The sequence below is a fragment of the Malaclemys terrapin genome, chromosome 6, assembly GCF_027887155.1.
Source record: "Malaclemys terrapin pileata isolate rMalTer1 chromosome 6, rMalTer1.hap1, whole genome shotgun sequence".
Classification (NCBI taxonomy): Eukaryota; Metazoa; Chordata; order Testudines; family Emydidae; genus Malaclemys; species Malaclemys terrapin.
Genome location: NC_071510.1, coordinates 51,772,391 through 52,056,960, shown reverse-complemented (window position 1 = coordinate 52,056,960; position 284,570 = coordinate 51,772,391). Strand labels below are relative to the sequence as shown.

Below are 284,570 nucleotides of genomic sequence, written 5' to 3'. Positions count from 1 at the left end.
TTAGCAAAGGCATGGCTTAGCTGTCCTAAGTTGGTACCCACCGTTTCAGGCAGGATTGTACATGACGTGCCTAAGCAGGGCTGCTGCTACCTATGCTGCCATGGCTACATTGTTATTTATACTTGAGCTAGCATTAACATGTGTACACAAGCTGGGGAATGACTCCCTTAGCTCATATTGTAGACGTAGCCTAACATCACAAGAATTTCTTCCCACAAGTGAGCTTTCTCTAAGGTTTCACCACATCATTCAGGATACATGCTTCCATTATATATCGGAGGTGTCCAGCCACTGGGAAACAAGCTTGCAACTTCCCTATCCCTTATCTGCTCCCTCTTAATTCAATGCATGTGCTTTACCTTCTGTTGTGCAGTCAGATATAGGAGAATCTGTTTCTGCACATCTTGTAGCTAGATCAACATCTACTTCTAATGCAACCCTTTCAAAGAAAACCATTGGCCCAAAGAGGGTGAATCCCACTGTAGTGTGTTTTACAAGGGCAATCCATTTTATAAGAAGCGTTTTAGTACACTGTATGGTTTAGCACACCTTCATGACTGACACTATTTGCTGCTGGCAACAAGAATAGTAACCTGAAGTTGACTGCACATAGAGGCCTTCACACAAATACGAAGGGATGGGTTAAGTATTTGTATTACAGGAGCACTCTAGGGATCCCTATTGCTGAAGACCCCATTGTGCTAGGTACTGGACAAACAGTAAAAGACTCTGAAGAGATGACAATCTGAGTAGGCCTGGCTGTGAGGAAGGGAGTATTATCCTCACTTTCAAGATGGGAGCTGAGGCACAGACCCCAGGCTCTCATAGAAAAATCCTGTGACAGAGCTGGGAATAGAGCCCAGCTCTCTTGAGACAATGCCTATGTCTAAATCATATGAGCATCCTACCTCCCAAATCTCTCTGGCAGAGGACCAGAATAAAAGGCCCTTCTACTGTGCAACAAGCTAGACCTCAATGCTATGCCATTCTGGGAACGCAGTCCTGACTTAAATGTGCAAATGAATAAGCACACAGTATTCTTCTTAAGTTAATTTTATCCTGCCACTAGGCTTTCAGTTTTCAGTGAGCCATAATTTTGTATTAACACACAACTGAATTGTTAAACTTGTCAGGGGCAATGCATTTGACAGTAGGTGGGGAACATGTGAGGCATTTGACACCTAGGGCAGCATAGGAAATGGTTTGGGAGTGCAGAATAAACACATTAACATGTAAACATAATACTGACCAATGTTGAAATATTAGGTATCCAAGTCAATACCCCATTCACTTCTCACACTTTTTATTTTGGGCTATCTGCACACTCAAAGGTTACTATTGATTTATGTTCTGTTCACCTTTGGAAGGTTTTTCCTTGTAATTAGAAGGGCTAGGAACATTTTTAAAAATATATATAATTAAAGCTCAGATGCTGAAGCATCATTTGGTAGTAAGTGAGGGAATTCCACCACAAATTCCAAGTCCAGGAATACACCTGGACTTAATTATGGGTTATTTCTCCCTCTTTTTAATGTGCATTAAAAGTCGGCCCATTTTGCTAACTTCTACATGCTATTTAAAAAAGTAAAATTTCTCTTCTCAACTGAAAACCTGACATTACTATTTTTGAGATCATCAGACCATCCTTTTTCCAGTGGTGATAGTGTGTAATAAGAAAATAGTTCACCTGTGGTTTGTTGATGTAAAGTAGAATTGTTACAGCTAGCATTAATTGAGGTATGTAGTAACATTCAGTACCAAAGACAGGCTACAAAGCCACTTACTGTTCAAGTAAATTCTTCCCCGAGGTATAGGGGCTCTAACTGTCACCGGGATAGATGTTCCTGTGCCAGTTTAGGCAGATCTGGCCTGCTGCATCTTAGCTTGTATTTATTTAATTATTTATTTATTAAAAAGCATTATGGGCTAGATTCACAGAGAACTTAGGTGCCTAACTCCTCCTTTAGGCTTCTAAGTCCAACTTTTAGATGCAACTGACATTCACATAACCACTGCTCAGCTACCATCTAATCGTATAGGTGCTTACATTCCAGGCAGTGGGAATACACAAAGCCACCTGAGTCCTGACACTAGCCAACTACTTTGCACCTAAATTCATGTTAGCTAGGGTTACCATTCGTCCGGATTTACCCGGACATGTCCTCCTTTTTGTGCTAAAAATAGCGTCCGGGGGGAATTTGTAAAGCACTCACAATGTCCGGGATTTCCCCCTCCCCCGGAGCGGCTGGGAGGGCTGCAGGAAAGTCCCGGGCTGGACTCCGGAGCAGCTGGAGAGGAGCTCCGCCCTGCATTCTGAGCAAGTGTCTCAGCACAAAGTGCAGCCCTCCCCTTTTGCAACTGGGAGCGGTTTCTGCCATGCAGGGTAGCAAAACGGGAGCGAGAGCACTTTGTGCTGATACAAGGGCAGCTCTCCCCTGCAACCCGGTCCGGGCCAGGGACTGGGTTTTGTTGTGCAGGGCCAGGGACCGGGTTTTGTTGTGCTGGGGAGCTTAGCCACGTGTCCGGCTCGCACAGAGCCCAACACCCTGTTCTGAGCAGCAGGGTAAGGGGGGCAGGAGAAGGGGCAGGGAGGTTCTGGAGGGGGCAGTCAAGAAACGGGGGGGGGCTTTTGGGGGGGAGTGGAGAAAGTTTTGGGCAGTCAGGGTACAGGTAGGGGGTAGGGTCCTGGTGGGCAGTTGGGGGGGGGGGTCTTAGGAGGGGGCAGTTAGGGGACAAGGAACAGGGAGTCTTAGGTAGGGGGTGGGGTTCTGGAGGGCAGTTAGGAGCAGGGGTCCCAGGAGGGGGCAGTCAGGGGACAAGGAGCGGGGGGGTAGGGGGCTGGGAGTTCTGGGGGGGAGCTGTCAGGGGGCAGGGGTGGGGAGAGGGATCGGAGCAGTCAGGGGACAGGGAGCAGAGGGGTTTAGATGGGTTGGGAGTTCTGGGGGGGGCTGTCAGGGGGCAGGAGTGCGGAGAGGGATCGGAGCAGTCAGGGGACAGGGAGCAGAGGGGTTTAGATGGGTTGGGAGTTCTGGGGGGGGCTGTCAGGGGGTGGGGAGTGGTTGGATGGGGCGTGGGAGTCCCAGGGGTCTGTCTGGGGGTGGGGGTGTGGATAAAGGTTGGGGCAGTCAGGGGACAAGAGGCAGGGAGGCTTAGATAGTCCTGGGGGGCAGTTAGGGGCAGGGGTCCCAGGAGGGGGTAGTCAGGGGACAAGGAACGGGGGGAGGGTTGGGAGGTCAGGGGGGGCGGGAAGTGGGAGGGGCAAGGGCGGGGCTAGGGCGGGGCTCCTCCCGTCCTCTTTTTTGCTCGCTGAAATATGGTAACCCTAATGTTAGCCCCTATGGGGTTTACAAACTAGGCATTCCCCTATCTATCTTGCCTTTGAGGCTCAATCCATAGGCATGCTCTGAGTATGCGTGACATGTACAAAAGATGGTGGTGGTGGTGGAGCTCCCAATAGTCCAGCGCTTTAGAGTGCTCATCCAGGATGTAATAAGGGGTTCCTCTCCCACGTGCACAGTAGTCAGAGATTTTTGCCTTAGTGGTATCCATAAGGTTAGCAGTGGCACCCTCTGGAGTGCGCGCTCATGCATCGGTATATTAGGCACCGCCAGCTCTATGCCCTCTCAGTCCCTTCTTACCACCTGTGACAGTCGGAGCACCTTCCCCTTGCCTTGGAAGTGGATAGCAGTTTTCTCTCATCATTGTCAGCTTTATATAAAGTTTGTTTACAGTAGTCAGTCAGTAAGGGTATGTCCAGACTACCCGCCGAATCGGCGGGTAGCAATCAATCTATCGGGGATCGATATATCGCGTCTCGTCTAGAGGCGATATATTGATCCCCGAACGCTCTCCCGTCAACTCTGGAACTCCACCAGGTGGAGCGGCAGTAGCGGAGTCGACGGGGGAGCTGCGGCCGTCGATCCCGTGCCGTGAGGACCCAAGGTAAGTCGAAATAAGATATGTCGACTTCAGCTACGTTATTCCCATAGCTGAAGTTGCGTATCTTACATCGAGCCTCCCACCTAGTGTAGACCACCCCTAAGTAGGGGTTAAGTAGTGTTAGTCAGTGAACTAGAGTCCCAGCAAGGACTTAGCCCCAAGGCGGGGCATGCCCTGGTCCCTGGGTTTTAAGACTTGTTCTGCCTGCAATAGGCCTATGCCTGTTAGCGACCCCCCATAGCAGCTGTCTAAAGTGATTGGGGGAGTTGCATGTGAAGGACAAGTGTTGCATTTGCAAGAACTTTCGTCCTAGAACTCAGAAGGAGAGTGATATTTGTTTAAGGGCACTTCACCCAGTGTTGGAATCTTTCCACTCTGATTCCATGCCCAGCACAGTGCCTCAGTGCACAGTTCACTGCGCTGCTCCTCTACACCGGTGGACCAGAAACAGCTGAAGAAGCAAGTACTCCCCGGCACAAGCAAGAAAGATCAAAGGAGCGTTGGGCAAGGAACCAAGTTTGGGCCGCTCGCCCTCTCCGGAGCCACAATACCTCTCCGGCCAGCCCCCCCAGATCCTCCTAGGGATCCTTCTCCGCCTCCCAGGAGTGGTGGGGACTCAGACATTTGGCGGGGCTGTCGACATCTGAGGCTCTCCCAGCATCCAGGGATCAGAGAGCTCTTCTGGCACTGCCGGTACTGCTCCCAGTGTTGGATCCGGCTAAGGCTACCCATGAGGGTAAGCCAGCCATGAGACTGCCCCAGAGGGCAGTTGAACACCATAAGTTGCCAGAGAAGAGGTAGCATTCCCTGGCTCCGCAGCCTAGGTCGCCCATTAGACGACCCAGGCTGCTGGCACTGTGCTTGCGGTCACCATCGGCACGGCTCATCTATAGGGAGACGCCAGGCTCCATACGTCCGGCACCGATCGTCCTCCCGCCAGCTGATCCCTCGGCCTAGATCTCCATTGGTGCATCATTCCCCTTGACTACAGCACCAGTCACTGGCATGGCAACGATCTCCCTTTCCCAGCACCGGTCTCTGGAAAAACGGTCCTCCTGTTCAAGGCATCACTCTCCCCTGGCTACGGTCAGCTGCCAGACAAAAGCTTTGACGGCCCCACCCTGGTCACCGGAAGGGGACTCGTCTGGATTGGAATGGGAATTCAGCTTCTTGCCACAACAGCAGTGGCCCTTGTGGGCACCTGAGACCACCTCAGCTTTCACAATGCTGACCTGGCAGCAAGGCCAGTGGCCACATTGGAATGTGTGGGGCATATCGGTTATGCTGATGCCCTTCCTGCACCACTTCTCCGTTGCTGCCTCGAAGAAGCAACTGATGTCACTGGGCTCAGTGTGCGGAGCAGAATCGGATCCTGGGGCGGAGGTGTGGATGCCCACTCCAAAAGAACTTCCCCCCACCGAGGCCTTTCCCTGGTGGTCTAATCCTCATCTTCATCATCAGATGAGGCAGAAGCATGGCCTTCTCATGCCAGACCACCTGATGACTTTAAGGAACACCAAGCCCTCCTCCGAAGAGTGGCTGTGAACTTGGGCCTGGAGGTGAAAGAAATGGCAGAACAGTTGGACACTTTATTCAACGTGCTCATGGTGGCAGCCCCCTTGCAAGTCGTGTTGCCTATGCATGATGGGGTTCTAAAAATACATAAGGCCCTCTGGCAAATCCCATCCTCTAACCTATCCACCTCCAAGCGGGCAGAAAAGAAGTATTTTGTCCCTGCTAAAGTGTTCGAATACCTATATACCCATCTGCCCCAGGATCACTCGTAGTATCTGCGGCCAATGAGAGAGACCGATAAAGGCAAGCAAGTTCTACCCCAAAAATAAAGATGCCAAGAGGCTGGATCTTTTTGGGAGGAAAGTTTATTTAATGGCCAGTCTTCAGTTTAGGGTAGTGAACCACCAAGCTTTATTGGGGATGTATAACTTTAATCTGTGGGACTCCCTCAGGAAGTTCAAAGATTCTCTGCCCAGGACTTGGCCCAAAAGTTCACTACCATCGTAGAGGAGGGTACAGCAGTGGCCAGGAGCTTCCTCCAGATGCCCTGGGATGCAGCCAATTTGATGGCCAGAGTCATCGCCTCGGCTGTGGTAATGAGGCGCAGCTCCTGGCTTCAAACCACGGGTCTGTCCCAGGAGATGCAGTCCTCCATCCAAGACCTCCCATTTGATGGGAGAAAACTCTTCTCTGAGCAGACGGATGTGAGGCTGCATGGACTCAAGGACACTCGAGCCACTCTCCGCTCGCTGGGCTTGCATACGCCGCAAACAGCAAGGAAGCAGTTGAGGCTGCCCCCTCCTACTAGGCCTTGGCCTCCTTGGCAGGGTTTCTCTAGAAGAAGAGACAGAGACACGGGTTTTAGTCATCGCTGCCCCTCCACCTCCTGTTCACAGCTCAGCCTGGCCCAACGAAACACCATGGGGATGAGAAGTGCTCGTTTTGAGGGTGTGCTCAAGAGTGACGCCCCAGTGAATTTCCCAGATCCACCCTACTCTTTCCTCAACCGCCTACATCCCTTCCAGTCGGCCTGGTTGCGAGTAACCTTGGACTGTTAGGTGCTCGGCATTATATTTCTGGGATACACCCTGCAATTCTTGGCTGCCCTTCCCTCCCACCCCACCTTCCCTGTCCCTCCTCAGGGGCCCTTCTCAGGAGCAACTCCTCGCTCAGGAAGTGGAAAGCCTCCTACAGCTGGGAGTGGTGGAGGAGGTCCCTTGGGAAACGAGGCGGAAGGGATTTTGCTCCCACTATTTCCTAATCCCGAAAGCAAAAGGGGGTCTAAAACCCATCCTGGACCACCTGTGATGCCTCAACAAATATCTCAAGAAGTTGAAGTTTCGCATGGTCTCCCTAGCCTCCATCATTCCCTCCCTGGATCTGGGAGACTAGTTCGCCGCTCTCAACTTGAAGGATGCATATTTTCATATCTCCCATCTTCCAAGGGCACAGACAGTTCCTCGGCTGGCGCCACTTCCAATTCACAGCGTTCCACTTTGGACTTTCATCGGTCCTGTGAGTGTTTACAAAATGCATGTCACCAGTGGCCGCTTACCTGAGGCGCCAAAATGTCCAGGTCTATCTGTATCTCGACAACTGGCTCATCAAGGGCAGATCTCGGGATCAAGTGCAGAGGAGCCTCAATCTGGTATATTCTATCTGCCACAATATGGGTCTGTTAATAGACAAAAAGAAATCAACGCTAATACTGGTGCAACAGATAGAGTTCCTGGGGCGGTCCTTGATTCCATGCAGGCCAGAGCCTTCCTTCCAGAGGCCCGTTTCCAAGCCATGTCAGACTTGATCTCTCATGTGAGGGCCCACCTGCTCACCATTGCTTGCACCTGCCTGAGGTTGTTAGGCCACATGGCAGCATGTACTTATGTGGTCTGTCATGGCTGGCTCCATCTCCGACCACTGCAAGCATGGTTGGTGTCGGTCTACATCCCCAACAGGCACAGTAGAGACCTGGTAGTCAGGTGCTGGATCACATATGGTCATCCCGAGAATGGTGGCTGGACCCTGACTCGGTGTTGGAGGGAGATCCATTTGTGGCCCCGTCCCTGTCGCTGACTGTGCTCTCCGATGCCTCGGACCTGGGCTGGGGATCCCACCTGGGTGATCTCAGCACACAAGGCCTCTGGTCACAGGACGATTGCTCCCTCCACGTAAATGTCAGAGAGCTCAAAACGGTTCGCTTGACCTGCCAGGCTTTCCTAACCCACTCGAAAGGCAAGGTGGTACAGATCCTGACAGACAACATCGCCGCAACGTTTTGTATCAACAAGCTGGGCAGAGCCAGGTCATCAGCCCTTTGCCGAGAAGCTGTCCGTCTCTGGGACTTCTGTGTGTAGCATGCCATTCATCTCGTGGCCGGGCACCTCCCTGGGGCCAGGAATGTGTTAGCGGATCACCTCAGCAGGTCCTTCTCTTCTCGCCATGAATGGCCACTCCATCCGGAGGTGGTCAGTGTGATCTTCCAACGGTGCGGTGGAGGACTCCCCGGGTGGACTTGTTCGTGTCCCAAGAGAACAGGAAGTGCTGTGCGTTCTGTTCAATTCAGAGGATTGACAGAGGCTCCCTGTCAGACACCTTTTTGCTCCTGGGGTCGGGGCTCTAGTGTACGCCTTCCTGCCAGTGCAACTAATGCACAGAGTCCCCATGAAGATCAAACAGGAAAAGGCCAATGTAATCCTGATGGCCTCGTCAGCACTGGTTCGGCACACTGCCAGACCTTTTGGTGGCTGCCCTGCTGCAGCTGCCTCTCTGGCCGGACTTGCTGTCCCATAACCACGGTGGTCTGCTACACCCAAACTTGGCAACACTGCACCTGATGGCTTCACTGCTGCGTGGTTGAATGCGGAAGAGCAGGAAGTGCTTGGCCCTTGTTCAGCAGGTCCTTTTGGCTAACAGAAAGTCCTCCACCGGGGCAACCTACCTGGTCAAATGGAAAAGGTTCATGTGCTGGGCCTCGGATCAGGGTATCCGGTTTCAGCAGGCCTCGCTGCCGTCGATCTTGGACTATCTTCTACATCTCAAGCTCCAGGGCATGTCCCTTTCATCAGTTAAGGTCCACTTTGTCTGTTACAGCTGTCCCCCTGCTGCATTCCTTTTTCCCCTCTCCTTTCTGTTTGTCCTGTGTGGTCGCCCCTTCCGGCCATTGTGCTAACTAAAGTCACAGCCCTATTCATAGGAATGGCTTGTACAAACTAACTGGAGCCATTGCTCTGCCTAGGGAGGGGGCTTCTTGTTTATTTGTTTGGTTCCTTTATTCAGACCCGGGCTCGGTGTGGGGGGCACTGCCCAGAAATGCAAGACCTGAAGTGGCCAACTAATTAAGCATATGAGTCATACCTGTGGCTCAGAACATGCCCAGGCATGCCTATGCTTACCTGCAGCCTTTCCCTGCCCTTCTCTCCTCCCCTGTATCAAGAGGAGGCAATCAAAAGTACTGGTGGGAAACTGCCTGAGTTTGCCTTTAAAGCCGGACGTTTTCTGAGCAGACCTCGGAGAAGGTCCTTGCTTTGCCACCTGGTCTGATCAGCTAGGGGTCTTTGGGGGGCCCTCTCCCCATTCTCGTTTGTTTTTGAGTGTACCCCCATTTTGAACTCCCCTCCCATGAACAACAAAATTTGTGCCTGGAGATCTCCTGATTATTGTAAGCGAATCGAGTCCTCTCTCCATCCTCCGATGCTACTGCCGTTCCTGTCTCTGTGCATGCTGTATCCTGGGGATTGGTAAGAACTCCCTCTTGCAAACTCCCCCTGTCCTAGCTGCTGGCCTTGTTTTCCCAGCAGACAGACCCAAGCTAACTCCTTGGTCTGTATCTGTAATCTGTTTCTTGCTCCGCAGCGTCTTTGCTGCTGGAAATAAGCCTGTGCCGCTGCTAGGCTGTGCCTTCCTGGACTGTATCCTGGGCTGCCGGCTTGCAGCCACCCCACTGCTGCAGCCACCACTAGTTAACCCCCTCCTCCCCCCACCGGGGCTGTACCCTGGGCACACACCACTCTGCCCTCCGGAACTGCTCCCCCTCCCGATCAAAGAAGTGGCATAGTGTAAGGTGCACCTATTAGAATCAGGTTCTTAGTCTAGATAAGTTGTAATTTCATTTTACATAGCTGTGGTTAAGTTAGGTTTAAAGAATTGTTTGTATTGTGCTCTGTAAGTTAGGTTTTAAAAAAAATTGTTGCATTGTGTTCTGTTACTTGCTAATTTGTGTAGTCTTGGTTAAGTTAGATCATAGATAAGATTTTACTGTGTTCTGTATAATTGTGGTTAAGTCTGTTTTCCCGCTGCCCTAACCCCCCCCCACGAGCTTGCCCGTGTCTCCCCCCGAGCTCCCCAGTCACTCATTGCAGTCTCTCTGCTGTTTAAACTTGCAGCCTATCTGCTCTCTGTGTCTCCTTGAGTTTAAATCTCCCTCCGCAGCGCCTCTGCCTTTGGTCTCTGCTCCACCACGTGCTCCTCTTCCCCCATCCCCCAACCTCACTCCTCTACCACTGCCTTTCTCTCTCTGTCTCTCTCTTTTAATCCCTTCCCCCACGTGCTCACCCCACTCCTGCTGCTGCCAAACCTCAATTGTATTACTGAAGTCTAGCATAAAACCGCATTGGTTACCCTTTTTCTCTCTAACACACCTCACATTTTACATTTACACCACTGTGACATATTTTTACCTAGAGTTGTTGGTTATTTAACACATTTTACCCATAACTGTTAGTTGGTTATATGCTGCTGTGACACACCCTTTACATAGGAACTGTTAGCTACCTGTTACATTTATACTTCAATGTTAATTGGTTACCAACTGTATTGGAACCCACTGTATTGTACCCCACTATTGAAACCCCCTATCCTATTTACTAAAAGAAACCCCTCCTCAATTGTCTACCTTAACAAACCCCGTACCCCTCACTATTGAATTTTCCCTGTTTTTGCATTTTCTTAATAAAGTTTATTTTGCACCCCACCAGTGCAGTAGTTGTCCCCCAAGATCCCCTACCTGCTGGCAGGGTCACACTTGGCCACTATTTCAGCTTTCCATCCTCTGTTCCAGGGCAGGTCGGTCTTTGCTCATGATATGATGGTTCATTTTTTTTTTTTTTTTGAAGGGTCTGGAGTGACTCTATCCCCACATCCGGGATCCCGTCCCTCTTTGGGACCTGAATCTTGTGCTGTTGCAGCTCATAGGTTCCCCCTTCGAGCCTCTGGCTTCCCGTTCCCTTCTCCTCCTCTCCTGGAAGGTTTCTTCCTTGGTACCAATAACGTCTGCCCGCAGGGTCTCTGAGATTAGGGTGCTTACCTCGGAGCCACTCTATACAGTGTTCTACAAGGACAAGGCCCAGCTGAGACTGCCTTTGGCTGTCCTGTCCAAGGTAGTTTCACAGTTTCATACAAGGCAGGACATATACTTACTTGTCTTCTTTCCAAAACCTCATAAGTCAGAAGAGGAATGCAAATTACACTCTCTGGACATCAGGAGAGCACTAGCCTTTTACATCGAAAAGAACAAGACATTCCATAAATTGATGCAGTTGTTTGTCACTGTGGCAGACAGGATGAAAGGTCTTCCAGTGTCCGCCTAAAGAATCACTGCCTGCATCCGTTTCTGCTATGATCTGGCAAAAGTGCCTCCACCAGCAATTGTAACCACCCACTTAACTAAGGTGCAAGCCTCGTTGTCAGCCTTCCTGGCCCAAGCGCCGATTCAAGATATCTGCAGGGCTGCTACCTGGCCATCCATCCGCATGTTTACGTCTCATTATGCACTTACCCAGCAGGCCCATGATGATGCTGGCTTCTGTAGAGCAGTGTTGCAAGCCGCACGACTGTGAACTCCCAGCCCACCTCCATGGATACTACTTGTGAGTCACCTAGAATGGAATTGACATGAGTAAGCATTCAAAGAAGAAAAAATGGTTACCTGCCTTTCGTCACTCTTGTTCTTTGAGATGTGTTGCTCATGTTCATTCGATTACCCGTTTTTTCTTTGTGATGAACCCTGACCATTGGCCTAATGGAGGGTATTCTAGTGTGGGACTTTCCCCTGTTGAAGCTGTTCCACTTTGTATGAAACACTTAAATGTTCACTGAGTCCGGTTTTTGTCACAGGCAGAGATGGTGGTGCTGCTGCTACCACCAGTGCCTCCCCACACCCAAAAGCCCACTAGTTAAGGGACTCCCACAGGATGCGGGAGACCTGGATTCAAGTCCCTGCTCTGGATCAGGAAGGGTGGAGATTTGAACCTGTGTATCCACATTTTGTCTGAGTGCTCTAACTATAGGGCTCTTGGGTGTGAGGGGCGGTGCACTGCTGGCTATGAGAAAACTGCCTAAACCAGGTCAGTCCTAACTTCAGGGTAGTTGTGAATCCTGAAGGGAGGGAGACAACTCCCTCTGGGCTAGAATTAGGTGCCTAATTCCCTTTGACTCATAGATTTTTAAGGTCAGAAGGGACCATTCTAGTTTAGTCTGACCTCCTGTATAGCACAGGCCATAGAACTTCCTGAAAATAATTCCTAGAGCAGATCTTTTAGAAAAATAATTGAGACCCATCCCTCTTCTTGGCATTTCCTATTGGGTAGGTTAGGCAGCTCCCTAGTCAGTGAGCTGTCTTCTATGAATCCCTTTTTAGGTGCCTTACTCTCCCCATACTATGCTTGGGCCCCTGACTTGGCTTGTGAATTCCATTAGGCAACAGGCTTCTTAAGTCCCTCTTTTGACTCTAGCCCAGTTTCTTTATATAGGCCAGGACAAGGGGATGGTGATAATGATGGTTGGGGAGTCTGTTTAAGCTTTTGACACTACGAAGTTAACAGATTGCAAGATTTAGTTGGGACACTTTACATTTCAGTACTTTAGGCTTGCATGAACCATATACGGACAATTCTATGGGCAAAGGTGTTTTGTTGTTATATTTGCATGAAATCAGTTTGTTCATGTATTTCATCATAAGGCATATTTCTTCAAGTAACAAACATACATAGGACCCAGTCTTGTTCCCATTAAAGTACATGGAAAAGCATTCATCAAATTCAGGTGGGATTAAGGTGAAATCCATGTGAGTCTCATCCTAAATTTCAATGCTGCTTTTGCAGCTAAAGGTCCCAATTCTTGAAGATACGTTGATTTTTTACAGCAGCTAATGTTCAGTCCCTGAGGGTTTCACCTCAATAGGGATAGCAGGTTAATGCTCCATAAAAATAGGTTAAAAGTAGCTGATCAAGAATAACTTGCATTAACACTTTTAGTAAAATTTAGCATCTGGTTTCTAGGGCAAACACACCTTAATTCAATAATGAGTTATTGAAGTTGTTCTCTTAAAGCGGCTAGTGATCAATAATATAGATTGGGTGTTTTTTTGATGGCAACCAGATAATTTCCTTTGCAAAATTATATTTACATTATAAAATTCATAATTCCATGCTACCTAATGCCATTAGTTTCTCAAAGATTATAAACCCAAAGAAGATTATTTACTTCAACATTTGAAAATAAGTGATTGTATTTAGTTTCATTTTTTTTAAGGAAATCTGCAATTCCCTTTTCTGTTTATGGTAGAGATCATTATTTTTTGGATGGGAGGTGAAATACATAAGGAAAATATTAAGAAAGAAGTGAAGGTATGGCTGAGTAGCTTTGATTTTACACTTTTGAAATATGATCTAGGTCACTGCAGAGAATGGTGTACTGTCTCCTTTCTGTCACTCCATCTGGACTTAATTATTTTAAACTAGGTTGCGGGGTGTTGGCATTCACTGATCTATGAAGCTGCTACTGCAAAAGTATTTTGCATCCTAAGATACAAGAAATGTACATGAGCTGTGAAAGCTCCTTAAAAAAGATAATATTTAAGGTTAACCCAAAGCATTTGAGCATTAAACTGTTTGTGTTCCAATAAAAGGAAACATTTGGGGGAACATGTCTTGTTGTGTTTTATGTTCATTGGCAGTTTTTGTGCTAATAAAAAATAGGTCTACTCTGTCTTGATACTAACTGGATTGTTCAAACATTAGTTTCCTGGCCTCTGTGCTAGAATCATTCTAAAATATGCATAATAGAAATTACTAGATACTCAGTAACAAAGCAACCATTTGATAGGCCCTTTGAAAATGTAGCATGGACCTGCACCCAACTTTCTTGCCAGCTGTGATCACATCTCCCCATCTTCTTGTATTCATGATCCACCGTCCAACACCCATAAGGGTGTTACAAAACCTTCCCACCTCATCTGTTTATGGGGCTACACACACCCCACTTAGGCATGTGTGCACACTGAAAAGCCAAGAGGTAGAACTGAAGTCACCCTTCCAAGCAGGGGAAGGCAGTTTTTTCTGCTGTAGCCCACTGATAGGGAGCCAAATGAGGAGGTAGAATTGGAATGGCACTATGACACCTGGAGTGGGTATTGGACACAGAACCACCACAAGCATGGAGATCTGGGTGGCTGTGTAGGCCTAAAACTTGGGAAGAGGTAAAATTCAAACTTAAGATATCCATTTAGATTATAAACTCTTGAAGAGATCTATTTAGATCTGGGTGAATGCCACCATATTTAGACTAAAATCTCTTGGGAGGCAAAGACTGTCTCTTACTACATGTATGCATGAAGCCTAACACAATGGGTCCCAATCTCAGTTGGGATTTCTAGATGCTTCTGTAATTTATATAATAAGACTACAAGAAAAATAAGTTTGGAGGCCTTCAGTTACCCAGCACAGTAGACTGGGTAACTGCATCTTAAAAGATTTATCTCCCCTAGCACCTCAAGAGCATATTATAGTACTGTCTCATTACACTGCCAGTGTTTTGGTCAGATGCATATTTCCACTAGAAATAGTATTTACCAAAGTACATCCACATTCAATGCAGGCTGAAACTTGGCATGCAAAGACTGCAAATCTATTTCTAAACAGTGTCAGGTTAAGCTGTATTTTTTAGACTGGGAGGTGTTAATGGCTAACAATAGACAATCTCAGACTTTGTTAAAGTTGATGAGGGTGCTAAGCACCTTTCTTTTAGGCTAAATGGAAGCAATTAAATATCTTATGTAGTGATAGCTGGAAACAATAATGAGCCACTGCCCAAGGCAAAAGGTCACATGACAAGGCCAAACATAGGTTAAGCTGTGTAGAGTGAGGACTTTCCCTGGGCTTGATCATAAAATGCAGGAGCTAGGGATTCATTGTTTGCAGCTGTGAGTCTGTGAGGCATCAAGAAAATAAAACAGTGGATGACTGTGGCCCTGGGAGGAAGAAGAAAGATAGCTTCTTTTGGACACAGCACTTGCCGCAAAGGCAGACTTGAATTTCAAAATACGTCTTCCATCAGAACAAGTATTTTACTATTATTCAAGCATCCAAAAATGTGCTAGCTATCTCACGCTATAAAGTGAAATCATTGTTCCTGCTCTGAAAAACGCTCAATCCAACTTCAGCATGAGGCTACAAACATGTGTTACAGACAGAAAGACACATTGAAGGGTGTGGGGAGAGGCGAGGAAGGCAAGGACGACAATTATAAGCCTGTAGGGTTACTCTGAGACAAACTTCTCAATGATTTGATTCCCTTTAATAATTTTGCTAGGTTTGGGTGTGATGAGGTAAAATGATGGAATGGCTACTAAGTACAGCCAGTCATTATAAGATCTGGTTGAATGCTTAAAAATATTGTGCCATGATTTACATTAGAATTTGTAAATGAATTAGCTCCTGCAGCAGCGCTTTGAATTGCGAGTGTAGTCGCACGTGAGCACTGGGAGAGAGCTCTTACAGTGCTCCTGGTAATCCACCTCCACGAGGGGTTTAGGTCCGAGCGCTGGGAGAGCCTGTCTACACTAGCGCTTTAAAGCGCTCAGACTTGCTGCACTCAGGGGCGTGATTTTTCATCCCCCTGAGCCAGCAAGTTAGAGTGCTATAAAATGTAAGTGTAGACAAGCCGTATGTACTTTGTGTTCATTTTGGGTGAAATTCACCTCAGAATGGAGGGTGAGCACAAAGCCCATGCTTTACTTACATCTTATTTAAGCCCTAATTTGAGGGTTTTAATAGGATTTACGTAGGACTTTTTAGCCTGCTGCTGGCCCTCTGCATGAGTGAATTTTGCCCCCAGTGAATATTCTAATAATCTTGGAAACCATAAATATTGGAGAATATTCACAGAAAGCAAACTTCAGATTCCTGAGTATTCGCATGGGGACTCTGATTTGTAAGAGTTATTTTCAGAGAACAGAAACATACCATCTGACTTGTGTCCAATCAAAATAACTCCGATTTTTAGAGCAAACCTTCAGAATGTTCAGAGACAAGCTACACATCACAAACTGTTAGAAATTATTCAGAAAATAGTCCTGAGCTGTTTGCAGATATTTGGTGAACAGAAAGAGGTGAGCAAAGAGACTATGTTATGACAATCATTCCCCCATATCTATACTGCTACTTTTCAAAAAGGTTTTTAGTAAGCAGTCTCATGATAGCAAGTTTTAAAATTTTCTGAATAGGCATTTGTATGGTAGATTTGAAAACTATTCTAATCTGTCTTGTCAGTTTTTGTGCTCCTCGTTACAATTTGTTTTTCTTTTATTGTTATTACTTTGCATTTTTAAAATGTCAACGTGAAAAATAATCTGGGGGAAGTTAACTAAGTCTGTTCATTTTTGTAAACCTTCTTCTGCTTCTTACCTCTCTGTCATTCTGTATTGATTGTTTGAACACTAATTCTATGCACATTAGACACAGATCTGTGAACACTACAGCAGTTTAATTCCAACTGTATAGATTGTGAACTTTTTTCCAAACTACTCTTATGAGTTTGGAAGTGTAGGTCTTTGTATTTATAATACATTATATCATGTAAATCCATGCAAATACACACACCTGAACAAAACTTTCCCTTCTCAACACTATCAAATTGTCTGTGCTGAGTAATGTGATCTTTCTGAATCTTATTTTTTCCTTCTTTCCTTTTCAAAGTCTTTCCCCCTCTTCCCTTTATGAGAACTTTCCAGGGTAGGCACTAAAAAAATGTTAAATGTCTAGATGATGTTAAGCAAAACAAAAATATTTGGAAGACATAAGGCATATTTAAATTGGTATTCAGTGATTATATCCCTAGTTCCCAGCTTTGGAGGCAGGGCCCACATTTGTCTGGGTGGCCTGGAGCAAAGGGGAGCAGTGGAATTGCAGAAAGTTGGATGGATCTGGATCTGTGATCACCCTATGCAAATGTGCTAGTGTAGATTAAGTGATGGGTTGCTACTTCAAAGGCATCTGATTTCTGACCCTGCTTCCACAAGAATGAACCTCCCAGCTCAGGTAGACAGATTTACAATAGCGGGGCTCCAGCAAGCACTCTAAAAATAGCATGGATGTTGTGGCTGCAGTGGGGACTCAGGTGAGTCACTTGAGCTTAGGCCTAGGGGGTTGGTTGGGACTTGGGAGAGTTGACTGCAACTGGCCACAAAAACAGCTCTCACGTACTGGGCTACAGTCTATCTCGGGAAACAGCCTGCAGGCCTAAGCTTCTCTCCTCTGCTTCTGTGGCACTTGGCTATGCTGTAAAACCATATGCCATCTGGCTCATGAAGCCAACCAACACTGGATGTTCCCCAGCCCATAGAGCATGAGCTTTCTTCACAGAGGGAACAGAGAGGGAGAGACAGAGCAAAAGAGGGGGAAGGAAAGAAGAATGTTTGTCTGGGATGTTTGTTGCCTTTTAAAATAAATAAATAAAAATAAAGCTAGAGAAAAAGAAATGTATTGAAGGCCAAGATTCAAGTATGGACACCTAAAGTTGCTGTTTGCATTTTATTATATTTGTCATAATGGTACACATGCGCACACACTTTTTTTAAATTGAAAGTATGATAAGAATATGCACATCTACATTCCCTCCCACCCACAACATACCTAAATCTAAGTAATGGTGGGCATTAAATAATAGCAGCTGGATACAAAACAATACAGTAGGAATAATTCTGTCATTTATTTTGAAATAGCGGATCCTTGTTTCCATTTCCCACTCCCCTTTGTCCAGTTTTTTGGTCAGTTTTAAAATAACTATTCAAGGCTTTCTTAATATAGTCTTATTGTATTAAGGTTGTGACCAAATGGAATAGGATCTCTTGTTTTATTCAGTGCAAACTAAAATCAAGTAGGTGCATCACATTCAAGTCACAGGATTTTTATGAGATGGCAACTTTACATTTCTTGTTAATATTCTGAAAAAAATATAAATCCTAGTCTGTTGTTGCTTCAGAGGTAGTTTCTGACTAAATTGTTGTTTTGAAAATTCTGTCTACACCTGTAACTCAGGCAGAAAACAAGTAATAAGTGACCACTAAGCTTTCATAACAAATCCCATTTTAATACATTTCTAATACCTAGTGAAGTTATATTTAAAAGATGCTGGATTCTGCCATTTTAAATTCATCCACTGCTTGCCTCACAACATTCTCCTGGAGGTTGAGCGTTCATATCCCTTTTCACCAAAAATACATCAAGTTATTACTACTTCTGGACAACTGGACATAAAATTTCCAAATCATGCTTTCCTATAGTAGCTGTGTATATATGTACCCTCTCTAGGAATAACAAAATAGCATCATTGGTGTAACCCAACAAATTAAAAACAGTAAGGGATCATTTAATTTGTAATTTAGCATTAATAATGTCAAGTGTATTCATCATCTTTCATTCAAAGAGATCCTAAAGACCTTTGCAAAATAATTCCACAAGCTATACGTATAGGAATCACTTCAATCACCATTGAAATGCGTCTGCTCCTGGGGTAAAATGTGACAACCATTTAACGACATGGCAAAACTACATAACAGTATAAGGCAAGAAGTGAAGAAAAACAGGTGAAATCCTGGCCCACTGGAATCAGAGTTTTGCCATTTACTTTGCTGAGGCCAGAAATTCACCCACCTTCTGTTCTTAGCCCTTGTAGGGTTTTACATCTTCAAAACTGTAGTAGTTAGCTAACAGATTAACCTCACAAGCCCCCTAGAGAGAAATAAATTAAGAGCTGTGTGTGAACCTAAGCCACAGATTTATTTATCCATCCATCTACCCCCTCCATAGTATCTGATCACCTTTGAGGATGTTCTGATTCTAAGCCAGACTTTGCAGCTGGGGTCTATCTTCTTTACAGATAAGAAAATCAAGACCCAGAAAAAGATTCTCTTTAGAAAGCTGGGGGTTGCTGGGTCCTAGACACATATGTAGTTCACTAGACGAGGCTGACTCAGGTGAGCATCAAAATTAACTTCTACATCCAATTGCAAATATAATTGTAATGTTTCTTTGATTTTAGCCCATTACTTTCTGTTCATTCATTAGTCCAAATCAGAATAAAGGTAATGAAAGCTGCACTTTTTACTCTTCAGAAGGTGTGTCATGGATAACTGAGAATTAATCTTTGAGGATATGGAGAAATAATGGATGTTGGATGATTCTGCTGAACAGAAGGCCAGTAAATCATCAGTATATTGATCAGCGTAAAGTGTACAACAGGGAGTGCAAAAAGCCTAACTAGTCTAACAGCTAAAACTGAGAGAGCCACATTTCTCCCCTGTGGGCAGATGGTTATGTTTTGACCCAGTATAACTTCTTTAATCATTTAGATATACAGTGGATTTGAGAAGGCTCCAGATGGAGGCTGAACCTCTGACCCCTTAACATAAAAACATCTATGATACCAATTACACCATCTGTTGGTCATAAAACCACATTCTCTATCTTTTCTTGGCTTTTGTGCTATACAAAAGCTGAAGGGTGATATTTGGGACTGTTCTAGTTTATCCATGCACTGTAATGCAGAACACATTTCCACACAGAGAGCGAGAACAAAGCACAATAGCACTGACGTTCAATTTACATTCTCAGTCAGTGAAAACAAAAATGAAAATAAAAAACAGTTGTCTACAAGTCATTATTCATACCCAAACTATGTCTTCAATTGTACTTTTTCCTCCAGTGCCTGTGGTGAAAAACTGAAAAGTTCTCTCACGTGTGCATGGCATCTATAGAGCAACATTCTGTAGCTGCAGTTGTAGGTCCACAAGGCATTTCAAGGCCTTCTCTGTGGTGCTATGGATATCATCCATTTCACCGTAGAATCCATATTTGGGGCACTGTTATGATGCATTCGATTTTCTCACCACAGTTATATGATGGAAGCCTTTGATTTTCCACTTGTGCATCAAATAGCTGCATCTTCTGTGGTTTGTTCAGATGCAGTTCAGTGTGGTCCAAAGTCTCCCACGCAGACATTGAAAAGTCCTGGATAGCAAGAAAGTCTGTGATCATAAAAGAAAGTATGGGACTGAAGGTTACACAGGTAGGCCATGTTGGTAGATGGCATGCAACTGATATTTGTCCTGCTTTTTAAAGATGTCTTTGTTAGCAACTTGTATTGATGATGGTAGTAGTTGGCGAGACAGGTGTGTGCTGTATAATGCCTGACTAGAAAACACGGACATGCTAAAGATTCAGCAAGTCTGTCACAAGCTCCCACAAAGCCTCTCATGCTTTGCATCCATTCCATCCCAGTGTATAGATTAGGCTCAAACAGTGTCTGAAAGACTCAAGAGGACTTTGAGAAGTGGCTGGATGAGAATCAGGATCCAATAAGTGCCAAGGCTATATCATTTGAAACTTTTTGAACTGAGATTGCAGGAACTGATAGTAAAAATATTGATGTGCTGAAGATAATGATCAATAGAGAGGATGCTTTTCTAAATTATGATCATAAGGACTTTAAAGCATTAGAATATGGCATGGGACCCTCAAAGCTAGGAAATGAGAAAAATCAGCTATTAGTTCCTAATGGATTTTGAAGGCACAGCACAACTTTTCAATTGTTTAGGGGCATTATGTTTCCAATCAGCCGTACAGATATTTTTTATCTGTGTTACTTGTGAATTTTGAACAGTATTTTAAACAGCAATAGTCATTTCAGTTTATGCTATTTTTCTTTGGAGTCAGTGGCTGTTCTCAGTGTTAAACTAGGTATGAAAAAGATCAGCCTGGAATACACATTGCTTTATATTTCAGTGTGGAGGCCAACAGTTACTTGGAACAGAAAGTAATGATGAAAACAATGTGGCATCTGTTGGCAAATATTAACATTTCAGTGCCAGTTACCATACCTTGAAGCTAACTCTCCACCGCCTTTATCCAGGAATGATGCAACATCCATTGATGCAAAAGCAGTATCACTGTCTTCATCTAACATGGAGATGTTAGTTCACATTAATCCTGCTCTGGCACATGTCCAACCTGGGGCAATGTGTGGAGGTGCTGTGCTTTGTGGCCAGGTAGAGAGCCCCACTGAACTGTTCTTTAAGGATCCTTATGCTGCAGCCAAAATGAATTACCATATTGTGGTATACATGGTATAAACACAGCAAATAGGGGAAATGTTTCTTCAAAAAGATTGGAGGAAGAATGCAGCAGTCCAGAATACATGAAAGCTTGTCAGCATCCTTTTACCTTCCAGATTCCTGAAGCAGAAGACAAAGCATTAGGTAAAACTCAGGTAAACTATACTGTTTTTAATTGTTATTTATTATTTGATTATCTTTCCCAGAAATTATACATGAGGAAATGGAGAGAATTTAAAAGTACAAATCTATACAAATCCCCTTATGATAGAGAAAATTGGGTAAAATACACTGCTGATGTAAGGCCTTTGAGTACAAATCCATTTGGCACACCGGGGATGAATTTGGCCAATTAATAGAGTGATGGAGCAAAGCCATGGATGTTGGAGCTAAAACAAGGAAGAAGAAATTAGTAATAATGCATGTGAAGGAGTGGTTTATAATGTGATAACGGCATGGCCCACGTGCATTGTCCTCCTGCCCCTAGAAACTATGACGATAAATGAACATACTGTTACCATATGCTTTATCTTTGTCTGGATACTAGTATGTGCCTGCAAATAGGATGTTTGGTCTTTGTGATGAAAGATAAAGAAAGACCACAATAAAATATAATAGAAGGAATTTTGGCCCCAATTTTCAGAAGGCTCTCAACCCAGCCTCCATTGTTTGCATACATTTTCATATACAGATTTGGATAGTTCAGTACCCTGTGCCTATGCAACTGAAAAATTCAAACACTATGTTTATTAATAGCCTCCATCCTGCTGACAATAGCATGCTATTTCTTCCTCACTCTGCTTAATCGTCTATGCAACCTTTGCACTACGAAGCATTCCATTCTCCTCCATATCTATGCTGGGAGCCTCTGATCTCCTTTGTTGTGGTTCTACTGCCACCTAGTAAAGCACTCTTTCTCTGATGGCAGCACCATATCTGTGCTAACACTGCCACCAGTCTTCAATTCTGAGCCCTCCTCGTTCTTTATCTCTTCCTTCATTTAATCTCTACATTTAACTACCAGTTTTATACTGATCACACTCAACTGTGCATGTCTCTGTCACTATTTGTGTCTCTCTTGACCATGTAAACTTGTGGCTTGGGATCAAATCCTGATCCCACTGAAATCTATAGAACTTTTACCATTGATTTAAATGAGGCAGAATTAGGTCCTTGGTTTCAACTTCTTTCAGTTAGATGTCTTGAAAACAGAAGTGCCTCCCTTGGAGCGCAGGAATGAGGGAAGAAGCATCTTCTAACAACATTCCATGTCGTCTATCTCACTCCTCAATGAGGACCTCCTATTTGCCTCCATTGCCGTTTAATCGGATACCAACGGTCACCCAGAACACTCCTCCCTTCACCTCTCCTATGTCTTCAGATACAGCTGTCATACATTTCAAATCACTGCCCCTGTGTGCCACAATTTCATCTCTACATCTGCTGAAATCCATGCCTTACTTTCCATTCCCTTTTTCATTATTACTGAAACTATGATTTCCTGAAGTGGCAGCTCTCTGGACTCCAGCATGTGCCAATTGCTACTGCTTGTCCTCTCACACTTACAAGAAGCATGACCACATCCCTGCAGCCTCATATTATTCTTCTGGTTTCCCATTCATTTTAGGATCCAAAGTTGCTTGTTTCCAAACCTTTCCATGGCTTTGCTCCAACCTGTCCCAAAGAGCATGTCCCCATACCTCTCTCACGTCCCTACTGTTAATCACAAAGTTATTTACATTCCACATAGATCTTGTGTATTGGGTCTTTGTATCACAATGTGTCCCAGATTTGATGGCAGGTTGAAGTATCCCTGTACTATTCCCCTTCCGTTCCTTCTACTCACTAAGGGTTTGATCCAAAGCCCAGTGAAGTCAATGGAAAGACCTTTACTGATTTCAGTGACATTTATGTCAGGTCCCTATAACATTGGTCCCCTTTCTTTCTTTTCTGATAACCTCCCCACAGAGTTAATGCAAAAGTGTTCTCTTCTACCATCTGCAACAGTCTTCTTATATCTCATCTCTGTTTTTTATCAGTTTTTATCCCCAAACATATTTTCCTCCTTGCTCATCATTCTCTATTTTTCTTTGCCTTTCACTAATGGCTTTATGAATGCTTTGTTTTAATTCATCACACAATGAGTGAGATCCTTACCCCACTTTGCTCCTTTTTCACCAAGTTCACCTAAAAGCCCAAATTCTGATTTGGGAATGATTCCCCCAGTGCCTAGGCGGCAGAAGACAACTCCAGGCTAACCTCCAAGCACTCCCTTGCAAGCCCTGGCATAGCAGGCAGGGTGGAGCTACAGTATGCAATGTTGTCAAGATTCTAGTCAGTTCTTCTGCCATCCCTAGGACAGCCCGGGAGGCTGCTGTAATTTAGCTCCTAAGTACTGTCTAAATTATAGATTCATAGATTCTAGGACTGGAAGGGACCTCGAGAGGTCATCGAGTCCAAGCCCCTGCCCACATGGCAGGACCAAATACTGTCTAGACCATCCCTGATAGACATTTATCCAACCTACTCTTAAATATCTCCAGAGATGGAGATTCCACAACCTCCCTAGGCAATTTATTCCAGTGTTTAACCACCCTGACAGTTAAGAACTTTTTCCTAATGTCCAACCTAGACCTCCCTTGTTGCAGTTTAAGCCCATTGCTTCTTGTTCTATCCTTAGAGGCTAAGGTGAACAAGTTTTCTCCCTCCTCCTTATGACACCCTTTTAGATACCTGAAAACTGCTATCATGTCCCCTCTCAGTCTTCTCTTTTCCAAACTAAACAAACCCAATTCTTTCAGCCTTCCTTCATAGGTCATGTTCTCAAGAATCATTCTTGTTGCTCTTCTCTGGACCCTCTCCAATTTTTCCACATCTTTCTTGAAATGCGGTGCCCAGAACTGGACACAATACTCCAGCTGAGGCCTAACCAGAGCAGAGTAGAGCAGAAGAATGACTTCTCGTGTCTTGCTCACAACACACCTGTTAATACATCCCAGAATCATGTTTGCTTTTTTTGCAACAGCATCACACTGTTGTCTCCTATTTTGCTTGTGGTCCACTATAACCCCTAGATCCCTTTCTGCCGTACTCCTTCCTAGACAGTCTCTTTCCATTCTGTATGTGTGAAACTGATTTTTTCTTCCTAAGTGGAGCACTTTGCATTTGTCTTTGTTAAACTTCATCCTGTTTAACTCAGACCATTTCTCCAGTTTGTCCAGATCATTTTGAATTATGATCCTGCCCTCCAAAGCAGTTGCAATCCCTCCCAGTTTGGTATCATCTGCAAACTTAATAAGCGTACTTTCTATGCCAATATCTAAGTCGTTGATGAAGATATTGAACAGAGCCGGTCCCAAAACAGACTCCTGTGGAACCCCACTTGTTATGCCTTTCCAGCAGGATTGGGAACCATTAATAACAACTCTCTGAGTACGGTTATCCAGCCAGTTATGCACCCACCTTATAGTAGCCCCATCTAAATTGTATTTGCCTAGTTTATTGATAAGAATATTATGCAAGACCGTATCAAATGCCTTACTAAAGTCTAGGTATACCACATCCACAGCTTCTCCCTTATCCACAAGACTCATTACCCTATCAAAGAAAGCTATCAGATTGGTCTGACATGATTTGTTCTTTACAAATCCTTGCTGGCTATTCCCTATCACCTTACCACCTTCCAAGTGTTTGCAGATGATTTCCTTAATTACTTGCTCCATTATCTTCCCTGGCACAGAAGTTAAACTAACTGGTCTGTAGTTTCCTGGGTTGGTTTTATTTCCCTTTTTATAGATGGGCACTATATTTGCCTTTTTCCAGTCTTCTGGAATCTCTCCTGTGTCCCATGATTTTCCAAAGATAATAGCTAGAGGCTCAGATACCTCCTCTATTAGCTCCTTGAGTATTCTAGGATGCATTTCATCAGGCCCTGGTGACTTGCAGGCATCTAACTTTTCTAAGTGATTTTTAACTTGTTCTTTTTTTATTTTATCTGCTAAACCTACCCCTTTCCCATTAGCATTCACTATGTTAGGCATTCCTTCAGACTTCTCGGTGAAGACCGAAACAAAGAAGTCATTAAGCATCTCTGCCATTTCCAAGTTTCCTGTTACTGTTTCTCCCTCTTCACTGAGCAGTGGGCCTACCCTGTCTTTGGTCTTCCTCTTGCTTCTAATGTATTGATAAAAAATCTTTTTGTTTCCCTTTATTTCCGTAGCTTGTTTGAGCTCATTTTGTGCCTTTGCCTTTCTAATCTTGCCCCTGCATTCCTGAGTTGTTTGCCTATATTCATCCTTTGTAATCTGTCCTAGTTTCCATTTTTTATATGGCTCCTTTTTATTTTTTAGATCATGCAAGATCTCGTGGTTAAGCCAAGCTGGTCTTTTGCCACATTTTCTATCTTTCCTAACCAGCGGAATAGCTTGCTTTTGGGTCCTTAATAGTGTCCCTTTGAAAAACTGCCAACTCTCCTCAGTTGTTTTTCCCCTCAGTCTTGATTCCCATGGGACCTTACCTATCAGCTTTCTGAGCTTACCAAAATCCGCCTTCCTGAAATCCATTTTCTCTATTTTGCTGTTCTCCCTTCTACCCTTCCTTAGAATTGCAAACTCTATGATTTCATGATCACTTTCACCCAAGTTGCCTTCTACTTTCAAATTCTCAACGAGTTCCTCCCTATTTGTTAAAATCAAGTCTAGAACAGCTTCCCCCCTAGTAGCTTTTTCAACCTTCTGAAATAAAAAGTTGTCTGCAATACAGTCCAAGAATTTGTTGGATAGTCTGTGCCCCACTGTGTTATTTTCCCAACATATATTTGGATAGTTGAAGTCCCCCATCACCACCAAATCTTGGGCTTTGGATGATTTTGTTAGTATGCCAGCCACTGCCCAGGAATGAGATCATGCAAAAATAATTTAAAGCTACCTTAACCCCTGCTCTGCAGAGCACAGAATCTTACCCAGTGCCTTGACACAACTGTTTTGCAGTAACTGTATTCCCTGTCTTGTATTTAATTCTATTAAGCATTTTTGGGATACCATTTATGAAATATACTGCATTGAACTGTTACTTGGTTCCATATATTTCTCCCTGGCTCCCCGCTCTCATATTGTGGCTCTCAAGATGTTAAAGCTAATCAGAATGAGATCAGGTGTAGTTCTAAGGCATGGAGGGGGCTTCTCCTTCTGCTGAAAGAAGGAAGGATTTTCCTAGAGAGTACAGCTAATCTTCCAATTAAGGCACAAGACAGGTGATGTGGATTCTATTTCTGAGTCTGCCATAGCCTTTTTATGAGAGGTTGGGCAAGTTTTTTTAAACATGCCTATACCTCAGTTTCCTCAACGGTAATAATGCTTCCTTACATCATAGGCTATGTTTTGAGGTTTAATTCATACATGTTTCTAAAACACTATGAGAACTTCAGAAGCAAAGAGCTGTATAAGTGCAAATTATTGTTATGAAATAGGACTCTATTGCCAAGTTTTGTGTCTTTAGTTAGTTCTTCATGCACTGTCTGTGCTGTGTAATTTAAGTAGCTCTTTAGATCACACTGGAAAATAAATTACTGCATCTGAACTCCTCCATGGGTTCTGACAGGCCTGTCTAAATAGGAAATTATGATAACATACATAGGCATTACTAATAAAACTTTATAGGAGTTTAAATATGGCAGGTTCTTGAGAGGCTTATATAGTTGTCAGTATATGTCTTGGACAGAAAAGTATCTCCTATAGTTTAAAAAGACTAAAATAGTTGCTGCATGGAGCAAAACTGATAGAATTACATTGCAAATATTAATATAAATGCATTCTCCACCATGGAAAATAAAGTAAGAGATGACCAGCAAAATAGATGTGTATTGGAAATAGTTCCATTCCTTTACAGCACATTCTTTATGAAGCTCACTGCCATGAAATTTCTATATATGGTAGTCCTTAAATATATTAACTTCATTGTTTAATCCTTTTGGTGGAAGGTATGCATGTTTTTGTTTATATAGAAGCTAGTTATATTACTTTTGTTAGACATGTCCGATTAGAATTTGCCAAGAAGATTGTATGGTATTTCCCATGTGGATACTAAATTTCTCTTTATAACATTTCAGATTTATATTATTTCCATAAGTTTTCAACTTTATTCAACTCTTTGTTTCAAGTCTTCACAACAAATTTTAGTTGTGATTGTTCAAGTCTTCTTTATAATATATTTCATCGGAGTTTAAAATAAATGCAGAGAGCAACAGTGTTAGACTTTACATGCCAAGCAGATAACACATGGTTTGAATGACAGAGACACGTCATCAAGTGTGGTTCAAGTTGAAATCCTTGCATAGTTATTGTAGAATATTCTGATACAAATCTCCATCTTTAAAGCAGCTTCTGGATTTTAAATGGATTCTTTGGGGGCTATATCCTTCCATTGATGCAGGCATGTAACTCCCATTAGTATTAAACAGACTTACTGGAACCAGAGGTTCAAAACCTGGCAGGGTTATATTGACTTTTCATCCTATTGAAGGCAAATAAATTAGTCCCATTTCATTTATGATGGGAAGAGAAGGGAAATGGGAGGAAGTGGAGGTGTCTTTTGGCTAAGACCTTAAATGTCGTTATCCTGTACGCACTATTATGAATGCTGAACATCTTATGACTCTTTGTTAAAGGGATTTGGTCCAGAGTCTCTGGCAACAATTGCCTCTTCCTCACTCCTGATGGAAAATGTTCTGTATGCCAGTTTGCAGAAAGAGATGTCTGCATTTTAGTAGTGCAATATGTACTATACTAAATCCTGGGATTCTTCAAGCTGGAAAGCACTATAGAGATGTATGTTGCTATTATTTGTTATGTTAAAGAAAAATTAAGGTGGCAGTTAAAAAAAATCAAAGATTTCACCAATGGCATTAACTCAGCCTCTTTGTACATAGAGAATTTTTGTGCTAAAGATGGTGTATAAATTTCTGGAGTGTTGTTTTATTATTATTAATCCATAGTAGCCTATGCATGTTTATACTGCTATCATTTGCTTGTTCAATAACGATCCAGTCTTTGGGTGGGTTAAGTGCCCCCAATCCCCTAGTATGTTGAGCTGGCTGGCTTGATAGCACCATAGAATATTTGGAACAGCTAGTCCATCCTGGGTCTGTATAAAGTGTCTGCACTCACTCAGTCTTTTCTAATTCCATATAAATTCTAACAACATCCTCTGTATTCCTGGTAGAGGATTATCTGGGGTGATTACAGAAAGATTTTGAAACAAGAAAAATGTCCTTGGCAAAGTGTTAATTTTGACTGTGGCTATTATTCCCAACCAAGAAATTACGTACTTCCCCCAACACTCCAGATCTGTTTCAATTGATGAAGGAATGGTTTGACATTTAAATCATAGAGCTCTTCTAGGTTGTTTGATATTTGAATTCCCAGATATCTTATAGAATTTGTTGCTCATTTGTACCCATTAACTTGTTGGCTTCTGGTTTGGGTGCCTACTTGCAGCAAAACCAAGCACTACAGCATTTTACATCCTCTGATGGACCCCCCACCATCTAGCTCACTTAGTATTAGGCTTTTGTCCTGACCTTAGCCCTATGGCTGGGTTACTGATAGTCCTTTCCTCTTTCAGGGTACTAAAGAGTTCAATGATTTAGGAGACCTGTAGCCCTAGCTGAGTGGCATATAGTCCCTGTTCTCTTTATGTGTGGCCCACTTGTTCAAGGGCTTAAGAAAATTCTCTTGTTGGGTTTGGTTGGGGAACCCATGCCTACCCGTTCTCCGGTTCCGGGCTAGGACCCTGTATAAAGTCATTGGTGCAATCTCCCCACAGCCCTTTACCATGTCCTTGGCTGTTCCTCTGGTTCAATCCTATAATCGTCTCCTCCAAGGTCCTGGTTTCCTGGATGATTACTCACAGCCAGTTACTACAGAGACTCTGCTTTGGTATTTCCTCAGCTTCTCTGGCACACACTGGGCTATAGTCCAAACTGTACTTATAATTTTCCTCATTAAGGCAGGAGTTTCCCCCACCACAGGCCAGCTGCAAAGTTTTAACCAGCTTCACCTTCAGCTGAGCCCCTTTTTCCAATTCATTCTCCAGCTTGGAACCTTCTGATGATGTCTGTCTTGCTATGAGGGAAGAAGCAGCTTATATGCTGGTCCCCTTCCCAAAGCTCATCCCAATTGGTTGGCAAGGTTCCTAGTCCCAGACCCTTAAAGATACAGAAGCAGGATTCCTTCCAAGCACTACTTATTCCCAGGACCAGTTCATCTCTCCCCCTATATCCTCAGCCTTTGTACATCAGCTCACTTCAGACTCTTAAAGAGGCCATGTCCTTTATCATCCTGAAGTTATGAGCTGACCACTAGGTACCATTCCCCTTAAAGGAGCAAGTCACCCGGTCTCATTAGACAACAGTTTTTGGGGGAATGATCAGAGTCTGGTAAATTTATAGCTAGATTTTGCATAATTTACTTTAAAACCAGATGCTTTCCCAAAGTGATGGATTTCTTTAGATACTAATTTTAGGGAAATATTTGGTACAGATTAAAATAATATTACTTCATCTGCGTATAAATCTATTTTCTGATGGGAAAAGTGATTTTTCTCCTCCATTCACTTATTACTCAAACACAGATGATGATACCTTGCTTCCCATACATACAAAAATCATGTTCAGGCTGTGACCAAGCATTAAAAAAGTAAACCCAGAAGGTGAAAGTTCAGGAAAGATATGAACATGTGGCAAAAGAGGTGTGACGAAGTGGGGGTTTTCTCTTGTTATGTTGTATGTGAGCCTATGTACGTCTTACTGTTGAGCCTATGTGAGTTTTACTGTTTTGCATAAATACTATGTGTGCCTCAGTTTCCCTGTGTGCTGCACCAATACCTCGATGGTGGGAATAAGGGTATGTGACTTTGGCTGAGACCTCTGGAGCAGGTGAAGCTGCTCCAGCTGCCTGCACATATGCTATGACCAGTGCCTTTTGCAACCTGAGACCCAGGAGGGGGATGCAACCAGGTGACTCTTTGCCCAGGAAGTGAGACAAAGAAAAGGAGGAGGAGCAACTGTGCAAACAAGTTCTGTCCTAGGCTGTGTTCCTGTCGAATAATAAACCTTTTGTTTTACTGCCTGGCTGAGTCATGTCTGACTGTGGAGCTGGGGTGCAGGGCCCTCTGGCTTCCCCAGGAGCTCCGCCCGGGCAGACTCGCTGCAGGAAGTGCATGGAGTGGAAGGGGATGCTGAATGCTCTAAGGTCAGATCCAGGAAGGTTGAAGCTGTGTAAGCTTCTTGCCCTAGAGACAGTATGCTCAGAGAGAGGAGGCATGCTCCCCCAGAGTCCTGACTGGCTTCATATGGAGTAGTTCCAGAGCATCGCCCGGTGACTCTGTGACAAGAGGGTTACAATGGAAACATTTTTACAACATTAACTAGGGCCTCACCAGCAGCAACTAAAACCACTGAGGGTTTAGTTGTCAGAGTCTTTACTCAATCGTGAAAGGAGTAAAGGGATAAGGCCAGGTTTCCTCCCCTGTTTGGTCTTGCTCAGATTGTGATTCTTGTTGTAATGGGAGAACAGGAGCGACTTGCCCAATAGTCCTGGCTGTGAACAAAGAGAGGATGCAGAGAGGAATAGAGTGAGAGGAGCCCTAACTTTGCCCCCACTCCACACACACTTGCCCACCAAAGTAGCTGGTCAGGTCTCAGGGAAGAATAAACTGCTCCACAAAAAGGGGTGAAGTAATATATTTCCCCTCCACTCTTGCCCGACCTCTTGCAGAAAAAGGAGGCAGCAGGGGACAGTTTGTGACTCTGAGTGACAATTTATTGTCTCATCTTCTCGGATGATGCAGCTGCTGCCTTCCCTTACTCAGGGCAGATTGTGAAGTCACAATTTAGCCCTGATAGACAATACGCATCATTTCTGTAACTGCTGCTTGTCTCTGGTCTTGCCACTTAGTGAATGAAAGAGGGGCAAAGATGTAAAAGGAGCAACAGAAGGGAATGTGAGTGGCAGAGGTATCCTTAGAGAAGGGAGATCTTGGAACAGAACTGTATGTTTACTAACTGCATAATTTTAATATACAAGAAATAATAATATTTAGATATTTGGGACTAAATTAATTGCTGGTGTAATTCCATTAAAATCAATGGCATATCAGCAGGCATAAAGCTGACTGTTTTTGTCTGCAGTTGCTCTTTCACCTTAGTCTCTGTACAAAGTAATTTAACATAGCTGTTCAGATTGTTCTGACTCCACGATTGGGAAGGGAAACAAGAAGAAAGACAGAGTGTATCTTTAAGTGAACTGAAATTTATGGTTTCCTCTCACATATCTGTTCTCTCTGAGCCATATGCTTATGTGGATTGCATTGTGCATAGACAAGGGGAAAGTAATATAGTAAGAAAAGAAGATGAAAATGGACAAAATAATATGCTCTAGGTAAAACTGCAAGAGGAGAACCAGTAGCCAGCAGATCCACATACAATAAAAACCTTAACATTTCCAAAAACATGTAAAATATATTTAGTTATTTATTTACTTAAAAAAACCCTGTTAGATATAGCACTTCAGAGGGGAGATTTTCAAAGGCACAAATGGGAGTTAGTCACTCGACTTCCATTTACTTTTAAGGGAAGTCCTAATCCCATTGATGTCAGTGGGGGTAACCAGCTGCACAATTAATTTTCATTACTGATACTGTTTGTTTACTTTTTGCATTTCTCCTTGGACAGTGAAAAAAGATTAGTCAGCTTTATTTCTGCACATCTACCTATTCTCGTCAATTTGAGAGAACTGTTTAACTAAAATTCAAGTTTGAACAATAAATAGTAGGAGTAGAGGAGGCTGTGGGCTAGATAAAAGTGGGTGGAATAAGATGAGAGAGGAAGAAAATGTAGCATGGCTTCCTGAAAAACATCACAAAACCCAAGAAAAAGCACATCAGAAAATAGACTCAAATCCAACAGTACTTAATTGCCACAGAAAGCAGCAACTATGGCCAGCTTTAGTTTGTGTGGATGTTCCCATTGCTATGTCTTCTGTATCTTCTTTGATGTTTATCCATGTTGCTTTTGCTGTCTTATGTGTGCATACCATGTGTGCCCCAGGGAGCAGGGGAAATTCCTCTTTACCATCCAACTGATCTCTGATTGACAAATCCACATATTTAACTTCTCTTTGTTTGGCTGGGCTTGTCACATGTTCTGATCACTTCCAGACCACCACACCCATTAAAAGTTACTACAAACTTGCTTTCCGTGGCATGATCAATATTAGGTTGCAATTCTTGTTTTTTATTTTATTTTCTCCTGCACTTTGCCACTTGTACAACTTTTTGGGAATGTCAGATAGCTAGATATCACAAGCTATTTTTTCCAAATCTGTGGTCTACTTTGATACACCTTTACAAGACTGGTTATGTTAGGTCTGTCATCTGGAGATCTCTCTCTGACTCTTGGGAGCAGACAACTTCTTATTCCTGTTTGATGTGGTCCAGAGTCACAGGGGAACAGATTTTCAAAAGTGCCCATCATCCACAACTGATGCCAGACTTTAGGCACCAAAATAAGAGTAGGTCGACACTGCAATAAAACACCTGTGGCTAGGGCCGACTCCAGCTTTTTTGCCGCCCCAAGCGGCAAAGAAAAACAAAACAAAACAAAAACCCGATTAAGCTGCCGCCGAAGTGCCACCGAAGAGGAAGAGAGGGAGTGAAGGACCCGCCGCCGAAGACCCGGACATGCCGCTCCAATAACGGATGGAATGCTGCCCCTTTCTATTGGCCGCCCCAGGCACCTGCTTCCTTTGCTGGTGCCTGGAGCCGGCCCAGATCAGCTGACTTGGGCTGGTGGGTCTTGGGCTGAGGGACTATAAAATTGCAATGTAGAGGTTCAGGGTCCGTCTGGAGCCTAGGTTCTGAAACCCCGCAATGGGGAAGGTTCCTTTGAAACTCTGGCTCTAATTGTGGGTGCTGAGCACTTAAAATCTGGCCTTGAGCTCCTTTGAAAATCTGGTTCTGTGTGATCGTTAAGTTGTAGAGCTCCTGTGCATTTGTCAATACAATTTTAGTTAGTTTTACCATCTCTCTTGTATATTGTTCCATGGTATCTAGACCTCTAACAGTCCTAACCCATCTAAGTTAGGAACAACAAAAGTTATTTTTATATTTCAGTTTTCTTGGTGAGAGAAACAAGATGATCCAATCATTAGGGCACTAGCCTAGGACTTGGGATGCAAGTTCCTGCTCTGCCATATCCTTCCTGTAGAACCTTGGGCAAGTCACTTAGCCTCTCTGTGCCTCAGTTCCCCATCTGGAAAATGGGGCTTAAGAGCACTCCCCTACATCACAGGGGTTGTGTGAGGATAAATACACTAAAGACTGAGATACTATGGTAATGGGGGCCATGGAAGTACCTAAGAGTGATAGGAGTCTTTCAGTACAATCAACAACTAATTATGGTGGGAATCACATTAAAAAGAGTATCTTAGTTATTTTTATTTGGAGGGAGGAGGATTAAAACAGACAAACTCATTCTTCAGTGAAATCACAGGAGTACCAGGGTTGACTTTGGCCCTAAATGGAAATTTTTTTCCAGGTTGGGGCACTTCAATTTTTTATTTGCCCTCATTAAAGAAGCTTGATCTTACACTGTGTTCAGTTTTGAGCATCAGCAGAGAATTCTTTGTTTGCATTGTTTGTAGTAATAACTGACACTGAGGAGATGGAATGAAGCTTTTCCCCCTTTTTCAATTTTTCTGGTTTTATGAGGTTCAGATGGCAAAATACTACTCAGAGCTTCATAATCCAGATCACCTACGAATTATGGGGGTCAGCTCTGTCTCTGCACATTTCTGGAGCATACTTTAAAAAATAATAAAAAATTGTATTTGTTTTACTTTATTTTTTAGGAAGGGGAAATGCCAGACATATAATGTGTTAACTTTTAAACATATTACTTATGATGACATGAATGCTTGTCAGCATCTGTTGGCTGCGTGAGACTGACCAACATCTGTGGTCAGTGTGGTATATTTACGTAGGTGAAAGAAACATGGAGACAGTTGCCCTGTGTGTGCACTTGAAAGAGAGGGCGGAAAAGAGAGAGGGCGAGAGATTCCTGCCATTTTTTTTTCATTATTTCTTTTGTGCTAACTTACTAATTAGTGCAAGTGTGTGTGTGTGTAATATTTAATGTACAATATGTGTAATCCTCTATAAAATATGTAGTTATCTAACATATATATATCACTATTACCATTTATGTAAGAAAAATGCTTTCTAATTAACATAATTTTTCCAGTCTCATATTTTGGTTGCTATTGAGAACTATAATTTCTATGTCTCTTTAAAAAATGTGGGAAACCTGCAAATTGGCTTGGAATAATAGGGACATTACATAGCGCATAGTTCACAGTGGGTGAAATTCACAAGGCCTATATAGCACTCAAGTCCTATGCTGAGGTCTTAAGTGGCACTTAACTGGTATTTAGACCTTGAGCTGACCCTCTGCACAGGGAAGAATTTCACTCAGTTTGTTAGACTGAAGTTTGTAAAGTTAAAAATATTTCCATTTCCCATGTAGTAAGAAAGTCACATCTCTGAGTTTTACTACCACTAGTAGAGTTTTCTGAACACTTTAACATAAAACTAGAGTTTTGGTTTTGTATTTGGCGTATGTTTAAAATATATTAGTACATAATACTGCCTTTATATTTTTATAGCTTTATACAACTTTGATTTTGGAAGTCATACATGCTTAGTGGGGCTGGGGACAGGTTGTGTTTAGGAATGAGGGGCCAAATTCATCTCTAGTGAAACTTCATTGATTTAGTTGAATTATGTGGCAGGTACTTGCCAACTGTTTAATGAAAACTACAAATGAAGAGCTAGGGGTTGATTCACCAAGCCTGAGGCATAGAAGTAATCCTTTCCTGTGCAAGTAGTCTCATTGCCTTCAGTGGGCCTAATTACGTGAGCATAAATATCGGGCTCCTAACCAGGCATTGATTTATGTAGTAGATTTAGTGCATGAATTAGATTTTCTCTGGATTTTGGAAGTGATTATGGGATCATTGAAACTTTATGAACTGAAGCTCGAGCCACACCAGAGCTCATAAGCCTCCTTAAAACATAGTTAATATGGGATGTAGATGTCACATGGTAAAAGGAATCTGTTCAATTTTTTATCAGATTCTCAAATAAGTATCACCAACTAGCCCCACCTACTGCTTTAAACTGCTCCTATCAGGCACATTTTCAAACCATTTGGTCATGCAAATAAATCCATGCACAGATCGTTCTTCATCAAATAGCAAGACAACAGTTTGGGATCATATGCTAAAGAACACAAGTGAACTCTCTAATACTCTAAATTAGTAGGGTGAGCAAACCCAGAAAAAATGTACAATTGTCTACCATTTTGTGCTTGCTGCACATATTTCTTGCTATACAGAGAAGGAATTTATACTGTGGTTTTTTATGCTTAGGCTCTGCCAACTGATTCTCCCTGACCATGCAGCATGCTCATAAGTAGAATATTATGAAACCATGTCTTTGGAGTCAAAGAGACCTAGTTGTATATGCCTCTGAATGAGACACAAATGCTTGTTGCATTAATTGGTCAAGTTTCCCTGTGCTTCAGTTTCCTGTATGAGATGGGAATAATGATATTTCATTTAGGTTTTCATTAGAATCTGATCAATCGCTAAATTCAGAGTTATTTGGATACAGGACCTTGTTTCAGGCCCATATCCTAATTACTTTTCAAGGTGCTTTGAGATCCGCAGATGAAAGGCACTCAATAAAGGCAAAGTATTGTTTATTTATGTTGTTATTTTATTTATTATGGGGACATGTGCATAATGAAAACCAGTTATACATGAAAGTAAACATGTTTGTATTTTCTCCTTCACAGTGTAGATAACAAAGAAAGCTAAGCTGCACAAGCATAAAATATAGGGGGATTTAGGTTGTATAAGCCCTCCCGTTGACTGGTTTAACTTAAATTGGGTTTAAAAATGATTTAGTTAAACCAGTGCAAATTCCTATGTAGATACTCTTAGTTTAAGAGTGACTTAGTTTAAACTGAATCTTAATCAATTTAAAGATTAAATTAATCCTGAAATTTCAGTTTAAACTGAAATAAGAGTGTCCACACAGCCTTTTGTACTGGTTTAACAAAATCAGTTTAAAACACAGTTTTTAGGGTACCTCTATACTTACCTCCGGGTTCGGCGGTAAGCAAACGATCTTCTGGGATCGATTTATCGTGTCTTGTCTAGACGCAATAAATCGATCCCGGAAGTGCTCGCCGTCGATGCCGGTACTCCTGCTCCGCAAGAGGAGTACGCGGAGTCAATGGGGGAGCCTGCCTGCCGCGTGTGGACCTGCGGTAAGTACCTTGTAGTTCGAACTAAGGTACTTCGACTTCAGCTACATTATTCACGTAGCTGAAGTTGCGTATCTTAGTTTGAACTGGGGGGTTAGTGTGGACCAGCCCTTAGTTAAACTGATGCAATTTTCTTTAGAGGTAGTTCATTCTCAGTATTGACTGTTCCTTGATAAATTAATTGATAAATTCAGTAAATATATTATCCATAATTACTGTCTACATAACAGTCACTGCATCTAATTCTGTAAAGTGTAATTGAGGGGGGAGGAGGAGAGGAGATTGGTATGTGTGTGGAAAAATTAACTTCTCCTGCAGTAAAACCCATGGGAGGAGGTTCTGGGAAAAGAACTCTCTGCTAGAATGCAGTTAGGAAATTTTTCTACATTGTTTTGTCTAACAGTCTTTGGACCAGATTCTGATCTAATTTACACCAGAGTGACTTGACAGGCTTCAGAATATGTCTCCATCTTATAAGCAAGATGGGTTTAGTGTGAGATCTGCAAGGGGACAGGAAAAGAGTTAAGGTTGCTTGGATAATGCTCACTGCACATTTCCATATTTTAGAATCCTTTTATTTTTGAGACAATTACAATGTTCTCTTACTAGCTTTTTCTTTTAAGTAACTGAAAGGATAGTTACTTCAACTATTTTTAATTACTTATTTATGCATGGAAAAAAAGATTTTTACAATGGAACGTTTTGTTAAAGACATAACAACATAATAAAGAATAATCAAGCCTACTTTATTCTCTCATGACTATATTAGTCTACTGTACAAACAGGAGCAAAAAAGAGATAAAGTCTTATTCTTGTCTTTATAGTCAGTAGATATAAGTTGGAATGTTGTGTTGGAATCCTAAATGCAGCAGTGGGTGTGTGTTATCACTTAAAAATTGTGAAATTTACTAATTAGAAAGTGAAATAGACCAATCTAGTTACTTTTCCTGTCCAAGCTGTGTGGCCTGACAACATTTAACATAAAATGTTAACAATAAATTTGATTTTAACATTATAATTTAATCAGAGTTGTTGTTAGTAATAATAATTCCTTTAAAATAAGAATTTTTTATAATAAATATACATGTTCAGAGCAGGCTAGACAATCTGGATACCAGGGCCCTACACTCCCCATACACTCCCCCTGAATTTCCCCAACACCCCCCACCCCTCAGTTTTGTGAATTAGTTACATGCAGTGTTGCCAATTTAGTGATTGTTTGGAAATTTAAATTGAAATTGAAACATTAATACATACTTTAAAAGCATATAAATTGTATGATAAAATACATGTATCTGAAAAAGTATAATAGATTTGAAAAGTTTGAACATAGACTAGCTTCCTTATACAGCTTTTGTTTTTATGACGATGTCAGTGCATTCATTTTGGTGATGTTGGCCAAATTATGATTTGTAAGCAAAGTCTAAATGAGCTCTCCCTGATAGCTAATGATGAGCTGGGGGCTGGGGGGAAAGGCTACAGATTGTATTTACATTCACACCTAATCTACCTAGGTACCCAGCAAACAGAGCTGTGTTGCCCAAGTGATAGATTTTGGCTGGGGTTGGGTTTCAAATCACTTGAATGCGGGGGGGAGGAGAGGGAACGGAGGGAATGAAATGTTGTTATTCTTATTGTATGAGTAAAGGGCAGTAGAACTGTACTTAGCCTGTGCTGATTGAGGGCTTCAAGAGAGAGGGTGGGGACAGGTTTTGCTTGATGGTCTGCCTGAGTCACAAGTACTATTTGGCCCAGTCTGCACTAGCAGCAAGGTTTCCTTCATTGAGAGCTGAGTTGAAATCACAGAGAGCTGGGTGGAACCTCAAGAGACATGCTAACAAACATGGGTGTGGCATCATACTTTCTATTTAAGCAGGAGATACCACACACTACAAACTGGAGGCCTATGTTAAGTGCATTGTCACATGTTCATCCTGAAGTTGAACACTGGTTCTAAACAAGACCAGCAAATGCTCACTATCTTTCTGCAAGAAACTCAACTGACTGGCTAGAAGCATATTGTGCAACAGTGGAAGACTCAACAGTTGAAAAAGTGAAGACCTCTCTCACCACATTCAAATGGGCAAGTATTAAGTCATTGTGTATGTTATCTTGATGTTAGTGGTAGGCCAGTAGATGCATTTCTAGATGGTCAAGTTATAGAAGACACACCGGCTGCATCTGTAACAACCCACATCTTAGAAGAGTTAAATCAGGGGTCGACAACCTTTCAGAAGTGGTGTGCCGAGTCTTCATTTATTCACTCTGATTTAAGGTTTTGCCAGTCATACATTTTAATGTTTTTAGAAGGTCTCTTTCTATAAGTCTATAATATATAACTAAATTATTATTGTATGTAAAGTAAATAAGGTTTTAAAATGTTTGAGGCTTCATTTAAAATTAAATTAAAATGCAGAGCTCCCTGGATCAGTGGCCAGGATCCGGGTAGTGTGAGTGCCACTGAAAATCAGCTTGCGTGCCATCTTTGGAACACGTGCCATAGGTTGCCTACCCTTGAGTTAAATGCTTGTCAATTGGACCCCAAACAGATGGCATTTGATGGAGCTGCAAACTTCTCTGGAAGACATGCTTGAGTACAAGCTTTGCTCAGAGAAAAGTGTAACTCTAATCTCTCCTATACACACTGCAGAGGCCATCTACTCCAACTAGCACTAGTACAAGCTGCAGACTCTTCAAAAGACATTTAAAAAGCTAAATTAAAAAATTACTGTCTTCATTATATTCTTTTTTCAGCAAGAATCCAAAAAGACTGAATATCTTGGAAAATATAGAAGATACACTGGGACTGAAGTTCAAATGGTCCAACCTGGGAAAACCATCTGGCTTTCTCATGAGTGATCCTTAGCTGTTGTCTTAAAATTACTTCAGCCATTATTATTGACTTTGGAAAGTATCTACCAAGATGGGATGGATTTAAGTACCGAGACTGGTGGATTACTTTTGCTACTACGTTCAGAGAAGACTATTGCCATTCTCTCGCTTGTAAGTCTACTGTTGAAAACACTTGGGTCATTAAACAATGCCATCCAGGCATCTGCTACAACAGTAGTAGTTCTTTGTCCAGCAATAGAAGCTACATTTGGATCAATCAGAGAGCTATCCACTGAAAAAGTATTGGAAGAAGCAAAGACTTCAGTCCAGAAGTTGACTAATGAAGGCATTTATATTGAATCCTTAAGTGAAGAGGACAAGAAGTGTTTAAGACAACTGAAAAAGTACACAGACTTTATTCTTAAAAATCTACAACAGCGACTTCTAGAGTCTTCTCAACCTTTACGTAGCTTTTACAGATCCCTGTCCTATAAAACACTGACAGTTGAGTGGAGTGAGGCTCTACCAGCAATGGGGCTGCCATGTGCTCAGGACAGAATAGAAAATTTGACCACAGAATGGAATATCATACGATGAATGAATGACGATTTGACTTCAACTTCTTTTTTATCATCACTATTGGCTCAATCTTTATGCTATGTTTCCTGGGATGAAAGAAGTAGGAATTAATCTCTTGCTACTCCCAGTCACAACAGCTACAGTTGAGTGTTCTTTTTCATCATTGAATAGAATTTTGTGTTCTGAAAGAAGTTGCTTTCTGCCTGATCATGTGAATGAACTAATGAGCATATCAATTGAAGGAATGGAAGTACTGGACACACGAGAAGCCACCAAAGATGAATGTGTTGCATTCAAGAAGTTCATTAACAGAGTTGTGCAAAATTATAACAAGAAACCAAGAAGGATGTAGATGTCGTGCTTATAGAATGCTTGAGTAGCCAACTTTAATTTGTGATGATTTCAAAACATGAGTTAAATCTAATAAAAGTCATGAAACAGTTTTCAGTTTTTACTATGGTGCCATACTGCCCACCTTCACCCTCACGGTCTCACCCCTCATCGGCCCTGACCCCCCCACCCCTGTAAATTGACCCCCCCCAATTTCAATTCTTGGGGAAAACACTGCTGGATACATAGCTTCCTTTAAAATTAATGGAAGTTACGGAAATCCCTACATTACTTTGAAAATCTCAAGAATGATTTTTTCATCTTGACGGGGCCCCTTAAACTGTGTCTCAGGTATACTGGCTGAGTAGGTTGCCTTTGGTGGTAAAAGTTTCCTGAGGATGGCTGGAGCTGGAAACAGATTCAATGTAGTCCTGGCATTACTGGCCCCAATTCAAGAAAGCATCCCTGTTCAGAAAAGTGCCTGACTGCTTTCCTGAATCAAGGCCTCTTTGCCTAATGATGATCCGGTGTTAGTTAGCATTAACAAAGCAGTGATCAGAGAGGAAATTATGACTATTCCAGTCTCATTCCTTTTTCATGATGAGGTGCCACAGAAATCTTCAGTTTGGGACTGGAAAACTGAGAGGAAAGAAACTGGCCACAAAGACATAAAGGACTACGTTGCTGTGTTTGTCTTTGTTTATGGTAAGTAGAAAATTTGAGGCAAAATAATAGTTTTTTGAAAGAAATGTACATTCAGGGCCTGATTCTGAGGGGCGCTGATATCAATGAGCGTTGTGTGTACTCAACACTAATCAGTATCCGGCAATACACACAATACCTATAACAAAGAATAACAATATTTGTAAGATCTTATATATTTATAGCCTCAATTATTTGATGAGCTTTCACTATCACATTATTACTTTTTTATTTATTCCAACAAATCAAATATATATCTATAAATACTATTTCAGCTGCAAATAATATACCGGGCCTTTAGATTTTATAGCATGGAATGAACAAGTCCCTACTCTGTTTTCTGCATTATCGTTAGGGAATGATTTCTTCATAGTCAAGACCTCTTTGTATGTGTAAAATAAAGAAATTTGAGAAAGCAAAAAAAAAAAAAAAAAGTTTAAATTGTGCTCAAAATATTTAGCACTAGCTATAATAAATTACGGTTTAAAGTGCCTTGCAGCTTTAAGGGGACAAATCGTTTTCTACCCTTACTGGGTAAAATTAGACGATTTACTTTTAACATTACAACTAAAGAGTTCCACTGTGCTTTCAAGGCAGGATCACGTTCTCCGGGTACTCTCATCTTATCGTGTGTGTTACAATGCTAATGAGGCTGGACGTTTCCTCGGAAAGAGTAATGGTTTGTGATCACTTGACACTGCATGAAAGTGAAAAAGCTGCTCTTTCTGCTGCTGGGGAAAGGGAGGCAAGTCCCATCAAGCGGTGTATTGTTTCTTCCCTCACGTTTTTCTTTGGTATCTTGAAGAATACTGGAGCTTTTCCCTGTGGGACTCGCTTGTTGCACGGTCTAAATGTGCTTGGTCCTCTGCAAATATTATATTGCCCACTTAAGTCATTCCTTAATTACGGCCTCTTTTCCCTAACACCCCTTACTTCAGGCCTAGCTCTCCCAGCAGCGACTGTTTTGCCACCTGAAAACGGGAGTAAATTGCCAAACGCAGACTCCTGGCCAGTTCATGGCAGAGCCAGAGATCGGACTCCACCTGAGCCAGCCGCCCCTGAACTGAGCAGGAAAAGCCCCTCCCGAGGGGCCTTCTCAAGCTGCCAGAAAGCGGCTGACGTCCCGCTCTCCTCCCCACTCCTGGCGTTTGCTGGGTTGCCGGCAGAGGGGGCCGAAGCGCAGGGCTTTTCCTTCCCCTCGGCGCCGCTCGGCGCGTGAGCTGCGGGCTTTGCACGTCTCCCCTCCCTGGGTAAGGTTTCCCCCAGTGACGCTGGGATGCCGGAGGAGGCGGCGAGGCTCGCTCCTCGCTCAGTCCGGGACGGCCCGTTACAGTGAGAACTGGCTGGAGTCCGGGCGCCCCCGCCCCCGCCTGCTGGGCACTGGGACGCCGCTGGGGGAGCCAGGAGGGGGAGCAGAGGCGAGCTGCGCAGCGCTGAAGCGGGGAGGTGAAATCCCCCCAGCCCCGGGCTGTCACCGGGCGCAGCGAGCTCCGGGCAGCGCCTCCACTTCCAGCCCCGGTCGCCTCTGCGAGGGGGCAGCCGCCGCGGGGACCAGCGCGGCTGAACCACAAAGGGCTCTTTGTGCAGCGGCCGGGCGCCCGCCTCCTGTCTCCCTCGCAGGCGAAACAGAACCGGAGGGAGCCCCGCGGGCAGCATGGTCCGCACCGGGGCAGTCAGGGGGGCATCAGCGCAGCGGCGGGGCGCGGCGAGCTCCCTACTCGCCCTGCTGGCGGCTTCCTCGCTCCTGCCCCTCTATGCAGCAGGTAAGAGGCTCTGGGACACCCTCAGTGGGCTGGGGGGGGGGCTACTTCAGCCGTGGGTGCTTCTCTCCCCCACCCCCCCCCGGTTGGGCATGGTCCTTATTCGCTGGTTGCCCGCCTTGCACACCCGGCCGGAGGGAGGATGCTACTTTCTTTTTTCTTTTCTTTTTTTTTTTTTTTTGAGCGGGGGGGGGGGGGGGGGGGTAATGTTCTTGGTCAAGACTAACTGTGCAAAGCCTCCCGGCCTTCCTTCCGAGCCTGGGCTGGCGGAGCCCGTTTGTTTGTTGTTGTCTTTGGGGGCCAAATAGAAACCTGATGTTACATGTTGTGCAGGAGAGGCGCGGAGCTTGGAAGGGGGTGGGGGGATGACTGCTGAGAAAAAGCTTTTGAGGCTTCCCCTTCCCGCGATCCATCACCGTCTCTTCTTCCTCACCCTCAGCTGTTTCAGCAGTGGGTGCCCCGCATGGAGTTTGTTTGTTTGTTTTTTTTTTTTTGATGGGGGGGGCAGCAAAGAAGAGGATGGGGGACGTTTGTTGCAGTCAGAGGCCCTGATGGGGAGCTCATGGTGGGTGTCCCCCCCCCCCCCCGAGTGGCTATAATAATGTGTTATTACTTGGGCTGTTGAGTGTTGCCAGAGTCTCGGTGGGGGTGGGGATTAAGGTTGAGTGCAGGGGATCGGGGGGTGGGGGGGAGCAGCGGTGCTTGGCGTTGATGGAGGCTTAATTGAGTCTCTTTCTGTGTGTGTGTGTGTGTTTTGGAGGGTCCCATTTCCTGTGTGTACCTGGCTGAGCCGCAGAGAGCCGAGGGGGCAGCCAGCCCTGGGGATCAGGAAACGTCCGGACTCGGTTCACCAAGCACTGCGATTGTTTGGAGAGCTGAATAAACTGGCCCTATTAACATCTGACCTCGCGCCGTGGCAGACTGGCTGCGGCTGCTGAAACGTTGCCAGTTTGTCCGGCATCTGCCTGGTCCAACAACGCCAGGATTTATAGAGAGCTCTGGGAGCGTGTGGGGCGGGAGAGCTGCTCTGGTGTAAGCGTTAGTGCCTGTAAAAGAAGCTCCATCCATGAACGGTGTGTTTCATGGCCAGCTAAGCTGTGTGGCCCTCCCCTGGAAGCAAGCAGGGAGAGGTCTAACTTTTCCTTGCCCCTAGGTTGTGGAGTGGGAAGGGGCGATAGGAGCTTCTGCTGGCTTCAGTCCGACACTCTTTGATCTCTCTCAAAACCGTTCTCTGGAAAATTGCCCCCCCCCCCCCCAGCTGCTAAACTTTGCTCTCTAAACCCCTTCCCTGGGGCGTTTTGCCCAGTGATCCCGGGGAGGAGATGACACTGAGTCGTCATTTGCATTTCAGGTTTGTAACCGGACCGTCCTGGGTCAACTTTGCGACGGGATAGTTTAGCCGATAACTAGTGAATCTTCATTTCTTTGTAAGAGGCTTTAACTTAATTGCCCTGAAGTGCATGAGGAGCCCGACGATGTCTGTACGCAATAACAGTGATGCTGCAGATTGGAGGGGATTTGTTAATCAGTTGCATGTTTGAAAGGGGTTTTCTTCCCTTTGTTGGTTTCGTAATCCATTTACCTCTCCCCGGGAGGTGACAGATGCCTATATTTCCTGTTACTCAGCTCTGGGCTCCTCGGTCGTGCCATTTGCTGAATTAGCATGGAGGGAGGGGGGCACGAGAAAGGTGGAAGGTTTGGGGGGAGGCGGTGGGGTTGGAGGGGAGCATGTTACACCTCAGGGACGTGGGGTCAGTTCCCGTTGCGCATCTTTTCTTGAGGCTTTTATTGCTCCCTTTGAAGGGCCTGGGGGCAGCGCTAACAAATTGCAGGGCCCTACCGCTGCCCTGGCTTTCCTGCAGGGAACTTCAGCCACAGCCTCGGCGTACATCGGGGCAGGAATGTCACAAGCGCAAGCCCCTAGCGGTGCGGGGTGTTAGCCGGTGGCAGATGTTCACTGGGTGCTTTTAAAAGCCTCCCGGAGTCTTGGCTGTAGAGATGGCGATCCTTCGGTGTGGGCTGTCGTTCCAGCTCGAATGGCAGATACCATCCCCCTTCCCCACCATTTTCTTCCAATTTCTCAAAACAGCTGGATCTGTTTTTAGGGACCAACATGAAGGACGTGCGCAGGATTTCCAGAGAGTTTTACTCTACCCTTCTCTGCAAGACGGGGCGCCTCCCTCCCCTTTCAACAAAGAGTCTCTCTAGGCAAATTCTTAAACTGCCTTACATGCTTAATTTGATTTTGGTGAGATGATTTCTGTACTCTTGTAAAATTCTTGATGGCTTTAACAGTGAAATCACAGTTGAGTGGCATAGTAACTAAGCAAAATACTCCAAACATTTGGCTGCCTGTTACCCAAATCTGCATATTCATTGATTATCTAGCATTCCCGGCTCATTCCTTCTCTTCATGTGCTGGCAGAAGAACCCTCCCCGCCCCCTCCTTTGCGGATGTCTTTGATGGGTGACCCCTTAAGTATTATTCGCAGGGTGTAGTCACACAAAGTTTGCTAGTGACATAGCTCTGCATAATTGACTGCAAAAACAAAGACATGCCAAACAGTTCTCTACATCTCCCGTGAACAGCAGTTGTCTCTACTGAGAGTTAGTAGTGGAATGTCTTTTTTTGTGGGGACAAAAGCACTGAGTACAAGACAAAATATTCTAAGTGATATTGTAGAGTGATATAAACTGTGCACGCACAATCTTAATTTTGTTGTTGTTCTGAGATTGTATTGACAATTTTATTTCTCTAGTTGCCTTTGTAGGCAATATGACTTGGTCCTGATGGAATGGTCCTAAAAATAGAATAAAAAAATGCAATTAAAATGTTATTTTTCCTATAGATAGGTTGGCAGAATCATACATTAATCTGAAAATATTAGTTTGTATGTGGTTAGAACTCATATTATACAAAATTTGTATCCACATCCGATTTGCAAAAATGATCCTTGGATATCTGCGGATGCAGGTACCTGCGGATATAAAGCAGATATCCGCAGATTTGCAGAGCTCGAAAAATGTTATTTATTTAATATTAGGTGCAACACCTGCACATTTTAATGACCCTATAGCAACCATTTATGTGCCTTAGAAAGGATGCAGGACAAGATTTCTTTTCTGTTAACAAAATGCATACTTGCAGAGAAATCAAAACTGAAATGTTATGATTTTACAAATACTGCACTTTATAAAATTGTAGGTGCTACTAATGAAGAGAACACATTTCTTTGAGTACAGTATTATTAAAGTTATTATAGTACAGATTACATCTAAATGCCTTTAAATATATTACTAGATGTAGTAAAAACCTTGAATTTCTAAAGTTTCATTGGATTTAGCTACCAACCTCCTCCTGTCCCCCTTGACTTTAATAAATGGGATTTAGCCAGAGACTTCCCATTAAATCCAATGCAGATTATTTGGCTAATTCCCATGCAGCTCTGAAAATGGAGGAATCTTAATACAGTTAGTAATACATTTCACTAAATACGAAGATTTTCTATGGCAAGCTTTTTTTCCACATACAAGACACAAATCTTTGTTGTTATAATTACAATGCTAGTATAATTACAATGCTAGTATAGCAATTCAGTTTGTCTTTGAGTCAAAAGGTAAATGAAGTTTCCACTGAAACTTTTCCCCCCTGGAGTGTCTTGATTTTGTTAATAGCAATTCCATCACAAATGCTTTTCTCCATAATCTCTTTTCTGCTGTAAATAGGACAGAAATGCAACTTCTGGGGAGAAAAAGGCAGATTGACAGGCTGGGTGAATTAATCCTATTTAGTGAGCTTTCAGTTGTTTGCAGGAAAGCTGATCTCTTTTTAAATTCACTGCACTTTTGGGCAAGGTGTTAATAGTACTGAGTACTGTCATTTGTATGGAAATGTACTTGTTCATTAATTACGAAACTAACAGCCTTAGCGCACACATACTGGTTGGTATGAAATTTAAAAAGTAAAGGGTCTTGTTGCAATATGCATTGAGACTTCATTGATAACTATGAGTTCTAAATAAAGATTTGTTAGTGTCTTTTTCAGACTGTATCTTCACAGAACCTCTATTATCAAGTGAAATGTTGTAGTCAGTTAAAATGATAGGTAGATGCATTTAGCATCTGTACATGTTGGAAACAACTTATCAGTCAATAGTCAAGTTTTTTTTTCCGAGTCCCCTTTTCATAGTTCATATATTGTCTGTCTGCTCAGCAATCATGTCAAAGAAAGCAAACCACCTTTGTTATGCATCAGCTTAGTATGTTTATAGAAGCGCGGTGTGGTGTTTCTCTTAACAGGGAAGAAATGCTGCTTACAATATTTCACTTAGTTTGTAATATTCTTGTAACTAGGCTGCCTGTGTGAAGGATGGCTTGCTATTTAGGCTTGTTTATTCTGTCTGGAGCTGTTGCTTTGTAAAGGAAGTTGTCATTCGGCTCAGCATGTCTGGAAAGTAGGCACGTGCTCAAGTCTTCTAATCCAGTGACTACAAAGTAGTTAAAGCTTCAAAGAAAAGGAACGACAGGATTTTGCTGCACTGAAAGAAGATGCATTGTTTGTTAATCCTATTTTTTTTTATTGTTACTAATACTGCAGGCTCCTGCAGCATAGTCATTTGGGACAAATAACAATGTAACTTAAACGATTCTTTCCTCTGTGAAGTTTGAAGTCAAATGTCCCTTACCAATTTACTTTTGTGCAAGCCTTTTGAGCTGTTGGCTCAATATTAGTTCTGTTGCAGAAAGCATTCTAGAAAATAGTTCTCTTCAATGATGTTTCCGTTTCAAAATGAAATCTAAACAGTTTGGACAGTTACAATTAGCTTATTGTTCATTAGCTTCACAAAACTTAATAAGATGAGCATATCTATCAATTCCTAGTACCTTTTTTTTGTTTCTTATAATTTGCGAATTTGGAAATTCTGAATCCAAGAACTTTCACTTTTGTGTTGGGAGTACAAACTGTGTTTTGGTACCCAGTTTATTTAGAACTGTTACAAGTGGACAAGAGAGAACAATGTAAGTAATTCTTGCAAACTTTAAAAAGTCAATTAAAGGCCCAAATTAGGAATTGACAGATTGAACCACTGAATGCTCTGAATCATTTAGCCTAGTATCCTCTCTCTGACATCACAGAAAGGTGCAGGAAACTCTGTAGTGGACAGTTATGGAATAATTGCCCATAGAGAGCAACAAAGAGTCCTGTGGCACCTTATAGACTAACAGATGTATTGGAGCATAAGCTTTCGTGGGTGAATACCCACTTCATCAGACGCATGTAAAGGAAATTTCCAGAGGCAGGTATAAATATGCCGGCAAGAATCAGTCTGGAGATAACCGAGGTTAATTCAATCAGGGAGGGTAAGGCCCTCTTCTAGCAGTTGAGGTGTGAACACCAAGGAAGGAGAGATTCTTTCTTACCCCAGGTGAGTTTCTATCTCTTCTAAAAAGTTTTATTCTGTGTAATATAACTGTGGAGATTCTCATCCATATAAATGTCTTCTGCCGCATATAAATGAATACCACTAAATTTTTAGGTGTGATATGTTGTGGAAGTGAGTTCCACAAGTCAATTATAGATTCTGTAAAAAATATTTCCTCTTATTTTTAAATCTATTGCCTTCTCAATTTAAATTAGTGTCCCCTTGTTCTTGTATTAGGAAAGGCTGAACAGATGCAACTGGTTTACTTTCTCTATACCATTCACTACATTTGTCTCCTCTCTAAACTAAGTCATTTCAATCTTTTTCATATTCTGTGTGGAAATCCTTCCATTTCACTAATCATTCTGGCCAATGGTGTTTAGACTCCTTTCTCTTTCATATCTTTTTTGAGATGGGGTCTCCCCCAGACCTATAGATAATATTCCAGGTGAGAGTGAGCCATTGATTTATATAATGGTATTATAATACTTTCATTATTTTCTATCCCATTCTTTATACATACCAGTGTTTTGTTGCCTTTGTTTTTAATTGAGCTATCTACAGCAAGGTTCAGCTCTTTTTCCTAGTGGTTACAGTTAATGTAGAACCCAGCAGCAATTGATTCCAATTGACTCATACTGGGTATTCTAGTTCTAGAGGGGAAGGCAGTGCATATATCTATTAGAGATAGATTACACCATGACTGCATGTAAAGGACATTAATTTAACCCTTGTTTCAATCTATATTAAATGCAGACTGCAAAAAGTAAAGTAGTGGTCTGAATCGTTTTAAGCATTACACCTCTACCTCGATAGAACGCTGTCCTCGGGAGCCAAAAAATCTTACAGCGTTATAGGTGAAACCGCATTATATTGAACTTGCTTTGATCCACCGGAGTGCGCAGCCCCGCTCCCCCGGAGCACTGCTTTACCGTGTTATATCCGAATTCGTGTTATATCGGGTCACGTTATATGGAGGTAGCGGTGTACATTCTTCTCTTTCCCTGATATGGTCATATTTTGCATTACATATGATGTGAGGTTTTTACCACATAGGTGACTACTTCAGTATTACCAAGGTCATACTGCATAGCCAAGAAGTTGCTTTTGCATTATTTTGGTTTGCTAGGGGATCCCAATTTTTTGAGTGGATATGCTTTCTATGCCTTAAAATCCTTGGACTAGATCCACAAAGCATTTAGATGTCTGTTACTTTAGGTGCCTTAGTTCAATAGTTAGATGCTCAGATTCTGCCTAACCCGGTAGGTGCCAAAATTCCCATGGTGCCTGAGTTTCTGCCAATGGGCATGCACACAGCTGCTTAAATCCTGATGCCCGATGCCTATTTTATGCCTAAACCTCAGTGGGAGTCACAGACTAGGTTCAGAGCACACCTGTCGGATCAGGCCCTGTATAAAGCACAGCCAGAGGAGGTGGCATCACACATTCCCCCAAGTCATTAGAATGCTTTTCCACAATTCAGGAGACCGGGGTTCAAATCCCTATTCTGCCTGATTTGGTGCAGGTACTTGAATCCAGGTCTTCCACTTCTTAGCTGACTGGCCTATAGAGTATTTTTCAGCAGAACTCTCTCCTATTGAAGCAGTTCCACTTTGTACAAAATACTGAAATATTCTGGGGGTGGGAGGGAATAGGGACAGCATCTATATTCCAGTATTTAGGGAAATCTCCTAGGAAATGGGAGAGTCGGGTTCAAGTCCTTGCCCCAGTGAATATTCAAGTATTTTAAACAAAGTGGAAAAGTTTCAACAGGAGATTCCACTAGAGTGGCAGCAGGGCACCTAAAGTTAGACATTGCAATGCTGAACCTAAGTCCCTTTGTGTCCACTGACCAAGTCCTTTGGGCTGGCATGTTCCTAGCTTTGGTATTACCCAATCAGCAATTAAGGTTGTATTCTCTGAAACCAGCTTTTAAGAAAGATACTACCAGTTGTAATCAATTATACAGACACTCAGCAGACAGTCAGCCAGTGAAAGTACTGATGACAAACAAGGTCTTAAGGACCTAAAAAAAGAGCTCTGTGTAAGCTTCTCTCTCTCACCAACATGGTTTTATGTTTTTTTTTTTTTCCCTTTCCTCTGCTATTTGGAACGTGATTTGCCAGCTGGGATCTTCTGGGCATATCTCATCTAATCAGTTCACTGGCTTTGCACAAGCTTTGGGCATTGGTGACATTGGGCCTCTCCTGTTCTCTGCCTGTAGCACACAGTTAAGTCCCCTGAGGACTGAAATACTTTAGTCTAACTAAAGTCTTTGAGGCTTAATATAAAGTACACTGCTCTACAGCCAAAATGCTTCTGAAATAAATGTAGTCAAACTTTACTAATTCTGGGTCACTGAGAACGAAAATGATGCTTAAAATTGTTGATTGGCTCTAGTTTTCAAGATATGCTATTGGGTCAGTATATATGACCCTTGACTTGGGAATGGCAGAGGATAAGTGAGTTATAAAGGGAAGGGATCTCAATTTAAACCAGAAATGACTAAAATACATCTTTGACTGGATCTATGAATAAATCTATGACTGGGTTTGGACAGTACTTGCTTTTTAGGCAAAACAATGAATGATGCAATCTGAAGCTGGTATTGCGTCATACATGATATGAATTGCATCATGTTATTCCTAGAAGTCATGGATGATGCAATCATAACAAAGCTTACATCACTCTGCTGAACAAATTTCCCTATATCAGCTCTAGAAATCATACAGTGTCGTGCTCTCTTATTTGTCCGTTTGATTTTGCAAAGGGACACATTTCTGTTTAGCCAAAGTGAGCAGAGATGCCTCGTACTTGTGTGAACAGTGCAGATAACTTCTGCTATGTTTGTGGTGAAGTGACTTTTGCATCACAAAAGCGCAGTATAACCACTATGGTTAAGAAAGTCTATCACCTTTATTTTGGCTGCAACATTGGAGATCAGGACAATAGGTGGGCCCCACACATATGCTGCAACACTTGTGCAACAAATCTTTGCCAGTGGTTGAACAGGAAAAGGAAATCTATGCCTTTTGCAGTGCCAATGATTTGGAGAGAGCCAACAGATCATACCAGCAATTGTTACTTCTGCATAGTGCCTCCAGTTGGGAAAGGTATGTCAAAGAAGAAAAAGTGGACTGTGCATTATCCAAACATTCCATCAGCTATACGCCCAGTACCCCATGGAGAAGGACTGCCGGTTCCTGATGCACCAGAATCATTCTCATTTGAGTCAGACGAGGAAGAGGATGAAACTTCTGGTCCTGAACCATCAATGTCACAGGACCCACATTTTCTCCCATCCTCCTCCTCTGAACCACACCTCATAACACAAGGTGAACTGAATGACCTTGTCAGGGATTTGGAACTACCCAAAAGTAAGACAGAGCTGCTGGCCTCCAGACTACAGCAGTGGAATATCCTGGCAGGTGTTGTTAGGGTTTCCATGTTCTGTGACCGTCAAAAGGATCTTGTCCCATTCTTCTTCATGGAAGGTGATCTTGTAGCCTGCAACAACATCGATGGTGTGATGGCAGCCCTCAACATCGTTCACGATCCAGATGAGTGGAGACTGTTCATTGATTCATCGAAGATGAGTCTTAAAGCTGTTTTACTGCATAATGGCAATGTTTTGCCATCAATTCCAGTTGGTCATGCAGTCCATATGAAGGAAACCTATGACAACATGAAACAACTTTTGAGGTGCATAAACTATGACCAACATCAGTGGCAGCTTTGTGGCGATTTGAAGGTTGTTGCTCTCTTGCTTGGTCTGCAGACTGGATACACAAAGTACTGCTGTTTTCTCTGCGAATGGGATAGTCGTGTAAGAGATTTCCACTACATCAAGAAAGATTGGCCACACCGACAGTCATTGGAGCCTGGGAGGAAAAGTGTTCAGCATCCACCACTTGTTGAATCAAGGAAGATTTTGTTACCATCCTTACACATCAAGCTGGGTCTGATGAAAAACTTTGTCAAGGCCATTGACAAAACACAAGCAGCTTTCAAGTACCTCCGTGGAAAATTTCCAAGGCTAAGTGAAGCTAAGATAAAGGAAGGTGTCTTTGTTGGTCCTCAGATTCGTGAACTTCTTTGAGATGATGCATTTGACCATGCACTGCATGGCAAGGAAAAGACGGCATGGAAAGGCAGAGCAGTGAGCGACGAGCACGGCGAGCGATTTCACCAGGACATTGCAACAATGGAGAAATGCTATCAGGGCAAATGGAGCCCATCAATGCTTGCAGACTATTGCTGGACAGTGACAAGAGATGCTCCATTTAATGAATACAAGAGACAAGCCAAGAAGCGCTGAGTAGATACTGAATAGGACTAACTATGTACATAATAGTTTTTTGCCTTTTGTTTCATAATAAATTTTATTTATATAACCCTTTTGCTGATTTTTAAAGTGTTCCATAAACAGGACAGGTGATATATTATCATGTAAAGCAACCATAAACACATGAAAAAACCTAGGTTTACAATTTATGATTAAAACTCTACTATCTACACAATATACATAGACATAAAATGTAAAAACTTAAATATCTTAGAAACAGTAGCCAATCAGTTGTTTTAATTGTCATATTTGAATTCAGTACATCAAAATACATAATAAATAGCACATTTTATCTCTGAAGCAGACGACTTCTCAAAAATTGTAGATCAGTGGTAGCTGAATGAAATTTCATGTCCTGCGATATACAGAAGTCAGACTAGATGACTTAGTGGTCTTAATATTAATTGGTGTTCTCTCCTATTGGAAAAAACTCACTGAGAAACCTGGGGAGACCTATGAACCCTACTGAACTTAGATTTCTGGCTTCCAATTGCTCTGACTGTTGAAAACTTCTCCTGATATCTATAGCCTAAACATTTTCTCCCATAACTTTAGGTCACTGCTCCTTGTCCGGTTTAAAATTGTTTTAGGCGGTTCATTAACAGCTCATCTGGTAAGTATTATTTCAGGATGAAGTGGCTTCTTTAACTGATTTTCCTTCCTTTTGCCAGCTTAATGCCTTAACGTTATTTTTCTATACTTTTGTGTATTTAACTAGAATGACTTTCCTTTGTTGTATAAAGAAAAGACAAATTCAGTCATGGTTCTGCTACAAGTTAGCTTTCACACTCAGTTAATTCAAACTAACTTTTCAACACAACATACTAACTGTCCAACTGGATCATAAACTGAACTATAAGGATAATATTTTATTTTAACATTTTAAAGATCATACAATATCACATTTTTGTTTAGAGTGATTGGCATACCCTGTAACTTAGAGGAAAAGAGATTAAAAATGTTTAAACTCAATTTCCCAAGAAAAACAGTGAAAAATGAAATAGCATAGAGATATCAATATTGTTTGTTACTAGCCAAATACATATCTTCTCTTCTTAAATTTTAGTTTAAAGAAAAATAAATTTCTATCACAACATAAACTACAACCTAGGACATTTAAATAAGGTTACTATATGGGGAGAATCTCAGAAAATTATTTTGCTGACTCACCTGACAGCCAGACCAGGTGGGTTTCATTAGCACCAGCTTCAGGTGTAGAAAAGGGCTTGAGTGTTTTTCAGAGGATTACAGAGCCAGGGACAAAGAAAGAGAGGTCTAGAAGAGAAAACCTTAGGAACAATCTAACTCCGGAAAAAGCTTAGGCTAAGGTTCATATTTTCTTGTTTTAAGATAAAGACAAATGTGAGGAAAGGGGCAAATGTAGACCAAGACCTTTGTATTATGTATATACTTGGTAGCAAAATGGGAACAGCACCTGTTTACATATATCTGCATCTGTAAAATATTGAATTAATAATTCAACATATGCACATACCAGAGTTATGCATATCCACACATTAAAATGATCAACCATAAAGAAATATGCAAACAAAAGAGAGACAGTGCAAACCCTCGTTTTCTTCTTCAACTCTCTCCCACCCCTGAAAATGCTTCAGTAATACAATAATATGTCCACAAAATGTATAAAGCAACATTCATCTAAATCAGAATATCAAAGAATCCTACTGACTAAAATAAGACAACATCATACTGCACATCACGACTTGGGTCAAATATCTAGAATTTCTTGATCTATACTGTTTAGTATATGAAATAAGGAGTTTGACTTTATTTGATAAGAAATTTTAAAAATTGATGAATAGTAATGCACATGGAAATACCATTTCCTTATTATTACGTCTGTTAGGCTAGTTTTTCCATGATCAATACAAATTCTGCCATACTGCATTTTTAAACTAGTTACTTCCTTCCTCTTCCAGCAGTCAACACTTGCACATCTGGCTGCCACCAGTAAATTGTTTCATTAATTTGTTTTTCTAAAATATATACTTTCTCATTTGGGACATGCAGATATAATATTGGTGGCTCAAGAGGGAGGTCATGATCTGTAATCTCTTTAAGCTCTATAACTATTTGCTTCTAAAATTTTACTACCTTTGGGCATTCCCACCAAATATGTAGAGAATTTCCTGCATCACCCCCAACACATATTAGACTTTCTCTCCTCTAATTTTAGTCTAGTTGGCATGAGATCCCAGTAGTACATAATTTTAAAATAATTTACCCTATGGTAGTACTGTGTCCATGAAAGGATGTGCCAATCAGAAATTCCCCTTTTATCTTCTGATATGGCCCTACCAGTAGTATTTTCAGTACTTTAATAAATGTGCATTTTCTAACTAAAAGCCAGAGAATTCCATAAAATACATTTCTAGAATTTCTCCTCTAGAATTTCTTTTTTAAAAATGTTTTAAATTTGTAATTTCCCAACATTATTCTTCCATTTGAGCTGTAAAGTAATTTTGATTCATTACAGAGGTTTAGAAAGATCACAGCTTCTCTTGTCTGTATCCCCATATCTTAAATATCTTCTTCCAGTGGACTGTCATCAAAGAAAAAATCTTTTTTTTTTTTTTTTAAGGGTCACTTATTTATACTCAAACGTTTGCTTTAGGCTATGTCTACACTACAATCTTAAGTTAACCTATGCTGGGTGCACTTACAACCACCCCATTAATTAGTGTGGTGGCTGATGTCCTCACTACCCTTCTTCTGTCGGTGGTGCGTGTCCTTACCAGGAGCATCTCCGTCAACTGAAGAGGGGCAGTGTGGGGGACTGAGAGCCACGCTGGGAGCTGTGACCATGGGGAGAGGCAGCGGCAAACAGCTGGGAGCTGCAGAGAGTGCTGCTGTTTTTGCTGGACCGGAGAGAGGTTGGTAGCACGCTCAGCAAGGATGGTCTGTACCAAGCAGACAGCTCGTGAATCCACAGGTGGCAAGAGCCTCGCAAGCAGCTTGCCACTAAGGCTGCCCTGAAAAGCGCCCCCACCACGGATGGGGTGAAGAAGCCCCATTACTACCGCCCTGGCACCCTGGCCCTGCGGGAAATTCACCAAGCTGCTGATCCGCAAGCTGCCCTTCCAGCGCCTGGTGCGGGAGATCGCCCAGGACTTCAAGACCGATCTGCACTTCCAGAGCTCGGCTGTCATGGCCCTGCAGGAGGTGAGCAAGGCCTATTTCATGGGGCTCTTCGAGGACACCAACCAGTGCACCATCCACACCAAGAGAGTCACCATCATGCCCAAGGACATCCAGCTGCATGCCACATCTGCGGGGGGAGAGCCTAGAGCACCCCCCTCAGAGTCCGCTGGCTCACAAAACAAGCCTCTCCTCATGGAGCTGAAACAGTGGCCCCTCCCTGCAGCTCCCAGCTCTTTGCTGCTGCCTCTCCAGGTGGAGCTAACACCTGGGAGCTGTAGGGAGGGGTTGCTGAGGGTACAGGGGGGCATGCCTGGGGTGTATGACTAAAGCTGTTGGGGGAGATGAACCTTTAAATTCTTCCCCCTACTCTCAGTAGGCAAGTTATCTTTGGCAGAAGCTCCTAGCCCCACCACACCGCTGCAGGATAGAAGCCCAGAGCTCCCCCCTTCTCCCAGTCTGGTAGGTGGGGAGGGGGGAGCTCCGCAAGCTGCACTTTAACTGTTAAAGAGCCGCATGCGGCTTGCGAGCCATAGTTTGGCCACCCATGTTTTAGCATGTCGGCATAGCAGGGGAGTTACATCAGCAGGAGAAGCATTTCAGTGTGTACACCTTCACTGTTTTGTCAATGAAACCTGACTTTTGTTGACAAAACTCTGTAGTGTAGACAAGGCCTTAGATGCTCTACAAGTAAGTTACAAGTAATAATCTCTTATCTGTGTGGTTCTAATTTATAACCTGTCTCAGTAACAGGGCCGGCTCCAGGCACCAGCCGACCAAGCACGTGCTTGGGGCGGCACTTTGTAAGGGGCAGCCAATCTTGGGGTGGCGGGGCGGCGCTCGGTTTTTTTTGTTTTGTTTATTTGTTTTGTTTCGGCGGGGCTTTTTTAACCTTTTTGCCACCCCAAGCAAAAAAAAAAAAAAGAGCCAGCCCTGCTCAGTAACAAAACTTGAATTGGGACTTTCAAATACATTTTAAAATAAAATTCACATATTCTCCTTTATCTTATACTTAAAACAACCTAAGAGATGTAATATTTTTGTGTGCCCCTTATGTTTTCTAATTGCTTGGGCTTGATTTTGTTACAGACCTTTTCAGGATATCCTCACAGCTGATTGCCACTTAGGATTCAAATGTCTGTAAATCTTACGCTCCTGAGCTTCTTCTGTAATGTCCATAGAGGACATCATTGGCCTCCAAGTGTCCTGTCTTGAGGCAAACTTCTAGGTAGTTGTTGGTTAAAGACAAATGCCCCAAAGCACTTCTTCTATTACCAGAATGAGGAAGATAATGAACCTCAAAAACCCCCTTGGATTGTAAACTCCAGCAAATGCTGCTTAGCTGAGTTTTAGGACCTTCATCCTAAGCCTTGCATCGCAGTAGGTAAAAATGAATGATCATTTTTAAACTGAATGTGTCAGGTAGGAGAGTCTTCTGCCATAATTATTGTTATGACATAAAAATGATATATGGACTAGAGGTAAGTTAGAGGAAGTTTATACCTCCCTATTAAAACATTAATTTTGTATTTTAAATATAATTGAGCAGTTGGAATATACATATATTAGGATAAGTCTGAATTCAAAGTATCAAGGAAGAAGTTGTGTCTATTCATAATTACCCCATAAGTTTTAGGACAGTGTGTTGAAAGAAGTGATGTAGACCATACATCGTTTTGAAGGGATGTTTTAAAATAAAACTGAAGAAACAAAAAGAATCTTTTGATAAGCCAAAAACATACTAACCTTGTGGGGAATACCTTTACTGGGGAACAAGAAATAAAGACATCACCTAGACTAGTACCCTGGGAACCCTGATAGCTGAAGTTGCCACTATTTGAGACCTTGAAAATTTAAGATATTCTGTGGTTACTGTGGTGGCTGATGGCAAATTCTCTTCTTTTTGACCAAAATCCCTTGCATAAGGATAGGTGATCTGGCTTGGATAAAATTACAAGCTTGAACAGGATCTGAACCAAACCTATTTGAGGATAACTTTGCTGTTTTAATTTTTTTAATAATTGCACTTCCTAGTTCTGGCTGGAAGCAATTTAATGCTGCAAGGGTGAATAATCTTGAGGTATTTCCAGCCAGACCAGAAGCAATACTAGATGTCTTGGAAAAACTGTGTCTGTTCTTGCTAGAGTTGTAATCCAGTTTTGCAGACTCAGTTGGTTTGGACATTAATATGTGAATTTTTGGATACTTATCCAACCTGTATAACCTTCTGAGGCTCCTCTCTCATTTGCCTTGTCCTGTTTTTGTCAGCATAGTGCTGTAGAAGACTTACTGAATCTCTTTAAATCCTGATACTTAAGTATGTCAAACTAGCTAGAGGAGGGGTCAGCAATCTTTCAGAAGTGGTGTGTCGAGTCTTCATTTATTCACTCTAATTTAAGGTTTCGCGTGCCAGTAATACATTTTAATGTTTTTAGAGGGTCTCTTTCTATAAGTCTATAATATGTAACTAAACTATTGTTGTATGTAAGTAAATAAGATTTTTTAAAAATGTTTAAGAAACTTCATTTAAAATTAAATTAAAATGCAGAGCTCCCCGGACCAGTGGCCAGGACCCGGGCAGTGTGAGTGCCACTGAAAATCAGCTCGCGTGCTGCCTTCGGCATGTGTGCCATAGGTTGCCTACCCCACGCTAGAGTTTCATGATTTATTTTTTTAAAATTTAGGGCACATAGATTAGACATTTTTACAAAACCTTCCAACATAATGAGGATATAAAGAAATGAGTTGTGATCATAATATTACTAAAACATTTTAATAGGTGCCCATAGGGGCATCATACAGAAGGATTCTGGGAATCATTCACAAAGTTAGGAATGGGATGCGGATGAATGAACAATTTTATGGAATGGGGAATCTGTAGTAATTGCTGTTGCAGGCAGGGTGCATGGATTTCTAAAAATGTTAGATGAAAAATGTCTTACGAATGTTCTGTCTACTCTAGATAATTTCTGATCATATCATTTTTTGAAGAAAACTTGCACATCTCATTGAGGTGATATGGCAAATCTACCTCAACAGTAGGCAATGGATTTGCCATACAGAAATAATTTTGAATGTGGTCTTACTCATCAAGGACCAGACTCCCCAGGCCCTTGTGTAGGGAGAGGGAGCGAAAGTTCCAGGACTGATTCTTTCCGATAACATTGTGCCCCATCCAATGGCAAGGAACAATTCTGAGAACTTCGGAGAGCTCAGGGACTACACTCTCTGTGCACTCCTGAACGTCTAGATTACTCTGGAGGAGTACCATCCATTGAAATGAATGGGGCAGTTCATACCTCAGAGCTATGATTTTAGGCTCTCTGCAATCTCAGTAAAGTGTCTTTGAATCTGTTACACTTGCTTAACAGTCTGAGGTGGTGGTTGTTGGTTTGTTATTTTTATTTTTTTGTAACCATAACAGCTAAAGACTTAAAAAAGTGAAAGCTGAGACTCTGGAGAAGAATTGAGGTCTCTCTGCACCCCTTGCCCCACTAGTCATTTGTGCACTACTCTCTCACTGTTGAGGGATGTCACTCACACTTTAGGCAACATGGATATACAGACTTTGCAGACTGACTGCTCCTACTATGTGCCAGAGAGATATGGGAGGGATTGTTCCTCCTTAGGGATGACTTGGCTCCACACCATCCCTCAGTGCAAGCCAGGAGCCAAGTGTCAAAGTTTGGCCCCAAGACCATAAATTCACCCTACAGTAGAAACTCTCATTATTCTATGCTCCTGTGAGTTATGCTTAAACTATTTGCCTTTCTGTAATAAAGTACAGTATATCATTATAGCTTTTAACCAGAGAAGGAAATTAATTGTTTTGCAAGGCAGAGGTAAGACAGAACTACTAAATGGTAAAGGTTTTGCACATTCTTTTTCCCTGGGTTCAGATGAGGTTTACTGAGAATTTTCAAAACTTGGTCTCTTAATTTTTTTAGAAATGCACGTTTACAACATTTTAAGGGATTAACCACAATCCTTAGTGGTTTATGTTTTCTTGTTCCTCTCTGCTGTGGAATAAAGTGTTTAGAAATCCTTAACTTTTTGTGTGGCTAAATATGTGACATGACAATTTGGTTAATTAGCATTACTGCACAGTTCAGAACATATAACTTCATCATCGTAGTAAACTTGAGTCCATAGACTAATTTAAATAAATGTTCAAGCTTGGAACTAAAGCCAGTTAATACTATAAAACTATGCATTTCATAAATGTTTGCCGTGTATCATGCATTCTCTCCTTCCCTGTCCATTTCCTTTAACCCCCATCTTTGTAGGTCCTGTAGGTCCTGTTCCTTCATTCTAACTTCTCCCTTCTCTTTACATATTTTCTATTTCCATCCTGTTAGGTATGTTGTTCTCTGCCCAGATTCAATTTCATTCTGTCCCTTTTTTCCCAATCTCCTACAACACTAGATTCTTAATTTGCCACAGTCAACAGGTATAGCACCGTCAATACATGCATCTCCACCAGTATGGTCCCGACCCTAAGGATTAGAAGAGAGTGGAGTTTGTGTCCAGATCTTGGTCTACCTGCCACTTGTTGTCATGGCTCTTGTGATGGGTAGGCACCTCAAGTCACTGAACTGCTGTCAGATGGTTACATTTGAAACAGTGATGGAGAGATGAATTTCTCCATTTTATTTTGAGAGTTACAATGCTACAGTAAAAATAATGGGCTTGGCTTTTAACTATTTGAAAGAAGTCAACATTCTTTTTTTCTGTAAATTAATACTGTTGGTTATGAAAAAGTGGAAATTGTGAACTCCTTTCTCCTTTTGGTACATATAAGGTATGCATTCTGTATGAGTTTCTTCATACTTTTCTCCCAGTGACTTTTATCTTTGAACTAGCAAGCCCACTCTCTTTGGTAATTCTGAGTCAGTTAGGTCAGACTTGGGCTTTTCTGTGCAGGGACTGCCAAGTTATACTGAAATGTGTGGTGGTTTTGTGATTTGGATGACTGTCCAAAATAGACCTACCAAATGTCTTTAATTTAAAAATGTAATTTGGACTGGAACCATAGGTCCCAGGGGTAAAAGACCAGTGCTTTCATTTTTACTACTTAGTCATCATTCCTCCCTGCATAGGGGATTTTTTTTTTTCACTGTGCAAGGGCTGTGGTTTACATTGCCTTTTTAACAAAAATGAGTTCAGTTGATTTAATGTTCTGTTTTGTGATGAAGTATCCTGCCTAGGTCATAGTTTAGCTGTTAACAAGATATTTATGAAGTGGTAAAATTTCTCTACTCTGTGGTGAATTTAGCCTCTGGAGTAGGGCAAAAAGTTGGCTGTTTAGCAAATAAAATAAATACACTTTCAAATTATATGTTAAAACTATTGCATTTAATTTTAATCTTTTAGAACCACTTAAATCAGTTAAATTTCTGGAAACTGCTCAGGACTATTGTAAGCTGATCTTTGCAATAGGAAAGGTTGAAATCATTTCAGTTAGATGAGTAGTGCACAAGTCTGTCCCAGGGAGCAAAGTTTCTGATTTACAGAACAATTTAAATTCATACCTTTATGCTGTATATAAACTCTGAAATGTATTTAAAAATAAGTGCCCATTCTTGAACTCCTTTCTCTGACAAAGCTCCCATTGACTGACTTACATGAGATTTGCCTAATAATGGATTTGAAATGTTGACTTACAATTAGCATTTCTGATCGACTGCTAGTGGTGGTAGGTTTATTGTGTGTGTTTTTGGGTGTTGGTGGTTAAGTGACATTTTTGATACCAGCAGTATGTTTCTTTCATCTTTGTCTAGTTACTGTTGTTATTTTGTATTGTGGTAGTACCTCAGGCCTAGTTAGAAATAGGGGTCTCATTGTGCTAGGTGTTGTATCCACCCTTCATGAAAAGATGGTCTCCTCCCCAGAAAGTTTGTTCTGTGTAAATAGTGAAAGGTTTTTTGACTTGCCAGCAAAAGTATTGAAAATTAATCTTGGTTTGAATTCCAATTGCATCCATGAACCAGCAGTGGTTTCTCTAAATATTGTTCACATCTATGAGTAGCCTGGAGAAGCTTTTTGCAAACTTTCCTCTCCGTTTTTGTATATTGGCAAACTTTATCAGACTGCTATTCTATGATACATTGAATTTTGAGTAGTGTTTATTGTAATACATCATGTGGGAGAACTTGCACAGTATTTCACTTATGTTAGGGTTACCATATTTTGAGCCTCCAAAAGGAGGGCACGCCCCAGCCCCGCCCACGCCCCAACTCCGCCCCTTCCCCAAAGTCCCCGCCCCAACTCCGCCCCCTCCCCTGCTTCCCGCGAACATTTGATTCGCGGGAAGCCTGAAGCAGGTAAGGGGGGGTGTGGGGGGAGGAGGTGCCGGCCCCGGGCCCGGCCCCCGGCCGAGCATCCCTGGCCCGCCCAGCACTGCCGGTCCCCGGCCCGGCCCCCGGACCCCCGGCCAAGCACCCCCGGACCCCCGGCCGAACACCCCTGGCCCGCTCAGCACCCCTCGGCCCCCCTGGTCCCCGGCCCCGCCGGCGCTCGGCACCTCCCGGCCCGCTCGGCCCCGCCGGCCCTCGGCCCCCCTGGTCCCCGGCCCCACCGGCGCTCGGTGCCCCCGGTCCCCGGCACCCCCGGCGCTCGGCCCCGCTGGCCCCCGGCGCTCGGTGCCCCCAGTCCCCGGCACCCCCGGCGCTCGGTGCCCCCGGTCCCCGGCCCCGCCGGTGCTCGGTGCCCCCGGTCCCCGGCCCCGCCGGCACTCGGTCCCGCTGGCCCCCGGTCCCCGGCCCCGCCGGCGCTCGGCCCCCCCCTGGTCCCTGGCCCCCGGTCCCCGGCCCCGCCGGCGCTCGGCCCCCCCCTGGTCCCCGGCCCCGCCGGCGCTCGGCCCCGCCGGCCCCCGGTGCTCAGTGCACCTGGTCCCCGGCACCGCCGGCACTCAGCCCCGCCGGCCCCCGGCGCTCGGCGCCGCCGGCCCCCGGCCCAGCACCGCCGCCCGCCTGTCCCGATTTTCCCGGACATGTCCGGCTTTTTGGGATTTCCCCCCGGACGGGGATTTGGAGCCCAAAAAGCCAGACATGTCCGGGAAAATCCGGACGTATGGTAACCCTAACTTATGTCATTAATTAGCTGGGCATATCAAATGTGCCTCTTGAGTGTCAGCTCACCAGAAGTGATTCTTGATTGGTTTCTCTGAGAGAGGCTGTAAGTTAGCCGAGTTCCAGTTCAGGTGGAAAAAAACTATTTTCTTGTAGTCCCTGTTTCTGTCTGACTCTGGCAGGTAGTGGCCTCCTGTATGAATACTTTCTGTAGTGCAGTTCCTCCAGTTACTGGGAAATACACCTCTACCTCGATATAACGCTGTCCTCGGGAGCCAAAAAATCTTACCGTGTTATAGGTGAAAACGCGTTATATTGAACTTGCTTTGATCCACCAAAGTGCGCAGCCCCGCCCCCCCCGAGCTCTGCTTTACCACGTTGTATCCAAATTCATGTTATATCGGGTCGTGTTATATCGAGGTAGAGGTGTAGATCAATTTTATTTTATATTTTGGCTCACTTAATTATAGATTAGACTTAAAAGGGGAAATTTGTTTTTCTGAGACTAAGTTCTGTTTTTGCAATAGGGATGAGATCTTATTCAATTTCCAGCTTCAGTGAGCCAGCAAAGTGGTGAGAATGGCCCTGAAGCTAAACCTTGCTTGTAGATTCACAAGATCTGGCCATGGGGAGGAAAGTGCATTTGTTTGAACGTGGACCTTTTTCAAACTTTGGGACCCAGGAATAATTTCTGACAGAAATTTGTCCCTGACAACTCCCTCCCCCTCATTGAATGGAACTTGAAAGACGTGACTCCATAAACATGTTTTGAGTTCATATTTTGCCTGTAAACTACTTATCACCTATAGTTAACATCCCATACATCTGGTCCTGTATTATTAGTGCCATAAATAATGTAGCATTGTCCAGGGTCACATTAAGGTTATGAGGGGCTAATGGGAGGGAAGGGCCTAAGTATGAATTACATATTGCAAAAAAAATTATGACGTCATCAAACGTTTGTCTACATACATATTTACATACTATTATGTAAAATTAACAAGTTTATTCTACTCTCATTACACTCAATTCTTCAAACAAACATTTTTTCCCTAGCTTTAGCTGTGGCAAAGTCATGAATGATGTCATCGTAATTCAAAGACTATTTCATTCTCAGTGCTCAACAGTGACAAAGCACTGAGATCCTCTTGAGTCATGGTGGATCAGAGGGCATTTTTGACCCTTGTTAGAGGAGAAGGAATGTTCTCCACTACAGTTAGTGATCATTAGTGACAAACACAGCCGTAATGCAGTTACAACATTTGGGAAACGTTTTATCACATTGGATTCAGTGATAACTCGGTACATCCAAATAGATTTGCTTTCATCATCTTTTCTCTCTCTATCTGAGAGTGATGTGAATTCAACAAACTGAAGAAATTCTTTAGTAAAATCTACTGGGAGATCGGGAGATCATCTGGGTACTTCTGACACAGACGTTTGATACTTTCACTGACTTTGGAACTTGAAATGTTAGGTGAAAAATTTGTCAGCACACTAACGGTTTTGTTAATATTTTCATAAGCTTCGATCCGATGTTCTAATGAACTCTTCAGTTTGTCGATGATTGTGATGAAGGTATTAACTTTGAAAGCCTCCTTGCCACTGAGTGAGTGGGCAGTAGCATTGTCGCATGTCTTCTGTCTTTTGTGGCATTTGGTTTCATCAACTGGTTAATGCAGAGAAGAAATTGTACAATTCTTGGACAAATCCAAACTGCTTCAACACAACAATCCACGGCAGACTGGCCAACAAGTTTGAGTGAGTGAGCAGCACATGGTATGTAATGAACCAAAGCATTGCGCTCTTTTTTTCTTTGCCTGCATCCCGGAATATTTGCCGCTCCTATTACTTGCATTGTCATAGCTTTGGCCATGACAAAGGCTGATGTCAATCCCATTTTCGGTGAGGAAATTGAGTAGGTATGAGGCAAGTTTCTCCCTGTGTGGCTGGTGATGTTTATGAAGGTCATGAAATGCTCAACTGGTCCTCTAGGTAGCACATTACGCAAGATGACAGTCAACTGATCTACATGTGACACATCCAGTGTTGAGGCGATGGACACTGAAAAAATCCCACATTTTTGATCTCATGTACAAAGGCTGATAGCATCTTCTTTGCCAGCAGTGCAATGAATTCATCACATAGATATGATGTGTGGCCTTTTCCATGATTTGCATGTTCATTGATGTGTTGAGCTAAGAAAGGGTCAAATTTAGCGATTAGCTCTAGAACGCCAAGGTAATTGTCATTGGGTTTCGATCCAACAGTCTTATATGAGCCATGGAATGGCAGACCACGCTCAGCAAGAAAAACTATGTTTCAGCTACGCGTTTGAGGACGTTCTTCCAATAAGCATGAGCTTCCAAAAACTGGTTTTCCAGTTGGGTATCAATTCTGCCACTAACTTTCTTTTGGGCATGGTAGCTGCTAATGGACAACGTATGCTGCTCACTCGTGCATGATTGGTAATGTATGCAGTATTCTTCCAATCACTGAAGCCTTTGCCGAACTTTCCCCACTTTTTGGTATCAGAAAATAGGCAGCAATAAAAACAGTACATTTTCTTCTTGGAAGGCAAATAGATGAGCCATTCTCACTTGCCAAACTGTTTGTTAGGTTTCACATATTCAAACATTGATTTGGTCAGATAACGATTCTGATTGGTGTACTCTTGCTTTGTCAATAAAAAGTCAGCATCTAGATTCTGCCATTTCTGTGGCCCTTTCTCAGTCCAATAGGCAATGAGATTTTGAGAAGTCGTGTCCCACTCGCCTGGATCGTTGGAGAAGGATATTTTTGTATTATTATCACTGGGAAAGTCTTCAGAAGAGAGGAGTGAGACTGCAGCTAGAGAAGTCACAGGAGGCTGCTCCTTTTCATCTGGCGCAGGCGAAGCAGGATCACTTGGGCTGGTATTTGCCTGGACTTCCTCACCACCAGACTTAGTAGGAGGAAAAAATGTCACGAGAGAAGGAGTACCTTTCAGCACTACAGCCTGTCTTTGCCGTCTTTCTTTGGCCTCCTTCAGTTTCTGCCAGCCTCCTTTTTTTGACATGGTTTCTGTTGTCCAGTGTAGGCCTACTATGTACAAAGTTCAGTATTGCTTGGGCCCACAAACACTTGCTTAGTCCACGAAGACAAAATCACAACCACCCATAAATTGAATTCACGATCTTGATGGATTAATTTGTACAAATCAATATCTAATGAGAGAGAAAATTTCCGATGGCCTTGCTACCATCTCTCAGCTGTTACTTCAATATGGAATGGAGGGCCTACAGTAGGGCCTAAAAATAGGAGGGCCTAAGGCTATAGCCTTATTAGCCTACGAGTTAATCCAGCATAACAAACTCTGAAGGGTAGGTATTTTTTTTGTTTTGTTTGGAAAATAAAGATCTCTAATTGAACAACAGTACAGGAATTAGTCCTTCCTGTGCATATGTCCCTCAGTTATTCCTTTCAGCCTATTGAACCTGTGCAGGGCAGTGAACTTATGAATCCCATTGTTAAACAGAGACATTTATGTAAGTATTCTCGGTGTCTCTATCCATAGCAGATGGTAAAACCTTACCCTCTGTGTACTATTGATGCCTAAATGGTCCCCAATTCTGCTCCATCACGTGCAGTGCGGAAGGCCAATACCTCTACCAGACATTTCCATCTGTATTTCTTGGGTCACTGTTCCGCTGTCTCTCCCCTCCCTCCCTCTCCCCCATTCCCTATTGGTAAAGGCTAATCATTAGATATTAAAGTAGCAGTAATATAATTCATCAGATGAAGTGCAAGGAGTTAACTAAAATACATACTCTCTCTTTTTGTTTGATCTAAGCACCACAATTTGGTGAGAATATAGTGCTAATCCCAGGAAAAGTGCACTGAGATAATTTTTCCTCCTCTTTGTTAAATATGATGAATTTTTCCATTTGTGATAAACCAGCTTATTTCAGTGAACATATAGTACTTTATTGAATACATAACAAAGTATGAAAAGGACTATATAGCGACAATATTGCTTTATAAAATTGGAACTGAAAGGTTTGTTATCTGCCGAGACTTGAATCAAGGTTTCTGTGTTACCTCTCCAACAGCTAATGAGTAACACCTAAAATAGAGCAGGGAGTTGCATCCATAGCTGTTTAAGGGATGTTTGAGATATTGAGTTGGCAAGTAAATAAAAATACTTTGAATTTAAGTAACAGCTACATTACAGTGCTACCTCACGGGATTTGAAGGTTTAATTCATGGTTGTAAAATTCTATGAGATCTTTGGATTTTGGGGTGGGGGTTGAACAGCTATTTGCTACAGCGACAGATGGGGTTTTTCCTTTCACTGTAGTAAATCCACACACTTGAGAGGTGGTAGCTAGGTTGGTGGAAGAATTCTCCTGACAACCTAGCAATGTCTATACCAGAACTGAGGTTTGGTTTAAATATGGCCTGGTCTACACTACACAGTTAGGTCAGCATGAGGTAGTTTAGGTTGACCTAATTATGTCAGTATACACACTACAGCTTTGTCCTGCCAATGTAAGTGCCCTACTACATGGATATAATAATTCCACCTCATAGTGGAAGCATAGTGTTTGTTGGTGTAGTTAGGGCGACTCCGTGCATTATGTACATCGGCTGTCTTGTCAATTTCAGGGCTCCATGCTGGAATTGTGAAATTGACCAGAAAGCTGGGCAGCTAGAGCCCGGTTGCCACTGGCTCCCCACTCCCAGCCGGTGTGCACCTGCCCAGCTTACCTGCTCAGAGAGGTGAGAAGCCAGGGCGGCTGTCTTTGTTGCTTCTGGGCAGGAGGCGAGAGCCCAGGGAAGCAGCTGGGCTCCCAGCAGGGAGTTGCACGGAGCTGAGTGTCCTGGCTTTCAGCCCCTCACGCTGGTGAGGACGCACACCACTGACAGAAGGAGGGTAGTGTGTCATCAGTCATCGCAATAATTACTGCAGTGGCTGTAAGTCTTTAGGGCTGTAGTGTAGACGTGCCCGTGTATCTCAAAGGTGTGAATTTTTCAAACTGTGAGTGACACAGCTAGGTTGACCTAAGTTTTAGGTATAGACCAGGGCTAAGTTTCCACAGCTATTAAACTGGAACAATACTACTTAGCTACATAGCCTGAGACACAGAGAGGCTAAGTGAGTAGACCAAGACCACAGAGAGGTTTTGTCAGGGCCATCATTAGAACTTGGAATTTCTGGCTTCTAGTCCTGTGCTTAGGTCACATCTTGTGGTAACCTAAAAACTACTTTTAATGTGTCTTTTATGTTGAAATATATTTGTAAATCTTAAGAACTTAGTGCTGCATCTGTTGAAGAGAATAGCGTAACTTCCATAGACTTAAGCTGGGGGATCATCATCAGGCCTCCATTCTGAAGTATAATGATTAAATGTCTTAAACAAGTTCACAATGTGATTTTTTTCTTAAACTGTTTTCAACTTTTATTTGATTTTTTGCTGTTACAGAACTGAAAAGATTGGCTTTGAGCCTGGTTAATTCAGTTTGGCAATTTCTGCATAGAGAATGAATATGCTTTTGTGTCAGCCATGTCCCAAAAAAGGAGTGTACTGTGACCCTGTGGATTGCCATGGATTGTTATAATAAATTAATAAAGGTAGTAAGGGAAAAAAAGCCAAAAGAAACAATTTGATCGGGGATTGGCAACTGTATAGGTGTTATAGAAACCATTGCATGCATTTGATAAGTAGGAAAAAAGTTAATAAGACTAATAAAACTGTAAATGACCCCCAGAGACTTTAATACTGTTAATGACTTGGGCAGTGGATAATGTTGGAAGGTCATAAATCTTCTAGTCTCCTTTGACAAATTTTGCAAATAATCTTACTCTTAAATATAGCAAGGGAAATGTAGGGCCTATTTAAGCATTATTTGATATAATGTAGCCTCTTATGTGCATGCATAGGCTCATAATATATTAACGGATGAGCCTGTAAGAGTTACAAAAAGTGAGAAGAACCAACCAAAATGCTAAAATAAAAATCCTGAACTAGAAGTTCCTGTTGTTTTAACTTAGAGGGAAGAAGAAAAAAAATAACTGGTGGAGATAATGCTGATTTTATTTCATGAAGATTTTGATCATGGAAAGTGAGAGATTTAAAAAATCTTGCTGCATTTAAGCCTTGTAGCACTACAATTCTTAATGAGGGTTAATAGATTCCAAGCCAGAAGGGATCATTGTGATAATCTAGTTTGATCCCCTGCGTAACACAGAGCAGATAATGTCCCCAAAATAATTCTTACAGCATACTTTAGTAAACATTGAATCTTGATTTAAAAATGGCCAGCACATCCCTTGGTAAATTGTTCCAATGGTGAACTATCCTTACTGTTAAAATTTACTCCTTATTTCCAGTCTGAATTAGGGTATGTCTACACTACGGGATTAATCCGAATTTACAGAATTCGAATTTTGGAAACAGATTGTATAAAGTCGAATGTATGCGGCCACACTAAGCACATTAATTCGGCAGTGTGCGTCCATGTACCGGGGCTAGCATCGATTTCCGGAGCGTTGCACTGTGGGTAGCTATCCCATAGCTCCCGCAGTCTCCTCCGCCCATTGGAATTCTGGGTTGAAATCCCAATGCCTGATGGGGCCAAAAACATTGTCGCGGGTGGTTCTGGGTACATCCTCCCCCTCTCTCCAGAGAAGCAATGGCAGACAACCATTTCGCACCTTTTTCCTGGGTGAACAGTGCAGACGCCATACCACGGCAAGCATGGAGCCCGCTCAGCTCAAGACAGCAGTCATGAACATTGTAAACACCTCGCGCGTTATCGTGCAGTTTATGCTGAACCAGAACCTGCAAAACCAGGCGGCGAGGAGTAGGCTACGGCAGCGCGGCGGCGAGAGTGATGAGGACATGGACATGGAATTCTATCAAACTGCGGGCCCCGGTGCTTTGGAGATCATGCTGCTAATGGGGCAGGTTATAGCTGTGGAACGCCGATTCTGGGCCCGGGAAACAAGCACAGACTGGTGGGACCGCATAGTGTTGCAGGTGTGGGACGATTCCCAGTGGCTGCGAAACTTTCGCATGCGTAAGGGCAGTTTCATGGAACTTTATGACTTGCTTTCCCCTGGCCTGAAGCGCCAGAATACCAAGATGAGAGCAGCCCTCACAGTTGAGAAGCGAGTGGCGATAGCCCTGTGGAAGCTTGCAACGCCAGACAGCTACCGGTCAGTCGGGAATCAATTTGGAATGGGCAAATCTACTGTGGGGGCTGCTGTGATGCAAGTAGCCAAAGCAATCACTGAGCTGCTGCTACGAAAGTTAGTGACTCTGGGAAATGTGCAGGTCATAGTGGATAGCTTTGCTGCAATGGGATTCCCTAACTGTGGTGGGGCGATAGATGGAACCCATATCCCTATCTTGGCACCGGAGCACCAGGGTACCCAGTACATAAACCGCAAGGGGTACTTTTCAATGGTGCTGCAAGCACTTGTGGATCACAAGAGACGTTTCACCAACATCAGCATGGGCTGGCCGGGAAGGGTTCATGACGCTCGTGTCTTCAGGAACACCACTCTGTTTAAACGGCTGCAGCAAGGAACTTACTTCCCGGACCAGAAAATAACTGTTGGGGATGTTGAAATGCCTATAGTTATCCTTGGGGACCCAGCTTATCCCTTAATGCCATGGCTCATGAAGCCATACACAGGCAGCCTGGACAGGAGTCAGGAGATGTTCAACTACAGGCTGAGCAAGTGCAGAATGGTGGTAAATGTGCATTTGGACGTTTAAAAGGTCGCTGGTGCTTGTTACTGACTCGGTCAGACCTCAGCCAAACCAATATCCCCATTGTTATTGCTGCTTGCTGTGTGCTCCAGAATCTCTGTGAGAGTAAGGGGGAGATCTTTATGGCGGAGTGGGAGGTTGAGGCAAATCGCCTGGCTGCTGATTATGCGCAGCCAGACACCAGGGCAATTAGAAGATCACACCAGGAAGCGCTGCGCATCAGAGAAGCTTTGAAAACCAGTTTCATGACTGGCCAGGCTACGGTGTGAAAGTTCTGTTTGTTGAAAACCCGCCCCCTTGATTGTCTTATTCCCTGTAAGCAAACCACCCTCCCCCCTTAAATCACAGCTTGCTTTTAAAGGAAATAAAGTCACTATCACTTAAAAATCATGTATTCTTTATTAATTGATTATAAACATAGTGAGAGAACCGAAAAGGTAGCCCGGGTGGGGTTTGGGAAATAAAAGGCCAGTGAAAAAATTCAATATAATGACAGCCTTTTCATTGGGCTGTCCACTGGGGTGGACTGGGAGGGTGCACGGAGACTCCACCCCCCCGCGTTCTTACACGTCTGGGTGAGGAGGCTATGGAACATGGTGAGGGGGGAGGGAGGTTATACAGCGGCTGCAGTGGCACTCTGTGCTCCTGCTGCCGTTCCTGAAGCTCCACCAGATGCCGGAGCATGTCCGTTTGATCACGCAGCAGCCCCAGTGTTGCAGCCTGCCACCTCTCATCTCGAGCGTCCCTCATGACCTCACATTCCCTGGCATCTTTCCTGTACTTAGATACCATGTCCTTCCACTCATTCAAATGAGCTCTTTCATTGCGGGTGCATTCCATTATTTCCGAGAACATCTCATCTTGCGTTCTCTTTCTCCGCTGCCTTATCTGAGATAGCCTTCGGGATGGAGGAGGGAGGCTTAAAAAATTTGCAGCTGCTGGAGGGATGGAAAAAAGGAGAGAAGTTTTTAAAAAGATACATTTTACAGAACAATGCTATACTCTTTCACGGTGAACAACACTATTCACATTTCATAGCACATGTGATTTCAGTACAAGGTCGCATTTTGCATCTTAATACTGAGTGCTTGTGGCTTTGGTGTTAGAGAACACAGATGCAGGTCTGGGCAACAGAATCTGGCTTGCATGAGGCCATGGTAAGCCATTGTCTTTCGGCTTCTGTGCCCTCCTTTCCCACATACCAAGAAAAGCCCGTTGAGTGCTGTGGTTTTCCTGTTAACCTTCCGCAGCAGAAAACAAACGAAACCCCCACCCCCATCCAATTCTCGGGGATGATGGCTTTATCCCTCTCCCCCCACCGCGTGGCTGGTATCAGGGAAGATCCCTGCAGAAACCAAACTAACCCCCCCCTCCCCGCCCACCATGAATTATCTGGGATGATCGCTGTACCCCTCCCCCCATCGCGTGGCTAGTATCGGGGAAGATCCCTGCTAGCCAAACGCGAAAAGCTCAGCACCAATTCCCCCTGCCCCCCGCCCGCGTTTGGCTAACTGCAGGGAAGGATTTCTTTTCAGCCACAGGCAAACAGTCCAGTAGGAATGGCCAGCTCTGTCCCCTTAATTAAATTCCCGTATTTCAACCAGGTTACCATGAGCAATATCATTCTCCTGAGGATTACACAGCGAGATAAAGAACGGATATTGCTTGAATGCCAGCAAACACCGGGACCATACGCTGCCAAGCTTTGTCATGCAATGATACCAGATTACTTGCTACTAGGATGGCGTGGTCAAGTGTCCTACCATGGAGGACGGAATAAGGCTGCACTGCCCAGAAACCTTGTGGCAAGGCTTTTGGAGTACCTCCAGGAGAGCTTCATGGAGATGTCCCTGGAGGATTTCCACTCCATCCCCAGACATGTTAACAGACTTTTCCAGTAGCTGTACTGGTCGCTAATGCATCCCAAGTCCTCAGGGCAAATTAATCATTAAAAAACACTTGCTTTTAAACCATGTTTTATATTTTAAAAGGTAAACTCACCTGAGGTCCCTTCCATGGGGTCATGGTCTTGGGTACTGGCTTGGGAGGGTACTTCAGTCAGGCTGAGAAAAAGATCCTGGCTGTTGGGGAGAACAGAGTGCTGTGTGCTCTCTGCAAGCTCGTCCTCCTCCTCCTCCTCCTTCCCCGTCCGCAGAATGCTCAGGTGTAGCTGATGAGATTACCCCCGCCTCAGAATCCACAGTCAGAGGTGGGGTAGTGGTGGTGGCCCTCCTTAGAATTGCATGCAGCTCAGCATAGAAGCGGCATGTCTGCAGTTCTGACCCGGAGCGACCGTTTGCCTCCTTTGTTTTCTGATAGGCTGAAGCTCCTTGACTTTCACGCGGCATTGCTGAGTCCCTATTGTGGCCTCTCTCCATCATGCCCTTGGGTTTTTTTCAAAAGTTTTGGCATTTCGTTTTTTCGAATGAAGTTCTGCTAGCACTGAATCCTCTCCCCATATAGCGATCAGATCCAGTACCTCCCATACGGTCCATGCTGGTGCTCTTTTTCGATTATCGGCCTGTGTGGTTACCTGTGCTGATGAGCTCTCTGTGGTCTCCTGTGCTGGGCAAACAGGAAATAAAATTCAAATGTTCGCGGGGCTTTTCCTGTCTACTTGACCAGTGCATCCGAGTTCAGATTGCTGTCCAGAGCGGTCACAATGGTGCACTGTGGGATAGCTCCCGGAGGTCAATACCATCGAATTGCGGCCACACTAATCCTAATTCGAAATGACAATATCAATTTCGGCGCTACTCCGCTCGTCGGGGAGGAGTACAGAAATCGATTTTAAGAGCCCTTTATTTCCAAATAAATGGCTTCGTTGTGTGGACGGGTGCAGGGTTAATTCGATTTAACACTGCTAAATTCGAATTAAACTCATAGTGTAAACCAGGCCTCAGTCTAGCTTCAGCTTCCAGTTGTTCAACTGTTATACCTTTCTCTGCCAGATTGAAGCGGTCATTATCAAATATTTGTTACCCATGTAGATTGAAATCAAGGGTTTGTCTACACTGCACTAAAAAACGTGCAGCACTGAGTCTGAGTTCCAGGTCAGCTGACTCGGACTGGCGGGGATTGTGCTGCGGGGCTAAAAATGCAGAGTAGGCATTCAGGCTTGGGCTGGAGTCCAGGCTGTGAGATGCTTTCCCCCATTGTGAGGTCTCAAAGCCTGGACTCCAGCCTGAGCCTGGATGTCTATACTGCAATTTTATAGCCCTGCAATCCAAGCCTGAATCTCCTGACCCTGGCCAGTAGCAGTTGTGCTGCGGATTATTGCCATACACCAAGTTACCATTTAACCTTTTCTTTGTTAAGTTAAATGGATGAACTCAAGAAGCTCAATAGCTATAAGGCAGGGGTTCGCAAACTTTATTGCACCCCCTTCTGACAACAAAAATTACTACACAACCCCAGGAGGGGGAACTGAAGCTTGAGCCTTCCTGAGCCCCCTCGCCCTGGGGGCGGGCGCGGGCAAAGCCAAAGCCTGAGTCCCATCACCCAGGCAGGGGGGTCCAGAGCCGAAGCCCAAGGTCTTCAGCCCCAGGCAGGGGGCCTGTAACCTGAGCCCCAACACCCAGGGCTGAAGTGTAGTTGCGGCACCAGCGCTCTCCCAGCTCTGTAAAAACACCCCCCCCCCCCCCCCACGTAGGTCACAGTGCTGGTGCACTGTCTACACTGCCACTTGACAACGTGGAAACTTGCATAGCTCGGGGGTGGTTTTGCACATCCCATGTGCGAGAAAGTTTCAGCGCTGTAAAGTGGCAGTGTAGACAAGGCCTGGGAAATGTACCCAGGGTGTCACACCTAAATACAAGGCAGAACAGATTGTTTGCATAAGTAATTAACACATTTCAAGGGACTATTCAATGTGAAGTGGCCCATTAACACCCCTCCAGCCATAGGGAGGAAAGGAAGGGGTGGGGAAAAGCAGCTGGGGAGGTTTTTAGTAAATAAATTAATGGAGATGTCCTATCTTCTAGATCTGGAAGGGACCTTGAAAGGTCATTGAGTCCAGCCCCCTGCCTTCACTAGCAGGACCAAGTACTGATTTTGCCCCAGATCCCTAAGTGGCCCCCTCAAGGATTGAACTCACAACCCTGAGTTTAGCAGGCCAGTGCTCAAACCACTGAGCTATCTGTCCCCTGTGTAATAATGTTACAGATTGTTGTAATAAGTCATAAATCCGGTGTCTCTGTTCAGTCCATGATTTTTAATGTCTAACAGAGTAATGAATTTAAACTCCCAGACTCATCTTTTGAAAGTTTTCATAGAATATCAGAGTTGGAAGGGACCTCAAGAGGTCATCTAGTCCAACCCCCTGCTCAAAGCAGGACCAATTCCCAGCTAAATCATCCCAGCCAGGGCTTTGTCAAGCCGGGCCTTAAAAACCTCCAAGGAAGGAGACTCCACCACCTCCCTAGGTAACGCATTCCAGTGTTTCACCACCCTCCTAGTGAAATAGTTTTTCCTGATATCCAACCTGGACCTCCCCCACTGCAACTTGAGACCATTGCTCCTTGTTCTGTCATCTGCCACCACTGAGAACAGCCGAGCTCCATCCTCTTTGGAACCCCCCTTCAGGTAGTTGAAGGCTGCTATCAAATCCCCCCTCATTCTTCTCTTCTGGAGACTAAACAATCCCAGTTCTCTCAGCCTCTCCTCATAAGTCATGTGCTCCAGACCCCTAATCATTTTTGTTGCCCTCCGCTGGACTCTTTCCAATTTTTCCACATCCTTCTTGTAGTGTGGGGACCAAAACTGGACACAGTATTCCAGATGAGGCCTCACCAATGTCGAATAAAGGGGAACGATCACGTTCCTCGATCTGCTGGCAATGCCCCTACTTATACAGCCCAAAATGCCGTTAGCCTTCTTGGCAACAAGAGCACACTGTTGACTCATATCCAGCTTCTCGTCCACTGTGACCCCTAGGTCCTTTTCAGCAGAACTGCTACCTAGCCATTCGGTCCCTAGTCTGTAGCAGTGCATGGGATTCTTCCGTCCTAAGTGCAGGACTCTGCACTTGTCCTTGTTGAACCTCATCAGGTTTTTTTCTGCCCAATCCTCTAATTTGTCTAGGTCCCTCTGTATCCGATCCCTACCCTCTAGTGTATCTACCACGCCTCCTAGTTTAGTGTCATCTGCAAACTTGCTGAGAGTGCAGTCCACACCATCCTCCAGATCATTAATAAAGATATTAAACAAAACTGGCCCCAGGACCGACCCTTGGGGCACTCCACTTGAAACCGGCTGCCAACTAGACATGGAGCCATTGATCACTACCCGTTGAGCCGGATGATCTAGCCAGCTTTCTATCCACCTTACAGTCCATTCATCCAGCCCATACTTCTTTAACTTGGTGGCAAGAATACTGTGGGAGACAGTATCAAAAGCTTTGCTAAAGTCAAGAAATAACACATCCACTGCTTTCCCCTCATCCACAGAGCCAGTTATCTCATCATAGAAGGCAATTAGGTTAGTCAGGCACGACTTCCCCTTCGTGAATCCATGCTGACTGTTCCTGATCACTTTCCTCTCCTCTAAATGTTTCATAATTGATTCCTTGAGGACCTGCTCCATGATTTTTCCAGGGACTGAGGTGAGGCTGACTGGCCTGTAGTTCCCCGGATCCTCCTTCTTCCCTTTTTTAAAGATGGGCACTACATTAGCCTTTTTCCAGTCATCTGGGACCTCCCCCGATCGCCATGAGTTTTCAAAAATAATGGCTAATGGCTCTGCAATCTCACCCGCCAACTCCTTTAGCACCCTCGGATGCAGCGCATCCGGCCCCATGGACTTGTGCACGTCCAGTTTTTCTAAATAGTCCCGAACCACTTCTTTCTCCACAGAGGGTTGGTCACCTTCTCCCCATGCTGTACTGCCCAGTGCAGCAATCTGGGAGCTGACCTTGTGCGTGAAGACAGAGGCAAAAAAATCATTGAGTACATTAGCTTTTTCCACATCCTCGGTCACTAGGTTGCCTCCTTCATTCAGTAAGGGGCCCACACTTTCCTTGATTTTCTTCTTGTTGCTAACATACCTGAAGAAACCCTTCTTGTTACTCTTAACATCTCTTGCTAACTGCAACTCCAAGTGTGATTTGGCCTTCCTGATTTCACTCCTGCACGCCTGAGCAATATTTTTATACTCCTCCCTGGTCATTTGTCCAATCTTCCACTCCTTATAAGCCTCTTTTTTGCGTTTAAGATCAGCAAGGATTTCACTGTTTAGCCAAGCTGGTCGCCTGCCATATTTACTATTCTTTCTACACATCGGGATGGTTTGTTCCTGCAACCTCAATAAGGATTCTTTAAAATACAGCCAGCTCTCCTGGACCCCTTTGCCCTTCATGTTATTCTCCCAGGGGATCCTGCCCATCTGTTCCCTGAGGGAGTCAAAGTCTGCTTTTCTGAAGTCCAGGGTCCGTATTCTGCTGCTCTCCTTTCTTCCTTGTGTCAGGATCCTGAACTCGACCATCTCATGGTCACTGCCTCCCAGGTTCCCATCCACTTTTGCTTCCCCTACTAGTTCTTCCCTGTTTGTGAGCAGCAGGTCAAGAAAAGCTTTGCCCCTAGTTGGTTCCTCCAGCACTTGCACCAGGAAATTGTCCCCTACACTTTCCAAAAATTTCCTGGATTGCCTGTGCACCGCTGTATTGCTCTCCCAGCAGATATCAGGGTGATTAAAGTCTCCCATGAGAACCAGGGCCTGTGATCTAGCAACTTCTGCTAGTTGCCAGAAGAAAGCCTCGTCCACCTCATCCCCCTGGTCTGGTGGTCTATAGCAGACTCCAACCACGACATCACCCTTGTTGCTCACACTTCTCAACTTTATCCAGAGACTCTCAGGTTTTTCTGCAGTATCATACCGGAGCTCTGAGCAGTCATACTCCTCTCTTACATACAACGCAACTCCCCCACCTTTTCTGCCCTGCCTGTCCTTCCTGAACAGTTTATATCCATCCATGACAGTACTCCAGTCATGTGAGTTATCCCACCAAGTCTCTGTTATTCCAATCACATCATAGTTCCCTGACTGTGCCAGGACTTCCAGTTCTCCCTGCTTGTTTCCCAGGCTTCTTGCATTTGTGTATAGGCACTTAAGATAACTCAACGATCGTCCCTCTTTCTCAGCATGAGACAGGAGTCCTCCCCTGTTGCGCTCTCCTGCTTGTGCTTCCTCCCAGGATCCCATTTCCCCACTTACCTCAGGGCTTTGGTCTCCTTCCCCCGGTGAACCTAGTTTAAAGCCCTCCTCACTAGGTTAGCCAGCCTGCTGGCGAAGATGCTCTTCCCTCTCTTCGTTAGGTGGAGCCCGTCTCTGCCTAGCACTCCTTCTTCTTGGAACACCATCCCATGGTCGAAGAATCCAAAGCCTTCTCTCCGACACCACCTGCGTAGCCATTCGTTGACTTCCACGATTCGACGGTCTCTACCCCGGCCTTTTCCTTGCACAGGGAGGATGGACGAGAACACCACTTGCGCCTCAAACTCCTTTATCCTTCTTCCCAGAGCCACGTAGTCTGCAGTGATCCGCTCAAGGTCATTCTTGGCAGTATCATTGGTGCCCACGTGGAGAAGCAGGAAGGGGTAGCGATCCGAGGGCTTGATGAGTCTCGGCAGTCTCTCCGTCACATCGTGTATCCTAGCTCCTGGCAAGCAGCAGACCTCTCGGTTTTCCCGGTCAGGGCGGCAGATAGATGACTCAGTCCCCCTGAGGAGGGAGTCCCCGACCACCACCACCCTCCTCCTCCTCTTGGGAGTGGTGGTCGTGGAACCCCCATCCCTAGGACAGTGCATCTTTTGCCTTCCAATCGGTGGAGTCTCCTTCTGCTCCCTTCCCTCAGATGGGCCATCTAGTCCACTCTCCGCATTAGCACCTGTAGAGAGAACATGGAAACGATTCCTCACCTGTATCTCCATTGCTGGTGCATGGACGCTCCTCTTTCTTCTTCTGGAGGTCACATGCTGCCAAACCTCCTCACAATCCTTCTGTCCCTGCTGCGCCTGCTCTGAATCTTCAGAACATTGTGGCCGTAGAAGCATCTCCTGACGTCTGTCCAGGAAATCTTCATTTTCCCTTATGCAACGCAGAGTTGATACTTGTTTCTCCAGCCCTCGAACCTTCTCCTCCAATATGGAGACCAGCTTGCACTTTGTACAGACAAAGTCGCTTCTGTCCTGCGGAAGAAAGACAAACATGGCACAACCTGTGCAGGTTACAACAGCTGATCGCTCACCTTCCATATCACCGTCCTCTTAAGAACTTCCTCAACTGTTGCAGGAACGACTCGGAGAAACCTACAGATGAAAGCCTCAGTGCGCTCTCCCTAGGCAAACTCCCAGGCAAACTCCCGCTGTTAGCCTCTGCTGTTCGCCGCTCAGCTGGTTCGCTGCTGACTGCCCTTATATACCAGTCAGGCCCACTCAAGGCCCAGCTGGAACAAAGCACTCCCAATTCACACTTTTCAAACAAACAAGCAAGCAATCAAGCACACGGTCAAACTGACCAACTGTCCCAGCAGCAGACACTCAGATACTCACCAACACAGCCCCCCTAATGCAGCACTTAGCGTACCTCCTCTCGGACAGCTCCCAGGCAAACTCCCGCTGTTAGCCTCTGCTGTTCGCCGCTCAGCTGGTTCGCTGCTGACTGCCCTTATATACCAGTCAGGCCCACTCAAGGCCCAGCTGGAACAAAGCACTCCCAATTCACACTTTTCAAACAAACAAGCAAGCAATCAAGCACACGGTCAAACTGACCAACTGTCCCCGCAGCAGACACTCAGATACTCACCAACACAGCCCCCCTAATGCAGCACTTAGCGTACCTCCTCTCGGACAGCTCCCAGGCAAACTCCCGCTATTAGCCTCTGCTGTTCGCCGCTCAGCTGGTTCGCTGCTGACTGCCCTTATATACCAGTCAGGCCCACTCAAGGCCCAGCTGGAACAAAGCACTCCCAATTCACACTTTTCAAACAAACAAGCAAGCAATCAAGCACACGGTCAAACTGACCAACTGTCCCAGCAGCAGACACTCAGATACTCACCAACACAGCCCCCCTAATGCAGCACTTAGCGTACCTCCTCTCGGACAGCTCCCAGGCAAACTCCCGCTGTTAGCCTCTGCTGTTCGCCGCTCAGCTGGTTCGCTGCTGACTGCCCTTATATACCAGTCAGGCCCACTCAAGGCCCAGCTGGAACAAAGCACTCCCAATTCACACTTTTCAAACAAACAAGCAAGCAATCAAGCACACGGTCAAACTGACCAACTGTCCCAGCAGCAGACACTCAGATACTCACCAACACAGCCCCCCTAATGCAGCACTTAGCGTACCTCCTCTCGGACAGCTCCCAGGCAAACTCCCGCTGTTAGCCTCTGCTGTTCGCCGCTCAGCTGGTTCGCTGCTGACTGCCCTTATATACCAGTCAGGCCCACTCAAGGCCCAGCTGGAACAAAGCACTCCCAATTCACACTTTTCAAACAAACAAGCAAGCAATCAAGCACACGGTCAAACTGACCAACTGTCCCAGCAGCAGACACTCAGATACTCACCAACACAGCCCCCCTAATGCAGCACTTAGCGTACCTCCTCTCGGACAGCTCCCAGGCAAACTCCCGCTGTTAGCCTCTGCTGTTCGCCGCTCAGCTGGTTCGCTGCTGACTGCCCTTATATACCAGTCAGGCCCACTCAAGGCCCAGCTGGAACAAAGCACTCCCAATTCACACTTTTCAAACAAACAAGCAAGCAATCAAGCACACGGTCAAACTGACCAACTGTCCCAGCAGCAGACACTCAGATACTCACCAACACAGCCCCCCTAATGCAGCACTTAGCGTACCTCCTCTCGGACAGCTCCCAGGCAAACTCCCGCTGTTAGCCTCTGCTGTTCGCCGCTCAGCTGGTTCGCTGCTGACTGCCCTTATATACCAGTCAGGCCCACTCAAGGCCCAGCTGGAACAAAGCACTCCCAATTCACACTTTTCAAACAAACAAGCAAGCAATCAAGCACACGGTCAAACTGACCAACTGTCCCAGCAGCAGACACTCAGATACTCACCAACACAGCCCCCCTAATGCAGCACTTAGCGTATCATAAAGTGTTATGGAGGTTTCCTTTGAGGATGAGGATGGACATAGGCCAGATATAGAGTGATTGTTTTGTGACAAGTGTTCACCCACAGGTGATGTGGTGTTTGTCTTTTATCATTTTCTTTTGTGAGTTCATTCGAGACCATAGTGATTGTATGGTTTCACCCACATAGTTGCTATTTATATCCTTTTAGGTTTTTAGTCAAAATGTTGTGGCGTACCAAATCACATGCCTTACGTAAGTCTGTTATGTCAACATTATTATCTTTATCAAACAAACTTGTAATCTCATCAAAAAAAGATATGAAGCTAGGTTGACAGGAACTATTTTTCATAAACCCACGTTGATTGGCATTGATTATATTACTGTAATTCTTTATTAATCGGGTCCCATATCAGCCATTCCATTATCTTGACCAGGATTGATGCACTGGTAATGGAAATGTAGTACTGGGAATGAAAAAGGGGAGAGGGATCCAGTCACAGATATCCAGAGTTTTTATGCCTGCAGAATAAATTAATGCTAACAACCGATGAAAAACTGCTTTATTGGGGGAAAACAGAAATACTAGAGCAAAAGTAGGCCTACTCATAAATAGAGTTGAAATCAACAATCATTCTAAAACAACAAGGAGTCCGGTGGCACCTTAAAGACTAACAGATTTATTTGGGCATAACCTTTCGTGGGTAAAAAACCTGAAGAGGTGAGGTTTCTTACCCACGAAAGCTAATGCCCAAATAAATCTGTTAGTCTTTAAGGTGCCACCGGACTCCTTGTTGTTTTTATGGATACAGACTAACACGGCTACCCCATGATACTTGAAATCATTCTAAAATGGGTCAGCCACTGAACTGTTCTTTTAAATCTGTTTTTTAACAAGAAAAATAGGAAAATAAATAAAAACAATTAGAAAATAATGAAAAATGTGTAATTATAGTTGAATTGGAATAGTTGGAAAAGCTGAATATTTTCCAGACTGTGATAGTTAGCAGTTAGTATGTCCCTGACCTAATTGCTTCAAGTTATACAGGTCAGGGAAAAGCATTGTGGTACTGATTTCCCTCCCTCACCCCTGAAAACAGAACAATGCTGGTAATTCTAACTTCCATCTCTAGAAAAGCAATAGAACCTACTAGTTCAGTGGTTTTCAGTCTGTGGTCCGCACACCCCTGAGGGTCCACAGACTATGACTAAGGTTTCTAAAGGGGTCTGCACCTGCATTAGAATTTTTTTTAGGGGTTTGCAAATGAAAAAAAGGTTGAAAACCCTTGTACTAGCTAGTTATTGGGTACTTCAACTTCCTCACTCAACATCCTGCCAGTAGAGGGCTCCATAATCCCCAGTGAATGAGGAAAAGGAAGTACAATCTGAGAGAAGAGGGTTCTAGGCTCAGGAGATAGCCAGAGGCTGCACGAGACTATGAACTGTAGCCCGAGTGCTGGGACTGGAAGCGAGAGAGTCAAAGAAATTCACCTTGTTGCTGGCAGAGGGCAATCAGTAGCTGCAGCTGAAAGATACAGATGCAGCCGGTAGGTAGGAGAGTAGCCTGGAGGAGTTACACTGAAATTGTTACATTTGTACCAGAGGCAAAGAGGTGGAGGTGTAGGGTTGGGACCCTAGTCTCCCTGCTCTCCTTAGCCACAATATGTATCCCTGTGCAGTGTGTGCCCCAGGCTCTGCAGCTGAGGGTGCTCTCTGCTCCCCTCCAGCTTCTGGGGCAAGACCCCAGAGCAGGATGAACCTGGGACTATGGAGGGATGAGGTCAGGGTGATCCCCTTGGCAATAGGCCCCTGCCTGGGAGGCTCTAGCTACAGAAGCAAGCAGGGCCCTGGCACTAGTGCCTGGAAGGGCAGATGGTCCTGGGCCAGGTGTCCTCTTTCCCTCCTGGACCGCAGAGTGTCCTCCAAGCTGGCAGTTGCCAGATCCAGCTGGGGGCGCTTGCCAGTGGGTTATTGCTGAGGGACCTGGGGTGCAGCTGGATTTAAAACTGGGGAGGGATGTGAGGAGGGCTGGAGCCACCTGGAGTCCTAGGCAGAGTTGGATGATGTGGGGAGCTGGGTACGTGGCCACCCAGACAGTGGAGTCCCCTGTGGGAAGCAGGAGTTTGGCCACAGATAGAGGGGAAACGGGACAGGGAGTCACTGCCTGTTCTCTTGGGTCACTCCCAGCTCCCTCACTGCCTCTATCTTCCTCCCAGCACCTCCCAACTCCTCTCTGCTGAGTTGGTAAATTGCCCCAAAGTTCACAAACCATCACCACCTCTCCCCACCTCCCATCCCATCTGGTTGCCCTCTTGCTTTTATACTCACGTACTGGACTGCCTTGTGGCTGAATTAGGAACTGTTCTGATTGTTTACAGTAAGCATTAGGGTGTTTGCACCCTCTGTTTTGCCATCTCTAGTAAAACAACTCTTTGTTATTCAAAGCATAAATGTTTATGGGAATTCACCAGGGGCTAGTCTGTAGAATCTAGCATTTGGAGTGCCTCCAGGCCTATCTCTGAGCTCACAGAGCACATTACCAGTCAGCACAAGGGATTGGTGTACCACAGAAGCACCCTGCAGTGAGGTCAGTTACAGTACAAATGTTTTGAGTACCTTCAGCATAATGGAATCATGACTACCCTGGATATATCCTGAAGGAAGAACTTGCTCAAAATGAGATGGAATATTTTTCTGACAAGCTCACAGGAGGTAGGTGGCAGGTTGTGCCTTTATTGTAGAGCCAAGCAACAGACACACTTTTACAGAATTGCTCTGTCATTTCATTCACTCACCATGATACATGGCTTTTTATACTGCTGACTACAATAGAAAATTCACCCTTCAGTTTTCCATTTTTGTTCTGTCTCGATGGACATAGCTAGAGCGTGAAAGCTGTTCCTTTACAAGATGTATGTTTTATGGGTTCAGAATGACATTTTAAAAAATATGGGCTGGATCTTCAGCTGGTGTAGATTAATGCTTAGTATGGTTCCATTGAAGTCAATGGAGTTGCACTGATCTACTCCATCTGAGGATCTATCACTAAATAAAAAAAAGTTAAATTTTGAGCCTTATAAAGTTGACAGATGACTTTTCTCATTGCTGAGAATGTTTTAGATAATAAGGTTTGACTTTAGGCCAACTCACATCCCCAGGAGTTATCAGTAACATAGTAAATAACATTCTTTTAGCTGTGGACCAAGGTAAAGTGACTGATTTTAATCTCAAGCTTTTTTTGTGTCCTTTTGAAATTGCCTATTACTAGTCCTCCATTGTACCTGCTTTGTTGTCATTCTATTAACATTTAATTGAGAGGTGTGCAGATGATACCATTTGGTTTGCTTATTTACAGTCTAGCTGTTCACCATTTGCTCAGTTCTTTGCAATTAAATATTAGAAAAATAAGATATTTTAAATGCCCAAGAATAAGATAAGAAAATCAATTCATTCCAAAGCAAATGCTGCAGAAGATCTTCAGAGTCAATTGGAAAGAATTTCTTGCAACATCAGAAATTCTAAGATGATGGACATATTTAGGACATACCTTAAGGATTCCACCATGATGTCTTTCATGGCAAGTGATGTTGTGGACACCACCTGGAAAGAGAAAAAGAGGGTGACCTAGAGAAACACTGCGCAGAGCAATAGAGAAAGAAGCAAAATCAATCAACATGACACTCAGAAGTCTGAGCAGACCAGCACAAGACTGAACAAAATAAATGGTAGAAACTCTGGTGAACACCCTGTGCATTTGAGAGTGTGGGAAGATAAAGAAAGAAGATAACTCCTAACAGCCCAAGATAATGTTTAATACTAAAGCAAAGCTTTCGAATATGAAAGATAATCTGTAAAAATTTAGATGGTGCGTCTTTATCTTGTATAGAATTACCTATGACTTTGGCTCAGATTGTAAGTTTTTGTAAATTGATCCCCTTGAAGTCAATGAAAGTATTTTTTTCCATTGACTTCAACAGAACCAGGATTTCACCCATTGATTTTTTTTTCTGCATAATGGACTGTGTGACCCTAGGCACCCTGGTATTTATACCCTATACACTACTGCAAAGACACTTGTGCAAAATATGATAAACAAGTCTGTCCTAGACAAAAGAATGTGGATTTACCTCATTTTATGTATTAGCAGTAAACAAAGCTATCAAGCTAAACCAGTGGGGACGCTCCTGTTCCTCAACTCAAGAAATGGAGAATGAACATGGTTCCTGCATGTCAGAGAGACACAGGAAACTGAATCCCAATCAGGTGTTCCTGACTTGTAAGACAAAGACATCCCTTTGGGGATATAAGCAGCAGAGAGAGAGACACCATCTTTATCTTTCACTTAGGAAGACAAGGGAAATCTTGTACTTCTGTGGAAGGTCCTCACTGGCAGAAAGTCAGCCATTTTGGAAAAAAGAAAGATTGGTAAGAAATCTAACTTGAACAAAGACTGTGGTTTGTTAAGTTGGGTCTTAGCCATTATAAAGCATAATTTTTCTTCTATTTGCTTGTAACCATTTTTGTCTTTATCCCGTGTACTTGAACTCACTTAAAACATCTTTTTTTTTGGCTCTCTTTTTGATTAAATAAACTTGTTTTCCTTTTAATCTATACCCAACTCAGTGCTGTGTTTGAACTAAAGTGATTGTTAACTCTAGTTAAAATAATAAATTATGCTTTTGTCTCTTTAAACGAGCAATGAACCTTATTACTTCTCAGTGTTCTAGGAAAGGGCTCAACTCTTCAGGGCAGATGGTTTGGGGGAAATTCAGGACTGAGAGTATGTTGGGGTCAACCCTGAAAGTAGTAATCCTGGCTGATGAAGACCAGGGTAGTGCTGTTGTGTTGAAGGGAGGTTGCTGGGATTAGAGTTCTGAACCAGGGCTGCAGAGCACATAGACCAGTGGTGGGCAACCTGTGGCCTGTCAGGGTAATCCTCTGGCAGGCCGTGAAACAGTGTTTACATTGACCGTCTGCAGGCACAGCCGCCCGCAGCTCTCAATGGCCATGGTTTGCCATATGCATTTACAGGCCAGGTGGTGACAGAACCTCTTGTCTGGTTAGAACCCCAAAACATGACAGATTCTAATTTTGATTGTTAGATATATTGTTTTCAATAGCTCTCACTTTCACGGTTGTTATTAACTGTGAGAATACTGTGCACAGTGCTTAAAGCCAGATTAAGCTTTTGGTTTTGGCCCAATGCAGCAGGGATGACAAATAATTCCTGCCGTAAAGTATATTTAAATTTCAACAATGAGCTCATATTCAAATTTCAGTCTTTACATTTTTGATGAGTAAATTATTTTGGAGAGCCTTATTCGCATTTAAACTTAAATTCCTGTCAATGACCATATATGGAGTGTTTCTTCATATACCTCATGATTTTTGATGGACTGTATTCCAAAATGGCAGATGAGCTAAAGAGGAATGGATTTTGATCTATGAGACGCCCTTGTTGCAATGCATGTATACGACCTGAATCCTCATGTGGCTTATCTTGCCATCCAGATTTGAAACAAAACAGTTGTAAAAGTTACAACAAAAGGAGATTTACAGATACCAGAAAACAGGTGTATTAGTCAAAGAACTGATTAATCAAGTGGCAGGTATGTGCTATTTGTATTAAAGAAAAGAAAATCCTCAAATGCTCAATACCATTTAAGAAGCCAGTCTAGTTCTGAGATGTTCACTTCCAGCTGTCTCTGTGTTCTGGGATATGGTGTCACCAGGCAGCACTCAGTCTGACAGTCTCTAAAGGCAGAAGTTATCCATAATTTCTGGAGTCCAAGAAAAAGTTCAGTTCCAAAACAGTCTTTCGTGTCTCCCCCTCTCTCAGCCTCTTGGATTACTAGGAGAAATAAATAAAGAAATAATTAAACACATACAAGTTTTCTCACCTTTCTTCTGCTTCCAAGGCTCTAGGCTAGTGCAGCTGTCTCTTGCTTCCTTTCAGCTTTGGACATTTTTCCCAGTCACTGTTTTTGTCCTTCAATTTAAACACCAGAAACAAAAACAGAGTGTGGCTCTTTTTGTTCATCACCAGTTACTGATAGTTATTGCTTTGGTCTCCTTCTTTCTTTTTTCTTTCCAGTCAAGAGTTGTTCTTTTGTTTTAAACTTAAAATTCCCTGTGAGCCAGAAATTCCTGACTGCTGATGCTGGGTTTGCTACTGAATGACTCTGCAGCCTTGGGCAAGCCACCTGTGCCTCAGTTTCACCATCTGCAAAATAGGGATAATGCTTCCTTAACGTCAGCAGAAGGAGATTGATTGTGAAGTGCTTTGAAGGTGAAAAAAGTTTTGTTAGATATTATTAATAATAATTTCTCCAGACTGTCTGTAATTCCCTTTCCTCCTCAACTGGCCCATTTGCCTTTTTTCCTTCAATTCTGATTTATCTTTCTAAGCTTCATAGGGTACTTCTTAATTACATGTTGCAAAATAGAAGTACTTATTCTTGAGTCTTCCTCCCCTCTTACTAATTGCTCTGTTCTGTTAATTGCCCTGGAACACTCTGGCTTGAGCTGTCATGATGCCCCTTACAGAATATGAGCGAGCACCTTCTTAGCCAACTAGCTACTTTTAGATGGGTAGCCAAATTGATGATGTATTGTGGTGTAATTACACTAATCTTTGGCTCTACACAAGAGAGGAGTTTGTTCACGTGAGGTTTTTTTCCTTTCTTTTTTCTATTCTGTTCTCAGTTGACAGTGTCTGAAGTGTTGTGGACCTGAGTTGAAGAGCAACAAGGAGATGCTATGTCTCTCTATTCCTATAAAAGATGAGATATTCCAATACAGCTACTGAATGCAATGGAAAAACTCTTGCTAATTTTTATACTCTTGAAATCTTTAAGCCTGTGCATTATGCAGTAGGGTTAAACTTCTAAATAAAAGTGGCCTGATTTTCAGACTTACTGAGCACCTTTGTCTTCTGTTGGGAAAAAATACATGTGAGGGAATTTCAGGAAGTATCATATTTTTAGGGCTTCTAAATTTCCCTCCCACTCCACATTATAGTGGGAAGAATCTTTCTGTTTAAGGAGATTACTGTGGATAGTGTCCTGTCTTCAGATTCTCCCCATCAAGGGGATAGTTGTAAGTTGTATTAAAGTATACTTTTGTTTTAACTTTTTTTGCTTGTTGCAGTAAAAACTATATTGTATCTTTCCTCATTAAATTTACAATGGTATTTTTCTATTTTGAGTTGCTGCTGTTAAATCAGGGCGTAGAACTCTATCCCTGCATGTTTAGGCTTACTTGGAACTCCATCTGCATTGGTTGTCAGCCAGTTAAGAGTTCCAAGTGGATGCAATTTAATAACCCTTGTGCTGCTTTGATTTGCCTTCCATACCATCTGGTCTATGTCTCAAGGTTTTTTTTTTAAGGATAAAAAGTATTTTTCAAGTAATATTTTAAACTTCAGGCATGTCATCTGAAAATGTAGGTTGCTGTAAAATTTACCAATGCAATATGTTTTCATGGAAGGAGACCCTCTACAGGGGGAAAAAAAAAAAAGATAGAACATGAACAGGAACCTGTAGACAGGTTGGAATGGCAGGAATGTAGTGCACAATAAAGATGTCTGTTCTCTAGGACTGGAATATTATTTAAACACCTTATAAAAGTGAGATTATTTAATGTTACTGAGATCTTCTAGATTGCTCTCCACTGTTCTGTTCCTGGACTCTGTAACATATTTAATTATTGGGGGAGGACGACAAGAATCCTCTTATTTTTGCAATTCAGAATCTCTTCAGGCATTGCAGAGCTGAAAGCTAAGCACTGCATTGTGATCTATTAGCTGTTTTAAATTATACTCAGTTATTGTTTCTCTATCGAATGTAATGACAACATGGCGTAACACTGCCTAGCTTTAACCATATGAGCATCTATTCACTATGAGGTTCAGTAAGGTGCTCTTTGAAAAGCTTGTCTGTGTTGTGTGCTGGAACTCATTCTTATTGAGATTGCCCTCATAAATCTAAAGCCATTTGCCAAAATAATCTGGGTGCCTTTCCTTCACAATTAGGGTTCTATGTTTTTTCTATGTTATTTAGGATGGGGTACCTGATTTAGGTCCAGTTCCCAGTGGACTATTGTCCACGTTACATAAACTGTTCTTGTGGTTGGCAGCATTTTTGGCCGTCCCAGGTATATTTATTGTATAAAGACACAGAACCATATTCTTACAGGTGGTCAGGGTGGAGGCACATTGTGGGGCAGTGTTTGGAAGTTTGTACTGCCACTACCTGTACTTTGTGATGGAGGACTTCCATCTTCATCATCAACTTCATTCCAGGAAAATGAAGCTGGATGGGGGCTTCTCCAATCTGTCATCCATGCATGCATCCAAGCAGAGATCCTCTGCACAGCATCCTCTAACTCCTTGTGGGAGCAGTCTCAGTTCCTCTGGTGGTTTCCTTATTTTGATACTGTGACATGCAACCCCATTCCTGTTTTTCATTTTTGTTCCCTGTAATGCATTAAATTCTGGGTTCTGTGGCCCCTCCCTCATCTGAGGGGGTGAGCCTTTTATTGCTTGATCGACTTTGTCCACCGTCCGAGACTGGTACCATTCATGAGCAGTACATTCACAAATCAAATGTGATTTAACATAACCCCCCCCCTCCATTTACAACTTTTAAGGCCATATATGTTTCAGATGTGGGTAATAGAGACGCCATCTGAGTTGTGATTGATGGTGTGAGGAGTTAAGGGAGTCAGAGCGTCAGTGAGCATGTATTGCCCTGAGTCAGCCATTTAGTCCCACGCACTTTATCATACTGTTGACATTTTGGCTCAGTCCCTCGTCTCTCCTCTTCTCTCTTCTCCACCCCCTCCCCCCCAATGGCCTGGCTTCCCTCCTCAAAATGGCCAGCCAATTCTTAGCTAGCTAGATATAGCATGCTTGTCTTGTCAATCAACTGTTGCTAGATAGGGCATGGCTTCCACAGCTGCTGTAATGATGTCAATTTCTCCTGCTGAAACACAGTTCTACAGAGGCCACATACCATTCAATATAATTTACAGGTTTTTTTGTAAGTGATCTCTCTCTCATGCTCTTGCTGAAGTTTGTAATATTTTTAAAAAATTAACCATGCATACTTGCATGTAAATCTATCCTATAATTTTCTAAATTCCGTTTAATATGCAGTCTTCAGCAGTTACCCAAAGTTTCCTAGCCAAAAGCAAAATATACATAGCAAATGGAATCTAAAAAATACTCTTTGTACTACATATTTCTTCCTGCAACTGCCATCATTCCCAGAAACACAAGGCTTTAATTCTTTGATCTGTCAAGGGGGGATTTTTAAGCATCCCTGATACCTTCATCTCCATTTGAAGAACAGTATTTTATCATGAGGTATTTTCAACTGCCAGTCTTATGGACCTTATTTAATATTCAAGGGTGGAAGGAAGTTGTATTTTGAAAGGGAGATTTAAAGTGTTAAAAGAAGAAGTTGCAGAAGATGAGTCTTTTGGTCTTCTTTTCTTCTGGCCTGCACTGCTGATTTTGTCTTTTGATTTTGGAAGCAATAGTTTATTTCACTTTGATTCCAAGTCTGTGACCTGTTGAGAGTGTGTGGGCTCTTGGAGTTCCCTTTCCACATTGAGATTATAGCAAAATTCCATTTTCCAGTTAAGTATCCAATAAATCTTGAGCTGTCAATATGAAATTTGTGTTCAGTCCCTCAAGATTTCAGGAGGGATTCTGGAGGAGCTCTCATCCGTCGGAGTTGCAGTCTCAGATTTGACTTCCAGAATTAAGCAGGGCTGTCAAACAATTAAAAAAAAAAATCACAATTTATTGCAAGCTTAAAAAAATTAATCACTGTTTTAACCACACTGTTAAACAATAATAGAATACCAATTTAAATTTATTATAGGTATTTTTGGATTTTTTTCTACATTTTCAAATATGTTGATTTCAATTACAACACAGAATACAAAATGTACAGTGCTCACTTTACATTATTATTTTTGATTACAAATATTTGCACAGTAAAAAAGATAAAAGAAATAGTATTTTTCAATTCACCTCATACAAGTACTGCAGTGCAATCTCTTTATCGTAGAAGTGCAACTTACAAATGTAGAATTATTACTTCGTTTTGTATGCCCCTTCATGCTCTGACTCTAAAGTTCTACATTTTTTTAACATAACTGCACTCAAAAACAAAGCATGATTGGGCATACAAATGTTTAGAATAGCTGGCATGTAAATACCTTTCAATGCTGGCTACCAGAGTGCCATGTGAGTGCCTGTTCTCACTTGCAGATAAGAAGTGGGCAACATTATCTCCCATAAATGTAAACAAACTTGTTTGCCTTAGAGATTGGCTGAGCAAGAAGTAGGACGGAGTGGACTTTTATGAGGTGAATTGAAAAATACTATTTTTTAATCTTTTTTTTACAGAGCAAATATTTATAATGAAAAATAATAATATAAAGTGAGCGCTGTACACTTTGTATTCTATGTTGTAATTAATATCAATATATTTGAAAATGTAGATTTATAATAAATTTAAATTGGTATTCTATTTCTTTTTAACAGTGTGGTTAAAGCTGTGATTAATTGTGACTTTTAAAAATCTAGTTAATTTGTTTTCTGTTAATTGCATGCATGAACTGTGATTAATTGACAGCTTGAGAATTAAAGAAACAAATAAAAACAAGCCTGAACCAAATATGGCTTAAGCTCTGCTCTAGTGATAAGGTTGGTTACTTGTATTTCTTCTGTGTTGTGTTTACTCCTTTACCTCCATGTTGGCTTCTTCACTTTTTCTTTGTGCTCCTAATACGAGATGTGTTCCTATAAGTGCTGTAAAGGGAAATCGTGTCTTACTAATCTATTAGAATTCTTTGAAGGGGTCAACAAACATGTGGACAAGGGGGATCCAGTGGACATAGTGTACTTAGATTTCCAGAAAGCCTTTGACAAGGTCCCTCACCAAAGGCTCTTATGTAAATTAAGCTGCCATGGGATAAAAGGGAAGGTCCTTTCATGGATTGAGGACTGGTTAAAAGACAGGGAACAAAGGGTATGAATTAATGGTAAATTCTCAGAATGGAGAGGGGTAACTAGTGGTGTTCCCCAAGGGTCAGTCCTCGGACTGATCCTGTTCAACTTATTCATAAATGATCTGGAGAAAGGGGTAAACAGTGAGGTGGCAAAGTTTGCAGATGATACTAAACTGCTCAAGATAGTTAAGTCCAAAGCAGACTGTGAAGAACTTCAAAAAGATCTCACAAAACTAAGTGATTGGGCAACAAAATGGCAAATGAAATGTAATGTGGATAAATGTAAAGTAATGCACATTGGAAAAAATAACCCCAACTATACATACAATATGATGGGGACTAATTTAGCTACAAGAAGTCAGGAAAAAGATCTTGGCGTCATCGTGGATAGTTCTCTGAAAATGTCCACGCAGTGAGCAGAGGTGGTCAAAAAAGCAAACAGGATGTTAGGAATCATTAAAAAGGGGATAGAGAATAAGACTGAGAATATATTATTGCCCTTATATAAATTGATGGTACGCCCTCATCTCGAATACTGCGTACAGATGTGGTCTCCTCATCTCAAAAAAGATATACTGGCACTAGAAAAGGTTCAGAAAAGGGCAACTAAAATGATTAGGGGTTTGGAACGGGAGAGATTAAAGAGGCTAGGACTCTTCAGCTTGGAAAAGAGGAGACTAAGAGGGGATATGATAGAGGTATATAAAATCATGAGTGATGTGGAGAAAGTGGATAAGGAAAAGTTATTTACTTATTCCCATAATACAAGAACTAGGGGTCATCAAATGAAATTAATAGGCAGCAGGTTTAAAACAAATAAAAGGAAGTTCTTCTTCACGTAGTGCACAGTCAACTTGTGAAACTCCTTACCTGAGGAGGTTGTGAAGGCTAGGACTATAACAGAGTTTAAAAGAGAACTGGATAAATTCATGGTGGTTAAGTCCATTAATGGCTATTAGCCAGGACGGGTAAGGAATGGTGTCCCTAGCCTCTGTCGGTCAGAGGGTAGAGATGAATGGCAGGAGAGAGATCACTTGATCATTACCTGTTAGGTTCACTCCCTCTGGGGCACCTGGCATTGGTCACTGTCGGTAGACGGGATACTGGGCTAGATGGACCTTTGGTCTGACCCGGTATGGCCTTTCTTATGTTCTAACAAATAATCCAGTGTTTTGCTAAGATTAGAGTCTGGACAAGGGCTAGCTTTTGACTCTAATTTGGAAATTGAAGCCAATGCAGAATCAGATGTCCACTTATTAAGTAGACCTTCTATGCGTGAAGTACATCACAGAAGTGCTCTGGGAACTGCCCTGACTCTCCGCAATTCTCTGGTGGTCAAGATGTTGGTTTTCACCTGTGAAATCCTAATTGTTTCTAAACTGAGGTTACAACAGAATCTCTCTCTCCCCATCCCCCACCCAATGACATTATTGTTGCAATCCCCAGAGGTCATCGGAAAAAAAGGATGTTCTGTTTAAATGGGATTTAAATGGGCAGGGGCTTTAAATGGTAGGATTGCTTTCTTTATGAAAGGGTCCTTGGTTTTGGAACTTGTTTTCCTCCATTTGCCCACCAGAGCCCATATTCGTTAACCTCCTCCGAATGCTGCAAAGCCCATCTCTTGTCCTCCACAGGCCTGTGGGAAAAGTCTTGAGGGGAAAGATACAACAGGGTTGAATTGGAGTAGCTTTCGTGAATATCTAGTGAACTTTTGTTAAATGTTGGAATAATGACAATTTGATAAGCTTATTAATTATCTTAATTTTTGTGTTTAATGTTGTTTAATTAGTGAGAAGCACCTAATATTAGCATTTTAAATTCCAAAGCGTTAAAAACAAACCAAAGTTAACCTTGGAGTTTTTTTGGGGGGAAACAATTTTTGGTTTCTGGATTTATTTTTCCTTTTAAGAAGAAAGGAAGTCATGAGTTGCATTGAATGCTTGTGATGGTAATTGTACCATTTCACCTACAATAACAAACATTTATTACTAATTATTATTATAATAATTGAAAATGCATAGAGGTCTGCTTCAGTATTTGTGTTCCAATGTTGGTTGAAACAAAATAAGGAAAAGGTTTGAGTCTTTTTGTTGTTGTGATTTTTTTTTTTTTAAATATGGGAGCAAAATTTTATCTTCATGAAGGAAATGTTTTGGAGTCAGTTTTTCACACAGATCGCCAGAGGGAAGAATCTCCTGCTGGGATTTTAAAATATTACAGGAAGAACCTGTAAAGTGCATAACTTGTTGCCTCAGATTGTTTTACAACAGGTGTTTAATAGAGCTTTGCTGTTTGTTACAAAACTTAAATGGATTTTCTATATTTTCATCCAAAATAACAAATGTATACTTAACTCCAGTTCCTTTTTCTTTATGTTTGGGTGCACTAAAAGAATGCTTCTTTTGTCAGGGGTCTCTCTGTATTTGATTTACTTTGGTGCAGATATAGTAGTAGGTCTTCTGTTGTCAACTTCATTGGAAGTGTGAATCACAAATTAACATCCTGAAATATTACATCTACGTTCCATTGCTAATCCTAGTGATACAAGTCAAACATCAGGTTGGGGGATTTTGATAGTTTATCTCAACAAGAATTGAAATAGTTATCTCTTTAACCTTGTTGAAAAGTGTTATCTCTGAAAACAAAACAAACAAACAAAAACCAAGACGCATGCAAGCTTTTTTCTCTATACAAAAGAATAAAAATGTGCCACAATCTCTGTTTATATAATTGATTGAAACACTAATTCCTCTTTTGCCCAGGTTTGTAAATATTTACAGTTGTTTAATAAAATTCATGATAAGATTGTTTTTATTGACTTCTCAAGGTGAAAAGTTCTTATCGTACTTTTTGCATTTTTAAACAGAACCCATAATTCAGCAGCTACTACTACAAAGGTCATGATCAGAAGATATTTCAGTAAGGCAACAGGCTAAGGTTTGGCTTATCAAACATAAAGCCTGATTTTTTTTTTAAAGTTGTACTTTAAAAGTACACTGCTTTGTAAATATGGCAAGTTCCGTGTTTTCTTGTTCAAACCTGATTTGTTTAAAAGACCCAGTTCTCAGGCACAAGCAGGTGAATGTTTATTTCTCTGACTCAGCATTGCCTTATGGCTTGTTCAACTGGCTACTGTGTCTCATATGCCAATGAAGATATTTGGTGCTGCCAACTGGTATCAGGGAGGATGAAACCTAAGAGGCTAGACACAGCTGAAACAAGGAAGCTCTTAATTTTAGTCCATATTGCCTGGAGGCAGCAATAGGTTAAATGTCAATAACTTTGTCAGTTTTGTCCATCTGTTTGTTATATTATTTATAAAACATCATGCAGGTTCCATGGTTAATATGCTGTAGCTTCAGCTGACTTGCGGCTGGAACTAAAGACTATGGCAAATTTCTGTCCATCCTTCCCCAATTATTTTTTCTTTTATTCAACAAAATAGATTATTTTAAAAAAAACCCACCTCAATCTCAATGTGAAATCTCTCTAATTCATTAATATTTATTTATACCAATATATATTTTGTAGGGACAAGATACCACTGAAGTTGCATGTATCATTCTTAGTACTATGATTCTTTCTGTGTTTTTAATTTAAATAAATAAATAGCAACTCTCACCATCAGCACATTAAAATAGTCAGAAGGAACCCACTTACAAAAATGGATATTTTAAAAAGCCTTTTGAATCAAAGAAATAAAACTGAATGCACTAAAATAAAAACAGAAATATCTCATAACTTTGATATCCAGTATATCCAGGCACATGTAGAAGTAGGAGGGAGGAATACTAATTTTTGAACCTTTAAGTTGGAGGATGCTTGGCATTTTGTAGTGCTATGCAAAACACTTCAGTTCCAGAGAAACCTATAGCAGGTTAAGTGAGTGTCTGAAGAGGTTTCAGAGTAGCAGCCGTGTTAGTCTGTATCCGCAAAAAGAACAGGAGTACTTAGAGACTAACAAATTTATTAGAGCATACGCTTTCATGGGCTACTGCCCACTTCTTTGGATGCATATAGAGTGGAACATATATTGAGGAGATGTGTATATATATACACACATACAGAGAGCATGAACAGGTGGGAGTTGTCTTAACAACTCTGAGAGGCCAATTAAGTAAGAGAAATTTTTTTTTTGAAGTGATAATCAAGCTAGCCCAGTACAGACAGTTTGATAAGAAGTGTGAGAATACTTACAAGGGGAGATAGATTCAATGTTTGTAATGGCTCAGCCATTCCCAGTCCTTATTCAATCCTGAGTTGATTGTATCTAGTTTGCATATCAATTCCAGCTCAGCAGTCTCTCGTTGGAGTCTGTTTTTGAAGTTTTTCTGTTGTAAGATAGCCACCCGCAGGTCTGTCATTGAATGGCCAGACAGGTTAAAGTGTTCTCCCACTGGTTTTTGAGTATTATGATTCCTGATGTCAGATTTGTGTCCATTAATTCTTTTGCGTAGAGACTGTCCGGTTTGGCCAATGTACATGGCAGCGGGGCATTGCTGGCACATGATGGCATATATCACATTGGTAGATGTGCAGGTGAACGAGCCCCTGGTGGCGTGGCTGATGTGATTAGGTCCTATGATGATGTCACTTGAATAGATATGTGGACAGAGTTGGCATTGGGCTTTGTTACAAGGATAGGTTCCTGGATCAGTGTTTTTGTTTAGTGATGTGTGAAGGATAATGGGCAATTGGCAGGGAAAGTAACACTGTGTTGAGTTGGGCCTTTTGCTGCAGCTTTTCTGGAAGATTTCTATTAGATTTTGTTGTACTGAATTGTATTGAATAGTAATAAATTAAATAATAATAAATAAATATGACTAATTTCTTCTTCTCAGGAGCAAGTCATTTAAAGGTGAGAACAAATTATATGAAAAAAAATCTTCTGAGACAGGTGTGGAATTGGCTGCAGATATTAAATCAAATATGCTTCTATTATTAGTTACCGGTCAATGCTGATTTCTCTTAATTAGTAGTCTTCTCTTCATATTATAGCAGTGATACTCAGACTGAGTCTCGGGAGAGACAAGTGATTCTTTAATGTGTCTACTGTTTCTGTTTGCAGCACCTGATATTAAAACACTGTGTAATTTAATTATTAACCAATCAGTATGCTTTTATTATGTTATTAACCAATTGTAGAATACTTGGTGAGTCATTTTGCTGTGAGAATATATATATATAGTTGTGTGTGTATGTATGTATGTGCATATATATATATATATATATATATATATATATATATATAAAAATTATAGTAGTAAATAATAAATATTCACACTACTGTGGCTCTTTTGGGTAATGCTGATGTTAATTTGATTCCTGAACCATTGAACATCATTGTATTATAGGCTTAGCTCGGTAATCACTTGATAAGGAAAATATTATTTTAGTTTCTTCTAAAAAATATGGTTTGAATAATGCTTCTCATGAGGGTTTTAAAAGGAACTTATTTGTAAAAACTGCATTGAATTCTAAAGGCAGAGAGCTTTTCACATTATTAATATTTATTTCTGTATTATTGAGAGTTATAACTATGAAAAATTCAGCATCTATGCTTTTCATATACGCCCCAAAATGTATTCCTGTCATCCCTACTACTGTTTCATTTTCATGCAAGAGTAAAGAGAAGTATTGTTATACTATACTATTTTTGTCTAAGATTTTGTAAGTTTAAACTTGCTAACTAAATGAGAGCATTTTTTAAAATTGTTTTAATCTTCTTAAGTTACTTCTAAGCATATATTTTTTTAAGATTTAGAACTGATTAAAACAAAACAATGCTGTGTCCAAACCTGCATTTTTCTTATTACTTTCCAATCATTCCACCACCATCATCAAGTACCGTATTTTTACAATGCAGAATTCTTTAATCAGTCCTGACATGCATCCACTTTCCATTTGGCCTGGCCCCAGCAAACACGGTCGTGCTCTACTACACATCATTTCTCTCCATAACCTCCCTTTTTCCTTTGGGTAACATACCTCATTTCAGTACTTACCTCTTGCCGCATGAAGAGGGCCTACACATCTGTAAGGATTAATCTAGAAGTAGAATATTTGGTGCATGAGTAGGATTTCATTTAGGCCCACAAATACTACTGAACATACAGTAGTTAAGGCCCTTTTGACCTTAAACTTAGCCAAACCAGCTGCAAATCTAAACAATATTCTTGTGCTCTCTTACCAAACTGCCTGAACTTCCATGGTGAAAGAGGAAGTTTGTACAATGGTCCTCATCTATTGCTTTCCAGAACATCACAGGTTAAAAGACTGCCCTAGGTCAGCGGTTCCCAAACTTAACCTTCTTAAAAAATTGTTGTGAATGAATTGATGGAACATCAAGTTCACAGATCACCAGTAGTACACATACCGCAGTTTGGGAGCCACTTCTCTACATAACATTGTGATAGGTGCTGTAGAAATACTCAAGTCTGAGAGAGAAGATTTGCCACCATATTCTAAAATGAACAACTGATGTCTCAGGGTGAGGGGGCACAATGTGGATGCCAAATACTGCCCCATTGGTGCTACAATAAGCTGTGAAAAATGCTTTCCCAAAAAGCAAGAATATCACTCTGAATACACTGCAACGTTGGGGAGGTTGGAGGGGGTGGGAGGGAGAGAGTGCTCTAACTCTGTTTTAGAATATGCCTTATGTTTACTGATCATTGCTGTCCAAAGATCTTGGCACTTTACTAGGGTTACCATATTTTGTGCCTCCAAAAGGAGGACACTCCACGGGGCCCTGGCCCCGCCCCCTCCCCCTCCCCCTCCCCAACTCCGCCCCTCCCCAAAGTCTCCGCTCCCTCCCCTGCTTCCCGCGAACATTTGATTCGCGGGAAGCCTGGGCAGGTAAGGGGGGGTGTGGGGGGAGGAGGTGCGGCCCAGGCTGGCCCCCCCGGCGGCTCCAGCCTGGGTCGGCTCGGGCCCTGGGGTGCCGGCCCTGGCCCCCGGCCGACCACCCCCGGCCCGCCCAGCACTGCCGGCCGGCCCCCGGCGGCCCAGCACACCCCCCGGCTCCGGCGGCCCAGCGCACCCCCTGGATCCCGGCCCCGCGGCCCAGCGCACCCCCCCGGCGGCCCGACCCCGCGGCCCAGCGCACCCCCCCGGCGGCCCGGCTCCTGGCCCGACCCCCCCCGGCTCCCGGCCCCGCGGCCCAACGCACCCCCCCGGCTCCCGGCCCCGCGGCCCAACGCACCCTCCCGGCTCCCGGCTCCGCGGCCCAACGCACCCCCCCGGTGGCCCGGCTCCCGGCCCGACCTCCCGGCCCCGCGGCCCAGCGCACCCCCCCGGCGGCCCGACCCCGCTGCCCAGCGCACCCCCCCCCCAGCGGCCCGGCTCCCGGCCCCGCGGACCCCCGCGGCCCAGCGCACCCCCCCGGCGGCCCGGCTCCCGGCCCGACCCCCCGGCTCCCGGCCCCGCGGCCCAACGCACCCCCCCCCGGCGGCCCGGCTCCCGGCCCGACCCCCCGGCTCCGCGGCCCAGCGCACCCCCCCCCCCGGCGGCCCGGCTCCCGGCCCGACCCCCCGGCTCCCGGCCCCGCGGCCCAACGCACCCCCCCGGCTCCCGGCCCAACGCACCCCCCCGGCGGCCCGGCTCCCGGCCCGACCTCCCGGCCCCGCGGCCCAGCGCACCCCCCCCAGCGGCCCGGCTCCCGGCCCGACCCCCCGGCTCCCGGCCCCCCGGACCCCCGCGGCCCAGCGCACCCCCCCGGCGGCCCGACCCCGCTGCCCAGCGCACCCCCCCCCCAGCGGCCCGGCTCCCGGCCCGACCCCCCGGCTCCCGGCCCCGCGGACCCCCGCGGCCCAGCGCACCCCCCCGGCGGCCCGGCTCCCGGCCCGACCCCCCGGCTCCCGGCCCCGCGGCCCAACGCACCCCCTCCCCCGGCGGCCCGGCTCCCGGCCCGACCCCCCGGCTCCCGGCCCCGCGGCCCAGCGCACCCCCCCGGCGGCCCGACCCCGCTGCCCAGCGCACCCCCCCGGCGGCCCGGCTCCCGGCCCGACCCCCCGGCTCCCGGCCCCGCGGCCCAGCGCACCCCCCCGGCGGCCCGACCCCGCTGCCCAGCGCACCCCCCCGGCGGCCCGGCTCCCGGCCCGACCCCCCGGCTCCCGGCCCCGCGGACCCCCGCGGCCCAGCGCACCCCCCCGGCGGCCCGGCTCCCGGCCCGACCCCCCGGCTCCTGGCCCCGCGGCCCAACGCACCCCCCCGGCTCCCGGCCCAACGCACCCCCCCCGGCGGCCCGGCTCCCGGCCCGACCTCCCGGCCCCGCGGCCCAGCGCACCCCCCCCGGCGGCCCGGCTCCCGGCCCGACCCCCCGGCTCCCGGACCCCCGGACCCCCGCGGCCCAGCGCACCCCCCCGGCGGCCCGGCTCCCGGCCCAACCCCCCGGCTCCGCGGCCCAACGCACCCCCCCGGCTGCCCGACCCCGCTGCCCAGCGCACCCCCCCGGCAGCCCGGCTCCCGGCCCGGCCCCGCGCGCCCGGCCCCGCGACCCCGGCTCAGCCCTTCCTCCCGATTTTCCCGGACATGCCCGGCTTTTGGGGGATTTCCCCCCGGACGGGGATTTGAGCCCCCAAAAGCCGGACATGTCCGGGAAAATCCGGACGTATGGTAACCCTAACTTTACTCTTGAAACTCACAATTCAGCACAAACAGCAGTAAAACAAAATGTTCAGTGTATATTCATGAAGAAGAATTTCTGTTTCTGCATACATTACAGAAATGGTAAGACAGCAATAGGGAGATTCCTGTTGCTAATGCAAAACAAAACAAAACCACCCTAAACAATATTTGCTGCAGCAAGTCCTCTAAAATAAGAAGTCATCTTTGTCTTTTAAGTATGGTTCCCATCCCAGAGCATGTTGATGTTTAAAGTTATTTATTGGTTTCATAGGCACAATAGGCTTGATCCACAACAGCCCATTAAAAAAACTTCAACTGACTTCAGTGCACTTGGGATCAGGCCTCAACAGCACAAGCCCTAGCATAATACTACATTTGTATGAAGCTTTGGGGCTGTGTTTCTGTCTTCACTAAACAGGCTATGGGCTTCCTCTGCCCTCTACTACCTAAAAAAACAACAACCCTAAACATTCTTGGACCTAGAACATAGCCGAGGTCAGAAGCATTTTCAGTCTTGTTGCTTAGGAACAGGGATAGCTGTCTGATGATCATAGAATCATAGGCCTGGAAGGGACCTCGAGAGGTCATCTAGTCCAGTCCCCTGCACTCATGGCAGGACTAAGTATTAAAACAGTCCCTGACTGATGTTTGTCTAACCTGCTCTTAAAAATCTCTGATGACAGAGATTCCACAACCTTCCTAGGCAATTTATTTCAGTGCTTAACCTCCCTGACAGGAAGTTTTTCCTAGTGTCCAAACTAAACTGCCCTTGCTGCAATTTAAGCCCATTTTTCTTATCGTCCTATCCTCAGAGGTTAAGGAGAATAATTTTGTAACAACCTCCTTGTAACAACCTTTTATGTACTTGAAAACGGTTATCATGTCCCCTCTGTCTTTTCTTCTCCAGACTAAACAAACCCAATTTTTTCAATCTTCCCTCATAGATCATATTTTTAGACCTTTAATCATTTTTGTTGCTCTTCTTTGGACTTTCTTCAGTTTGTCCACAGCTTTCCTGAAATGTGGTGCCCGGAACTGGACACACTACTCCAGTTGAGACCTAATCAGTGCAGAGTAAAGAGGAACAATTACTTCTTGTGTCTTACTTACAGCACACCTACTAATACATCACAGAATTATGTTTGCTTTATTTATTTATTTATTTATTTATTTATTTATTTTGCAACGGTGTTACTCTGTTGACTTTATATGTAGCTTGTGATCCACTGTGACCCCCAGATCCCTTTCTGCAGTAACTCCTTCCTAGGCAGTCATTTCCCATTTTGTGTGTGTGCAACTGATTGTTCCCTCCTAAGTGGAGTACTTTGCATTTGTCCTTATTGAATTTCATCCTGTTTACTTCAGACCATTTCTCCAGTTTGTCCCGATCATTTTGAATTTTAATCCAATCCTCCAAAGCCCTTGTAAACACTCGCTTGATTTATTTAAAAAAAAAAAAAGAGGCTGCTGGGTGCACAACTTTTCTTTTTTCTTTCTAAGTTTCCCCCTAAGCTGCATGGCCGCCCAGCAGTCTATCAGGTGCTGTGTACTTCAGGTGCCTCTCCCCCTGCTGCCTTGCTGCTCCTCCCCTCTGCCTTGGAGCCCCTGGCCAGCTGCTCCTGGGACCCTCCTGCTTTCCGTGCAGAGCTGGGGTGCTGATGTCAGGGTGTCCCCTGTCCCTGTACCGCATCTCCATAGAGCGGGGGTGGGGGGCGTGGGACATGACAGGGCTCAGGAGTGGGACGGAGCTTGCTGGTGGCTGCTGCTGTGTCTGAACAAGCAGGCTTCAGACTGGTAGTGCCAGATCTACTTAAAAGGGCAGCGTCTGTCTGTCTCTCTCTCTCTCTCTCTCTCTCTCTCTCTCTCTCTGTGTGTGTATGTATGTATGTCTCTCTCTCTCTCTCTCTCACATGCCTCCCAGCACATACTTGTATTATTGTTACTTCTTGATAGTTTCTGTAATGCACATATATTCTCTGTAATTTTATTTTATTCTTTCAAAGTGCTGTTATTTTAGATTTTTGACTGGTCTGCATTTCATAATTTTTATTTCTCTTGTGCTTAAATTTAATTCTTTGAGTAGTAGTTCTAAAATGCCTAACCTATCCTGGCTGGAGTAATTATCCCTAAGATAACTTAAAATATATATATATATAGGTTTTTGTTTCTACTGGTGGTGCACATCCGCATATGACCTCGATATTGGTGCACATAACAAAATTAATTCCGCACACGAATGGAAAAAATTAGAGGGAACATTGCCAGCAACTCTCACTGAAATTGTAATTCAATGAATGTTAACTTAATTTTGGCTATAAAATAGTCGTGTTATAAATATGTGAAAATGTGTATCTGTGTTAAACTGGTATCTCTTTTCCATTCAAGCGTTTTAAGTATGTAGCAAATTGCAATTAAGTATTTGATTGTGTATACAAATAAACAGGATGCCATGTACCTCCCTCCCTTATTATACAATCCATTTGTAATAAAGCACTTTTTTAAGGGATTTCAATAATTTGCATTGCCTTGACCTCATTAGTTAAGTTGTTGGTGAAAGCTCCTTAGTCCCTTTTATGTATTTTTTGAAATGTAGCATAGATTCAAAGACGGATCAAATTTAGGCTAATTCTTTCCCTATATATATTCATTTTAACTATTCATAACAGTGTGCAAAAGTAAGGTGAAACAAAAGCTGGATTTACTTATGTAGTCTAAACATGAAGTTTGAGGAATAAGAAGACATAATTAAGAAATCCAGGAACACTATATATTTTAGAACAAAACAAAAGAGCATGATAACTTGATATTAACCGTATGAAAATACACATATTCTCAGCACTGCCTAAGTAATGTAAGGGACAAAACATCCACTTGCGTCATCTTCCATGCTGGCAAAACATTGTGTTACAGATAATCTGGTCCTTTCAGCCCATGCTTCCCTTCCTGATACCTTGGTTTTATATTTGGAAGGAGAAAAATGTCTCCTCTGTGTGACTGTAGCCGTGCATCTCTCATCCTTTTACTGAATACGACTTCTCCTTTTGAGACGTAGTCTCAATGAATTCTACATTCAAAACACATTCCCATCAGCTACACATTCCCATCAGCTATAGTCTGAAACACAACGTTCTTTGAGCAGTGTTCTTTGAGTCTCCTAAGTGACTTCTTCCTAGCACTTTAAACCCATACAGAAACACAGTTACATTGGCAACTCTTTCTTCCCATCTCTACTCCATTCTTCCCCTTCTCCCTCTTCCCCCGGTCATCCTTCAGATTGTCCCAAACCTGCAGACCCTTTTTTTTATCATGAAGGCCAATTTAAATGCTGAGTCCAATTGGAAATACAGGATTTTGCCTTGTGTGTCTGAGCATTTAGAATTTCAGCACTTTGCAGGATTGAGCCCTTAGTTATATGCTTATAGGTGCTCAGTTAAACACACAAATATTTACAGAGAAAACGCCATCAGAATTTCAAAAAAATCAGGGGAATCACAATCGTACATGGATCACCATCTCCTCTTATTTGTGCTATGTGGACAGCTTTAATGGGTTTTGTGTTCCCAGTTCTGTAAATGAATTGCAGAGCACATCTAACTTCTAATCAAGAACAGATTCTCAGATCAGTCTGTTCTGAGCTTTGGACTCAGACAGGTCTATTCTTAGGGCCTGTTCCTGCTCCTGTTTAAAGTCTACGGCAAATCTCCCACTGGCAGCTTTGGGAACAGGATCGGGCCCTATTTTGGAGGGAGGGATCAACAAATCTCAAGTAATTCAAGAGCCACAATAAACTTTACTTAAAGAACTACCAAAAATTGTTCTACCCAAGAGATTAAGGAATGAAGCCTGGTGAAAGGAGACAGATGCTGGAACTGTTCTTGTGTTTAGTGCCAATCCCCTCAGGTTTGAAATGGACACACTTTTATTTTAAAAAAAGAAAAAAAAATCAAAAGCTGAAGGGACACTTTCAGGGCTACTTGTTGATCCCCAGTTTACCTTATTAACTTTTTTCAATTAATTTCACAACCTTTCATTTTTAAGCAAGCATGTCTGCTTCTACATGATGCATCTGATGAAGTGGTTTTAGCCCATGAAAGTTTATGTCCAAATACATTTGTTAGTCTCTAAGGTGCCACAAGGACTTCTTGTGGTGTCTACTTATATGACTCTGGAAGTTTGCAGTGAAGTTTCCATTGGAAGCTTTCATCCTGTGTTCTGCCTTGAAACACTACTGTGGCAGGATTTAAAATACAACAGGAGATGGCTTGAGAAGGAGCATTCCTAAATAATGCTATTATAATTTGCAAGTTATTTCAGAAAATAAACCAAACCTGGAAAAAGGGTTTATGAATATTCTGCAGTTCAATTTACTTTGTTTTTTTTTAAGTGGGTCTATGCCAGTCTGAAGGGTTTGTATTAAAAAGTCTCCAACACATACTTATGTACTGATGGGCAGATAACTAACTATAGAGGTTTGTATGCTATTACCAGTATTCATTCAGTTGAAGAGTGATTAACTCACTTTATATTGCTATAAAAGTAAATATTAAATTGTATCTGGGATACAAGTTAACAGAGGTCAATAATGTTTGATCTAGAGCTTCTAATATGTATTGTTTTCATTTGAAATGAACGCTTGACATACAGCTAAAACCAAACAAACTTAACATTCTTAAAAAGCACTTGGGCAGGTCAGCTGTATCCTTTTAAAGGTGTTGAAATAATCTCTTTGATGTGAACAGGAACCATTATGGAGTCACATGACCCCATAGCTAACATGATCAGTCTTTTTCTATTCTAAGACTAATTTTGACCCCATTCAGCTTTTTTATAAAATCCTTTTTCTGATTAAAATTTGTCATGTAATCTTTGTTTGGAGAAGATTTTATTTTGGGAAGTTTGGGGTTATTCAGATATGTTGGTTTTGAGTAAATGAAAACACATTATTTTTTTCAATAAGTTGTTCTACTGTTTTTCTATTCAAAATGACTTGATGTAAAAACTTAAGTGAGAACTAGTGCACAAGGACTATTTTGTTATGAAGTGGAAGTGCAATAGTCTTAAATTATTAGAAGTAATATTATAATGTGTTATAACTTCCAAGAGAGATGTGGCAAATGTTACTCTACTTCATGTAATCTAAGTTCTGTTTTATTAAAAAAAAAAAAATACAAAAAATACCTCATTAGACATGCATGTTAACCTCTAAAGGGCTCTGGTCACTTCAGGTGCATCTCCTTATGACTAGGTCTGGGGATTAGCTTTTGCCCCATATGTCACCCCTGTCATCAGTTGCTCACACTGTGGTTCCATTCTCTCTTTGTGACTCAATGTGCTCAACCCTTCAGACAGGTCACTGTACAGTCTCCCCCTTCTGGGGTAGACAAGCTGTCCAGATGTCACCTAAGAGAGCCTTTCATTCCACTTCTAGGTCTTGTAAGTGGCTGGTATTGGAATCTAGGCCCACTCACAACTCTAGGACCCTGTGACTAGGGATCTTGGTCTGCTCAGTCTCAGACCTTGTTTGTTTCCCTGGGCTCCTTCCTACCCAACTGCTCTATCTCCTGGTCTAACTCTGGGTTTACCACCAGAGCTTCCTCTGCCCATCCTGGCTACTTCACTCTCTTGTCAGACTCTAGTCCAGGGCAGGATCCCAGGGCTTATTCTCCTCCTGGACTTTCTCCTTATCCCTGACAGCTAACTCTTTTCCCTCTAGGGAATGGACTGCAGGTTCCCACCCTGTAGCCTCTTCCTGTGCTCACTTCCTGTCTTTTTATAATCCTAGCCCAGCTCCTACCCAGCTGGGCTTCATCTGCAATTAGGCTTTATCAATCCTTGGCTCTCCTTCAGATGCAGCATATAAGGTTAATGTTGCCCATTCAGGCCCACATAAACTTGCTCAGGGCTTGTGTGGGATAACACACCATCACATTGCTACGCTCCTTTGTTTCCCTTATAACAGGGATTGGCAACCTTTGGCACGCAGCCCACCAGGGTAAGCACTCTGGCGGGCTGGGCCAGTTTGTTTACCTGCCGTGTCCGCAGATTTGGCCGATCGCGGCTCCCACTAGCTGCGGTTCACTGTCCCAGGTCAATGGGGGCTGTGGGAAGCGGCGCAGGCCGAGGGATTTGCTAGCCGCCGCTTTCCGCTGCCTCCATTAGCCTGGAGTGGCGAACCGCGGACAGTGGGAGCCGCGATCGGCTGAACCTGCGGATGTGGCAGGTAAACAAAGCAGCCCGGTCTGCCAGGATGCTTACCCTGCGGGTGCCAAAGGTTGCTGATCCCTGCCTCCTAACTTCTGGGTTACTTTCACCATAATTTTTCCAAAATATCTTTTCTTAATTTCTTCCTTGATTCTTTATCCTCCCAACTTTAAGGACTCCTTCATCCACAGAGGTGGAAGGAGGGTATGGATACGTGGTCATTGCTAGAAACTTAACTAATTTCTTGAGTTTCTCATGTGTGTATCTAAACTATGACAGTTTAATTTTTTTTGAAAGGCAATATATTCCCAGACTTGTTTTTTCTTTTCCCTGGAAATAACCTAACAATGGCTGACATGATCCATAATACAAGAACTAGGGGTCACCAAATGAAATTAATAGGCAGCAGGTTTAAAACGAATACAAGGAAGTTCTTCTTCACGCAGCGCACAGTCAACTTGTGGAACTCCTTACCTGAGGAGGTTGTGAAGGCTAGGACTATAACAGCGTTTAAAAGAGAACTGGATAAATTCATGGTGGTTAAGTCCAATAATGGCTGTTAGCCAGGATGGGTAAGGAATGGTGTCCCTAGCCTCTGTTTGTCAGAGGATGGAGATGGATGGCAGGAGAGAGATCACTTGATCATTGCCTGTTGGTCCATTCCCTCTGGGACACCTGGCATTGGCCACTGTCGGTAGCCAGGATACTGGGCTAGATGGACCTTTAGTCTGACCTGGTATGGCCATTCTTATGTTCTGATATTAAGTCTTGTTCTTAGAACCCACTCAAGATTTCATTGAGTGATCAAAAGAATCTTCCAATCAGATTCATTCTAGTAATAGGTTTTACTATATTTTTATACTATACTTACTTCATTTTATCATGTTTTCAAATTAGGAAGGATGAGATTAATGGTTTGGAAACCTTTTGGATGAAGCTGTGTTAAGGAGATGCCAGTAACAGTAATAATGTAGCCCCCTGTTATTTTTGGCAGTTTAAAAAAATATCTTGAACAGTTATGGCTTATGGAAGTTTTATTTGGGACATTACTCCCATCCTCCAACCTCAATACAGTTGAACCTCAGAGTTACAAACATGGGAATGGAGGTTGTTCGTTATCCTGAACAAAACATTGTGGTTGCTCTTTCAAAAGTTGACAACTGAACATTGACTTAATACAGCTTTGAAACTTTACTATGCAGGAGGAAAATGCTGCTTTTAACCATCTTAATTGAAATGAAACGAGCACAGAAACAGTTTCCTTATCTTGTCAAATCTTTTTTTAAAACTTCCCTTTATTTTAAGTACGGTAGTTTATATTTAACACCGTACTGTACTGTATTTGCTTTTTTCTTGTTTGTTTGTTTGTTTGTTTATTTTGCCTCTGCTGCTGCCTGATTGCGTACTTCCAGTTCCAAATGAGAGATGTGCGGTTGATCAGTCAGTTCGTAACTCTGGTGTTCATAACTCTGAGGTTCTGCTGTATATCTATAGTTGCAGTCTGGTGAGTTGTGATAAATTGGCTTCATGTTTTGACACAGAAGATGTAGCATTTATTTAATATAGGGAGATGCTTAAATTTTAATACCTTTCTATGGTCTAAGACTGGCTTATAAAAGAACCTTAATTGATTAATAGCTGGATGCAAATGAGTCAGCCTCTAAATTATTTTATTTTCCTACATTTTTGAAATACTTTTAAAATCAGCTTAATTAGTTTATCTAGAAGCAGTAGTCTTTTCTAATGCATCTATTTTGCTTTTTATTATTTTAAGTAATTGCCTTATTTTAAGTGAACATCTTAGTCGCATAACTGAGACCTTTGAGATATGAATAACATTTGATTCAAATTTAATTAAGTAGTTTTTAGGATACCTACTTTCAGAATAATATTTTAAATTTTTGAATAATGAGGGGCACAAGTAGCTGGATCCAACAGAAAATACTTTGAATTAATGTTGCCTCATAAGGAACCAGAAATGAAACTTGAATTAATGTGACAAGAATGAAGCGTACTAAAAGCTGGTTTTTGGGGCAGCAAAGGCAATGCCCTGGTGAAAAACACTTCTCTATTGCTGGGAACTGGAATGGAGTTGAGATTCCTATTAGTGTGCTATATCTGGACACTGGGGGCACCACCATTTGTTTCAGTCTCTGAATGATAAATTTTGCATTGCCACCCCCTTATATCTGCTAAGAGTCAGAAGAAGCTTTTGTATGTTCTGCCTCTTGCAAAGTGTAAGGGTCTTTACTGCTCCCCCAGAGGCAACTAGCTGCTATGAGATGATGGAGAGGTTGCAGAGAAGAGATCTGATTACTCTACATGTCCCAAAACCTACATATTTTGAGTCCTTCTCCCCAGTGAATAACTCTAGTGTCTGCTTCTGCTGTTCTTTAGAGCTTTTCTAGGCAGTGTGAAATTGACTTGATTTGTGACAGTTTCATTGATTCCCACAGGGTTGCAAAGAACATCTGTAAACCAGACCAGTGACTTAGAGTCACTCTGCTTCTATCTGTTTGCAAACTTTAGATGAAAACACTGCTTGGTTTATACCGAAATGTTGTTTGTACAACCACAAGGGATAAATACTTCTATTTTTTTAAAATTGATGTCTTAAATCTGAAGAAATATATTGTTCATTCTCCCACACTTGCCAGGGAGAGTTCCCACTTGATATTCGTAAGTGGGTGCATAGAATTTTAAAGCCTTGATTTTTTTTTTTACTGGTGTGGAGGTTGTCTTTGAGTAGATGCAGCTGTGTATTCCACTTAGGTGTGTGTGTGTGTGTGTGTGTGCCCAGCACATTGGAGCTGGAGAAATTTGCCTAGCTGTACCTGTAGAGGGGCAGCACTCACACCTCGTGGTGGTAGCCTTTCTCCTGGCTATATCATAGAATATCAGGGTTGGAAGGGACCTCAGGAGGTCACCTAGTCCAACCCCCTGCTCAAAGCAGGACCAATCCCCAGACAGATTTTTACCCCAGTTCCCTAAATGGCCCCCTCAAAGATTGAACTCACAACGCTGGGTTTAGCAGGCCAATGCTCAAACTACTGAGCTATCCCTCCCCGCCAAAGGTGCTGCCTCAACCTTCCCTCAGTTCCTTCTTACCACCCATGACTGGAGTCGCAGCTCTGTGTGGCCTTAACCTCTCAACTAGCATAGCGTTCTCTTGTTGTGTATATAGTTAGTATCCTTAGTGTTAGTTGGATTAGTTTAGTTTTACTTGGTGATGCCCTCACTGGGATTTTAACATTGTCTTTTGTGTGGGGGAGTGATCCCCAACAGTGCTCCCTACACGTGGTGCTTACTCTGTCTAGGTGGGGCCCACATTAAAAAATGTGGTGTTATTGGAAGATGGTTCAAGATGAGTCACTTAAGTGGCAGACACGGGTGCATCTACTTGAAGAATAAGGAACTGCTACTGACTGTAATTGTGGTTTCTTGCGATGTGATGCAGACGTGTATTCCACGACGCACCCTCCACTCCCTCTGCATCAGAGTCGGATTTCCGTGCCTGCGGTGTGAAGGAATTGAGGGAGAATCGGGGTGGTACTGCTTCATGTAGCCAAGGGAGGGCCTATGGCCATGAGATGCAAGTGCTATCCCTCTACGGTTACTGCTAGGCACGTTTCTCCGGTTCAGGTACGCTGGGCGCACACACACCTAAGTGGAATATACATCTGCATCGCATCTCAAAGACCCACAGTTATCGTAAGTAACCATTTCTTGTTTAGAGACTTTACAGGACAGAAGATGTGTGACTCACTGCTTTATTGAATTTCATGGGTTGCTTTTCTTGTTTTATTGCTTTTGTACTTTCCATTACTGAGCTGGATGTTGTCTTGTAGGTACAATCAAAGCTTGTGCCAAATGAATTATTGGGGATGGGTGGGGAGAGGAGAAAGGACTCGTTATAGAAAAGCTCTGGTTGTTGCTAGATCCAACTATATCTCAGCAGCCGGGGTGTTGGAATAGTTTTTTTAGTGGTGGTGCTGAGAGCCATTTAACCAAACTGTAAACCCTGTATATAATAGCAACTACTTCAAGTAAAGGGGTGGGTCAGCACCCTTAGTTACAGCACCTATGCTCAGCAGGTAAATAAACTAGCAAATCTAACCGTTATTTAAATGTTTATTATGTGTTTTCCAAATAAACAATGAAATAAAGGACATTTACAAACATTTTCAAAGATCTATTAACATAAAAATACTAACTGATGTTTCAGAAGCATGAGTAATTTGTGAGAAGTGTCAAATATTTGTGAAAATTTGCAACACTCTCTTTACTATCAAGGCAGCTTTGAGTTGAATGCTCTACAGCCTATTCTGAATTGTGACCTATTTCAACTATCTTCTGTTAAAGCCAAATTGATAGGAAAGATTGTGAAGTTAGGATTCTGGTGCACTATCAATTGTAAATTCTTGGTCTTTCAATAGTGTTTTCTATTGTGGACTGAGGTGGTTTTATATTGTGGACTTGAAGGAGGTTCCTTCAAGTAGCTATCTCATATCATGGCCTTTTTGGATATGATTTTGTATATTGCCTGTGTATGTTTGTGGGTTTTTTATTATTTGTTTCTTCTGTGCCAGTTTTCTGATATTGTTGTGAGCTAATGAGTTGTCACAGTATGTATGGTTGACTACTTCTCACTTTTATGTAGGCGGCACCTACAGTTACTCAGTCAAACCTGAATGCTGCCAGGCTGCATGAGATCAAACCTTAAGGCCTATGTTTTCACATGTTCACTAATACTTGGTGCTTCACTTTTTGACGCCAGTGTGTCATGACTCCCCATATGCAGTACGTTCCAATACACAATAAAACATGAACTTTTATTAGATAGTAAATCTAATTACATGACCACTCATCCCATCACACAGAATATATCGTACAGGGAACACCTGCCATTTCTTTTCCCATTGCACTTATAGATGTCTGTTTCTCTGGATGGATAAAAATAATTTATTAAAAAAAAATCAGATTCTTTTAATGTAAATCAGATTTTTTTTTAAATTTAAATAGTTTAAAAAAAATTAAACTTGAAATTGAAAACCTACCTTAAGGCCTAAATTTAGTATAATCTATTAAAATAATTTAAACTGATTAAAAAAAATTAAGCAGTATATGTTTGCTGCCAGGTTCTAAAGAAAGTCAAACTGCTGAAAGTCACGGCTAAGTACGTGGAATCAAAGTTTGTTGAAGTGCTAAACCAGCTTTTGACAGCAGTATTTTTTTCACTTATGTTTGTTCAACTACTTCAGTTCAGTGATTAGATTATTCAAAAATAAAAATTAAATCGGGAGTTGAAAAGGTAGGAAAGCTTATCTTCCTCTTCCAATCTATGAAGAAAAATTAGGTGTGAGAGGATGAGAGCTTTTTTTTCTAAATCTTGAAGGACATGTTAGCTAGAAACAATCGGTTCTAACTAGATATTGTTTCCTTTGCTCAATAAATTAGTTTTTAATGCAAAACATGTTTGGACAAACTTTTTTCCTTAAATATCCAGCACATTTAAGGTCATTATTAGTTAATTTAAAAAAAAGTTCTGTTTTTTGTGCTTTTTTAGTTGAATTTGAATTTCTGTCCAAACAGAATTTGATGCAGGTCACGTTTTAAAAAAAAATCTATATATTACCTTAAATGTGTATAAATAGAGTATCCTTCTGGGTAGTAAAAATAAGCACCAAATTTAGTGTTAATGCTATAGTTAATTGCAGATCTACATGTTTTAATGGTTACCAACTGTGATATTAAGTACCCCTGGATTCACACCCTACACACTATTGTAATAATGTTTGAACAAATTATAGCTTGTAAGGTATCATTTGAAACTAATAACGCACTTTGTCATTAATAGCTTTGTAAAACGCATGTGTAACATTGTATGTGAAGTTATGAATTCTCTCTGTATAATGTTACTGGAACATCTTAAAGAGAAAGACAGCCTAGCCTAGATAAAGGTGATAAGCAGGTCTGTCCTGTAGAAAGGAATGTGGGTTTACCTCAATTTATATATTCAAAAACAAAGTCACCAAGCTAAACCAGTGGAGGTTGTCTTGAGCCTCAACTCAAGAGACTGAAAATGTGGCTCTTGCACCCTGGAGACAGAGGAGACTGAATCCCCAGAAGGCCTTCCTAACTTTGAGAACAAAGATGATTTGTTGGGACTATAATGGACGGAGGGAGATTGCATCTTTTTCTTTCACTAAGAAGTCACGGAAAATCAACACTTCTGTGGCCGGTCTTGACTGAGAGACAGTCAGCCCTGCTGGACAAAGTATACTTTGCTTAAGATGGTATCTCTCACCAAGACTCTTATCTTGCTAGGTTAAGTTTTTCACTTTTGTTTGCTTGTAACCATCTCTTACTTGGCATCATTTAACCTATATCCTATTGTTAATTAACTTGTTTTATTTTTATCTAAACCAACCCAGTACTATGTTTGAATTGAAGTAATTGTTAACTTCAGTTAATGTGGCAAGCTGCTTGGTACTAACTCTTTAAAGGAACAAATCTTACTATTTCTCTTAGTGGGCCAGCAGAGGGCTGGATGCTTCAGGTCAGATGGTTTTGAGGGAATTTGGGACTGGAAATGGGTTTGGATCATCTTGCCAGATATAACCAAAACTGGTGGAAACCAGGGTGAACCAGTTGGGATGAGAACACTGAGCCATGGCTGCACAGCACAAAGACACTCAGGATGTTGCATGCTTGTTTGCTGGCTACTGAGGCTGTCAGTCACCGCAGCAGAGCATTTAAGGCACCCAGGGTTACCAGGCACGTAGTGGCACAACCCCTTACTGGTCTGGATTGCACCCCCAAAACATGACACCAACCAATGAAAATCAACCTTTCTTTAGGAACATAGTGTAAGTGTGAAACCTGATTACAGCTGATAATTTAAATCAAGGTTTCCTACTTGCTGATTTAAATCATGTCCACTCCTGTGTTCCTTGATCTCATGTTTGTGGTCTAGCAATACACATCCACTCAATGAAGGCAGAAAGCTTTATGACTGAGATGCCCAGCCCTCCTATTTTGTGAAGACTTGTCATACAAAGTCACTATTTTTGTTTTGTTTTGTTTTTTTAAATAAAAATTTAATGTTATTAATTTGGCTTAGTTTTAGGTTTCTAAAAGCAGCTGTTTTTAAATCAATTGGTCAAATACCTTCAGAGATGCATTGGTATGAAGGTCGTTACATAAATATAATGTTTTCTAAATTAAAACTTGAATTGGCTATTATAGCCAAAACTCAATTATTCTCAATATACAATGCAACTACTTTGACTAAAGGCCTTTTTAGTTAACATAAAATAATATAAAAACTCTTGGATGATAACATTTATAAACTCATTTCATTTGCAACATTACATATTTCACACTGAGATAATCCCAGTATGAATCTGTTTCTGTTTCACACTTCCTCAAAATTAACTAGATTTCTCCCCCCCCCCTTGATATAATCCCCCTTTAGTTTTAATCATGACTTTCATGGAACCTCAAGGCAGTTTGTACTGCAGGGGGCTTGTTAACTTACCTTTCCAGGTGGCTTCTGTCATGTCCCCCTGCCGGTTTGACTACCCATTGATGTAAAATAAATTGCAGGTCATAAGAACAAAAGGTTTGGAGCTAGGGTTGGTAATGGTTGAATGCAACATGCACATTGGGAGTCAGAAAAGACTCTCTTTAATATAGTCTTGAGTAGCATCCCTGGCCTTGTTATCTCAGAAGGCAAAATGAAAGTCAATTTGTCAGAGGTAATTTATAGCTTGAAGCTTTTGAAAAGGGGATTGCTCCAAGGAGCATGTGGCTAAAGTGCAGGCCAACACTGATGATGTGCCTTGGATGCTTTCTGACATGGCTTGATCCAGCTGTACTGCAGCACATAAATCACAGTTCTGTCAACAGTTCAGTCTTTACAGTTATGCCTATGCACCCCAGTGAACACACACTGCAGATGCAGTTTGGAGTACTTCAGTGAACTCTGTAGAACTTTATTTCCTTTTGGTATATTTTCAGTATTTCAGAATGGTGGATATATGTATATGTATAAATGTATATGTAATCTCTTTATAAGGAGGCACACACCACAATTTTGATTTATATGTTGTTGGAGAGTCTGTGATTTCATCCCAAGAAAAGGAAACAGCCCACATCCTGTAGTATAAAAGGAAACTGATTGAATTGGCATTAGTTAAAATTAGGCCACTGAAAGATTACCCAAAGGGACTTTGAGTATTTAATCTATATAGGTTTTGTCTCATGCATATGGGAAAAGATGCAGCATATTATGACACATTCCATATCTTCTCCGTTGACATGATACAATCCAATGCAATAGGGAACAACAGAAACGGAATGAGGGAAAAGGCTACTGGTTGGAAATATAGCATTAATTCTTTTTTTAAACTTCCCACAACCAATTGTATAAATGCAAAGATATTGGTACTTCTAAAACATATAGTACCATGAAATGAGCCATGTAACAAATTTGACCTCATCGTATTTATAGCCTCGATGCTAAATAGCACAATAAAACAGGTCTTACAAAAAAGTGATTAGTAATAACTTTGAATCATTAACATTAAATAGAAGCTAAAATTGAAATAATCCAAAACTACATGTAATTTAGACAATCCCATTGTAGGCACTTCAAGAAAATCCTCTGCAGGTTTGGTGGCCTCAGATCTGAATGTAGTCTGGATAAATATTTTCCCCAGGTGCACAAAATGTTATGCACACCAACATCAGTTTTCATTTAAAATCAATTCCATAACTGTAGCCGGAGGCAATTCCAGGCTGCCTGAAATAATGTATTCCAGATTGTTAAAAAACAAAAGAATTTCTCTTCCTTTTGACATCTGCAGCTTAAGCATTTAATGTTTTATTCAGCTTTAAGTAAGAAAAGTCTTTCATTTAAGAAACCAAACATATTGTTTATATAAATAGCATCTTAAAAACTGTTCTTTAAATAGATTAAATGCTGAGAAGGTGTTACTACAAAATAGGTGATCCTGAAAGTCTTGATGGGAAAGCTCAGTGTAGTGACTGGTGGGACCTTTCCATTCATGTGAATGGCAGTCCATCTCATTCACAAAATGTATTAAACTGTTCTTGCCAGAATAGAGGCTACTGCATATACATATTTATTCTGTGATTTTTATGTAAACGAGGCATCATGGCTGACAGTTAATTTTCAGAGCAAAATCTCATCTTCTTTAAATTAAAAAGAAGCTAAATTCTGTAGGCAAATGTAATGATTATTTGCATGATAATATTAGGGCCAGTTTGACTCTAAAGTAAAATCCCCATGTCTTCATCAAGTCCTTAATAGTATTACTTTTGGAAGGTTTTTTCAGTTCACAGAATGACTAGGACAGGCATTAACACAAGTATAATCAATGGGAAGAAGACTAGGGTGACTAGATGTCCAGATTTCATAGCAACAATCCTGATATTCAGGGCTTTGTTTTATATAGGCACCTATTACTCGCCTGCTCCCTGTCCCGATTTTTCACAGTTGCTACCTGGTCACTCTAAACAAGACTGAGAGCATTCATCTGCCAGCTTATTAACTGATAGAGCGGATTGGTGTTGAAAGTATGCAGCCTAGAGGCACAATTCTGCAAACTATGCATTTGAGTAACTTTAGCCTTAGAGTTAACATACTGTTAGTTTCAGCTACAGGTATATCCAAAAATTTGGTTAGCTGTAAATGAAATGTGTACCCACATTACTTGTACCAAACACTGTCAAAGTTCACAGATTGAATTTTTTACCTATTTTAAAAAGTAACTTTAGCTAAAGTGAGGAAATAATAGAACTAGTAATAATGCTGTCTTTGCTAGAAACAGCCAAGTCAATGTTAAATCATAAATTAAATTAAAAACAAATAAAGCAAATTTTCTATAAAAATTAGAAAATCACCTGTTGTATTTCTTGTTTTTCTCTTTTCCTGCAGCATTTTCTAACATCCTTTCCCCTCCCTCTTTCTCTCTCTAATTCTTTATCCTTTCAAAAGGCCTCTTTTTCGGTCAAATCTTTGTTCACCTAGAAATGGTGTCTTTCTGACTTTTCCCCACTCCGTTTTCAATGTTTAGTGAACTCTCTTCCTTTCCTTTCTCCTCCTCCTTTTTCCCTCACTATCTTCAAATGTTGGGTGAGCTAATGCAGAGTGATGTTGCAGGTGTCAGTCAGTGGTCAAAGGGAAGATGAAAAGTGGTGGAAGTCTTAATCATGGCCCATTCATCATGCTGTTTCCCTTGTTGGTTCCCCTTTGCCCTCCTGCACCCTCTTCTGATAGCTGCTGCCCTTCTCTTCTATCCTCGCCCCATTGGTGCTTGCTGCTTTCCTTTTTCCTTCTCTCACTTCCTTGGTAGCAGAAGGGGACAAAACATGAGAGAAAGTGCTATAAATACAGTCATGACTGGCAAGGGGATGAGATGATTGAGTACATCCTCTCCATCTCAATCTTCTGACCTCTAACAATTTAGAATCATAGCTAAATTGATGAGCTGTAAATAGTTATAATGTCCACACGGTACTTCAGAATGAATACTTCATTGAGATGAACTGTGACATTTGAATGGCAACAGGGTACAGCTCTCAGAGCTATTATTTCAATCTGAAGATTCAGATTCTGTAATACTTTGGCCCAGATATTCAGAATTGTGTATGCAAAATTTTGGGTGCATTTGTACGCACACTCTCTGTGACGGCATGCAAATGTGTGTGGACAGTTTTGAAAACAAGCGTGCCTTCATATTGGCACCCCTGTTTTTCTGTTTTGGGTTTTTCTTGACCAGAGACAGCCAATCATGAGAAATGGTGTGGTTTTATGGTGGTCACAAATGGATAATTAAGCTTAGACCACTAAAAGTACTCACTTGTCAGAGCTGGGATATGACTGAGAGCTCCAGATGTAAAAGGCAAGTACCACTGTACCAGCTATGATGTATTTTTTTCCAGACATGAAGCACAAAAAGATACTTTCAGTCAAATTTACCTCCTCTTTAGAATAAAAGGAAAAACAGAAAAGAACAAAAGTAAAGTCCCAATGAGAGATCATATTGGGTACTGTTTATCAGATTATCTCTGATCGTCTGCACTGGACTGAATATATACCTGTCTGTCTCTGCAGGCATCAGGGTCCTAAGAAATTTAGCAGTAATGTCTACAGGAAGCAAAGGCATAGAAATTACATAGCTGAATACATCACATAGCAAATTTTATTTCAAGTCTTTGAGAAATTATTATAAATTATAGTAAAGAGGGGAAATGATAGATTTCTATTCGACTGCATCTCCATATTGTTCGTATTGTTATTAAATAATTGTATATAATTTCACCCCTCTCAGATTATCAAAATTTGTGTCTGTATTATCCTCCCCTCTGCTCAGCCGTTGTCCCCACCTGTGACTGTTTGCTTTTAAGCTTCTCACATAGGGTATTGCTTACATTAGGGAAAAAAGTGTGTATTTTACAATGTGAAAACCAAAATGAAAAATCCTAGATAGGGCAAGTTGTAGTTTTACCATTATTTAGCTGATTGAGGTGATCCCTTGCTAAATTAACCTGTTAAATTGAGGTAAAAGTACAGCTTGCCTCATCTACTCTAGGATCTTATAACATGTCAGCCATCACCTTGTAAAAACAAACCTTTTCCCTAGTGCAGATTTACCCATCAGCTCCTCTGTGCCTTCTTCCCTCTTGCTCCTATTCATGGCCCCACCTTCCTGAGCTTGTTTTTAGGGGCTTCCACATATAAGTCCACTTATTTTTCCCATGCTGCCTCCAGTGTATTGAGATGACATGTATATTAAGTAGTAATAAAGGGGGAAAATATTCTGTTTCTTCTTATCTCTTACCTCAGTCTACCTTTAGATTTTTGAGCCCCTTTAGCACATGGACCATTCCTTCTTGTCTGTTTGGCCATCACCTAACATATAAAAGCTGCCATAAACAATTCACTAATATTATTTTTCTGATTACCCTGATTCTAACTTACCTATGCATTTCTGTAAGGATTTTATGCAGTAGCTAGCATAAATATAAGTGCATATTCTCTCTCTCGCCAGTCCTCTGTTCCAATTTTTTCCTTCCTTGCATCAGGTAAATAGGCATATTGAGGTGCTAGTCCCCAAATTCTCTGTAGCAAACAACACATTGACAAGGGAAATTCGTGTGTCTGGGAGCAACAATGCATAATGCTACACTTTTGGAGTGAGAGTAAAGATTACTTCTTAACTGAATAGTTACATTCTATGCGGAGCATATTAATTACAACTACCATGAACTTGGGTTTGTTTAATTAATTCTTCCAGTCTCTGACATTACTGCAATATTTTGAGCATAGTTTTTCACTTGACAGTGCGTATTGGGTATATTACCTGCAGTTGTAATTGAGAGAAGGCCCCATGCATAACTTTTTTCCTTCCAAAGTTAACCCCTTTATTTTCTTATTTCATTTGAAAAGGATTTATGCTTGATTAAGTTACTGTCTTTTATCATAATTAAAGAAAAATGTTGTGGCGATTGAACTAAAAACTCTTTTCAATGAAAAACAGATTGTTGGGCCTGTAGTAAAACAAAAGGGACCCTGTCACACACTTTGCCTCCTTTTTCTGAATAATCAGCAGTCAGAAAGATTTATCTACTGTGAGAATGATTCAACTGTCCTGAGCTGGGGGGCAAGGAGGAAGGAGAGCATATTTAAACTTTTCAGAAAGGAAGCTGCATGCTGCAGAGTTAGACTGAGATCATAGGAATGGCAGCCCTAGCATAGTGCTTATAACCTGTATTTGTAAACCATCTTGCCCATTTGCAGGTCATGCCAAAAAAGGGTTGGTTGATTTTAACAATATCTCTCTTTAGTACTATAAGTGAATTACTGTGTACACAGTGCTCTTGATTTATAAAGGGCTTCTCCTTATGGTGCCTCAGAGTCTCATTTTAAATAACGAAGCCTGCTTGCAATTTTTTAAATGTATATTTCTGGCTGACTTAATTCCACTGTTGTTCTCAACTTCCAGCTAGTTACAGTTACCTGCAAAGAATAACAGATCTATAAAAATTGTGGTAGAACACTGCAAGGTAAACAAAATAAACCAATTGCTATTCTTTTTATGCAGATATTTGTTGAAAAACTGTGTTTGTGTTTTTACTTCTGTTCTACTGACTTATTGCTAACTTGTGGTGGATTAGAATTTGTTTTGGGGGCATTCAAGAAACTTGACATACTACAGTTATTTAATGTACTATAGAAGTGTAAAGTTTTACCTGTATAATTTAGTTTCCAAATTTTAAATGAAAACACATGTGAATAAGCTGCAGATGAAATTGTCTTCAGCTTTGGCTGTATTGTTATGGTTTTGTGCTTCAGTGTTACATTTTGATACATTTTCTTTCTTTTTTTATTCATTTCATTTTTAAAGCTTTAAATATTTTAGTTTTATTAAAGTGATACAATTAGCATCTATTGTAATAGAAACAGAGGTGCTCCGACCAAGGCAATAGAGGGAGCTGGTGTCAATGTCTGAATTGGAATCCAAGTTTTATTGGCTCCTAATGATATGCTAGTAATTATGCCATGTCACTCTCAATAATATGAACAAACATATAGTCAGAAGTTATTGAGCTGATAAAGGAGGATATTAGAAGAATATATTTTTCTGTACTTATCAACTCAGATTTGTGTTCAAAACTTTATAATTTTTCATTCTGAGAGTGACAGAAATGCCAATAAAATTGTACTAAAGAATACATCATAGTGTCACTTTTCCCCCCTGTTTTCCCAACCTCATACTCTGCCTTGATTAGTTGGTCACAGTAGCAATTCCTGTTGTATGAAAGGAAATGAATCAGAAAAACTGAAGAACTGAGAAACAAGGGCAAGAAGTGCCTTGCAAATGGGGTCTTGCTTCAACCTGCCTCTTTGGGGATCTATTTGCCTCTGTTCTCAAGCATATTTAGCCATTAAGTGAGATGGTATCTGCTACAGCTGTAAGCAAGGGACCTTCAAGTTTGTGATTCATCATCAGTTCTGACAAGCTTGTCCCCACAGCATAGAAAACTATAGAAGGTATAGGAAACTTTGTATACTTGGTATTTCTGGCAGGTGCTATGAAGTACCTGCATAGTGCCCAACCAGACTTTATGTATGTATGTATTTATTTGTATTGTGGTAATGCCTAGGAGCCCCTTTAGCTTATTTTATTTCAAAAGAGACTTAGCAATCTGCTTGTATGTCCAAAGCCTTAGTTGTTGTTCCTTTGTCTAAAATTGTCACTTTGTCTCAGTTCAGAGTCTGAAATGTTAAGTCAAAGACCTTAGCCATAAAGGAATGATCCACCCATATCTCTTGTCTTCAGTGCAGCGTCAAGAATCTCCTCTGACCCTGTCAAGGGAGGGGAGGCAGAGTCATCTTTGTGCATCTGTCCATAACCAAATAACATTTCCAGTATATGTTCAGGGATGGGTGGAGATCTTGCTACTTAACTCAAGTTCAACCTGTTTAATGAGTGGGAGGAGAGAACTTTTCTGAGGAACCATTAGAACAGGCACTGTAAGACTTTGCTGAGAATAACATACTATGCTTGCTTGCTCATGAAAGTGCACTGCTTTTAGGTGAACAAGGATCTGTTTGCTGTCCCTAAGGTGCTCTAGTGGGAAGAGTAATCAGATTCTGTTGAATATTCCCTTCTTGTTCTCTGTGATATAGAAACTTTAACTGAGGGAAGGAAAAAGGAGAAAGGAAGATGACAAGATCTTTGTACAATACCTGGCACAGTTTGCTTGGCACCACTACGTGTCAGTTACATGATTCATGTCAATTACTAACCCCTGGGTCCAGCCTGGTGTATCCAAAATGTAGAAACTTTTACAGGTGCTAAGTCTTATTTTGAGAATGTGTGGGCAAGGGAGAGGTATATCCTCTTATAAATCATTGTATCTAATATATACCCCAAACTACAATATTCTCTGTAGCTGAATGTATTTATTTTTCCTGTATTTGGGATGACTATCTGACTCTTGAATTTCTGTCCATTTACTAGATCCAGAACTAAATTAATGTATGCTGGCATTCCATATATGGTGTCTCCATGTGATACTACTTAAGGCCCTGACCCTGCAGACATTTATATAACTGTTTCATTTCATGCACATGTGTAGTCCCATTGATTTCATTGGAATTACTCACATCTATCACTGCACTATAGTTTTTTGAGTTTAGCAATATTAAAATTAAAATGCTCAAAGTGTGGATCTAGTCTGAAAAGTAACTATGTAAGAATGGCAACTTCTTGTTCAACTGTGTGTATTTAGAGGTATATTTGTGGACTTCAGTGACTAAAATAAATGTGTACTCCCTTTTAATCATGTTGACCCTGTAGTCAGCACAACTAAGAGAGTGAGCTGGATTCTATTCCTTCTTGTGCATCATGTATGGAATAGTTTACTAAACTCCAATTGCAGGGCAGTCAATTACACTCTGTACAACCCCATTGAAGACAGTGGAGTTGCAGAGGTGTCACAGAGGGCAGGATTTGGCCTTCATTATTGCTGATCATAGAAGTGTAGAACTGGAAGGGTCCTTAACAGGTAATCTAGTCCAGTCTCCTGCACTCAAAGCAGATATAAGTAATAACTAGACCATTCCTGACAGGTGTGGCTAACCCTGCAATGACAGAGATTCCACAATCTCCCTAGACAATTTGTTCTAGTGCTTAGTTACCCTGACAGTTAAGAAGTTTTTCCTAATGTCCAACCTAAACCTCTCTTGTTGCAATTTAAGCCCTTTGCTTGTCCTCTGAGGTTAAGGAGAACATTTTTTCACCCTCCATCTTGTAACAACCTTTTATGTACTTGAAAACTGTACTTATATTCTCCCCTGCGCCCTAGTCTTCTCTTCTCCAGACTAAACAACCCCCCCGCCCCCGCTTTTTTTTCCCAATTTTTCCTCATGGGTCATGTTTTCTAGACCTTCAATCATTTTTGTTGTTCTGCTAATTTGTCCACATCTTTCCTGAAACGTGGCACCAAGGACTGGACACAATACTCTAGTTGAGGCCTTATCAGCATGGAGCAGAGTGGAAGAATTACTACTTGTGTTTTGCTTCCAACACTTCTGCTGATGCATCCCAGAATGATGTTTGGTATATATTTTTTTGCAGCTAAGTGTTACATTGTATACTCATATTTACCTTGTGATCCACTGTAACTCCCAGATCCCTTTCCTCGGAACTCCTTCCTAGGCAGTCATTTCCCATTTCATATGTGTGCAACTGATTGTTTCTTCCTAAGTGGAGTACTTTGCATTTGTCCGAATCGAATTTCATCCCATTTACTTCAGACCATTTCTCTAATTTTGTCCAGATAATTTTGAATTTTAATTCCATCCTATCCTATCTTCATACACAAGAAGGAAAGAGCCCAGCTTGATTCTCAGTATCCAGGTTGAATTTGTAGAATTGTCACATGAGGGGAGAAAAAAAAAACTTGTTAATTGAGCACATTTACTCTGGAAAAGACTGAGAGGCAATAAACATGGAACCCCATGATGCCATTTTAGAAAGCTGCTTTTCAGAGTAGAGCTGTGCTTAGGTATTAAAATGGGAAGTTTTAAATAATAAATCTTTGCCTTTTTAACCCTCACTTATTTACCCTCTTTTTATTAATTTGTCCTGCCAAAATTTATAGATTAGAAGTTTCATCAGTTTATAAAAGTTTGTGGTTTAGTGAAAAATTCATTTTCTCCCCCCTCTTCTCTTCAACATATGCATAGTTTTAATATCCATACTGAAATATCATTAGTGGTGAGCCATAGGTGATAAGTCACCCTTAGTCCCTAATTTAACTGAAAGATTCCATGATATAAATAACTTTCTTTTTAGGGTCATCTGTTTTGCATTTAACATGGAGTTTCTATACTACCTTGAGATGTTAGCATTGGAGTTGCAATGGAAATATGTATGCTTCACTTTGTAAATTAATCAGAAAGCAGGTTTCCATCAACATCAAAAGGAGAACGCTGAACTATAGAGAGGCTCGTTTGCTCAATGTGGGATATATCTTGTGGTAACTATGAAGCAATGAAAGATAATATCCTGCTGATGTTTTTCTTTATATACTTGAATTGTTAAGGAATTTTTTTTATGAATTTATTTTCTCAGACACTGTCATGATCAGATATATTAAAACAAATCACGTTGGGGGAAAAATCAGAGTTGGCTCACATCTTTGGCACATCCACCTGTGTAAACAAAAGCTCTTTTTAAAAAAGGTTTAGGTCAGTTCAAGTAAAAAAAATCTAAGTGATGTTCATTCCATTATAGTCTAGAATTATTTGGCATGGAAAAGAGTAGTTAGATGGGACTGGGACTGAAGAATGTAGATTATCTATTTAGATTCTTAAATTGGCACAATTTATTGTAACAGTGGTGCTGTGAGGCAAAGACATGGGGTGGGAATGATCAATCACTCCTTTTTTTATTTCGTTGCATAATATGAAAACACTAAAAGCTAAATTTAAAGGCAGTAAATGAGAATCAATAAGAGGAAATACTGTGATGCTTTATGCAATGTACAGCTAGCTGATCTGTGCTGTTCACCACCAGTGGATGTTAACAAGGCAAATATTATAGCTGGATTGTTTTATGAAAAAGAGTGGTAAACATTTGCCGCTCTGTGGTTGAAGATACTATTGTGGTCACTTAACCCCAAGCTTCTGAGTGTAAAGTGAACACCTGAAGGGGCCACGAAGGAGTTTCTCTTTCTCCATGTCCAGTATAACCTAAAACCAGGCATTATGGGTTTTTAAACCTTTCTTAGTAGCATATTGGCTAATTCCTGAGGCATTTGGATACATAACTTCTAGTTTCATCTGGCAGCTTCTATGTTACTTAGTCATCAGGGCATTCTTCACAATTTATAGCGCAAACCATGCAAATATCTGACATGATCTTCTCCTGTCTCCCTTTCCACCCTCCACACCCTTCTGAAGTGAATCACCTGACCCAGTACTGTTACTTTTACTGCCCTTACTACCTTGTGCTTTTATTTTGAATACTATTGCCCTGTGGAATGACTGAAATAAGGAAACAGTGTGGGTCACTGGTTTGGCACTGATGGTTTGATTCTCTATATTGGTCTGCGATCCAAAGTACCTGGCTTTGGAGCTAAAGACATTTCTTCTAAATTAGAGATTAAAGAAAATCATGAATGGCTATAAAAAACAACAACAAGGAGTCCCATGGCACAATTCATTTGCAAACTTAACACCATTAATTTGAGCTTGAATAAGGACTGGGCGTGGCTGGCTCACTACAAAAGCAATTTTCTCTCTCTTGATATTGACACCTCCTCATTAATTATTAGGAGTGGACTACATCCACCTTGACTGAATTGACCTTGTCAACACTGGTTCTCCACTTGTTAGGTAACTCCCTTCTCTTCATGTGCCAATATATTTATGCCTGTATCTGTAATTTTCACTCCTTGACTCTCAAGAAGTGGGTTTTTTGCCCATGAAAGCTTATGCCCAAATAAATCTGTTAGTCTTTAGCCACTGGACTCCTTGTTGTTTTTGTGGATACAGAGTAGCTGATGAATGGCTGTAGAAACATTTGAAGGTACAATAGTCTATTCAGAATCACAGGGGTTGGGTCTTCAAGGATAAGGATAACTAGTTAGGGGAGAGAATTAGGACAGCCTTGATTGGAAAGGGGAATAGTTTTATACATAGGGCAGCTGGGCCTTGATAGTTTGGAATTGGATGTGAGGCACTGTAAGAAGGTAGAAAAAAGTCAGGTCAGAAAGGGAATCACTCTTGGGTGCTAAATCTTTTCATGTTTCTCCTATCACTAATTTAAATTGCCATGTATACATCTTCATACCAGTCTTTTTCCTTTCAATAGTGCAAAACTATCATTTTTTCAATTCTGTTTTGTGCAAACAGAATTCCTTCAAAATTCTGTCCTTTGTATCCTGAAGTTCATGTTAGCCCTGGCTTTCTTTCTGCCCTTCTAAGAATTAGTATGTTTCTAGGAAGTGTTTTCTGAAGGAGATCTGTGCACTCTTTAGAAATGTTGATGGTTTTCTTTGGAAACAATCATCGCTAAATATTACAAAGGGTGTTTCAGGACTGAGCAGAAATAATTTGTAAGAAAGTACTGAATAGCAGGGGTCAGGTCACATCCTCCCAGTTCTGACATTCCACCTTCCAGACAGTGAACTGTCAGTTTTGGAAATAAGCTATCCAACAGCTAGACCAGGGGTTCTCAAACTGGGGGTTGGGACTCCTCAGGGGGTCGCGAGGTTATTACATGGGGGGGGGTGGTGGTCCACGGGCTGTCACCCTCCACCCCAAACCCCGTTTTGCCTCCAACATTTATAATGGTGTTAAATATATTAAAAAGTGTTTTTAGCGTATAAGGGGGGTTACACTCAGAGGCTTGCTGTGTGAAAGGGATCACCAGTACAAAAGTCTGAGAACCCCTGAGCTAGACCACCCAGTGAACAATTCAGTGTGTGGAAAGCATGCTGGTAGGACACAAAGGGAGTATGGATTCCTTTATGTTTGGAATCTGTTAGGATAAACCTCCTAAAATAAGTACCAGCATAGTCTGTTTCCTAGCAAAAGTTTAAATCAAGATAATAACTTTAGATAGGGATTTAGTTGAAGAAAGATCTTATATATCCAGAAATACTAAAATGTATTCTGATTTACATTCTGCATGCTTTACAGTTGTTGAAGTACTTAAGATAGCTTGTGGAGGAATCTCAGTGCTAGAAAATAGATAATGGAAGTACACTGGCATCTGAAAGAGGATTTATGACACATAGGGTTACCATATTCTGTGCCTCCAAATGGAGGACACTCCACGGCCCCCGGCCCCGCCCATACCCCCGCCCCAACCCCGCCCCAACCCCGCCCCCTCCCCAAAGTCTCCGCCCCCTCCCCTGCTTCCCGCGAACATTTGATTCGCGGGAAGCCTGAAGCAGGTAAGGGGGATGTGGGGGGGAGGAGGCGCGGCCCAGGCTGGCCCCCCGGCGGCGCCAGCCTGGGTCGGCTCGGGCCCTGGGGTGCCGGCCCCGGCCGACCACCCCCGGCCCGCCCAGCACTGCCGGCAGCCCGGCGCACCCCCGGGCTCCCCGCGGGCCCGCCGGCCTGGCTGACCGGCTCCCCGCGGGCCCGGCTCCCCGCGGGCCCGGCTGACCTGCTCCCCGCCGGCCCGGCTCCCCGCGGGCCCGGCTGACCAGCTCCCCGCCGGCCCGGCTCCCCGCGGGCCCGGCTGACCTGCTCCCCGCCGGCCCGGCTCCCCGCGGGCCCGGCTGACCAGCTCCCCGCCGGCCCGGCTCCCCGCGGGCCCGGCTGACCTGCTCCCCGCCGGCCCGGCTCCCCGCGGGCCCGGCTGACCTGCTCCCCGCCGGCCCGGCTCCCCGGCTGACCGGCTCCCCGCGGGCCCGGCTCCCCGGCTCCCCGCCGGCCCGGCTGACTGGCTCCCCGCGGGCCCGGCTGACTGGCTCCCCGCGGGCCCGGCTGACTGGCTCCCCGCGGGCCCGGCTGACCGGCTCCCCGCCGGCCCGGCTCCCCGCGGGCCCGGCTGACCGGCTCCCCGCCGGCCCGGCTCCCCGCGGGCCCGGCTGACCGGCTCCCCGCCGGCCCTGCTCCCCGCGAGCCCGGCTGACCGGCTCCCCGGCTCCCCGCGGGCCCGGCTCCCCGGCTCCCCGCCGGCCCGGCTGACCGGCTCCCCGCCAGCCCGGCTGACCGGCTCCCAGCCCGGGGCCCGGCCCGGCACCGCGCCCCCGGCTCCCCGTCCGGCCCCGCGCCCGGCACTGCGCCCCTAGTTCCCGGCCCGGCACCATGCCCCCGGCCCCGCACCGGCCCCGCACCGCCGGCCCCGGCCGAGCACCACCCAGCCCTCCCGATTTTCCCGGACATGCCCGGCTTTTGGGGATTTCCCACCGGACGGGGATTTGAGCCCCCAAAAGCCGGACATGTCCGGGAAAATCCGGACGTATGGTAACCCTATGACACATGATGTTAAGACTGAAATGAAATGACTTTGGGCTTCCTTCTTTACTTGAGTAAAACTCCAGATTGACAACTGCAGAATTTGTCCCACAATCACTGTTATACCAGAGTTAGTTTATTTAAACTATTTAACAATTTTGAATGAGGGAGTGAGACCAGAATGGCAATATGTCACTTCTGTTCAATAAGATTGTTAAGTAGCTTTTAAAATTTAGGTATTGGATAGTTAATTTATATATTGCATTCAACTGTGCAGAACTCCCAACAACTTATCCACAAGATATCAGTGCTTAAATGTTGTTGATGGCTTACTATTATTATGCTACCTTGGTAATCAATTTATGATCATTGAAATGCTGTCCTGCAAAACTTTGAGGATAACATGTTTTAGCTCTCCACTTTCTGCTTGTGAGAAATGTAGTGGTGATATTTTATTCTCTAATTTATTTAGATTTACAGTTTAAGATTGGCTGCTTGGTTTTTGCTTAATCCTGGTTTCCAGTCAGTTCATCCACATTATGAAAAGTTCCAGCCTTCACCTCCTTTTCATCGCAAAGATGAAAATCTAAAAAGTAACTTTAGGAAAATCTCCCCCTTTAAATTAAATCCTGGACTATGGCCAGGAGCTGCTTTCTTCCTTGCTTATGCTCACCTGCTGGTTTCCTGATGTGGCAGTTGCATATTCATGTGCTCTTTTGAGGAGAGTTAGAGTGGCTGTGGGCACAGCCACCGGTGTTGCTGTTGGAGAAAGACATCGCCTGGGAGTATCCAGCATTGCTAGGCACAAGATTTCAAAAGTAATGAGGTTTTAAAAAAAAAGCTTAAAAATCATCAGATTTTAAAAAAGTAATAATTTGGGGTTCTAGTATTTGAGTGTTTAAGCTCCTGTATTCAAGCTTTTACCACTATGGCCAGAAAACTTAATTTATTTGTTAAATAAAAACTAAGATTCTCAACTATACACATTCCTTCAGGAGCTGGGGTTTCAAGAAAAAAACAAATACTGTGAGATTTGCAATAATATTTTGAGAGTTGGCAGTGCTGAGTATTCAAGAGCCAGCTCGGAGATGACACTCCTTCCCTCCCTCCAATATGGCGACTCCTTAGAATTATCGACCAGTCCTTCCAGACACCCAGCTTGTTAGAAGTTCTGTGGCCTCTACCTTGCTTGTGATGCCATTGTTTAGTGCCTCGCAGGCTTGTGCTCTCAACAGCAGAAAGAGCGAGAGAGAGAGAGACCGAGTCGTACTTCTGACAAGCTGGCTCCTTGGTGGAGAAAGTGTCTAGCTATCATTATAGCCTGTCAGAAGTTTGGTTGGAATAAAAAATATTAATATAAGTAGCTGAATCTGTAATCACTTCTTTAAAATTAAAAAGTGTAGGTAGATTGCAAGGATTTTGGTTGTGGGAGAGAAACCACAATGAAGTGAGGCAAGATTTTTAAAAAATTAAGCATAAAATGAATCATTTTTGAAAATCTTGATCTAGAAATCTAATGATTTTTGGGTGCTCAACTTGAGACACCTTAAAAGGATCCAATTTTGAGAAAGTGCTAAGCACTGTGCCACTTGAAATCAGGCTCCTTTAAGCTGGCTCAAGTTGGATACCAAAAAAATGGAGGCAGTCAAAATCATTAGTCAGTTTTGAAACTTTTGGCCCTAAGTCTATATTGAACTTTAGCCAGATTTGGCTATTTTTAAATATTGTTTTAGTTTCTAGTCAAACAATTATGGCTTTCGAATAGACAGAGAATCCAAATGTATGATAAATGCATGTTTAGTGGGACTCAGTATGGAGACAAATGCTGGAATCTTAACAATGAATTATTTTAGTAATTACTTGCTCTAAATATAATTTAGATTCTAATTGGATGACTTGTGCCCTGTGACATCTTTCCCAAACTTTGGGTGACAAACAGTAGTTCACAATATTCCTGTGAAACTTATACGTTGAGTTGTCCTTGGGGGAGAATCAAAGAAGCCAAAGCACTTTAGATAATATTTTATCTCTTGTCCTCACATCAGAGCTCGGAGGTTGCTAGGAAACATGCAGTCATTGCCTACTGCTTTTCTGCTGACTCAAAACCATATTGTGGCTTGATTGCTGCACAACATAGGAACCCAAAATACAGGATTTCGTTGCTCCTTTCCCTACTCTTCTCCAGTCGGAGGGGTTGGTGTGTGGTAGGGGTCTGATGTGAATATAATTGGAGTGGTAGAATGGAGTCCAATGAAGGAAACAGTGGAAATCAAAATGACTGATAGCACAAAAGTAATAGTGCTGCTAAAGGACAGTTTTATCCCCTTAGCTCCCAATGGCAGACATGCAGCCCTACTCAGAGGGATGGGTCTACATGAAACCTGTAAGTGATTACTTAAATGAAAACAGAAATAGACTATATTTGTCCTTTTAAAAAAATAAAAAGAGAAAGCAATGGAAGCTTTGCAACATTTGTAGTAACTCAATGACACTTTTCAACAGCAATAAATATTTCTTATTAGTGAAGATTTATGAAAGTGGGAATTTAAGGATGTGTCTCTTTATAAGATAGCAGCTGGAAATAATTATCATGGTTACCTATGTACTCCCTCATGACAAAGGTGGGTCTGAAGATTTTCCTTCTTATTTTTGGATTGTGACAGTTAATTTTCAGCAACTTTTGCCTACCATTGCTTTGCCTCATTCTTCATGCGAGTGGTCTTTTTCTTGCAGCAAAGGCACTGAAGCTTCGACAGCTTAATCCTGCACGGAACAGTGGGCCAGATTTGTAAAGGTATTTATGCCCCCTAACGATGCAGATAGACTGCCTAGTGGGATTTTCAAAAAATGCCTAGCTCCCATTCAGTGGTGTAGTCCTAAATCTGAAGGTTCCAGAATGCCACTCACTAAAAGAAACAGAGAATGGGGGTGAGACTTGTGGGGTGGGCACAGAAAGAACGGGGGAGGGGGCTATTATGGGGGGGAAATAGTGGCTGTTAGGGCTCAGGCCAGGAGTGTCTAGTGTAGAGGGTCTAAGGAGAGAGACCCAGAATCCCACAGAAGCTTCTCCTGTTCACTCCTGGGAAGTGGTGCCTCCAGCTCCTGACTCCAATTTCTGCCACTGCCCAGAGACACCCCTTCTTGCCCCCTTGCCTGTCCCTTAGAGGTATGGGGGCTCAGGGAGATGGTTGGAGCTCAGTAGAGGAGTCAGTTGGGGATAGGGGAGGGTCAGATTGGGTCTTCTTCGTCAATGCAGCAGCTTATGCTGGAGCTGGCCTTGCCATCGCTCAGACATTCACTACAGACATATAGGCACCTATTACCCCCCACCCCGTCCCGATTTTTCACATTTGCTGTCTGGTTACCCTACTCCTGCCCCTGGGAGATCTGAGCTGCCACCAGTTGGCAGAAACACTGAGAGGAGCAGTAGCGGGCAGTGCAGCTGGGCAGGGATCAGGGGGCTGAGCAGGGCTGCTGCAGTAGTACCAAAACAGTGTTTCAGTATGCTCCAATTCAACTATACCACTGCTCTCATTGAAATCAATGGGAGTTAGGCACCTAGGCACTTTTGAAAACCCACTGGCGCTTATCTGCATCTTTAGGGGCCTAAATACCTTTGTCTGGCCCTGAGGGCCCCCAGTGAAATGAATGACAGCGAGGATGCTCAGCACCACTCAAAAGCACCCAGTGTGGGTTCTGATCCATGATTGAGATATGCTGGAAAGACCTATACAGCAATCGGTTCTAAATTATTTTTCCTTTCACTTTTGTTCTCTGCAGCTCCACTGAACAATAGCCTCGTTTCTCCTCCTTGATTCCCAACCCGGATACTTTTCTTCCTTTTTTTAGGCAGTTTTACAAGACAGTTTTAAGCAGTTTAGAGGAATTTTACAAAGAGGAAATTAATACAGAGTAATATAAACAATGTGACATGAAAATACAAAAATGGGACTGAGAAGCTTTATTAAATGCACACAGCTCTGATGTGAAGTGACTGCTTGGGGTGGGGCGAGGCCTCCAGTGTACAGAAACAGTTCCTGGCTCTTGCAGCGTGATCTGAAAAACTTGCTGTAAATACATTGTGCTTGTGGTTCCCTGCTCAACCAGCGGCGCCAGGAATTGGTCCAAAGGTTTGGGTTTTTAGTGTAAATGTTACTTCATATTTTGTTACATGATTAAGTTTTTAAGTGCTATTGTTCCATATTTGGATCATTAAAGGCTTTGAGGTATGCCTTGCCCTTAATAAGTATGGATGTCATCAGTATCCTGTGAAGTGTGTATTTTCTGTATCTTTATTTTAATGTCATTTTTGACACTCTGCCCAGGATTTGGTTATTAGGTTTTCCTCTCTGGTAAAACAGAAATTAATCTAGTTTTCCCCTTAGAGTGCACAAAGAAGCCTTTTTTTCAGTTTTAGTGAAGTACAGTTTTACTGTATGCAGCAAAAGTCTGTATTCTTATTCCTGTATACACTTTTTTAGCTAAGAACAGAACATCTTTCTATTTTATGAAAATGACTTAAAAAGATGCAGCATGAATGATTATACGGGGATGACATTTCCCATTGATCATCTACTTCACTTTCATTTTTTCTTCATATTTTAAGATACATTAAAGTCAATATATCTTACTTTTTCTCAATATTTAGTCAAAATAATAGAAAACAGATTTATTTTCGATACTGCCTTTTATATCAGCTATATATCAATGACCTCAAAGGGAATAAGATATACGTTTAGGCCCCAGTCCTGCACTAGGATGCACACGGATGGACCTGTGCTAGGGTTGCCAACTGTCTAATTGCACAAACCCAAGCGTCCCCGCCCCGCCCCTTCTCACTCCATCCTGCCTCCCTCCATCACTCGCTCTTCCCCACCCTCACTCATTTTCACTGGCAGGGGGTTCAGGTGTGGGAGGAGGTGTGGGCTCTGGGCTGGGGGTGAGGCCTAGAGGTTTGGAGTATGGGAGGGGGCTCCGGGTTGGGGTGCAGGAGGGGGTGTAGGATGCAGGCTCTGGGAGGGAATTTGGATAGGGGTGGGGGCTCAGGACTGGGGTGGGGGTTGGAGTGCAGGAGGGGGTGTAGGACGCGGGCTCTGGGTGGAAGTTTGGGTGTGGAGGGGGCTCAGGGCTGGGGCAGGGGGTTGGAGTGTAGGCTCTGGCTGGGTGGTGCTTACCTCAGGTGGCTTCTGGAAGCGGCTGGCATGTCCCTGCAGCTCCTAGGTTCGGGGTGGCCAGGTGGCTCTGTGTGCTGCCCCTGCCTGCAGGCACCACCCCCACAGCTCCCATTGGCTGCGGTTTCTGGCCAATGGGCACTGTGGAGCCGGCAGCGCACGGAGCTTCCTTGATTGCCCATGTGCCTAGGGGCCACAGGGACATGCTGGCTGCTTCCGGGAGCCACACGGAAGTAGGGAGCCTGCCTTAGTCCCGCTGCGCCACTGACTGGACTTTTGGCCTGTTAAAATCTCCCGGATTGCTTTCAATAGCAACCAAGAGATTGAGGCCAATTCCAGAAGACTCCCAGCCAATCCGGAAGGGATGGCAACCCTAACCTGTATACATGAACAGAGCTCCACTGAAGATATAATTATGTGTTACTTCAGTGGTCTCGTGGAGGCGAGAATCAGCCTATACACATCTTTGTGCAGGATTGGGGTCATAGAAGCTCTTCAGTGCAGTGTGGTTTTCCTTTTTGTTTGTAAGGCACTGAACACATTTTAATTTAATGCAGAAAAGGCAATAAAGACAATATATGGCAGGAGCTGTATAGCTTGCAAACAGAGTACTGTTGGACATACCACCTGTAAAATTGGATGGCAGAGGGGCTCTCAGGAATGAGGCAAGATGAAGTTACCTTTTTAAAATTTCCTTTAATTTTCTTTTCATTGGCTAGAAAAATATGTCTTGGTCTCTTAATTTTACTTTGTGTAGATAAAGAAGACTGAATGGAGATTTTATGTTTACCCATTCCTAATATCTTTCCATGCATATGCAGTTTTGTCATTTATCTACTAGTATTCTATTTTATAATGGACATTTTAAAGCCTGTTAAACTTTACCGGTTGTACTGTAAATATTTCGGTTCTTAACATTCAACTTAAACAGTTTATATTCAGATAACTTTTACTAGGGAGCATGTTGTGTGAGTTCCAGTTGTAGGAGAAGGGTGGTCCTTTCCATCCCTGAAGATCTCACTGTATGTCTTGTCCCTACCACTCTTTGCTTCTCAAACTCAAGGCCACACATCATGGCTAATGCTTGTAGCCACACAGATTTTTAGACTTCAGAGTGACATGTAAAGAGAAATAAAATATTGGCTTTGTGCCTCCCCTTTGCTTCTTTATTATGTTTGAAGAAAGCCTCTTTCCTTGCTCTGCCCTCCCAAAAGTGCATTGTGTTGATTTTTTTCCTGCGTGTGGTAATGGTGTTGACATGTTTCTTTTTTACATTACAAGTAGTCCCCTGTTTAGGAAAACACTTAAACATATATCTCAGAATCAGAGCCTCAGATCCATTACCCATAAGTATAAATTGGCAAATGATAAAATGGCACTATTACATTCACTCTCCTTTGCTTTTGCATATTGCTTGAATTTAGTTGTGAGACAGTTCCTCGTGAGTGAATGAGGATATGGACAGGATGTTTAGCTCAGCCTCTAGCACCTGCAACCACTTTAACTAGTCTAACTTCATGGCATTGTTGTAAGGACCTCCAGGTGCCAAGTGATCTTTCTTGCCACAGGAGGTAGTGCCGAAGTAAAATCCCATGCTTTACATGCTGCAGTGGCTATATGAGCGGTCCGTGGAAATGCAACCGTTTTACTTGTTGTTTTCAGAGTAACTGAAAAATCAGTAACGTGCAGAGAGATGACTGGTTCATGTCTTCTAGGTTTGGATGGAACACAAGTAAAGCTGTTATATTTCTGTGGATTGCTCATACAGCCATTGTACCATATACAGCATGAAATTTGACTGTGTCACTGCCTCCTGTGGCAATAAAGATCACTTGGCACCTGGAGGTCCTTACAATAATGCCATGAAGTTAGACTAGTTTAAGTGGTTGCAGGTGCTAGAGGCTGAGCTAAACATCCTGTCCTTATCCTCACTGACTCACAACTTAGTAGCAGTATGCACAGCAAAGGATGGCGCATATTCCCTTTCTCCACCCTCCAGTCCTTGTTTACCTGCTCATACCAATTACACTTTTTAGCGTAGACATTTATTTTGCTAGCTGTCAAGAAGATGTAAATAGAACTATCTGGGAGTTATAGGGACGCTTCTCTCACTTCCTGCAGTAGTCTTGTAGCCAGATTTTCAGAAGTTAACTAATGTGTGTTTCCAATGTTGGGTGCTATGATTTTCATCCCGTTGAAAATTTTGGCATTGGTAATGCATCTTTTGGAGATGTGTCTTTCTGTCTTTTTTTCTAGATGTGTTAATGACCTCTGTTGCTAAAGGTGCTGCTACTGCTCATATTTTCTGTGTTGAAACACACTTATGCCTCACTCAACCAGAAAATGCCTGTGTTCCAGGTCTAAAAGTGAGATAAAATGCAAGGCTTAGTTCTAATATCAAATGGATTAAAATCCAGTCAATTCTCTGGCTGTATAGCCAAGGAAAGATTAAACAAAGCAATTGCCTAAACTTGTTGTTTGAATCAGGCCTCAGTCATGTGGTACATAGATGGGGAAATCAGAGAATTACAAAAGGCAATAAGCCTTGAGGAATATAGGCTTCCCAGCCCCCTCAGAAGGTGGGCTGCTCATGTTCTCCTTGTAAAACAAAATCAGTAACTTTGGGAGATCTATGGATTCAGAGTTTGAATAGTAATCTGTTCTCTGAGTATATAGTTATTTAGTTTGTGATAAAGTAAAAGCACAGGTAGTCAGAAAAATCCTGGTCTCAAATAAGCTGTAAACATAGTTCTGCTGAAAAGTGACTGCACAAATAACATCATGGAGTCCTGTCTCAAATTTTATATAATAAATGCTCAATTGGACTAAGATATATTTTTCTAACTCTCAGCCTTGCAAACTCAGCCTGGGTTCTGAGAGCCATAAGAACATAAGAATGGCCCTACTGGGTCAGACCAAAGGTCCATCTAGCCCAGTATCCTGTCTTCCGACAGTGGCCAGTGCCAGGTGCCCCAGAGGAAAAGAACAGAACAGGTAATCATCAAGTGATCCATCTCCTGTCACTCATTGCCAGCTTCAGGCAAACAGAAGCTAGGGACACCATTCCTGCCCATCCTGGCTAATAGCCATTGATGGACCTATCCTCCATGAATTTATCTAGTTCTTTTTTGATCCCTGTTAGTTTTGGCCTTCACAACTTCCTCTGGCAAGGAGTTCCACAGGTTGACTGAGTATTGTGAGAAGAAGTGAAGCTGGAGTCTTTTTAATCTCATGAACCATCATGGATAACACATTGTGCCTTTACCTATAGCTGTGTAACACCACTGCCTTCAATGTGGTTATGCAGGTTTTACTGTTTGGAAGGCGGTAAATGAGCATATTGATGTTCAAAAAAGAACAAAATCTATTTTACTCCCTCTTGACTGTCTTGGCCTTTCAGGGATAATGGAAGTAAAATGTAGTGAAAATTGCTTATTGTTGTCTTTAAAGTGAGGGGCCTTACTCTGAATCACACAGGGGACAGAGCTGTTGGGTAAAAAATAGCCATTTTTATATGTCTACATTTAGGGCAGAGCCGTACTTCTATCTTTTTCATAGAGAGACTGTAGTTAGTCAAAATGGCCTCCACTCACATGGGAAGGCTCAGATGAGGAAACAGAACCAGTACAATATGATTTTTATTTGCATTCTCCAAAAGAATCCATCACAAAACTTCAAAATGGATCCTCTACTGTTTTCTAAGGGCTGACTGTGTACTTGGTACTAAGTATGACACAGAAGAAGACATTTTAACTCCCCAGAGGAGTTTACAATCTAAGGGCCAATTTTTTAAATGTTGAGTGCTGGGGCTGCAATTTTTCCTAGTCTTTATGCAGGTGGCAGTAGTGGGAGAGCATAAGAAGTCTTTCCCATCCCTCTCAGTCCCTCCTTGAAGGCCAGGGAGGGACACCGTCCCTGTGTTACTGGGATACAGCATCCCAGTGTGGATAAAGAGAAGGCAGGATCATATTTCAGTAACCCTCTGCATAAGCACATGAATCAGGATAAGCATGCAGAGGGGAAAAGGCTGTACTTCATAACAAGATGTAGTCGCAAGTGCACTTCATCACAACAGGGAACCCCAGCAAACACTCTAGAAGGCTTGCTGGTACTCCTGTTGGTACAATGCAGCTGTGTACCACTGTTTATTCTGTGCTGTACTTGCATGGCATAATCTATCCCTAAATAAAAAGACGACAAAACAACTGGGAGTACTAGAGCAAGTTTCAATCTTAGGCTTTTTATGATAAGTTATTGGTATGAGGGATCCAGCAAGAATAGCGGCTTGGAGAGTTCCCCAGGTCTGTGGTTAACATAGTGAGTCTGTGGGATGGGGAATCTGTATTAAACTTCTACATTTTTTTTTACCAGAAATTGTCTAAAACTACATTTTCAAAAAAACCTGTGAGCTCAAAAAGGTGTCCCCTTTTTCAGTGTGTTCAGTTTTGTTATGAATAGCTTGAACAACTTTTGACAATGATAAAGGTACAGGCAGTCCTCGACTTTGCGACTTTTGACTTGCAACAAACGGCACTTATGACGTTTCTGAATTGACACCCTGATTCGACTTACGACAATTGGTTTTGACTTTACGATGCTCGGTCCCACAATGGAGTATATTGTGGTTCCGAGTTGCGACACAATTTTCAGGAACCAATTGTGTCGTAAGTCTGAGGACTGCCTGTATTCCATTCTGACTTTCTTGTGCTTTTAATTTGTAATGTGTTTTCAATGGTATTGATGTGATTGATTAGTATTAGGCTCTGTTGCCACTGCTGTGGTATGCATAACTGACAGTGATTTGAATACAATCTCCATCTTTTGTCATTTGGTCTCTTTTTCAGGCTCTGGACAGTTTGTTTTAATGATGGAAAAATATAATTACATTAAACAAATTCACGGGCAGAATTAGGTCCTGATCCTACAAACCCTTATCTTCAGTAACTTCACATTTGTGAATAACCATTTTCAGCATATGGGTCTCACTATAGATATTCACTTGATACTTAATGAAACGTTGTTTTCTGTATTCATGGAATTCAAGCTATTTTCAGCACTTCAGCCTTTTTTAAAATTTTCTTCTCCATTCTCACGAGACCATCAGTACATCATGATCTGAACAACTGTGTAGAAGGTTATTGAGGGATCAAGACGTGTAAGTTTAATTAACACTTATCTCCCAGCATCTCTTATGTCAATTGTGGACATAACTCTGAGATAATAATATACAAGGAGTCTAGCTTCCTGTCAGTGCTAGTTCATTAGTTTTCCATGAGATTTTGCACTTTATTTTCATTATTTAGTCTGGCTTAACAATATTCTCTCCCTCTTTGGCTATGCCATCTGCTGTAAAATACTCGGTTTAGCACAAACTCCTGAATGGGGTGTGGTCATGTCCTTTTACATGAGGCCTGAATTGTAGGAGGCACCCCATTCCAAAAATGAATTTGAGTGTGCTTGGTCTGAGTAGTGGGAAATCTTAATTTAGGAATTGTGGTGGTGTAAAGATCACCTCATTACTTTCTTAGATGACTGCCTGAGCTAATTGAATTCTTGCTGGGCCCATTAATAACTCTTGTATTTTTGCTAGGGATCTCAAGGCCTGCATTACAACCGTGCAGTTACTTTAGCAGCTGCTAGGTAAAGTCATGCAAGCCTGCATACTCTAGATCTAACCTTCAGAGTAGGCTTGGGAAATGGAGGCCTAGTAATATAATTGCTTTCCTGATGGCATAGCAGAACATAATAAACTTACATCCACCAATGACCGTGTCTGGTGGTATGGTCCTTGCATATTGCTCCTTCTTCTGCCCCTTTTATCTCCCATCTTGCTGTGTTCCTCATTTCCCTCCTTGATTGCCTGGCATACGAAAATTGTGGGAACGTTAGTTTTGTGACCACCTCTATTTCCTGCATATCCTGATCCATTAACTTTGTGATCTCATGCTCTCTTCTCTCAGCAGGAGTGCTGATCCCATGCTACTGAATTCACTCATTTTCCAACTCTGTACATGTTACATTCAAGACTGGAGAGCCAAAAAGGAGAAAAGAGTAGCAGGTATTGCAGGCAGCACAGTAGTGTAAGCATCATAAAGAAAGATTTTTTGCACTCCCTTGACAGGAACCGGCAAAATGGTCCAAAAGTATCTCAGTATTCTCAGAGAAAAATACAGAAGCCTTACTGCAGGGCCTACCTAGGTTCAACACACTTTTTAATTTAAAAAAATTGGGACATTGGGAGATGGATGTTCCCATTGTGTTTTTTCTTAGGGGCAGTTCCTTTAAGTTCTCTCCCTCTCCTCTGCTCTTCTTGACTAGAGTGCGCCTGGGCTGACCCTCTTCTTCATTCGCCTCACTCCTCTCTGATACAGTCATTCTGCTTTGTTACCTTTCTGGCTTTCCTTTCAAAAGGGCCCAACACTGAAGCCCTTTTGTGCTGCACAACATTTATTAAGGAAGGCATGGCATCCAGCCCACTGTAAAGGGATCAGTTGAAACTGTAGGTTGCAAACTTAACAAAGAAATGAAACATATCTATCCCAAAATACTCAATATTGGAGACTATTTGACAGCTACACAGATTGTCACTGGGTAGTTAAAACATAATTCTTTCAATTTAATGTCATGACAGATGTTAAATATTACTCCTAATGCTCATGGATGGAAAAAAATTCCGCATTTATTTGACCTGGGTAGCTTAATGGTAAGACATTTTGTTGACATTAGAATGAAAATTTAGATAATCCATAGCTTGTCTTTCACTGCCTCTGCTAGAGACGGTGGTAGTATTGTTGTGATGCTTTCAATCTTAGTGGGTGAGAATGCTTTGTTTTATACCCTGGAACACCTCGTGGCTAATATGTATGGGAATCTGCTCTGGAAGAAGACCATTTTCTGTCTTCAGTAAGAGGATGGTGCTGCAGTACTTAGTAGGGAAAGAGACAGGGCTGTTTCTGCTGCAGGGTTAGTGCCATATCATGGAAAGATCTTCAAGCAAAAAGGAAGTTGCTGTCACATACAATGTTTCTTACAAAGAACTACATTGAGTTTATAACAATTTAGACAAGAGAGTACATGATATCTTTTAATGTTGTATAGTAAGTTAAATAAATAATGCATGTTTGTGGTTTTATTATTGTAAACCTTGTTCTGATTTGAACGATGAAGTACTGGTTAAGTATAAATTAAGAGGAAGAAAAACAGATGCTTAGCAAACTACGTAATACCTTACAGTGCCTTCCTTATATGTTAGCTGCTTCTAACAAGAGCAGTATGACAGAACCGTAAAATCTAGGACCAAATCTTAATTCTGCCACCATTATCTAAGGCCTAAACTTAGCCTCTGAATCCTCCCTCTTTAGCCCACCCATAAACAGAGACATTGTTGCCAGCAGACATAAGGCAGAGCAACATTCTTGGGCTGAACTGGAAAAGCAATCATTTCCTGGCAGAGAACACAGTTGGTCAAGTTATAAAGTGGTTTCACGTGAACAGAGCCCATGCTATCAACTTTTATTAGGGTCCTGTTTATCTTGGGCCTTGTGGGAGTTAAAAGAAGTTGTTTAAATAGAACTTTTAGGTAAACCTTTGGGCTGCATCTAATGGGTCATGTCTGTATGAAATATAGGATTGAGGAAAAGTTTTATTTAGCTCTGAAATCACTTTTCAGTTTTGAAAATTACCTTTTGTGAAAATGACTCATTTAAAAAAAATAACATAAACAAAACATATTTTTATATTTCCAGAGAGTTCTGCTGTTTTGATAGATGTGGCTGTGAGGTTATATAATGCTGGTATTTTGACTAGACCGTAAGCCTTGAAAATATTTTTTTGTATTGTTTTAAAAATAAATGTAAATGCAGTCATGTATAGTCTGCATTACCTTTTGTTGGACTATAAACTTAATCTGTTAAATCTACTTGGTCTTAGACAATGAGTATGTTGACATAAATAATGCTATTCATTGTCTTGTTTTTTAACTTGAGACTAGCAGTTCTGCCTAGCAAATTCTTAGTATTCCGATGACTTTTTCAGTGACTTACACTACACTGTGTTTGTCTTGGCTAATGAGGGCAGTATTGTTTACCTTTGAGCTGCACATAGTAATCACTGAGAAAAAAACATAGGAAATGTGGTTAAAAACACCCTCCCCCCCCATGCACTTTTAATTATCGTAACACTTGTGAATATAAAGATATACTCTAAAACAGATAATTTTGGAAGGGAAGATTTGAGCTGTGGAAAAACACCTTGTAAATCCTGATTCTTAACTGAATAATACTAAAATCATTGAAGAATAGATCTTATTTAAGCCTCCTCTGAGTTAGAAGTATTGAATCATTTTTTAATTAATTGAAGTGGCTGAGATATGTGTTGTGGAACTCATTTTGCTCTTTCCATTCCAGATAATTTTGGTAGATTAGAAAGGAACTGTATCTACATGTCATGACTGAGATTCTAAAAGCTAGATCAGGATTTCTGCAGCTGATTTGAGAGCTAGCACTTCTTGAAGATGATGGTTGCAAAGCATTGTCCTGTTACATGAAATGGAATATTTTCCTTTGGACTGAGAAGGGTCAGAAAATCACTTTCACAGAGCTGAAAACTCTTAAAGCCAGAGGCTTAAAAGACAGAGATGCATAACATCTGCACACATTTTAACAGTATTTTCCTTGATGGGATGTATTTTTAAAATCTCCTCCCCTTTTAAAAATAAATGCTTATTCATAATATTTAACATGGGCCTGAAGAGATTTATGCACTGCTTGACTCTGCTTGCAGGGAAAGGAAAGTGAATAATGAAGTATAAATAAGGCATTGGCTAGAACAACTGTGTTTTTGTATTTGGGCCGAAATATGAATACATCCCCAAATGCTCATCTCCTACTTAAATTTGCAGGACATGGACTTCTGACATAAATCATGTTTGAAATTTGGATGACGATCTAGTGAGCATGATCTACACATTAGTCACTTCAAGACTGGACTACTGTAACTTCCTGTGTCAGTCAAAGCCAGTCCAAAAACTCCATATATGGTACAGCACACTACAGCCCACATATTGAGGGTGGAAAATGGTGCACACTACTGGCTCATTTCCTTCTAGTTGTGGTGTTAATTTTCAAAGCTCATATTGTTCTTGTACCATGGTGTCTCAGGGACTGCCTCATCAGCCGCAAATTCCCTCATCAGGGATGTGTGAAGTATAAATGCTTAGGGCTCAGCATTAATTCTGGGTCCTAGACTTTTGAACACCCTGCTGGCAGGTATCAGAATGAACTTAAAGCTGCCTGTTTTTATAGCTGACCTGCAATAAGAGGCAGAAGCAGGAAGAACAGACTAGAAACCAAAAGCTCATTTAAACTGCTAGAGTAGAAAAAGTAAAATTCATATCTTGTTAGGCTTATCTTTACATTGTATATTGTGCCTAGATACTGGTGACTGATACCCCATAATTAACTAAGACAGATGTCCATATAAAGCAGAAAAGCATTGTGAGTACTCTTAGTATGCTAGTTTTGGAACTGAAGGGTTGTAGCTCCTCCTTTTTTCAAACAGGCAGCAGTACCGCTGATCACCACCAAACATACTTTGGTACCACAGGGGCTGTTTTGTCCTGCTGTGACACTTCCTCTACAATTGTTCTGCCTTATGAGAGAAGTCCCAGTAACTTGACCTCCTAATTGTTGAATTGCTGTTTTTCTTTCTCCCTCTCAAATGTCAGACTGTGCACACAGAAAGGAAAGAAAACGTCTGGAATGTAGGCAACACCGTCAGCCTACAATTGCGGGGTCAATTTGTGCTAATTGCACCAAGGCAGCTGTTACCCTAAGGGGGAAAGAAGTCTGGTATCTCAGTCAGAGGCCATGTAGAATGGGAGCTTACTTGTTTTCTCAGGAACATTATCAAAATACAGCCATGGAACCGGTAGCACAAAAGGAGAGGGATAAAGCTAATTCACCCCCTGGATCAAAGGCAGTGAAGCCTTTACAACCTCATTTCATCCTAAATTGGCAGCATTTTTATATTTAGATCTGTATTGTCTGACTAACTCACCTGGCACCATAGTGTTCACCTTGAACATAATTCAGCAGAGCCTTGCAACAAGCAGAAGCATATTTTTATGGTATTCTTGCTTGGTTTTCCTTAATATCCTTTCATCTTTGGCTGGCTGAGAGATGGCACCATTCCTCTCAAATATCAATCATGCCTTTATACTTTGAGGGTAGGCCATTGCGGTGTGCTTTGCCTGATATTAGCCTTGAATATTGCTTCAGTTAGTGCAAAATGTGGTGGTTCACTTTTGAGGCAAAACAGACAGAAGAAGAGTTATTACACCTGTGCTATTGATTCTTCACTGGCTGCCAGCGCACTTCAGGGTGGATCTGAAGATGCTATTAAATACAGTCCTTACTGATACAGGCGCCAGTTATCTTGGACCACTTATGACATCTGTTTTCAGAAGCAAGGCGTTGGATATCTGTCCCAAAGATGAAACTTGCAGAAACAGGAGGCAGGGTACTCTCAGAGACAGGCTCTTGAACCTGTCCATTTTTCAGCGCAAGGTGTAAGAGTCCTCTTTGTTCAGGCTTTCCACTAACTGCAGAATATAGAGCCTCCTGAGATTTTCTTTACTGGCTACTGTCTGCCATCATGTATACTCTTAAGTGAAGCTGGGACATCTCCTGGAAGTGTAAAGGAAATGTTTTCTACATTGGAGTAAAAGTTTGGTACTGTTCTGACCTTTATATAGTGCAATAAGATACTACAGTGATAGATATTTTATAAATACTTTGTGGCAATAGCGGTCCTATTCTTTCTTGTTTTCTATCAGATCAACTGTTCCTTTCCCTGTATCTCTGTATCAGAGGTGGTAAGAAATATGCTTTCTTGTCTTGAGGAGAGAGGTGAAAGAGAGAGAGTCCTAAACCTTTGATCTCTAACATGTTTGAAGCATTTCAAACAGTCATCTTGGCTGGTTATTTCATCCATCATCCAAAACAATTATAATACTATCACAAATTACAGAAACATCACAATCCTTCAATTATTGTATTTCTTTTCCAATGGGCAACAATATTAAGTATGCGCACATCAGAAGGAGAATATTTCAGACCATCTTCTAACTTTCATATATGTTACTTAAATTTACAAGCAAAAGGAAATATGATAATGATACAAAATTGGTCTAGATAATAGCGAACTAATTTATATTTTATGGAGCAAAATATGCATTTGTCCTTATAAAAATGACATTTTAAATTTCATACAGGAGAAGGAAGGGAGATGTGAAATGCACATGTTGGATATTGAGGGCCTGGTTGGACATTGTATGAAGTCTGAGGGCACAAGAAACTTCCAACTACTGGATGGTTGGGCATAATTCAATTTGCCATCTCCCGTAACTTTATTATAAGTCTTATGATACTTGGGTTTGGGGTTGTTGTTGTTGTTTTTTTTTGGGGGGGGGGGGGAGAATCTGTGAATTTCTGACTTGAATCTCCCACATTGCTCTGATCCAAAATAGCAACCATCTCCCATTCCTGTCATGGGATGAGAGCCACAGACTTCCCTTAGCAAAATGGCCTCTGTCTCTTTAACAATTGCAATGAAGTGCCACCAGCAAAGATGGATCCTGGTTTCCAAAGAGGCTGAAGCCAAGCTGTCCTCAGAGAAGAGGGTGACCCCTTAGTCACTGTATGTGTCAGACGGGTCAAGAGAATGTGGAACAGGTGTTGGAATTGGACTGTGGGGAAGAGGATGTGTTAGGGACCTGGGCAGGAAACTGGTGGTGCAGGGAAATGTGGCATGATAGAAAGGGAGAATATGATGAGTAGGAGACTGTAAGGTGAAAAGGAGGGGAATTTAGGGGGTGCATGTGAGACAAGAGTTGGGGGGATATGCAGGGAGGATATGCATGGCACAACTGTCTTTCCTGACTAGGTAGTGTGAGATAAGTGAGGGATACTCTCCATACCCCAGGGGCAAAAGTGGATGGGTAGAATTCTCTTCAATCAGTGAATAGAGGGGTAACATTTTTGTGTATTTAAGGGTGGTATTTTTACCCTGAGGGGTGATAGCACACAAGTAGAGAATCAATGGCTTCCCCCCAAACGTGAGAATTCAAAACACAGGTAAGAACTCTGGGTATGTCTACATTGCAGTAAAATACCTGTGGCTATAGACCATGTCAGCTGACTTAGGCTTGCGGGGCTAGGACTGGGGGCCTACAAAATTGCAGAGTAGAGGCTCAGATTCGAGCTCTAGCCTAAGCCCTAGGACCTTGCAGGACCTACACTGAAATCCTGTAGCCCCAGACCTGTGAGCCCAAGACAGTTGGCATGGGCAGCCTTGGTTGCAGTGTAGATATACCCTATGTGATTTATTATTTTAAAATCTTGTGACTTTGAGTTTCCCCAACTCAAGATTTTTGAATATTTTGAGTTGGTGTGGATGATTCAAGTCCTTGCGTTCTCATCTGCCAAAGAGATGAGGTACAACGTAAGCAGATGCCACACCTTCTAACAGCATGGTGCAATGGAAGTATTCTACCTGTGTTCTCAGGGGCTCCAGAATGCATTGTGACTTCATGAAGCACAGTCCCTCCCAGAACTTCATCTCGAATGTGATTTATATCATAAATACACAGTTGAACCTTAATTATGCTGTCGATCAGCATGTATATTTTATTGAGGCAGTGGGATAGCTTCTTCTTATGCCTCTTGATTTTTTTTAAGATCTTGGTTTTGTTAGCAGTTTCTTTGGTCTAGAGTGTATGGGAACATAGTGACCTTACCCTTTAAACAGTGCTGATTGATTCATCAATTAAAAAAAACAACACAAACAAAACAGTCCTTCATATGATACTGGTTATAACTGATTCTTCCTCCTTAGAGGTGGAACTGTCATGTTCACTTAAGCCAGTGAACATGTGGATTGACAAGTGGACCCTTCTTGAGTGGATTGAGGAAGTGACTATCTTCTTTAGATCTGTGTACCATATTACTGGAAAGAAGGTCACAAATTGGAGAGAGTTGAGAAGAGGTCAACAAGTATGATGAGGGGATGGAGATATGGAATTATGAAGAAAGGTTGAAAGGGCTAAATGTGAATAGCTTGGCTAAATGATGGCTACATGGAGAGAGACTTACATTTACAAATATTTGGAGGGTGTATACAGAGATATAGTGGTACACGGGCAGAATATAATCAGGAATAATAATGGGATGACACTAAGACAACATTTTTTCAATTTCACCGTCAATATATTTTGCTCTCAGGAACTGTTTCTCAAGGGATGTGGTGGGAGTCCCATTACTTAAGACTTGCAGAACTAGACTGGGTAAAACACTAAAAAATATACTTTTTACTGGCAGGGAGAACAGTAGGTGATCTATTGTATATTTTAACATTTGTTAGCACTTCTGAATCATAAGTGCAAAATATTGTTCATGATTAATAAATTTTAAATAAAAAATGCAAAATGAATGTAGATATTAGACTCTCTGCAGAGTCATATTATTGGCCACACTTATTTCTTTATCTGCCTGCTGGTTCCTTCATACGGCAAACATTCCTTAACTATAATCAACTGTAAATGATATACTGTGCTAGATTCCAGTGAAGCCTTAGGCTTGTAAACTCTGGAAAGCCATTGACATCAGAGGTCACTATGTTGTAACAACATCAAGCTACGCCATCCGCTTATAAAGGGAAACATTCCGTATAAACAGAGATGATGATGATCTGAAAATACTGAGTGTTCAGTGGCAGAAATTTCCAACTAATTTCCTACACAGTGATGAAAAGATTTATAACAAAAAAAAAAAAATAAAGTGGATGAAGTATATAAAGTGAAACCCTCCACTGGACCCACATTACAATTGTTCATCCTCTATATCAGTGGTGAGCATTTATGTGCGCCTGCCTACTGACAAGGGAGCGCTTCCGTTGGACAACCCACCGCCGAGGAGTACGGCCGCTGGACAACTGGCCGCCGGTTCTCGGTGGCATTTCGGTGGTGACGCTTCTCGATGACGCCGGTTCTTGGCGGCATTTCGGCGGCTGGTCATCCAGCGCCTGCCACACTCTTCTGGAACATGAATATGCTATTGCAACAGAAAGGTTGGGGACCACTGCTCTATATGTAGTACAATGGTGATCAGTTTTGATAAATCGGGGGTGTAAATTGCTGACAGATTTTTTCCCTGATATCTGTGACATGTAATAGTGCCTATAAAGAAGCTATTACAAAGCTTATGCTCTTTAATTCTCTTTTTCTTTTTTTCAAAGGTATGTTGTAAAGGTAAAACATAAAATTTCAACTTTATTATAATTTTTAAAATTTTAAAATGTTCTCTCAAAATCAAGGTTTGAAACTATTGCCTCACTAAATGTACTGGGAAATTAACAGTCTACTCACAAGAAAGGCAGGGTGCTGAGTTACTTTGCCTTTATGACCCTGCATGTTTTATTCCTCCACTCTGCTCACAATAACAGAGTAGACAGGCAAGGGGAGGGTGAAGTATGCAAGAAGGCTGCCTTATGAGACATATCTAGTTTTCATTTGTAGCTGTTTTTAAATAGGCAACTGTAAATATTGATCATATCCATTAACATAGAATAGTACAAATTCCCCTAATGATATTGTTGTTCTACTCTGATTTGTTTTTCTTGCATTTCTAATAGTGCTAATCATTAGAGATGCCTGAGGAGGCAGTATTTGGATGTGGGCTAATTTTCACCTAGGGTTTGGGTTCAAGCCCGAATCCTGGCTGTGATGTGGGTCTGGCTTCAATCATGCCAAATTCCTGGGAACAGTTTATCAGAGCATTTCATCCCCAAATGGTAAGAATATGAGATCAGATTACCTTGTGAGATTGTCGGCATCTGAATCAGTACTGGAAAATTCCATCCCATCTGGTTTTTGGATCTAACCTAGATTGGGCTCCCATTTCCTCCAAGAAACTGCAGGGGTTCAGATTTTTGGTTCTGTTTTTTGACCCTTTTGTATTAAATATATAATAAAATACATTAATTACACTAAAACTATATATTTTTGATTTTTGTTGTTGTTCACCAGATATGGAATTTCAGTATAGAGTAATTTTCTTTTACATAGACATGTAAGTCAAGAGCCTCCCAAGAGACAGCATAATTTTTTTTGTCCTTACCTCTGTCCTGCCCATTTTTCATCCTTTACCAGTATTATCTACTTCTCTTGTTCTTTTCTTAATTTAGGGCTTGATTCTGCAACTCTGATAATGAGTAACATTTACTCTATTGAGTAATCCCACTGATGGGAACTCAGTCTAATTGTCTTTTGCATAATCAGCCTCCTGCCTGTACGCTTTTTGGAACTTTAATTGTTCTGTAAAATGTCATGTATGTCAGTTGTATTATATAAATAATAATCTGTCTGCTTTCCTTGAGAGTATGTTTCTGGATTCAACTCTTAATAAACTGATGTTATATGCTAACAGAGAAAATGTAATTTGTGACAACTAAATACAAATTTTAAAATCATTGGTAAAATAAGGTCTACTTCAGGGATACTTTCTCCTTTTGTTTTAGGAGGTACTTTGAGTATTTTTGCATCTTACCTATTCTCTGCCTAATCAACAAACTTACTGTATGTAATACAATAAAATGAAGGAGGAAAAAATACTTTTAATCCCAACTTTACACAGTGTTTGCTTTCCCTAGTTCCATATTTTTCTAAATTATTGCTGATTTCACTAGTAAATGTAATTGGTGAGTTCCACTGTAGAATGAAATCATTCTTGTAATATAGAATTGTACCCAAGTTAACTGTGCTGCTCTTGACTGTAGCCACTGATGCTTGCTGCTAACTCAGCTGGATTGCCTGTGTTTGGGATGCATTGAGCAGTCACCAGACAGTGTAGCAATGGGATGACCTAAAGAAGAGAAAATGGCTTGTAATCATGTGTGGAGCAAAGTATGTTCTTGCGTTTGTTTGGGCACTCTTTTTGCCTATTGTAATGAAAATACTGTCAGGAAACAGAATCACCAAATCCAATGAGACTCCGGACACAAGTGCCAAATTTGGGTTTTTAATTTTGTTTCTTAAAGCTTGAGTAGCTGCTCTGACATTTAAGAAGGTGTCTGGAAATTCTCCTTGTAGTTGGGTGGCTGATGCATTACTAACCATGCAAAGCACTTTTCCTGGGATATATGCAACTTGAATCTGCAGTTTAATTATTTGTATGCTGTTGTGCTTCTTAGTTTAAGTGCTACAGTTTAAATCTCAGTCAGTAACTCAGATAGGCTTTCAAAATTTGAACATTGTTTACAATGTATCACTTAAATCTTGTATGTTTCCTCTTTATTTGCTTATCCACATCTTGAAATTTGCACTCTCCATGAGAGTAATTAAGCATACAATCCCATTAATGACCTGAGTTAACGTCTGTGTTTATTGAGCTATCTCAAGATATTACAACACATGGACTATTTGACTTCTACTCTTATCACAGCATCTCATAATTACTGAATACAGTGGTGACGTGTTAACATCTGAGTTATCATGTGATATAAAAGCAATAAAATGGATGCCATGTCTCGATATATTGTGAGGTAACTCAGAAGATGATGCATGTCACCAATATACATCAGCATGTATGTTTCAAGGCTATGGTGTTTTACTCCAGTAATGTGTTGGTTGCATCTCTGTCTTATGTAAATTCCTGGAAATGAAGGGCCTCCACCTTTGTGCTTTTCTCCAAAGAATAAATGCATATATTTCTTGAGATACAACCTACAGTTCTTTCATTGGGCAGATGCTTGGAAAAATCAATGGGAAACAGGCACCTAACTGAATGCAGTAATTAAACCACTTCCACTATGAGATTCAGATCAGCAGATATTTGAATCCTTCACAAACTATCCTATGCTTTCCTCTATATCTGTGATAGTCAGAATCCTAAAAATTTGAGCTTCTGTGCATTAAGACCTTATTGAAATGGATAAAAACAGATGTGAGTTTTCCAAAAATTTCACTATACTTTCCAAGACGTCTGTTTGTCATCAGCTTCTGAGAGCTGCACAATTCCATCTGTGGTCCTTATGATTTACAGCATCACCGATTTTTGCAGAAGAAAGCAGATGAATCCTTCCGTTTAATTTTCTCAGTGAGATTATACATGTGCAGGAGCCTACTGTTTGGCTGTGGTGTTATTAACCATGGTAAGGCTGAGTCTTGGTTGTGCAGAATTTTTTTTTTCTGGAAAATGGACTTCAGCAAACTCCTCTTTTTGTGCCAGAGTAGCTCACTAGCTAATTGCAAACACATGGGAGTATTTACAAAGAGCAGGTCACTGGGCTCAAAAAGTGACTGATCATATGTTCTGGTTCAGTGTGTATGTATGACAGCCCTTTGCAGTCCTGTTCCATGTCAGCGCAAGTCTGGTTCATCAGTTAGTGACAAAGAACAGCTGCTCTGTAGGCACTAAGCACCCCAAAATATTTCAACAATAAAAGACTGTTTAAGGTAACAGGTTTTGAAAATTTAGTTACTCTATTGATCGATGATAGAAGTTGGTTGGCCTTTAACTAACTTCCATCATTGACTCATAGCCTGTCTTTGGGAAGTTGAAGAGAGCTTGAAAATCTCCAGTTTTCCACTCTCCTTATCTCTCCAGTTATGTAAGCTCTTTATCAAAAGTAACTGTGGCAATACAAATGCGGGCTTCTCAACAGCAGAGCCTGGACATGAAAGCTTTTAAACCTCAGAAGTTTGGTTCCTCTTCATGTATTTCCTCCCCCCCCCCCCCGCCCCTTACTTCTCTGTGCTCTTCTAAAAGGTTCCTTTTTAGTATAAGTAGTTTATAAGGAGAAAAGACTATGTCAAGGTTCTAATTTTTGCGATTCAAATATTAGTTTGTGTTGTGCAGGGACCTGTCCTTTTTATGTAAAATGGCTATCATATTGCAGGTCTATAATAATTCTTCTTCTTCTTCTACGTATGTTTTTAAATAACTGTAATTCTAATGGTGATCTGATCAAGTTCTGAGTAGCAACAACCTGCATGGTTGCATTAAACATTTCTTTCCTTATTATTTTCACTTGTTTTTGGACAAACCAAAGTTCAGAGGATCATTTTGGATAAGTGTGCAAAATTTTGGGTGTTTACCTGAGCCTTATCAGTTCTTTGGGATGTACAGAACTGGCTATCTTGCTTAATTTGACACTTCTACTGCCAACTCCTGCCATCACCACAAAGTGCAGAGGTGCATGAAAGTGATGGATTAATAATAGCAATAGGGTTGTGGAGTAGGAGCTCAAATTTTGTTGGAGTTATGGTTGGTATTTACTTTACCCTAAATCTGATAAACTGGGATGTTTTGACTATTACTGAAATTTCTTCTGAGTTTGTATACCTCCATATTGTCAGTGAGCCATACCTACAGAGAAAGAGAGACTTATGGTAGTCAAAAAGGTGTTATTGCACTGCTAATGTGTTTAATTTACTGCAAACAAAACTAGAAGTGAGAATTTTAGAAGAGACAAGCCCCTTGAACACAAACTATGTATACCTAAAGTAGGTGACTTTTAGAACTTCTGATTTAATTCTGTTAAATGTCTTAAGAATTGGAAATTGAATTTTTCCAGTTCAATTTATAGGCCCAGTTCTGCAACTACTCTAAACCTGGAACTCCCAGTGAAGTCAAATGGAGTTCTGTTTGCATAGTGGCTGCAGGTTTGGGCCCCAAATTATGATTTAAAATATCAATAGCTCCGGAATGCTGGTCATTTCAGTGCTGATATGAACCTCTGAGGTTCAGAGAAGTTAAATGTTTACACTGGCTCCCATGCACCTGGTCTGTAAGTCCTCCTGTACTTGAGGTTTCTAAGGTACAAATTATTTTGCCAGAACTTCATAAACTATTTTCTTTGGTAGGATAGATCTCTGGGATCTTTGTGTATTTGACTACAAGCTTGGCGTTGATTAAATCTCACCTCTTCTCTTTTTTCTGTCATCATCAGATGTAAAATGTACAATCTGTTTTTCTTGTTGACCTGTGAAATCGTTTTTCTATTACTGTGGGTGTATTGAAAGGGACAATAGGTTGCTCAAATTGGTAGAATATTTCTACAGTAATAGACATTTGTTTAAACTCTAATTACAGATGGACTGAGATTAATGTATGAGTAATTGGAGTGTACGGGCCTAATGTGGCAGCTTTGCCTGGAATAGTTATGTGAGCACGTATGTGAGCACAATAGTTATGTGAGTACCTAATAATTTAAAGGTGTTTTCTTGTAATTATTAAGTAACTTGCTTACATATCTCGTTTTTGCTATTGAGGTTTGATGCAAACGGGGTGACCAGATCGCAAGAGTGAAATATCAGGACACATTGGGGGGGAGGGGGAAGAGCCACAGCTGCCCAGCACCCCACACAGAATCCCCCACTCGCTAATTTCCCAATACACGTACACTTTTCCCTCCCTCCCAGTGCCCTTCCTCACAGCCCCACCATCACAACTAAACAATGCCCTACACAGACTGCCCAGTGCCCTGACACACACAGATTTCCCCCACTGCCCAGCACCCCCCAACAGGCCCCCACTGCCTAGCACCCCAAAACACACAAACCTCCCCCACTGCCCAGCGCCCTCCTCACCCTCACAGCCCAGCACCCCACACACATCTCCCAGACACTCACTCCATAACACCCTTCCCTGGCTGCACTCACCAGCCCTGCTGGGAGGTCTCTGGCTCCTAGGGTCAGAGCGGCGAGGGGGGTCTCCAGACTCTCCACATGCTGCGCCTGCCACAAGCATGAGCTCCGTGGCTCCCATTGGCCGAGAAAAGCACCAATGGGAGCTGCCAGAGCCGCGGAGCGGGGCTTGCAGGTGGGAGCAACCCGCAGAGTCCCCTACCCCTCCACTCCCGACCCTAAGAGCCAGAGGGACCTGACGGGGGTGGGAGGTCCTGGCAGTGCCTACCTGGGGCGGCTGCTCCTGGGAAGTATCTGGCAGGTCCCTCTGGCTCCTAGGATCAGGGGAGGCCGAGGCATCGCCACGTGCTGCGCCCGCCTCAAGCTCCGTGGCTCCCATTGGCCGGGAAAAACGCCAATGGGAGCGGCCGGAGCCGCAGAGCGGGGCTTGCAGGCTCCGACAGCGCGCAGAGAGCCCCTTACCCCCCTGACCTGACCTTAAGAACCGGAGGGACCTGCCGGGGGGTGAGGTGGGGAGTCTCGGCGGTGCTTACCTGGAGCTGCTCCCGGGAAGCATCCGGCAGGTCCATCTGGCTTCTAGGGTAGGGTCGGGGGGGCGGAGGGCTCTCTGCCCGCTGCCGGCATCTGTAAGCCCCGCCCCCGCAGCTCTGATTGGCCAGGAGGGAGTCAGTGCAGCACGCAGAGACCCCCTCCAACTCTGTGCCTAGGGGCCGCACTGCAGGTTCCTGTCTGCGGGCAGGTGCTGGGAGCTGCCCCACCAGGAAGCGCCGCCAGCCCCGCGACTTCAAGTGTGTGCGGTGAGCAGTCCCCGATATCCGGACAAAAGGCATCCCGACAGATGTGTGGTCGGGATGCGAGACAAATGTCTTAAAATCGGGACTGTCCCGATAATATTGGGACGTCTGGTCACCCTAGATGCAAAGTCCATTGAAGTCTATGGAAAGGTTCCCAGTGACTTCAATGGGCTTTGCATCAGACTCTTGCTTTGCATAAATAGTATATTGAAATTTGTAGTGACCTAACATATGTGCAGGGTTTTTATTATGGTGCTGGCAGTGGAGACTTCATAAATGATCGCAAATAAGCTGAGACTGAACCAATCTTCTAAAAACTTTTTCTCTTTATTTTGCCTTCCACTCTTGGATACATAAATATAAAATGATTAAGCAAATCAGTCATATTGTATCGTCAGAAAAATAAATAAATAACCTACAAGAAGATGTGTCATAAAGAGACAAAACAACGGAAGCCTGGGGCTAAATTTACATATTCCTCAATGCACTGCAAACATACTAGCACAGTAGATTATATTTTAAACCTTAAGAAAATGAAGAAGAGGAAAAACCTGGACAATTGCAGAGCACTAATGCTCTGGGATTGAGATGACCTATCTGTCTGAAAAAGCATGGATCTTTGTTGCATCTGGTAAGAGAGATTCCCATTCACTCTGCCAAATGCCTTCTCTGTATTCAGAACCATGCAGTAACATGATAGTCTGACTTCCTCCTCCTGTGGGCGTGTGTGTAGATAGCATCCTACCTTAAATGATCCAAAATAATACAGATTACAATAGTGCTATTAGTTTCACTACTGTAAACTATAAACAGTATGTATATTGTATACTATACTGTAAACTATATATACTGTATATATTTACAGTAGTGAAATTGTAACCGCATTATTGTAATCTGTACTATTTTGGAACATTTAGGATACTCTTTCATCTTTTCTTTGAAAGTAATAGAAGGATAACTAAATACTCCCATATTACAATCCACTTGACTATTATTAATTATCATTATCAGTTTAATTATTAATATTCTGTTAGTACCTACAGTGTGCACTGTTACACACAGGAACACACAATCCCTGCACAGAAGACCTTAAAATCTTATCTCTACCATCTGCCAATATTCCTTTGATTTTACTGTTCTGCGCTAGATTTCTCTGTTCTTTGAAAACAACTGAAATTTTGTGAAGCTAATTTTTCATTTTTAGACCACATCTTGCTATTATAATCCCACCTAACAAATTGGGTGGGAAGGGATGTTCATTGCTTTGTGAAATTCCTCCCTTTTCTTACCGTGAGGCCGTATGAGCTATAGTGTACCTGGAAAAGAAATGACATAATGTTCTGCTTTGTTTTGAGTTTTAGAGCTCATTAAAATGGGTTAGAAAATATGTATTGGAGCCCCAGTTACCTATATTTAGGGCCCTACCAAATTCACGGCTATGAAAAACACGTCATGGACTGTGAAATCTGGTCTTTTGTATACTTTTACTCTACGCTGTACGGATTTAATGGGAGAGACAGGTGTTTCTCAAACTGGGGATCTACCCAAAAGGGGATTAGGGGAGGGGAGGGGGAGGGTGTTGCAGGGTTATTGTAGGGGGGTCGTGATATTGCTACCCTACTTCTGCACTGCTGTGGGGGCTGGAGAGCGGTGGCTGCTAGCCAACAGCCCAGCTCTGAAGGCAGCAGCGTAGAAGTAAGGGTGGCAATATTGCTACCCCTTTACAATAACCTTACAACCCTCCCACCAACCTGATTTTGAGTCAAGACCCCTACAGTTACACCATGAAATTTCAGATTTAAATATCTGAAATCATGAAACGTATGATTTAAAAAATCCTATAACTGTGAAATTGAGCAAAATGGACCATGAATTTGGTAGGGCCCTACCTATATTCCTTCCTTTTCCCTTTGTAGTTTTAAATAACTGACATACCCAACAATCCACTTATCTGCATAGTCAGATAATTGGAGTACTTCAGAGTGACTTTAACTTTGTGGTATTCAGTAAGGAAAGCTTCTCCCTAATACATATTTAGTAAATGTTGTTTATAAAATCTGGTAGCCAGTGTTCCTCATTGTCAGGCAGTTCGGTGGTCAGTACTTTGTATTGTGGGGCTCATTTTAACAAAAGAGTTCATTAAATATGGGTTGTGTGATTGCAGAAGAAATAAGCAATTGCTGTCCTAATTATTGAGTGAAAAAATGTGTTTAGAGCTCAAAGTTCAGTGATGTCACTTTACAATTAACTAATTTACAGTTATGTGACACAGATCTGAATAATTAGGGGCATTAATAGTAAAACATGTAAAACTTAGTTAAATTATGTTGACATTCTTGGAAAAAAAGTCAAACTTTAAGTGTGACCGAGCAAATTATGATTCTTTAAAGGTTGTCACAAGCAGAATTGATTTAGGTTGGCAGAAACTATAGAACAATTATGTATTTTTGAAAAGCAAAGAGTGAAGTGAACCCAATTTTTGGCCCTAGAGAAAAGGAAATGATTCTAAAAATCGCATAATTCACAAAAGTTCATTCTCTGCGCCCCCCCCCCCCCCATTTCATGTTGTCTGGAACAGCTATACAGAAAGGACAGAAACTAAATTGTTAACCCTTACAAAACTGGCTAATCCCCAGGTTTACTGGGAGCTGGCTGTTTTTCTAGGGTGCTATTGTGTGCTGTGCCAGGGAGGTTTTGGATACTCCCAGCCTCCCTTTTGCCTCACTTCTCTGCAGTGTTGATGTCTCCTGCTGCTCCCTTCCTTTTTTATCTGGGAAAGGGGGAGGTGGGGGAAGAGAGAAAGAGAGAGAGAGGCATGTTACAGTAGGATGTCAAAATTGAGGCAGGAAAGACTTAGTCATGGAGTCTACAGCATAAAAGAGCAGGGTCAGCAAGGCATGGAGGTTCTGCTTTCTGGGTTAGTCTGTGGAGGTGTTTAGTACTTGATGTGAGGCAAGGGAGATGAGTGTTTCTGTTTTACTCAGAGGAGGATGAGAGGGAACACATACGTTGGAAGGAGAGATGCTGACGATGGTTATTGCATCCTTCGTGTTATAAAGATTTATTGGAATTCTTCAGGATGTTTAGATGATATTTTATAAGCAAGGTAATGTCTGTCTGTTTTAATGTGGTGGGGAAAACAAACTACTGCTTTGGTTTTCCTTGTTTTAAGTAATTGCTTTCCATTGTCTTGCACCTTTTTATTGCAAATGGGATTATGCACAGTAACTCTTTGGAACAGAAAATAAATTCCTAATAATGATATGAAGATATGCATTCCATTAATGCTTTTCTAACTCCGTTCCTTTAAAGCTTCTTCCCCTCCCAGTCCCCATGAGGAATTGGTTGAGACTGCAAATTTAATTATATCTTTGTTTTTGAGGCATCTTCAGTGGTGTGTGAAGTGTACAGGAACTAAGAAAGCTGGTTTAATAGCATGCCTAGTAAGGCTGTCTCTCTTCATGTGACTCTATAGAACTATTTTGACATTTCTTCTGGGTGTGGGGGGTGAAAATGTTTGCTCAAGTGCATGCTAGTTTATCAGGTTTATGTGTCTTCAGCTTATTTTCAAAGCTGGTATAGCACAAGGTTCACAATGTTTTGTTAGGCCTTTAAGAAACATGGGAAAATGTGTGAACCCATGAGTGAAAATAGTTTCTATGAGTTTCCATAATTATAGGCATTTAAAAAAAGTAAATTAACATAATAACTTGAGAATAATGAAATTTGTTGGCTAAATTACTATTCTCACTTGGATTAATTATCTGTTAGAAGGCCTATTACCTATTTTAAATATTTGTTTTAAAAATCTTAATGAAAGATTTTTGAAAATTGTTTAGACATGAAAGTAAATATGTTATACCCTGTCAGATTCTAACTGATGGGGATTTCTTGAGATTTAGAAATGATTAATCAGAATTCAGGTAATTCTGCTCACTAGAATTCAGTCACAAACATAACTTTATACTTTTTTGCTGCAAACAAATTAGTTTCCTGTTGGCTATTTTTTTAAAAAGGTGTGGTATTTAAATTCATAGTGCCTAACAAACCTTATTAGTAAGAAGCAACAGAGGGTCCTGTGGCACCTTTAAGACTAACAGAAGTATTGGGAGCATAAGCTTTCATGGGTAAGAACCTCACTTCTTCAGATGCAAGTAAGGTTATTAGTAAGGTTTATTTCTTTATGTATAAATGAGTTTGGCCTGAAATGGAGTTAATTCCCTATATTTTTCTTAATTGAAAGAATTAACAAAGTGGCATACAGTTTTTAGAAATGGAAATCTAACTCTTAGGACCAGACTTTCAAAAGTGCTTGGCACCAAGCAGCTGCTTCTGTTCTCAGTGGGAGCTCTGGGGTGATGAGTTCTATTGAAAATCTGGCTTTGAGCTTTTAATCTGTATTTTGGAACACGCTTCAGTTGGCAGGATATTGTAGGGATTTTTCTCTTGAGATTAATCACTATTTAAATAGAGAGAGAGAATCTCTGTTTATTAAGTTAGAAAAATGTAATTACTAAACCTGTTTGGGGTCTTTTGGCCAGTTCTGAATACTTTAATAGTACTCCTGTACTGAGATCTTCTGGAGTGTGAGACATATCAGGGTACAGACTAATGAGCAGCTGTGTCACCCCTGCCCTGCAACTGTGGGTGCCTTAATGCCTTGCTGTAGTAGCTCCCATCTGGGCTGATCACAATCAGCCTGCCAGCATGCAAGCCACACCCTGAGTAACTGCAGCCTGCCAGCTGCACTTAGGTTACAATCTGGCTCTCACCAGCCTGGGTTATACTGCAGGGAGAACCCAACACACACCCCAGTCCCAGATTTCCCCCAGAAATGTATGTCCTGTGCTGCCCAGCCCTCTCCTGGAAAGTTCAAAATATTTTAAGTTCATTATTTCTTTAAGGCAGTGGTTCCCAAACTGGGGTTCGCGAAATGTTACAGGGGGTTCTCAAGAAAAAATTCCCTAATGGCGGACAGAGCTGTCCCTAGGGACTCCAGGCAGCATGGGGCCAGCAGCCTGGAGCCCCTGGACTTCCAAGAGCTAAGCAGATCAAAGCAAGCATATCTATCACACTGAGGAGATTTAAACTTCAAGACTCCCTATCAGGAATGGAAAGGGAGGTGGATATTTTTTGCTGTTTTTAAAATTAAATAGGTATATAAAATTATTATGAAGAATCAGTGTAAGCTTTGTTGTAACGTGCGTTGTTTGCCTGGCCTGCTCAAGACTTGAATGCTTGTGTAGGAAGAACTCTGAGTTGGCTTCCTAAATACCTTCATGCTGTTTCACATCTGATACTCCTTGATGAAACATAGGAGCCTTGTCTTATAATAGACTTATTCAAAGTGATACAAGCTATGAAAGTGAGATATTGGAAGAGTGTTGCCGTTTTCATAATGTAATAAAAATACTGTAATGATAAATAATAATAAATAGTGTGTAATAAGCATGTCATAAAAACAAATTTTATATTTCCAAAATCATGCTTTTATAATTTATACTCAGGTAAAGGAAAAAATCCCTGGAAATATTCATTTTTAGGAAGGGGTTCACGAAACTTGACATTTTAGTGAAAGGGGTTCACAGGTTGTTAAAGTTTGGGAACCACTGCTTTAAGGGAACAATATGCCAGTGTATTATTTCAGATAGTTATTCAGATACTTCAATTTAAATACACTGGATGACATAAAACAGTAAAACAAGTTTATTAACTACAACGAGAAATTTTAAGTGAGTACAAGTAATGAGGCATAAAAGTCAGAAATGGTTACAAGAAAAATAAAGATAAGATGTTTACTAATACCTATCTTAATAACTATATCAGATTCAAGAAAAGTTTTCCAGCAGCCTTACAGACCAAACCTTGTTGGTCAGGACCCCTTCCCCAGAGTCCAACGAATGCTTCCTTTGTTGCTTCAGGTGCAGTGAATGCAGTGGGGGAAAGGAAGGGGAGTGGGTGGGTCTGCCCCTTCTTTTTATAGTCCTGTCTCCTCTTTGAGAAGCATTTCCAGCTGGAAGCAAGGCAGTCTGGGTGGAAGGGAACTCCATGTTTCTTTGCTGAGATGCAGATTTTTTTTGCCTCTGCCCCATTTCCTACCAAAGAATGGCCACTTAGCATGTAATGATACATCAGCCTTATTTATGCCTGGCTGAGGTTTCAGCTTACCCTTTTTCTCTGAGGAACTGGTTTGGCCACTTCCAAGACTTCTCTGGAAAACATATTTTTAGTCATATCATTAGTTTGTTTATAACTTCACATGTAATGCTGCTACATGCAGTTTCCATTATTGATCAGCAGATGTGTTTTTAAATGATACCTCACAACCTTGTACATTATTTGTGAAAAGCCATCCATAATGTCACGGACGTTGCCCAGAGTCATGGTCTTTCGGAGGAGAATGCGTTTAATGGCCCTGCACACTTCTGTCAACACAAATCCAACAGTCGACTTTCCCACTCCGAACTGGTTAACGACTGATCAGTAGCAGTCTGGAGTAGCCAGCTTCCACAGTGCAATCACCACATGCTTCTCCAAGGGCAGGGCAGCTCTCATTCTTGTGTCCTTGCGCTGTAGGGCTGGGGAGAGCTCATCACAGAGTCCCATGAATGTGGCTTTCCTCATCCGAAAGTTCTGCAGCCACTGCTCGTCATCCCAGACATGCATGACGATGTGATCCCACCACTGTGCTTGTTTCCCGAGCACAAAAGTGGCATTCCACTGTGGTCAGCACCTCCATGAATGTCACAAGCAATCTCGTGTTGTACTTACTATGTGTGGCATGCGAGCAGCATACTGGTCAACAGTGCAGGATCCATTCCTGCAAACCGAAGAGGCAGAGTGAGCAGTACACAAACGGTTGAAAGAGGGCGCCAAATGCGGATAGAAGCACAGGGATTGCTGGGATGCGAAGCAATGCATCACAGGGCATTGGGACAGGACCCAGGATGCCCTGCATCCCTCTTCATCTTCCCATAACTCTTAGTGGCAGAAGAGGAAGAGATGCCCTGTGGGACAGCTGCCCAGAGTGCACTGCTCTGAATAGCATTACAAGTGCCGCAAGTGTGAACATGCTATTGTGCAGTCAGCTGACAGTGTGAAAACACAACAACGGTTTCCCTTCAGCGTGCTGTGAGCTGTGCTTAACTGCCGGCACTGTAACTCTACCAGTGTAGACATACCCTATAAATCTGTGTAAAAGCCAGCCTAAAGGTCCAGTAGTTTAACCAAATCAGTTCCGCTTCACACTTTTTGTTAAAAGGATGCCCCTTTGTATGTAGACCAGGACCTAGTAGAAAAGTCAGTGGGTACCACAAATGTTTAGTTTCACCAGGATAAATAAAACAGAAGTTAAATAAAGTAATAATAAGAATGCATATGTAACTGTCATAGAAAATGATGAGCCTGTATAATATGAACTGTATCTACTATATAAATCTTGGTAATGTTAATGTTTAGTTTTCTATATTAGGACTTTCCTCCATTTGCATGGTAATTAAACCTTATCTCAAAAGGTTTTGAAGATGCTCACTGGAGATGAGGAGACTTTATGTGAACCACCTAAAGCCAGAGGCTGATTGCAGATGGATCACCATATTTGGGGTTAGGAAGGAATTTTCCCACAGGTTAGATTGGCAGAGACCCTGGGGTTTTTCACCTTCTTTTGCAGCATGGGTCACAGGTCACATGCAGGTATAAACTAGTGTAAATGGTGGATTCTAGGTAACTTGAAGTCTATAGATCATGATTGAGGACTTCAGAACTCAGCGAGAGATTAGGGGTCTGTTACAGACATGGCTGGGTGAGGTTCTGTGGCCTGCAATGTGCAGGTCACCCTTAAACTCTCTGGGGGAAAAAAAAATTAAATGCATGCCAGCAAACATTAAAACAGGAAAACAGATGAGAATTTAGCATGAAGCAACAGAAGACAAGGAAACCAGTTTTTTTAAAAGGTAACGTAAGTTGCTTGTGTAACTGGAAAAAATGAGTTAGTGCTGTGTTTTGGTTCCGAAACAGTGAGGTTGCACCACTATGGTGTACTGCACGGTGGAAAGTCATCATCTCCACTTTTAAAGGAAAGAGGACTATATCTACAGGACTTGATAGCATTGGTGGATTTACTGAGGCTGCCTGCTTGAGATACAGACTTAAGGACTAGAAGCCAAAACCCATTAAATCATCTGGAAGCCAGTGTCATGAGTGATTTGGCACTTCTGGAACTGGTTAATCTAGCTCTGCCTCCATTGCTGCATCATCCGTAACTCTTGGTTGAAGATATTTAAAGGATGGGCTGCAAATAAACTTTGTTTACTTCTTTTCCTTGAACTTTCTTAATGTGTTTATTTCTGCAGGTTTTTTAATAGCTGAAATATTGAAGGGCTAAGCCATTTCCAGAGACTGTAACAGGTCTGTGTTTCCAAACTTCAGGCTGGTTGAATATCCACTGTGGGATCTATAGACCTGAGTACCTGAAGAAAAGAAATTTTTGAGGAAAGCATGCATAAATTTTCCTATTCAACAAAACATAATATTATTTGTCTGTTAGTAAGGGAGACTGATGGAGGAGGATATCTAATTCTGTTGATCTGCCATTTACACTTGTTAATTTTTTAACCAAAAGTACTTGACAAACATTAAAATAAAATGCTTAAACTGGAAAGACTCCATTAGCAAATCCTGCCTTGGCTAATCTTCAGTTTGCAATGTCGAGCCCTACATATGTTGCATTTACTCACTGGGTATTTCTTTGGGTAGGTCTACACTACCCGGTAGTTCGGCGGCAAGCAAATCGAACTTCTGGGTTCGACTTATCGCGTCTTGTCTGGACGAGATAAGTCGAACCCGGAAGTGCTCGCCGTCGACTGCGGTACTCCAGCTCAGCGAGAGGAGTACTGCGAAGTCGATGGGGGAGCCTGCCTGTCGCGTCTGGACCGAGATAGGTTCGAACTAAGGTACTTCGAACTTCAGCTACGTTATTCACGTAGCTGAAGTTGCGTACCTTAGTTCGAATTGGGGTGTTAGTGTAGACCTGCCCTTTGAAACAAATATGTTTTATTAGTGATTCCATAATCCAATGCATTGCACACAAATATAGTTTTGTCATGAATTGCAATGTTAGAGTCTCACCACCAAACACAGATGTGGATTATCTTTGTAGTGCAGACATGAAATCAAACATGCAGTATTTTACCTCTTGCCTGTAACAAACTGATATAGACACTGGGTACCTTCAGAGCCTTTTAGTTGGTAAGGGATGACAGGGCTTTATTTTCTTAGACAAAATAATTCCAACTGCATCTATTCCCTTTTACTGCTTTCTTAGTACATTTTAAAGGAGTTTTTCTCCCTTGATCATGAGTATAGAAAGCTCTTTTAAACATCTACATTGCTAGGTAGTGTTTTATGTGTTTATACCTTCTATCACATAAATTTTCTTTTAATCTGTATGCTTATACAGCGGGCAGCTGGAAAATTGAGTGTTTCTAGAAGGCTGTCTGACAATCAAGGTAATGTCATATTTTCCAGCAATACCGGAACTATGCTGTGTATGATTTAACAGGCAATTTCTGCATCAAGAACAGTATTCACTTTGTTTAGCTGAGGATTAGTGAAAATCCCATAATTCATCACTAGTCTGTCAGAAATAGGTTTTAGTTGATTTAGTACCTCATTCTGTATTAAAATGTACACATTTTTCCTTAAACGTTTAATGTTCTGTTTCAAGTACTACTTTGTAGCTTCATGTCACATTCCAGTTGCCTTAAAGTTTCACTTTTGAAATGACAAATCATATTAACGAATGAAAATGCTTTATAATACATTGCTACTGAGATAAAATGCACTGCCTAATTATTATTATAAAACTATTCTTCAGAGGAAAATAACTTGCACTATACTGTTATAATAAATGACATGGGTCTATAACTTATTTACCCACATACAGTAGTGTATGTAATATGGGATATTTAATGTTGGTTGGCCTATTTTAAGTAGGAAATTAAATGTCTAAATTTATAATTTGATTTCTTAGATCCATCACACAATTGGACCTTCTGTTTGCTGCCTCAGTCTACTATTAGGCAAAATGGACCAAAAAGAGTTTTGCATTACTGCTTTAACATTGGGCTCTACCGCACACATTGTTGTCATCCATGCTCTTCTGGCATTCCGTTGCACAATCATTGTACCTTCACAGCTAGTAGACCTTTCAGTGTTGCTCCTCTTACACCTTTTGTGCCCTGAGCCACTATTCATTTAATCTACAGGAAATATGTCAGGGGCCCCATTATTCCCCTTGTGGAAGAATTCAATCAAGTGGAAATTATAAGACAGTGAGTCATATCTAATTCCTGATGGAAATTAGAGGCAAATCTCTATGGAAACTTTCTTTGACTAGACCCTTCACCAGCTGCATGTATGGACTTCATTGCCTTTTTGAAAATTGGCTAAAAAGTTAGCCAACACTTACTTTTTTTTATTACCCTGCTCCTCCTCCTAAGGTTCTGTGTTCCCTGTAGTTTGTGTAATGACACCCCTGGTTGGGTCCTCTAGAGGGAATGAACTCAGGCCCTCTGTGTGACACTTTATCACATATTTGTCATAGTAATATTATTAGATGATTATGGCATAATTATGATTAATTTTGTATAAGAAGTCATGTGAGGTGTCATTGAAAAAGTTATGATCTGCTGAATATGATTATCCTATTTGTATGCATGTATCTTTTTTGTATATAAAGTTAGGAATATTGACTATGTAACTGTACTCTGGATGACACCCACAACTAGCCTTTCTGGTACAACACGGAAGAAGCCAGACAGTGCTGATGGCCTATCAGGAAAGACAATGGACTGTGGAATAGCTTAACCTTCCTGTGGGCGTTTTGGCCAGCCTGTAAGCAATGGCTGCTATAACACTGCAAGGACATGTGACCAAGCCACATGATTCTGGACTCCATCTTGGGATGTCAGTATTTTTCCACAAATTGGTCTGGGAACTAAGTTTTTAAACAAAGGGTTACCGCTATGTGCTAAAACTATATAAGGCAGGGAGTGACATAATCTGTTGTTCTTCACTCCCCACACAAGAAGACTCCTGGAAACACCTGAGGAACAAAGTCTGAACTGGGGGAAGTGCTGACCCAGGCTAAAGGGATTTCTAGCTTTTGTATGAAAGACCTCAGAAACCCAAGCTGTAAAGCTAATGCAGCTTGTGCCTTAAGAATCTACAAGTCTTCCTGTACCATCAGTTAGGATGAGAATCTGCTAATTCATATCCAGTCTATCTAGTATATTAAGCTCAGTTTGCGTTTTTGTTTATTTGCTAGGTAATTTGCTTTGAGCTGTTTGCTATAATTTATAATCACTTAAATTTATTAATTACAAACGATAGATTTTATTTTATGTTTTAATCTAAACCAGTGAGTTTGGAATGAAGTGCATGAGAATCTTAGCTCAGAAAGGCTGTTGCATATTCCTCTCCACATTGGGGGCGGGAAGGGCAAACTCTGAGCTTATGCTGTACAGTTCTCTGTGCAGCACAAGACAGTATAATTTTGGGTTTATGCTCCAGAGGGGGTGCGTGCCTGGGGAGCTGAAAGTTACCTTGGCTTTAGCCTCTCTATTGTTGGTTCACATGCAGTGACTGGTCAGAGAGCCTGCATGTAACTGCAGCTGGGTGTGTCTCTACTTGTGTGTATGCTAGTGGAAGTGTAAGACCAGGAGTCTGTCTGCAGCTTGTCACAGCAGCACAGGGTGAGAGGGAGCCCAGGTTGGTGGGTCAGAGTGCTCAGTGGTACCCCAGTTCCAGTTGGCACCCTGGAGGAAACCAGTCACACTCCTAGATTTAAAAGTATAAGTCTCTACTGCATGAGGTAAGGAACCACGTCAGTTGACTTCAGACTCATAAACCTCAAGGAACCACAGTGAGTGGGTTACTTTTTTTTGGGGGTGCATTTTTGTAAGAGTTCAGCAAGTGGAACCCTAAATTTGAGGAATCTGAAAAATATTGATTAGATACCGACTCATCTTTTGGTTAAAATTGTGAATTAGACTAAAAGTTCTCACAACTATCAAAGAGCACCCCTCGATTTCATTCTCTAAGAACTCCAAACCTAGCAGTAGACATATTTAAAAAATATATTTGTCCAGAGACCAACTAGATACTTTGATAATGCTTTCTTCTAAAAATAAACTCATTATTTGTGGTCATGCAAGATTATATAGTCTGCTGTATCAGCTTCTCCTTAAATGTTGCAAATGATAGAAAAGTAAATCAAAGCATTTCAGGGTATGAAACATCTGCTAGTAATTTGCTTGAGCACTTGTGCATCAGATATCCAGCATATCTAAGTCTTAACTAATTTGGCTTACTAAAGTGCATCTCTCTCCCCCATCCCCCATTTTACACCTCCAAAGAGCTTTCTAAGGTAGTTGGGTTTTTTAATCTTCGCTTTGTTGAACTGCCTTGGGTTAAGTATATTTGACCATACATACCAAATATGGAGAGTATCAGTTGGAGGAAATACATGCATTTACAGTGGGAAGGAAAGAGTAAATGGCAGAATGACACCATAAACTCCAAAATGCCATGCACCACTTCTGGCCTAGTTGGCACACTGTCTTTCCTAACCAACACTAAATGGTATATGATAACAAGCCAGGCATGAAGGACAAGACTCCATCATATCAAAGGCCATGCTGCTGTGAGAAAACTCTCCACTCCATCAGCTCAGGTCATCATTCTGGCAGTGGGAAATGTACAGAGTGAGTCAATTGACACTTAGATCAGGGTACTGAGAGTTAAAAAAGAAGTATTTAACATTGATATGTGCCATTGTTGGAGTGTACATTGAGAGCGAAAAGTTAACTGATGATGAGGCACCGCTTACCTAGAGCAGGGAGTACTATGAGCCACGGAGGCCTTCTCAGTTAGGTGAGAATTTTCATCACTGTATGCTCTGTGTTTTCACCTTTTATGAACAAGTGTCCTGAAAAAGATTGCCCACCCAAAGAGTCTCATTGCCCAAATATTTCTTAGGCAGCTCCCCTCCCCCATTCTCCACTACTACTTTGCTTTGCTTCCACTAAAACAGATGTATTGTCCCAGGGGGAACTTCTGTATAAGAGTGAGTTGAGTGCTGCTCTGATGTCTTGACTCATTAAGGGAAATGGAAATCCCATCTCACTAAGGTCATAAACATTCACCTTTGTGCTGGTACATGGTCACTACTAATTCTGTAACATCTTTGTTAGGTGGATTTAAGGTCTGGGAAATGAGATCCAAAATATGTTGATGGTATGTTTTAGAATTCTTGAAGAGTAGATTTAGAAAGTTTTCTTGGGGTATGAGCAAACTAATTTTTACCTATATTGAACCCACTAAACTTCGTAGGTTTCAAATATGAGACACTCATTCCTACATTATCGGGTTTCCACTCTGCTTGAAATGCAGTGTATGAGAGGAAACAGCAGAGGGAAAAAATAATAATAAAATGGTGGGAAGGGGATGCACACATATATGCAAACAGTATGCCTGCTTATGCCAACCTACATTTTGAGGTACCATTTATCTTTTGTTAATACTCAGCATAGATTTCTATTTAATTACAAATCATAACTAAATATTTTAATGGTATCAGCCTTGAAAAGAAATATGGATTTAAAACACTGGCAGTTAAAAGATGTGTGAATTCCTACTACTGCAATGAATGCTGCAAACCCCCCCCCCCCCAAACTTGTTTGAGCCTTGAAACTCTTCTAATTCAACAAGCTTCACCATCCATATCTTTGAATATTTGTAGAGTGCCAAACTTGAATTTGTGTTGGATTCAGGTAGAGGATTGTTTATTGCATAGGTAATAACTCTCTGATACCACATTTCCTCAGAGTAGTTGCTGACATATTTTATTTTTTTAATGTGTAATGTTAATTATAAAGGATACTCTAAAATGCAATGCTTTTTATTTATAGCTTTTACTTAATTTTCAACAATGATAAATCTAAACAGTGGGGCTACAGAGATAGCAAGGATTTAATCCATATACAATTTCCTTGCTAAAAAACTATTGTTAAACAATTTAGGGGAAAATTTCTACTACTTTGGTGAGCATTCAGATTTAGGTTAACTTATTATGATTACTGAAACTTGATTTTCTTTAGATGCATAAAAAGTTATACCCCATGTCTACACAAATGCACAATCCTTAAAACAACCCTGTTACTGTTTAAACAACTAGTATAAATAATGAACCACTCCATTACCAAGAATATAAATAAATTTAGACAAGTAAGAGTTCTCTGGAGCTGAAAGTTTAGGTTATGCAAAAACTTCAACAGCTGTAATTTGTAGGTCCTTGTAGACGGAGGGTGTGAGTGATGTAAACTATAGAAAGTCGACATTTAGTGTATGTATATTTTGTCACTTTGCCAACAGGCAAGATTTCACCGTTATGTTTCTTCTGGTGGGTACAAGGTTTGAATAGGGCAACATCTGGCAGCAAAGAATTCCACAAAATGCATTAAGCTACATCTTGCTGTAAACAGAATATAGCACTTCAATACATTATTAGTAATAAATCTTCATTTTAGAAAAGTCTGTTTTTAGAAAACATTTCCTAACTGGATGAAATTAAGAAGAGAGAGAATCAGGAAAACAAGTATTCACTAAATTACATTTATTTACATACAGTATTTGCCAATATGTAAAATTTAAATAACATTAAAAGGTAATTTTGAACAAACTATTTCAATCCAGAAATATGCTTCAGAAATTAGAACATGAAGTTTAAAAGTGTGATCCTCTTTTGGCTAAAGAAATAGGAGCCCAAAATTTCAAACCTAGGTGCTTAAAATAAATGCTTTAATCTATATTAAAGCACCAAAGTGAAAGTAGCCTGATTTTTCCAAAAGTACGAAGCACTTGCATCTGCAATACACTTTAATGGGATCTGGGGTTGATCTAGACTTCAGAAAATCAGGCCTCTTTTCTTCAAGTCCCTGACATTTTAAAGCCTAATTTTAAACATCCAGGTTTGAATATTTTGGCCATGGTGAATATAGTCTTTTGGATGAGATTACCCATGTTGTCATTTTTTACGAAGTTAAGAGTTTTCCTTAACAGACAAAAGGGTAAGGTGTAATGTGTCACTGGTTCAGGGAATTTTTGTTAAACAGAGCATGGTTCATATTCTATGGCCCAAGTCCAGAATATGTACAGAAGCACCACAGTATGTACCGCCAGTTAGTCTGAGATGGTGACCACACAAGTAATCGTAAATTGCCCATGTGCTATTACGTTAGTGAGCGGGGACACAGAATTAAAGTTAGTTATTGGTTTTAACTGGCATGTTTCGGAATCATTAATAGTGGGGATCTTGGATTGTTAAATTACTTCATAGGATTTTTTAAACAGATGTGTTAACTTTCTTTTTAGCCCCCCTGTTTTGATTAGCCTGGTTAATGTTCTGTTTTTATTTATAATACAGCAACATTTTCAAAGCAATGACACCTGATGTGCAAAATAAACCCTGAACTCAAGTCTGTAGCATGAGGTTGCTCCTCTAAGAGCTGCACAGGTTTATGGAAGAATTCTTTTCCACCTTGAAGAAAAGACCAAGTTAATTCAAGAAAAATAAGAAACAGGTAGAAGTATTTTAAATGCTAAATGAACTACGTTCCAGTGACATTAAGGGTCTGCCAAACCAGAGTTTATTTGGCTGTTCAATACTTAACATGCAGGTGCTATACTCCCCTTTGCTACTTCACAAGGAGGAGATCCAAATGCAGCAACAGCAGGCCCCCATGTGTATGAGAGAGCAGAAGCTTGGTGGAACCATTTCTTCTTCTTGCATCAATCTTGTAGAAACCTTTCTGTGGATAAATAATGACATTATGGCTCTAGAGACAGAGGATAAGAGGGACCTAAGAGGATGCCCACATCTCTAGAGCCCTGCACGGATACATCTGTATCCGCATCCATATCTGCATCTGATCCATGATCCACAAACATAGTCCGCGGATGCGGATATCCTTGGATATAAAGCGGATTCCGCAGATTTGCAGGGCTCTACACCCCCCAGGGCGTTCTTTCCCTTCTCTCCCTCACCCAAACATACCTAGGGCTGTCGATTAATCACAGTCAACTCAAGCAATTAACTCAAAAAATTAATTGTGAATAAAAAAATTAATCATGATTAATTGCAGTTTTATTCACATTGTTAAACAATAGAATACCAATTGAAATCTATTAAATATTTTTGGATGTTTTTCTATGTTTTCAAATATATTGACTTCAATTACAACACAGATCAAAGTGTTCAGTGCTCACTTTATATTATTTTTTATAACAATATTTGCACTGTAAAAATGATAAACTAAAGGAAGTATTTTCAGTTCACCTTATACGAGTACTATAGTGCAATCTCTTTATTGTGAAAGTGCAACTTACAAATGTAGGGTGTTTTTTGGTTACATAACTGCACTCAAAAACAAAACAATGCAAAACTTTAGAGCCTACAAGTCCACTCAGTCCTACTTCTCGTTCAGCCAGTCGCCAAGACAAACAAGTTTGTTTACATTTACGGGAGATAATGCTGCCCACTTCTTATTTACAATGTCACCAGAAAGTGAGAACAGGCATTCACATGGAACTTTTGTAGTATTTTTGTGCCAGATATGCTAAACGTTTGTATGATCCTTCATGCTTCAGCCATCATTCCGGAGGACGTGCTTCCATGCTGATGACGCTCATTAAAAAAATAATGCGTTAATTAAATTTGTGACTGAACTCCTTGGGAAAGAATTGTCTGACTCCTGCTCTATTTTACCCACATTCTGCCATATATTTCATGTTATAGTAATTTTGGATGATGATTCAGCACGTGTTGTTCATTTTAATAACATTTTAACTTTAGCTGTAGATTTGACAATGCAAAGAAGATACCAACGTGAGATTTCTAAAGATAGCTACTGCACTCAACCCAAGGTTTAAGAATCTGAAGTGTCTTCCAAAATCTGAGAAGGATGAGGTATGGAGCATGCTTTCAGAAGTCTTCAAAGAGCAATACTTTGATGCAGATACTAGAGAACCTGAACCACCAAAAAAGAAAATCAACAGTCTGCTGATGGCATCTGACTCAGATGATGAAAATGAACATGTGTCGGTCTGCACTGCTTTGGATTATCATCGAGCAGAACCCATCATCCGCATGGACGCATGTCCTCTGGAATGGTGGTTGAAGCATGAAGGGGCATGTGAATCTTTAGCATATCTGGCATGTAAATATCTTGCGATGCCGGCTACAACAGTGCCATGTCACTACAACAGTCTCATTTTCAGGTGACATTGTGAACAAGAAGCAGGCAGCATTGTCTCTTGCAAATGTAAACAAACTTGTTTGTCTTTGCGACTGGCTGAACACAAAGTAGGACTAATTGGACTTGTAGGCTCTATAGTTTTACCTTGTTTTATTTTTGAATGCAGTTATTTTTTGTACATAATTCTACATTTGTAAGTTGCACTTCCATGATAAAGAGATTGCACTACAGTACTTGTATTTTTCAATTCGCCTAATACTATTTCTTTTGGTTTTCACAGTGCACATATTTATAATCCAAAATAAATATAAAGTGAACACTGTACACTTTGTATTCTGTTATGATTGAAATGAATATATTTGAAAATGTAGAAAACATCCAATAATATTTAAATAAATAGTATACTATTATTGTTTAACAGAGTGATTAATCGCGATTAATTTTTTTAATCTCTTGACACCCCTACAATTTACCTATGTGTGCAATGTTGGCCCTATCATTTTGGTGACAGCTCTGTGGAATCCTCCTGAAGGGTTTGGCAGCAGCCACAGGTGGGGATCATATGGAACCAGAACATTTACGTAAGCCCTCATTGATTTCAGTGTGATGTTTCTTGCTTTGCAAAGAACAGCAGAGTCTACCAGGACTGTTTTGTGGGCGGCTGAATTATTTTGTTTGTCCTCTTTTGTCTTGGGTTGCTGTTGTGCCTTGAAAGCTAGAGCAACACCTACAGCCAGAGACCAATGTTGGGGATGAGAGAGGCCCTCTAGAGAGGGACAGCCTGTGACACATGTTGGAGAATGCAGGCATTCACTTCCCATTCCTCATGCAAGAGAATATCAAAGGCAGATTGAAAACCCATGCATGAAAGAACGTAAACAGCATAGATCCAGGGTGCAAGTGGCTAAGAGAGAGCCAGCGACAGCAGGCAACCCAGTAGAGCAGTGCCAGCAGCAACTGTTGCAACTGTGGGCCACTCAAGAATAGTGGCAAGTGACCCAACAGCTGCTACATGAGATGGTGACCCAGCCGAAAGACCTGCAACAAAATCAGGTACAGCAGTTACTGATGAGGCTACATCTGGCCGAGGCAGCCCAGGATCCAGTGGCTGGAGCTGTGAGCCCAGGGCCTGTACTCCCACCAGTACCCATGAAGCTGACTAATCTGGGGCCTAATGCTGACCCCACTTTCTGACTTCTTTTGAGTGGCTGGCAATGTCTTCCAGAGCATTGATCCCTTGTGCTGTCCCTACTTTACTGGCCCAGTCCAGGCAGGGGCTTGATCCTGTGTCTGTACATGATTCTGCCATGCTTAAGGCTGCCATTCTGGACTTTCTCAATATCAGATACACCACTGCCTCTGCTTCCAGATGGAAATGTATCCCGGGAGCCTGGCCATAAGTGGTAGCACAAAAACTAAGAACTATTGCTAGCAGTGGTTACAGCGGGAGGAGCAGACTGGAACTCAAGTGACCTAGTTAATACTGATGGAGCATAGTACAAATAATCCCCAGTGGGGGATGGGAATGGGTAGTGAGGCACCACCTAGGGACTTTAACTCTCAAAGTCCAGTTGATGGATGACCAACTTTACATCTCAGGTAATGCAGGAGCTATGCTTCCTAAAGATCAAGCCACTAAAAACTTCCATCTATCATCCTCAAGTGGATGTCTTAGTTGAGGGATTCAACAAAACCCTGAAGGAGATGCTAAAAAGGGTTGTGGCCTCCAATCCTATGCATTGGGATCAACTATTTACTCCCCTTTTTGTTCGCCATAAGGGAGGTATCACAAGCTTCCATCAGGTTCTCTCCCTTTGAACTGTTGTTTGGGTAACAGCCCGGAAGAATATTAGAACTTCTACATGAAGGTTGGGAAGAGCAGGACCTGACGGTGACCAGTACAGAGTAGAAAGTTATCCAACACAGGGAGCGTCTCAAGAAGTTGGGGAGTTTTTACTTATGAAAACCTGTTGAAGGCCTAGCAGGTGCAAAAACAAACTTACGACCAAGGTGTACACCTATGGGCCTTTCAGCCTGGGGACCTAGTACTATTATTGCTTCCCAGGATAGAATCTAAATTGCTTGCAGATTAATCAGTTTTGTCCTAAAGAAAGCGAGATCTATTTGTCTGGGAAGTGGAAAGAAACTAGGCTGTACCATGTGAACCTGCTCAAGCCTTCGAAAACCAGAGAGGGGATATTATTAACTCCACTTCTGGCAGGTAAGGTGCTTCAAGCACCCATTCACCAAGAGTCAGCACAAGTGTAGATGGGTGCTGAACTTCCACCAGAACAAAGAGCCCAAGTTTTATATCTCATTGCTCCTTCCCCAATGTATTCTCTGTAGCTGATCCGAGCCAACTGATATACTGTCACCTCAAGACAGTCCCAGGACTGCGGGTTGGAGAGAATCCTCAGCCCTTACCTTGGAAGATGTGGAAGACTCTCTGCGAGGAGTTGTAGGCTATCCTGGATTAAGGAGTAGTCGAGGAGTCCTGAAATGACTAAGTCCCATTGTTTTTCACCCAAAACTGATGGCTCAACATGCTCCTGCATGCTTCCAAAAAGTTAATACGACATCTAAGTGTGAGATGTACTCAATGCCACAAATGGATGACGTATTGGAGCGTCTAGGGGCTGCCAGATATCAGTACTTCAGATCTTACAAAAGTGCAGATCCCTTTGTCACCTGCATTGCAAGAGAAAACAGCCTTCTGAACCTTTGATTTCTTCCACTTCAGGTCAATGCTCTTTGGCTTACATTTGAGCAGCCACAATGTTTCAACGTTTAATGGTGCTCAGGCCTCCTCAGCACTACACCACTGCATATTTGGACAATAAAGCTATATATAGTGCCAACTGTGGTGATCACATGCAACAAGTACAAACTGTTCTCCAGTGCTTGGTTGAAACGGGTCTCTCAGCCAATCTGGCCAAATGGAAATGGGCAAATAAGTTACCTACCTGGGTTTTTATGTAGGAGGAGGCCACCTTAGGCTGCTAGTTAGCAAAGTGCAGGCATTGTTGGCATATCCCGTTCTTCAAACAAAGAAACAGATAAGACACATTCTTCAGCTGCCCGCCTATTACAGGTGACTTGTCCCTGTTTCACCACCATGGCAACCCTTCTAGCGACCTAATAAAGGGTTGTAGTGTGAGGAAGATTCACTGGAGTGACCACTGTGAAAAGGCTTATAACTCCTTGAAGAACCGGTTGTGCCAGGAGTGAATCCTTTTCAGTCACAAACCGTATCCCTGATAATGTCACAGCAAACCTGGTGGCTGAGCTTTGTGACTTTGTCCTCACCCACAACTATTTCAGATTTGGGGACGATTTATACCTTCAAGTCAGCGGCACTGGTATGGGTACCCGCATGGCCCCACAGTATGCCAACATTTTTATGGCTGACTTAGAACAACGCTTCCTCAGCTCTTGTCCCCTAACGCCCCTACTCTACTTGCACTACATTGATGACAACATCATCATCATCTGGACCTATGGGAAGGAGGCCCTTGAGGAATTCCACCTGGATTTCAACAATTTCTACCTCACCATCAACCTCAGCCTGGACCAGTCCACACAAGAGATCCACTTCCTGGACACTGCAGTGCAAATAAGTTATGGTTACATAAACATCACCCTATACCGGAAACCTACTGACCGCTATACTTACCTACATGCATCTAGTTTCCATCCAGGACACATTACACGATCCATTGTCTACAGCCAAACCCTCAGATACAACTGCGTTTGCTCCAGTCCCTCAGACAGAGACAAACACCTACAGGATCTCTATCAGATGTTCTTAAAACTACAATACCCACCTGGGGAAGTGAAGAAACAGATTGACAGAGCCAGAAGGGTACCCAGAAGTCACCTACTACAGGACAGACCCAACAAAGAAAGTAACAGAATGCCACTAGCCGTCACCTACAGTCCCCAACTAAAAGTTCTCCAGCACATCATCAAGGATCTACAACCTATCCTGAAGGACGATCCTTCACTCTCACAGACCTTGAGAAATAGGCCAGTCCTTGCTTACAGACAGGCCCCCGACCTGGAGCAAATATTCACCAGCAACTACACATCACACCACAGAAACACTACTCCAGGAACCAACCCCTGCAACAAACCCCATTGCCAACTCTGCATATCTATTCAAGGGACACCATCATAGGACCCAACCACGTTAGCCACACCATCAAGAGCTTGTTCACCTGCACATCTACCAATGTGACATATGCCATCATGTGCCAGCAATGCCCCATTGCCATGTACATTGGCCAAACCGGACAGTCTCTACGCAAAAGTATAAATGGACACAAATCAGGCATCAAGAATTATAACCTTCAAAAACCAGCAGGAGAGCACTTCAATCTCCCTGGACACTCAATAACAGACTTGAGAGTTGCCATTCTTCAACAACAAAAAAATCAAAAACAGACTTCCACGAGAAACTGCAGAACTGGAATTAATTTGCAAACTTGACACCATCAAATTAGGCCTCAATAAAGACTGGGAGTGGGTGGGTCACTATAAAAAGTAATTTTCCCTTTGATATTCACACCTTCTTGTCAACTGTTGGGAATGGGCCCGTCCACCCTAATTGAATTGGCCTCGTTAGCACTGACCCCCCTCCCCCCCACACACTTGGTAAGGCAACTCCCATCTTTTCATGTGCTGTATTTTATACCTGCTTACTGTATTTTCCACTCCATGCATCTGATGAAGTGGGTTATATCCCACAAAAGCTTATGCCCAAATAAATGTGTTAGTCTCTAAGGTGCCACAAGGACTCCTCGTTATCTTTTCAATCCAAATTTCTCAAAGGAGTTATTTTACAGATGGATGCCTCAGAGGTAGACCTGGTGTGGTATTGTTGCAGGAGATGAATGCTAAGCAGCACCCAGTTTTGTTTCTGAATAGGAAGGTGTTCCCCAAGGAGAAGGCCTACTCTGTGATTGAAAAGGAGGCACTCGCAGTCAAATGAACCATAGAGTCCCTTAGGTATTATTTACTTGGTAACCCCTTTTCCTTCATTACAGACCATGCCTATTCTGGTGGCTAAACACAATGAAAGCAACATATTCCTGCATTATGCAATGGCACTTAGTTCTTCAGCACTATAGTTTTAGGGTGAAACATTGTGATAGAGCAAAACAGAACAATACAGATGTCTTTTTGTGGGAAGCGAGGCAATGAACATGGGGTGAGGGGAACCAGAGTTCCATCTTGAGGGGCAGATTTATGTAGTGGGACAGGTTTCCCACCCTGGTCATGAAGGAGTTAAAGAGCTCCTCTGGGCATAATGAGCCCCAGCCTAGTGCACCTAATAGGTCTGTGGCACCTGGAGAGGGGCAGAGCCTTAAAAGGGAGAGTCTAAGCCCAGTGGTGGGCAGTACTCAGAGGGAAGCAGATTTACAGCACAAAGCTTCCTAGCCCCCTAGAGCAGGGCTGCCTACCCAGCAAACTGCTGACAAATCTCTGCTACCTGGTTCCACTGGAGAGGTAGAGGGGTCATCTTATCTTTGTTTTGCTTCCTTTTCATTAGAGCCAAGGTGCTCAGCCTGGGCCTATTAGACACAAAGGGTGGTAGGAATGCCCTTCACAGATGCTGCCTTGTGAGGAACAGCACAGCTATCCTGGTCCATTTTGTGGGCTGCAGGATTATTTTGTTTGCCTTTGTTTTCATCTTGGACTGAGGTCATGCCTTAAAGTGAGGGAATTGCCTCCCTAGGACTTACATCCAGGAGTCTGCTCCAAAGAGTCAGCCAGAGAGGGATGTTGGGGATGAGGGAGGTACTGAGGTGCTGTAGTGATATAGCTCATGACAATACGTATATATAAAAAACACCTGAAGTTAATACCTGGTGTAAAGGGATTGATTTTAAGAGACGGATTGGTCTCATTATGAATATAAAGCAGTATGTTGATAAGCCAGGAATTGGAGCTGAGGGTCAGGATTGGGTTACCTGCAGTGAGGCAAGGCTGGGTCCTAGGCAGGGAGCAGGCAGAGCCATGGGCAAATGCATTGAGCAGCTGCTGAACAACTGCTGGGCTTAAGAGCTGGTCTGCGGACTCTTCCAACTAATTAGGCAGTGTTGCCAGTCAGGCAGCCTACTACAGGATAACATTGTGCATTAGCTTGCCCTGAGACTGGTTTTGCTGCAGGCCCTTGTTCCAGAGTGGCTCTGGTGCAGGTTCTAATTCCTGTGGGAATTTTTTAAAAAGCTATGTAAATATCATTCTTATGATCTTTCTTCTTTTAAATGTAAGTATCCTAGTAATGTCAAGACATTCTCTTTTAAGTTCTGACTGCTAAAATTAAAAGGTCAGCATTAAAGGCCTTTAAGGACCTTAATTTCTAAATTAAGTCATTTGTGATGTAGGTAGGGGTGAGTGCATGTATGTATTGGGGATGAAGGGAGAGAAGGTGGTGTAAGGCTTTGAAAATAATAGCCTTTTTCTCATCTTTTAAATAAAAAAAACCAAAACAGAACCCAGTTTTAAGTGAACTAACTTGTTTTAGACCAGACCCAAGAACAAAAGTTCCATCTGTGTAACAATGCACAAGCTCAGGTTTTAGTCCTTGTATTTTTCCAGCTTTGTAGACTTGCTGGAAAGGGGCTGTTTATTCCTGGGCTAATGATTGGAACTAACTCGGGGGAGGGGGCAAGGAGAGAAGAGGCAGAGCAAAGCTCCTCTCTGATTTTGCTAGGACCTCATTAATAACAAACGTATAAATGATGAATATGAACCTTTAGTTGAACGGAATACTTATCTGGGTCTTACGTTGATAAGAGGATTAGAGTTGTATCTAGGGATCCATTTAAAAAAAAAATAATCATGATGTGTCGCAAAACCCAAGCACTTTCCCTCAGTTTATTCAGTCAGTCATATGGTTACCCACTCTTATAGGATGATAAATCTGACTTACACGGCGGACTACTGGCAGAGTTGTGGCCAAACTTTGTGCTCAAATAGCACTTGATCCAATTCCAATTGATGTCTTTGGGAGCTAGATCAGACTGATACATAGGTGGTCCTGTTCTTTGTTCAATAGTTCTGATCCCAGGTCTTAGATCGGTTTCACCAGCATATGCTAGACCAGGCTTCCTTCTGTTCACAGGAACAGGAAACCTGGCAAAGGGCACTAATAGATCTTATTGGTCAGATTCTCTTCCTTTTGTATTTAAGTACTTTATTTATGCATCAAAGAACACTCTTGCTTATTTCAAATAAAAGTCACCTATTCTTTCATTTCTGATATATTTACATCTTTGTGGTAGCCAGAGCCATCCCTTGGGTAGGGCGAATTGGGGCAACTGCTCCGGGCCTCGTACTTGAGGGGTCCAGCGGGCCAGTGCAATTGGCTGGTGCGGTCGGTCCCAGAAGAGACGAATCCGTCACTTCTGCCCCAGGCCCCGCATCCCTCAAGGGACGGCCATAGTGGTAGCTATTCTGGAGCAACTTCTGACACTACTACTAAGTATATTCTTAATTTGGTGTCCATTTGGGGATTTTGAGACATTCTCTGCACTTTGGAATTGGAACTAAAATTGGTCTTCAGTTATATAATCTTGTCTGCTAACTCTTCCACCTTGCTGAAAAACATTTATGTTTATGAAGTATGAAGTATTACAACTCCTACTGGAAATTAGTGGGCCATTTTATGGAATATTTTGACTATTATGATTATTTATTATTTGTATCCTAGGTGCACTTTGAGGCCCCAACCAAGTTTAGGACTCACTGTGTTAGCCACTATACAAACACATCATAAGAGATGGTTTCCCTGTTCCTAAGAGTTTACAATACAAATAGACAAGATAGACAAAGAGCAGGAGTAAGGAAGTATTATCTCCATTTTACAGATGGGGAAATGAGGCACAGAGAGATTTGCTGACTTGTCAATGGTAACACAGGAAGTCAGAGGCAAAGCTGGGAATTGCACCTCAATCTCCTGACAAGCCTCAGCTTGATGTGGGTTAAAATGGCCTGGGTTTAAACCTCTGGGGGCAAAAACTGTGTTCATAATTAAGGCTATGATTATATCACATAGGTCACAGAAGTCATGGAATCTGTGACTTCCATTGATCTCCCTGACATTTTCTGCCCCAGGGCTGGAGCTCCCAGCCAGCATGCCCCCCCCTCCCTCCCTCCCTCCCTGCAGGTCTCAGCCATCACCCTGGTGGGAGGACCCTGCAGCTGCCCAGCCACAGCGGTGGGTGAGGGGACCCCACAGCAGCCCAGCCCCCATGAACAGGGGGACCCTGGAGCGACCACTCAGCACAGCGGGGGGTAGGGGGCAGGATCCCCAGCAGCAGTGGGTGCTGAATCCACCTCCCCATTTTGTAAGGGATATTTTTAGTGAAAGTCAGGGAAAGGTCATGGGCTTCCATGAATTTTTGTTTATTGTCCGTGACCTCTCCATGACTTACTAATAATATCTGTGACAAAAACTTAGCCTTAATCATCATAAAATATAAGCACATTCTTAACTGTAGCAACAACCACCTGCACTTTAATATCAAGAAGCACATTTTCAAACAACTAGATGAAATATAAAGTGTAAAGAGATTTGTCAGTCACACAATCGATGCAGAGCTTTTTTCCCCGTCTTAAAAGCTTACTTGTATAGACCATCAACAGCATAGAACAGAGGAATTAATACATTAGTGTTCAGTGGGACTCTAATTTGTTTTTCTTCTTGAGTTCTGATGAACTCTAGTTTTCAAGTATGGCGTGTAGTATAATGTTTTTTTACTTCTCACAGGCACAAATCCTATGTGTAACCAAGATCAAAACCTGTAACATTTTAATAGTACAAAATAAAAAATTCTGAAATAAAATGATGGGCTAGATCAGGGGTGAGCAAACCTTTTGGCCTGAGTGCCACATCTGGGTATGGAAATTGTATGGTGGGCCATGAATGCTCACAACATTGGGGGTTAGGGCTCCGGGGCGGGGGCGTACGGGCTCTGGAGTGGGGCTGGCGGTGAGGGGTTGGGGGTGCAGGAGGGTGTTCCAGGCTGGGACCGGGGGGATCAGGGCTGGGGCAGAAGGTTAGGGTGCGGGAAGGGGTCAGCAGTGCAGGCTCCGGGCAGCTTACCTCAAGCAGCTCCCAGAAGCAGCGGCATGTCTCCCCTCTGGTTCCTATGCGGAGGCGTGGCTCCTTTTGCTTTAAATCAACAAAAAACAAGCAGATTAAAATTTAATAAAGTAGAAGGAGATTTAATTTTATGTGCTAAACTAAAGCCACAAAGAACCATTTCAAATGAATTAAGTTTGACCATAAATTATGAGTACACCAAGAATCACTTTTTCATGACTCAGATCAATAAGGTCATTTGTAATCTCCTTAAAGGCCTTGGTGCAGTAACATAAGACAGTGTATACATTGCTTCTTTTGTTTATGCAGTGGTTTAATAAGTTAATATGACTGGAGAACAATTCCTCTGACCTTTTGTCCCATGAAACGGTAATTGGTAAAGAAGATAAAATTGGATCCTGATAAAGGAATTCAACTCTTCTATTGCCCATTAGACTTGAGTTGTGATGGTGTGGCTGGGATAGGATATGTCTCAAACTCAACTATTACATGGTATTGAACTCACTGTCATTATTTCATTCTACTTTTCCCGTTTTGTATACCTATTGCTGGAAGGGGATTTAGTCAAATCAAGGACTCAATCTGTTATTGTTCTGTACTCAGACTTCTATTCAAATCAATGCAAATTTTGAATGTGCAGGAATTGCAGGGCCAGGCCATTTTATTTTTAGAATCTTTTTTGGGCTTATACAGCAGCTGTAAACTTTAGGTAATTTGATAATTTTTTTTCACTTAGCTCTGTGTGTGTGTGTGTGTAAGTAAACATAAATGCTGAATAATTACATGATATTGTGCAGTCATTTTTGTTGCCTGTATATGAGTGAACATGTTTGGATTCCTTTCATTTTTTTAAAACTTATAAGTTGTGTCTGTATGTTCAAAGTGACAGTTACTTATTTCTGGTACAAAGTTTTGCCTATGTTTTATCAATAATCTGCCTATACAGAAAAAAATATATAAAGGAATGAATTTGCCTTTATTTTATCAAATTATTTCTTGAGGGAAGCGAGCTAAAATTTTTGACTGTCTTCAGCTTTATTGCAGGTAATTGAAGAACATGGCATCATTAGAACATGGCGATTCCAGTCATTTTGATGCATACAGCCATGTTGTGGCCAGCTTTTTACTTATGTTAGAGTCTTAGCTTTACAAGAGGTCAGTGCAGATAGCACCTTTTGCATTTTAATATAATCTGAAATTAACTACCCTTTTTAAAATGTTTGCAGCATTACTTGTCATTAGACTCTTAAGTATCTTAATAGCTTCTCCCACTGATGTTTTTCTTAGATGAATCATCACATGAGCAAAAGAGATGCCTCATTTATCAAACCCAGGCTATGAAGCCAAGAGACACTAATGGACAAACACATAATTGAGCAGAGCACTTCTTAATTTATTAGAAATACAATGCTTATTCTGTCAAGCAAATCAGGTTAGCTATTTCAGATTAATCTACACAAAAGGAGCACAGAAGCAGAACAGAGCCAGCAAAAGAATAAAACAAGGTCAGAGGGGAATATATCCATCTTTTGGGTTTCTAGATCATAGTCGTTTAAATATTTGAGAACCCATTCTAGGAGTAGTACAGAGTTCTTGGAGTTAGATCTTTGACCAGATCTTATCTACATCCATACAGCAGTATTGTAAATCACAAAGTCTCTTTCATGTCAGCTGCTTTGTAGAAAATCTGAGAACCTCCGTGTAATGGAAAGTCCAGAGGAGCTTTTCTAGTGCATCATAACATCTTATCTCATGGCAGAAAATGCAGTGCACACAAATAGTCATTCTGATCTTTTCAGACATGCATTTAGTCAGTCCCACAACACATAACACTGATTAACATGGTATGTTTTTGTTTAATGCTTTGAACAGCATTTTTCAAATATTTTCCCAAAGTACACAAATTCACATGGCAGAAATGCCCTCATATCTTTGTTACAATGCCAGCAAATACCCAGTGCAACAAATTACAGTCTCTACCACCAAAAAGATCTTCATAATTTGGCTAAGGTTTATTGTTTATATCTGTCCATCCCCCAATTAGGGATAACGAAATAGTTTGCAAGTTCACAAAATGAATAAAAATAACATCACTTAAAAAAACCCTTCGGTGCTGAGAAATTCAAGTATGACAGCCTTAGAAACAAGTTTTGTGTTAATAAAACAGTTATTTTTTGGGTGGCAGGTATAGTAAAGCTCCCTCACCCCTTCTGCCTTGACAGTATAATTCAACCCTGCATCTCTCTGAGGGATCATTTCTGACTGCTAAATTGTTGGCATCTCTACGAGACTGCTAATGAGTGCAATGAGTGCCAGTTATTGCTAGTTTCGATGGTAGTCTTTTGTCCTGCAAACTCTTGTTTACCAGGAGGTGGCCTGAGCTCCCATAGCAGCCATCAGCTGCCTACTTTTTATTCCCAACCTCAGCTAGTGAACAGGTTTTTAAAATGAGAAACGTATTACTGGAGTGTTGGTGGTGAGTTGCAAAGTTTTCTGACATTGGGAGGAAGAGTCCATTGCTTTTTAGCCTTTCTTGTCAGCCAGCTATCCTCCCACTCTCTTATGATCCACCCTTTCCACTACCTTTATGGAGTTTGGGTGCTGCTGCTATGATCTCCTTCTTCATGTTCCTTATCTGAGCCTCAGCTCTGTGTGTGTATGCTAACCCCAACGTGTCATCTTTCTGCCTTCCGGCAAACTCCTCACTGATTCTGCTGCACTGCCACACTATAGATTATGGAACTCACTTGGGGATGCACCATAATTCACAGTCAGATAGATACAAGTACAGCTGGGCCTGAAATAGGGTTACCATTCGTCCGGATTCCCCCAGACATGTCTGGCTTTTAGAGTTAAAAATAGCATCTGGGGGGAATTTGTAAATGTCCGGACTTCCCCCCCATGCAGAGCGCGCGCGGCTGACAGGGCAGCCGGCCAGATGGTGCCACTTACATGGGTCTCCGACAGCCAGGGAGAGCTCCTCCTCCGCTTCCCCCTCCTCTCCCCTGCAGCTGAGAGCACTCCCTCCCTCCCTGCATTCGCAGATCACCAGCCGGCCGTTCGCACCGGCAGTCTGGAACTCCACCCCCTGCTCCTCCTCCCTGGCATGCTGGTCTGAGCAGCAGGGTAAGGGGGCCAGAGGGTCGGAGAAGGGGCAGGGAGGTTCTGGAGGGGGCAGTCAAGAGACATGGAGCGGGGGGGGGTGTCGGGAGCTTTGGGGGGGGCTTTCTGGGGGTGGGGGTGTGGATAAGGTTTTGGGCAGTCAGGGTACAGGTAGAGGGTAGGGTCTCAGGAGGGGGCAGTTAGGGGACAAGGAACAGGGAGGCTTAGGTAGGGGGTGGGGTTCTGGAGGGCAGTTAAGAGCAGGGGTCCCAGGAGAGGTAGTCAGGGCACAAGGAGTGGGGGGGGGGTGTTTGGGAGTTCGGGGGGGGCTGTCGGGGCAGGGTGGGGAGAGGGATCGGAGCAGTCAGGGGACATGGAGCAGAGGGGTTTAGATGGGTCGGGAGTTCGGGGGGGGCTGTCAGGGCGTGGGGGTGTGGACAAGGGTTGGGGCAGTCAGGGGACAGGTAGGGGGTAGGCTCCTAGGGGGCCAGTTAGGATGGGGGGAGGGTCTCAGGAAGGGGCAGTCAGGGGACAAGGAGCAGCGAGGCTTAGGTAGGGGTTGGAGTCCTGGGGGGCAGTTAGGGGCAGGGGTCCAAGGAGGGGGCAGTCAGGGGACAAGGAGCGGGGGGAGCGTTGGGGGTTCTGAGGGAGGGAATGGAAGGGGCGGGGCTAGGGCAGGACAGGGGCGGGGCTCAGGCGGGGCTCCTCCCGTCCTCTTTTTTGCTTGCTGAAATATGGTAACCCTACCTAAGACCACTCACGAAGCACAGAGAAGGTGACCAGGTGATATGTACAAACCAGGACAAACCCCCAGTTTCACAGAATTGACTTGAATAGCCCTGGTGAATTGGGATGTCTGGCCACCCTAACTAGAAGTCTGTTGTATTTCGTTAATACCCTGAGCCATTCAGTAATCTCCTCCCTTGGCATCACTCTCCCAAGAAAGGATTTGAAATGTTTAGTTAATTGAGTAACCTGACTGGATTCATATTCCTAGGTGTTTTATAACAGCTGAGATAATTTGCTGTTGAAACCTTTGCTGCATCCTAACCCCCTAAGCTTTCTCACTTTCCATTGCACAAGATAACCATGCTGCTTCTACAAATATCAGATACATGGAGTGGTCCAATCCACGTGAAGCCTCATTACCAGCAGAGGTATTAGCATCTCCTCCAAGGACCTACAGTCACATAATATGGTCTGTTTAGTGCCTGGATATAAAGAAGTGCTACTGGTTCTGGTATGCTTTCCTGAATATTAGGTCTACCAATCTGTACCCTTTTCTATATCCAAGATTTTAAAAGTTAACTATAACTAATGTAAAGGAACTCGATTGCTTACATACTTGGAACAATTCCGTTGGCAGTTGCCTATAGCTGTTATAAAATATTCATTTGCAAGAGAGATGGGTTGGCGTTTTCTGACTCTTACTTGCGTAACTTTATTGTAATGTATCACAGAAATAAGTATTACTTGTGCAAATATTTGCTTAAGGATAATGAAAACCACATCTGTCCTTTTTGATTAGGTAAACAGTGGTTGTGAGTAAATAGATCAAATCTAAAAGTGACAATTAAGATGTGTACATGAATACCTATGGGATTGTAAAGTGCCTGTAATATACATGATATCTATATTTTGAAATGTAGACATTTTATTTAAATGCATTAAGATGAAATGCATATCTTTGCTCATTTTGTATTCTCACTGTGGATAATATTCTGTTTCACAAATGTCTTGAAAACAAAATCCCACTCAAATGCCAAAGATGAATGAAACTGTGTCATATTTCAGAACTGTTAGGAGTACTGTTGAATGTATCTGGCAGTTGCTTGGCCTTGCTGTCTATTTTTGTGGACTTCATAATTTAAGGGTGGAACCAATCAATTTTACATGAGTAAATACTGCTGGGTTATAATAGAGCACAGCTTGTTCCACTTCTGCATATGAATATGTTTAGAACACTTTTTTCCATGGATAGCGTTACCATACGTCTGGATTTTCCCGGACATGTCCGGCTTTTTGGGACTCAAATCCCCGTCCGGGGGGAAATCCCAAAAAGCCGAACATGTCCGGGAAAATCCAGTGCCGCTGGGCCGGGGGCTGGCCCGGTGCTGGGCGGCCGGGGGGTGCGCCGGCGACCGGCGGTGCTGGGCGGCCAGGGGGCGCGCCGGGCCGCCGGGGGCAGGTGGTGTTGGGCGGCCGGGGGGGCGTGCCGGGCCGCCGGGGGCCACCAGGGGCCGGCGGCGTTGGACGGCCGGGGGGCGCGGCGGGCCGCCGGGGGCATTGGACGGCCAGGGGGCACACCGGGCCGCCGGGGGCCGGCGGTGCTGGACGGCCGGGGGGCGCGCGGGGCCGGCGGTGTTGGGCGGCCGGGGGGTTTGCCGGGCCGCCGGGGCCGGCGGTGTTGGGCGGCCGGGGGGTGCGCCGGGCCGCCGGGGGGGGCGCCAGGCCGGCAGGGGCCGGCGGTGCTGGGCGGCCAGGGGTGCGCTGGGCCGGGGGTTGGGGCCGGGGCGGGCGGTGCTGGCCCGGGGCCGGCACCCCAGGGCCCGAGCCGAGCCAGGCTGGAGACGCTGGGGCCGGCCGCCGGAGGGGGCCAGACTGGGCTGCGCCTCCTCGCCCTACCCCCCCAGCTTGCCTGCTTCCTGCTTCAGGCTTCCCGCGAATCAAATGTTCGCGGGAAGCAGGGGAGGGGACAGGGTTGGGGCGGGGACTTTGGGGAAGGGGTGGAGTTGGGCGTGGGCAGGGCTGGGGGCGGGGCCAGAGCCCCGTGGAGTGTCCTCTTTTTGGAAACTCAAAATATGGTAACCCTATCCATGGACATCAGTTTTCGTTGCATTTGTTGAAATTAAGTGGCCTTAATTAAACTATAGTAATACAATGGAAATGAGTGTTAAAACATGAATATGATGTTACATTTTTGAATGTGATTGACTTCAAGATCAAATTTACTCAGTATATTAGATTCCCAACCTCCCTCTCCCACCCCTGATTTTCAGTCCTCACCTTGGAATCTTAATATGTTCTTTCTGGCTTATGCTTCACCAACAATGGAAATTTTGTGATCAAAACTTCATAAATTATTTTATGAAGCTCACTATTCTAAAGTTGTGTTGCCTCTACAGTGGTAATAGGAATTTAAAATAGTAAATAGTGTTTTACACAGTAAAGGAAACAGATATAAGTATGCACAGGAAACAGACCTCTTGAATAAGAAGGTGCCAGTTTTACAATCGTTTTCTGAGTTGAACTGCACTTTCAGTAGCTGTCACTTTCTGGATAACCATTTACTTTGCCAATTCATTAATGTGACAATGTGGTGACTTCCTTAAATGATGCTATTAACACTAGATCATCATAATGTGATTACAGTTGAACTGCTTGTGATTAACATGAGTTGCAGTCGTGTAACTGGATAATGCATGATTATAGGGGTTGAGGAAATCCCTGCCTGACTTAGGAAAAATGTAGCAGTTCAGCTCAAACTGCCAACTCTTTTTAAAACCCACCCACAAGTGCGTGTGCATGCACGTGCCCACATGCTGATTTAGGAAACCGTGCCCTTTGCATTCAGGCAAGCTCAGCAGAAGACATTTTCTGTACATCAGTATGTTGTTGAAAATGAGCTTGTTGGCTAGTATCTGTGCAACTGTGACCAGATTTTAGTTTTGGTTGCACGCTGTCCACCCACTGAAAGCTGCAAGTGTTTCCAGCTGGGTGCACTCCCACCATTCAGTTACTTGCTTCAGTGTTTTATTTTGAGGAAAGAATAAAGGTCAGTAAATTTTGTCTTTTTGTAGTGTAGAAAGGGGTTTTGTGATAGCTTTACTAATTAAAATAAATATATTAAGAGTAACTGGCAGCAGCTCCGTTTTAGGCTGCTGAGAAATGAATCATTCCTGTTGCTTTTAAGGGAGGCTTATGAAGGAGAGGAGGAGGAGAAACAAGAATTTCTCTTTTGGGGATTGTTTATCCTTTCTCAGTTTTAATCAGAGAGCTCAGACAGTTAAACAGCATGTGAACCTAAGCTCAGTGCTGAAAGTAGGCTGTGCTGTGTTGAATTAAAAACTCATCCCCCTATAGCTTAGGGTTACCATATTTTGTGCCTCCAAATGGAGGACACTCCACGGGCCCCGGCCCCGCCCCCAGCCCCGCCCACTCCCCAAAGTCTCCGCCCCCTCCCCTGCTTCCCGCGAACATTTGATTCGCGGGAAGCCTGAAGCAGGTAAGGGGGGTGTGTGGGGGGGGAGGAGGCGCGGCCCAGGCTGGCCCCCCCCGGCGGCTCCAGCCTGGGTTGGCTCGGGCCCTGCGGCCCAGCGCACCCCCCCAGCTATCCCGGACTGGCTCCCGGCCCCGCGGCCCAGCGCACCCCCCGGCGGCCCGGCTCCGCGACCCCGCGCACACACGCCCCCCCCGCCACCCCGGACCGGCCCGCGGCCCCGCGCACCCCCCCGCTACCCCGGACCGGCTCCCCGCCCGGCCCCGCGGCCCGTGCACCCCCCCGCTACCCCGGACCGGCCCGCGGCCCCGCGCACCCCCGGCTCCCCGCCCGGCCCCGCGGCCCGGCGCACCCCCCCGCTACCCCGGACCGGCTCCCCGCCCGGCCCCGCGGCCCCGCGCACCCTCCCGCTACCCCGGACCGGCTCCCCGCCCGGCCCCGCGGCCCCGTGCACCCCCCCGCTACCCCGGACCGGCCCGCGGCCCCGCGCACCCCCGGCTCCCCGCCCGGCCCCGCAGCCCCGCGCACCCCCCCCGCTACCCCGGACCGGCTCCCCGCCCGGCCCCGCAGCCTGGCGCACCCCCCCCGCTACCCCGGACCGACTCCCCGCCCGGCCCCGCAGCCTGGCGCACCCCCCCCGCTACCCCGGACCGGCTCCCCGCCCGGCCCCGCGCACCCCCCCGCTACCCCGGACCGGCCCGCGGCCCCGCGCACCCCCGGCTCCCCGCCCGGCCCCGCGCACCCCCCCCCCCGCTACCCCGGACCGGCTCCCCGGCGCACCCCCCCGCTACCCCGGCCCGGCACCGCGCCCGGCCCGGCACCATGCCCCCGGCCCGGCCCCGCACCGGCCCCGGCCGAGCCCTCCATCCCTCCCTCCCGATTTTCCCGGACATGCCCGGCTTTTGGGGATTTCCCCCCGGACGGGGATTTGAACCCCCAAAAGCCGGACATGTCTGGGAAAATCCGGACGTATGGTAACCCTACTATAGCTTCCCAGAAAATATAGAGGTGATTTGGTTGCTTGAGAGAGGTGCAGTGTGGCAGTCTACAAAGCAGCACTCAAAGATTGGCAAATAGGAAATGCAGCACTGACTATGCCTGAACAGGGAGTGAAGCTGCAAGGTCCTTGTTTTTAATTTCTCAAGATAATACCACTAGCCCTGGTGCCCCAATATGTATGTGCAGGATTGTGGGATGTGCACTAAGAATAGATTTTGTGTGCATTTCAGATTGGAAACAAGGCCCATTCAAAAGAGAATGTAATTGCCACCAAAATGTAGTAGTTTGGGTGCAGTGAACCCAAACATGAGGAGAAGCTGACTGAAAAACCAATATAAATAAAATTCATGATTTTTTTTTCTGATTTTGTTAAAATGTTGATTTAAATTTTTAAAAATTGAAGAACTTTGACCAGTTCTATTCCTGAATCCTCCCTACCTGGGAATTCAGATTCCATACGCTAAACACACTTTAGGGTTTTTTTTTTCCAAACAACCTTGACTGCTTGTGAAAGTTCAGATTGACTGTATGCAGACTGAGAAGTTCTCTGTCCACAAACACAGTTACAGCACAAGTAGTGCTGCAAGCTTCCCTGCTAATGCACCTCTACCCAGCCCTGAGTCTTTATGCTATCACAGCCTTTGGGCTGCACTGAAACGGTCAACAGTGATGCCAGTTAACATCAACTGCAATAGTACTTCAGTTTTTGTAATGAGAATATATATGCTGTAGGAACTAGAACAGTTTGTTTCACCTAGACCACACAAATCTACCAAAATGGTAATGACTTCCAGATGTTGCTGACCTGAATTCCGTTCAAACTGGTGGCATGTTTCACAGAGACTCTATCCCATTTTCCAGAACCATCCAATTTCACTCATCTTTGTACAGTTATCCCTAGCAAGGGAGAGAGGTGGCCACCTTTTGTATATGTAGAAACTATAAGCAGTAGTTGTATTTAAGAGCTTCTCTTCACTGGAAAATTGTCTTGTTAGAACACCTCCTTGAGGAGTCATATTAACTAATGCAGTGTTAAACACAATTTTGCGATCTACAAATCCAGAACTGTTATGTTTAAACATCACGTCAGCTGATCATGAGTGAACTTATGGTTGAGGTAAGGTTGATCTGCGAGCAGCTGACATGAAGTTTAAACACAATGGTCACAGCCCCATTGTGTTTGTTAACATGACTTTGCAAAGTTGTGTTCTAACATGACCTAATTTTCTAGTGAAGACAAGCCCAAACACGGTAATATGGACACACATCTGCCTGTTTGTCTGAATGGAATTTGTCTAGCATTATAAATCTGAGCTGATTTCAAATAAAAGAATTCTAAGCATCCACTAAACTATTTGAGAATAAATAGTGTACTATACTGCATAAAATTTGAAAATAAATATTGTACTATATTATACTGCATTAGGAAGTTTTGTGTACTCTGCACCCCTGAAAAATCACGTTTTATTTAGGTGCTTAAATTACTTCAATCAATATTTAACTTTATGCTCACAGGTTTGAACATTTTAGTGCTAATTTGTTTCTATTCCAAATTCTGTATTGGTAAGATAGAGATGGTAGTGCTTACCCACCAATATTTCACCATTTTTAAAATGCTTAAAGTTTCTTGAGTGCTATATAATACTTTGCACTTGCTATTTTTAGGAGAGTAGATTGGCTAGCACTCAAGCCATCCCTTCTTTTTCAGACTGATGTAATTTTTTTTATTTTTGGAACATAGGTACAAGATGTTGATATTAGGGCTGTCAAACGATTAAAAAAATTAATCATGATTAATCACGCTGTTACACAATAATAATACAATTTATTTAAATATTTTTGGATATTTTCTACATTTTCAAATATTCATTTTAATTACAATACAGAATACAAAGTGTACAGTGCTCACTTTATATTTATTTTTTTATTACAAATATTTGCACTCTAAAAAAAAAAAAAAAGGAAATAGTGCTTTTCAATTCACCTAATACAAGTACTGTAGTGCAATCTCTTTATCGTGAAAGCTGAACTTACAAATTTAGAATAATGTACAAAATAACCTGTATTCAAAAATAAAATAATGTAAAACTTTAGAGCCTACAAGTCAAATCAGTCCTATTTCTTGTTCAGCCAATTGCTCAGATAAACAAGTTTGTTTATATTGGTAGAAGCTAATGCTGCCTGCTTCTTGTTTACAATGTCACCTGAAAATGAGAACAGGCATTCACATGGCACTGCTGTAGCCGGCCTCACAAGGTATTTACATGCCTGATGCGCTAAAGATTCAATGTCTCTTGATGTTTCAACCACCATTCTAGAGGACATGCGTCCATGCTGATGACAGGTTCTGCTCGACAACGATCCAAAGCAGAGTATGTTCATTTTCATCATCTGAGTCAGATGCCACCAGCAGAAGGTTAATTTTTCTTTTTTGGTGGTTCGGTTCTGTAGTTTCTGCATCAGTGTGTTGCTCTTTTAAGACTTTTGAAAGCCTGCTCCACTCCTCATCCCTCTCAGATTTTGGAAGGCACTTCAGATTCTTAAATCTTGGGTTGAGTGCTGTAGCTATCTTTAGAAATCTCACATTGGTACCTTCTTTGCATTTTGTCAAATTTGCAGTGAAAGTGTTCTTAAAACGAAAAACATGTGCTGGGTCATCATCCGAGACTGCTATAACATGAAATATATGGCAGAATGCAGGTAAAACAGAGCAGGAGACATACAATTCTCCCCCAAGGAGTTCAGTCACAAATTTAATTAATGCATTATTTTTTTAACAAGTGTCATCAGCATGGAAGCATATCCTCTGGAACGATGGTCAAAGCATAAAGAGGCATATGAATCTTTAGTGCATCCGGCATGTAAATATCTTGCGACGTCAGCTACAAAAGTGCCATGCGTATGCCTGTTCTCACTTTCAGGTGACATTGTAAACAAGAAGCAGGCAGCATTATCTTCTGCAAATGTAAACAAACTTGTTTGTCTGAGTGGACTGGTAGGCTCTAAAGTTTTATATTGTTTTATTTTTGAGTGCAGTTATGTAACAAAAACACCTACATTTGTAAGTTGCACTTTCATGATAAAGAGATTGCACAACAGTACTTGTATGAGGTGAATTGAAAAATACTATTTCTTTTGTTTATCATTTTTACAGTGCAAATATTTGTAGTCAAAATAATATAAAGTGAGCACTATACACTTTGTATTCTGTGTTGTAATTGAAGTCAATATATTTGAAAATGTAGAAAAACATCCAAAAATACATAATAAAATTCAATTGGTTTTCTATTGTTTAACAGTGCGATTAATCATGATTAATTTTTTTGAGTTAATTGCATGAGTTAACTGCGATTAGTCAACAGACCTAGTTGATATTCCAAAGGTTTAACATTATTGTAGCATCACAATTTATGGTAATCAACCATCAAAATGTGAAAATGACTTTTAGGATAAAATATTTTTTCTTTGTCAGACTCAACTGTGACCTATATTGTTTTTAGCCTACTTCCTATAACAGAGGTTCTAATGTTATTACTTTGGTCATAATACAAGAAAGTACTTAAGCACATGCTTAAGTGTCTTCCTTGAATAGGGGTGTTTTTCTCAACTGGGGCCTTTAAAGATTTCAGCCCAAGGCTGCACACAGGACTAGTATTTTTGGATTTTAAATGATTTTTTAGAAACGAGCACTATGAAAATTGTTTTCTCCTAATTGGTGGAGTGTTATACTCGTAAATCATGATTATTTTTAGTCTTTTGGTTGAGACTGTTTTATTTTCACAGCCAGAAGCAGTAAATAATCAATCATGTAATAATGTCATGAATGATTGTCATGTTAACTTGATGTTCTTTGAGCTGCAGGTGTGTTCAGTGCTGCTGTTGAGTGCTTTTTAAGTTAAGATTTTACAGCTGAGGTGGAGAAGAGCTTTGGAATGTGTCCGTGTTTTCCAAAAGGATTTTTTTAGTATAACACTCAACCAATAATTACTGTCTGTTTTGAAAGCCAGCTTGAGTTCCATGTCTTTCTCTCTCTTTAAAAAAAAAATAGTTTTAGGGTTTTTACATGTTCCTGAATGTATTGACTTAGTGGTGTGTGTTTTTGCTTCAGAACTGTTTAACATAGATATAGTTTCTACGTATGAAATGGTGTGTATTTGTGATACCTAGTCAACCTAGTGGTTCATAAGTTGCAAAAACCACATATGACTTTGAAGTGTCTTCATGGCTTAAAGGACTCAAGTGTTTTATGCCATAAATTCCAGAGTTTTATTATTAACTATTTGAAACATGGTTTTATTTGGCCCTGGCCATCTCTTTATTAATAATCACAAAGACTGTTTTCCTTGTCCCTTTCTATTATGGGTATATAGACAATATAGTTTCTCCATTTAGTATAGAAAAATATGGCCTCTATTAGTAGACAAAGTTTATGGACTCCTGATGGAATCCCCTGCTGTCCTTTGCTCTAGCAAGTGTGCTTTCAACCTTATTTCATGTCCTTCTCTTTGCTTTTATAGCTTCATTATTTCTAAACTAAACTCCTTTAAATGTTTCATTGAGGAGTAAGTCCCTGGCAAATCAGGACTTGTTTTACAGTTAAAACTCTGAAAATTATGTTAACTGCTGAACACTCCCCTATTTTCATGCCTGGATCTTTCCACTGTCTTATCTTAGGTGCTTATATGCCCCCACCCCACTGTCATATCTGAGCACCTCACAATTTGTATCATATTGTATTATCATATTTATCATCACAACACCCTATTTTACAGATGGGGAATAGAGAGGTTAAGGGACAGATTTTGAAGTCAGTGGGAGTTAGGCACCTACAAACTTTTGAAAATCCCACAAGCTGCCCATCTGTATCTCTAGGTGCTTAAATACCTTTGAAAATCTGGTTATTTAACCAGGGCCATTCAGGAAATCTGTGGCAAAGCAGAGAATTGAACTCAGGGTAGCACCCTGACCACTGAACCATATTTCTGTCTCTCAATATAACAAAACCAGACAAGTTGGATTATACCCTACCTTTTTTTAAAGATCTTTTTGATTGACAATTTGTATACCATAACTTTGCTTTTTCAGAAATAATTTGTATCTGAAAATGGGAACTTAAAAATGAAACCATAACTACACTGTTGCTACAATAATGTTATAATAGTTTCTCAATGAGGTTTTTACTCTGAAGGAGATCTGAATAAATATTTATTCCGTGTGTCTCTCTCATTTGACCTTTCATTTTTAAGATGCAAATATGATATACAGAGCGAAGAATTTAAGTCATTTAATAGCTTAACTCACAAAATGTGAGCTGTGTAAATGAAAGGGCAAAAGTTTAATAGGGAGTTGGAAATGCTGTATGGTATAGAACATGCATAAATGGTATGAGGAGTCTGAATGAATCAGATGATTTGCTGAACTCTGTGTATGAATCTCTAGTAGTATTATTTTAGATGGCTGGATTGGTTCTGCGTTTAACATTGACCTGATGGTACATATAGAGGCACCTGGAGGATGTGTGAAAAGTAGATATACTACAAATCTTCATTGTAAGGTTTTTCTTTTTGGAAGTGGGATAGGGTTTCCTGTGGAGATCAAGATCATTCCAGCTTTACATAGATTCAGCTTTTTTAAAAAACTGATGCTAAGCTGAATAACATGTTTTATCTCTTTTTGGGGACATGCATTTGATATTTGAAGATCAGTTTTCAAACTTAGGCAAATTAATATATTGTAATAACCATATGAGCACAAACATTCAGATTAGTATATGTGTGCAAATTCCTTTTTTGAGTGCTTAAGTGTCAACTGAGTGTCAGTTTATGGGATTTTGAAATCCTATTAAGATGCACTCATTTGAAAATTGGGCACCCCTATACAGAAATCCACCCTGGAAATCTTGTTTGTAGATAATACAGGAGAGGGTTGAATGAAGGTGATATAGCATGCATTGCTTGAAAACTTATTTTAATTTTATGCAAAAATTTCTGACCAAAAAAGTGAATGAATTAGCCACTGTCAAGGTTGATTGGCCCCAAATGTAAGCTAGCCCTCTAGTTTGTTTATATTTTACTTCAGTGTTTTTTTCTTATTTTTCTAAAAATGAACCATTTCAGTCCAGCAGTCATGAAAAACAGAACAAATTTAGTGAAGGAAGACTTATGTTAAGGAAACAAGTTTCATGATTCCAAGAGAGATGCTTATAAATAATGAGAACAACATATATATATATATATATATATATATATATATTGTTCTCATTATTTGAACCTAAGAGAAATGCCAACCTTACAACTAACTAAACCTCAAGTTGGCACAACACACATCTAAAATGGGGGGAGGGATAGCTCAGTGGTTTGAGCATTGGCCTGCTAAACCCAGGGTTGTGAGTTCAATCCTTGAGGGGGCCACTTGGGGATCTGGGGCAAAATCAGTACTTGGTCCTGCTAGTGAAGGCAGGGGGCTGGACTCGATGACCTTTCAAGGTCCCTTCCAGTTCTAGGAGATGGGATATCTCCATTAAAAAAAATAAAAATAAAATAAGAAGCCATTTTACAAGGGTCAGGGTATCTGAACCCTGACCCTTGTAAAATGGCTTCTTATTTAGATGTGTGTTGTGCCAACTTGAGGTTTAGTTAGTTGTAAGGTTGGCATTTCTCTTAGGTTCAACATTCCTTTATCATGTGAATTTGCTGGTTAGCTCTTGTTGAAGTTAGAGCAGATGTAGAAAGGCTGTCTCAAATTCTAACATTTTAATAGTGAAAGCTCCTATTGCTGTCAATTTAGCTTGAGATCACGTTAAAATATACTTTCCCTAAGGAGTCAAAAAATCAACTTTTACATTTAAATAATTGTTTAGATAACTTCACAGTGTGTTGTGTGTGTTCTAAGAACTGTATGTAATGCATCTGGCACCAAACAACTGAAACAAAAAGACATTTTCCCTCTTTTGTATTTTTATGTGAAATGACAACTGTCACAGAAAAAGTAGAGCTCCTAATCTTCTGTAACTATAAAAGCAGTGTACTGATCATGTAGTACTAACTGCATCTTTTGTGGACTGTTCACCGCCCTTTACAGGTTTGCCAAGCCCAGTTTGCAATTGGTTGCCAGGGGCTGAAGATGTTGGAAAAGGAATTTCAGTGAAAGGCCCTGATTCAGCAACCTAAATAGCCTGCTTCCCAAATCCAAAGTAATCAGATTGGCAGCTAAATCAAAGCCAACAGTGGGTCCTTTGTTTGGGGAGTTCTAGAGGTTAGTGATTGACAGAAGGTCAACAAAGTTTTATGAAGAAAAGAACAGAATATTAGGGGGTATTAAACTGAAGGGTTTTTTTTCTTTTGGGAGTTTTATATTATTGAAATGAAGTTAGAACCTAAGTCAAAGATTGACATACTGAGTGGTAAAGGGGGTGTGTTACTGTTTTAAATCTAGAAAATAATTTCAGCTCCTGGATTAGTATATATTGATAAGTGGAAGGATTGGACAGAACTAAGATTTAAGGTTTGCTCCTGAACTATAATTTAAAAATAATTCTTTTAAAATATAAAAATTGTTAGTATTTAAGCAGTGGGAGTTTACATGTAATCTGTTTGGGTGTGGTTTTTTTTTTTTTTTTTGGTATGGCTGATAAATATGCCATGTAATATTTTAATAGGATTACATCATTAAACATTATCAACTCTATTTATTACAACTTATTTGCATATACTGAGATCCCTGAACTAAAGAAATAGTTAAATTCTGAAATCATTATTTGGCTATTACTTTACCAGTAGCATATGCCATGTGATTAGACTTTTTGTTCAACTGAGAAATCACCAATTCTGTGTTGGTACTTGTGCTAGGGTAATCTTGCCTCTGCCTTACAGGATTTCTGTGCCAATTCATGAGAAGGAGTCCCAAGAATTTTTATAAAAGGCAGCTTGAACTGTCTACTCCCCAAATCCCTATCAAGTTGGCCACTTTGCCTCATGTTCTATGACAAAAGAGTACATTCTGAAAGGGTTGGAATTGACAGAGGAAGGGATAATGCCATTCTTAGTGTTGAGGGTTGGTTTTTATATCCAAATTGGGCAAGGACAGTGATTTTTACACTACTGTTTTTCTTTCTGAAATTTGCAATGATGGTTACATTCTTGCAAAGTATGTGCAAAAACACAGGCTGTTCTCTTATGTTTCCTTTTATTGACTAATGAATAGATTTTTTTAAAAAATAAAATCTTCCTAACTAGCTTAAGGCATACAAGCTCTTATGGAACTAAGAGATTTCTTATCTATGCAACCAACAAATGTAGCACACACAATGAACTAACCAAACCACTAGAATCTAGTGATGAGACTTACTGCTCTTTCAGATTTTATCAGTATACTTTAATTGCTTAGTACCAAAAGGTTGGGAGTTCAGTTCACACACCTGTCTCTGTAGTCTTACTCTTTATGACCAATGTATAATTCAACCAATCCAAAGAGAGAGCAGTACTATCCGATGGTGCTATCTTTCAGATAAAGCTTAAAGATGAAATTATGTCAATCTCTTTCTTCTGTTTGTGGTTTTCTGAGGATCTGTTCTGTTGGCCTGAGAGATTAATGGCTCCTTTTTCTGTCGGTCAGCATTTTCAAAGGGGACTATTGACACTCTGGTTAGTGAGTGCTCCACAGTAGCCATGGTGGTTTGTCTGACTTCAGTTAACTATATATTTACATACCAGCATGCTACTCAGCTAACATTTTAGCAATGGGAGTTGATACTATCACAGCTAGGCTTCATATCATGAGCATTTCTCTCCAAGTCAATTATTTAATAATAGCTGTTTGCATACAGTTAACGTGATGGCAGTTCATCCTCCATCTGTTCTTTCATATCTGTAATCCTGGTTGCTCACTTGCGTATTCATCCTTTGCTCGTTGACGTACTTAAGTTTTGATGCGGACACAGTGGCAAAACGAGGACAGACACATTCATGGAATAAACAGCAGGTCACAATTTTTAATATATTTTAACACAGTGGAGGGGCACTACCTGTCCATCACCCATACTCTTTTATAGCAACTATTTAAATAGGTTACAGTGCAGGGGTTACATGCGCCTTACCATATAACCCGTAACTCGGGGTTGGTTCTCCTCAGCCTACCTACCAGGATTTAACTCACTCTGAGTCCTGGCATCCTCCTCCCTGCGAGGGGAACCTTGGCCCACGAGGGCCATAAGGTCTTACTTTATCCCATGATCCCCAGGCCCATCACCAAAATATTTTACCTCTGGGAACCATTCATTTTTCTTTTAATGCACTGGAAATCAGCTGCAAGTTGTGATGAATTAATAACTCAACCTGAATACCTCAGTTAGGTACTAAATGCATTCCTGCTTAACCCTCTGTGGCTTGTAGATACTGTGAGAAAGGCAAAACACTCCATGGTCTTCTGTCAAATTCCTTCCTGACCCCCAAATGGGCAATGGGCTAGACCGCAGCATCTGTCAGGTTGGCTTCCCATTCCTAGGTCAGTATGGGTAGAGTAGGGCTGCTGGAATGGATCTGAAAGCGGCTCCACATGGCCCCTGTACTAGGTTAAATCCTAGGAGCTGGAGCATGCTGGCCAATCAGCACTTGTCCCCCCAGCTGGCCAATGGGGGATCAAGACTCCCGTCAGGGAGGGAGGAGCTACCTGGTATCCCTCAGTGAGTATCTTCCTTCCTTACTGCTGGGGGCTTTTCCCTCTTCCATGCCAGCCCCATCGAGTCTTCCACCCATTGAAGTGAATGAGTGGCATTTTTTGGTAAGGTTGAGCAACACTGCTGGAACTCTACACTACATGAAGTCTGGTGTTTTTGTCACATCTGAAATTAATGTAATAATATGCAGTTAGGTCTTATCTACCAACAGCTATCTACTTGTAAAGACACTGTAGCACAAACATAAAAGTCATGCATCTGAAAAGATCCAGTAGGTCTGCTCCTCTATCGCTACCAATTAAAGTATTCAGTAGCGTGGCAGCCACCCAGTTCACAGATTCTCCCCCCAGTTGTAATAGCAGGAATATCTAAACCATGGCCTTAAATGCATAATATTTTAAATTCTGTTTACAATATGAGGAACAGCTTGATCCTTTAAGTTTTAAAACCTTTTATTTTCCAGACTCCCAAGCAAATTAATGTTTAGGAACACTGATACGATATATCATTATCACTGTTACTTTTATTTTTATTTGTAATTATTATTCATATGCTTAGTAATAAATATACTGTGCACTCTGCAAGAAATCAGTGAAGATCTTAACTGCCTCAAGGAATTTACGGTCTAGAATGGTCAAACAGAAGGCCCTGGAAGGAAGTAAACTGGAGGCTTTTTGTTCAGTTCATGTGTGAATGATGGTGTGAAAAATGCATGGGAAGAAAGGGAAAAATGGAAGAGTAGCAAAAGAGGAAGGGGCAAATGGGACATTGGAGCTGGGATTTAGACACAACAGAATGGGGAAGGGATGCAGTGGCACACAAGGTCTGAGATGTAGGCTGAAGAAGAGATGTGTGAGGTCTCGAAAGGACTACCAGCAGTGTAGACTTGATGCAGAGATCACCAGGAAGCTGGCTTCCTCTGCCATAGCAATCCAGGGAGTGAATGGGTGGGGGATACATACAGATCATTATCTGTTTTAGCTCAGCACTGTGAATCCAGTTCTAGCAGAAGAGAATGTATTAAGACAACAGGAATGTAAAATTATGAAGAATTGAGAGAAGCAGTCAACAGGAATGGAGAAGCGGGTGCATGAACTCTTCCTCTGAGCGGCTCTCGGCACTTTTGAATCTGTGGTTCTCTCATATTGTTTAATTTAAAGGGAAAAGCTTTCCATGTGCAAAATGACTTATTGGCAGGTCTGATCCAGAGGCATGTACAATGTAAAATCTTTGGAATATTTCATGTTGAACACAGCTCTGCGTTGCTTTAACTCTTAGTTCAGAAATGTCAGAGATAGAATTAGGGCTGTCAATTAACATACTCTTAAACAATAGTAGAATACCAATTTAAATTTATTATAAATATTTTGGATGTTTTTCTACATTTTCAAATATATTGCTTTCAATTACAACAGAATACAAAGTGTACAGTGCTCACTTTATATTATTATTTTTGATTAAAATATTTGCACTGTAAAAAACAAAAGAAATAGTATTTTTCATCTCACCTCATGTGAGTACTGTAGTGAAATCTCTTATCGTGAAAAAGCAACTTACAAATGTAGAATTATTTTTTTTACATAACTGCACTAAAAAACAAAACAATGTAAAACTTTAGAGCCTACAAGTCCACTCAGTCCTACTTGTTCAGCCAGTAGCTAAGGCAAACAAGTTTGTTTACATTTACAAGAGATAATACTGCCCATTTCTGATTTACAATGTTACCTGAAAGTGAGAACAGGCGTTCGCAGGCACTGTTGTAGCTGGCCTTGCAAGGTATTCACGTATCAGATATGTTAGACATTCATATGCCTCTTCATGCTTTGACTTCTAGACTAAAGTTTTACATTGTTTTGTTTTTTCAGTGCAGTTGTGTTTAAAAAAAAGTCTACATTTGTAAGTTGCACTTTCATGATAGAGGTTGCACTGCAGTGCTTTTATGAGGTGAACTGAAAAATACTATTTTTGTTTTTTACAGTGTAAATATTTGTAATAAAGAATAATAATTTCTCCCTCCCATCCTCTGCACTGTCCTCCCTTCCACTATGAGGCACTGTACACTTTGTATTCTATGTTGTAATTGCAATCAACATATTTGAAAATGTAGAAAAACATCCAAAAATATTTATAATAAATTTAAATTGGTATTCTGTTATTAGCAGTGTGTTTAAAACAGTGATTAATTGTGACTATTTTTATCTTGCGATTAATTGTGATTGTTTTAATCGCTTGACAGCCCTAGTTAAAATTAAGCGTTCGTAATAAATATGGTTTAAAAAAGAAGACTTTCAGATTAGAATATTTAAAAGATAAAATGTTTCTTTCATTAAAGCGACAGTTGAAAATGGCAGATCTGTTTTGGACTTACAATTTACAGCCCACACAGGATTTTTCAGTTTTAACATTGCTTAGTCATGGAGATTTTGCTGGTATAGACTGTCTGTAGTTTGTAATTATTTTCTGATAAGGCACATCTGGAGACAAATGTTTTTGCCAGACATAAACATACCAAGCACAAGGAGGAATTACATAAAACTATTATTAAAGCATTTTAAAATCAGCAGATGCTTTTGTCTTGTTCCATTCTAAGGTAAGAGTTAAAAAAACACCAACTAGGGATGTGGGTGTGGGAAGAGAGAGACTGCTGTGCTCTCTCTCTCTCTATAGGCTTCTCATGTTTGTCTCTTTTGAGAATCTCACTTAACTGATAAACAAATGGAAAATACAGGAAATAAAGTTGAGCATAGATCAATAACATAAAAGAAAATAGTCAAGGACACTTAAATCATTGCATGGGCATTGAAAATTACATAGAGGAGTGTGAGTGTAGGTAATCATGTATCATAATTGAGCCTGTCCAGTTTTATAAATAAATTTTGTCCTGTTCTTTTGTAATTCCCAGTGTACTCTGATCCCTTGAAGTCATCAGTTGAGAGCATAATGTTGAGAGTAGGCTGGGTTTATGCACATGTTACTCAAAGACCGCCTCATCAGGATTGTTACACTCTGCCTTCCCCTCCAGCTCTTGGTATGACACCTTGGCTTTGGCTTCACTGCGCCAAAAAAAAAAAAGGGGGGGGGGACGTGTATTTTTACAGCAGAATAATTAGCATACATCAGCTGTCCCACTGCAAAAATCCTAGTGGAGACAAGGCAGTGTAATTTTACCTAAGTAGCTAGGTGAAGTGAACCACAGGAGAGAGTATAGGTTTATGAAGTACTTTGGCTTGGATCCACAAAGGGACTTGGGCACAGTGAAAGACAGTGGAATCCTCAAAGCCTGAGTTAGGTGCCTAGGCTCCCAATACAATGCGTGGGGAGAGAGAGGTGCTTGAGAATGGGAGCCATAACAGCCAGCACGCTATCCAATGGGAGATGCCAGTGAGGGGTATTCCAAAGCCCCACCCTCTCACGGAGTTCAGTGCCCAACATCTGAGCTGCAGGGAGGCGCCTATCTCTGCTTGAGCTGGGAACCTCTCTGGTGGAGTTAGTGGCGGAGCCGTTTCTTGCGAGAAGTAGTTTTAGTGAAAGCAGCCCTATAACTGTATCTCTTATAAATCCACACTCTCCCTGTTGCTGAAAGAATGTTCTAAAACAAAAAAGCTGTCAAAAACCTGCAACAGTAGTCATAATTTTTGCAAAAACCGTACAAATAAAAGCCTGTGGATGCTGTCCCTACTGCTCTTCAGGAGCAGCCAACTAACAGTTTCCAGTGCTGTGCTGTGATATTGTATACTGGTGCGTAAACAAAAAGTTGAACAAAAAGATACTAATTTCAACACCATTAGGAATACTGGGATGGGGAGAAGAGAGTTCAGTGTGCTGGTTTGACCTAGAGTAAATGGTGGATTCTCTGTAACTGGAAGTCTTTAAATCAAGATTTCAGGACTTCAGTAACTAAGCCAGAGGTTATGGGTTTATTTCAGAAGAGGGCGGGTTTGTGGTTTGTGATGTGCAGGAGGTCAGACTAGATGATCATGATAGTCCCTTCTGGCCTTAAAGTCTATGAGTGTGCACTAACGGTAAAATGATAGAACTGGCTGGAGAAAATATTAGATTTTCAAGCCCCCAGTTCTAAGAGACTTTTACAAATAGCAAATAATGTGTAATTATAAAACACTCTGATTTTAATTCTTTTGCTGTCTTTCAATGACTTGGTCGATGGTCAGATCATCATTCAAACGGTGGTGTTGGGGTTGGGAAGCACAAGGCATCGGGGTGGGTCTGACTGTGAAAATAGAATTTAAATCAATGTAATATATTCTCAAAAGTAAATCTTATGCCATGTTTTGCTTGAGAATGTCAGAGTTCCACTACTGATTAATCTGATATGACAAAGGAGGTTTGCAGAAAGTATTTGAATTTTATTTTTTGTGTGGATAGAACTGTAACACACTTTTTAATGCTGTCTCTGTGTAAAGCACAATACCTTCAATTTGTTTGTGCTGGATAAATTTTTTAGTCAATAAGGGCTAATTCCTGATCCCCTTGAAGTCAAAGGGAATTTTGCCACAGACTTCAGTGGGACCAGGTTTTGTCCCCAGGTGAATTTAAATACCCAACATCTTAATTCTGCTTAAGAAGAGAAAGATCAACTCAATCTCAACTGGCTTAAAATTTTAATGGTTTATTTTTCACTTAGGTGAAATGGAGATACCAGATTCCAATGATCCTCTGAGTCAAGTGGATGGACATGACAGGCAAATTCCAACACCTAAAGGTAAAAATAAGAATGATTTCAATTATTATTATTATTATTTTTTTTTTGAGTAAAAGTGTATTTTTAAATGTACTATGCAAAGGAGTCATTTTTGTTATGTACTTCCTTTATTTACCCAGGCATCAATATGTTGTGAGAAAGATAGGGCATGCCTACACAAACACTTACTGCCTGACAAGCCAGGGTGTAAATCTACAGCACGCCAGCATGCTGTGCGCTAACTGTCTGTGTGGACCCTACTGGTGTGCACTAAAAGTTCCATAGTGTGCATAGATATACTGCTGTATCACAGGGTTTGCATAGACATGCCCCTGTTGTGTCCCAAATGTGACTTAATATTGGTATGGAAAATACCCTCACCAGTGATCTCATCTAGATTCCAGGAGTCGCATGATTAATTTTTGTTTAAACTTTCCTTCAGAAACGTGCTGGGTAATTTGATGACTGAACCACAAAAAAACAAAACCAAAAAAGTAGTTTCTGTTACATACTCAGTAAAACCATATCATTATGTTACTTAATAGACAGCATAAAAAGTGACATACCTATGAGATGCTACATTCCAGTTTGGATACAATCTCAGGAAATGCATGTTTGCATTACTTACCTGTATTTTGACATGACTGTTTTTGGTAATGTTTTCCTGCCAGCTCCCTTACCACATACAATACTAAAGCAAGGTCACAGTGGGGAAAGGAATATAGTGAAAAAACCCCAGAACTACCACTATATAAAGAATGCTATAAACAATAAAAATACTATTAATTGAGTAGAATAATGGTCAAGATGTAGTGTCATTAAACACCATACTACTGATAATATTACAGACCAAGGATTTGAGGAGGAGATGGGGACAGAATCATATGGCCCTTTTGAAATTATTGCATCTTGGGGACTAACAAGCATATTTGTCAGCAAAGCTGCTATTTATCTCTTCTTTTTTTCTCTTGTTGGGGGAGAGTATTATTTCATATTGTGTGTTGAGTTAATTTTCTTTTTGTGCAATAATACCCTCTCTCTCTCTCTCTCTCTCTCTCTCTCTCTCCCCCTCCTCCTTGCTGTGGCAAGGTTTTCTTTCCCAGTGGTTGGATTTTCTTGGTCATATTCTGTACAGTTATCATAGTTAGTGTATATAGTAGTTGTCTCTGTCATCCAGGGACTGTTCGCCCCAGGGGCTGGACATGCCCTGTTCCCCAGGCTTCAAGCCATGTGCCTCTTGCAGCAAGCTGATGCTGTACACTAGCTGTCTAAAGTGGCTGGGGAGTCTCATGTCAAAGAGAAGGGCCAGATCTGTAGGGACTTCAGACCCCATACCAGAAAAGACAGGGACATTCAAATGAAAGCCATTCTTATGGAGACGGCCCTCAGACCAGCCTGAGAACCAAGCCTCTCCGAATTGGCACCAAGCACTCCTCCAGCACCATTCTCCATCCCCAGTGCTGAAGAGAGACAAGCGGGGAGGAGCTGGCATAGTGAGACCTGCATTGGGCCACTTGTCCTCCCCCGAGCTACTGATGGCTCCAGACTCCACCTAGAGTGCTCACCACAGAATCCCAGGAGCAGGCATGGAGCCAGATGGTTCCTGGCCTCCTTGGCACCGGAGGTTTTTCAGGCGGTGAAGGATCTGCTGTCCCTCCTGATCCCACTGACTCCTGAGGACCCCTGCCAGCCAGGGCAACCAGGGTCAGAAGGGAAGAAGTCTGTCAAGCTCCATCTCAGTACGAGGCACTGTCCAGAGGCAAGCCATCCATGGTACCAATGCATTGGTCACCATCCTGACACCGATCCCCAGTCTGTCAGCACTGCCCAGTGGTGAAAGCAGGTACTGCACCGCCATGGTCTACAAGGGAAGAATCCTCTTAGGAGTCTGAAGGGGACTCTTTCGCTCCGTCCAAGACCTGTCGATACCCAGCCTCCAGATTTCGGTGCCGGCACCTAGCCACCAGGCCACTACTGGCCGATGCACTGGCAGTACTAGAACTCTAGGGGGTTCCTCTGATATCAAGGCCCCCTTCCCACCACTCAGATTTGGTGGTGTCAGAAAGGCATGCCACTATCTCATCCACCTGGTATCGGACTTCAACATCGATCCCGGTGCCAATGTTTAGTAGGTGGTTGCAATGGATGTAGTGGAAGCAGAGGAAGAGGAGGGAGCCTCTCCTCCAGCACAGGCCTCCTCCTCCTCATCCCTGGATGAGGCATTTTCAGGCTCTAGTACCTTGCTCGTCAAGACAACTTAAGGGCCCACCAGGACCTCCTGAAAAGGTTTGTGGAGAACTTGGGTCTGGAAGTGGAAGAGCTTAAGGAGTTCACGCAAAGCCTGATGGACATACTGGCTGCCGCTCCTCCCTCCAGCATGGCCTTAGCCATAAATGAGGTAGTGTTGGGGCCCATTAAGACACTGTGGCAGACCTCTTCTTCTCTGCCCCCCACCTCAAAGAATGCAGAGAAGAAATACTACCTCCCAGCAAGCAGGTTTGACTTCCTTTACTCGCACTTCCCCCGGGATCCCTGGTAGTGTCAGCAGTGAATGAACAGGATAGACACCACATGCATCTGACGAAGTGGGTATTCACCCACGAAGGCTTACGCTCCAATACATCTGTTAGTCTATAAGGTGCCACATGACTCTTTGTCGCTTTTTAGGATAGACAGGGGCAGTCAAGTGCTACTCCCAAAAATAAAGATACTAAGAGACTTGACTTCTTTGGACAGAAGGTTTATTCAATGGGCAGTTTCCAACTATGTATCTCCAACCAGTAGGCTCTACTGGGGAGGTACAATTTTAATCTGTGGGACTCGCTGTCCAAATGTAAAGACTCCCTCCAACAGGAATTGAGGCAGAAATTTGTTGCTATCTTGGAGGAGGGCAAGACTGTGGCCAGAACTTCCCTTTAGGCGGCTCTGGATGTGGCCGACTCAGCAGCCAGGACAGTGGCTTCAACTTTCGCCATGAGGCACTGTTCGTGGCTTCTATTCTCTGGCCTTCCTCATGGGTTTTAGCAGACTGTCCAGGACTTCCCCTTTGAAGGCTCCTCCCTGGTTTCTGAGCAGCCAGACTTGAAGGTCCACAGCCTCAAGGACTCAAGAACTACACTTCAATCCTTAGGTCTTTATAAGCTACCAGCCTCCAGGAAGCTCTTTAGGCCCCAGTAGCCTTCCAGGTTCATGCACCTTCCAGGCTGGAGGCCTACAGAAGAAAGGGGAAGGGTTATAAACAACGACAACCCTTCCCTTATACCTCTGCCTCCCAGTCAGGCTCTCACAGATACTCCGGTGGGGCCAGCAGGCTTTTTGAAGTCACCCTTCAGCCCAGCGTGGTCCTATATAACATCAGACGGTTGGATATTGAGTACAGTAACAGTTGGTTACACTCTTCAGTTTTCACCCACCCATCATGAGCAGCTTCTCATCTAGGAGGTGCAAGCCCTCCGATGCATGGGGGCGGTGGAGGAGGTTCCTCGAGACCTGAGACCTGATCCCGAAGGCCCAGAGGGGTCTATGGCCTATCGTGGACCTGAATGGCCTCAACAAATATCTCAAGAAACTGAGGTTCTTCATGGTCTCTCTGGCCTCCATCATTCCCTCACTGGATCCAGGAGACTGATACACCATCCTTGACTTGAAGGATGCCTATTTCCACATCTCTATCTTCTGCAGCCACAGAAGATTCCTCAGGTTCATAGTGGGATAACGCCACTACCAATACACTGCCCTTCCCTTCTGTCTGTCGGCAGCCCCATGGGTTTTGATGAAGTGTCTGGTGGTGATGGCATCGAGGCATGCAAGTCTACCCATACCTTGATGACAGGTTGATCATAGGTTGGTCACTGGCTCAGCTGCGGCACAGCATTAGCACAGTATGGGTCACCTTGCAGGAACTGAGTCTATTGATAAACGAGCAGAAGTCAACCCTGGTCCCGGTTCAGAGAATAGAGTTCATCGGGGCAGTGCTCGATTCAACCCAGGCCATAGCCTCCCTACCAGCTGCCCGTTTCCAAGCTATGTTGGACCAGATTTCCAAAGTCATGATGCACCCACCGACAACTCAGGTCTGCCTCAAGCTGTTGGGTCACATGGCGGCATGCACCTACATGGTGCAGCACGCAAGGCTGTGCCTCGGACACCTTCAGATGTGGCTGGCGTCAGTTTACTCCCCTAGCAGACACCTTCTGGACTCGATACTTATGATTTCACCTCCGGTCCTCGCTTCACTCACCTGGTGGAGAGACCCAGGATCTGTAATGAAAGGGTGCCTTTTGCTGCCTCTCATCCATCAGCAACCTTGGTCTCAGATGTGTCAGATCTGGGGTGTGGAGCCCACCTTGGCAGTCTCAGGACCCAGGGCCTCTAGTCCCGGGAAGAACTCTCCCTGCATCTAAATGTCAGGGAACTCCGCGGTACGTTTGGCTTGACAGGTGTTCTTTCCCCAGATCTCAGGCAAAGTGGTGCAGGTCTTGACAGACAACACAGCATCAACGTTTTACATCAGTGGTCACCAAATGCTGCTCCTGCCTGCAAGCACCACTCCTGTAGCTCTCATTGGCCGGGAACAGGGAAATGCACGGAGCCATGTGCCCGCCCCCGGGGCTGCAGGGGTGCGTTGGCCCCTTCCAGGAGCGGCATGGGGCTGGGGCAGGCAGGGAGCCTGCCTTAGCCTTGCTGCGTTGCCACTGGGAGCCACTTGAGGTAAGTGCCGCCCGGTGGGAGCCCGCACCCCAATCTCCAGCCCTGAGCCCCATCTCCCCTCCTGCACCCCAACACTCTGCCCCAGCCTGGAGCCCCCTCCTGCATCCAAACTCCCTCCCAGAGCTTGCACCCCTCAACCCCTCCTGCATCCCAACCCACTGCCCCAGAATCAGTCCAGAGCCCCCTCCCACACTCCAAACTCTTGGCCCCAGCCCAGAGCCACACCCTCAACCCGGTGAAAGTGAGTGAGGGAGAGTGAGCGACAGAGGGAGAAGGGGAATGGAGTGAGCAGGGCGGGGCTTCGGGGAAGGGGTGGGGTAGATCCTGGGTTGCATTTAAATTCAAAAAGTGATCTTGTGCGTAAAAAGGTTGGAGACCGCTGTTTTACATCAACAAGCAGGGAGGGACTCAATCTTCAGCCCTGTGCCAGGAGGCCCTCAGGCTGTGGGACTTCATTGTGAAACACGCTATTTATCTTGAGGCGTCACATCTCCCAGGAGTGTGAAACATGCTGGCGGATAGCTTCAGCAGATCCCTTTCCTCTCACCAGGAATGGTGTCTTCACCCAGTGCTAGTCAGTGTCATCTTCGAGAAGTGGGGATCCCCCAGGTGGACCTGTTCATCACCAGACAGAACAGGAGATGCCATCAGTTCTGTTCACTGCATAGGTACAGCATGGGCTCCCTCTCCAATGTCTTCCTGCTCTTGTGGCCAGATTGCCTACTATATGCCTTTCCACCTATTCCTTTGGTTCACAAGGTTTTCCTAAAGATCAAACGGGACAATGCGAAGGTTATCAAAAATTAAAATTAAAAAATTAAATTAATGGAGATATCCTATCTCCTAGAACTGGAAGGGACCTTGAAAGGTCATCAAGTCCAGCCCCCTGCCTTCACTAGCAGGACTAAGTACTGATTTTGCCCCAGATCCCTAAGTGGCCTCCTCAAGGATTGAGCTCACAACCCTGGGTTTAGCAGGCCAATGCTCAAACCACTGAGCTATCCCTCCCCCCAATAGCACCTGTGTGGTCACGCCAGCATTGGTTCATGTAACAGAGCGTAGCAAGGCCCCCTTTGCTTCTGCCTCTGCTCTGTTCCAAAAGTCTCTACCCTCATGTTCGTGATCCGATCTCCTCATGGGACTTAAACTTTGTCCTGTTGAGGCTCAATGGGTCTCCCTTTGAGCCATTAGCATCATGCCCCATACTGCTTCTCTCTTGGAAGGTCGCCTTCCTGATGGCCATCACCTTGGCCAGAGGGTCTCTGAGATCAAAGTCCTGATGTCAGAACCCCCTTATATGGTGTTCTTCAAGGACAAGGTCTAGCTGTGCCCCCATCTGGCCTTCCTACCAAAGGTGGTGTTGCAGTTCCACAACAACTAGGACCTTTTTCTTCCTGTCTTCTTTCCAAATCCTCACAAGACCATGGAGGAACATCAGTTTTGTACACTGGATGCTAGGCGTGCCCTCGCATTATATATTGAGAGTACCAAGCTCTTCCACAAGTCCACACAACTCTTTGTAGCAGTAACAGAAAGCAAACTACCTGTGTCATCCCAAAGAATCTCGTCCTGGATAACTGCCTGTATCCAAGCTTGCTACGCGCAGGCGAAGGTTCCACCTCTGGCCATCATGACTGCACATTCAATGAGAGTCCAGGCTTCATCAGCAGACTTTCTCACACAGGTACTAATCCAGGATATCTGCAGAGCTGCCACATGGTCGTCTGTTCATACCTTTGCGTCCCACTATGCCATCAGCCAATAGGCCCAGGACGATGCCAGTTTTGGGAGACCACTGTTGCAGTCAGCACATCCATGAGTTGACTTATGGGGTTATTGCTTGTGAGTCACCTAGCATGAAATGGACATGAGCAAGCACTCGAAGAAGTCAAAAACAGTTACTAAACTTTCATAACTGTTATTTTTCGAGATGTGTTGCTCATATCCATTCCATGACCCACCCTCCTACCCCTCTGTCGAAGTTACTGGCAAGAAGGAACTCAGTGTGTATGGGGACACTGGCACCCTTTATATAGGCACACACGTGTGTGACTCCAGAGGGTGCTAGAGTCGGCCCTACTGATACCACTGAGGGAAAAATTTCCAGTAACTATGCACGCGGCGCGCACACATCTATCATGGAATGGACATGAGCAACACATCTCGAAGAACAAGAGTTATGAAAGGTTAGTAACTCTTTTATATTTTGGTTTGCTGGCAACTCTGAAAAATTGGAAAATATAATTCATTTCAGGTCAAACTAAAAACAAATTTTTTGGAAATATTCAGCAAACAGAAAAGCTGAAAAAAATGGAAGAATAACAGCCAAGATTTAAAAAAAATAGAAGCCTAAAGTCTGGCTCCAAATAAATATTTAGACACTTGGGTTCTTCTGAAGATTCCACCCTAAGGGAGTTAGTTGTCCAAGACCCAATGAAATTCTTTGGAATTTGAAGTAATTCTCTTAGATGCCTTTGAAATTTCTGGCCAACTAGCACCCATGAGTTTCTGGGAGCTCAGTGCTTTTGAAAATTGGGAAATCTATGTGTGTGCCTGAACATCTAAACTGACAAATGCTCCCACAATTGTGTGCCTACACTTACATGAAGCAACTACCCTATGTGTGTATACAAATATGCTTTCATGGTGATTACATGCACACATTCAGGCTATGGCATTGCACATGCATTTTTTATCATTGACCTGGGTAGGGTATCTTTCCAAAATGTTGTTTTGAGATCTTCACTCACAAAGGAAGACATTTTAGGTTAAGTTTTGGATGTAGCAGTGATTTCACTCCTTGCTGCAGTCAGCCATGTGTTCCAAGATGGATATTATTTAAACAATACACGTTTTCTTCATTGGGAAGCCCAAAAGTATTATCAGTCTAGTAGTAGTTGTATCCTTTGTTTTTTAACCTGTTTAATAACTGTCCTTGAGAATTTGGTAGCAGTTGATATTCCCATAATCCATGAAAGAAGTTTCCTTATTTCTACCATCTTTCCAACACTCACAAGAATCACTGCTCCATCTTAATCTGTTTACTGTGAAAAGCAACAGAGGGTCCTGTGGCACCTTTAAGACTAAGAAGTATTGGGAGCATAAGCTTTCGTGGGTAAGAACCTCACTTCTTCTTGCATCTGAAGGAGTGAGGTTCTTACCCACGAAAGCTTATGCTCCCAATACTTCTGTTAGTCTTAAAGGTGCCACAGGACCCTCTGTTGCTTCTTCTTGCATCTGAAGGAGTGAGGTTCTTACCCACGAAAGCTTATGCTCCCAATACTTCTGTTAGTCTTAAAGGTGCCACAGGACCCTCTGTTGCTTTTTACAGATTCACACTAACACGGCTACCCCTCTGATACTGTTTACTGTGAGTTTCTCTTTGCTATATTTTATATTATTTTCATTCCATCTTAAAAGATGAGGAACTGGCAATCCAACAGAGGCAATTCAATATATGAGAGTTCTGACTATATTGCAGTGTTAGTTGTTTCTGTAGCCTAGTGTATATGTGGGATGCCAGGGCCATCATAATTTGATATGTAGACTAAATTTTGCTAACCTCTAAACTCTTGACAGAACAGTTTTGCATTTGTCCAGGCAAGACGGAATATTAGAATTGATTGTAAGACATTTTATAAACCATAACAAGTGAGAAGTTTAATTTAAAACTACTGTGCCTATGGCAAATACAGAAATATCTAGCAGATAGATTTTTCTGTCTGAATCCTTGGCATTCAGACAGCAGATCCAAAGCCTATTGAAGGCAATGGGAGTTTTATCTTTGATTTCAATGGGCTTTGGATCAAAGTCAGAGGAAAGCAAAGATTCCCTAACAATAACTTGTATATAATGGAGCAAATTAGTTTGCAATATAACAGGACTTTTAAAAATAAAAGTTTTCTATTTAAATATATGTATTCCAAAGCAAATGTAATTGTTGGAACATAACATATATTTATAACTGCAGTAATACTATTTGAACATAGTGAACCTTAGCCATTTTTGTAGGGGGTTTTCTTTCCTTGTTTCATAAAATATGCCACTGCTATACCAGATTACTAAATCTGTTTGAGTTTACAAAGTCTCAGTTGGCAGGCACAGTATTTAAAGTATTGCTCACAAACACAATTTAAATACGTAAACATAATTCAAGTTCTGTTACATTGCATTTCACTTTTTCATATATTTATGGGAAATAGAATATTTGTAAGGAGAGAGCACCACATTTTTGGGGAATCATGAGATGCACAATTAATGAAAGAGAGCAGTTTCTTACCCCAAATCATTGCATCTAAGTGGAATCCACACAATATTTGTGGCATACCATGCACCATAAAAAGTAACTGTTCATTATCATCACAGAAATTAAATAAAGAAAACATTCTTAACAATATAGCTGGTTAAATTTTCCACTTTGTTTGGAAGATTTGCAATTATAGGTTATCTGAAAAGAACTTCAAATAACAGGGCAGCATAACAAATGGCTGGCTGCACTGTCATACAATTACTTCAGATTTAGTAAGTTCTGTAAACAGCAGGCTTCCCCCTCTATTTGACATTGGTGAGGCCTCATCTGGAGTACTGTGTCCAGTTTTGGGCCCCACACTACAAGAAGGACGTGGAAAAATTGGTAAGAGTCCAGCGGAGGGCAACAAAAATGATTAGGGGTCTGGAGCACATGACTTATGAGGAGAGGCTGAGGGAACTGGGATTGTTTAGTCTGCAGAAGAGAAGAATGAGAGGGGATTTGATAGCTGCTTTCAACTACCTGAAAGGGGGTTCCAAATAAGATGGATCTAGACTGTTCTCAGTGGTACCAGGTGACAGAACACGGAGTAATGATCTCAAGTTGCAGTGGGGGAGGTTTAGGTTGGATATTAGAGAAAAACTTTCTCACTAGGAGGGTGGTGAAGCACTGGAATTGGTTACCTAGGGAGGTGATGGAATCTCCTTCCTTAGAGGTTTTTAAGGTCAGGCTTGACAAAGCCCTGGCTGGGATGATTTAGTTGGGGATTGGTCCTGCTTTGAGCAGGGGGTTGGACTAGATGACCTTCTGAGGTCCCTTCCAACCCTGTTGTTCTATGATTCTATAATTCTATGTATCATTTCTCAGAAGAAATGAAACTACCAAATAAAGAATGAGTGCTTCAGGGGTGATACAGAAATGGAGTAGCTATAGTGCTTTGCGCTTATGATTCTAACATTTTCTGTAGAATGTTGGTAGGAAAACATTGGTGCCAGGGTAGTTCAGTAGGTGAAAAATATTTATTACTTGATTTGTAGTAACAAAGTAACTTAAAATATTATTGAACATGTTTGTAAAAATGGCAGGAGAAAAAAAATGAACTTGAGCCAAAGTCAGAGTTTGTGAAAGTGGATTCCATTTTATTGACTTCAGGGAAATGGCATCTGGTCATACCAGATCTGAATTTGGCCATAGAATATTGGTGTTTCTTTCTCTGATAGCAGTTTTGTTCCTGTCACTTTTGGTATCTGGTCTTAAGTTCAGATCACATATCCTGGATCACTTAAAAGCTGTGGAGCAAATTCATTCTTAGAGTAACTGGTTTCACTGAGATTACAGCAGAAATGAATTTGAGCCAATTTGTCTAGTAATCCTTTGTGGTTGAGGTTTTGATCTGTAACAATTACCTCTCATGCATCCTATCTTGCTGAATTAAATACCATTCTGCAGTTGAATACATTTTAATTTACAAGGGAATGTCTGTGACTGGGCTGATTTAGCCAAATTCACTCCAAGTCAAGATTTTAAATAGCCGATAGTAGAAGGTATTGAAGCAGGTGGTGTCCAGCCTGTGAGCTGGAGGCCAATTTATGGCTCTCAAGGGTAATCATATTAAGAAGAAAAAGTTTTTAATTATGAATTGAAAGAGTGCTTGCTGACTGCACCCTGAGGTTTTCAAACAGAAGTGCTTAAAGCAGCCCCTTCACTACAGAAAGGTGGTATGGAGCACAGTGATCCCAATTGCCTTCTGCCACTTGCCTGGCAGAACCAGAAAAAGCCCTGATATGACCTGGGAATGCTCTGAGTAACTGTTGTTGTTTCCCAGCTACAGCTGTGGAGCAGCTTCTAATCTGGCCATCTGCTATATCACAGGAAAGAGAGAAGAGAGTAACTCTGTGGGTAGTTCAAGGATGGGAATTCAACTGGTCCTGCCTGAGCCTAAGGAAGGACCTAATAAAGGATAGCTCCTCTCCTCCATACAGCATGCACAATGCCCAGGAGAGGAGGGAAAGGGAAAAGCACCAGCAACCAGTTACAGCTCCCTGACTTTCTGACCTGGTTCAGATCATAACAGCCTGGGAACAGCCAGAGGTAGCAGAGAGAGAATATAATAGCCAAATATGCTGGCCCCTCGAAAATCCCTATTCCTGAGGAATCCAGACAAGGAACTTGTGGGTGGCTTCTTCTCCCTGATTGCTGTTTGGGTGGCACAAGTGTAGTGGAGGAAATGAGAAGAAATGACCCAAGCTATCAATTGTTGCCCCTTAACCCTTTTGGAATAAAGTTGGGTCCTGGGATTGAAAAGGTTGGGTACCACTATGTTAGAGCCTGCCCTATGTACGTGATAGAACTATGTGCTGTAATTATCACTCCCAGGCTTTCATTGTCCTCAGGTAAAGACACTGCCATGAAACAGCAACAAATTCAAAGAGCATTCTCACTGATGACATTAAGGAGGAATAAATAATGTGAGCAGTCTCTGAAACTGAGTTCCAAATTTTTAATAGTTTTGTATCAGGTGCCCTTTAACAGAGACTCAGCTGTTACCTTACTGCCTCCATTGCTCACCCCGTTTGCAAGCGCCTCTGCTTTTGAGGATTCCATTGTGGGGTAAAACTGGCAAAATACACAGGGTGCTGCTGCATCCTAGTTTCTCTCCCTCTTGTGTGCAAAACATTCTCTGGCAGTCAAAACCACCCCCCAGACAAACACACACACGACGATATAGATCTCAATCTCATCCACATCTTTTCTGCCAAACCTTCCTGCCTCATCTCCTGTGATTAACGTATTAAGCCTGGCCCACTCAGTGCTAAACTGCCTGTTTAAACTTGTGCCCCCACGAGTAGTCACAAGAATTATGGTTCCACTCCTCTTCCATTTAGATAGCTTCCACACTACAGCTGTCTACTGTATGTCTTTACACTGGGCCTCCAAAAGTTAGGGCTTGATGATTTTGTCAGAATTGGAGAGCAGAACTTTATTTTTGTTTCTTTTCATGAAATATTTTTTCTGACATAAGGTGTATCATTGGAAACCCATACTTTGACAAATATATTGAATTATTGCAATCTATTCATCTTCCTCCTCCCATCTCTGCCTTGACAACCCAAAGTGAAAGTAAACTATATTGTTATTACTGTCTCTGCAAAAGTGGCAATACCAGTTTTGGAATTTTGAAATACGAAGTTAAGGATGAGTTCATCTTGGAAATTGCTATTCTAATTTGTGGTGGGATGAATGTGTGTTCTCTGTTGCTAATTGAAATACTGGTGTGTGTATGTGTGTGTGTGTGTGTGTGTTCTTCAGAAATGTTAAATTCAAATAATAGTTAGAAATTAGTTACTTGTACCCCTTCCAATAAAGAAGGTATCAAAAGATACAGAAAAGTCAATTGGTGATTTTCTAAGAACATAAGAATATAACAATGGGCATACTGTGTCAGACCAGTGGTCCATCTAGCCCAGTATCTTGTCTTCCAAAAGTGTCCAGTGCTAGATGATTCAGAGGCCATAAACAGAACAGGGTAATTTATCGAGTGATCTATCCCCTGTCCTCCTGTCCCAACTTCTGACAGAAGTTTAGGGACACCCAGAGCACGGGGTTGCATCCCTGACCATTGATGGACCTATTCTCCAAGAACTTATCTAATTCTTTTTTGAACTAATTATAATTTGGGCCTTCACAGCTTCCCCTGGCAATTAGTTCCACAGCTTCACAGTACGTTGTGTGAAGAAGTACTTCCTTATGTTTGTTTTAAACTTGCTGCCTATTAATTTATTGAGTAATTTCGTATCCTCTCCAAACTTTCCCACCTCACTGTTTACCCTTTTTTCCAGATCTTTGTCTATGCTGAATAGCACAGATCCTTGTACCGATCTTTGGGGGATCCTGCTATTTATCTCTCTCCACTGGGACAACTGAACATTGATTTCTACCCTGTGTTTCCTATCTTTTAACCAGTTACTGATACATAAGACCTTCCACCTTATCCCATGTGTGCCTACTTTGCTTAGGAGCCTTTTTTAAGGCACCCTGCCCAAAAGTCCAGGTACACTGTATCAACATTAGGGTGACCAGACGTCCTGATAAAATCGGGACCGTCCCGATATTTAGGTGTTTGTCCCGATATTTGTCCTGATATTTCGCTCCGCCGGCAGCACTTGGCTTTCCTCCCGCCCCCCTCCGCCGGCAGACACCCCCCCCCTCAATGTGTCCCGATATTTTCTTCCTCTCATCTGGTCACCCTAATCAACAGGATCACCCGTGTCCACATGTTTGTTGACCCCTCCAAAAAATTCTAATACATTGATAGGTATGATTTCCCTTTACAAAAGTTGTGTTGATTCTTCCCCAACATATCATGTTCATCTGTGTGTCTGATAACTCTGTTCTTTACTATAATTGCAACCAATTTGCCTAGTACTGAAGTTAGGCTTACCAGCCTGTAATTGCCAGGATCACCTCTGGAACCTTTTAAAAAAAATTGGCATCACATTATCTATCCTCCAGTCATGTTACAGAATGTGATTTAAGTGATAGATTACGTACCACAGTTAGAAATTCTTTAATTTCATATATGAGTTCCTTCAGAACTTGAGTGAATATCATCTGGTGACTTATTACTGTTTAATTTATCAGTTTGTTCCCAAACTTTCTCTGTTGACACCTCAGTCAGGTACAGTCCCTCAGATTTGTCACCTAAAAAGAATAGCTCAGGTGTGGGAATCTCCCTCAAATCCTCTGCAGTGAAGACTAATGCAAAGAATTAATTTAGCTTCTCCACAATAGCCTTGTTTTCCTTGAGTGCTCCTTTAGCACCACTATTGTCCAGGGCTTCTAATGTACTTAAAAAACATTTTTTGCTGTTAGCTTTTGCCTTTTGCTACGTGCTCTTCAAAATCTTTTTTGGCCTGCTTAACTATACTTTTACACTTGACTTGCCAGAGTTTATGCTCCTTTCTATTTTCCTAAGCAGGATTTGACTTCCAATTTTTAAATGATGTCTTTTTGTCTCTAACCACCTCTTTTACTCTATTTAGCCATGTTGTTATTTTTTTCATCCTCTTAATTGTTTTTTTGTTTTGTTTTTTAATTTGGGTTATACATTTAATTTGAGCTTATATTTTGGTGGTTTTTAGAAGATTCCATGCAACTTGCTGGCATTTCACTCTTGTGATTGTTCCTTTTAATTTCTGGTTAAATAGCCTCCTCGTTTTTGTGTCGTTCCCCTTTTTGAAGTTAAATGCTATTGTGGTGGGTTTCTTTAGTATTCTCCCCCCCACACACACACCAGGATGTTAAATTTAATTACATTGTGGTTGCTGTTACCGAGTGGTTCAGCTATATTAATCTCTTGGACCAGATCCTGTGCGCAATTTAGAACTAAATCAAGAATTGTCTCTCCCCTTGTAGGTTACAGAACTAGCTGCTTCAAGAAGCAGGCATTAATGGTGTCTAGAAATTTCACCTCTGTATCCTGTTCTGAGGTGACATGTTCCCAGTCAATACGGGGATAGTTGAAATCTCCCATTGTTATTGGGTGTTCCATTTTTGTAGCCTCTCTAATCTCAATCTGAGTATTGTACAATCCCTGCCACTATCCTGGTGAAGTGGTCAGTAGTATGTTCCTACTGGTATATTGTTATTATTCAAGCATGGAATTCTATCCATAGCTATTCTATGGTACAGTTTGATTCATTTAAGATTTTTACTATATTTCACTGTATGGTTTCTTTCACATATAGTGCCACTTCACCACCACTGTGACCTACTCTGCCATTCCTATGTATTTTGTACTCTTATTACCATGCCTCATCAATTATCATAATTCCACGAAGTTTCTATGATGCCTATTATATCAGTATCCTCATTTAATACCAGGTACTCAAGTTAACCCATCTTAGCATTTAGACCTAGAATTTATATAGAAGTACTTATAAAAGTTGTCAATATTTGTCTGTCTTCATGTAATGTAACTGAATGGGCCTCTTTTTCATTTGATTGTTTTTCTTTAGTTCCTACCTGTACTTTTCAACTTCTGTCCTCTCCTCTTTATTAGGATATGGGGTATCCCTTTTAATAAATCCTTCCCTAAAGGATATCTGTGTCTGAATCTTGTGCTCCTCTGCACTTGTCAGCTTTCCCTTAGTTTAAAAACTCCTCTTCAACCTTTTCAATTTTACATGCAAGCAATCTGGTTCCATTTTGGTTTAGGTGCAGCCCATCCTTCCTGTATAGCTTGCTCCTTTCCCACAAGGTTCCCCATTTCCTAATAAACCAAAATCCCTCCTTCAAACATGATAGGCTCATCTACACCTTGAGGCCTTGCAGTTCTGCCTGCCTAAATGGCCCTGCACATGGAACTGGAAGCATTTCAGAGAATGTTATCATGGAAGTCCTAGAGTTTAATCTTTGACCTAGCAGCCTAAATTTGACCTCCGGGATTCTCTCCTATCTTTCCCTATGTCATTGGTACCTACATGTACCAGGACCACCAATGCCTCCCCAGTACTGCACATAAGTCTGTCTAGGTGACTCAAGAGGTCTGCAACCTTTGCATCTGACACGCAATTCTCCATGAGGTTCTCCTGGTCATTACAAACCCAATTGTATATATTTCTAATGATCAAATCCTCCATTGAATAGATATGCAGACAGAGTTGGCACAAGGGTTTGTAGCAGGGTTTGGTTCCGATCCTTCAGACAGAGACAAACACTGACAGAATCTCTGTCAAGCATTCTTAAAACTGCAATACCCACCTGGGGAAGTGAAGAAACAGATTGACAGAGCCAAAAGGGTACCGAGAAGTCACCTGTTATAAGACAGGCCCAACAAAGAAAGTAACAGAACGCCACTAGCCGTCACCTACAGCTCCCAACTAAAACCTCTCCAGCGCATCATCAAGGATCTACAACTTATCCTGAAGGACAATCCCTCACTCTCACAGACCTTGGGAGACAGGCCAGTCCTCGCTTACAGACAACCCCCCAACCTCAAGCAAATACTCACCAGCAACTACACACCACACAACAAAAACACCAACCCAGGAACCAAACCCTGCTACAAACTCCGGTGCCAACTCTGTCCGCATATCTATTTAAGGGATGCCATCATAGGACCTAACCACATCAGCCACACCATCCGGGGCTTATTCACCTGCACATCTACCAATGTGATATATGCCATCATGTGCCAGCAATGCCCCTCTGCCACGTACATTGGCCAGACCGGACAGTCTCTACGCAAAAGAATGAATGGACACAAATCTGACATCAGGAATCCTAACATTCAAAAACCAGTAGGAGAACACTTCAGTCTCTTTGCTCACTCAGACCTCAGACCTCAAAGTGGCAATTCTTCAACAAAACAACTTCAAAAACAGACTCCAATGTGAAGCTGCAGAACTGGAATTAATTTGCAAACTAGATACCATCAGATTAGGCCTGAATAAAGACTGGGAGTGGTTGGGTCATTACAAAACCTAAACTTAATTTTCCCAATACTAATTTCTCCATACTGTTACTCACACTTCTTCTTGGGGGCGGGAGGGATAGCTCAGAGATTTGAGTATTGGCCTGCTAAACCTAGGGTTATGAGCTCAATCCTTGAGGGGGCCCACTGAGGGATCTGGGGCAAAATCAGTACTTGGTCCTGCTAATGAAGGCAGGGGGCTGGACTCAATGACCTCTCAACGTCCCTTCCAGTTCTATAAGATAGGTATATCTCCATATATTATTATTTAACTGTCTGTAATGGGCCACTTTCTTAGCACTTTGGAAGTTATTTTTCCTCCCTTGGTATCCTGCTGTTAATTGATTTATCTCATTAGACTGACCTAACACTTGGTAAAGCAACCCCCATCCTTTCATGTATTTATACCTGCTCCTGTATTTTTCACTTCATACATCTGATGAGGTGAGTTCTAGCCCATGAAAGTTTATGCCCAAATAAATGTGTTAGTCTCTAAGGTGCCACAAGGACTCCTCGTTGGTTTTTTTTTTTTTTTTTGGTTTGGTTTAGCTTGTATTTTTGGTTATTCTCCCATGCTCCATTTTCTCATTGTCTCCCTCATTTCTATGCTCTTTCCCTTTTGTATTGCTCTTTGCTTCCCTTCTTTCCCTTCCTCTCTTATTTTTTGAAAAATTTGATTTTTGAAGAGGTTTTTCAGGATCTCTTATTTACCATCTTTGACTGCTTCCCTCAAAAAGGCCCCGCATCAAGTTGATACTTCCACTTCTTTTGAAGAGTCTGAACATGTTTCCTTCTTAATGCTCCTCCCTTCCAGGAGAGTGCCTCATTGATTTCTCGTAGCCTGTTTTCTCTCTGTCTTCCCTATCTCTGCCCACCTGACCAAAACCATGGCTGAATACCCTATTTGTGCAGTGCTTCTACCCTTTGTGGCCTAGCGACAAAACTGCCAGTGAGCCAACAGCATAGCTTCTCCCATATCCATGTTTTGTCAGTCTTCTCTCCTTTGTCTTTTACATTTCTCTTTTATCTCCTCCCTTCATCTTTCCCTTAAGTTTTTCTCTTTTCTTCTTTCATTTTCTTTCCCTTGTTTTCCTTCTCCTTCTGTCCCCACCTGTATTTCTCCTCCTCCTCTTCCCACTTGGTTTCTTTTCTTTCCCCTAAGGTTCTCCCAGATCTCTGACCTTACTTCAGGTCCTACTGGTGCTGCTGCTTCTACATATACAACAGCCATTCTTCAGCCCAAAACTGCTGATACTGACATGAATGTTAAACAACTTGTCTTTATTTATTTATTTATTTATTTATTAAATACTGTTCAGTGATAACACCAACTCACCTAAGTTATACCTTGCATCATTGGTGAGATGCTTTTCAACAACACATTGAATACATATTCACTCCATTTTGCAAACCATTTGAAGAGGCTTGTGCCATCCAAGTGTGTAGACTTCTAAATAATATAGTAGTGACTCACTAATCAGAAGTTAGTATTAACATAAATAAATTAGTCCATCTTTCTACAAATACAGTACATTTTCTAGTGCTTTTGTCCACTCTAGTCCCAAGTCATGAGGCTTCCACAACTTCCCTAGAAGAGAGTAGGTCTCACTGGTATTTTAGAATTGGAAAAAATACAGAAATGGCAACAGAAATGATTAGGGATATGGAACAGCTTCCCTATGAGGAGAGAATAAAAAGCCTGGAACTGCTCAGCTTGGAAAAGAGATTACTAAGGGAGGACATGGTAGACATCTATGAAATCATGAATGGTATGGAGAAAGTGAATAAGGAAATGTTCTTTACTCTTCCACATAACACAAGAACCTGGGGTCACCCAATGAAATTAATAGGCAGCAGGTTTAAAACAAACATAAGGAAGCTTTTCACACAATGCACAGTCAAGGTGTGGAACTCATTGCCAGGGGATGTTGTGAAAGCCAAAAATATAACTCTGTTCACAAAAGAATTAGATACATTCAAAGCGGATAGGTCCATTAGTGGCTATTATCCAAGAAGGTCAGGGATGCAACCTCTGATTGTCAAAAATTGGGGATGGATCACTTAAAAATTGTCCAGTTCTGTTCATTCTCTCTGAAGTATCTGGCATTGGCCATCACTGGCAGACAGGATACTTGGCTAAATGGACCATTGGTCTGACCCAATATGGCCATTCTTATGAAACAAGCTAAATAGAGGGGGGGAAATCTTATTCCAGAATTCCACACAGGCAGTTATAGTTGTATAAATTTACATCTTGCCTTATCTCCGTGTAACTTGCTGTGTAGGTAAGCCCTCCTTCATGAGACAGAAATTGGAAGGATGATACTGTTCCAAATCCAGGGTGATGAGAATTGTGTTTCTGCATAGCATATATTTGAAAGAAAACTGAAACCATTTTAAAGAGCTGTTAATAAAAATGTGCCCTTGGGCAGTCTCTTATCCAAATCCCACTGAAGTTTGATCTTTTCTGAACTTTCACCTTTGCAGGTTACTTTCTGACCTTTCTGGAACCAGTCAACAATATCACCATAGTCCAGGGCCAGACAGCAATTCTCCATTGCAAGGTAGCAGGAAATCCTTCCCCCAACGTCAGATGGTTAAAAAACGACGCACCAGTGGTTCAGGAGCCAAGAAGGATCATCATAAGAAAAACAGATTATGGTTCACGGTTAAGAATCCAAGATCTCGACACTACTGACACTGGGTACTATCAGTGTGTAGCTACTAATGGAATGAAGACAATAACTGCGACAGGAGTTCTTTTTGTAAGGCTTGGTGAGTCATTTTGTGTTAAAATGTGGCTTTTATGACTACTTTAATTGGTTTATAGACTAGTTCTTAGTTTTCACAATAGCAAAATGAGAAATGAATTTGCTGTTTAAAACGCCCCCCCCCCCCCAAAAAAACATTAAAAGAAATAAATAAAAGTTGTTGCCTGAGGCCTCTTTTTTCGCACAAGAGCTCTTAGCGAAACCTGATACCCATTTACTTGTAATAAAAGAAAGCAAATACAGATGGAATGGTCTGTAAATATACATCTCAAAGAAAATCAGAAATGTTAAATGAGGCCCAGTGCAAGGTACAAAAATGGTAAGTTTAATTGCGTCAAATTATCACAATATTGCTGAACTCATTCTGTAAAAAAGAGCTTTTGAAAGGAAAAGGGGAATGAATAACAGTTCATAGTGTTCACTGGTGTTCATAGTTTGGAGCCCAATCCTTGTGAGATACCGAATGCCCTTAAATGGGTGAAATTAATGGAAGTTAAGGGCACACAGCACCTGTCAGGAGGTGCTCATCCTTTTTGAGGGATTTGTCACTTAGTCTGCAACCAGAACTTTTATTTGTGTGGTTTTTAAAAGTCCCTGAGGTGGTGGCACAAAACTCTAGGGACATTCCATTTCCTAGATACTGTTTAATATTGTTATAGATTCATAGATTCATAGATTCTAGGACTGGAAGGGACCTCGAGAGGTCATAGAGTCCAGTCCCCTGCCCGCATGGCAGGACCAAATACTGTCTAGACCATCCCTGACAGACATTTATCTAACCTACTCTTAAATATCGCCAGAGATGGAGATTCCACAACCTCCCTAAGCAATTTATTCCAGTGTTTAACCACCCTGACAGTTAGGAATTTTTTCCTAATGTCCAACCTAGACCTCCCTGGCTGCAGTTTAAACCCATTGCTTCTGGTTCTATCCTTAGAGGCTAAGGTGAACACGTTTTCTCCCTCCTCCTTATGACACCCTTTTAGATACCTGAAAACTGCTATCATGTCCCCTCTCAGTCTTCTCTTTTCAAAACTAAACAAACCCAATTCTTTCAGCCTTCCTTCATAGGTCATGTTCTCAAGACCTTTAATCATTCTTGTTGCTCTTCTCTGGACCCTTTCCAATTTCTCCACATCTTTTTTAAAATGCGGTGCCCAGAACTGGACACAATACTCCAGCTGAGGCCTAACCAGAGCAGAGTAGAGCGGAAGAATGACTTCTCGTGTCTTGCTCACAACACACCTGTTAATACATCCCAGGATCATGTTTGCTTTTTTTGCAACAGCATCACACTGTTGACTCATATTTAGCTTGTGGTCCACTATAACCCCTAGATCCCTTTCTGCCGTACTCCTTCCTAGACAGTCTCTTCCCATTCTGTATGTGTGAAACTGATTGTTCCTTCCTAAGTGGAGCACTTTGCATTTGTCTTTGTTAAACTTCATCCTGTTTAACTCAGACCATTTCTCCAATTTGTCCAGATCATTTTGAATTATGACCCTGTCCTCCAAAGCAGTTGCAATCCCTCCCAGTTATGGTAATGACTAACTCCACTATTTGCCTTGGAGAGATGTATTAAATACTAGGGTTTCATATCCTGTTCCTATTGTGACACAGGTTACAGGCATGCCTCTGACACATCCTAACAGCTCTGATATTAAGCCTCAAATGAATTTAATTGGGCTTAGTAAGAGATAAGTGATGTGCCAAGATAATGCTTTGTATTTTTGAGGTTGTATGTTTCTATACCATGAGATGCATTCTAACAAAAATGAAGTCCACTCAGGTTTCTGCCTGAGTAGACAGAAGATTCATGTGATTTTTATTTGTGGTTTTGGAAATAACCATATTTATGTGCAAGAACGCAAAGCCTTTTGTTTGATGCTTTGCAAGCCTTCCTTAAAGAAATCTATGGAGTTCTATTTAGCCTGCTACTAGCTTTTTAATGCTACAGTCATGAGCTGAATTTGTCAATAATTTTTATTTGTTTTATGTTTATAGGCCCAACAAACAGCCCGAATCACAATTTTCAGTAAGTATTTTTTGGAAATAATTTACTGCATCCTTAATGATTTTGCTGTGAAAGAATTTGGGTCATAAATCCTGCAAACACTGTTGGCAGTCACCACATGTCTTTGCTAAAAATATTTAGCTTGATTGAAAACCCTCAAAATGGCCGAAGTCTTTTCAAACAACGATATCATTGTATTACAGTTAGTTTTGGTTTGACAGAATTTTCTTAAGCAACTTCTGCGTGCATATTTCATATTTTAGAGAAGCAAAATACCGCAAAACTGTGATGTTTGGACAGTAATCATTTAAAGGACAAGTATGAGCAACACTGGTGGTCAGAAATGAACAGGTCAAATTTTAGGTCACTGCGGTTGTAACTTTATGCATGTTATATTACTGTAACTTGAAAAATCAAGTAAAATTAGTTCAGGTATTTGTCTCTGAGCAATTAGGAAACCTCTATTATGTAATGTAATTTAGACATGAATGTTTCATGATGGCTTCCTTGTTTCTGTCAGCTGCCTGGAGTTGGTGGGCTAACCAAATTACAAAAAAAGAAAGAAAGAAGATTGGCTTTGTTTTGCCATTACTGTTGCATTTGTTTGCATAAATTTAAGTAAGCTTCATTGTATCATTTGTTCATGTAAATTCTGTGACGCTGGTGTTCAGTAGTGGAATTAGTACATTTTGGGATGTGTGTGTGCTCATATATTAAGATAACAAGGGTGTGTTGTGGGAGGACAAATGTCATAGTCTACCAAGGACAAACTTGTATACACAGGGTGGGATTTTCAAAAGTATTCACAAGCCTTGGCCTAAATCTGCTTCCATTGAAGTCAGTGCTAAAACTCTCATTAACTTCAATGGGAGTAGAATTAGACCAATGCTGAGTGATTTTGAAAATCCCACCCAGAAATTTTACACTTGTATTAAAACTTTGAACATTTTAAATAACATAAATGCACTAACCACAAGTCCTGCATCCTCCTTGTATGTTCTTTCACACAGCAATCCTAATACTGTTACTTATATGCATACAAATATAAAATCCCTAGGAAAAAAGAGTAGCACAAGAGACACTCCAATTCTCTTCTTTTTATATGCTCAGAACATGTACATGAAGGAAAGGATTTTCATAATTTTACAAACTGAAAGATGAGACTTGAGCCTTCAAAGGGTACTTTGTTGTTAAACCAGTTTAAATTTCATAAGTATATCTCTCCTAAATAAAATTGGGCTATGTCCATTAAGGGTGACACATGGATGTTCACGACTGTATATGAAGAAATGTGCATTTTAGTAACCATTCTGAACCCTACATACATGCTGTGTGTACTTCATTTTACATCAGAAGAACACTATGAATCTGTTCTGCCAATTAAATAATATGCAGGTTTCTGAAGGATATGAATTTCTAACTAGCAAAGAAGGTCAGAATAGAGTTCTGGGAGGGAATAGCCTGGGAGACAGGAAATTAAGAAATGAACAGTGAAGCACTGAATTGATTTCAAAGCATACATTCTTATGACTTACATAGATGTGGGTTTGATCTGAGCACAGAACAAAGAGCCAGGAACTTCCAATTCCATTTTTTCACTGATTCCCTTTATAATGGTGAGCAAGTCATTCAGTCTCTCTCTCCCTCATTCTGTAATATTTCCTAATCTCATAAGGGCCTTGTAATGATTAGTTAAATTGATGTTTGGAAAGTGAAAAATTCTAAGTGTTGTAAGTGGGGGAAAAATAATTGTGGTCACATACTAAATGCTGTATCATAATACATATATACAGAGGACCAAATTAAGGTTATACAAGCAACCTTAAACCTGCTATTTCCTAACTTTTGAGTTCTTGATGTTGCAACCTTAACTTTATTTTAATGTATATTTTTACTATAATTTCCTAAATTAAAAAAAAAAACATTTTTTTAAATAATTCCATCATTGTAGAACCACAGTGACCTCCTCCCATGTAGATTGTCAGCAGAGCAGGGATATTTAGATCCATGGCAAAGTCCTCTACCACTTGAGCTAATGGAATATCTAATAGCAGTAGAGGCTGTCTTCTATGCAGACCCGCCACTGCAGGGGGGATGAGACACACTTTGCCAGTGGGTATCACAACTATTTGTTGGACTGCAGAGGAATGCTGAGACTCAGGAATAATAGGTTCAATTCTAGGTTCAGTAGGGGAGTGTTCTGGGACCCTGCAAGTGCAATCCAGGAATTCTAGTGATTCTTCTGCCCCTGTTCCCCATTCCTACCTAGCTCCTGCCTGTCCCCTCCCATCTTCTGTCCTTCCCTACCTCCTTGGCTTTTGCCTCTGTCCCATGTCCCACCCTTTGCTCCTGCCCATATGACCCCCCCCCCCGTTGCTCCTATCCTCCCTCATTCCTCTGCTCCTGCCCTTATCACCCCTCCTGCTCCTAGCCCATTTCTCCCAAGACTCTTATTCTTCCTCCTCCCAGGTTTCTGCCCCTGTACCCATGCCCTGCATATCTTTCCCCACTCCCCCACTCCTCTGTATTCCTGTTAGGTGGTTTGTTTCTCCTCCTGCACATACCACAGCGGCTCTGGGCAGTCAGTAGGAGCAACTGCCCAGCCGGTGCAGCCTCTGTTTGGAGCACATTTAGTCACTGTGTGGAAATGGTATATGTGCAGTCCAGTCAGCTGATAGGAACTGAAAGCATGGGGCATGTTCAGTGCAGATGAAATCCTCAGAGAATTTGTCTGCCAAAGTCTAACAAGTTTCTACTGAACTTGCGCAAACTTAGATTGTTCAGAGTCTTATAACTGGGCCAGGTTAGGCACATTTTCACAGGTATGGCAAAAGCCCTGACACCAGGATGACTTGCCCCGGCTCCTCCCCCTCCAGTCCCTTGCCAAATTTAAGTCCTTTCTCCAAAGCATGGAGGCACTAGAGCTTTTCAGAGAAACAGTTGCAAGATTTTTTTTTTTTTTAACATGGGCAAAACAACATATTTCCCCCTAACCTTATTTCTGGAAATGGCTGAAATGTGGGTATGGAGAGAGATGTTGAGGAGTGGGGATATGGGGAGACATAGGGAGGAGAATACATGTCACCACTGATAGCTAACAATGTTGATAACTATTAGACTAAACTCCTCTGATACAGACTTCATTAGAAAGCTCAGAAATTCCTTCTACATAGGTGCTCGTTCAAGTGAATATACCACGAAAACAAGCATAAAAGAGCAAGGAAATCACTAGGTAGTCCTCACTCCACAGTTGCAACTTACAACTATGATTTTGCTTTCTCAGCATTACTGTAACTTGACTACATCCACCACCCAGAGCCACACGCCTCCTCTCTTCATCTTCACACAAAAGGAGGAACTTTAACTTCATTACCAAATATCAACTATTGAAAAACAGTACACAGCATTGTACATCCTCATTACATCACCTAAATAACATTCCTGGGAATGTTACAAACAACAACTTCCCAAAGTGCTAAACATTCCATGAAAAAATAATCTAGCACACCGGTCTTAAATGTCACCATTAACTCAATCCTCACCTGACTATACACACTAGCCTTCTCCTTCAACACAATATGAGATTGTCATCCCAAACAATTAGAAAGCATCCATCCCTGATGACTCTAGTGTCCGAACTGAAGACTGCACATTTTGTGTGAAAATGGGAAGACTTGTACGCTTTGACTGGTGGATATGGAGGAAAAAGTTGCAAGGGTTGGGTGAGCACTTTAATGATTTCTTGGCTTTTTATGTTTGGTGGTAGAATTATCACTTTAGCAATCTTTAAATGGCTTGGAATTAATTTTTTGTTTTCAGGAATTAATATGTGTATTTAAGAAGTATTTGAGCCAGATTCAGGCTCCCATTCCAGAAGCTTTGCATAGTGGACATGGCTGGGGAAAATGGGATGTGACTGGGGTGATCCAACTATTCCTAGCAGTCAGAACAGTCCATCAAGGACATAAGCTGCTAGGCGTAGGTTAAAGTAGCCTTGCTCGCTGGAGAATCCAGTTGCATTTCACCACTTTTGCCCCTCTCTGAGGCTTGTGAATGTAACTTTGACACAAGAATCTTGGTGCTCCTTATTTGCTTGTCTTCTGGTTGAAAATATCTGTTTTTTCCAGGTATATCCAGTCAGTACGCATGTCTTTTTCATTGTATTTTGGGGTCTTGTATTTTGTCAAGAATTTATTTTTGTTTTCGCTACCAGTGATTTTTTTTAAAAAAATTATGCAACCAAGCATGTATGCGTGGGTGGGCGGGAGGGAGCGGAGAACGAGGGAAGAGGAGGAGAGAGATGGCCTTCTGAACTACCAGCAGGACTATAGAGTACAGAAGGAATTGGTGTGGAACAAAGGGCTCATTTTATTCATTAGCCATCCAGTCCAGTTTCCATCTGAAGCACAAAGTTCCGTGCCTCTTGGCATTAATGTTTTTCAAAAAGGTACACTTCAGTGAGAACACTGAAGTCAATTGTACCTCAGTTTAAAACAATGCCTAATTCTTAAAGAATATCAACCTTTATCTGTTTGATATCATCTATCATGTACATTTTCATTTAATCCATATGCTTATGTTGAGGCCATGTGCTAAACAGGGCTTCTAGAAGACTGTGTAACAATCAAGGATTGTCATACACATTAAGAGTCAGATTTGCCATATAAAAAAGGACTCTAGACTTCAATAAGGATTAAGTCAATAGGGTTACATAAAAGCCTAAGTAAGATTGTATAACAATTACACTGTAGACATACAGATTTTAATTTTCCTTTAAAGTTGTTTCTAGAGAGGCTGGTCTAAAAATTTTCCATAAAGGTTTATTCATTATCTGTAAAATTCTGGAGGATGTTTCTAGAAAGGTGTAAAAATACAGATTTATCAAAATTACCACATTTGGTTTGTAGATCAATTCTAGTTTGGTGATTTGTCTTATCCAACCATTACCTTTTAATTCCCTGGCTGATGGCCATGGTAAAAGCACACTTTCAGATCTGTAATGGAACGTTGGTTTTTCGTTTGTTTGTTTTAAAAAGTGTCTGACCATCCTTTGCTGTCGTATGAAGGTTGTCACATTTTCCATTTCATAATACAACAGTAAAGGAATGGTTTGACACAAACTCATTCCTTTCTGTTTTACTGTGTAATTCTGTTATCTTGTACAATCAATGTTACCCACTTCTGAAAAGGAATTGCAATTTGCCCTTCTCTCAGAAGAGGTGACATTTCTGCCATTCAGAAAAACACAGGTTTGTTAGTTACTATTATGTTTTAAAGTAGACAGGAAGCAAATATCAGACAAATCTTAGAAAATGCAATTTTAGCAAAACTTAAAGTCAAATTAATAGATTCCAAGGCCAGAAGTGACCATTGTGATCCTCAACTCTGACCTCCTGTATAGCATACAACATAGAACTTCCTGAGAATAATTCGTAGAGCAGATCTTTTAGAAGCAGCATCCAATTTTGATTTAAAAATTGTCAATGATGGATAATCCGTCGTGACCCTTGGTAAATTGCTCCAATGGTTAATTACTCTCACTGTTAAAAACAGCTTCTTTCCAGTCTGAATTTGTCTAGCTTCAGCTTCCAGCCATTGGATCATGTTAAACCTTTCTCTGCTAGAATGAGGAGCCCATTTATTAAATATTTGTTCCCATTTAGGTACTTATAAAATGATAGATTTCAGTCTCTCAGTCCTAAAGTGATGGCTGAAAACTGCTCTCTCCCCCTTTTTAAAATGTGGTTCATGCAAAAAATAATTGTTTTAAAGACTACATATTCTTTAATCAAAATTGTGTGTGGGGGGAGGGTTCCTTTAATTTTTTTTAAAGTTAATTATTTAGATGGAAATTTGAAATCCCAGCCCATGGCTCGGGTTTCTTATTGAGGCAGTGGCCAGAGTTCGCCAACAGGACTTGCTTTTGTTGGAAAGGAGCATTTCTCTCAACCTTACATCAATGCTGTAGCTAGTGGGGACTTGGGGTGGAGGGTATTTTTCCAGATGTCTGCTGGCTTTGGGGCTTAAGGAAAGTTGTTAGGGCCTCGATAGTGAATAGAAAGTGGGGGGAGGGCACAGCAACTAGTGCCAGGAGGGACATGTAGATGGTAAATTAAGCCATTACAAAGTGTAGCCTGGGAGAATAGGCAATGATCCACTAGTCGGATCTTACTTATTTGTAAAGGACATTGATCCCATCCCCCAGGGACTTCAGGACACAAAAGGTTCCTTCCTGAGCTCCCATGCAGAAGCACCAGACTTAAGATATGTCTACACTGTTGCTGGAAGTGTAATTTTCAGCTTGGGTAGACATAGCTGTGCACTAAAAATAGAAGTGTAGTTGCAACAGCCCGAGTGGTGGGACAGGCTGAGAATACCTAGGGGTCTGGGTGGGATTGTACTTGGAGTGGCTAGCATGTTCTGCTGCTCACATCACCGTGGCTACATTCTATTTTTTGTGTGACAGCTGGATCAGAGCTGGCACTGGGTATGTCTACCCAATCTGGAAATTATATCTCCAGCTTCAGTGTAGACATAGCCGTCCAGAAATATGGGTTTCAAGGCATATGTAGGGCAAGAGCACTAGCACACCTGAGCGGTGTGAGTATGAACATGCTTTGGGCAGTGACATAGCCCTCTACTTGTGCCAGTTTGTAGTGTGGACAGGGGCAAGGGGCACGTCCTGAGTCCCACATTCAAAAGTCCTCCAGCCCTGTTCTCACAATGCGCCAAACCCTTTCCTGTTTGACCCTTACCGAAACCTATAACGGTCCCTGTCCCATCATTCTCACCCATAATAGCAAGCTGCACTGACCACTTCACAACAGTTTTCACTGCACCAGCACACATGAACATGCTCCGAGAGCAGCCATCTGGTCAGCTGAGCACACCTGGGTGCTCATCAGTGTGTGGTCTGAGTTCACTGTACTCCACGTTTTCTCCCGCAGCACAAGGAACTTACACTTGTACTGGGAAGTTTGGGAGAGGCTGGCGCCGGTCTCATTCACTGTACTCCAGCCCAGTGCCAGGGACAGATAAAGCACCTAAGGTTCCAGTTCTGCAGGTTAAAAGGACTCCAGCAGTTGCTCTGGGAGGGGCCTCCAACATGACCATTCTCAAGGAGGTGGCCTGGGTACTCTCCAGCGCTCCCAGTACTGAGCCTGAGGGACACATAACCCCTCTCCTCAAACCCACCAGCCTCATTGTCTGACAGGGTGCTGAAGAAGACCAGGGTGTGGAAGCAGGGGGGACTGGGGAGGAGGAGGAGACCCCAGAAGACCCAGAGGAAGAGGAGCATGTTATCCTGCACCTCTGCTTGGAGAAGCTGGTTCTGCAAACAGACCCTTGTCTCACTTCTGACAAGGAGGGAGGCCCTGAGACTCCGCAAGAACCAGAACCCAAGACCAGTAAGCTAAAACTCTACTCTCCCCACCAACATCCCCTCCCTCATTCTCCGGGTCTGCATGAAGGACTGGAAGGCCACCCACCCCTTCTGTCAACACATACAATGGTCCCCAACCAAGACACAACTTAAATTCAACATTTTATTGAATTACCAGGAACCACTATGCAGCTTTTGGCAGAAGTTATAGAACAGATTATCAGCGAACTACCACGTTGCTCATGGGTCTGTGCATTTGTCGGCCAACAGTCTGACAGCGGGCGAGGGAAGGGGGGGAAAGGTCAGGTTCGGGGACAGGACATTTGTATGTGATTAATGGTTCTCCAAAGTTACAGCTGTTTTCTGCTCCTTTCAAGATCACAGACTTCCAGTATAGTTATCCCCCCACAGCTCTACAAATGGGAGCTATGCAAAAGGAAGGGTCGGTTTAGTATCAAGGCCGGGACAGAGAAGGGGAACCTTTGTTTCTTCTTCGAGTGATTGTTCACGTCCATTACACATTAGGTGTGCGCGCGCCGCGTGCACGGACGTCGGAAACTTTTTCCCTTAGCGGCTCCCGTCGGGCCGGCGGGGCCCCCTCCTTCCCGCCAGAGCGGCGCCCCGCTCCAGGGTATATATATCCCTGCCGACCCGACCCCTCCAGTTCCTTCTTACCGTCCGTGGGGGCGTTGGAACAACTCTGTCTCTCGTCTGAGAGTGTCCCTTAGCAATAGTCATTAGTGTTATCTAGCAGTTATCATGTTGTAGTGTTTAGTCAGTAGTTAACGGCTCATTAGAGTACTTAAAGTTCCTGCCGGGGTTGTTTATTCAGCCCCAGCACCGGCCCCGGGTGGTGGGATATGCCACACGCCCAAGGTTTTAAGGCCTGTGCCACGTGCCCCAGGCCTATGCCATTGAGCGACCCCCACGCTTCGTGTCTTCGTTGCCTGGGGGAGGCTCACCAGAAAGAGCGCTGCAAGATCTGCAAGGCCTTTAAGCCCAGAACTAAAAAAGAGAGGGACTTTCGCCTTAAACAGCTGCTCATGGAGACGGCGTTACAGCCCTCCACTTCGACGGCACCGTCTGCCTCCGTGCGGAGCGCCCCGGCTTCGGTGCGGGAACCGGCGCCGGCGGGTCACTCGAAGACCGCGGCACCGACCCAGCGGGGAAATGCACGACGCCGATCGTCTTCGCCGGCGAAAGTGAAGGGCCAACCTAAGGCCCGAGGTCGCTCCCCGAACAAGAAGGCGGCACCGGTAAAGACCTCGAGTGCCCCTAAGGCCGATACGGCCCCAACACGGGCCCCAGTAGTGGCTCCGGCGCCGAAAGGCCCGTCGAGCCCCGGGATGAGCGCGTCGAGCGAGGATGAAGGGCTGGAGGAGCTCGTGGAACAGCCCTCCACTCCGGACACGTTTGAGGCAGCTAAGGACCTCATTGCCTTGTCCGTCGAGGCCCCGGCACGCGCTGAAGGCGCCCCACCTATGCTGCCGCGCAGAGGCAAGCCGGCGATGGTGCGCCCATCACGGTCGCCGTCTCGGCACCGTTCCAGGGACCGGTCCCGGTCGAGCTCCGCCTCGGTGGACTCCCGGTTGCCCTCGGCGCAAGAAGCACCGCAGCAGTCGGGCTTCAGCAAACGGTCGGCACCAACTCAGCGACCGAGCACGAGTCGGCACCGCGAAGCATCGGCGGCTCGTTACCCGAGGCCGACCAGCCGTAGCCGTTCCCGGTCCCGCGATCACCGGTACCGTTCCAGGTCCAGGTCGACGAGGCGCTATTCCAGGTCCTGGTCGCGGAGGCGCTACTCCCCAAGACCGGACCGGCACCGTCCTACGGCTCCACCGTGGCCTTCCAGGTCACCGTCCGTGGTCTCGGGGACTGACTCAGACCGATACGGCGGGTATGCCCGTAGGTCACAGGCCAGCAGGGACTACGGTCAGTCCCAATGGGGCCAGCCGAGCCAATGGCCATTCTGGACACCCTGGGCCTACCACCAACAAGGGCCCCCATCGAGGGCCTCGAGATCCGGGCCATCCCGGTACCGATCCCGCTCCCCGCGGCACCGTCCGCCATCGTATAGGGAGGCAACGGCCTCTAGACCACCGGAGCGGGAAGGAGTGGACTCGGCACCGAGTACGGTACCGTCCCAATCCCACGCGGCGGGTCAGGCCGCAGAGGAACAATTGGCTGATGCCGGATTGCAAGACAATGAGGATGGGCAGAAGGCCCCGACCTCTTCCTCCTCGCCAGATGAGGCGGTAGCGGGCACACTGGTGTCCGGCCCTCCCCCGATTGACCATCGGGCACACCAAGACCTGCTTCGCCGGGTAGCCCTCAATCTGGGCTTGCAAGCGGAGGAGACTGTAGAGCAGGACGACCCCATGGTCGATATCCTGAGCCCAGAGGGCCCCTCCAGAGTCGCTCTCCCGATTATACGGACAGTACAGTCCAACTATAAGACGGTGTGGCAAACACCGGCCTCCAGTGCGCCAACTGCAAAAGGCGTGGAGAGGAAATACTTCGCCCCATCTAGAGGGTTTGACTTCCTCTTTCTACATCCGTCCCCCTGTTCGCTGGTGGTCTCGGCGGTCAACGAAAAGGAGCGGCATGGCCAGCAAGCTCCTGCCCCCAAGGGCAAGGAAGCTAAGAGATTGGACTTATTCGGGAGGAAAGTCTATTCATCGGGGGGCCTTCAACTGAGGATCGCCAATCAGCAGGCGATTCTAAACAGGCACAATTTTAACTCTTGGGCATCAGTCGCCAAGTTTAAGGACTCCCTCCCACCTGACGCGCATCAGGAGTTCACGGCCCTGGTGGATGAGGGAATGGCAGTGGCCAAGACCTCTTTACAGGCCGCACTAGACTCAGCCGACGCTGCGGCTAGAACAATTGCGTCGGGAGTCGTGATGAGGCGTTCAGCGTGGTTGCAGGCTTCAGGTCTCCCGCCAGAGGTGCAGACCACGCTGCAGGACCTCCCGTTTGAAGGTTCGGGCTTGTTTTCCGACCAGACGGACGCCAGGCTACATAGCCTTAAGGACTCACAAGCGACCCTTAAGTCGTTGGGTATGCACACGCCGGTAACGCAGCGTAAGCCCTTTAAACCTCAGCCGCCGCAACGGCAATACCACACTCGGCCCGGACACGAGCCGTACCGCCATCGGGGCAGGGATAACAGGCGGAGACGTAACAACACGCCTAACCAGGGCCAGAGTCACGGCCAGGGCAAGCCACAGCCGGGAAATAAACCAGGCTTTTGAAGCTACGCCCGAGGACAGCGTACCACTTCATATACCGGATCCTCCTCTGGGTTTCAAGGACCGTCTGACCCATTTCTACCGGGCCTGGCTGCGCATAACATCGGACCGCTGGGTCCTGCGCACAGTGAAGGCGGGCTATACCCTCCAGTTTTCCTCGCCCCCTCCCTGCCATCCCCCTTCCCCGTCCCTCTTCAGGGACCCTTCTCACGAGCAACTCCTCATACAGGAGGTACAGACCCTTCTCGCTGCAGGAGCAGTAGAAGAGGTCCCACCAGACCTAAGGGGAAAAGGATTCTATTCCAGATACTTCCTGATCCCCAAGGCGAAAGGGGGCCTCCGTCCTATCTTGGACCTGCGCGATCTAAACAAGTTTCTGATCAAAGCGCGCTTCCGTATGGTCTCCCTTGGAACTATTATCCCATCCCTGGATCCGGGGGATTGGTATGCTGCCCTCGATATGAAAGATGCCTATTTTCACATCGCAATCAATCCGGCCCAGAGACGTTTTCTGCGCTTCGTTGTCGGCCAGCGCCATTTCCAATTTACGGTCCTGCCCTTCGGCCTGGCGTCAGCACCACGGGTGTTTACGAAGTGCATGTCCGTGGTAGCAGCCTTCCTTCGAAAAAGAAGGATGCGTGTGTTCCCGTACCTGGACGATTGGCTACTCGCGGGCAGGTCGGAGGCCGAGGTCCGATCTCACGTGACGCTGGCCTTGCAGACGTTCGACAAGCTCGGCCTCCGGGTCAATGTGCCCAAATCCACGTTAGTCCGCACACAGAGGCTGGACTTCATAGGTGCTACCCTGGACTCGGTAACCGCGCAAGCGAGCCTACCAGAGGCACGGTTCATGTCAATTCACAGAGCCGTAAGCTCGGTCCAAAAATTCCCCACGACAACGGCAAGGTGTTGCATGCAGCTTCTGGGGCATATGGCAGCTTGCACACACGTGGTCAGACATGCCCGCCTGAGGCTCCGGCCTTTACAGTTGTGGTTCGCCCACACACATCGCCCCAACAGAGACCCGTTGGATCAGGTAGTCACGATCCCAAACCAGGTGCTCAGCTCGCTACGCTGGTGGCTCGATCGCCAACAGGTATGCGAAGGGATCCCCTTCGCTGCCCCACAGCCCACTCTGACGTTGGTAACAGATGCATCGGACCTGGGTTGGGGGGCGCACCTGGGGGAACTGCGGACCCAAGGGCTGTGGTCCAGAGAAGACAAGCTGCTTCACATCAATCTGAAGGAGCTAAGAGCGGTTCGCCTCGCCTGTCAGACCTTCCGCGCCTCCATAAAAGGTCACAGCGTGGCAGTCCTGACAGACAACACTACCGCCATGTTCTATATAAACAAGCAGGGCGGGTCCCGGTCTTCTCCCCTCTGTCACGAGGCACTCCAATTATGGAACTTCTGTATAGCCCATGCGATACACCTCATCGCGACGTATCTTCCGGGGATTCAAAACGGCTTAGTAGACCGCCTCAGCCGATCCTACCGAATGCACGAATGGACGTTGAGACGAGACGTCCTGCATTCGATCTTCTGGAGGTGGGGCTTTCCCCGGGTGGATCTATTCGCCACCAGGGACAACAGCCAATGCCCTCAGTTCTGCTCGTTCCAGAACCTCAGCCGGGGATCATTAGCAGATGCTTTCATGATCCCATGGGGAGGGAGCCTAAGATACGCCTTCCCTCCGTTCCCACTCATACACAAGGTTCTCCTCAAGACCCGCAGGGACAGGGCGACGATCATACTTATTGCCCCGGCCTGGCCACGCCAGCATTGGTTCACATCCCTGCTGGAACTGTCCATAGCCGATCCAATCACCCTCCCCCTCCATCGTGACCTAGTCACGCAAGACAAAGGTCGCCTACTCCACCCGAACCTGTCTTCGCTACATCTCACGGCATGGTATCTCTCTGGCTGAATGATGCAGAACACAGATGCTCTCACCAAGTTCAGCAAATCCTCCTTAATAGTAGGAAGCCCTCTACAAGAGCGACCTACCTGGCAAAATGGAAAAGGTGCTCCCACTGGTGTGAGCCTCAACGCATACAGCCTTTACAAGCCTCAATTCCGTCGATCTTGGATTACCTACTGCACCTCAAGAATCAAGGGCTTGCGCCCGCCTCAATTAGAGTTCACTTAGCCGCTATTTCGGCTTTCCATCCGGGAGAGTTGGGAGTGTCAGTGTTCTCCAACCCCACAGTGGCCCGATTCCTCAAAGGGCTGGAAAGGGTGTTTCCCTACTCGCGCCCGCCTGTCCCGGCGTGGAGCCTGAACCTAGTCCTAACAAGACTCATGAGTCCTCCCTTTGAGCCCCTAGCCACTTGCTCCCTCACGCACCTCTCGTGGAAGGTGGCGTTTCTCGTGGCCATCACGTCGGCCAGAAGGGTATCGGAATTGAGGGCCCTCTCTTCGGAACCGCCCTATACAGTGTTCCATAAAGATAAGGTGCAACTGAGGCCGCACCCCAAATTCCTCCCAAAAGTGGTTTCACAGTTTCACATGGGGCAAGACATTTGCCTACCGGTGTTTTTTCCTAAACCCCATACGGACCCTCACCACCGCAGCCTACATACCCTGGATGTCCGAAGGGCGTTGGCATTTTACCTGGAACGGACCAGGTCGTTCCGCAGAACACCCCAGCTGTTCATTGCTATTGCGGAACGTATGAAAGGCTTGCCTATCTCGACACCGCGCTTGTCGGCATGGATTGTGCATTGTATACGCACTTGTTATGAGCTCGCCAATGTTCCGGCCCCGGAGATCCGGGCCCATTCGACTAGAGCCCAAGCGTCCTCAACGGCCTACTTGGCGCAGGTCCCTATCCAGGAGATCTGTAAGGCAGCCACCTGGTCGTCCGTACATACGTTCACAGCCCACTACGCGATCCATCATCAGACCAGAGAGGACGCGATGGTCGGTCGGGCTGTGCTACAGTCAGTTGTACCTTGACTCCTACCCACCTCCAATGGTAAGCTTGGGAATCACCTAATGTGTAATGGACGTGAACAATCACTCGAAGAAGAAAGAACGGTTACTTACCTTCTGTAACTGTTGTTCTTCGAGATGTGTTGTTCACGTCCATTACACTTCCCACCCTCCTTCCCCTCTGTCGGAGTCTCCGGCAAGAAGGAACCGGAGGGGTCGGGTCGGCAGGGATATATATACCCTGGAGCGGGGCGCCGCTCTGGCGGGAAGGAGGGGGCCCCGCCGGCCCGACGGGAGCCGCTAAGGGAAAAAGTTTCCGACGTCCGTGCACGCAGCGCGCGCACACCTAATGTGTAATGGACGTGAACAACACATCTCGAAGAACAACAGTTACAGAAGGTAAGTAACCGTTCTTTCTCAGAGGAATGTGACAGCGGCCCTCTGTCACAGTATGAATGTTCTCAAGCATTGCCAGTCCCTGGTGTCCAGCGTCTCCCCCCTTGGAGCCAGGCCGCACAAGTCAGGAGAAAGCGGGGTGGGTGAGGGATCCGCTCCCGCAGCGGCACAGACACCCTGTGGTGTCCCTTTGCAATGGGGAGGCGAGCGGTTTGCAGTCTTGATTGGAAAGTTCATGGAATGCAACTCTTTATTCCCCCCTGTTCCTTTCTCCAGTCTTTGCTGGATGAAGGGACCGGGTTTCCTGACGCTGCAGGGGGAGGCTTGGGGATGGGTGGGCATTTGCAGTGGTTTGCGTCTCCCTCTCCATGCAGCCTCCATCTGCTAGCTTGGAATACAGTCTCTTTCCATGCAAATTGCCTGCCAGTCCTGTAAGCACATGTCAGCAAATTTCTGGTACAGCAGAAACTCAAGCTGGTTCTTAAGGTTCAACGGCAGTGCCAATTTGCTTGGTCCACCTTTATAGCTCTCCAGACCCCTCCATTCAGCAATATGTAGAGGGGTAACAAGTAGCACAAACCTCTCTCTGGCATAAACTGCCGGATCCCCACATCAAGTCCTTTTCCAGTCTTGTACTTTCAAAATTGCTATATTCTCCAATTGATGACCAGCTTTCAAAGAAGAAATACATACACATCAATACATTACAATTTTAAAACCATTAGTTCATGCTCCCTTCCATTTTCAACAGATGCTCCTTGGGGAAATGGGTGTGTGTGTGTGTGTGCAGAAGTTGTCTGTGATACTGAAGGATGCTGAACAATTGCATTCCTGAAATGCTGAAAAGTATCAATACTGAGACATAGGACCCAACCACTTACCCCATGACGGTGGAGTAGCCACAGGACTTCTTGCACAACATCATGGACTGGCACCCAAAATCCCTCCTGGGGAGCCCTGTGACCATGTAGGAGGGGAACAATGAGCCTGAGTCTGTGCCTGAAGACCAGCATGTGTCTGGCCCCCAAACCCTGTTCAGGAGATGACCCATTTGTCCCGCAGAACAGATTCTTCCACCATGTCCCTCGCCCCTTGTTTGGGGAATGGGGAGGTCAAGGCCAAGGAGACAGGGTCATAGGCAGTAACAATTTTAGGTTCTTTGGGGTGTCTGATCCTTTCTGGTTTCATTCAGAGTTCCTTTTAAAAAATGCTCAGAGTTAATGCTACATATACTAGTTTCAATAAATGTTAGTTTCTACACATACAATTTGATCATTTGAGTGGCATTGGTAGCAGGACTGTAACAGGCTGGATTTTTCCCTTCCTATAAAAAATGGTCTTGGACTTCATAAAGAAAGGATTGGATGGGAAAAGTTGAAAAATAGGCTAATAGAGGTTGTTGCTATTAATACACGTGGTTTGGATTCTCAAAACAAATACCCAAATATAAAAATGAAGTCGTATAATGGGACTTTACCTTCTTCCATATCATTGTCTAAACATGATACCCCAGATCTTGGGTACAGTGCAGCTGCTTTGCATTGCACCACTGGCAGATCTTGGTCCCAAAACAGGAATATCAGCTATAGGAGGGTCATTTATTGTGAGACAAATCTTTCAGTAACATCGGGGCTCCTATGCTCCTGCACCCTGTTGTTGACATAGAAAGAAGGGTCTGTGGTCAGAGCTTCCCTATGCTCTGCAGAGCTCCAGCTGTCAGATTGGCCCCTACTGGACATGGGTAGCTGGCATAATTTAAAGAATACTTCAAACTGCACTAAATTCATGTTATGGTGGATATACCTGACACATAGCTAATCCAGGGTTGGGGGAAATGCAAAGGGTGCCTCTCCTCCTCTTCCTTAATTGTGCTGTGTTCTCATTGTCCACAACTGAAGATCTGGGCCATTTTTCTTTCCTGTAACATAACTTTTCTAAATCTATTTGTTGACTTTGGTCAGGAGATAGAGCATCTGTCTCTAGCTTATTTATCCTTAAAAGTTTAATCTCTTTTGTCACATCTTGTGAAGTATGTATCTGTTTTTATTGCTATAAGCATAGCTAAGTGGGAAAACTGCCATCTGTTTCTAGAAAATACTTCAGAATATTTAAGATTGTCTGAAGGGTTTGGACGTATTACTCGCAACCCTGCTTCACATGGGCTACAGCATACAGTCCTGTAACATATTCGATGAAAGATAAAAGTATAAAAATGTGATAAATGTTTGTTTTCCTATAAATCCCATATTTCAAGTTTAAAATGTAACTTGCCAACAGATATAAACGCACTGTCTAATGTCACCATGTGGGAGGTTTGACACACAACTTGTATGAGTGTTCCACAGGCGCCTCCCTCATATGCAGTAGAGGTCAGAATGTATCTTTTTGGTTAGAGAGCTGCAGTTTTTTAGTACAGTCAGCATGCTATCACATTGGCCAAGTGGGAAGCAGTAACTCAGGGTGCACAGCATACAGCTAAAGGCCAAATGCAGCTCTGACCTCATAACATTTGACTCCCAGATGCCCTCTCCCAGTGAACACAGGCTGGTAAGAGAGCTGATTAGCAGCAGGTACTTATTTTTGGTAAGATCAAAGAAACAATTTGAATTATTCTGTCAAAGAAATTACAAGTAGAGCTTGTTTGTGCATTTGTTATTTTTAAACAATGTGTATATGTAAATTGATATGCGAATTAGTGACAGCCCTTGGGCTGATTCCACTACTGCAGCTGTTGGACATCCCTGATGATCTTTAGTTTGTTTTGAATTTACTTTTAACCCCAACTGTTCAGTAACTTAAATGGCTTTAAAAGTATTTATTGTGTCCCCTACAAAAAGGTAGTTGTTTGTTCCTGTGACTTCCTGTGCAGCTTTTTATGCCACATTGAGTTTAATTAGAGTGCCTTAGGATGCATACTGGCCTTAAAGTGGGTGAAAAGGTATGCATGGGTGGGGGAAGGCATGAAGATAGAGGGGACACTGTTATAAAATCTAGTCAATTTAAAAAAAAAAAAAGAGTTAAAAGTAATTTCAGGTATTGCACCTGCCCATAAGGCATCGTGCCAATTTTTATGGTTTCATAATCATGCTTTCCTATTTTTAAATGCTTTTTTCTCCCCTTTTGCTCTTTGATAGAACCACACAAACAATATGTGACACTCATTTAATTGACTGTTATTTGAGAAAAAGTGAAAGACAGTACAAAGTAAACAAACTGAAAAAGACGACTATTTACTTTTTAATTAAACTAAAATTATCTTAGTTGGTGTTTAACAAAAATAGGTTAAAAATTCCAACAGAAGTGATTTTTTTTTAAAAGTTTCTAATTCCCTCTTAAGTCTAAAATATGAGGTGACATAGGAAATATATCTCTAAAAATTAAATAAATGTAAAACATTTATCAGCCCCCACAAAAAAAGATTAATTACCACAATGTCTTTTTTGACATTTTATTACGTCTGATAGAAATATGAAACAAAGGGTTAGTTATTTCAGAGCCACATTTTTGTCAGTTTTGGTTTATATAGCTGCAAGCATCAAAGAGGTAGTTTCAAACTTCGTTTTGGTTAAATTTTTGGTTTACAAGTGAAATTCACAAGCCTGAGATATATCTCCCCCACTTTAGAGTTGGAAAATCAGTATCATCCAAATTCAGAAAGGGAGGTAAACTTTCTCCTGCTGCATTCACAGCCCTTCTGTATATTTGTGAAACTGTTCTCTCGATATGTTGAACTACCGAAATTTTGACACTTTCAGCCTACATTATTCTACAAAATCAGCTTTGAAAAGTTCCCCTTTTGACACAGAGGCCTGGTCTACACTACGAGTTTAGGTCGAATTTAGCAGCGTTAAATGGAATTAAGCCTGGACACGTCCACACGACGAAGCCCTTTTTTTCCAACTTAAAGGGTCCTTTAAACTGATTTCTTTACTCCACCTCTGACGAGGGGATTAGCGCTGAAATCGGCCTTTCCGGGTCAGATTTGGGGTAGTGTGGACAGAATTTGACGGTATTGGCCTCCGGGAGCTATCCCAGAGTGCTTCATTGTGACCGCTCTGGACAGCACTCTCAACTCAGATGCACTGACCAGGTAGACAGGAAGAGCTCTGCGAACTTTTGAATTTCATTTCCTGTTTGCCCAGCGTGGAGAGCACAGGTGACCATGCAGAGCTCATCAGCACAGGTAACCATGATGGAGTCCCAGGATCGCAAAAGAGCATGGACCAAACGGGAGGTATGGGATCTGCTCGCCATATGGGGAGATGAATCAGTGCTAGCTGAACTCCGTAGCAGTAAACAAAATGGCAAAATATTAGAAAAAGTCTCAAAGGCCATGAAGGACAGAGGCCATAACAGGGAGGCACAGCAGTGCTGCGTGAAAATTAAGGAGCTAAGGCAAGCCTACCACAAAGCCAGAGAGGCAAACGGAAGGTCCGGGGCAAAGCCGCAGACATGCCGCTTCTACGCAGAGCTGCAAGCCATGCTAGGGGATGCAGCCACCACTACCCCAACTGTGTGCTTTGACTCCATCAATGGAGAATCACGCAACAGGGAAGCGGGTTCGGGGTACGAGGAAGATAGCTCACAGCAAGGAAGCGGGGAAACCAGTTTTCCCAACAGCCAGGATATCACCCTGGACCTGGAACCAGTAACCCCCGAACTCACCCAAGGCATGCTCCCAGACCCTGAGGGCGCACAAGGGACCTCTGGTGAGTGTACCTTTGTAAATATTACACATGATTTAAAAGCAAGCGTGTTGAATGATTAATTTGCCCTGGCAATCGCGGCCAGTACAGCTACTGGAAAAGTCTGTTAACATGTATGGGGATGGAGCGGAAATCCTCCAGGGACATCTCCAGAAAGCTCTCCTTGAGGTACTCCCAAAGCCTTTGCAAAAGGTTTCTGGGGAGGGTTGCCTTATCCCGTCCACCATGGTAGGACACTTTACCATGCCAGGCCAGTAGCACGTAGTCTGGAATCATTGCATAAGAAAGCATGGCAGCGTATGGTCCCGGTGTTTGCTGGCATGCAGACAACATCCATTCCTTATCTCTCTTTGTTATCCTCAGGAGAGTGATATCATTCACGGTTACCTGGTTGAAATGGGGTGATTTTATTAAGGGGACATTCAGAGGTGCCCGTTCCTGCTCGGCTGAACAGAAATATTCCCCGCTGTTAGCCACGCGGTGGGTGGGAGGGGTGAAGTGATCATCCCAGAGAATTGGGTGTGGGAGGGGGAGGAGGTGTAGAAGACATCTGGACTCACCCCTGCGGCGCCTCCTGCTGCTCGTCCAGGGAATTAGCTCACCAGCCTCTGGAGCGCCCTCTGCAGGCCAGTGATCCGCCTTGTCCTCTGCACTGGCCCCCGTGTTCCTCCCAGGATCTGGTGCCCCTATTACTGGGATGCTGCCCCCTGGTAGTACCCCACAGATCTGGGTCTCCCCTCCCTGGAGAACCCCCACCCACTAGCCTCACCTTGCCTCAGCATTAGGCCACTGCCAGTCACCAACTAGCCCCTGCTCCCTGGGGCAGATTGCAGTATAGGCCACTCATCACTGGCAAGGGGGGTTTGGATCTGCTGCCTTGGCCTAGCCCTGGGCTGCCCTTTGCAACCCCCTGTACCCCTTGGCCTATTACCAGGCCGCAGCCTGGGGCTATCCAGGCTCGAGCTCCCCAGCTCCTCAGCGTTTCCCTAGCCCTGCTCCACTCAGGTACTCTTTGTCTAGCTCTCTGCAGCCAGGCCCTTCTCTCCCTGAACGCAGAGAGAGAGACTGGCCTGAGCTCCTGGCTCCTTGCCTTTATAGGGCCTGCTGAGGCTGATTGGGGCGTGGCCCCAGCTGCAGCCACTTCCCTTAATCAGCTCAGCCTTCACGCTGCCTGCTCCCTGGGCTATCCCAGGCCCTTCCAGGCAGGAGCAGGTGTCCACCCTGCTACAGGGGGTTAGTTGGGTTTGTGCTGCATGTTAACCCGGAAACCGCAGCCCCTCCTTTTACATTGAAAACCCATTTTAAATGGCCAACCCAATGGGTGCTTGGGTATGGGAAATGAGGGTGCTGCTGTTTGAAACCATTCCCACATGTTAAGGTTAAAAAAGCCAAAAGACTGTGGCTTACCATGGCTGCCTGCAAGCCGAATTCTGTTGCCTGGCACTGCGTGAGTGATCTCTCACACCAAACCGGCAGGCCCTCAATATACGAGGAAAAATGCGACCTTGTAACGAAAGCACATGTGCTGTGTAATGTGAACAGCAAAATTTAATGTGAAAGAGTGTACTCATTGTTCTCTAAAATGTGTCTTTTTTAACCACCTCTCCCTTCTCCTTCACCAGCTGCAAATGTTTCTCCTTCGCAGAGGCTAGTGAAGATTAGAAGGAGAAAACGGCAGATTCGGGATGATATGTTCTCGGAGCTCCAGATGTCCTCCCACGCTGACAGAGCACAGCAGAATGCGTGGAGGCAGTCAATGTCAGAGTGCAGAAAAGCACAATATGAATGAGAGGAGAGGTGGCGGGCTGAATCACAGGATGAAGAGAGCAAGTGGTGGGCTGAAGAGGACAGGTGACGTCAGCTTGCTGACAGAAGGCAAGAGTCAATGCTCCGGCTGCTGGAGCATCAAACTGATATGCTCCAATGTATGGCTGAGCTGCAGGAAAGGCAGCAGGAGCAGAGACTGCCGCTACAGCCCCTGTGTAACCAACAGTCGTCCTCCCCAAGTTCCATAGCCTCCTCACCCAGACGCCCAAGAAAACGGTGTGGGGGCCTCCGGCCACCCAGTCACTCCACCCCAGATGATTGCCCAAGCATCAGAAGGCTGGCCTTCAATAAGAGTTAAAGTTTCAAAGTTTTAAACTGCAGTGTGTCCTTGTCCTTCACTCCTTCCCCACCCCTCCCGGGCTACCTTGGCAGTTATCCCCCTAGTTGTGTGATGAATTAATAAAGAATGCATGAATGTGAAGTAACAATGACTTTATTGCCTCTGCAAGCGGTGCTCAAAGTGGGGAGGGAAGGATGGTTAGCTTACAGGGAAATAGAGTGAACCGGGGAAGGAGCGGGAGGGTTCATCAAGGAGAAACAAACAGAAGTTTCACACCGTAGCCTGGCCAGTCACAAAACTGGTTTTCAAAGCTTCTCTGATGCGCACCGTGCCTTGCTGTACTCTTCTAACCGCCCTGGTGTCTGGCTGCACGTAATCAGCAGCCGGGAGATTTGCCTCAACCTCCCAACCCGCCATAAATGTTTCCCCCTTACTCTCACAGATATTGTGGAGTGCACAGCAAGCAGCAATAACAATTGGAATATTGGTTTCGCTGAGGTCTATCCAAGTCAGTAAACTGTGCCAGCGAGCTTTTAAACGTCCAAATGCACATTCTACCACCATTCCACACTTGCTTAGCCTATAGTGGAACAGGTCCTGACTACTGTCCAGGCTGCCTGAGTACGGCTTCATGAGCCATGACATTAAGCGGTAGGCTGGGTCCCCTAGGATAACTATAGGCATTTCAACATCCCCAACGGTTATTTTCTGGTCCGGGAAGAAAGTCCCTTCTTTCTGGTTTTGAAACAGACCAGAGTTCCTGAAGACGCGAGCATCATGTACCTTTCCCGGCCATCCCACGTTGATGTTAGTAAAACGTCTCTTGTGATCCACCGGGGCTTGCAGCAGCATTGAAAAGTACCCCTTGCGGTTTATGTACTCGGTGGCTTGGTGCTCCGGTGACAAGATAGGGATATGGGTTCCGTCTATCGCCCCACCACAGTTTGGGAATCCCATTGCAGCAAAGCTATCCACTATGACCTGCACGTTTCCCAGAGTCACTGCCCTTGATATCAGCAGGTCTTTGGTTGCGTTGGCTACTTGGATCACAGCAGCCCCCACAGTAGATTTTCCCACTCCAGATTGATTCACGACTGACCGGTAGCTGTCTGGCATTGCAAGCTTCCACAGGGCTATCGCCACTCGCTTCTCAACTGTGAGGGCTGCTCTCATCCTGGTATTCTGGCGCTTCAGGACAGGGGAAAGCAAGTCACAAAGTTCCATGAAAGTGCCCTTACGCATGCAAAAGTTTCGCAGCCACTGGGAATCGTCCCACACCTGCAACACGATGCGGTCCCACCAGTCTGTGCTTGTTTCCCGGGCCCAGAATTGGCGTTCCACGGCATGAACCTGTCCCAGTAACACCATGGTTTGCACATTGCTGGGACCCGTACTTAGTGAGAGGTCTATGTCCATGTTAATTTCTTCATCCCTCGTCGCCGCGCTGCAATCGCCTCCTCGCCTGGTTTTGCTTTGGCATGTTCTGTCTCTGCATATACTCCAGGACAATGCACATGGTATTCATAGTGCTCATAATTGCCGCGGTGATCTGAGCGGGCCCCATGATCCCAGTGCTATGGCGTCTGGGCTGAAAAAAGGCGCGAAACTATTGTCTGACGGAGAGAGGGAGGGGTGAGTGACGACATGGCTTACAGGGAATTAAAATCAACAAAGGTGGCTGTGCATCAGGGAGAAACACAAACAACTGTCACACAGAATGGCCCCCCCAAAGATTGAACTCAAAACCCTGGGTTTAGCAGGCCGTTGATTTCACGGAGGGAGAGGGAAGCAAATGAATACAGAACAAATCTGGTCCATCTATCTTTTAGATCCTAGGCTGGCAGCAGACGGTGCAGCATGACTGATAGCCATCAGCATCTTCTGGGTGCTTGGCAGAAGATGCTGTATTATGACTGCTAGCCATCGTCGTCAAGATGGTTCAATAGGACTGCCAGCTGGACTGAGTCTCCAGGAGACAAAACATGTCTGCCCAGGTGCCTCTGACCGAACTCACAGAGGAGTATGACGACAATGGATACCAATCGTAATACACCATCTACTGCCAAAAGGCAATTAGCTGCTGCTGTGTAGCAATGCAGTACCACGTCTGCCGGCATCCAGATGACATATGGTGACGGTGAGCTGAGCTGAGCAGGCTCCAAGCTTGGCGTGGTATGTTGTCTGCACAGGTAACCCAGGTAAAAAGGTGCGAATCAATTGTCTGCCGTTGCTCTGATGGAGGGGGAGGTGCCTGACGACATGTACCCAGAACCCCCCGCAACACTGTTTTTGCATCATCAGGCATTGGGATCTCAACCCAGAATTCCAATGGGCAGCGGAGACTGCGGGAACTGTGGGATAGCTACCCACAGTGCAACGCTCCGGAAGTCGACGCTAGCCTCGGTACTGTGGACGCGGTCCGCCGACTTAATGCACTTAGAGCATTTTATGTGGGGACACACACTATCGACTGTATAAAACCGATTTCTATAAAACCGGCTTCTATAAATTCGACCTAATTTCGAATTTTAGACATACCCTAAGTGTCAATAGAATGGCTCATTGTTTTGCAATACTCAAAAGGCTAAAAGAAGTGCATGAAGTGTGTGTAATGTTACTACAGCAGGTTTCCCAGCAAGTGGGGAAAACCTTGCTGAGCTGTCAATGGTATGAGGAAATTGTTTAATATGAAGGTAACTTCTGGGGTTTTTTTAAGATCGGAGTCTATCTTTCCATTCTCTCCCCTGTTGCAACATACTACAGTTTATTACATGTTACACGAAAGCATAATTATAACTGCCAAATCTGTTAAATTAAACAGAAATCTGAAATTAGAGAAGAAAACATTCTTTGGAGGTTGTATTCTGTTCTTGCAGGGTTGAAATACTGTAGCTGCTTTTTAAATATGATCCGAGATGGTCTGAAGTGGTTGTGGTGTGCTCAGTTGACCGTTTACAGCCCAGTGGCTCTCACCCTCTCTCACAATCTCGCCGATTGCTGTCAGCAGCATGTTTGATATTAGTGTGTAAAAGCTTTAGGAGGTTACCAGGTGCTGCTATTAAAATAATGTGTTTTTCTTCCATTATTAGTTGTTGTTGTTGTTGTTTTTGGGGAGGGGGGTTAGCAAAACAATGGTCATCGTACATTCATATCTCCATTACCCAAGCTGACAGAAATCTCAATGCACGCAGGACATTAGTGTGAGGCATGAAGAGCTAAGTGCTTCCGTACTAAGTTTAGGAACAATATTTGTTTTCTTAATTGAATTTCTAAGTATTTTTATTGATTGATTATTAACTTTACATATGATTAGGTGAATTTATGCAGCTGCCATGTATCATTGCTTATAACCAATAAGTTGGTGACTTTTGAACATAAGCCATTTTGCTTTATCAGAGCTTTGTACGATAGTTTCCACTAATTTTTATAATATAGTAGCAAAGTTGATATGAATAGATGTTGCATTGAAGCATGAATTCTAAGGAGGATGGAAAAAAACAGAATGCTTTAGAAATAAATGATAATTGATGCCCAGAAATTGGTTTTGAATCGAAAGGAACAAAAACTAGAAGAAAGTGATCATTTAGGATTACGCATATTGCACCCATTCAGTAAATGTAGTAGTTGGGAGCTGTTTGATCTAAACTTCCCTTGAATTCCAGAGGCATTGGTTGAGACTGGTGTGTCATTCTGAGCTTTTTAAAATAGCAAACTGAAAAAATATCAAACGTGGAATTATATTGACATCTGCATGGCTCATCAGGGTTGGAAACTTTAGCTCCGCTACACAGATCTCTGCCTCTTGAACTTAACTGAGTAACTGATAGCCATAGCAGGTTTTCATCCTCTGTGTGGACCAGCACTAGAGGGGATGAGAGATGCAATTTGCCAATCTGTCACAGATATTTGCTGACAGAAGAGGAATGGTGAGATTCAGGAACTTGGGTTCCATTCCAGGCTCTGGAGGGGAGTGTTCTCTAGTAGTTAGATCCTTCTACCTCTGTCCAAGTACCGTATCTCTTCCCCATCCTCCAGCTTCTTGTCCCAGTCTGCCCTTTTCCACTCCCACCAAACTCCTTGTTGCAGTCCCAGTCTTCCCCCTCACTCCCAGGCTCCCTGTCCAAGGTTCCTCATCTATTCTCAGTCCTAGTCTCTCCTACCCCTCCCACAGCCAGGTTCCTTGTCCCAGTCTGCTCCTTCCACCACCACACAAGTCCGGTTCTTGTCCCTTCTGAATTTCTGTCAGGTGGCTTTCTCCTCCATACTCCCTAGGTGCCAGCAGAGGCAGTCATTGAGAGCACAGGAGAGACAGTCTCCCTGCTCTCAGTTCTAGGTCCCCGCACCACAGCAGCTTGCAGTAGCCAGAAGCAGTAGCTGCAGGAAGAATCTTTGGAGAACTGACTGTCAAATTCTGTCAAGTCTCTACTCTGTGTGTGAACTGAGATTTTAGAAAAGCTTATAATTTGGCCAAATTTGGGCAGTTTTTCATGGGAACAGCAAAAGGCACGTTCCTGACATCAAGCTGATTCCCCGGCTAATTTCATGAAGGACGAAGGTGCCAAAGCTTCTCAGTAAAATGGTTGTAATTTTTTTTATCATGAGCAAAACATGTATTTTATCCTAACCTCATTCTTAGAAATGACTGAGCCACCGTTGCTGTAACTTTAAAAAAAAAATCATCATCTTAAGGCAAAAAAAAAATTTAAGGGAAATTTAAGCACAGATGCATGCTAGCTCTCATCAAGCTAGCACCCAAACGTAGCAGTGTGGCTGCAGCAGCAGAGGTGGTCGCTAGGACTAGATGCCCAAGTACAATCCCCAGCTGTCCAGCCACCACAGCCACGCTGCTATTTTTAGGCACTAGGTCGAGCAGAGCTAGCCTGTAAATGTCTACCCTAGGAGGGAATCACATCTCCCAGCGGCTGTGTACCTGAGGAGCTCTGGATAAGCTTGAAAGCTTGTCTCTCTCACTAACCAAAGTTGGTCCAATAAAAGATAATACCTCACCCATCTTCTGTAGAACATTCCCTGAAATTTCAGAATTGACTGGCTGCAGCACGTTATCATGTTACAGATGTACAAACAGAGAAATGCAGTCGAATTGAGTGTAAGGCCTTCGCAAGCTGAGCCAATAAAATTTCAGTATGACCATTTCAGCAAATAGGAATACTATGAGCATGTTTGGATGCATACTGAATACTTGGTTTAATACATTACATCACATGATCTAATTAACAGTAACAAATTAAACATGCCTGATGCTGTTTTGGAGGGGTAAAGGACAGTCTTTATTTTTTTAGGTATTTTTAGACATTGATTCTGGAGCTTCAAGCAAGGGGCATTTTATTAGTTGAAGTCCCATTTTTTTTTAGGGAATTCTTTCTAACTAATTTTTTCTTAACAAAATTAAATAAATGTTAATCGTCAACCAATAAAATGCCAGTGAAAGCCTGATAACATCCCATTTCACTTTATTTAGATTAAAGGACTGAAATATTAAATATTGTAACAACTATATTCTGGGGTGCTCCAATACTGAATGAGTGTGTGCTGCCAAAATTCATGGGCCATATCCTCAGCTTATATAAATTGTCATAGCACCATTGACTTTGCTTGAGCTGTGACTGTTTATACAAGTTGAAGATCTGGTCCCATCTGTTCAGGTTTAGGCACTCTGCTGAGCCTGTTGCACTAGCCAACTCTAGTCTTCTCAATATCTTTGCAACTCCACTCCTACTTGTCCTTAGGGATGGCTTAAATCTCCTCTTCCCACATTAAATATTTTTAATTAAATAATATTTCTTATCTGGGAGTAGGTGAAGTCAGTAAGGTAGGGAGAGAGTCATAAGTTGAGATAGACATACTTACTGTGGACATATGGATGGAAACCTTTAAAGGCACTGACCAGTTTCTTTAATGATATCCTTTCTACAGAATTTTTAAACTAACTATAGATATCTATTATGTTCTATAGGTTGCTTTAAATTATTGTTAGATAATTTGAGGGTTCTTTCTACTAATTTGATAATCATATGGGGCCCTGAATCTATTTATCCATTTATTACATTATAAGAAAAATCCCTCTCAAATTATTTTAAATAATCCCTTTGTGTTACTTACATATGGTACAATAGGTTAATGGGATATTTATTTTTAAAACTTAAACACAAAAACCAGACCCAATCTAACAATCCTGTAGACCAAATATTTGTACAATTACATTTTTATTTTGTGTATAAATCAGGAGAAATGCAAACTCCATCAGGCTCTTTACTATTTAATCTCTTAGGCTCTGATTCAGGAAAACACATGAGCTTGTGCCTCTGTGTTTTCCTAAATCGGCATGGATTTAAGCACATTCTTAAATGCTTTTTTCCATTAAGGTTTAAGATCGTGCAAGTTGCTGAGTTCCCTTAACTCCAGTTCACTCCTCTGGCAGGATTGGGCTTCTAGTTACTTAAAGTTCAATCTGTTAAGTGTTCTTAGTAATAATGTGGATTCATTTCTCTGCTCCTATAACAATTAAGATTCTCTCTCTCATACTGTCACAGACATCTTTGATTTAAAGTAAAATACTAGATTATTCATGAACAATACATAAATGACATGAGTTACTGATAGCAATTGAACAGGATATAAACAGGAGTTCTGGATACATACCTAACGGATAACAATTCATATTCTTAGTTTGCCTTAGCTAACAATTTGTTAGTCAATTGTTAAATGTTCAAGATAGGAGAATTCCTGTTTATTGCTGACACACAGCTTTGCAGGAAAGAGTATGGTATCTTTCTTAAAGAAAGTAATTTTAACGTATAAGTTTTCCTTATATTCTAGCTTGAGTTTGTGGGACCAAGACAGAAAGAAGAAAAGCTCTCATTAGGAAATATTAGGTCCCACTTAGCAGTGCCTGCTTTCAAAATGCGTTCAATGAACCCTTCTGTTTGATAGTTAAAAATCTCTAAATCATCATGTTTCTGTGAAACATATATGTAAAACCTGTGTGCCATTATGTGTGTTCCTGTTGCCTGAAGTTCTGGCTGGGATTTTGTAACATGTATGAAATATGAACATATGAAATGTCTTTAACATCCAAATTTAAACCAGGAATATTCTACATTTTTCAACAACAGCCACTAAGTCTGATACTCTTTATTGTCAGGAACACCAAGTGCATGCCTACTTTAGGCTCTAATTGGTTTCTCTATTCCTATTTACCTCCAGGAAAGGAATTTAATGTAGAATGAGGTTTCCATGAGTCACTCTTCAGTTGTTAGGACATTTTCCTCTAATATGCCCTCCAGCCTGTTCAGCTGTGACAGTTGTGTACAATAGATTGTGTTACAGTTATCATGTGTTGCATTCTGTCCATATTTATTCTTGTCACCATTTCAGCTTTTCCATTAAGAAAGGCCCCTTTGTTTTGTAGGTCTTTTCTTTGATGTCTTTGTCTAGTGGTGGTATATCATCTATACAGTTAAAGTAATATTTAGAGACTCTAGACGGTAAGAACAGTTCTAGAAGCAGTCTAAGCAGGGACTGCTGCTCTGGGGGAAGAGGGTAAAATGGGGGGCAGATGGCACTTCCCCTCCCCTCAGCACCTCTGGCTCCAGAACAGTGCAGCAGAGACCCTTACCCCCACTTTGGGGGCACTAGAACCCAGGTGTTGCCTAGGGTTACCATATTTTGTGCCTCCAAAAGGAGGACACTCCACGGGGCTCTGGCCCCGCCCCCAGCCCCGCCCCTGCCCCCCGCCCTAACTCCGCCCCCTCCCCAAAGTCTCCGCCCCCTCCCCTGCTTCCCGCGAACATTTAATTCGCGGGAAGCCTGAGCAGGTAAGGGGGGGTGTGGGGGGAGGAGGTGTGGCCCAGGCTGGCCCCCCCGGCGGCTCCAGCCTGGGTCGGCTCGGGCCCTGGGGTGCCGGCCCTGGCCCCCGGCCGACCACCCCCGGCCCACCCAGCACTGCCGGCCGGCCCCCGGCGGCCCAGCGCACCCCCCCGGCTCCCGGCCCCGGCGGCCCAGCGCACCCCCCCGGCCCCGCGCACCCCCCCGGCTCCCGGCCCCGGCGGCCCCGCGCACCCCCCCGGCTCCCGGCCCCTGCGGCCCCGCGCACCCCCCCCCCGGCTCCCGGCCCCGCGCACCCCCCCGGCGGCCCGGCCCCGCGGCCCCGCGCACCCCCCCCGGCCCCCCCGCACCCCCCCGGCGGCCCGGCCCCCCGGCCCCGCGGCCCAGCGCACCCCCCCGGCCCCGCGCACCCCCCCCGGCGGCCCAGCTCCCGGCCCGACCCCCCGGCTCCCGGCCCCGCGTCCCAGCGCACCCCCCCGGCGGCCCGACCCCGCGGCCCCGGCCCGGCCCGGCGCCCCTGGACCCCGGCCCGGCACCGCGACCCCGGCCCAGCCCTCCCTCCCGATTTTCCCGGACATGCCCGGCTTTTGGGGATTTCCCCCCGGACGGGGATTTGAGCCCCCAAAAGCCGGACATGTCCGGGAAAATCCGGACGTATGGTAACCCTAGTGTTGCCTCCCCTCTCCTGCTGCCTCTCCTGCTCCTGGCTTCAGAAAAACTGAAGAGGAGCCAGCCAGAGACTCCAGCCCAGACGAGCAGCTGCGGCCAAAGCAGGGATCTTTGGACATTCAGAGAACTTGCTGCAGTTTTGACTGGATTGTCTCTGCTCTATGCTCAGTGGCAGCATTAGGCACCTGCAACCGATGCAATCGCAGGGGGTCTGAGGCAGTGAGTTGGCTCCCGATAGGGTGACTCAGTTACTTGTCCCTGGTGACAAAATGAAAGCCAAAGTGAATCACAAACACTGCCCAGCATGATGATGCAGGGACACACACCCCACCCAGCATGTCTGGCAGCAACACTGGTAGGGGCCCCAGAATTGAGCTTTGCAGGGGGCCACCATGAGGAAAACATTGCCACCGCACTATGCTGATTGGCTGTTTGCTGCAACCTTCTCCTTCCCCTTCTCGCAGTCTCTTCACTCCACACCTGTTGCTCAGGCTCCCTTCTCCCCTGCCCTGTTCCCTCACTCCCCTTCCCTTCAGTGTCCCCTCTCCCTTCCCTTTTCTGACCGTTTAGCTGATCCTCTCCTTACTAAACCCCTTTCTCCCCACAAAAAAAGGAATTGTGGCACTAACCTGCTGCTTGCTGCCATCACAGTGTGTTATTCCCCTTCCTCCGCCCTGCCTGTCTTGTCTAGTTAGATTGTGAGCTCATCAGGGCTCTGCTACTCTGTGTTTGTACGGTCCCTAGCACAATAGGCTCTGTTCTTGATTTGATCCTTAGGCACTAGATAATAAACATGATTATTATTAATAATAGTGGAAATAGTATGTAATAGTGGGTTCAATATATTTATGCAATGCCTGTAGTACATACAGGATTTTATATATTGTAAATATTTCAAATTAGATGTATGTTTGCATGAAGCTATATGGTTCTATAACCTTTTAAGTACAATTGATATTACGAGATTGCAATGTGATTATTTATATGGAAGTAATAAATGTTTAACAAAACAACAGTAATTGAGGATATTTTCAATTCTGGATAACAAATTATTTCAAAAGATCTCTTATAAAATTCCTGTTTCCATAGCACACAAAAGGATTTTGGGGGCCTGACATGCCACCCCAGTGGGAAGATGGCACTCTAGTGTGTTTTGCATTATAGAGAAAAGGAATCTAGGGCTTTGTTTATTGTTTTGCTTTCCCCATATTGCATATATGTTTCCTTCCTTTCACAGATTCAAAGTTGTAGGATAGCAGTTGGAAGAGAGACTGTGTTTAACCAGGTTGTAATGTATGTGTGATAAGGAGCTAACTCCACCCCTCCGCACTCCCTTATTAGTGCTGAGCCCTCTTTACTCTCTGACAGGCCCTGTGAGCCTGGCATGAGTTGAACATCAGCTGAAAAAGTTAAAAAGGCCATTTTCTTTTCGTACGATGCATAAAGACAAACCTTGGTGTTTCTTGGTTTTTATTTCCCACCCCCCACCTTTTCCCCACAAAAGGTTGTCCTCCCTCATCACCAGAGACTGAAATTGGGTGTTAAGAGAAATGGGAATGTTCAGTCAGATTCTTTGTTTAAAACTAGTGACAAACACTTGGGAGAATAATTCTCTTTGAAGAAAAATTGCATTGCATCCAGGGCCGGCTCCAGGCACCAGGCACCCAAGCACATGCTTGGGGCGGTACCTGGTAAGGGGTGGGGGGGGCGCTCCGGCGGTGCGGCAGTCGGCGGGGGGCGGGCTCTGACGGCGCGGGGGGGGCGTTCCAGCGGCGCTCGGCGGGGGGCGGGGGCGGGCTCCAGCGGTGCGGCGCTCGGCGGGGGGCGGGGCAGCGCGGGGCTCAGCGCTCGGGGGGGGTTCTGGCGGCGCTCAGCACGGGGGCGGGGGGCGGGCTCCGGCATGCGGCGCTCGGCGGGGGGGGCGGCGCGGGCACGGCGCTGGACGGGGGTTCCGGTGGCGCTTGGCAGGGGGCGGGGGCAGGTTCCGGCGGCGCGGCGCTCGGGGGGGGGGTTCCGGCGGCGCTCGGCGCAGGGGGGGTGGCGCGGGGGGGGCGGCGCTCTGGGGGGGGTTCTGGAGGCGCTCGGCTGGGGGGCTCAGGAGGCGGTGCTCGGCTGGGGAGCTCGGGGGGCGGGGCTTTTTTTTTGCTGCTTGGGGCAACAAAAAAGCTAGAGCCGGCCCTGATTGCATCTCCCCTTTGATGAAACACTAAGGCCATGTCTGCACTACAAAACTGTGTCGTCCGAACTTATGTTGGCATACAGCCACTACAGTTATTAAATTGCTTGTATGTGTGCACACTTGGCTCCTTGTGTTGGCAGTGCGTGTCTTCACCAGGAGCGCTTGTATAAATTGTATTGTCAGTGTCAGGCATTGTGGGATGACTGTTGCTGGCATTCAGGAGTTGATGTAAGCCAAGCAGCATCTACACTGACAGCATGATGATCTAATTACATCGACCATGACTCTATATACCTCATGGCGATGGCATTACTAAATTGGTGTAGAGAGGCACTTAATGTCGATGGGAACCAAATACAAATGAAAACTCTTCCACAGCTAGGTCAATGCAAGGCAGCATATGTCGACCTAACAGTGTAGTGTAGACCAGGACTAAGAAATTAGTCTGCAGACTTTGAGAGAGTTTTTTAAGCAAAAAAGCCAAACAAACAAAGCAGGAAGTAAAGACTGTTAGTCTTCTTGATACCTCTCTGTTAAAAACAAGTAGAAAGCAAAAAAGAGCAACAGTAACAAAATCCCAACACTAACAACCTGGGAAAAGTGGGGTAATCTTTAAACACACATAAAGAATTAGTAAAAGACAAAAGCAAAAAAAAATTTTGTTTGCAGTTCATCTTTAGGACCTCAGTAGCCTGGGACAAACTGAGCTGTCATGGACTGTTGAGTTAAGTTTGCTCTTATAACACTGATCAGAGCAACCTTTTCAGCTCAAGCAGCAGAAAATTGAAGAGGCTGGGTTTCTGCCTATTTTCAGGCACTCTAACTTCTGCTCCATTCAGAAATTCAGTTACTGGCAACTGGTTTGGGACAAATATCAAAAGCTTCATGCGACTCCAAAGAACGCCAAAGAACTCTGCTTGTCAATTGCTGGAAATGGGCCATTTTCATTACCACTACAAAAAGTTCTTTTTCTTTCCTGATGATAATAGCTCACCTTAACTGATCACCTCGTTATACTGTGTATGCTAACACCCATTGTTTCATGTTCTCTGTGTGTATATATATATCTTCCTACTGTTTTTTCCACTGCAGGCATCCGATGAACTGGGCTGTAGCCCACGAAAGCTTATGCTCAAATAAATTTGTTAGTCTGTAAGGTGCCACAAGTACTCCTGTTCTTTCTGCTTGAATGGAGAATGAAGCCCCTCTTGTTTTCTTTCAACAATTCCCTCTGTACTTTTGCTCCAGGTGTTATGCCTCATGCTGAGTATATGCTCAGATGAGTGAAATTAATTGAATATTAGTCATGGAGGGGGCGATTTGTGCTGCCATTTCTGTAGCTTTGTTGAACATGACTACCTTTGTCAAAAGGATTAAATGTAGCATAGTACTCGAAGTCACTACTACATAGATTTATAGATTCCAAGGCCAGAAAGGACCATTGTGATGATCAACTCTGACTTCCTGTGTAACACAGGCCAGAGAACTTCCCCAAAATAATTCCTAGCGCATATCTTTTAGAAAAAACAACCAGTTTTGATTTAAAGATTGTCGTGATGGAAAATCCACCACAACCCTTGATAAATTGTTCCAGTGGTTAATTACTCACTATTAAAAATGTATGTCTTATATCCAGTCTGAATTTGTCTAGCTTCAACTTCCAGCCATTGGATCATGTTACAGCTTTCTCTGCTAGACTGAAAATCTCATTATTAATGTAGATTTTTCTCTGTGTATGTACTTATAGACTGATCAAATCACCCTTAACCTTCTCTTTGTTAAGCTAAATAGATTTTGCTTGAGTCTATAAGCATGTTTTCTAATCCTTTAATCATTCTTTTGGCTCTTCTCTAAACCCTCTCCAATGTATCAACATCCTTCTTGAATTGTGGACACCTGAACTGGACACTGTACTCCAGCACCAGTCAAACCAGTGTCAAAATCAGAGGTAAAATAACTTCTCCTGCTCAAGATTCTCCTGTTTATGCCTCCCAGGATTGCATTAGCTCTTTGGCTACAGCATCACAGTGGAAGCTCATGTTCAGCTGATTATCCCGCATGAGCTCCAAATCTTTTTTCAGAATCACTGCTTCCCAGAGTCCCCGTCCTATAAGCGTGGCCTACATTCTTTGTTCCTAGATGTATATACATTTATGTTTAAATGTATTAAAATGCATATTATTTGCTTGTGCCCAGTTTACTAAGCAATCCAGATCACTCTGTGACTTGTCTTCATTATTTACCACTCCCCCAATTTTTGTGTCGTCTGCAAACTTTATCAGTGAAGATTTTATATTTTCTTTCAGGACATTGATAAAAACGTTAAATACCATAGGGACAAGGACCAATCCCTGCCAGACCTATACTAGAAACACACCCATTCGATGTCAACCAGCTTTTAGTCCATTTAATGTGCCATGTTAATTTCTATATCATTGTAGTTTTTTAGTCAAAAAGTTGTGCAGTATCAAGTCTTACAGAATGTCTTACAGAAATCTAAGTATATACATCACCACTGTTACCTTTATGAACTATACTAGTAATCGTCTACCAAAGATAAACTAGTTTAACAGGATCTATTTTCCATAAATCCACATTGATTGGTATTAATTATATTACACCTCCTTTAATTCTTTATCAATTCCCATATCAGCCACCTCATTGTCTTGCCCTGGATCAGTGCTAGATGACAGGCCTGTAATTACCCAGGTCATCCTGTTTTTATCCTTTTTAAATATGGGCACATATTAGCTTGCTTCCAATCTTCTGGAACTTCCCATTGTTCCAAGGCTTATTGAAAGTCAATGTTAAAGCAGTCAAGTAAGCTCCTCAGCCAGCTCTTTTAAAACTGTTGGATGCAAGTTATCTGGACCTGATGATTTAAAACTGTTGAACTTTAGTAGCTGCTGTTTAACATTCTCCTGAGATACCAGTGAAACGGAAATTATCATCATCATATGATAAGACTATATCATCTGTTTTTCCCAAGTACAGAACATAAATATTTATTGAACAGTTCTTTCTTTTCTGCATTATTATTGATAATTCTATCTTTTCCGTCTAGCAATGGACCAATACCATTGTTAGGATTCATTTTGTTCCCAATATACTTTTAAAAATCCTTTTTTATTGTCCTTAACTCTGCTGGCCATAGAATTCTCCTTGTGTCTCTTTGCTTGCCTTATCAATTTTCTATAATTCCTAGCTTCTGATTTATATTCATTACATTCAACTTCCCCATTCTTTTATTTATTTTGTGTGTGTATATGTGAGAGAGAGGAGTAAAATGTTCTTAAACTATTTCCAATTATCTTCCACATTTTTCTGATTAAATTCTTCCTTGCAGCTGATTTGGCTCAGAATTGTTTTCAGCTTTGTGAAATTGGCCTTTTTAAAGCACTGTGTGTGTGTGTGTGTGTGTGTATTATATATATATATTATATATATTTTACATTACTGGTTTGGACTTTATTCTGTTTGCATATTATAAATATAAAGTCATGAGCACTTGTACCTAATCTACCACTAATTTTTAGTTCTGTGGTCAATACCTCTTTATATTTCAAGATTAGGTCTATTATACAATTCTCCTGTGTTGATTGAAACATGTTTTGAGTTAGGAAAATGTCATGTATAATATATAGAAATTCCAATAATATTTTAGCACTGGCAACATGATACCTCAAGCATGTGTCACTCAAACTGAAGTCCCCTGTGATCATGCAGCTTTTCCCCCTACACCTTATAGGTAGGTGCATAAGGAGCCGGTCATCCTTTTCCCTAGTTTTATTTGGTGGTGTGTAGCAGACACCAGCTAATAGTCCATCTTGCGCCTTATCTCTTAGTATATTGACCCATAAGCATTTGAAATCATTTTCTTTGAAGTTGTCAGCCAGACTAGGCAGACTCATTGTAGTGCTCTGCCTGGACTATATTAGAGAGTTATAAAGGATTCATGTGGAACATGGCATTTGAATAACAAGAGTCTTGCTTCTGTCAGAACCTCTGACATCATATTGCTGTTAATTTTTGTGCCCATCCAAGATAATGACCATATTTCAGTTTAATCAGTAGTTGACTATAACATTCCACAGAGAAAATCTGTATTAGCATGTGTATATACACCATATCTGAACTGTATTTGCAAGTTCTGACAGAAATAAATAAACTGAACCTGAGTGATCATACTGCTCTTGTCACCAAAACCTTGTTAATTAGATTACTTATTTTTTCAGATTCTTTATGCTGGCAGAGAGGTAGAGCAGGAGGGTGAGATATGGTTACACATAGCTCTTTTAACTGACTTTGTTCCTCATGATCAGTGTTTGAACTTTGCCTGAGTGAAAGAGGTCAAACAGGTGTTTCATATTCATGCAGCTCATTATGGAGATCATTGACTTCCTATTGGGGTGGTCTGGGCTGACTGACTATGCAGCTTGTGCAACACTTTGATTTTTTTGGACTCTCGGAATATTTAGGAATTGTTAGAAAATGAGGTTTTAATACGATAACGAGTGTGTAGCTGAAAGCTGTTCATTGTAGCAATTAACTTGTCCTGAAAGCTTCTGACTCCACCTGTTGTTTGTTCCCATTGGAGAAAAGTAAAATGTCTTTGTGGTAGTTAAGCTTCATTCAGCATTTGTGGATGAATTATTATTTTATTAATGTTGAACATGTATACTGTGGTAGGGCTTAGCAGCTTCAACCAGGTCAGCGCTCCATTATGTTAGGCACTTGGCAAATATGTAATAAATGGCCGTCTATAATAAGGTGGTCCCTCCTGTGGGAGACCACAGTGCGACAGGTTTGCTTCCCTAAGTTTCCCCTTTATTCACCCATGCAAAGGAGTGTCTGTCTCAGGAGCAAGTTCAAATCCTTTTATTCACATAAGGTACCACAGCCCACAGATTCCATATGGTAAAAACAGTTAAACTCAGAGACTTTAAGGCCAAAAGGGACCTTGTGATAAACTAATCTGACTTCCTGCACATCGCAGGCCACAGAACCTCACCCACCCACTCCTGTAAAAGACCCATTACCTTTGGCCGGGTTACTGAAGTCCTCAAATCATGATTTAAAAACTAAAAGGTTTAAAAACTTAAAAGTTATAGAGAATCCACCATTTACTCTAGTTTGAGACAGCAAGTGACCCATACCCCATGTTGCAGAGGAAGGCAAAATAAAAATAAAATCAAGAGTCTCTGCCAGTCTGACCTGGTAGAAAATTCCTTCCAATCCCATATGGCAATGAGTTGAACTCTGAGCATGTTGGCAAGATCCACTAGCCAGACATCTGGGAAAGAATTTTCTGTAGCAAGTCAGAGCCCTCCCCATCTAGTGCCCCATCCCAGGCCATTGGAATTTTTGCTACTAGTCTCAAAACCCTAAAGTAAAACAAGTTTACAATGAAGAAGCTCCTCAGTCCCATTCACATGTCACCGTTCACAGGTTACCAACTCTCATTAACCACTCTGTCCCAGTACCATTAGTCTCTGTTCCAGGTTCCGACTTTCTAGGCCATCTGCCTGAGAGTTTCAAGATATCTGCTTATCTCCCATGAGTCTTCTTCCATAGCCCCAAGTCAGGTCTCCCACAAGAGGGCTCCCTGCAGAATATCATTCAACCAGGCCTGCTTCCCTCAGAGTTCTACTCTAGCTCATGGCTACCTCCCTCTAGAGTCAAGCCCTTGCTTCTGAGCCTAACTTATACTGGTTCTTCCCCTCATTCCTAGGGGACTGAATATCTGCTCCGTTGTGACACTGTTTGACTTTGGGGTTTTGAGATGTACTGTTTTTACCACGAGGAATCTGTGGACTGTGATGAGGAACGTGAGGAGCTCAGGGAAGTCTCTGCTGAGCTTTCTGCCTCTCCTCTGTTCTCAGGTAGCTCTCACCTCCCCTCCTGACTCATTATCTGTAGGATTGCGTAACAAAAACAATGGACTGTTTTTGGCACAGAGTAGCTCTATGTTAGGGTTACCATACGTCCGGATTTTCCCGCACATGTCCGGCTTTTTGGGCTCCAAATCCCCGTCCGGGGAGAAATCCCAAAAAGCCGGACATGTCCGGGAAAATCGGGACATGCGGGGCCGGCGGTGCTGGGCTGGGGGCCGGCGGTGCTGGGCTGGGGGCCGGGCCGGGGGCCGGTGGTGCCGAGCGCCGGGGGCAGGCGGGGCCGGGGGCCGGGGGGTGCTGAGCGGGCCGGGGGTGCTCGGCCAGGGACCCGGGGGCCGGGGCCGGCACCCCAGGGCCCGAGCCGACCCAGGCTGGAGACGCCGGGGGCGCCAGACTGGGCCGTGCCTCCTCCCCCCACACCCCCCTTACCTGCTTCAGGCTTCCCGCGAATCAAATGTTTGTGGGAAGCAGGGGAGGGGGCGGAGTTGGGGCGGGGACTTTGGGGAAGGGGTGGAGTTGGGGCGGGGGCGGGGGGCCGGGGCCCCGTGGAGTGTCCTCCTTTTGGAGGCTCAAAATATGGTAACCCTACTCTATGTGCAGTTCTTAGCCAATCAGAGTAATGGTCACAGCTCACCACACCTAGCCATTATTAGATGGCAGCTTTCTGAACATATTATGACAGGAATGAGTTTTAAGGAAGATAAGTTTGTGGCATTACATATTTTGACTGGGAATTTCTTCCACCTATAAGAAGGCGGCATGGGAAAAAGAGTGAAGATGTTTGTGGAAGAAGCAAACAGGTGGGTGATCTAGGCTGGCATTACTGGCAGAGCAAAAACAGCTGATGACCTCACAATAAGATAATAAATGAGACAGATTGACAGGGCAGGGCTAAACTGTGGAGAGCTTTGAAGTATCACTTTTTTAAAAAATGGGGGATCAGGGGAAATATAGGTGTATCCCATGTTTTTAAAGTGATTCCTTAGTTAAAAGAACCAATTTATGCTTTTGATTATACCAGTGTTAATCTAGAGCAACTACATTCAAGTTAATATATTTAGTCTAGGTGCTACAATAATACAAATAATTAATAATAATGATATATTAGTGTAAGGAAGATCAGAATTTGGCTGAAGAGTGGAGGGGGGAATTTAACACTGAATGTAAACAAAGTGAGGAGAAAAGAAGTTAACCACTGATTACTTTTCATTTTGTTTATCCAACTCTTGGTTCAGAATTATGCCATATTTTAAATGAATTTTGAGCAAATTCTATTTTGCTGTTTGCTTAAGGAAATAAAGAATTGTAGAAGGAGGTGGAAGACAAGAACCAACTGCTTGCCTAATCGTATTCAGTGCAGTCAGATGCCAGAAATGCATGAGGATGTGTAACATGATCTATATTTCTGTCTCAGTCTAACAGCTTTTTAATAGGTTCATATGTCAAATCCTATTACCATTAGCATATAACTTTGAGATTATTCTTGGTTTTTACTTTCTTTCTTGAATTAGATGTTTGCAGCGGTACCCCCATAAATACTTTCAAAGTGGTGTGAAGGTAGGCAGAGTGGAGGCAGTAGCGCCTGGAGTATTGAAAAGTTTCAGATTTAAGTCATTTTAAGAATATATTTCTTAAAAATTCATTGGGGACAGTTGGACATCTGCAGATGCACTTATAGAATCCCCTTGTCTTTTGCAGAGAAGATTACCACGAAGATGGGTTCTGTCAGCCTTACAGGGGAATTGCATGTGCACGAATCATTGGAAACAGGACCATTTACGTGGACTCCCTCCAGATGCAAGGAGAAATTGAAAACCGAATTACTGGTAGGATTATATGCCTCTAGTAGGACAATAATAATTTGTTCCAGTATCCCGTCAAATGCCAACAGTACTAGTTTTATTACCACATAATTGATAAGTGTAATGGCCAAGTTACCCTTATAATAAGGTTTGAACAAGCAATCCCCTTTCTCTCTCTTATATTCGGAAAACATTGTTTTACAGGCCAAAAATCTGCTATCATGTTAAAAACATTTTTCACCTTAAGTGAAGTGTCAAAGGTTTGACTCTTTAACAGCTTGTAATTTATATTGGAGCGTTTTAAATGATAGATTGAAATGGAAGTACATTTTTAAAAGTCCAAGTGCATTCTAATGTAATGAAAAATTGTTGTGGTGACTTTGTCCTTGGGCTTCCTCCCTTTTACTGCAAAATCTCAGTAGAGTTCTGATTTAACATTGATTTATATAAATCAAGTAATTTCCATGCTCTGCCCCTGCTAATTCTTTCTCTGAACACCATTTTGGTACACGCTCAGCAACATTTGGTGTTCAAAAGTTTAATTACTTTTCCGACACAGTAGATGAACATTCAGTTTCTTCACAGAACCACACCAGAGTGATCAGTGATATTAGCAGCAGTTGATTCTAATGCCCCTTTGCTAGAGCAGTTAGATAAATCCATACATCTCTAAGGAGCAAAGCAAACCAGACATAATTCTATTTATTACTGTTTAGCTCACCATCATCACTGTATATTTGATCTCTTAAGAAAAGGATTAACATGTTTGCTGCAATGAGGTTTTCCAGAAAATTACTTTTTGATCAAGTTAAATTTGTTCCCATATATATGTAGCCTTCCGCATGCCGATTGAGTAATATTGGTGTTGTGGGGGGTGGGGGGAGAGTGTTTTGTGATGCAGGCCTGGGGTTGGAATTACGTTTTTTGGGGAGTTGATGTCAGTTTTATTTATTAGTAAGTCTGATACAGCACTTACATCCAGATCCTGCAAATAGATCAGTGCAGGCGTTAGCCCTGTGCCTGCCCGGAGTGCCACTGATTTCCATGTGGCTGTGTGCAGGAGCAGGGATCCACCGTGCAGAGACAACTGCAGGATTGGGGCCTTAGTGCATATATAGGTAGTAATGAGAAGGCATGACCAAATAATATTTTAAAAGTATATGAATTTTGAGAAATGTTTACCAAATGCCCTGTGGACTAATTGCTATAGATTTTGCAATGTGCTCAGTTGTTGTGAAGATTCAGTGTATATGGAAAGCCTTTAAGCAAATACCTTAGTATTTTGGGGACTGAGCTAGTTAGCTGTTTCTCAACTAATAAGCAATCTCTTTTTAAAAAAAAAACCAAACTTCTCCATTTGTACTTGCATAGAGGTGTATAGTGTATAGCGAAGCCTTTGGCCCTTTGTGAATGGGTAGTAGGGACACCTACTGTCCAAAGCTAAAACTGACAATTAAAACCATACCTACATGAAATTTTTGTTCAGGGACTGAAGAGTAAAATTTACCTATGGTGGTTTGACATTTTGTGGTGTTGTGAAGTATTTAGCTCAGGGTTGCCAACTCTTGTACTTTAACCAAATCCAGCTGATATTTGGTATTTTTAATTAAAATCTTATCTCCTAAAGTCATGTGATTATCTGAGAATCTCAGCTTTCATTTAAAAAATTTTTTTCCAGCCTTTATGGCTCTGGAGAAAGGCTTGTAAACATGACCTCTAGAGACTCAAAAGTCAGAAGGCAAATAAACAGAGCCCCAAATTTATAATTTTTATGATTTTTATCCCAATCTCATGATTTTTGGAGATCTGACTCATGATTTATGAATGCTCAGGATTAGCAATATTGTTGTATCATTTAACACTGAAAAATAAGTTTTTGTTTTTTCACTGAAGTAAACAATGTGGTCTTTGCAGGCATTTTTACTTCACTGAAGAATAAAATACTCTTGTTCAGGGACGGAAGAGCAAATTTTACCTGTGGTGGTCTGACATTTTGTGGTGGTGTGAAGTATTCAGTTATTCACAGTGTTGCCAACTCTTGTAATTTAAAGAAAATACAGCTGATGTGCTGTGCTTTTTTTTTTAAAAAAATTTACCCTTCTTGACAGTTGCTATTTTCTTCACCTTTCTTTGGGTTTCTCTAGCTAAACAACTCCAGTCCCCAAGAACTCCAAACTTCTTTTGTGCATGTGCATTCACATGCATTCTTGCTCATTCTTTTTAGGTGACAAATCTGAGGAACTGTCCCAGATTGAGGTGTCAACAGAGGATCTTTTGGAACAAATTAATACATTAAATAGTAATAAGTCCTCAGGACCAGATGATATTTGCCCAAGAGTTCCAAAGGAACTCAAATACCAACTGCAGAACTACTAACCGTGGTATGCAGTGTGAGGATGGGGTGGCGTGCTGCTCTCCTGCCTCTTCCATGAACACAGAGTGTTCTGCAACCTTCTTGCTTATAAACTCCATCATGTATTTTATTTACAGTGTTTTAATCCTTTCCACGCTTTTACAAAAGGAGGGGGTGGAGGATAAGACGTCTCTACTCAGAGGATTCTATTTGTCAGGTTATCCTAGCTTTTTGTTTCTCTCCTTCTCTTCCCCTTGAGCACACCTTCCTGTGCCCTTTTATACAGCTTCCCTGTTAATCAGCTCATTAGCTCACTAGTGCCAATCTAGCATGGTAACCAGGTACACACCACTGTCCAATGAAACCTTCCCCGGGGAAACCTAATTAGTACTAATAGTGACTAGAGTGATTGCTCAAGTGCTAGCCCTCAGTACTCTGCCACATACCTCCTCCCCTTTCTCAACAGAATGGAGTTTACCTGTTCTGTTCATTCCCTCTGAAGCAGCTCATATTGACCACTGTCAGAAGACAGGATACTGAGCTAGATGGACCTTTGGTCTGACCCAGTATGGCTGTTCTTATGTTCTTAGGAGTTTCTTCCCCCATACTCTTCCTCTTTTACAGGAGGATCTATCAGGCTTCTGCCCCTCCTAGCCCTCAGGTTGTTCATTTTGGGTCCTATTATAGGGTCCATCCATTCTCCACCCACAAAAATTGCATTTGGTGGATGAAGGTTGTCTTCATAATTATGTCTCTGCCCATATGTCATCATACCAAGGACAGCCTGTTGAGCTGTTCACCCTACCGGTGCCCTCCTTGTTAATGGAGGGGTCCTAAGTTCCATGTAAACTGCGCGGCCGTGCAGAAGCCTATTAAGTGCCACACAGATGCTCAGGGAACCTGCGTCCCTTCCCCGGCCCTAACCCAGCCCGGCCCCCAACCTGCCACAGCCGGGGGAGGGGCAGCCCAGTCCCGGCCCAGACCTGCTGTGGCCGGGGCGCCCTTCCCCTGGCCCCAACTAGCCCCGGCCCTGCCGTACCCAGGGGATGGGGAGCCCAAACCCAGCCCTGGGGTAGCGGTCCTATCCCATGGCCCCAGCCCCAGAGCTGCCACAGCGGGGAGAGGCACCTCTCTCCCCCCAGCCCAGGTGCTGCTGGGGGGAGTCCTCTCTCCCTGCTGTAGTCCCGAGGCAGCCTGCATCCCAAACCCCTCATCCCCGGCCCCAACCCAGAGCCTGCACCCCCATACAGAGCCCTCTCCCCCTGCACTCCAACCCTCTGCCCCAGCCCTGAGCCCCTCATCGCTGGCCCGGAGCCCATACCCCCAGCCAGAGCCCTCATACCCCTGCACTCCAACTCTCTGCCCCAACCCTGAGCCCCCTCCCACACTCTGAACCTCTTGGCCCTGTCCCCACCCCATGAATTTTGTTATGTGCAGCAATATGAAGGTGATGTCACCAATCACCTCCATATTGGTGCAAATAACAAAATTAATTCTGCTCGTGTGTGGGAAAAATTAGAGGGAACACTGGTAGGGTCCATTCTTGCTCCTCAGTCTCCTGGTTATCCTGGGCCTCTGTTTCCCACATCCCTTCAAAGTGTTTTAGGGATGCCTCCTCCCAAGATTCTGGGGATAAGGAGTCTGATAACTGTTTGACCTCAATGGGGGGACTTCTCTGTTCGCACCTTGTCTGTGGCTTATAATTTCATTTATTTCCTCTACATTTTTTCCTTGCTCTGCGGGTTGTATTTCTTCCCTCCTGGGCCTCTGAGCCCACTACAAGGTAGTGGGGAAATCCATCTACTACCTCTATATGTTTCCACCTTCATGTCCCCTTGACTTTCAGGGACAACTGTGCCACAGGGCAGAATTTCATGTCCCCATGTACACATTCAGTTTTGACCCTACCTCCAGGAAGTATCCTCTGTGGTTTCATTAACTTCCACCTTATTAGGAAAAGGAATGAAGCCATGTCCACTAGATCCATTTTGCGCCTCCTCTCTATCTTGGTGCCTCCTTCTTACCATTACTAAGATGGTAGGCACAGTACTTTCTTTTTTCTTCCCTGCCTGGGGGTCTGAGCCTACCCACAAAACCATGAAAACCCACAGTCCATGTATATGTCTGTCACATCCACATTGGAAATACATTGTGGCCCAAGCCCCTGCCAGAGTTCTGTCGGGCTCCTCCTTCATCTTCTTGGGGCCCGTTCTGGCTGTAGGCGTTCCAGTCCTTCTCCCCAGATCTAGTCCCATACTAGACTTGTAGGCTCTGAAGTTTTACACTGTTTTTGAGTGCAGTTATATAACAAAAAGAAATCTACATTTGTAAGTTGCACTTTCATGACAAAGAGATTGCACTACAGTTCTTGTCTGAAGTGAACTGAAAAATACAGTTTCTTTTTATCATTTTTACAGTGCAAATATCTATCATCAAAAATAATATAGACTTTGGTTTCAATAGCAACACAGAATACAATATATATGAAAATGTAGAAAAACATCCAAAATAGTTAATAAATTTCAATTGGTATTCTATTGTTTAACAATTAAAGCTGCGATTAATCACGATTAATTTCTTTGAGTTAATTGCGTGAGTTAACTGCGATTAATCGACAGCCCTAGTAATTAGTACTAACAGTGACCAGAATGCTGTCTCAAGAGCTAGCCCTCAGCTCTCTGTCATAGTAAATCACCCTCTGTACCAGATGACTGGAGGGTAGCTCAGGTAACACCAATTTTTTTTAAAGCCTCCAGAGGCGATCCTGGCAGTTACAGGCTGGTAAGCCTAACTTCAGTACCAGGCAAATTGGTTGCAACTATAGTAAAAACCAGAATTATCAGACATCTAGAGAAACACAATATGTTGGGGAAGAGCTTTTGTAAAGGGAAATCATGCCTCACCAATCTATTACAATTCTTTGGCGGGGGGGGGGGGTCTGCAAGTAGGTGGACAAGGGTGATCCAGTCGATACAGTGCACTTGAACTTTCAGAAAGCCTTTGGCAAGATCCCTACCAAAGTCTCTTAAGCATAGTAGGCAGTCATGGGATAAGAGGGAAAGACCTCTCCTGGATCACTAAATAGTTAAAAAATAGGCAACAAAGAGTAGGAATAAATGGTCAGTTTCACAATGGAGAGAGGTGGCCCACCAGGGATCTGTACTGGGACCAGTGCTGTTCAACATATTTTCATAAATGATCTAGAAAAGAGGGTAAACAGTGAGGTGGCGAAATTTGCTGATCATACAAAATTACTCCAGTTAATTAAGTCCAAAGCTGACTCTGAAGAGTCACAATGCGGTCTCACTAAACTGGGTGACTGGGCAAAAAAATGGCCAATGAAAATTCAGTGTTGTTAAATGCAAAGTAATGCACATTGGAAAACATAATGCCATGATACATACAAAATGATGGGGGTCTAAATTAGCTGTTACCATTCAAGAAAGAGATCTTGGAGTCTTCTTAGATAATTCTCTGCAAACATCTGCTCAATATGCAGCAACAGCCAAAAAAGCTAACAGAATGTTAGGAGCCATTAGGAAAGGGATAGATAATCAGATAGAAAATATCATAATGCCACAATGGTATGCCCACACCTTGAATACTGCATGCAGTTCTGGTCACCCCATTTCAAAAAGATATATTAGAATTGGAAAAAGTACGGAGAAGGGCAACAGAAATGGTTTGGGGTTTGGGCCAGCTTCTATATAAGGTGAGATTAAAAAGACTGGCTCATTGTAGAAAAGCGAGACGACGAAGGAGGGGATATAATAGTCTGTAAAATCATGAATGGTGTGCAGAAAGTGAATAGGGAAGTGTTATTTATCCCTTCACATAACACAAGAACTGGGGATGGCCCAATGAAATTAATAGGCAGCTGGTTTAAAATAAACATAAGGAAGTACTTCACACAATGCACAGTCAAGCTGTGGAACTTGTTGCCAGGGGATGTTGTGAAGGCCAAAAGTATAACTGGGTTCAAAAAAGAATTAGATAAGTATACCTGGTGAATAAGGGAAGTAGGCTAGAGGCTAGGGGATATGAGGATGGCTTCTAGGGAGACTTTGGCGGAGTAGGCAGATTGAGAAACATGAAGGGTTGAGTGGGTCTTTGGGGAGATAAGGGTTTATCAGGGATGTGCAGGGGATAGATCAGTGGTTTTCAAACTTTTTTTCTGGTGACTCAGTTGAAGAAAATGGATGTCCACGACCCAATGGAGCTGGGGATGAGTGGTTTGGGGAGTGGGAGGGGGCTCTGAGCAGGAGGTTGGGGTGCGGTAGGGGGCCAGGGCTCTGAGCTAGGGGTGCAGGCTCTGGAGTGGGGCCAGGGATGAGGGGTTTGGGCTGCAGGAGAGGGCTCTGGTTTGGGGGGAGGGTTCAGGGCTGGGGCAGGAGATTGGGGCCTGGGCTTACCTCGGGTGGCTCCCAGTTAGTGGCACAGCAGGGGTGCTAAGACAGGCTTCCTGCCTCTCCTGGCACTGCGGACCGTGCTGTGCCCCGGAAGCGGCCAGCAGCAGGTCTGGCTCCTAGGCGGAGGTGCGCAGCTCTCACCCACAGTCACCGCGCCCCCATCCTCCAGCTCCCATTGGCTATGGAAGTGCGGAGCCAGTGCTCGGGTTGGGGGTAGCGTGCAATGCTCTGTGGCCCCCCACTTAGGAGCCAGACCTGCTGCTGGCTGTTTCCGGGGCGCAGCATGGAGCCAGGACAGATAGGGACAGCCTGCCTTAGCCAGCCAGCAGCACTGACGGGACTTTTAACAGCCCAGTCAGTGATGCTGACCAGAGGCGCCGTGACCCAGCGCCTTACATTCTGCGTCCCCGTACTGGGTCACGACCCACAGTTTGAAAACCACTAGGATAGAGGGAAGAGCCTTTTTGTGTAGTAGGCCTGGAGTGGAGGAGCACCAGTGTCTCTGTGCCAAGGCATTAGGCCTGGAAGGTTGCCCCAGTGCACCAAGGCAGCAGTGCTGATAAGAAAGTCCTTCAAGAGCCAAGGCCTCTGTGCAGATACTCTGCTCCCCAGCACTGCTGCCTTGGCTCTCTGGTACACCATTAAGCACATGCCTCCCTCACATTCCTGATGTTCCTGCACATTTGTGAGGTATACTTCAGCCTCTGCTGTCTCCACCCCCAACCCTGTTCTCTTCAGGCACCCCAACAATACCAAGTCCTGATCATAATACACCTATCACTCATGTATGCAGAGCTGAAGTCTATAATATCTACATAAAAATGACTACCAAATGTAGTTGTTCGCAGAATTTTAGCTGTGTTCGTCCAGGATATTAGAGAGATAAGGTGACTGAGGTAATACCTGTTACTGAAGTTGTGCAATAAAAGATATTCCTTCTCCCACCTTGTCTACCAAATTTTGAACAGTCACTAACAATTAGATCACCCATTTACATTGACATTTTCTTCTAAAATTTACAATCTTACAGCTGTTTTGCAGTCTGAAAACAATATCTCGCTTACTTGTACACTCCAGTACAAAGACACTTACTGAACTACTTACAGTAGAACTGATGAAAGCCTATGTTAATAATCAAAGCACCTGAACATATAACCAGTAAACAGGGTTCAAGTTGAAGCAGCAGCACATTGTCTGTTCAGGAAGAGATATGTTGGCATAGTTGGTGGAAGGATGGTAGTGAAGCTGAAAAGAGGAACTAATAAGTGGATCATAGACGGGGCATTGAATGATTTAACGGCTTATTTCCTTGCTTTTTATGGCTTGCGTTGGTGGAATAAGCAATCTAATAACCCTAACTCAAAGTTAATTTTTGTGTGTGGGAATATTTCTATATTTAGGGCTTGATTCATCCCTCAGATACATGATGCACATCATTATTTATCTCTTCTTTAAAATGTTGAAGAAAACTCCCAGATAAATGGCAGTGTGTAGGCGTTCAGTGCCTGAGGGGAGGATCAAGTCCTTAGTGAGTTATGAAATGTGTCTTAATAGGATTGGTGCTTTGGGATTATCAATATACAGTTCTTCTCAGCACCTGCAATCGAGCTTCTCATTGCAAAATCTCATCAAATGTTAACAAAGTCCTTTTTTGTCTAGCAAGGATTGAAAATAGATATACCTGGTTTATTGATGAAAATGTCTGGAGAAAGCAGGAGACTTAGTGATCTAAACTCAGGTTTGACCTAACTAGAAACCTTGACACTACAGATTCAAGTCCTGACAGGGTTGGCTCAGTCCTTCATTCTTCTAAGACAAATAAATAAAGTACTCTGTTTACTCTGTAAGGGTGTCTTGACTCACACCCTAGAAACTGAGGTCCTGTGCACTCTGCATGGACATTAAAGATACAACAGCACTTGGGTTTGCCCCATTAAGTCTAGCCAATATTTCCTTTCCACTATTGTTCTGTGCATTGTTTGTCTGCCCAGCTCCCACACTCCACCTCACAGATACTGAATGTAGATAGGCTTTGAGATCCTTCAAGACACAAGGTGCTGTCTTAACATAAAAACTATTTTATTTGTTTTGTTTAGTTTATTATGTACTAGTGCTCATCTAGTAATTTTTGTTTATTTCCAGCCGCATTTACCATGATTGGCACTTCTACCCATTTATCCGATCAGTGCTCGCAGTTTGCCATCCCATCATTCTGCCACTTTGTGTTTCCACTGTGTGATGAGCGCTCTCGGACCCCCAAGCCAAGGGAGCTGTGTCGGGATGAATGTGAAGTTCTGGAGAATGACCTCTGTAGGCAGGAATATAACATTGCTAGGTCCAATCCCCTCATTCTGATGCAACTACAACTGCCCAAGTGTGAGGACCTGCCACTGCCTGAAAGTCTGGAGGCTGCCAACTGTATAAGAATTGGGATCCCTATAGAACGGCTCAACAGATGTAAGGTTTAATCTTTCAAGCTTTGAGCTTTTTTTATTTCTCTTGTCACTGACAATATTTTGAAATGAGATGGTCTTCAGTGACTCTAGTTACATAAACTTATTGTCATACTGAATGTTTTCATAAGGAGATCTGATTGCCTTTTGTAATACATAATATTGATCATAACCTGCAGTGTTGTGAAATATAGAGCTAGATGGGAAGCTTAGAGGAACTGAATGATCATGAAAGCTGCTGAATTACAGCTATGGAAGATAAAGGCCTGTATCCACACAAGAAGTACACCAGAAACAAGTGAAAGTTTCCCCACTCCACTGTCAGTATACCACAACTCTGTTCTGTAGGATCCCTGTGTCGGGAGAGTGGAGTTCACTCACCTGTCCTGTTCAGTCCTTGGCCTCTTGGCTGAGACTCTGTATCCATCTATGTGTAGGTTTTGTTTGAATTTCAGTAATCTTTAAGTAGGTCACAAAAGCTTCACTTGAAATGGCTGTTAAGAAATGATAAATTTTGGGATAATTTACTTTCATCCTTTTTATATGGACTATTAATCCTGCAGATGAAGCTAGGAGTGTAATTATCCTTGCTATACTGGACGCATGATTCTGTGGGTGTTATATTTGCATCCAAGGGTTAGATTCGTTGTTGTTATTATATACTGCTATTTTTCTCTACCTACTCCATTCCCCTGTAACTGATCACCATACTCACATGCTGTTTTACCTCTCAGCTACATTAGACGAAGGGCTGGTCTACACTACGAGTTTAGGTCGACTTTAGCAGCGTTAAATTGAATTAAGCCTGGACACATTCACACAACGAAGCCCTTTCTTTTGACTTAAGGGACCCTTTAAACTGGTTTCTTTACTCCACCTCCGACGAGGGGATTAGCAATAAAATCGGCCTTAGCAGGTCGGAATTGGGGTAGTGTGGACGGAATTTGACGTTATTGGCCTCCGGGAGCTATCCCACAGTGCTTCATTGTGATCGCTCTGGACAGCACTCTCAACTCAGATGCACTGACCAGGTAGACAGGAAAAGCCCCGTGAACGTTTGAATTTCCATTTCCTGTTTGCCCACCGTGGAGAGCACAGGTGACCACGCAGAGCTCATCAGCACAGGTAACCGTGATGGAGTCCCAGGATCGCAAAAGAGCTCCAGCATGGACCGAATGGGAGGTACGGGATCTGCTCGCCATATGGGGAGATGAATCAGTGCTAGCTGAACTCCGTAGCAGTAAATGAAATGGCAAAATATTAGAAAAGGTCTCCAAGGCCATGAAGGACAGACGCCATAACAGGGACGCACAGCAGTGCCGCGTGAAAATTAAGGAGCTAAGGCAAGCCTACCACAAAGCCAGACAGGCAAACGGAAGGTCTGGAGCAGAGCCACAAACATGCCGCTTCTGCGCGGAGCTGCATGCCATCCTAGGGGGTGCAGCCACCATTACCCTAACTGTGTGCTATGACTCCGTCACTGGAGAAACACACAGGGAAGAGGGTTCAGGGTACGAGGAAGAGGAGGATGAAGATAATGTAGATAGCTCACAGCAGCAAGGAAGCAGAGAAACCGGTTTCCCCAACAGCCAGGATATGTTTATCACCCTGGACCAGGAACCAGTAACCCCCGAACTCACTGAAGGCGTGCTCCCAGACCCTGAGGGTATACAGGGGACCTCTGGTGAGTGTACCTTTGTAAATATTATACATGGTTTAAAAGCAAGCGTGTTTAATGATTAATTTGCCCTGGCAATCGCGGCCAGTACAGCTACTGGAAAAGTCTGTTAACGTGTATGAGGATGGAGCGGAAATCCTCCAGGGACATCTCCAGAAAGCTCTCCTTGATGTACTCCCAAAGCCTTTGCAAAAGGTTTCTGGGGAGGGCTGCCTTATCCCGTCCGCCATGGTAGGACACTTTATCACGCCAGGCCAGTAGCACGTAGTCTGGAATCATTGCATAACAAAGCATGGCAGCATATGGTTCCGGTGTTTGCTGGCATGCAGACAACATCCATTCCTTATCGCTCTTTGTTATCCTCAGGAGAGTGATATCATTCACGGTTACCTGGTTGAAATGGGGTGATTTTATTAAGGGGACATTCAGAGGTGCCCGTTCCTGCTCGGCTGAACAGAAATGTTCCCCGCTGTTAGCCACACGGTGGGGAGGAGGGGTGAAGTGATCATCCCAGAGAATTGAATGTGGGGGGGCGAGGGGGGCTAGTTGGGTTTGTGCTGCATGTTAACCCGGGAACCGCAGCCTTTCCTTTTACATTGCAAACCCATTTTAAATGGCCAACCCAATGGGTCCTTGGTATGGGAAATGAGGGCGCTACTGTTTGAAACCATTCCCACGTGTTAAGAAGGTTAAAAAAGCCAAAAGACTGTGGCTTACCATGGCTGCCTGCAAGCCGAAATCTGTTGCCTGGCACTGCGTGAGTGATCTCTCACACCAAACAGGCAGTCCCTCAATATAAGAGGAAAAATGCGACCTTGTAACGAAAGCACATGTGCTGTGTAATGTGAACAGCAAAATTTAACGTGAAAGAGTGTACCCATTGTTCTCTAAAATGTGTCTTTTTTAACCACCTCTCCCTTCTCCTCCACCAGCTGCAAATGTTTCTACTTCACAGAGGCTAGTGAAGATTAGAAGGAGAAAACGGAGGACTCGGGGTGACATGTTCACAGAGCTCCAGATGTCCTCCCACGCTGAAAGAGCACAGCAGAATGCGTGGAGGCAGTCAATGTCAGACTACAGAAAAGCACAGTATGAACGAGAGGACAGGTGGCGGGCTGAATCGCGGGATGAACAGAGCAAGTGGTGGGCTGAAGATGATAGGTGGCATCAGCTTGCAGACAGAAGGCAAGAGTCGATGCTCCGGCTGCTGGAGCATCAAACTGATATTCTCCAGCGTATGGTTGAGCTGCAGGAAAGGCAGCAGGAGCAGAGACCGCCGCTACAGCCCCCGTGTAACCAACAGCCCTCCTCCCCAAGTTCCATAGCCTCCTCACCCAGATGCCCAAGAACACAGTGGGGGGGCCTCCGGCCATCCAGTCACTCCACCCCAGATGATTGCCTGAGCATCAGAAGGCTGGCCTTCAATAAGAGTTAAAGTTTTAAACTGCAGTGTGTCCTTTTCCTTCCCTCCTCCCCCACCCACCCCGGGCTACATTGGCAATTATCCGCCTAGTTGTGTGATGAATTAATAAAGAATGCATGAATGTGAAGTAACAATGACTTTATTGCCTCTGCAAGCGGTGCTAGAAGGGGGAGGGGAGGGTGGGGTGGTTGGTTTACAGGGAAGTAGGTGTAACCGGGTGTGGGGGTGAGGCGGAGGGTTCATCAAGGAGAAACAAACAGAAGTTTCACACCGTAGCCTGGCCAGTCACAAAACTCGTTTTCAAAGCTTATCTGATGCGCACCGCACCTTGCTGTGCTCTTCTAACCGCCCTGGTGTCTGGCTGCGCGTAATCAGTGGCAAGGCGATGTGCCTCAAGTTTCGCAGCCACTGGGAATCGTCCCACACCTGCAGCACGATGCGGTCCCACCAGTCTGTGCTTGTGTCCCGGGCCCAGAATCGGCGTTCCACGGCATGAACCTGCCCCAGTAACACCATGATTTGCACATTGCTGGGGCCTGTACTTTGTGCGAGGTATATGTCCATATCAATTTCCTCATCACTCTCGTTGCCGCGCTGCAATCGCCTCCTCGGTTGGTCCTGATTTTGCTTTGGCATGTCCTGGCTCTGTATATACTCCAGGACAATGCGCGTGGTGTTCATAGTGCTCATAATTGCCGCTGTCATCTGAGCGGGCTCCATGATCCCAGTGCTATGGCGCCTGGTCTGAAAAAAGGCGCGAAACTAGTATCTGACGGACGGAGAGAGGGAGGGGCGAGTGACGACATGGCGTACAGGTACAGGGAATTAAAATCAACAAAGATGGCTGTGCATCAGGGAGAAACACAAACAACTGTCACACAGAATGGCCCCCCCCAAAGATTGAACTCAAAACCCTGGGGTTAGCAGGCCGATGATTTTACGGAGGGACGGGGAAGCAAATGAAGACAGAACAAATCTATTTTTTACATCTTAAGCTGGCAGACGACGGTGCAGCATGACTGATAGCCCTCGGCATCTTCTGGGTGCTTGGAAGAAAATACTGGGCACTTGGCAGAAAATAGCATACTACGACTGATAGCCATCATCGTCGAGACTGCCCAGGTGCCCATGATTGACAGCCACTGCAGTACGATGATGACAGATACCAGTCGTAATATACCATCTTCTACCAAAAGGCAAGGGGCTGCTGTTGTGTGCAATGCAGCCCCACGTCTGCCAGCCCCATGTCTGCCAGCACCCAGATCGCCGATGAAGGCTACCAGTCATACTGCACCGTCTACTGCCAAAAGGCAATTATCTGCTGCTGTGTAGCAATGCAGTACCACGTCTGCTGGCACCCAGAGGACATATGGTGACGGTGAGCTGAGCTGAGCGGGCTCCAAGCTTGGCGTGGTATGTTGTCTGCACAGGTAACCCAGGTAAAAAGGCGCAAATTGATTGTCTGACGTTGCTCTGATGGAGGGGGAGGTGCCTGACGACATGTACCCAGAACCCCCTGCGACACTGTTTTGCATCATTCAGGCATTGGGATCTCAACCCAGAATTCCAATGGGCGGCGGAGACTGCGGGAATTGTGGGATAGCTATCCATAGTGCAACGCTCCGGAAGTCAACGCTAGCCTCGGTACTGTGGACGCGGTCCACCGACTTCATGCACTTAGAGCATTTTATGTGGGGACACACACAATCGGCTGTATACAACCGATTTCTATAAAACTGGCTTCTATAAATTCGACCTAATTTCGTAGTGTAGACATACCCTAACGTGACTATATGTAGATAGCTGGCAAGATTCACAGTTGGCTAAGCTTACTCTGAATTCCCATCCTCTCAGTACAGCCTCCTCTTCTAGCAGTCGGCGGAATTGAGCAGCAGGGGCAGTGGAGTAGAGCTGGTTGGGGTCAATTAGGATGAAATGTAACCATCTGAATTGCAATACAGAGGTACTTAGGAGCTGATTAGTCCAAGGGAGCTGAGAAGCAGAATCAGTCAAAGAGGTGTGTTTGTGGGGGAAATCAGCCAGGGAGTTGGAAAAGATATCAGCCAGAGGGAATGGAGAAAACAAAAGCAACTGGGTTCAGGGGAAAGAGAGTAACCAAGCAAGGGAAGAAGTCAGCCAATCAAATCTGGCTCCAGGGGCTAATAGCAAGCATAATTTCCCATGCTTCTTAGGGTCCATGGCACTCCCCCTAATGGGTGAAGTTCTGCATGTGAGAGCAGCAGCAATAAAGTGTTCTCTTCATTTATTTTAATTTTATGTGAAATCCCTTGTTACAGATCACCAGTGTTACAATGGCTCTGGAGCTGATTATAGAGGGACCATTAGTGTCACCAAATCAGGCCATAACTGTCAGCATTGGAATTCCCAGCATCCTCATAACCATGATCTGACAAGCACACAGTTTCCAGAGCTAGGAGGTGGACATGCATATTGCCGAAATCCTGGAAGTCAGATGGATGGTCCCTGGTGTTTTACACAGAATAAAAACGTACGCATGGAACTGTGTGAAGTACCGTCTTGTAGTATGTATTCTCTTTTTTCCCACTTACTACTGTCCTAAAGGTTTAACAGTTTTAAATATTGCTTATTGTTAGAGTATTACTCATTGAGAAAATTACAATTCTAAGGTTTTCATTGCTTCTAGTGTGGCACCATTGTTTCTTGTTACACGTTTGTAATGTTGTTTTCAGACCCAAGTTTGATGCCTGGACCCTGTACTGTCTATTTATTGTATTTCTGGAGCAAAAAACAGAGACAGTTAACGATATTACATGCATTTAGTATATCATATTTCCGTATATAGTTTGGTTTCTGATTTGGTTAATATAGTTGAGATTGCTCTGAATATACATTAAGAAATATTTTGGTTTTATATAACACCATTCAGCATTATGCCACTGTTTCTATCTAAGGCATCTTAGTTTGGAGAACATAGATTCTCACTCTGGTTTTGAGGTGGATGGCAATCTATGTACTAAGCCAAGAAACCAACAAAAGTCGGCTTTACCCAACTTTGGCATTGGAAAATAGAGATGATAATTCACATATCCTGTAGAGGGAGATAAAGCATTATACTTGGTTATAGGAAACAAAATCAAAAGCATAGAATCAAAGGCACCATACAGATCATGATTTTAAAATAAATCATCTAGACTAAATACCAAGTAGTGAAAATGCTCATGAATCAGTATTGCATTAGTATTAGCAAGAAGCCATCCTAGTTAACCCAATGGAGTCCTGCCTATGACACATTAGTACAGTCCCTTTAGTTTCACCGCATTAGCATAAAATTCAGTCTAGAGTCATTACTGTTTGTTTGAGTGCCAAAGGTGAGCTCAGTACTGTGCAGAACAAGGAGAAAGGCGCAATCCCTGCTGCAATGGGTGTGAAGTATAAGCCTCACAAACGTTGCTTCAGTACGGACAGGCAGTACTTAAAAAATTAAAACAGTAAAATGTAAAAATAAATAAATAGAGATATCCTATCTCCTAGAACTGGAAGGGACCTTGAAAGGTCATCGACTCCAGCCCCCTGCCTTCACTAGCAGGACCAAGTACTGATTTTTGCCCCAGATCCCCAAGTGGCCCCCTCAAGGATTGAACTCACAACCCTGGGTTTAGCAGGCCAATGCTCAAACCACTGAGCTATCCCTCCCCCCCAAAGGTCATTGAGTCCAGCCCCCTTCCTTCACTAGCAGGACCATGCACTGATTTTGCCCTAGATCCCTAAGTGGCTTCTTCAAGGATTGAACTCTCAACGCTGGGTTTAGCAGGCCAAATGCTCAAACCACTGAGCTATCCCTCCTCCTCTGGTTTACCTCACTTTAATACTTTTTCTTGATTTGACTTAAAAAGAAAAAAATGTATATTACATGATGTGTTATCAAGATTTTATTGGCATGAGTTTGGGACGGAAGCACTCAGAAATGGCATAGTCACAAATTTCATAAGGCATCCCAATGGAGTGCCAATAAAACCTTTTGTATCATACCATGCTGTCCTGTACTCTGAATATGCCACACATCTTACAGAAAAATATTTTAGAAATGCTTTAGAGAGCCTTTATTAAATATATTGACACTATTTTTCATCTTTGTCTGCCTGAGAAATGAGACTGCCTTGATACCAAAATGTTCAATGGTATCTAAATAATTTGGAGGTGAGGAGAAAATTCCACATTTTATGGGCCAACACAGTAGTGTTGGCAGAGTTAAATTAGTGGGCAAAGTGCTGATGAAAGGGTTAAAGTTGGATAAGGACTGTTTGTCATATGGCTCTGCAGTTTATCACATTGAGATCACTCGTGTGTGCATGCCTGCATGTATAATGATGAAGACTAATCACTGTACTTCATCCAGTAAGCAAGTTAATACAATTGCACAACAGTCTGTATTCTGCAGTTTTTGTACTGGGAAAGTTCAAAATTAGTGTTTCAGATGTAAAATAAACTATAAATGAAATGGATCCAATGGTTTCATAATGTATCCTTGAACCCAGTAGTTGCCATGTCCACTCAACATTAATTCTCAGAAATATTTGACAGAAAATTAGTTTGTGGCTGATGGAATTTAAAAGCCTGTACTTAGAATGTAACTTCTATTTTAAAATCATGTGATTTGCTTCTTTTGTTTAAAGATTAGTCTCAATATTCACACTAGTGTTTTTAATTTACTTTGCTTTTGAATACTTTAAAAAACATCATCTGAAAACAATAAATATTTAAATCCCGACAGGTCCACGTGACAACAGCAAAATGGGGATCCTCTACATTCTGGTTCCCAGCATAGCCATTCCTTTGGTTATTGCCTGCCTTTTCTTCTTGGTCTGCATGTGTAGGAACAAACAAAAGGCATCTGCTGCTACACCCCAACGTCGCCAGTTGATGGCATCTCCTAGCCAGGACATGGAAATGCCACTTATTAATCAGCACAAACAGGTATTTTTTGCAGACTTTTTAAAGGCCAAGATTGTGAAAAATGTCATGGTTTTGAATGCCTCACATTTTGGCCAAATTGAGGCATCTGTAAAAGGCCTGATTTTCAGAGTGTTTACAAAGCACCCAACTCATGAAAATCAGGTCCTTTGGGGTATCTCTCAAAGTTGAGCACCCAAATCAACAGTCAATACAACTTTCAATACCAAAATATTTCTATGTAATTTGTATTTATGTGTGTAACTGGTACTCCTAGTCATTCTTTGCTTTGACTTCTTTCTTCGGTGACTAGAAATCTTGATATTTCTGATTCATTCTTAATTTTGCTCTGATAATGGCTTGTAGTTTTGCTTGTTTTAAGCAGTACATGCAACAATTTTCCTTCCAAATTACTCTACTTTGGTTTCCAATATGCTGAAGCCCTCATTGGACTGGGGGAAGAGGATATGGAAGAGTCTATGTACAATATTCTTCTAAGCCTGGGTAACTCAGAAGACAGTACAATCAAAATGACTTTTTAAAATTTTTGATAAATGTCTATAGTTTAACCTCCAGAATATGAATGGTTTTCTGGCTAATTAAAAGGTCTCCATGTTAGAATTCTGTTCAGATCTAAAGTAGAATTTTTATCCTAATATTTACTTGATGTTAGTTCAAAAAGACAATACACAATTTGGTACAGTTGGCAACACCTGTTCAGAAAACTGTCAGCTGAAAGAATAGACATTGCCAGTTGAACCAAACTGTGTATTAATTTTATGAATCCATTAATGAATGAGGTTTAATGGCAGAGCTGTATGGGGAGTCTACACAGTGTCTGATTGTCCTATTGTTAAACAAGTACTCCCTTGTTTCTAAAGCTGCCAATTTTGCCCAGAATTGATAATCTTTTCAACTTGCAGAAATATGGTTTCTCTTTTGTATCTATCGATTGAAATAATCATGCTCACCTTCCAATACAATTAAATTTGGACTTCTGATAATGGTATCATCCATTTCAGGGCTATGAGTAAAATTAAGATCTAGTTGAATATACAATGATATAAATGGAAAATTGATTTTGACAAAACCATCATCCTGTGGTTGCATGTAATCATTAGTTTTGTCTTTTAATAGAGAATTGTAGTGTTATAAAACACTAGGAATTACCTTGATTTTTTTTTCCAGACTAAACTTAAAGAGATCAATCTGTCTACTGTGAGGTTTATGGAAGAGCTAGGGGAAGAGAGGTTTGGAAAAGTCTACAAGGGGCATCTCTTTGGTACAACGCCTGGTGAACAGACACAAGCTATTGCCATCAAAACACTCAAAGACAAAGCAGAATTGGCTCTTCGGGAAGAATTCAAACATGAAGCAATGATGAGATCACGTTTACAGCACCCAAATATTGTCTGCTTGCTGGGAATAGTGACAAAAGAACAGCCCATCAGCATGATTTTTAGTTATTGTTCCCACAGTGATCTCCATGAGTTTTTAGTTATGAGATCTCCCCATTCTGATGTTGGCAGCACTGATGATGACAAGACAGTAAAATCAGCTCTGGAACCAGCAGATTTTTTTCACATTGTGACTCAGGTAGCAGCGGGAATGGAATACCTCTCAAGTCATCATATCGTTCACAAGGACTTAGCCACCAGAAATATATTGGTATTTGATAAGCTTAATGTGAAAATATCTGATTTAGGCCTTTTCAGGGAAGTTTACTCTGCTGATTACTATAAACTCATGGGAAATTCCCTTCTTCCTATCCGATGGATGTCCCCTGAGGCTATCATGTATGGCAAATTTTCTGTTGATTCAGATATTTGGTCCTATGGAGTTGTGCTGTGGGAAATTTTCAGCTATGGCCTGCAGCCTTACTGTGGTTATTCTAACCAGGATGTCATTGAAATGATAAGGAATCGACAGGTTTTGCCATGTCCAGACGACTGCCCCACATGGATATACACTTTGATGTTGGAATGTTGGAATGAATTCCCCAACAGAAGACCAAGATTTAAAGATATTCACAATAGACTAAGAACATGGGGAAACATTTCTAATTACAACAGCTCAGCACAAACCTCTGGGGCAAGCAACACCACACAAACAAGTTCTCTCAGCACAAGTCCTGTTAGTAATATCAGCAATGCTAGGTACGTTGGACCAAAGCAGAAAACTCAAGCTTTCCCTCAACCACAGTTCATACCAATGAAAGGGCAGATCAGACCAATGGTCCCACCTCCACAGCTCTACATTCCTGTCAATGGTTATCAACCGATGCCAGCATATGGCGCCTACTTGCCAAATTTTTACCCGGTCCAAATCCCAATGCAAATGGCTCCACAGCAAATGCCTCCACAGATGATTCCAAAACCGGGCTCCCATCACAGTGGGAGTGGTTCTACCAGCACAGGCTATGTAACAACAGCACCCTCCAATGCATCTGTGGCAGACAGGGCTGCTCTGCTCTCAGAGGGTACAGATGATACACATAATGGAGCAGAAGATATAGCCCAGAAACCTGTCCAGGAAGAAGAGGAGGAGGAGGGTTCTGTACCAGAAACAGAATTACTGGGGGATAATGACACTCTTCAGATGGATGAAGCAGAGATTCAATCAGAAGCCTAATGAAACTGGACTCACTACTAAGAGAAAGTTTCACATCACTTCAGTGCAGTTGGAGACTGTAATCCCTTTGACTTAAGATCAGTCAATTTGATCTGACTTTTTAGCCACAATTGACCAAACTTAAAAATAAAATCAAATGCAGCAGTAATGATGTATCAAGTTTATTGATCATTGCAAAAATCTGATGGTAACAAACATGATGGTATAGAATTGCTGTTTCTAATTTTTTAATTGACTACCGTTCTTGAGGGAGGCTGCTTTACTATAATGTACTGTTGCTGTGCAACATATTGCGGAGTAGCATTGCACATCATGTATATCATGATCTGTGATTGTAATTTTAGTGAATTATGCTTAAGTCAATAACAGAAAAAGGAATCAAACTGCAGTAGCACGCAGGATTGCTCTGAGTGTGCAGAAGTGCCCTGGATGTGATGGACAGCTTAGCATATAGTATTTATCTCTTTGATATAATGAACAAGAGATTGTATGTTTATTTTTTAAATCGGAAAAAAAAAGTTAAGAATATTGTTCCATGTTTGTATTACAATAGGCAGAAAATTAGGGAAACGGGACATAACCTGAGAAAAGCGAGAATGTCTTTCTTACATTACTCCCATGACTATGGCAGAAACTTCCAATGAGATCAGTTGATTTCCTCTGTGAATGAGTTCCTTCACTGCTGCATATTTTTAGCAGCAACTAGCCGTAATACATTGTTAACCAAAAGCAGACACATGGGAGGCTGTGCACTAACTTAACAATCCAACTTATGTTGCATGTTGGTTGTCAAGTACAGAAAAGGGCTTAAGATACACGTTTCTACATTTAAAAAGTTTTTTGCAGGGTTCTGAACTCACCTGATTTTATGAGGATAGTGCTAGATTGCATGTAAAACCTTGTTAGTTTCCTGCCTTCTTAGTGAAAATGGATTTTTGAATTTTAGAAGACCAAAATAAGCAGTATTGTACAGGATGCTGTTTTTGTGCTTCTTCTTGCAATATGAATCATGTACAGATCTTTAAATGTAATTTATGTTTTATTACATTTTATATACCTTTTTCATTTAAGTATTTTGATCTTTGAAGAAAAGGCTTTATAATTTAATCGTTTACATTATCCACTTGGGATGCAGTTTTGTAAAATATATAAGCAGGTCCATACATTTCATGACTGTTTCTGTAATACACACACACACACACACACTGTAGTATTGTAATAGCCAACACACAGTATAGTAATAAATTGTAAATTCAACATGGAATATCCAATAAAGTGATGCAAAACCTTTGATTAAGTAAGTTATCATTACAGTTCCTACAGAAGTTATTTTTGTTACAACACTTTGTGAAATGAAGTACACTGTAGAAGTGGAAATTGCCAAAGTTCCTCATGGTTACAGCTTTTGTATGAACTACTACACTTAATTATGAACTACTATTATACTCAATTTGGATTTACTTACAAGGTGTGCATCATTGTAACCGATAGCCTATGTCACTGGTGTGGCAGCTTTACTGGTTTCTCGCTTTTCACCTGGACTTGGAAATGCACTGGTAGAAAAACAATGAAAAAGCTCTATTGCTTTTTGTTAATGTAAGGCGGCTTTGGATGCTATTAATAAAACATTATAAATATTTTTGAAGTTACTACTTTTGTCTTTTTTTAAATTATTTTGGCTTTGACATGTAACAGCATATTCCACTTGTCATGTGCTCTTTTGCTTACTTTTTTATTTACTGACAAAGAATTAGAGGCAAGGCTGGTCAAGTGATGTCCAAAATTCTCCAGTAAGCGAAATGAAATATTAATTATTGATGCACAGTGGAACCACTTCTGAACAATATATCCTAATGTTTACTGCAGTTAATACAGTCCAACATCTTTACAATTTTTGGTTTTATAAATTTTCCTAATCTGCATCCTCACTCCTCATAAATTAAGTGTATCAGTGCAATCAGAAAAAAAATCCAGCTTTTTATTATCAGTTTTCGTTTGCTATTTATATGAAGCCTAAATGATCTCTTGATCCAACTGATGGTGGAAGAGGGTAAATGTAAGGGAATTCTTTAGGCATTTGTTTCCCCATTTATCCCATTTGTGCTCTGATAATTTCCAGGCCTTTGAATATTCTAAACATTGTAAAATCAGGTGAGACATGGAAAAATATAAATACTTCAATTATCTGAATTGCAAAATGCTGCTCTGAACTAAAGGATGCATATAAATTCAGAGTTCCCATTACATAGTGGTGGGATGTTGCTTCAAGTTTTTCCAGCTACTTTAGTTGCTTTTACTACAGAGCAGAAGAAAGAGGGTAGTACAAAATATACCCCTGGGCTTTTGAGAAACCATGATAATCATAAACAAGCTAGGGAAATGTTGTCTAG

At 43.0% G+C, this 284,570-nt stretch overlaps 2 protein-coding genes and 1 pseudogene across 2 annotated transcripts; all 3 read left to right on the top strand.

The window, feature by feature from the left end:
• Positions 1-41,909: 41,909 nt before the first annotated feature.
• ROR2 (receptor tyrosine kinase like orphan receptor 2) lies at positions 41,910-283,829 on the top strand. The gene is made up of 9 exons (XM_054032658.1): positions 41,910-42,430; positions 201,863-201,940; positions 220,840-221,127; positions 223,128-223,158; positions 262,198-262,325; positions 271,206-271,520; positions 276,915-277,160; positions 279,371-279,573; positions 280,738-283,829. The coding sequence occupies exons 1-9, from the start codon at positions 42,322-42,324 to the stop codon at positions 282,178-282,180; spliced, it is 2,841 nt and encodes a 946-aa protein (XP_053888633.1). The 5' UTR covers positions 41,910-42,321; the 3' UTR covers positions 282,181-283,829.
• LOC128838971 (histone H3-like) lies at positions 55,112-58,824 on the top strand (annotated as a pseudogene).
• LOC128839574 (uncharacterized) lies at positions 272,385-274,696 on the top strand. Its single transcript, XM_054032659.1, has 2 exons — positions 272,385-273,200; positions 274,127-274,696. Exons 1-2 carry the CDS (start codon positions 272,798-272,800, stop codon positions 274,627-274,629), a joined length of 906 nt encoding a protein of 301 aa, XP_053888634.1. The 5' UTR covers positions 272,385-272,797; the 3' UTR covers positions 274,630-274,696.
• Positions 283,830-284,570: the final 741 nt, after the last annotated feature.

Coding starts and splice junctions, on each gene's coding strand:
- ROR2 (XM_054032658.1), top strand. CDS start 42,322: ATGGTCCGCACCGGGGCAGTCAGGGGGGCATCAGCGCAGCGGCGGGGC. Junction 223,159..262,197: donor AGCCCGAATCACAATTTTCA/GTAAGTATTTTT, acceptor TGTCTTTTGCAG/AGAAGATTACCACGAAGATG. Junction 277,161..279,370: donor GTGTGAAGTACCGTCTTGTA/GTATGTATTCTC, acceptor AAATCCCGACAG/GTCCACGTGACAACAGCAAA.
- LOC128839574 (XM_054032659.1), top strand. CDS start 272,798: ATGAAGGACAGACGCCATAACAGGGACGCACAGCAGTGCCGCGTGAAA. Junction 273,201..274,126: donor GGGTATACAGGGGACCTCTG/GTGAGTGTACCT, acceptor CTCCTCCACCAG/CTGCAAATGTTTCTACTTCA.